General features: G+C 38.2%; 7 protein-coding genes across 12 annotated transcripts; 5 read left to right on the top strand and 2 right to left on the bottom strand.

The window, feature by feature from the left end:
- The first annotated feature begins 7,052 nt into the window (after positions 1-7,052).
- Positions 7,053-7,709, top strand: LOC146001386 (uncharacterized). The gene has a single exon (XM_083138700.1). The coding sequence runs from the start codon at positions 7,053-7,055 to the stop codon at positions 7,707-7,709; it is 657 nt and encodes a 218-aa protein (XP_082994826.1).
- Positions 7,710-28,328: 20,619 nt separating this feature from the next.
- On the top strand, positions 28,329-29,429 carry LOC146001387 (zinc finger MYM-type protein 1-like). The gene has a single exon (XM_083138702.1). It carries the CDS (start codon positions 28,329-28,331, stop codon positions 29,427-29,429), a length of 1,101 nt encoding a protein of 366 aa, XP_082994828.1.
- A 1,952-nt stretch (positions 29,430-31,381) lies between these two features.
- On the top strand, positions 31,382-83,132 carry LOC146001684 (pyruvate dehydrogenase phosphatase regulatory subunit, mitochondrial-like). 4 transcript variants are annotated; one of them, XM_083139329.1, is made up of 17 exons: positions 31,382-31,522; positions 34,318-34,607; positions 35,568-35,695; positions 37,876-37,979; positions 46,483-46,624; positions 52,129-52,250; positions 54,328-54,592; positions 57,223-57,347; positions 57,658-57,854; positions 60,808-60,962; positions 62,374-62,513; positions 68,730-68,878; positions 70,927-71,125; positions 72,152-72,274; positions 73,248-73,394; positions 77,727-77,899; positions 80,199-83,132. In XM_083139329.1, the coding sequence occupies exons 2-17, from the start codon at positions 34,324-34,326 to the stop codon at positions 80,458-80,460; spliced, it is 2,715 nt and encodes a 904-aa protein (XP_082995455.1). In that variant the 5' UTR covers positions 31,382-31,522; positions 34,318-34,323; the 3' UTR covers positions 80,461-83,132. The 4 variants fall into 4 exon arrangements, with proteins under 4 accessions (XP_082995455.1, XP_082995454.1, XP_082995457.1 ...); XM_083139328.1 differs by having other exon boundaries at positions 31,382-31,501; XM_083139330.1 differs by lacking the exon at positions 31,382-31,522 and adding an exon at positions 31,528-31,547.
- A 2,303-nt stretch (positions 83,133-85,435) lies between these two features.
- RpL13 (ribosomal protein L13) lies at positions 85,436-105,660 on the bottom strand. The gene is made up of 5 exons (XM_083138580.1): positions 105,578-105,660; positions 97,835-98,087; positions 90,445-90,621; positions 88,410-88,541; positions 85,436-85,627 (listed from the first exon to the last, which is right to left on the bottom strand). Exons 2-5 carry the CDS (start codon positions 98,078-98,080, stop codon positions 85,514-85,516), a joined length of 669 nt encoding a protein of 222 aa, XP_082994706.1. The 5' UTR covers positions 98,081-98,087; positions 105,578-105,660; the 3' UTR covers positions 85,436-85,513.
- A 439-nt stretch (positions 105,661-106,099) lies between these two features.
- On the top strand, positions 106,100-170,785 carry LeuRS-m (Leucyl-tRNA synthetase, mitochondrial). Its single transcript, XM_083139333.1, has 12 exons — positions 106,100-106,379; positions 111,739-111,948; positions 113,517-113,759; positions 115,114-115,256; positions 118,472-119,254; positions 126,393-126,559; positions 128,625-128,798; positions 130,220-130,402; positions 134,692-134,933; positions 161,529-161,693; positions 168,959-169,027; positions 170,484-170,785. The coding sequence occupies exons 1-12, from the start codon at positions 106,266-106,268 to the stop codon at positions 170,715-170,717; spliced, it is 2,727 nt and encodes a 908-aa protein (XP_082995459.1). The 5' UTR covers positions 106,100-106,265; the 3' UTR covers positions 170,718-170,785.
- Positions 170,786-173,947: 3,162 nt separating this feature from the next.
- On the bottom strand, positions 173,948-201,627 carry LOC146001686 (gamma-glutamylcyclotransferase-like). Of its 3 annotated transcripts, none has more exons than XM_083139334.1 (4): positions 201,548-201,627; positions 189,941-190,154; positions 186,294-186,427; positions 173,948-174,823 (listed from the first exon to the last, which is right to left on the bottom strand). In XM_083139334.1, exons 1-4 carry the CDS (start codon positions 201,574-201,576, stop codon positions 174,538-174,540), a joined length of 663 nt encoding a protein of 220 aa, XP_082995460.1. In that variant the 5' UTR covers positions 201,577-201,627; the 3' UTR covers positions 173,948-174,537. The 3 variants fall into 3 exon arrangements, with proteins under 3 accessions (XP_082995460.1, XP_082995461.1, XP_082995462.1); XM_083139335.1 differs by lacking the exon at positions 201,548-201,627 and adding an exon at positions 190,608-190,835 and having other exon boundaries at positions 189,941-190,098; XM_083139336.1 differs by lacking the exon at positions 201,548-201,627 and adding an exon at positions 190,608-190,835.
- A 1,665-nt stretch (positions 201,628-203,292) lies between these two features.
- On the top strand, positions 203,293-234,064 carry LOC146001388 (gamma-glutamylcyclotransferase-like). Its single transcript, XM_083138703.1, has 5 exons — positions 203,293-203,396; positions 204,445-204,590; positions 229,453-229,590; positions 232,189-232,322; positions 233,616-234,064. Exons 2-5 carry the CDS (start codon positions 204,471-204,473, stop codon positions 233,881-233,883), a joined length of 660 nt encoding a protein of 219 aa, XP_082994829.1. The 5' UTR covers positions 203,293-203,396; positions 204,445-204,470; the 3' UTR covers positions 233,884-234,064.
- The last annotated feature ends 22,664 nt before the right edge of the window (positions 234,065-256,728 follow it).

Here is a 256,728-nt window from a genome sequence, read left to right on the forward strand (position 1 = left end):
TTAGTGAACAGGAAGTGGTGTTTTGATTAAACATCGAAATTTACGCTAAACAAAAAAAAATATGAGCATACATAACGTGCGCTTGAAAAAACTATTTTTTATTGCGAATAACATAAAAGCGAGGTAACAATCGGAGGGAGGGGAAGGGGACGATGATCATAATCATGCTAGTTTACTCATGGTGGATGGTATTGACGCGTGTACTCTGGGTTGGATTTGTTGTTTTAAGTCTACTTTATGCACAGTAATGTTAATCGAAACTGGACCTACAGTAAAATCCGCCGGGTATCGAACTTGGTGTTTTAAATTATACAAGTACACAGGGGGAAACTTTATTTTTTTAATTTGTTGATACTCTGGTTTGGATTTGTTTTTTTTTATGTCTACTTTATGCACAGTAAAACTAATCGAAACTGGACCTACAGTCACCAAAAAAAATCGACAAGGGGGGAGATTTTTCGATAACTCTCTCACTGTTTCCAACGTACTTAGGTTTTTTGATAGACGACAACGACGGAGTCATCAATGAGTAAACATCTGTGAACTCGGTGAACAAGTCAATTTTTTTTTTCAGTACGTCAATATTCTTTTTCTTATTTCTTAGTGAATGGGTTATGGATGACTTGCAACGACGAAGGCCTTCTAGCAACATGTACTTAGCTTATGCCTCTTCCACCGAACATTCAACACAAGAGGGCTGTGTTAAATATACAGAACAGCGATAACAAGTGTTTTTTTGGTGTATATTGGCTGCACTGCATCCTGTTTATTGCAAAAATAATCCACAGTGGGTTGGATATTACAAACAATACGAGTCCGAGTTTTGAAAGTGTAATGTCTGGCATCGAATACCCGGTGACTATTTCTGATACATCAAAATTCGAAACACGAGCACGAGATGCAGAAGGAAAACACTTAATCATCAACGTGTATTCCTATACGTTGGATAAACATGTCGTACATCCCCGTCAGAATAAGCGATGTCGACGATGATGATGCTCGTGTGATTAATCTTCTTCTAATTTCAAACGACAGTGTTCACTATTACTGTCTCAGGAATGTTATGCTCTTCCTTTTTTCTCTATAAAAAAAGAGAGATTTGTGTTGATTGTTTAGTTAAAAAGAATTTCCTAATTATTTGTTTTTTGTTACAAGAATTGTTTGAATTTCAAACATTCCTAAGTGTTTGCTTAAAGATTGATGCATTAACCTGTTAAGAATGTCACATTAATAATACCGACTCGGAAATGTCATGTCCTCTTCCTCTATAGAAGGTCATATAAATGTGCTAATTGGTTGGTTAGGGGGGATTTTTTGATTAGTAAATTGAGGTTATAAATACGTACGTATAAAGGTTTTGCTAATATGGAATGCTAAAGCTTAGTACTTGGCTCTCTCAGAGATTCGAATTCTATTAGGTTAAACAGCATAGAAATTTCACAGCAAGAATTCTCATATTTACTGACGATATTCTTAACAACCTGTGTTTTGATTCCACTACAAAAACTGTATACAAAATATGCAGTCCCTAGAATGAGATGGATGAGACTTATGAACCTCGACCTATACAGTTGTACAATCTGGCAATGAATAGATGTTGTTTTTTTATTAAGCATAGCAGAGTGTTTTCGCTTATTTTAATATCAGGCAACAATGTTAGAAAGTGGCCCCAAGAATAAAATTTAAAATCACTAATGTGATATGAACTTTTTTACTTGTGTGTATTTGAATATGAAAGTGAGGTATTTTGAATAATTGAGGGGGACAATCACAAGTAAGCTTGCAATGGTATTGGGAGGTGTCACGAGTTCAAATTTTAGACGATTTCTGTTAATCTGCTAAGGCGATATCAGTACGAAAAAATTTGTAAAAAAAAAGAGACTAATGGCAACGATGAGGATGAATAATGATAATTATGATGAAATTGATGTGTGGCACTTAGAAAACAAAAACTTCAAAGTGTATTGAACCAACAGCTACAATTGTCCCCCTCCCCCCAAAATACAAGGCAGTTAACAGAGGTGTGTATATTTGTTGGTTTACGAGTCTGAGGGCTTAAGTTAGTATATTCACTATAGCTATACATATTAAAAAATGAAATGACCTGAGCAATAAAATATAACAATACCGATTCTGGCTTTTTTGTCGGATGACGTAGTGGTAACGTTTGTTGCAATCACACCTCTGATGGTGTATAAAACTTAAATGTTTTGCATAACATGAAATATTGTTAATGGGAATGTGTTGTTTCTAATGTTAAATATAGAAAGCAGATAACAAGAAAAAAGAAGAAAAGAAATAATGTTGCAGGTAGATACGGAGCCTCAGCCCAAACACATATATGATCAGACAGGATGTCAACGATGCATTCATAACTAACATGTGATTATTCAAAAATTGAAATAGTACAGTGGGAAACAACTAACTAACTAACTCTCTATGTTTTTTTTTAAACCGGCACGAATGAGAAAGGAATAAAGGAGATTTTTACAGGAATCTTGTTGGGAAACCTGATGGTAAAGGACCAAAACGAACATGGAGATGAATCTAAAAGAAATCTGTAAAGATTGGAATAGAATATATATAAATTTTGCTCAGGATAAGTACAAATTGAACTGTAACTACGAATTTTCAGAATCAAGAGTGCTAGAGAATTAATTAATTAATTAATATTTAATATAATGAAGGTAGTAATATAGTATTCTTATTGAGAAGAGAATTTCTAAAAAACTTATTTTTCCTCGTACGTTTACTAATAGCAGTTACATTTGACATGTTTGACTAATCGCGAATCAACGTACGGAAGCCGTTGGAAGCAGTTTGAAGACTGAAATGGCTATGGAAGGACACTTATTATAATGTTAATATCTTAGTATAATGTTTTGAGAATTGCTTCTCGATAATGTTTGGTATATAATTTAATCTGTTGTTAGATAAAATACATAATTATCAGAATTTAAGGATGGAAAATATGAAGAGCGAATGAATGATACGTTTGACTAATCGTGAAGATAAGTATCACAGTACGTTTTATCGTTTCTTATATAAACGTTGAAACGTTTAAGAACGTATAAGAACGTTTACTGAAACGTTTCAACGACAATGATACTGACATAATTGATGAATGTGTACTGACAAAAAAAAAACAAAAAAAAACATGATGTAGCGCGCTGTGCCCCGATAACATAGTGCTAACAACGTCGCCTTGTAATGAAGGGGCACTGGGATCGATACCCGGTGGAGGGACATAGTGGCTCGAATCCCATTTTAGGTAGGGTTTAAACTGTAGGTTTATTTTCGATAGCGTATTGTTGAGTCTTAAATCCACCAAAAGTCCATAACAAAAGGCATTGTTTCAACGTATGTTGAATGTATAATTGCAATTAATTGTGATAAATTAATCCTTGAGTAAATATAAATTTGTAATTCTGTTTAACAATAAGATACTTCACTTTACTTTACATCTATTCACTAGAGCATAAAAATAAAACTTGAAAATTCATTTCCAAATGACCAATCTCTTATTCATATATTTTAAGTATGTGAGTGTGTGTGTTTTCTGAAATCTGGCAAAGTAGGACTAATACGAGGGTCACTATTTATATCTTGAGCCTAACAAAAGCAGTTTTTCCAATCTTCTTGAGACACCTACATAATATGGTTTTTGAACGCATCAACTACGTCTTCCGCCGACGAAAATCGTTGTCCACCCAATTTATTCTTGACATTCGGGAACAAGAAGAAGTCATTGGGTGCCAAATCAGGACTGTACGGCGGATGACCCATCAATTCGATTTTTTGACTGTTCATAAAGTCGGTTGTTAGACGAGATGTGTGACAGCTGGCATTGTCTTGATGAAGAATGATCCGACGGCGTTTGTTTGTTTTCCGTATTTGACCGAAGACCTCTGGCAAACAAATTGTTGTGTACCATTCAAAGTTGACCGTTCTACGTTCCTCTAAAGGCACAGTTGCCACATGACCAGTTTTCCCAAAAAAACAGGCGACCATTTGTTTCGATGTGCTTCGAGCGCGAACAACTTTTGTTGGATTGGGTTCATCTTGAAACACCCATACAGTCGACTGCTGTTTACGTTCCGGCTCATATGCATATATTCATGATTCGTCACCTGTTACAATCTTATATACGTCTTTTGAAGCACCACGATTGTATTTATTGAGCATATGTTTGCACCAATTGACGCGCGCGTCTTTTTGAGTTTTTGTCAAATTGTGTGGGATCCAACGAGAACATACCTTTCTCACAGCTAAATGATCATGTAATATTTTATATATGCTGGTGGAACTAATGCCTATGGTTGCCTCAATCTCACAGTATGTCACATGACGATCTTGCAGTATTAGGTTTTGCACAGCATCAATGTTTTCTTGGACAACAACTGATTTTGGACGACCTTCGCGAATCTCGTCGGTGAGCGAATGGCGGCCATGATTAAATTCGTTATACCAGCGTTTCACAATGGCAAAGGATGGGGCTTCATCGCCAAATGTGGAAGTAAGTTGATCGATGCACTCTTGTCTTGATAATCCACGTCGAAAATCGTAAAAAATCATCGCAAGAAAATGTTCTCGAGTTAATTCCATTTTATTGTTGTCGCGCAACCTCCAAGGCAACATAAACAACACAAATCAAGCTATTGAAAAAACATTTGAAGTACGTTATGGTCAATAATGCCAGACGATTCCGTGCAAACATCAAATCGGGCCTAACTTCAATCAGTGTTGCCAAGGCTCAAAATATAAATAGTGGCCCTCGTAATGTATTCACTTCATAAGTGTCTATTACATAACAGAAAGCATCATTGGGTATTCAATATCAGACGAATAGCGAATTCCATGGGAATTTTTCTGCGAGTTCGTGGATGTGAGTTCAGCTCTCAACGACAAATGGTTTTGGTTTGACCCGCGTTAATGTCATTGGTGTTTTCTTTGTGTTTGTTTCTATATCACAGTATTTTTTTTCCTATAGTTTCGGTGTCCTATTTTTTTACCAACTTATGTAAGATTTGTTTAAAATTAAGGATCATGATAAATATACGATGAAAGGCAAGGCAAAGTTAATAACCCGGAAAAGACAAATTGAAACTTATACTGTACTTAGTTGAAAGGACAATTGGTCATTCTTTATTACAATTATAGAAATAACTTGATCGAAATACTTGGTTTTCTTTTACATACATTTTTGTAATTCTTTTTGTGCACCTTTCCATTCCTACGTGAACAGGTAGCCTAAAAATAAAAACTCGGCATGATTTCCTTCAATTCATTATTACAGTATAGATCTTCCATGATTCTCGTGGCTTATGATGCATAGAACTAACAATTAAGGATTTTTCTTTGTTGTTCTTGTATATTGATTTAACAAATCTAGTCACCTTATAATTCCATTAACTAAAACTGGTTGGAATGATTTCTCCATTCGCATGGACGTCCGGAAGGGAGGGGCCAAGCGGGACCACGCCACCCGGAAATGAAAGTCAATGAAAAAGTACATATTTCACGCATATAATTTCATTTCAGTCTTAGTAATATATGTTAATTATTGTAAGGGCGTTGCAGGAACATGATAACGTGAAACTGAAGAATTTTTTTAAAGGGAGTAATACTATTTTTTTGGGGTGTTTCTGCCTCATTGTTGTTGTCCCCCCTCGCTTAGAAAAATGCCATGCTTGTCCCTTCCTGGAAAAAATCGTGAAGACGTCCATGTATCAGCGGCGTTAAAAAAAAATCATTAAATGTCCATATATCACCGTTGACCAGTGGCGTACGGTGCTAAATCAGGCAGGGGAACAGGTGACCTGCACTTGCCCATCCTTCCCATACCTGTCGTAATAAAATACAGTAGACCAAGTATAATTCAACCCTTACTAAAATGAACCAAATAAATATACGATACATATGTTACAAATTGTCAGAAGTGACATACATGAAGCACGTTAAAATTATGACAATAACGTTGTTAAAGCAAATATGATATAATGTAAACAAAATTTTAAAACAAAATTCTTGATGCACAACAATGAAAAAATATTGGAAGCAATTTATGAGTGATCAGAGGGAAAGAAATGTTTTGTCGAAACCTGTTTCATCTCTCCATTTGTAGATTAAGTTGACATTTTTTTTTTGTAGAGTTGAGTATTCTTGTAATTCAAACGTCCTCAATGCAATAATAACATTCAGATGGCCGAGTTTTTTCATGCTAGATTTGTAGAAATTGTGATAAAACCCGAACTGTTCCAAACTCCCTTTTCAGGAACAAACAAGGCAACAACAATTTGCCGCTGGAAGAGAATCCAGTTAATCATTTTACAGAGTTCTAGTAAATTGTTTAAAAATGCCTTGTGTATGATTTCGTTTTAGTTTTTAATCCAGTTAGGATAAGTGTTGGTTTGCTGTCTTGTGTCTTTTCTGTAAAGTTCAATGAACTAAAAGCTTTCCTCTTCAGCCGGTCGATCATTCAACTAGAAGAGGTGAGACAAGAAACTCTCTCACCCGTGTGCTGGGTCGGAAACGCCCCATAAAACACGACCTCGCCGAAAAATCAAGAGTGATATAGACGAGTTCGATAAGTGTGTTGTTAGGCGTGTTGTGCACGAATTTCACATTACGGATGGAGAAAGGCCAACGTTAGAAGGTATCCGAAGGGTTTTGAAACAAAGAATAGGGTTCGAAGGCAGTGTCTGGTGTGTGCGCAAGATAATACGTGATCTAGGGTTTAAGTGGAAAAAAGCAGAAAATAATAGACAACTGCTTATAGAAAAGGACGAAATAAGAAGTTTACGTTCATCTTACCTCAAAACCATAAAAATCTTTCGTCGACAAGGGCGACCCATTGTTTACGTTGACGAGACTCATTTTCACAGCTCGACAAGAAAGAAAGAAGCTTGGATGGAACCGCGGCTGGCGTCAAAGCACCGGTGTCTAAAGGGCAACGTGTAATTGTTGTCCATGCTGGCGGCGAAGAGGGTTTTGTTCCAGGTGCACTGTTAACGTTCAAATCTGGAAAGTCTTCTGGCGATTACCACCATGATATGAATGCCCAAAATTTTGAGAAGTGGCTACGAGAGAAGTTGATCCCAAATTTGACACCAAACAGTGTGGTTGTTGTTGACAACGCCTCATACCATAACGTACAAATAAATCCTGCACCTTCTTCCTCCTCCCGAAAAGATACTATGATTCAGTGGCTAGTTCAAAACAACATCCCCTTTGACGCACACATGTTCAAATCAGAATTGTATTCGTTGGTGAAACTTAACAAACCCCGTTTGAAGATGTTCAAAATTGATTCCATCTTAGCAGAATACGGTCATTCTGTTGTACGTTTACCGCCATACCACCCAGATCTTAACCCGATAGAACTGATATGGACAGACATGAAACAATACATTTCGAAAAAGAACGTGAAGTTTACTGTGGAATCAGCTACTAATTTGTGCACAGAATTTGTAGCCTCGTTACCACTTTCAGCGTGGGAAAAATTGTCAAATCACGTTAAAAATATTGAGGATAAATATCTCAAGGCAGAACCGTTAATCGATAGTGCAACGGAGAGACTCATTATCAATATTGCCGACGACAGTGATTCTGACGTTGATAGTCCCTTGGAAGATGATAGCTCCTTGGAAGATCATCCCATCAACGAGGATGACATGAGTGGCATAGAAGACATAACCGATAGCGACTAAACTTTATAGTGCAGGTATGCTCTATCTTAATTCACTATCTTAACATCTCACTTCTTGCGTATTTTTTTTACTGTAAAAACCTATTTTTTTGATGAACTTCAATTTCTTGCTTACTTTTCTTCTCGTTCTGCGTAGACAGTTTGGCCCGTATGCACTGCCAACCCTGCTTCCGTGCATCCCTCCCCTACGTATGGCTTGGGCGTGAGGTCGCGAGGAGTTTCTTGTCTTGCCTATTCTACTTATACAACATTCTCAGCCCTACGCTCTAGGGATGTGCAAGACAGGATTATTTTGGTCGTTTCAACAAACGTTGAAACGTTTCAGTAAACGTTCTTATACGTTCTTAAACGTTTCAACGTTTATATAAGAAACGATAAAACGTACTGTGATACTTATCTTCACGATTAGTCAAACGTATCATTCATTCGCTCTTCATATTTTCCATCCTTAAATTCTGATAATTATGTATTTTATCTAACAACAGATTAAATTATATACCAAACATTATCGAGAAGCAATTCTCAAAACATTATACTAAGATATTAACATTATAATAAGTGTCCTTCCATAGCCATTTCAGTCTTCAAACTGCTTCCAACGGCTTCCGTACGTTGATTCGCGATTAGTCAAACATGTCAAATGTAACTGCTATTAGTAAACGTACGAGGAAAAATAAGTTTTTTAGAAATTCTCTTCTCAATAAGAATACTATATTACTACCTTCATTATATTAAATATTAATTAATTAATTAATTCTCTAGCACTCTTGATTCTGAAAATTCGTAGTTACAGTTCAATTTGTACTTATCCTGAGCAAAATTTATATATATTCTATTCCAATCTTTACAGATTTCTTTTAGATTCATCTCCATGTTCGTTTTGGTCCTTTACCATCAGGTTTCCCAACAAGATTCCTGTAAAAATCTCCTTTATTCCTTTCTCATTCGTGCCGGTTTAAAAAAAAAACATAGAGAGTTAGTTAGTTAGTTGTTTCCCACTGTACTATTTCAATTTTTGAATAATCACATGTTAGTTATGAATGCATCGTTGACATCCTGTCTGATCATATATGTGTTTGGGTTGAGGCTCCGTATCTACCTGCAACATTATTTCTTTTCTTCTTTTTTCTTGTTATCTGCTTTCTATATTTAACATTAGAAACAACACATTCCCATTAACAATATTTCATGTTATGCAAAACATTTAAGTTTTATACACCATCAGAGGTGTGATTGCAACAAACGTTACCACTACGTCATCCGACAAAAAAGCCAGAATCGGTATTGTTATATTTTATTGCTCAGGTCATTTCATTTTTTAATATGTATAGCTATAGTGAATATACTAACTTAAGCCCTCAGACTCGTAAACCAACAAATATACACACCTCTGTTAACTGCCTTGTATTTTGGGGGGAGGGGGACAATTGTAGCTGTTGGTGCAATACACTTTGAAGTTTTTGTTTTCTAAGTGCCACACATCAATTTCATCATAATTATCATTATTCATCCTCATCGTTGCCATTAGTCTCTTTTTTTTTACAAATTTTTTCGTACTGATATCGCCTTAGCAGATTAACAGAAATCGTCTAAAATTTGAACTCGTGACACCTCCCAATACCATTGCAAGCTTACTTGTGATTGTCCCCCTCAATTATTCAAAATACCTCACTTTCATATTCAAATACACACAAGTAAAAAAGTTCATATCACATTAGTGATTTTAAATTTTATTCTTGGGGCCACTTTCTAACATTGTTGCCTGATATTAAAATAAGCGAAAACACTCTGCTATGCTTAATAAAAAAACAACATCTATTCATTGCCAGATTGTACAACTGTATAGGTCGAGGTTCATAAGTCTCATCCATCTCATTCTAGGGACTGCATATTTTGTATACAGTTTTTGTAGTGGAATCAAAACACAGGTTGTTAAGAATATCGTCAGTAAATATGAGAATTCTTGCTGTGAAATTTCTATGCTGTTTAACCTAATAGAATTCGAATCTCTGAGAGAGCCAAGTACTAAGCTTTAGCATTCCATATTAGCAAAACCTTTATACGTACGTATTTATAACCTCAATTTACTAATCAAAAAATCCCCCCTAACCAACCAATTAGCACATTTATATGACCTTCTATAGAGGAAGAGGACATGACATTTCCGAGTCGGTATTATTAATGTGACATTCTTAACAGGTTAATGCATCAATCTTTAAGCAAACACTTAGGAATGTTTGAAATTCAAACAATTCTTGTAACAAAAAACAAATAATTAGGAAATTCTTTTTAACTAAACAATCAACACAAATCTCTCTTTTTTATAGAGAAAAAAGGAAGAGCATAACATTCCTGAGACAGTAATAGTGAACACTGTCGTTTGAAATTAGAAGAAGATTAATCACACGAGCATCATCATCGTCGACATCGCTTATTCTGACGGGGATGTACGACATGTTTATCCAACGTATAGGAATACACGTTGATGATTAAGTGTTTTCCTTCTGCATCTCGTGCTCGTGTTTCGAATTTTGATGTATCAGAAATAGTCACCGGGTATTCGATGCCAGACATTACACTTTCAAAACTCGGACTCGTATTGTTTGTAATATCCAACCCACTGTGGATTATTTTTGCAATAAACAGGATGCAGTGCAGCCAATATACACCAAAAAAACACTTGTTATCGCTGTTCTGTATATTTAACACAGCCCTCTTGTGTTGAATGTTCGGTGGAAGAGGCATAAGCTAAGTACATGTTGCTAGAAGGCCTTCGTCGTTGCAAGTCATCCATAACCCATTCACTAAGAAATAAGAAAAAGAATATTGACGTACTGAAAAAAAAAATTGACTTGTTCACCGAGTTCACAGATGTTTACTCATTGATGACTCCGTCGTTGTCGTCTATCAAAAAACCTAAGTACGTTGGAAACAGTGAGAGAGTTATCGAAAAATCTCCCCCCTTGTCGATTTTTTTTGGTGACTGTAGGTCCAGTTTCGATTAGTTTTACTGTGCATAAAGTAGACATAAAAAAAAACAAATCCAAACCAGAGTATCAACAAATTAAAAAAATAAAGTTTCCCCTGTGTACTTGTATAATTTAAAACACCAAGTTCGATACCCGGCGGATTTTACTGTAGGTCCAGTTTCGATTAACATTACTGTGCATAAAGTAGACTTAAAACAACAAATCCAACCCAGAGTACACGCGTCAATACCATCCACCATGAGTAAACTAGCATGATTATGATCATCGTCCCCTTCCCCTCCCTCCGATTGTTACCTCGCTTTTATGTTATTCGCAATAAAAAATAGTTTTTTCAAGCGCACGTTATGTATGCTCATATTTTTTTTTGTTTAGCGTAAATTTCGATGTTTAATCAAAACACCACTTCCTGTTCACTAACGCAACTCGCAATTATTACACACACATGCAAAAAAAATAACAAAAAAAAACAAAACTTACCTACAAAAAGCTGCTAGCAATTTAACACACACAAAACAGTTGTATAATCGCGTGCAGTTGCAAAAAAAACATTACTCTTCTCTACAGAAGTTTCCACAGAAAACGAAAGTCATCTCCCCCCTCTCTCTTCTCTCCACCCGTCGTCGCATCCGGTTGCGGTGACAATATAAGCAAAAACTAGGTCGTGTCAGTATTGCCAACTCACTAGGCCTCTGAGTTTAGGGCGACCCAAATTGTGCTGCCAGAGCGTGTTGCGAGCGGACCAGGTTCGAGGGCACAAACTCAACTGGCATCTCTCGCATTACTATTTCAGCGAAGCGTTGTAGAACAAGCAATGTTTGTGTTTCCCACGGCAGCATCTCGAGTATCATCACAAGCTGGTCGGGGGTTACGTACACCGTAACCCTCACATGAACGTGGCACTCAAAAACAGAACAGAGAATGAGATTATTTTGACATTGGACTTTACGTCACTCTACCCGAGCATCATGGTCGCAGCCGGCCTCTCCCCTTTCAACGTGAACTTGGGGAGTGGCGCGAATTCCACGCCGGAACGTCCGTTCCGCCCGGCACGGAAGTTAATGTTTATCGCGGCGTCACGAATCCAGCCGGTTGCACGGAAGCTGATCTTCACGTGTATTTCTCACAGGACACGCTAAACGCCACGTGCATACGCAAGATCATGGCCTTGCGTAAAAAAATCAAAAAATTTAAAAACAATAAGACTTTACCGCCGGGCAAACTGCTCGAAATAGATGCCAAACAGAACACGGCTAAATTAATAATAAATAGTATGCACGGGTAAATATACAAATTGAAAAACATCCCCAAAGAGATTCGCCCCCCACGTCAATCAATTTTACGTTCGAAGGCCGTACGGGAAAACCTTTACTTTTTTGGTTGAGCACCACGCACTCCTGGCGGGGTTATGGGGGCCAGGAATCCTAAAAAACAACAATTATTATTTTGTTTGTTTGTTTGCTTGCGTCACAATACATACGCGCGCGCGCGTGTATGTGTGTGTGTGTGTGTGTGTGTGTGTGTGTGTGTGTGTGTGTGTGTGGCACATCGTTCCCCCGAGAGAGAGAGAGGTTTACAAAGGTCACGATATACAAACATTGCCGGAGTTGGAAAATTACGATATGGCGCATTCGCTCATTACTGTTGCCAGCTATAGGTTTTTCTCTCTCTCTAGCCCTTGCCAAGTAAAAAAAAGGTGTAGGTAGGAGTTGGTAACACTGCGAGAAAATGGAGCTCATGTCTTACAAGAGAAAACCATTAAGACGATCTTCACTTTCTGGCGTTGAACCCGTGCAGTGTTGCCATCCATCCATCTCTCTCTCTTTTACGGCAGTGCCGGCTCTCCTTGCCCAGTATATGTAGGTTGGCAAAAATTGCTTTATGCACTGTAAGGCAAGCCTCAAGCAAAGTTGCCAGCTCCTTGCTTTAGGTTAGGTTAGACAAAAAAAAGGCTGTAGGTAGGCTGTCGGTTGTTTAACTCTTCCCTCTCTCTCTCTCCTCTCTCTTTTTTGTAAAAGGCCATGGTAAAAGTACCAGTAGGTTGGCAACCTTGTTTTATGCACTGTAAGGCAAGCCTTAAGCAAGGTTGCCAGCTCCTTGCTTTAGGTTAGGTTAGACAAAAAAAAACCTTGGTGATTTTTTTCGAGTAAAATGTTGGTAATACTGTGTCCGAAAATAGGGGGGGGGTTATGCCTTACAAGAGCAAACCATTAAAGCAAGCCCCACCGAGCTTTACTTTCGGGCGCAGTGTTGGCAATACTGCGAGAAAAAAATTGCCAGCTCCTTGCTTTAGGTTAGGTTACCCCAAAAACCTTGGTGATTTTTTCGATGAAAATTTAGTGAAAAACCCAGTAGGTTAACAACACTGTCAAAAAATCTACGGTAGTGTTGCCAGATGTAAACAGAAAACAATAGACGACCTCATAAAAGGCTACAGTGCCCCCCACAGTGTTGCCAACTCTGCCCTCAAAATATACACCATAAAAGGCTACGACGAGCCTCACATGATGATTCGAGCCTCAATTGAGGGCTTAGAACCCGGCCACCTGTACTACTTGTGACGCAAATATGAACGCGCCAATCAAGGCGTTGTTGAACTAATGTATTCACCTTTCTGTAACTATCAAATGAAGACAGCTCGCTTAAGACAACGAGCATTTATTATGATGTAAATATAGATTTGCCAATCAAAGATTATCAATGTTTGATGAACTAACCTAATTGTAATTAAATAATGGCGGAACATTTAAATTTGTATATTTCCAAAATGTAAGATTTTATCAACGTTAAAGAAATAATTGTTAACTCAAATGAATATGTAAACTTTCTTTGTAAATTATTAATTGCCAAACTATGTATTTTTCAAATATCTTTCTGTTGTAATTTAGAGTATTGTAATAAGAAATTACCTAAAGACAGGTGTTCGAGGCTGGAACTTTGGGTATAAATACGAAGGAATTTGGTCCGTAAGGAGGTCTGTTCTGGTGTCAGTCTAGGTAGAAGTGAATAGGTGCAAGCCGCTCTTCTTTAAAGACCTAGACTGGCCAAATAGGAACGGTCTAATCTAGGAAGAAGTGAATAGGTGTATGCCGCTCTTCTGTAAAACCTAGGTTAGCCGAATGGGATATAAGTTCCAATTTAGGAAGAAGTGAATAGGTGCAAGCCGCTCTTCTGTAAAAACCTAAATTGGCAATCTCGGGTGATAACTCCAAGTCTAGGAAGAAGTGAATAGGTGTATGCCGCTCTTCTGTAAAACCTAGGTTTGGGCCACCCTAGTTTGACCTTTCTAGTAAGTTCGAAATTATCTATTAACAATTGACCTCCAAGTTCCAGTTACGAGTTACCTAACCACTGGCTGTAAATACTCAAGCAGTAAATAAACTTTTCATTAAAACTTCACGACGTTGGTTGGATTTGTTCTGCACCTACCCTGAAGATAGGTTTCAGTGTAGACCCTTAGAGACTCCATGCTCCCGACTATAGGAGTAAAGGGTGAGGAAAGTTGCTAGGAACGTAACAGATCCTTTTTGGCGCCCATCGTGATGGCCACGACAGTTTAGAACTTCAACCACCGACGTTGGATACTGGGTATACAACGTAGAGGCTCGACAATTGAAGAATCCAGCCAGACGACTATTACGGAAGAGGTCCTCGTTAGAAGCGAAGTTGCAGTAGCGCCGTAGAAGCTGAAGAATCCTGACCGCTGCAGTTGAAGAAGATGACCAACGACGAGTAGAAGATCACTATAAGAAGCAATAACTTAAAGACTTCATTAGTTTGGAAAATATTCTTCAAGAAAAAGGACTTACATTTTAAAAGTGTGAAAACTCAAATATTAGTATTTAGTCATGTCTAAAAGGTATTTAAGGGGGAACAAAGAAAATTAAACATGGCGACCTTTAAGTGCTGCACTGATGACTCCAAGTCCGAAGAAGGAACTGTCAAATGTCAAGAATGCGAGTGTTTGTTCCACTTGAGTTGTTTGAATATGGATGCCACGAATGAAGATGTTGATAGAACTAGTTTTAAATGCCAAGGTTGTCAAAACAAATCTGAATCTGCGAACCAAATGATAGATTTATTGAAAACGTGGAGACAAGAAGATGAAGAAAAGAGACAGAAAGAAAGACAAGAAGATGAAGAGAAAACACAGAAAGATGAAGAAAAGAGACAGAAAGAGAGACAAGAAGATGAAGAGAAAAGACAGAAAGATGAAGAGAAGAGACAGAAAGAAAGACAAGAAGATGAAGAGAAGAGACAAAAAGAAAGAGAAGAAGATAGTAAAAAGATGAGAGAATTAATAGAGGAAGTAAGATTAGAGTGTAAGATCAATAAGAATGAGTTACAAGAAACTGTAGAAGAATGCCAAAAGGGAATGAGGGCGGAAATGGAAGAATTTAAACAAGTAATGAGTCAAGAAATGAAAGATCAGATGGAAGCAACCCAGAAAGCCTTATTGGAAGAAATAGATGAAGAAAAAAGTCAGAGGAAAACAAAAGAAACGGAATTAACAAGCTTATTTGAAAGTTTGAGGCTTGAAACTACCAAGAGCTTGATGGAAGAAAAACTGCAAAGAAGAAAGGAAATGGAAGACGAAATAAAGGAAGTACAATGGCAATTTCACAAAACTTCTAGTGAAATATATTCTTTGGCCATGAAATTAGAACGTCTACCTTTGAGTGCTAAATCAGTAGACCAAAGTCAGAGGATTCACTCTGCCAATTTGGCCACTCCTATCGCTAGTGTATCTAAGAGGAGGTATACTGAAAGAAGTAACCTCTCATCCTCGAGTGCTACGTCCGACGAAGGTTCGGAGTTGAATAGAAGCCGACGCTCAAAGAAAGTGAAGAAGTCACAAGAATTCTTCAATCACCTTTCGGAAGAAGAGACTAACAACAGAGTTAGGAAATCCAAGTGTCAGAATTTTAGACTGGCAGATATAAAAGCCTTAGAGAAGTTTTCTGGAGAAATAAATTCAGTCTCGGCCGAACGATACATCGAAAGTTTAAAGACCTATCTAGATATAATGCAAGTTTCAGAATTTTACAGGTTGAAAATTTTACCTTCCTTAATGACAGGAAAGGCCAAATCCTGGTTTATAGCAAATGAAAGGAAGTGGAAGAGTTTTGATCAGTTCTGTTATGCATTTCGAAAGCAGTATGCTTCTTTAGAGGCTAAACAACGAGAAATGCAGCTGTTAAGGAATAAGAAATTTCAGAGGTCCCTTGGATTAACGTTAGAAGAATACTGCTGGGAAGTCTATGGAAACTACTGCAATCTGGTGGAAGTAGTAAATCAGGGTGAAGTATTGCATTTGATAATCAGTCAACTTCCGGTGAAAGTTCGACAACTAGTATTGACTCGAGATCCTAAAACCATGGAACAACTAGCAAATTATCTTAGTCGATATGAAGCTTCCGAACAACTGGAGATAAGTAGGGGAGATAACCCCAAGGTGGAAGACAGAAGGCCGTTTCAACCCAGAGTTAGGCAGACTAATATAGTCTCGTCTAGGTTTAACAACGAAAGTGAAGGAGCGACCAGAACACCTCAGAATCCTAATAGGAACAATAATAGAAACCAGAGGGGTTACCAAGGGCGGAATTTCTATAGCAACGGCAATAGAAGTCAACCTTATAGACGACCATGGAACCAATCCCGTTTCCCCAACAACCACTTCAATAGAAATTCTAATACAAAGGAAATCTCCTGCCAAACTGAAGAAGTCCCGACTGAGTTAAATCCTGTCGCTCCAGCTTGGGAAGGTTCAATGCTCCCAAATCAAAATTTAAACCAACCCTCGTTGTAAATGAAGCTCTCTCATTTACAACGGAAGGGAAAACTGCATCGGAGAAAAATGAGAGTACCGACAATTTCCTCACCGAAGATATTTTAGAAGTATTGCATTTAGAATTAGAAGTCGAAAATGAAGAATGGAAAAAGATAGAAGAACCTGAACATAGGGGAATATTGTCGTCCAAGAAACCAGAAATTTTCGCCCAAATTTTAGGATTAAAAATTAAGTGCACTATAGATACAGGGAGTGAATGCACTATAATGAAATATAAAATTTGGCTTAAGTTACGGGACAGGTTACCCGGACTTAAACTTCAGAAATGTCCCGGAGTGAAACTACGAGATTTTACTGGAAAGGAAAGTTCTAGAATAGTAGGATGTAGAAGAATTCACTTTGAAATTGGGGGATGTGTATTTGAAGATTTGGTCTATGTAAGTCGGAATTTAGATGCTGACTTATTAATGGGCTACCCATTTTTGGAGAAATATCAAGCAAATTTAGATACAAAAAACCAAAGACTGTATTTAATGAAAGAAGGACTGCTGGTGGAAGAAGAATTATTAGGAAGAAATACCTTGACGGGGAAAGATACGTCGGACTTTGAAAACAGTATTAGTCAAGTAATCATTGATGCCTGGATGGCCAATGAAGAAGAAATAAGACAGAAAGCCTATTCTCCTGAGATACTCAGCTTTGAAAGGAGAGAAGAATTGATGCAGTTATTATTGGAATACCAGGAGATTTTTTCCTGCAAACCGGGACTAGCAAAAAATGCTAAATGTACAATACCTCTGACGTCCCAGGAACCAGTATATTCTAGTCCGTATCCCATTCCGATGGCAAAAAGAGAGAAGTTGGAAGAAGAATTGGAACTATGGAAGGAGTGAGGTGTAATTCGGCAATGTCAGTCTCCATATCTAAACCCTCTGCTGGTGGTCAATAAACCTGATGGTTCGGTGAGACCGTGTATTGATTTCCGAAAGTTGAACAAGTTGATAATAACTCCAAGAAACACGGTACCAGTTTTACAGGAAGCCTTACAAAAATTCAGAGGAAAAAAGTATTTTAGTTGCCTAGACTTAGCTTCCGGATATCTTCAAATCCCTATAGACGATAGACATCAAGAATATACAGCCTTCTCATATAAAGTACGTTCCTGGTGTTTTACGAGAATGCCTTTTGGTTTATCGAACGCTGTGGCTGTATTTATGCATGCCATGCAATCTTTGTTTGAACCTCACACTGAAGAGTTCCTAACCATCTACATAGATGACCTGCTGATCTTTGATGACACTCTGGAAAATCATTTCCAGCACATAAAGTGGGTTTTATCCAAGCTAAAGGCCGAAGGATTTACAGTAAAACTGAAAAAATGCCAATGGGTGAAATCAGAGATTAAGTATCTTGGCCATATTATATCTGGAAGTTTGGTTCGAGTCGACCCTAAAAAGGATGAAGCTATCTTAAAATTTCCTAGACCTCGAAGTAAGAAGGATCTCCAACAGTTCTTAGGGTTATTAAACTGGAGAAGAAGGTTCGTAAAGGATCTATCTCGAAAGACAGCAAACTTGGAGAAATTATTAGTAAAAAATGTCAAATGGCAATGGACTAACGAAAATGAAGCTAGTTTCCGAATTCTGAAGAAGGAGTTAGTCCAATTACCTGCCCTGGCGCAGCCTGATTTCACCAAGCCTTTCTGCCTGCTATGTGACGCGTCCTTGACTGGATTAGGAGCGGTGTTGTTCCAAGGGAAAGTAGAACAAACTCCGGACTTAGAAAACATCGCCATTATACAGTATGCAAGTCGAAAACTAAAGGGATATGAACGAAACTATACCGTACAAGAATTCGAATGTTTAGCAGTACTTTTCGGAATAGATCATTTCAAGGTCTACTTGTATGGCACCAAGTTCTACGTTTATACGGACCATAAAAATTTGATATGGCTAGAGAATAGCCGTGACTGGAGTGCTAGATTAACCCGTTGGGCCTTAAAACTTCAACAATTTAACTTCTCCATTTTTCATATTAGTGGAAAGCAAAATGGGATAGCCGACGTCCTAAGTAGATATCCTCAAGCAGAAAATTTCCTGGATAACGATCCTGAAAATGAAGTCACTTACTCAGTGGGATTGACGAGAACACCCAGTTTAGCAGGAGAAGAACTGCAAGAGTGGCGGAACGCCCAACTTCAAGATGAATGGTGCCGTAACATCTCTGGAGACGTTCTATTGCAACCTGATTCCGGTTACCTGCTACATGAAGGCTTGTTGTTTTACAAGGATCAGAAGGGACGAGGAACTTACCGATTACTAGTTCCAGACATTTTAGTTCCTAAGGTAATGGTCGCCGAGCACGACGAAGCGGGACATTTCGGGTTCACCAAAACGTATAAACGACTAAGACTTCATTCCATCTGGCCGAAAATGAAAGAGAAGATTGCGCAATATGTGCGGGAATGTTTGGTATGCTCCCGAAACAAACCGGACAGGAAAGGAATCTGTAGGCAACAATTTAGCATTATGAATAAACTTCCCCATGAAGTATTGTCTATTGACATAGTGGGAAAGCTACCTAGATCCGGGACTTTTAACTTTATCCTCACCATGGTGGATGTAGGCAGTCGATACGCTATAGCTTACCCTTTAAGGACTGCTAAAACTGAAGAAGTAAAAAATAAACTTGAACAAGGATATATGGCTCATTATCCTAAACCCAAATATGTTTTATCAGACAGAGGGACTCAATTTACTTCCCATAAGTGGGCTAATTTCTTAAAGAAACATGGGATAATTCCGTGGTTCACCACTCCCTATCATCCTGCAAGTAATCCCGTAGAAAGGGTAAACCAAGAAATCGTAAGGTTGTTGAGGACTTTCTGCTCAAAACAACATGATTCTTGGCACAAATACGTAAATAAAGTATGCTGGCTGATTAATTATTCGGTATCCGAAGCTACAGGATACGCCCCAGCTGAACTATTTTATAACAAGCCAGTACCTTCTAATTCATTGAAGCATTTAGAATGGCCCGAAGGAGACGAAGGAAAGATCAAATGGGAAACCAAATTGTTCCTGGCCTCATATAAACCAAGAACTCAGAAAAAGAAAGGCGAGCAAAGCGGATATATTTTGAACATCGGAGATTTAGTGTTAAAAAGAAATCGTAAACTGAGTTCGGCACCAAACAAAGAAATCGCCAAATTTTTCGAATATTTCCTAGGTCCCTATGAAATAATAGAAATAGGGAATAATGTGGCTTTGCTAAGGGATCCCTGGACGAAGGAAGTTTTAGGAAAGGAGAATTTCCACAACCTTAAAAAAATTAATTGTTCAGCCGAACGTAGAAAGGAATTGCTGGAGAAGTGGAGCTCGAGCCGAGGAGGACTGGAACCTAGAAAAACAGAAATTTAATAATAGTGCAGAACCTGAATGAAAAGAAAGACCTTATAAACTGATCACAGGGAACCGAGGATGTTTCCATAGGCCGAGTAAGCGTTATTGCTTGGTAAGCCAAGGAAGGGCTACCAGGGGAAAAGGTTGATTCCCTTACTCTTCGAGGATAGAAGAGAAATTGCTGTAACAATTTAAAGGAAGAAATTGTTATTTTAAGAGGCTGAGTCCTCATAGCGTTAGCAAAGATGGCTTGAATTGTAAACGTTTATAAGAGAGGTCAAATAATAAGGAAGAGTGAGAAACTCTTGAATTAAAAAGGTTCTACTGAGAAAAAGAGAGATCAATAATTATTACATAAAGGTCTAGGTCTGGCTCGAAATTCTTTAAAAAGCGAGATTATGATAAACGGTCAAGCATTACGTATTAAGATTGTTAGAGAACTAACATGGCTGAACGACAGAGCTCTGCTATTCAGATACCCAAAGAGTTAAGCTTAGCAGAACTACAAATTGTGGAGGAGTTCGACAAGTCCTACAAACAGTGGTTTCAACAATCCAACGCTTGGACTTCTGACAATGAAAGATTAGAGGGATATTTAGAGGATCTTACCAAAAGTTTTACCTCAATATTGATCCAAACTAGGCGAAAGGAAAACGAACGACTACAGGATACCTTTAGGAAGATCGAAGCTGAGCAGAGGCAGCATAGGGCTGAACTAAGAGACATACTAAACAAATTTTCCTCTAGTATTGAGGCAGTCTGTAAGGAAGTTGGGAACGACAAAAACGTTAACAAACTAACCTGTGATGAGCTAGTGGACGACCTTCCTGTTGAAGCTTTGATAACCCTAGTGCGCAAGGAGTTAGTAAACGTCCCTGAACTAATTAATGACCATTTTTATGACGATCAACCTGCCTCGCTAGTTACTAGTCCCCTGAAGGAAGACAAGGTTCCTAAAAAGGATGTCCCTGATTGGCAAGGATGGTTCCTGGAGCTAAGCCCGGAAGTGAAAATGAACAAGAAGATTTTCCTCCAACTCTTGGCAAAGAAACTAAAGTTAAGTCGGAATGGCGCCAAGCGAGAAATGAAGAAATTGTTTAGTTGGAACGGGATGCGGTTTATTTTAAAGAAAACCTAATTAAAGAAAAAATGGTGATTACTGAAATAGCTTATAACTGAACATCACCTTTACAGGAAATAATTAATCAAGCAACAAATTCTTGTTTAACTAAATGTGTGTAACCTTGATATGTTGTATTTGTTTGTTAATTCTTTAAAAACTGTTGTGTTGAATTGAAAAAAAAATATATATATATATAATAAAAAAGAAAGCCGTTTAAAAAGTTGTGTTCAAATATTATCGTTTGAGAATTGTATGATATGTTGATTTAACAGTTTAAAATTTGAATATAAAATTGTATTTAAGACGTACTTAATTGAAATCTAACCATATAATTTCTAGTGTTGTGTTATAAATGTTGATAAAGCATTAATATTTGGGAAACAATATGATTATTAGTTGTACTGAACTAATCATTTAATTTGAAATAATAAACGCAATTGGTGTATATATAAAAAAATGTATAAGAAAGGCAAAGAGTTTAGAGAAAGAAAAATTTGTTTCACTTTCGTTTCTCAAATTTTCCTTTAAACTACAAAGGGGGGAACCTGTTACGACCTTACTTATTTTGTAACTTTGCAATGCCGTGTTAAAAAGAAAAATGGATATAGTGTTACCTCAAGTCATTGTTAATGTCCGTGATACTACATGTTGTGACGCAAATATGAACGCGCCAATCAAGGCGTTGTTGAACTAATGTATTCACCTTTCTGTAACTATCAAATGAAGACAGCTCGCTTAAGACAACGAGCATTTATTATGATGTAAATATAGATTTGCCAATCAAAGATTATCAATGTTTGATGAACTAACCTAATTGTAATTAAATAATGGCGGAACATTTAAATTTGTATATTTCCAAAATGTAAGATTTTATCAACGTTAAAGAAATAATTGTTAACTCAAATGAATATGTAAACTTTCTTTGTAAATTATTAATTGCCAAACTATGTATTTTTCAAATATCTTTCTGTTGTAATTTAGAGTATTGTAATAAGAAATTACCTAAAGACAGGTGTTCGAGGCTGGAACTTTGGGTATAAATACGAAGGAATTTGGTCCGTAAGGAGGTCTGTTCTGGTGTCAGTCTAGGTAGAAGTGAATAGGTGCAAGCCGCTCTTCTTTAAAGACCTAGACTGGCCAAATAGGAACGGTCTAATCTAGGAAGAAGTGAATAGGTGTATGCCGCTCTTCTGTAAAACCTAGGTTAGCCGAATGGGATATAAGTTCCAATTTAGGAAGAAGTGAATAGGTGCAAGCCGCTCTTCTGTAAAAACCTAAATTGGCAATCTCGGGTGATAACTCCAAGTCTAGGAAGAAGTGAATAGGTGTATGCCGCTCTTCTGTAAAACCTAGGTTTGGGCCACCCTAGTTTGACCTTTCTAGTAAGTTCGAAATTATCTATTAACAATTGACCTCCAAGTTCCAGTTACGAGTTACCTAACCACTGGCTGTAAATACTCAAGCAGTAAATAAACTTTTCATTAAAACTTCACGACGTTGGTTGGATTTGTTCTGCACCTACCCTGAAGATAGGTTTCAGTGTAGACCCTTAGAGACTCCATGCTCCCGACTATAGGAGTAAAGGGTGAGGAAAGTTGCTAGGAACGTAACAATCGTGTTGATAGTCTTGGTAATTTTTACGTCGCTTTGCTGTGTGAAATTGATGAAAAGGACATTCATTTTGAATCCTACACTTGAACCTGAAACTATTCGCAGGGAGTTAGCGTGTTATTGGATTGAAAATGGTCCTTAATTATAAATTTGTTGAACACTCCTGACTGAAATATTATTGAAGTTGCCAATTTATATGAGAAAGTTTGTAATTTAAGCAGCGTTGCCAGGCGCATACGCACAGAATCCACGAAAGCTGCTGTGAAATTACACACACACTGATTTTGAAATTACACCTATATTTCTTACATATGCCGAAAAGGGGGGGGGGGGTTCAAGCGCAAGCACGTAATTTCCAATCTTAAAAAAGAAAAGAAACTAAAGAGGTTAGAAACATTATTTTTGCATTATTTGATTGCTTTTTTAAATTCCTCATAAGTAAGGGTGTCCGGAGGATTGAGCGTGAGGCGTTGTACAGTGGGATCCATGAGTATTACCGTGCAAATTGTCAATGGCTATTTTTATTTATTTTTCTTTTACATCGTATGTGTTTTTAAACGATGGATTTTTATGTATGCTGGTACAGAAGTTGTCAACAGCGTGTTTAGAGTTTTCTTTTAATTCTTGAAGCTCTTATTGGATCAAATAAAGTGCACGAACATGGTGATGGACAATTTACACGGTAATACTCATGGATCTCACTGTACCCTATGGACTGGATCGATTTTTTTCTGGAAGACAGTGATTTGGAGAAAAATGCCTTTCTTCTCCTCTTGAAAAATGCGTCGCTTTGAAAAAATCACGCACATTTTTATAAGCAAAGTTGGTGGGGGGGGAGCAGAACGGGACAAAGTCACCATAGGATCGTTCAGTAAGTCTTCAACAAAAATTTACAAAGCAACCTGTATATGTAGCATACACGACTGGCTAGTGTATCACAATTCATCGGTTTGTGACGTATTGTAATAAATTTATTGAGCTTTGACTAACAAAATATTCTTAAAAAATCCATTATTATAGTGATTATTTGTTTGTCCAAATAATTTCATAAAAGTTAAGATGTTCCTATTTTCTAATGGGCGTGATCATTGTGGCATTTTAATAATTCGAGTGTCGACATCTATGGCAGAGCAATGCTCTACGACACTCGGCGTCTCTCGTTCGAATCCCTGCATGGGCGTGGTTGTTTTTGTCAGTGTCCCTTCATCAATTTCATCACGTACAGCGCGCTACGATGCCGGGTTTGAATCCCGGCCTGGTTACGGACGCTCTCTACTGTGATTGTCCTTTAATCAATTTCATCGTATCAGTCAGTGACGTGCACTGAGGAGTAGCTAGTCTAGCAGAGATAGATCAATCAATCTCACATCTCTAATTATTTTCAAATCACAATATTTATTGTCTTGAAGCCTCAGTTCATATGCAACACTTCTTTACACGCGCTTCTCGTCCCTCGATGTGATCAGCTGGCAAGGCTGGATACCCTAGCTGGCTCTTCTTCCGCCTTACCAGATTCAGATATACACAATCGCCCGAAGCGAAAGGGAAGAGTTCTGCCTGTACTTCCCTTGCCCCCTCGCCCCCCGTTCCCATGGTTGAAAGCCCGTGGTTTCAGGTTCTCCAGTCTATCTCCTATATAACAGATAGGGGATAGGTTTCCCTTCGATTCCTTTGTAAATCCTCTAAAGAACTCAGGGAAAAATTTTCTGCAATACTTACGTTCTCTGTATTTACACAACCTTTTATGTATGTATGATATGGGATGTAGTTTTACTTGTATTATGTGCAGACAAAAATGTTATGGTTTCTTTTCTCTTTTTTTCAAATATGGAATATATAATGATTGAATAACAAATATTTACTCACGCTCTTTCTCGCTCTTGTTGTAGTAGTGTTTTATTTAAATATACTAATAATTTGGTCTCAATAAAAAAAATGGGTAAGCTAAACAGTCATAAATACGGATGTATTAATTTGGGCAAAATAACGCGCGTTCAAATTGTTGTTATTGGTTTGGTTTATTTTACTTCACCTTTCTGCCACATTTGGTTATCGTGAAAATGAAAATGAGGATGATATAATGAAATTGATGAAGGGACCTCACAAAGGACAATTCAGGCCGGGATTCGAACCCGTGGCGAAAGCGCATTCTTGTTCCTATGTGTTGAACTCTGCAGTGAATAATGAAATAATTTGGAATGAAAAATGTATCCCAGAACTCAAGAAGCCAAATGAATATCAGTGAAGAAAGTAGAAAAAAGGTGTGTTTTGTTACCTGTTTATCTCCTCTAATATATTGAATTTTTGCCACCTCCCATCGCTTTTTGTAGCTGTATAGATTTAATCGCGATAAGTAGCTAATGAGCTTATGGAAGTCATGAGGGACAATCATAAACAGAGAGAGAACTCTGTACTCCTGATTTCACACTGCCCTGCAGATGCACTGGGAGGAAATTATTTGTATTTTCCTCTTTTCTTTAGCGTTGCATTTCCATCAATTTACCTAAATTCTGCCATGACGATGAACGTTGAATAAATTAAATGGATGAAGAGTGGTTACAAAGGAACACTCATGAACAGGCCAGGGCTCGATCCTTCAGTAACGAGATCGTGAGATGGAGAAATTAGGGAAATCAAGCAATGCAATTTTTTTTTTGAAAAACGTTAATCATATACAAATATGGTGTTTCAAAAATCCAATTGAAATTTACGCACGACTGAGTAAATACGCAGTTTGCTTTACCGATACCCACGTATTCGAATAGTTAGAGCTTTCCACTCGTCTTTGTTGTCGGCCGACCTCCGTAGAGGAGTGCAAGTGGTCCCGGATCGGTACCTGGTGGAGGCACTTAGTGGTTCGGATCCCACTTTAAACTGTAGGTTCAGTCCCGATTAGTTTTTATGTACATAAAGTGGACTTAAACACCAAATCAACCAAACGCGCGGGAGTGGTTATCACTGCACGCTATGACACCAGGAATTCCGGGTTCGAACCCCGACCTTGGCATGGGTGTTATTTGTGTTTGTCTCTTCATTAATTGTATTGTATCATCTTCGCGATTAACCAAATGTGTCAGCGACGCTAAGTAGCACAAATCATATCAAATCATTGATTGATTGTTTGATTTGGTTTCTTTAACTTCGCTTTTCCTACACTTTTGGATAATCGTGAAGATGATACGATAAAATTGATGAAGGGACAAACACAAATAACAGCCATGCCCAGGTCGGGGTTCGAACCCGGGATCTCTGGCTCAATAGTAAATCAACATGGTTTGGATTTTCGAAAGTGGGTGGGATTAACGTGTGCTTCTTTTCAATAGTCCTTCCTCATTTTGCAATTCTTTCCTTTCTTTGATTTTCTATTTTTAGGAATACTGGGCCCTAAAGGGGGAGGGGGGATTATGGCCCACACCAACCTCCCTTGGGCATGCCACTGATTGCTACCCCAAGTGTCGACTTCACCGCACGTCACTGGTATCAGCACTCACCCTCACCTTCGCGATTAGCCAAAAGTGGCTGAAAACTGAGTATAATAAACCAAATCAATCAATCAATCAACTTCATTAGTATATCGTCGTAAGGGGTTGGATTTATATCAGAGAATATTCAATTATTATTTGTCTGCGTTTATGTTCACTTAATGAGGCCAAAACATGCATTCAAAGTAGCATAATATGCACTATAAATTTTTAAAAATTGTGTTATTATTGTCTACGTATATATTTCTTGACATTTTCCATTAGCTGCTTTGATTTAGTGGCAGTAGAACGAGAGAAATTAAACCCCCTCCGCCCCCAGCTTTCCAACGGTTGTCGTCATCACTGTCCACCACGGCCAGTATCTCCAAGGACCTCCCTTCCTCCAACCCCTGCCCTTCTCAAGTTTCCTGTCCCTTCCGTTCCTTTGTGAATGCAGCAGGGAGAGGTAATATTTTAAACTGTTACAGTGGATCTCTCTAAGGAAGACCGAAGCAGCAAATGAGAATCTATTTCTTTTGTTCATTTCTTGATATAAGAAATACATGATCTGCGAACGACAGAAAAAATAGTGTCAACAAAATTTGAGATATTGGAGCATTTTTATCAGAATACACACACAATCCACACACGTTTCCATTACACACATTGGCAACGCTGATATTTAAGTTAAAGCTATAAAAATCAAAACATTACACAATTCTTTCTAAAGTTAGTAGGCTATTACTCTCTGGCATATTTTCATGGTGTTCTTTCTTTTAAAGCTGTAATTGCGTTTAAGTTGGGTAAATCCCATATGTTTGTTACACAGGTGGAAAAACAGCAGTAAGATACATCAGGGCTAGCTCTTGTGCTTCCAAACCACGAAATTGTATAATTTTATTAATTTGTTTTGTACAAAGTTAGTATTTTGAAGGTTTAAATCAACGAAGAATCACATAAGAATATTTCAACTTTGAAAATTAATACTTTAAAAATTGATTTTAAGGGAATCCTGAGAATACTGACATATACTTATGATATGGCGAATAAGTTCTTATAGTATTTGCATTAACTATACTTAAAGGATTTTTAATTGCACTTATTTAAACACAGGGATAAGTACTTATTATTTCCTGATTTTTCCGTTCCAGATGTGCGTGCTGAAATGAGTGATGTTGTAAGCTCTTTAAAAAAAATCTCTTAAAGGTTCTTCTGAAGAAACATCTTGTTCTGGAAGTGGAAGTTCCAATATGTTTGACAACAGACCATATCACCCCTTCAATATTTCACCACAGATAATTAATGGGCGTAAGTTCTACTTTCAAACGAAGCTCTATCGTGAGTATCCTTGGCTTCATTACAATTCATCCATAGAAGGATTTTCTTGTTATTATTGTTGCAAGGCACTGAAGAAAGGACTCTTTCGACAAAAGTATGATGAAGTAGTGAAAGTGTCCGATCTCGTGAATGGTCGTGGATTCCGTAAATGGAATAAAGCAAATGAGAAACTGACTTCACATGAATGCAGTCCACTTCATAAGGACGCTGTAACGAAACTAGGTGGGCTTGAATCCGTTCCAATTTGCAGTGTGCTTTCTTCTGCAAAGAACGAACAGCAGAAATGTGCAAGAGTGGCTTTGCGTGCAATGATTAATTCTTTGCGTTTCTTGGCTAGGCAGGGAATTCCTTTGCGAGGACATTACAAGGAAAGTGGAAATGTATACCAGCTCAATCAACTGAGAAAAGATGAAACACCACAACTTGAACAGTTTTTGAAAAGAAAAAAGGACTTCAGTTCTGATGTTATTCAAAATGAAATACTACAAATTATGGCACACTGTGTTTTACGAGAAATAATTTCTGAAGTAAGAGAGAACAAGTTATTTAGCCTAATTGTCGATGAGACTTGTGACATTAGCTGTAAAGAGCAAGTTTCAATCAGTGTGCGAACAGTAAATGACTTAGAGGTACGTGAATGTTTTTTGGGTCTATACGAAACATCTAACACAACAGGAAGTGCTCTGCATGACATTATTATCGATGCTTTGCAGCGATTTAACTTACCCTTAGAACATCTTAGAGGACAATGTTATGATGGGGGCGCTAACATGTCTGGTGTAAGAAAAGGAGTTCAAGCATTAATCAAACAGAAACAGCCTTTAGCATTATTTGTACACTGTAATAACCACAATTTAAACTTGGCTCTTCAAGATACCACAAGAACCATCCCCCTTTTGAGAGACACAATGAACTTGATAAATGATATTGGTGTATTTCTAAAGGATTCTCCAAAAAGAATATCACAGTTCAAAGACATCAAAGCTGCTGAAGGAGTGTCGGAGTTTACCTCACCTCGCCCTCTGTGCCCAACAAGATGGTCAGTTCGTACGTCATCTTTACATGCGATAGTTGAAAATTATTCTGCTTTATTAGCGTTCTTCGAGAACATTTCTAGTGCACCTAGTGATTCTTCAAGCAAGGCCCGTGGTCTTCTTGACAACCTAATGAAAGGATCTACAGTCTTTGGAATCTTACTTTGTCAGTTAATTTTTGCGCCTACTGAAAAACTAAATATCTCTCTTCAGAAGTCTTCCGAAACAGTCATCGGTAGCAGAGAAGCTGTTGAAGTAGTATTGAATCATCTGAAAGGAAAGCGAAATGATGAAACATTTCAGAAAATTTGGAATAATGTCCACCAATTAATAGAAGACTATGATTTACTTCCACCGCTGCTACCTAGAGTACGGTGTCCACCCAAACGTTTAGAGCATTCTGAGAAACCAGCTGAGCCTCATAGGTGGTCCTCTGTTGAAGATATGTACGAAACAGTATTTTTTGAAGCACTAGATAATATTTGCGGAGAAATATCGTATAGATTTGATCAGCCTGATTTCAAAACCTACTGCGAACTGGAAAATCTAGTACTTTTGTCACCTGAAAATTGGAAGCAGTCTATGATAACTGAAGCTGAAAATAGGGGAATTCCAGCAACAAAACTCAAATTGGAGATGGAGATGTTTTCAAGACTTTCGGAGATAAGAGGAATCCATCAAGTTGTAGCAAAATTTAGAAGTTTACACAAGGAAACTAGAAACCTTTTTCCCTTGATTGAGGCATTATTGAAGGAACTTCTTGTAATTCCATCAACATCAGCAACTGCTGAGAGAAGCTTCTCCACATTGAAGAGGATCAAGACTTACCTAAGGAGCACAATGTCCCAAGAACGATTGAATCACCTTTGTGTGCTTCATGCTTATCAACACCATTTAGACAACTTGGACCTGGCAGTATTGATGAAGGAATTTGTTAACAATGAGTACAGAAAAAGGGTATTTGGAAAAGTGTAAAGGCAGGGAAATAACACTTTAGTTTTCATGTTGCTTTCTTAAATATTGAAATGAGTTGAAATATTGAAATATGTTAAGTTTCATGAAGTGTAATTACAACATAAAATTTGCATTCCATTTATGTGTATGCAGTGGATGTACAGTATTGCCAGGTTATTTTGAAGTACATTTTCCCATGTTTTATGCAGTAATACTACTGGAAAAGTATAGCTTATTTGAGACTTATAATTGTTGCATTATTTTAACGATTATATCATATTGAAATTCTGTAGCAAATTCAACTTTTAATCAATAATATAGTCATCACAGTACCTAAAGCATGACATTTTACTTTTAAATAGTTGTTTTATTCTCGCTTACATATTCATAAATGTTACTACGTATGCATGAGGTTTGAGAGATTTGCAACATTTAGGTTCATCATTGTCATTTAAACTTTCAATCTGAAAGCAGATAAATAATGCTTCTAAGCTAGTATATGTACACCGCCATATGTGTTAGGTTATATGTACCAGAAATAAATCTGTGGAAATTATATATATATATATATGTGTGTGTGTGTGTGTGTGTGTGTGTGTGTGTGTGTGTGTGTGTGTGTGTGTGTGTGTGTACATATGAAGAACCAGACATACACGGACAGACGAAGAGGTGGACTTTGTACCCCCCCCAAATCAGAAACGTTCCTGCGCCACTGGAAAGCACTACTGCACATTCAAGATGGGAGAGAGGAGATACGGCTAGTGCGGTTGCCAGTTTTATTCTGCTTCTTCTGTAAGATTGGACAAGTGTGGGCGTTGTTCTTTACGGGGGAAAATATAAAGGCAAAAATATTCGCCACACAAAGTAATGTGGTCCGATGTAAGGGTAACAACGGCAGCAGAAAAGTTTTATACTTTGTTTTTTTATACAATTTTGTCCGGAGGGGCGGTAGATTCCCTCCGGGGGTGCTCAGCAGGTGCCTGAAAGAAACACTGCTCACGGCTTCATTCCCCTCGCCCAGAAAACACGTTTGCGCTCTCTCTATTCCCTTCTATACTCTGCCACCCACAGCACAGTATTAGAAATCGCTTCGCGTTAAAAACTTGACTTGGAGGAATGTATTCCAATATGTTGGTATCGGGTTCGGATGGAGGGGGGGGGGGAGGATTCCGTCCCGATCTCGCCTTCCTGACATTATTTCCAGATTTTCCGGATATTTGGGAAATTTAGAATTAAATTTTTCTGAGCTAAAGTTTTGCAGGTAGTTTGCAACAGTAGTTTTCATTTCAGAAATACGATATCGTCCAGCAGTGGCGGCGATTGGGTCTAAAAACTGAGGTCAAGACAGTATACTTCCCTTTGTAGATAAGATTTAGCATAGTGCGGGGGCAAAAGTTGCGAAAATTGGGGGGCAACTGCCCCCTTCGCCTCCCTAATCGCCGTCACTGTCGTCCAGGGAGGGGAAAGTAAGATTTCTTTCTTTTACATGGAGGAAACAAGTCATGTTTCCGCCCAGCGCCCATAATCGTGGTGTTCCTACAAAAATAATAAAGTGACTGAAATTAAATTAGCTATATCATATGGCTATATGTGTGAAATATGTAATTTTATGTTGATATTCGTTTTCCAAATGGCGTGACCCCTTGTTTCTCTTCTTGACGTCGGATTAGATTCTCGTTACGAACGTCGAGATTTTTACTTCCCATTCTGGTACATGTGTAATCGTTTATAAAGCAAAGAAATATTTTAATTGTGTGAAAATAGATTCTTCCATCTTATGGTGATACGAATCGTCCAATTTCGGAAATACGCAAGAACAGAAATTAAGAAATTGATAATATATAAACATGATAGACACTAGGAAATTTCTTTATGTTATATGGAATACAATTTACATTCTTGTAGTCGTTAATTGTTTATTAACGTACATGGACACGAATACTAATATGACAAATTGTCCTAGTTCAATGAACTTAGGAAACAATGGCAAAACGAAAATAGTAAACATACCTATTACCTTCATTCTGGAAGAGACAAATATGATTTTGACAGAACTATTGGCAATTATGGAACAGTGATTCCTGCGGCAGAATGTAAGATGAATTAATCAATTAGTATGTTCGTCCAAGGTTCTGATTGGTATAGTATATTCTTCCTAAGGCGTTGTGAATTCGTCCATTCAGAATGCAAATGATTCATTCATTCATTCATTTTCCGTTCAATAGATTATAATGTACACGATGTTGAACAGGTCAATTAATTTACAATTACATATATAAACACACTATTACGTTTTAACATTTGGAGTAATTACATATGTTAGAATGCATCAAAATTATTTTTCAGTTAGACAATTTGTAAAAAATATGAAAAAATAATATTAAAAAATGGGTAAACATTTACTATCCTTCGGACACCTCTAAGTTTTTCGTTTAGTCAAGTTTTGACATTTGTACTTATGTATCTGCTTCGCGGAACATTCCTTAAGGTGTATCAACGTTGTTTTGATGAAATTAATTGCAATTTTTCACATTACCAGTACGTCTTTCTGGTAGGCCTTTTCGCAATTATTTCCAATTTCTAGATCCTGATACTGATGTTGGCATCGTCTGTTGTACCGTTGCTTTCTTAGTGAGTGAATTTTTGAATGTCTAATTCATCAACTCACTTATGGGTTGATGGATTGGAGGTTCATGGACAGGGCTCGAAAAATACCGGTCGCCAGGTCGCCATGGTGACTAAAAATTTCAGGCTGGCGACTGTGATCTTTTGCTGTAATATGTGCAAAATTTTGATGATTCTAAGTTCAAATTGCAGTGCAGCGTAAGTTAGTAAATGTTTTTTTTATCAACGTTGTGAACATTCCATAGAGTCTGTAACAATTTCTTACCGTTTGTCCCCCAATACCCCATTTCCTGCTTTCTCAAATGATTTAGCGATGTTTTGAATACCATGATGCTCAGCATCTTATATAGAGTGTTTCAAAAATCGCACAACCCAAACTTTGGAAATGTATATCATGAAAACCGTAAGAGATGTTTACATCGGGTTTTCTGCATTATACAGCCTCATCCATTGAGATATTTTTCAATGCTTAAAATTATCAGTTCACTCCATACAGAAAATTATATAAATTAATAACTGGAGGAAAGCAGTATTCAATTTTTTTCAGAAATTAACTTCTGAGTAAGAAAAATATGTAAGAAATTATCAAAGGGTCATAATTAGACATTTGATGACTGATGTCATAACAGTCTGTCATTTGCGACAATTTATCCCATGTTGTTATTGTTTTTATCTTTTGTTATCTTTGTTTCTACTTGATGTTGTTTCAGTGTAAAATGGCCAAATAAGACTGTATCTGGAACTCTGAATGAATAAATAAATAAATAAATATTGGTCATATGCAACATTTGATGAATTTTTGATTGGCGATTTAAGGGTTGAGTGAAAAGTGCCATTTTTGGGACATATCTCCATATATGGCAACATTAGTAGGTCGAAATATTGCCAACAGTCACATGCAAGATGTGTCTAAGTATTGGCTATACATTTACGTTAAAAATCGTAAATCAAGATTTTGTGCTGAAATTGGACTCTTGAGAGAATCCTAGTCTACCCCTGGTTACATTGAATTCTCTTCGCTCACGCTTCGCCACTACAGTGCCTGGTTGATTCAGCATGGCATATTCATTGGAGCAGTGCATGTGCATTGTTGAAGAGTATTTCACTACTCATTGTTACACACATGTGCAAGAGGTTTTTCAATAAAAATGCCCTGCTTCTGCTGTACCTCACAAAGCAACTGTTTTACAACCAGTCACACCAACAAATGATCCCACAAATTGTTTAAGAGTTTGTATTTATTGATGAAAATCAGTTCTCAGATGTTTTCAGCAAATTAACAATGTTTTTTAAAATAATGTAATTGCTTTTATTTAGGTAAATGCTAACATAAATTGATGAACCCAGTGATAGCCTATAGGATTTGTTTAGTGCAGAAAACCCGGTGTAAATATCTCTTACGACTTTCATGATATACATTTTCAAAGTTTGGATTGCGCAACTTTTCAAACATACTGTAGTATGCACAATTGCTAGAAGGTGGTTTCCTGGCGCCTGATTTTCAGAGCTGGCACCTAGCTTTGAAGACAATTTTTCGAGCACTGTTCATGGATTCATCCACAAGAGTGCTGAATCCAATCTCACATTTTGTACCTGTTATATTACATGAGTGCAATTTTAGTATCATTTTATAATGTTATTAGTCTTGCCTTTATATTATCTCTCAATATGTAATGTTTTAATCCATTACAGAATAGTATTTTTATATTGTAACTTTAACATGTCTTACTGGTGTTACTTTTATGTATAGACAGTATAACTAATACGAGTACACACCTCCAAGCATAAAACTGTAATAGGCTAAGGTATCATTTCGTTGTATATTACATTATTATATTTCATTGTATTAGTATATTGTAATGTTTGAGTGACATGTCCAATATCACAGCTTGGAAATACAAATGTGATTCATGGATGAAATAAATCTAAATCTGTTTCTTATGGCGGGAAGCTAGGTTTTATTGAGTGCCCCGGGGTTGGTGTTGAGGTCGGCAAGAGTGGTTAATATTGCATAGGTTTCTTTTGAGAGCCTTTCTAATGTGGATTTAGCTTGCATAACTATTTTGGCACAGTTTATGTTGTGGTTTTTGTCCATGAGCTGGCAGGAAAGGCCTGTTCTTCTTCTTCCGTTATCACTACACCATCAGGGAGACCCCAGCTCATGTTCCTCACAGAGATGAAGTGATATAACTGTAATAATGCATTCCGTATTGCAAGTATTATACATTAGTTGCATATGGTGGTTTCTGTCAGATAGAATACTAATAAGTTTTGTTTGTTTCAGGTTATAATGGATCTGACAAGTAAAATGGCTTTACTGTGCACAAAAGCAGGTCCCTGCTTCAGATTAGGCACCAATTTACCCAGAGGAGCAGCTTTTTCATTTCACAATGCAAGCATTCTAAACAAGAGTATCCCAAGAAGTGCAAATGCCACTGAAGTATTTAGTAACCAGCAAGTATTACCTACACAGGCTCAAGTAGTGATTTGTGGTGCTGGAACAGTGGCAAATTCTGTTGCCTATCATCTAGTGCAGAATGGATGGAATGATGTTCTTGTTTTAGAACAAGCAAAGTAAGTAAACATTTTTTAAAACAGATGTGACAGATTTTAAATAGGGCTTCCACTGTGAATCGATACCGATACTCTCATCAATTCCCACCGGTACTGATACTTGTACAATTCTAGTTTAAATTAACAAAACTAGTTACTGAGTCATACTAGCTCATCACATCACACCCTTTACTGACATTAAATGACTCCCAAATTATTCTCATGTATCATCATAACCTTTAAAATGTCTTGTGACATTTGGTAAATTTATTTATGTGAACTTCTTTCTGGTCTAAACCAAGAGAATGCAAATAAAGAAGTTTTTGAAATGTTGCAAGACTTTTTAAAGTGTTCCGGTACATTAAAAAAAAATCGATGGATTGTGTGTCCTCTTCACTATTTATTTTTGTCATTTGGGTCTACCTGGAGAGAGGGGGAAAGCAAATAATGCTCATCTGGCAGGCTCTGTTTCTGCTATGCTGTCCATCCTTCTCAGTCATTTTAAATAAAAAACAAGTCGCTGCGATAACGGCCGATAGCCCGTTACCAACAGTCACATGAAAGACTTGCATAGAAAGGAAGAGTACAAGAAGAAAATGGTGAATCCACAACCTTCCCTCTCCCCTTGAACGTAGATAAAAACAATGCAATTTCCACAGCGACTTAACCCATCTTCCCTAGAACTCTGCAAACATCTGGCCCAGAAACGGCCCAGCATGATAGTAATGCTGGTTTTAGAAACGTCCAGCACTGTGGGAGCAGGAATTGGAAATGAGAAACTTCCTTCGAGAACTTTGGTCGCAGCTTTCACTTTGCCCATGCCTTTGATCTTGTGAATCATCTGCTTCTCAGGAGGATAGATCGGTATTGGCTCAGTCCTAATTTAAAATTACTTTTCATTTCTTGTCATGTTAGTAAATAGTTTCTCTTGAACGGAAGGTTTAATTTGCTCATAAAATTCTTCTAATTTGTTTCTTTCAGAGTAGGCAGTGGCACTTCCCACTTTGGTTCCGGCACACTAGGTGTGTTTAAGCCGACATCCGATAGGCATTTGATCTCATACAGTATTAAATTATACAGACAACTACAGGAGCAAGGGTATGATATAGGTAATGTAATGGTTTCTAAGTCATTTACATGAGATCTGTACAATGTTAATTCCGAATGCATCATTTTCAACTTTATTTTGTAGTGAAGCAGGGCCTCCCCGATGGCGCAGTCACCTTGTAATCAAGTGGTCCCGGGTTCAATACCCAGTGGAGGCACATAGTGGATCGTATCCCACTTTAGACTGTAGGTCCAGTCCCAATTAGCCTTACTGTGCATAAAGTGGACTTAAAATACAAACTCAAATTTTGTAGTGATGCAGTTCAAAGTGAACCAGCCACACCCATAACAAAAGTTTAAAGCATTCCCAATTAATTTTTTTCATGTGGAAACTCATACATCGTAATTGTAGAGAAAGTAGTTTTCACAAAGGTTTTCTCTTGCACTTAGTTTTCCTTATCTTTGGATATGTAAGCTACAAGGGGTGTAAAGGGTGACCATTTCTTGAGACAACCAAATGTCAACCTCACTTCCACATACTACACCCTAGACTGTATTTTGCAGACTAGTGAGGCTCTGGTGTCTGGACTCTGTTGGGCTTCTGTTCTAGACTGTCCATCTGTTTGTGACTGCCTCTTCATATATTTCATCTCATGAGCCGTGGTAGCTCAGTCATTAGGGTGTTCGACTAGCATGCAAGAGACCTGTGTTTGATCCCCGCCAGGGGAGAACCGGGATTTTTTCCACCTGTTCAAGTCGCTCTGGCACCCACCCGGCATCATATAAAGTGAGTACCTGGAGGAAGTTCTGGTGGGGAGGGAGGGTAGAGGCAGCCAGGGGCATGGTGCTGATCACATCACTCCCACCTTCAGCCGTGATGAAGAAAGTGTAACTCCCCACCCCCTATACACCATAATGGCATGGTGCAATGCACAGGGGAGCACTTTACTTTACACCTCTCATCCTAATCTTGCAATTAACCAAAAAGTGGCAGAGCATGAAGTAAAATGAATAATTTATTCATTCATATATATGTTACAAACATATAAACAACTGAATCACAGTGTCCCACCTGTATTTATGAAAAGGCCCTAGAATATATACACATCTTTTCTATTTTATACAAATTAAATATTAGAATAAAATATTTGCTTTGGGAAGTGGCTATCCAGAGTGCATATAGTTTTTGTAGAGGTATTATGTGCATTTGGCAGTTTCCTTATTTCATTATGTATTGCATTCGCTGGATTCAGATTTAATGAACTTTAGAGGTGCTGCATGAACTTGCATCATATAATACATGCCATCGTATTATTTTGATTTTAACATGGTTTTTCTGCTTCTGAACTTTTTTCAGTTATTTTACATGGCTTTTCTAAAATGACGACAAATAATGATGCAACCACACCTTGCTCAGAGTTCAAACCAGAACTCTGTAGAGTGGTGTTAGGCCAACCGCACACCAGATCCAACGTGATGCGACATGACGGTATGCAACACGAAGACTCAAAAAGCAACACTCTTTGTTAGTTAGCTAAAATGTGATGGCAGATTTAGTTCATGGACGCAATAGGTCTAGATCTGTCTTTTATAACTTGGAAAGCAGGTTAACGATACATAACAGTTTACAGCAGAATCAATGCATCTATGTACATACAAAAGGTATTAACATCTTGCTTTGGCCTTTAATTAAACCTTTATTCACAGTGAAATAACAATACATGAGCTATTTAGCTTAATTTCTAAAGGCAACATTAATCTGGTCAACCAGATTTTCTGTTTCGCTGATCCCTTGTGTCAGAATATAATCACGTTTAATTTGCAATAAAATAAAAATATCGCCGTCATGATACTGTCCCCTAGTGTGGAAATTTTGGCCTGAAGTTTCCGGTCTGTAACTAGATGTCTGTGGCTGAATTGAATTGATTCACGCATGCGCAGATTGTTTTGTCGCTAGCTGCTCCTCGCGATACCAAATTCTCCAGACATTCACAAACTGTCGCAATGTGACTTGAGGCGACTCGAGTCAAATGTTTTGTCCTGTGCACGTCTGCCCATTAGAGCCCCATGTTAAACATTCCCCGAGTCGGTTTGCAACAAAAATGACTCGTCGTGTCGGATCCTGTGCGCGGCTGGCCTTGAGCACAAGGTAGAACTCTCTTCTTTACTCACAGTGCATTGAATGTGTTTATTCTGTGTTCAGAGACATAGAGTTACTTTCATGTATCAATTTTTTTAACAGATTTAAATCAGTGTGGCAGTTTGAACCTTGCCCAGACAAAGGACAGACTAATTGCACTGAAGAGAAGAATGTCTTACAATCTTCCAAGGGGACTTCATTGTGAGGTATTTGTGTGAGTTAGCCAGTGAGTCTTTGAATGCAAGTGTGTGTGTGTGAGGGAGAGAGATAGTGACAATAATGTTATTTAGGATATGAGCTTAATTAAAGGATACATTTTTATTACGACTCCTTTCTGCAGTCATCTTCAGGTTAACTTTTATTTATTCTGTGTATTCTGATAATCCTTGAGAATACCCCCTTCCCCCCAAAAAAATCCCAATTTGGATTTGCTCAATTCTCTTTCAAGTTTTAATTGATCTCTGTTGCAGAATGGTTAGCACAGAGTACTATGGTTCCAGGGGTTCCTGATTAGAATCCCATCCTGGGCATTGCATTGTGAGTGTTCTTTCATTAATTTCATCATATCATCACTCATCCTCATCTTCACAATTACCCAAAAGTATCAGAAGACGAAGTAAAATAAACCAACTCAATCGATCAACCATTTAAATGCGACGAGACAATAATGTAAGTGTTTATTTGGAAATCTGATTTATAATTTTGTAAATTTCTGTGGCCATTGCCATCACCCACCTTAAAACAAATTCCAAGTGGATGATGCCAGGGGATGCAGAATATAACAGGACTGTAAATCAAATTTTGGAATATGTTATGCACATATCAATAATTATTATAAGTATTGCTATTATTTATGTATCACTTTGTTAATCAACATAAATAGTAAAATAATTCTTTAAGCTTTCCTGACAGTGACTGATGAAGAGGTTTTCTCAGGATATCAGCCAGGTGGTTTCCGGACAGATTTCCAAGTTTTTGAGAGCTAATGCCATATTTAGGGATTTTACTGCAGAGATAACATCAGCAGGGACGGCGACAGGGGTGGGCAAGTGCCCACCCAAAAAATCCTGTGCCCACCCGATTGCCCACCCAATCAAATTCACTAAGTACATATACTTAGAGATATGTGAATGTTTCAATAAATAAGTGTATTCTGGTCTTCATTACATGCATATTTTACTAATAATCAATATCATCTATACTAGAAATGTTCACATATCATCATCCCATAAAGAGCTTATTTAAATTTGTCATTAGAAAGCAAGAGGAATTACTAGAGATCTTGCAACAAGAAAACTGTGACCGATTGAATACATCTCTGATTAGAATCAGCTAGTGCTTAGGAGGAGCAAAATTATGCAGGGTATGGTCAAAATGAGATCAGGATATAGGGTGAGCTTGAGGGCTGCAGCTCCAGGCCTTCACTGGGGGAAAAACTGTTTTAAAAGTACCACATAAAGAAAAAATTAGGTACTTTGGATGTGATGAAAAATGTAGATATACGTATAATTAACCACCTCATGTAGCTTGACGAAAAGTTATAACTGAAAGTGTGGAGGGGATTGGGGTCGGGTTTTGTTGTTGTAAGCTCCGGCTCTTCACATGTATAAATCCCGGCCTGCCTATGATTAAAATAATCTCTAAATAAGCAAATAAAAACCTCAGCGTTGCTTCCTCCAGCAACACAATAAATTATTTCTACTTTTTAATTAGGTGTACATGGAATTTCCAGAAGTGTCTCTTTCTTTATTTCATTACAATTTTTATATTTATATTATACATACCTGTCATTTTCAAATATCTACATGGTATACAAAATAACAACTTTGTATTTGTTGTGCAGATACTAATAAATACTAATAAGAAGCAATCAAAATAACCACTACAATACCAAGGTATATTAATTTTGATGTAACAGTTATGTAGGTTTGGAAAAAGCAACAGAATTATTGAATTGATAATGGGTGGCTAATTCCATTTAGAAACCCTGGTTCCACATAAATTTTGCCTATCAGTTACGTAATCATGCGATTTTTCTTGTGATTAACTTAGGAAGAATTAAAAGAAGAAGGGGTTGGAAGGAAAGCTTTGTTTTGAGGGCATCGAGAACTAATCAATCACCATAAGAATGATTTAAACTTTAGAAGCATCAGAGGTTTAGCCGAAAAGGTCAACAGAATCTGTTGATGTAGATGGAGTAAAGAAGAAAAGGTATGTCACGAAGTATCCATAAGAAAATTTTGAATCGGCACTAAACCTACAGTGTGCGTGCATTGTGCTTCCACCAGGGGAGAGGGCAGTAGAAACCGAACCTCTTCATTATAAGGCGACAATGTTATGACATTGGAGGAAAAAATATACAGAAAGAACTCGCGGGGTACGTGTTATATTATCACCATAAAATATGCATTCATTTAAGAGGGTGTATTGCCAGGGACAAATATTTGAGACTCTCGGAAAACAATGTGATTGTTCACGGAGTTAGCTTCCCTGATCCAACAATGAAACACTGGTTCCCAATACGACATTAATTTTAATCCAAATATCCAGTGGCGGTGATTAGGAGGAGCGAGGGGGGAGGTCCCCCCGCCACATTTTGCCACTTGTCGCACCCGCACTATGGCCTCTTAATGCTAAGACTTTTCAACCAAAAAAGAACTGTCCTTGCCCTCAAGTTTTGGCACCCGATAGCCGTTATTGAAAACATGCAGATACATTTGTCAGTTATAATAACCTTGTAAGCCAAGAAAAGTGATCATTAACCCCCCAAGTTTCAGTCAAAAACTCACATGATGAAAATAATATGATCAGGAACATGCACTTAAATTACGAAAAGTAATTTAATCCTTCACCATTGTCTACCATCACAATTTCTATCACTGTCGCCTAATATATAAAGTGGACTAGGTATGTACCTTGTATTTTTGCACTTGAAGGAAAAAATGTGACACGACCAATTCACATTTCTTTCACTACATTGACATGAAGGAAAGAATGAGATTAGAATGTATGGCTGCGCACACACAAACACTTCCTTGAAGTAATTGTGTCCATCAGAGACAAAGAAGTGGAAAAAGATGCGAGAATAGAGAAGGGGATACATATGCATTTATGTCACACTCTATATGTGTCTTACATGTATGTATGTGTATGTATGTATGTATATATGTATACAGGGTGTCTCAAAAGTAATAGCGCAAACTGACACAGGTGAAAGTACACGATTATATAGCAAAAATGTCTCAGTAAACATGGGTCTGCAAACGAGCCGTTTTCGAGATAATCGCGAATGTATGATTATGACTTCATTGGTTGTAAACGTTGTACTAGTTGGTAAACTGCTAACAATGTGTGCGAATATGTGGGTACAAGCCGCCACTGACTTCAGTGTTTGTAAACGTCGTCCTAGTTGGTAAAATACCAATAATACAGTATGAAAAATCAGGAGATCTCATTGCTTTTATTGAACATTCTACTTACTTTAACAATGAATACAGCACTACTTTACAAGTACGTATGTTCTACGTTACAATTATTGTACACTCGTACCTGTTAAAGGAGGTGTTCAAAGTGTCGTCCTTCCATCTGGATGCAATACTGTACGCGATCCCGCATTGAGTTTCGAATTCTTTCGAACACCCCCGGATCATTTCGGAATTGGTCACAAGCATGTACAATTCTATGTTCCAGATCTTCAACCGTGTCAACGGGAGTGTTGTACACTATGCTTTTGAGGTGACCCCAGACACAAAAATACAAGGGATTTAGATCCAGTGACCTTGGAGGCCACGGTACATGTCTGCCTCGACCTATCCATCTTTGATGATATCTGCGTGTTAGGTGTAGTCTCACAGCAGCAACAAAATGTGCCGATGCTCCATAATGCATGTACCACATACTCTGACGTGGATCAAGGGGAACATCCTCAAGCAATTCTGGAAGATCATGCCGCAAAAACCGAAGGTGTCTCAGTCCATTAAGTCTTCTTGGAAGAATGTGTGGTCCCTAACCACACATTCAATTAGAAACGTTGCTGATGTGGTATCTCATGAACACTCCAAACATGAGAATTATGAAAATTAAAAATACCATCATGTGTGAACCCCGCTTTGTCTGTAAATAAAATGTTACATGCAAAACGAGGGTTGAGTACAATCTGTTGTTGCATCCACTGACAAAATGTCACTCTAGGAACACAATCCGTATCACTGAGATACTGAACTCGTTGGAGGTCTTAAGGGTAGAGTGAATTGCGATGTAAAATTCTCCATACACTACTGTGGCTTACTGGCACTTGTGCGGCAATTCTCCTCATCGAGGTTCCTGGAGAGTGTTCAACTGCTTCCAACAGCATGTCCTCAACTTCAGGCGTAATGCGTGCAGGTCTACCTGCTCTCCTACCATGTTCTTTGAGGTGCTGATGTTTCCTAGTAAATGTGCGACTCTCCGGGTGCCTTCGAGCAGGGTATTTTTCTTGGTACAAGCTTGCAGCCTCCTGTGCATTGCCGTTAGCCAAACCATGCAGAAAATGCATAGCCGCATACTCTTCGTTGCTGTAAGGTTCCATTTTCACTACGCAGTCCAGCACAACTGACATGACTCCCACAGTACGATTACACTGTGTACTGATTGTATCCATACAACGTCACCTCTCGGAAATGTTCTGTTTGATTACAACGCCACCTCTCGGAAATGTTCTGTTTTGAACACAAAGAGCAAACCTCGTACCAGGCAAGGAGTAAAGCACTGGGTGTTTACAAAGTGCAATCAGTGATGGCTTGTACCGACACATTCGCACACATTATCTCGAAAACGGCTCGTTTGCAGACCCATGTTTACTGAGACTTTTTTGATTCTATTATAGTGTACTCTTTCACCTGTGTCAGTTTGCACTATTACTTATGAGACACCCTGTATATTTTATATATATACCTTACATTTATACCTGCCCACCCTAATCTATCAATTTACAGCTTCTGCCCACCCGGTAGAAAATTTCTGGCACCGCCCCTGAACGTCAGGGTGAGGTTATACATATTTGGTGTGGGAGGTGTCGGTGTAGGTGGCCAGCCAATCAGGTGCTGTCTCTCTGATGTCCACACTCTCAGTTCATTATCGCTAACCAGGCTGGGTCCAGTTTGAGTCCTGTGTCCCTGTTGAGGTGTTGCTTTTCCCCATTGATGGCTTTTGCTTCTTTGATGATGTCCCAGTAACTCAGACAACCAAGAGACCTCTTCAGTCATCAGCAATGAATGTTGGTAATGAAAATGAGTTATGTGTTTCTTTCCCCATTTCATACCTCTCAGCGATACCGCTCTTCATCTTGAATAGGAAGAACACCACTACCTCGCTTAAAACTGAATATTTACTTACCTGTTTTTTTTTCTTCCCTGGCCTTTCATTTTATTGCATCATGTAACAAACGAGGTTTCTTTTATTTACACTGACCATGATATATGATATGATTTATTTGTATCCAAGGACTACAATTTTGTACAAATAGGTACATCTGTAGTATACGACATGTCAAATAGAAATGCATGGTAATAAAGTTTGGTAATTTTAACATAAGATGCACACATATATGTTGGTGTATTATAACGCTTTCATATAAAGAGATTATACTTGACAATTTCAGTTTCATGTGCAACAGCAAGCTCTGCATACCTTTTAACATTTATTCTGATTACACATACACAAAACCTTGAGTCCTTCACACTCTGTCCAATAGATATGTCTGTATGCATTCAAAAGATGAGTGTTGCCTCTGTATATTCTTGTATTCTGTAAAATGAATGTTTAATTAGCATGGTTTTGATTTTATTTTTAAACTTTTCCACTTTTGGTTCATGTCTTAACTCTCTGGGCAGCTTGTTATACAGGTCAACTGCTGAGTTTTTAGGTCCCTTCTTGTAGAGAGTAAGACGGGCATGTCTTTATTTGAATTTTATCTTTATTTCTCGTGTTCAAGCTATGGATATCTTCATTGGTTTCGAAAGTACTAATATTTTGTTTGATGTATACCACACTTTCATAGATATACAAACAGGGTAATGTCAGCAAGTGGAAGTTACGGAAGAGATTTCTGCACAAATATTTCCCATTGACCCCTGCCACAATTCGAAGTGCTCTTTTTTTGTAATTTAAACAGTATGGAGCTGTGTGCCTTGTTTCCCTAGCTCATGATTCCATACCTTATTACTGATTCAAAGTTTGCTACATAGAGACTTTTGACAGACCAAAAGCTGGTAATGTTTACCATTATACGCAGTGCAAAACAGACTTTACTTAGTTTTTGTTGAAGCATGTCGATGTGGTTTGAGAATTTCCAGTGTTCATCTAAAACAATACCCAAAAATGTAGTTTCTTTTGCGTGCTTACATTATTTTGGTATGGAGGAAGCTTTTCGTCTGAAATCTGAAACACTTCAGATTGTTCATATGAGCAATAAAATTATGATTAAATTTTATTCCTTTATCAGTAGATCTTTCTTTAAATTTCTTTTTGTCTGGATACCAATGGTGAGCATTTTACTCAAATGTTGAGAAAAGAAAACTGTCTACTACAGGTTGGATATAATAATCTTATTGGTCTACTGTGGCAAAGGAGACCATCCTGACAAAGGCCAATGGCGCATCTCCCCCAAAATCATGTCATGCATCCCCCAAATCATATCATCCGCACCCTCAAACCATATCGTAATCCCCACAAAGTATTTCATTACGACACTGTGTCTACTGATAATTTTTTTCTTAGCTTTACTGAACACTATACTTGATCTGCCCCTCCTCCCTAAACAGGGGCCCATTGCTCAAGACCGCCCCTAAAATCGTTCATCATAATCCCCCCCCAAATAGTTTGGATGATTGATTTAGTTTGGGGTTTCAAGTCCATTTTATGCACAGATAGGCTAATCGGGACTGGACCTACAGTTTAAAGTGGGATCCAAACCACTATGTGCCTCCACTGGGTATCGAACCCGGGACCCTTTGATTACAAGGTGATGACGCTACCACAATGTCATCGGGAGGCCTAATAGTTTGGATGAATACATAATAATTGATGTCTACTTGAATGAAATACCATGTTAAACTGTCCATATTTTTTAATTCTTCGATTTCCGAAGAAAGCTTAAAGCTAGCACATTGAATGGTTAAATGTAGTAAATTAAATTATGTAAATATGCATATATGTACTGTTTGTGAGTGGGTTTATAAAACTCACAATTTGAGTATTTTACACAAATTGTTACACAACTTAAGATGAAGATAGAAAATTCAACATTGGCAAACCAAATAACATGCTCCAGCCATATGACCGATTCAATCAATGTTTCACGAGACATTACAGAACCCTAGCTAAAAATTCTTAAGCTCACGGCGATAATATAATATGGTTCCTCTTTCAAAGAACTCAACCTCCCTCCCAGTTTTATTGGGGTAAAGATCATTATTTTAGTAACCCATAACAATAATTATGTGGATTTTATCTCCAGTGCAAATTTAACTTGTTAAAGTAAAATTTTGCGGTGACAAGAAGTTAGAAATGCGGATTCGATATATTTTTGTTCCAAATGATGCACCTGCTTTAAATAAAGCAGTATACCAACACTAAGCATTATATTTTAAGCAGTGATGTTCTTCGAGACTATCGCTTATGTCTTGTAATACAGCTATAGTATAAAACTTCACATTCACATCACAACATTGTGATCAAGAACATTTTTACATCCATTTCTTTGCAGGTAAGAAAAAAGGTAAAGTGTTCCCCTGTGCATAGCACCATGCCATGAAGGCGTATAGGGGGTGTGGGGCGTTCCCACACTTTCTTCATCCGGTCGTGAGTGGGGGTGATGTGATCAGCATCACGCCTCTGACTACCTTTACCCCCCAGGCTTTCCCCCAGGTACCCATGTTATTCGACGCTTTCAAGAATATTAATTTAATGGGGTGTCAATACTTTCTTAGGATCCAGAGATATTTAGTCTTTTCCAGCTTCTCTTTTGACACATTCGGGGTCGAAAACATGTGGAAACCATATTGCTAAATACAGTCTCCAAACTTTAATGTTCATACTCTATTTCCACTTCAGAAATCCCTTGACAATCAAAGATTTAACACTTTATTAAGAGCTTCGTATCTCCCCATTTAAGTTTAATGATCAATCATATCACCAAAATTTCCATGCCAATTTTAGACTTACTGTTGATATTAACGAGTGGATATTGCCTCCTCCAAAAAATTAAATCTCAGTCTCCACACCAGAATTTCCACAACAGTCTAAAACAATAGTAATACACAAGATTTGGATACCCCCTCAATTTAATGCTCAGTCCCCCTATAATTAAATGATACCGCCATAATCTAACACATAGAGATGGATACTGCCCCCCTCCCAACGTTAAATTCACATCCCCTCCGAAATATGTAATAGTTGGATATTTCTCCCCCCGCCCTTCGATAATACCCTCAAACACTTTCTTCATCTAATGGATTATATATGGTGCATTTAAGGTGTAAAATGTTTACATATATTTTGGGAAAATATATAAATGTTGAATTTTATATTATTTGAGGGGAAAAAATCCCTCCCTGTGGTTACCCCTGTACTGTGGTAATGTTGGCAAGTGCAGAAGAATTCGTTGATGAGCAAAAAATCCTAGACTTGTGTTGGATTCTGAATGAAAAGTAATTTTTGTTTGGATTTCAGGTAGTAAGCCCGAGTGAAATGAAAAACATAAATCCCTACCTTCACACTGACGACCTGGAGGGTGCTATTTGGGTACCTGAGGATGCAGTGGCTAAGCCCAGAGCCATTTGTGATGCCTTAGCAAAACTTGCTCGCGAGGGTGGTACGTAGAGACCTATAAGAACAATAATTAAAAGTCACTGTAAATGTACACTACTTGCACATGGTCTTCAGCTTGCAACCTCCCGAATCAACAGTTTTGATAACAAAAAATAATCCATTTCCTCACCCTGTTATATTTACTCCTCTTTTTATCTAAACACTGTTGACTTACTATCTGAGAACACGTGGGTGAATCAAAAAGTAAGTTACACCCCCCTGTAAAAGACAAACAAAACACATTAGAAAGAAAATATTTATTGGACGAAAACGCATGAACATTTAACTTCTTTCAACATAGTCACCAATTCATAATTGGGAAAAGAGAGACGCGGTAGTATATAAATACGGAGAAACTAGTACTCACTTTTATCCGCGAAGCTGTTTTTTTCTTCTTTTTCGATTAATTTCAGTGGCCACTGCCACCATCCTCGTTGGAACTTGCTGCGCTGTTGCTTGGCGTGCGTCTTTTGTTCGTAGTTCTCTGGCTGCCGTTAGGTGCGCTGTGCATCTTGGTGCGTCGTCTACTATTTCCGGGCGATAACTGCTGCAGTAGTGGAATCCAAGTGTGGTGCGCTTGCCCGCTATCGATGTTTAGTTCATGCGGGAAGTGCATTATGGCATGCATTTCCTTGATTTTGGTGCCTATGAGCGTGTGGGCAGTGTGTTTGACTCGAACCTTTTGAATTTTATGGCTATTATATTTGATATGTCTAGCAAGACCAGTAGTGGGTTGGGCTTTTTTCGCATCTGCTAGGTGCTGTTGGATTCTTTCATTGACAGATCTGATGGACCTGCCGATGTAATGAGCCTTGCATTCACACTCTGCATCATATACACCTGGGTTGTCAAGGGGGGAGAGGAAGTACCATTTGTGCTTGTTCAGTTTATCAGTTATTTTGGAGATGGGTTTGTGCGCTACTTTGATGCCAAATGGGAGAAGGGCTTTGGCTATGCGGTTGGAAGTGGTGGGATGATAGGGGAAGGCAAACCATTTATATTGGTCGCTGGGGGTTGGTTGTGGCTGGGCTGCTTGTGAATGGGTTGATTGTGGTAGGTTAGGGTGTCTGACCTGTATTTCCGCCTTACTGCACCAGGTGGAAAGTTGTGATTCAGTGTAGCCATGTTTCAGGGCTATTTCTGTGATGGTAGCTATCTCCTCTCGCAGATCCTCTTCTTTGCCACAGTAGGAGAAGGCTCTTCGATAAAAGTTTAGCCACACATTGGCTTTTTGCTTAGGGGGATGGCTAGAGAGAGCATGTATGTACTGGTTGCCTGCATCCGGTTTTCTGTAGACGGTGGTTGTGAATTTGTTAAGTGCACGGCTGATGGTGATGTCCAGGAAGTTGATTTTACCAAGTTTTTCATGCTCTACGGTGAAGTTGAGCCTGGGGTGGATGCTATTTAGCTTGTTCACTAGGAGGTTGAGTTCTTCTGCCTTTTTGTATACAACTATTGTGTCGTCCGCGTACCTTCCATATCGGATGTATTGTAGTTCTGGAGTGTGGAGTATCTCTTTTTCAGCCAGGTGCATAACGATGTTGGCTCAAGAAGCTGATAGCGGGTTGCCCATCGCAAGGCCCTCGGATTGGTTGTAGAATTTATCTTCAAACTTAAAGTAATTGTGTTTTAGACAAACTTCCAATAGCCTGGTTATCTCTTGTACCTCTAGGGCCGGGATTCTGTTAGTTGTCAGCCATCTTTCAACTGAATGCAGTGCTAGGTCTATGGGGATTGAACTGTACATATCTACTATATCAATGCTGGCTAATTTTGCACTGTCAGCTTGCACTATTGAAACTTTTATCGAAGAGCCTTCTCCTACTGTGGCAAAGAAGAGGATCTGCGAGAGGAGATGGCCACCATCACAGAAATAGCCCTGAAACATGGCTACACTGAATCACAACTTTCCACCTGGTGCAGTAAGGCGGAAATACAGGTCAGACACCCTAACCTACCACAATCAACCCATCCACAAGCAGCCCAGCCACAACCAACCCCCAGCGACAAATATAAATGGTTTGCCTTTCCCTACCATCCCACCACTTCCAACCGCATAGCCAAAGCCCTTCTCCCATTTGGCATCAAAGTAGCGCACAAACCCAACTCCAAAATAACTGATAAACTGAACAAGCACAAATGGTACTTCCTCTCCCCCCTTGACAACCCAGGTGTATATGATGCAGAGTGTGAATGCAAGGCTCATTACATCGGCATGTCCATCAGATCTGTCAATGAAAGAATCCAACAGCACCTAGCAGATGCGAAAAAAGCCCAACCCACTACTGGTCTTGCTAGACATATCAAATACAATAGCCATAAAATTCAAAAGGTTCGAGTCAAACACACTGCCCACACGCTCATAGGCACCAAAATCAAGGAAACGCATGCCATAATGCACTTCCCGCACGAACTAAACATCGATAGCGGGCAAGCACACCACACTTGGATTCCACTACTGCAGCAGTTATCGCCCGGAAATAGCAGACGACGCACCAAGATGTACAGCGCACCTAACGGCAGCCAGAGAACTACGAACAAAAGATGCACGCCAAGCAACAGCGCAGCAAGTTCCAACGAGGATGGTGGTAGTGGCCACTGAAGTTAATCGAAAAAGAAGAAAAAAAACAGCTTCGCGGATAAAAGTGAGTACTAGTTTCTCCGTATTTATAGTCACCAAGATGTTCCAAACACTTTTCGTATCGTGTGACCAGTTTTTCGATTCCTTGTGTGTAAAAATTCCGTCCAATTTCTTTGAACCACTTTGAGACTGTTTCCTGCACTTCCTCATCTGACACGAAACGCTGACCCCCTAGGTCTTGTTTGAGAGGACTGAAAAGGTCACAGCGTGCCAAATCGGGGCTCTAGAGAGGGTGAGACTATACTTCCCATTTGAATTTCTGCAAAAAATCCTGTGTGACACTAGCTGTATGGGGGTAGCGTTGTCATGAAGAACAACAACCCCATCACTCAATCTTCCGGGCCTTCAATCTTTAATGGCTTTCTCAGCTTCTTTAAAGTCTCATAGTATGTTGCGGCATTGATTGTTGTTCCTCGGGGCACAAACTCACTGTAAACAACGCCTTCGGAATCGAAGAAGATCATCAGCATGACCTTTCGAACCGTTGAACAGGTTTTGGCTTTTCTTGGTGGTGGCGAATCCTTGTGTCTCCATTCCACGGATGCCCTCTTTGTCTCGGGAGTGTATTGGTGCACCCAGAACTCATCTCCTGTGATGATTTTGCTCAGAAACTGCGGACCATCCGTGAAATAATGCCGAAGAAATGACAGCGCAGCATCGAAACATTGATTTTTGTGCCCGCGGCACCCAGCGAGAGCCAGTGGCGTAGCGTTATAGTATGCCTGTACGCCCGGCGTTCCCAGATTTAAAATTTCAAAAATGCTAAAATGCTGTGATTATAAAGTAAAACGTGACTAATTTCAAATGTGTTTGACCTTCATGGCATTATAATAGCTATTTTTCGCAATCCGCTTGCAACGCTCCACTCTCAACACTCGTTCTAGCATATCTTTTCAATGCCTTTCCCAGCCGGACGCCGAGCAAGTTCGGCGTACAGGACTCCTATATTCCTTGCTGCCTTTATGGAGGGAAAGCTTCCATTTCTACAGCACGTGTGTAAATGGGCTCTCTTACGCTGGCGTACGAGAGGTCTACCGTGATTGGTTCATGTGACCCTTCCTGCCTTCTGAAGCAGACGACAGCGGTAGCATTCCTACCCGGTTCTTCGTTCTCATGCAACTCGTGCTATGTGATGCTACAATACGCAATATTGACTGACGTAACTTTACCAATCTCAAATATACTGCTTCTTAATGGTCCCTGCATTGTATGATTTATCGCACGAACAGCGATGTGCATTAGAAACTAAAAGATCAACACAGTTTTTGTGAAGTAAGTTGGTGAAGTCCTCGTGGTAGAAATTCAGCATGTTGCTGCTCTACCAATTAACCCGCAAAACTATTAATTTTTTTTATTGTATTTTTTCGTTATTATCTAACTGCTTAATATTGTGTCAATGGAAATGTTTAGCATTCATTTGAAAACTCTTAACAGCGAATGGTCTCTGGACAAAATTATTTTAAAATGTTTATCAGCATTCTCAAGATGTAATAAACAGTGGTCTGAATTACTAATCGGCACTGTTACGTCAGTAGAGTGTACGATATTTGGATCATCCACTCTGCTTTGCACAGTGCGCCAAGACGACAGAGGTCCCTGGTTCAAATCCCAGCGTGAGCACGGGTGTTCTTTGTCAGTGTCCCTTCATCAATATCATCACTCATATTCATATTCGCCATTAACCAAAAGTGGTACAAAAGCGAAGTAAAATAAACCAAATCAATGAGTAGTTGGATCAACCACAACAATGACGTCTGCTGTTGTTCAAAGGCGCTTGTGATTCAGGTAGGTTTTCTAATGACTTGCGTCATGCAGAAAGGTATAAAACACCAGAGTTCAAAACATTTGTGGCATAGTGAGGCATCTAATTGTCTAGCTCAAACATGCATGGATGATGTTTTATTGAAAACCCAGCTGACTTCAGGCAAATAAACAATACCTGTGGCGACTAATACCATAAGTAAGTTATTAAGCAAGAAAGGGCCGACCCTTCCTTCGGACTTGGCGTTCCCACCCGAAATGTCCATGCTACGCCACTGGCGAGAGCACAGTTTACGATAACCCATCTGATCACGAATCAGCATAGACACACTACCATAGGATATGTTCAGTTCACTTGCAATCTCTTTAATTTTCACGCGGCGGTTAGCAACAATGATTGCATTCACACGCTCTGCATTGTCGATAGTGTTCACAGTTGCAGGTTGCCCGACACGTGGTTCGTCGTTCACGTTCGATCTTCCCTCTTCGAACATCTGGCACAATTTTGGGATCATGGGGCATGACATCACATACTCACCATACACCTCGACAATTTGGCGATGGATTTCACTCCGATTATATCTTTGTGCCCACAAAAATTGGACGACGGAATGCACCTCAATGTTGGGTGCCACCTCAATATGACGTGCCATACTCACACTGTGACTACTCGCATACTAAACCAGCTGAAGCACGGCTGCTTCTGGTGTTTGAAGAAAACAGTCCAGACAGTGTTGCCACCAAGCGTGATTATTTTATATCTCTTAGTACAGGAACACGGGTGGGGTGTAACTTACTTTTTGATTCTCCCTTGTATAAATTACCAATGTTTCTACCTGTCTCAAATTTCTAAAAGAAAAAAAAAGATAAATGAAGACTGTGCTATGCTTCAATAATTGTCATTTTGCGTTATTGTTCTAGTGAATATTAGATTACATTTCATGTACATTTTATGTTTCTAAGCATGCAGTTTTATTTCGTTAGATAAAACCTTTCAGTGTCATTTTCACATAATAGATTGGTTTTACATATGGTTGTATTTTTCAGTACAAATGACCTTTTGTTAATAAGTCGAATATTGTTGAAGATTATCCTTTTTTTTTCAGGTGCATATTTTGTGGAAAACTGCAAAGTTTACCAAGTACTAACAGAGAATTGTCATGTGACTGGAGTTGAAACAAGCTTGGGAACAGTGCGATGTGAATATTTTGTAAACTGTGCTGGAATGGTAAATAATATTGCAAATTTAACATTGTCCATAATATCAGACAATCATGTCAAATATAGCAGCATTTGCAAAGTTATTTTTTAAAAGTAAATGAGTGCTTTAAAATTAACCAATTAACTCCTTCCCTGTGAAATTTTCTGACAAAAAGGTTTCCCGTTCTGTGTGGTTTTTTTCTGAGTTTGCGTAGTAATATTTTTAAGTAGCTACTGTTTCAGCACAATTCATCCGAGTAACATGGTTTATATGTCTTTCTCTTCAGAATAGAACAGGCTTTCAAATGGTACCACGCACACGTGTACATCATGTATGAGGAAAGGGAAATTGGAGATAATTTGGGAAATTTTCCTCCGAAAAATCCCTTTTGGTAACTTTGGGGCTATCTGGACCGACCCTGGATATGGGTACCCGATTATAATCTACCTTGAAAAATACCATGGTCTATACGTAATGCGTCCGCCAAGTTTCATTTCAATATCTTCAATAGGTATGAGGGATGAGGGAAAAATATTTTGCAATCCTATTTGTTAATACTATTAGATACTAATCAGGGATAATTTGGGAAATTTCCTTCTGAAAAATCCCTTTCTGGTAAATTTGGGGCCCTCTGGACCGTCCCTGGATATAGGTACCCGATTATAATCTACCTTGAAAAATACTATAGTAATAATAATATAGGCCTATATGTAATGCGTCTGCCAAGTTTCGTTGTAATATCTTCAGTAGGTATGAGGAAATTTTTTTTTTTCGCAATCCTGTTTGACAATACTATTAGAAACTCACAAACTCAAAAACCAAAAATAAATCACCAACAGTTCAAATGATGCAACACCAAAAAAATGTGCATAAAGCAACTGACTAAACGCGGCATACAAATGAACTCATGTTTGCACTTTGTCAGCTTAACACAAACTTAGTTTACTTTCCTCTGAACTTCTTCTTTTTCTTCTTCTTCTTTTTCGGCACTGAAAATCGTGACGAAATAAAGGTTGTTGTTTCTTCAAGAGCAAAACATATGTTTCACCAACAAAAAACGTATTTTTCCGTTCAACACAGGTTACTTCAGTCAAGAGATGTTCGCGGGCATAATATTACGCCCAACACAGAATAAGCTATAATGACCAAGGACATAATATTATGCCGAACACAGGGAAGGGGTTAACACTTACAGTTACTCTTTTTTGAAATGCAACTTGTTTGTAGTTGTATTTACTTTAGAAATTACCTGGAAGTTTTATTACAATTACTTTATTCTAAATAAGGATTTATGTATGGATATCTGCACAAGGGTTATTCTTTTATTACTGATGATCATCTGCAATTTACACTAATTTATATTAAATTATAATTTTATTCATTCATCATTGTCTGCCGTATTAGACAGGTTTTTAACTGAAACCTCTAGGGTTTCCAGCCTTGCACCTGATGCTTCATGTGAGCATATGATCTACTTAATTTAATATTATGTAGGGAAGGGCCGACATGAAATTTGGCCAATACCGATAAAGTACCGATAACGATAACCGATATTCTACCAATCTGATATTAAATTCCAAATGGTCCTTAAAGAACTTTAATAGTTTATTGACCTCCTTAATAAATGTTTGTTTCCAGGGGTCTGCAGTGCCAAAGAAGTTGCATATTTAGACATTTTGCTTTTTTTAAAATGTAGGACATGGAGATTACCCATAAAAATGATAACAAACTGGCAGAATTTTGCACTAAATTATAAGATATTTATAGATATAAGAGATCGGTAAAATAATTGGTAATTTTACCAATACACCAGTATGCCTATATCGCCCAATACTGTTAGCATACCGATTAATCTGTCCCATCCCTAATATTATTTATCATGTAATATCTTATTTCTTTCCAGGATCTTTCTCCTTTTACTTCCAGAGCATATTTTAGCAGGCAGTTCCTTCTTAGACAGTATCCCAACCAATTTCTTGATCACTTCTTGTCTTGTTCTTCTTTCACAGAGAAATTAGTAATATTGATATATTATTTTGTTCTCACCTATTTCATTCCCCAAAGCAAGACATGTCTGATATGTTTTGCATTTTTGCTCTTCCAGTGGGCCCGCGAACTTGGCCAGCAGTGTTCTCCAAAGGTGAGAATTCCAGTGCATCCAGCAGAGCATTTTTACGTCACAACAGAACCCATAGCAGGTCTCGATCTGAATGTTCCTAAAGTTAGAGACTACGATTCCCACACCTACATGCGGGAATGGGATGGTGGCATTATGGTGGGTGGGTTCGAACTCGAAGCGAAACCCGCCTTCCCCAACGGCATCCCAGAAGAATGGTGGAATGAGCTTCCCGAGGATTGGGATCATTTCGGTGAGTGTTAGACCTGTTGGAGCAAGGATATAAAGTAGGGAAAAGAGTAATTAAAGTTTCCGAGTGGTTGGCATAGCATGCCAGGGGTTACAGGTTCGTATCCTGGTTTTGGCATGGGTGTTCTTTGTGAGTGCCACCCCATCAAATCTTCACAGTAATTAAAGTTGCCTGCATGTAGCACAAATTGTACAGATACTTCTTTAATAATAAATCTGCCATTTTTTTTCCTTGTGCACATTAGTAGTTTGATGCAGACTTCAATATAGTGTAAAATATACAGGGTGTTCCTAAAGGTACGTTACAACTTTGATGTCATACAGCACAACTTGTAATTGACATGAAGAAACATACCATGTCCCATTTGATTTACCAATGCATGAAGTTTTATTGTGTATTAGTTTACTTCAACGTGCACAACTCTGGTGGCGTGTACAACATCTAATCGAAATTCCAACTCTGTCCACATGCTCCGTAGCATATCTCTGTCAATTGTGGTAATGCAGCTCTTATTCAAATCAGTCCAGGAGTGTAATGTCAAGGGATCTAGGAGGCCAGGAAATTGGACCATCTCTTCCAATCCAACATGTTGGACATATCTCACGTCTAAGGCCCAGTGTGATGGTGCACAATCTTATTCAATGCCTGAAAGAAAGAAGAAAAAAAGTTGTGCTGTGTGACATCAAAGTTGAAAAGTACCTTTTGGGACACAGTGTATAATTATTAAAAATAAATAATACAAGTGATTAGTTTTCAACTACTTTTAATATTTTAGTCTTTATCAGGGGAGATAACGAGGATAATGAATCTGATGTTAAGATGGTCACAGGTTCATTTTGATTCTTTTTATTTTATTGTTAATCTTTTCTGTTATTTTTCAAACTTTCCCAACACTGATTACTACATATCTAAAGAAAGAATCAGGTAGAAAAACTGGCAAATAATGGATTTGATTCCCATGGTTGGTGATCCTGGAATTTTTTCAACCTTGTCCATGCATAAAGCAGCTCTCAGCTTCGCCCAGCTTAAAATTAATCGGTACGTAGGGGCAAATCTGAGGGGGGGGGTGCTCAGGGGGTCCGGACCCACCCCAAAAGACTTACCAAGTAATAAAATCAAATAATGTAAATGTACTTTTTAGCATTTGTTGTAATCAATAGTTATTTTATGAACTTGGAAGACAAAGATTAATATATTGGGATCATACTGCTTTGATGGACAGTACCAAAGAATATTTGTACACACTGCTACTTATGAAAATATGAATGGAATATTAATCAGGAACATCCTTTTTTTAATATTCAATAAATTTTCAATTCTTCATCTATTTGACATTGCTTTCCTTGTTTTGGTATAAATTTGGCAATCTTAAGTACACACAAACTAGATAATAAATATATGCTGTTATATTAATATTCTTACACCATCTTCTTACATATTCATGTAATAATAAAAATGCAATATTAATAAATTTACATATTTTAATTCATATTTAATTTAATTATTTTAATTTAAACATTATTATTATTTCTGGACTCTTAGTTCGGACCCCCCCTCCCCAAATATATTTCCAGATACATGCTTGCACATCACATCCAAAAATAGACAAGATCAAGAATGTGTGGGTCCTTACCTCCACACATAGTTTTGCTGAATTAGTTTCATTGTTTGTTGTTATCTTGGAACTAATCCAGCAAAGTATGTAATACACCAAAGACGTTTCTTGTAATTCCAGTGCATTTGATGATGCAAACTAGAAGTTTCTGAAGCATTACCAGTTTTAAAATCTGTTTGCTGTTTATACATAAGTAGTGAATAGTAACTAGAGGCACATATTTTTGGTAAATAAAAAAAAAATTCGGTATAAAACAGAGTCAATTTCAGGTTGAAAAGCAGTAAGTAAAATGAAATTTCGCTGTTATAGCAGTGAAAAACAGGTATATAAAATGAAATTTTGGATTTGAAAATGTTAATATAATCCAAAATTTGATTTAAAAACTGCACTATTACACAAAATAAACATATCCCTTCTAATAGCACATTAAATCATTACCAGAATATTAAGTTTATTCCTGTATAAAGGGCTTAAATTTTACTTCTCAAATATTTACAGCAGAATTAATCAATTTTCCATGAATTGCATAACTCGCAGGATACTTCAAACTTGAGAAAGTGTCACGTCGGTATATAAACGGCAAATTTCGTGTTTAAGAGTCTATTTCGCATTTTGGAGTTCATTTCGCATCATTTCGTGACAAAACAGGGTAGAAAATGCACCTCACACCTTTCAGAAACATGAAAAATTAACATTACAATGTGTTATTTCAAATTTCGTGTTTTCATCAAAAACGAAATATGCATGCCTCTAATAATAACTAATCCTTCCTGAACCTAATAACTACATAGGGAGTAATTTTCTGTGGTAATATTTGCTTCAAAAACTTTCAACATCAAGAGAAGTTTATTCCATATTTCTGTATGTGAATCAAGCCACCAGAGCCACCAAAAAGGCCTTCAGTAATGCAGTCTAACCTAACCTAACCTTCAATCAATGTTTTTCCCCTTTTAGTTTGTTTTTTGCTTTTTATTTTAATGTGGATTGTTCAAACATATATGTAAAATGTATTTTTTAGGACCTCTTTGGGAGAAGGCAAAACATCGGTTACCAATTTTGAAGGAAGTTCAAAGTCCCCAACTGACAAATTCACCTGATAATTTTACACCCGATGGGAAGTGGATTCTTGGTGAAACTCCAGAGGCAAGTACAAATATTAGTGTTTCGATTAAGCCCCCTTTTTTTGAATTAAGTTTAGCATACAATGTTGATTGGAAATTATCCGTAGCACCACAATTCAAGAAATCAACTCTTCACTTGCCTTCATGAAAAATTTTTGCTGTCAGCAACTGCAAAAAAGTGGGGGAGTTAAAGATGGTCAGTGTGTGGTGCTGATCACATCAGCTCCAATATGGCCTATAACCCCAATCCCTTCTTGATATGGTGCAATATGGAGCACTTACCTTATAGCTTTGTACCTAATACATATTTATCATCCAAATTGATGTTTCAGGTTGATAACTATTTCGTAGCAGTCGGTATGAATGGAAATTCACTGCAAGGTGCAGGGGGTATTGGGAAAGCCGTAGCTGAGTGGATTATAGAAGGGGAACCAACAACTGAGCTTCTTCCATTTGACGTTCGAAGGTTTCTTGATCTACACAACAACCTACAGTACTTGAGGGAGCGCACTAGGGAAGTTGTAGGAAGGTAAGCTGCCCCTGTTTCTAGATAGTTAGCCTTTCAGCTTTTACCAGTGGCGTAGGCAGAGGAGGGGGAGGGGGGCTTACCCAGCTCAAGCCCCCCCCCACATTTTCAATAAAATTTTCGATTTTAAATTAGAGAGACGATCAAGTACAAGTGCGACACATTATATGCTTTTTCTCTTTATATTCTGTTATTTGTCCAAGGACTAAGTCTCATAGTTAAACTGAAATTTGGGCATCGATACATTGCGAGTTGACACTTGGATGCTTGGTCATAGCATCCCTGTTTGGTGGAGTGGTCGTAGTGCATGGAAGGAAGGTGGGTAGAATGAAGCTGTACTCTTGGAATTTCACGGTCAGCTGGCTTCGGTATTTACTACATCAACAGGAAATCTACTGCCCTAGGTTATTTCTTGGTTTGGAAAGTTCGGGAAACTGGGATTTGAAGACAAGAGAATGCAGTTAGTGTCTGGTTGGTGGAGGTTCTCAACAGATTCACTTTGCAAAGATGGAGACTGGATTTTGTTTTATAACCTTTGGGGAGTCTAAATTCATTTTAAATTTCATTGCATTATGTGTATTGTATTTTAAAATGTGTTTCATATAGGTTTAGAGACAAATTGTTTAATTATGTTCCAAAAATCCCCCCCCCCCCGCCACCTTTCCCCCATTTGAAATTTCTGGCTACGCTACTGGCTTTTACTGTGTGCAAAATATAACTGGAAATGTAAAATGAACAATAAAATGTGAGCTTTTGTTTAAACTATTCTTAATAGTGGGAAATTTGTGTTTACGTTTTCTCCCACAAGCAGGAATTTACAACATTTTGGCTGGAAATGCTGTATTTTTTAAATATTTGAGTTCACTAAAATGTGGTTTGCTTATAACTACAAGTCAAATCAAAGCATTAAATGTCCAACAAAAATTACAGGACAAACCGTAAAACTGCTCAAATGTACATGAGGTATCGACTGTTATTTACTAAACGATCTCAAGGCTGCAACACTGGTCAAGTGAGCTCCACAACACCCTTTTTGTCATTTTAAATATGGCGCCTCCTGTATACACATGCACCAGCGAAGACCAGTGGGCATTGGTTCCTTGCCCTCTGGAAGCCTAAAACGTAGACATGCCTGCATTTTTTGCAAATAGGGGAGGAAGTTTAACATTATCCTCATTCTGCATGCAGATGGGTGGAAAGACCTTCGCGGTGACTGATAAGTGACTGCACATAGGTTCCAAATATTCTTCCTCTTGAGACTTGAAAATATAAGTGGATCAGCAATGGGTGTATGCTAAAATGCAGTAAACTTGTGCAACTTTACATGCAGAAATCTACTAGATAAAAATAAAAGAAGTTTTCACTTGACTGTCCCTCGTATTTATATAAATTGTACTTTTAGTAGTTAAATGTTTATGTTTAACTAGCATTGTATTTGATTGTGTTAATTAATACCTCTTGAAGTGTGTCAAAACATTGAGAAGATTTAATGTTTTATCCACCATATTAACACTAAGTTGTTCTAAAACTGTAGCTACTCACCAACCCTCAAACGCTGGAATTAGATTTTGAATTTGTCTTTCACAAATGATTTTACAGCCAGTCTGCAATTAACAAATTCTGGAATTATGAATTAATTTTTTTGATGTTCCTGTGGTCATTTTCTATTCGGAGTCAACAAAATGTAGTGTATTAGTGTTGTTCTAGTAAATAGACATTTAGCTTACTTTTCACAAGCATACATACAAAAGTGTAGGTGCAACAGTGTGTCTTTAAACTTATTATTATTAAACAGGTAATGTAACTCCATGTTAATTAAGATTTTTTTTCCCATCATTTATAACTTTGAGAAGGGTTGGCATGTTTAAAACAAATGTGTTTAAACAAATGTTTATAATGTTTTTTTAGACCTGTTTAAAATACATTTTGATACTTATATTTGATAGTCTGTGATTACTTGTGTGTTCGATAACTTTGTCTTTTCATTCTATCTGTGTCATTTTATTTACTGTGCACAGAAATCTGTTCAGTGACCATAGTGAGTACCTATGGGCCACGTTTAAACTTTTTTTTTACAAGTGTTTAAAACATGTTTATAATTTAATGGTATATGGATAAACAATTTTGTACCACGCTTAACGTATTGTGGATAATTGTTAATGTCAATGTATTTTGTTGCATTCATGATAAAAATGCAATATTTAGGCCTCCCCGATGGGGCAGCGGTAGCGTCGTCGCCTTATAATCAAGGGTTCCCAGGTTCGATAACCGATGGAGGCACATAGTGGTTTGGATCCTCCTTTAAACTGTAGGTTCAGTCCTGATTAGCCTTACTGTACATAAAGTGGACTTAAAACACCAACTCAATGATCAATCAAAATGCAGTATTTCAGAAAACAGTAGCGACCATGAGCATAGAGTGGACCTGGCAACTGTGGGTTAGTTGAACGTTCTCGAACAGCATACATGTGAGATTCAAGAGTAACATAAATAGATATTTTAAGAAATTAGTCAAGTGTTTATTTTATAACTGGGAACACAGCCCTACCTTGGATGATTAACAGATTTCTTATTAATCATTAATTCTTAGAAAATAAGTCTTCTTAGCATTATGTTTTAAACGTTTTATTTGTTTAAAACATGTTTTTTTTGGTTCTTGATTAAAACACTGTTTAAACATGTTTAAAACAACAAAGAACTGTTTGTTTTGTTCCTTTTAAAATATTCACAAATTTTGCCAACCCTGCCTTTCAGTGTTGTACAAGTAATTCTATCCTGGGTTAAACCTTCTAATTTTTCACACAGGTGATGCACTGCACAGAAATTTCAGCAAAAAATGTAGGCTTGACCAGGACTTGGTAGAACAGTTGGTAAAAGCTTACAATTTTCATTGAAATATCTAAATACACGAAGTTGAAATTTTACAGAATTTTTTTTTTCCTTTCTTTCTTTCCAGACATTACTCTATTTTGTATCCTCTACAATCTGAATACAAATATGCTAGGAAACTTCGCTGCTCACCATTGTATAGTGTTCTGGAAACACAAGGAGCAGTGTTTGGTACAAGGATGGGTTACGAAAGAGCGTTGTACTTTGATTCGAGTTATAATCGTAAGTGTAAAAATTATTATCGAAGAAGCACATTTTCATGTACAATTCTATATGGGCAGTGTTGCATTTTATTACTTTGCCATATCCACAGAATAAGAATAATTGCTGGTGAAAATTATATTTCAAATTATGTTACACTTCTTGTATTGCCTACTCTTCTTGACCTTTTTAAATGTCCTTCGTTTCTCCAATCGAAGAGAAAACCACAGCCATAAATCTAGGGGTGTAGTACACAGTCATAAGGGAAGGCTAGTTCAGAGTTGCCAAGCATCTTGCCACGCCCCCTAAAACAGGACAGGGAGAGGGTGGCACAAGTGGATATACTTGCCTTGCTCCCTTGACTATTTTTTGTGGATCGCGAAAGATTCAGTCCAGTCCATTTCTTTTTTAATGTTTCTGTCTTCATCCCTCCCTCATGCACATGCTGCTGAGTGATGCAGTGACCATCCCCAGATGAGGGCTGGCTGCTGACATGATAAGAGGGAAAAAGATGTGGCAATGCTTTCGACTGTCAACCGTGCATGTGCTGTGGTTTTGACAAGAAGAGGAATGAGTAAGGACTGACTCTACACCATGGTGAAAAGAATATGTCCAGAGTTTTTGTGAAGCCAATTTTCATTGGTGGCACTTGGTCAGTGTGTTGAGTCCTATTACTGCTGTTAGCTTGCGTTCGACACCAGAATCCTCTGCTGTATTGCTTTTAAGTACCTCTCCAATTTTCCTCATAATGCTGGATCAACACTGTAATATTGGAGTCAAACCCAGGACCACTCACACCAAATGTGAGAGTTCTATGTCAAGTACCTGGGAGTTTCCTGTCTGTATACACTTCTTGTCATTGCATCTAATTTTGAAGGCAAGATGTAAATAGAATGCTGTATGTCCACATTTACATTAAAAAACAAGGAAACTTCTTACCCAGTCACCACTAGTGTCAATTCTTCCACTTACACATAACTGACTTTTTGAAAAAAAATATTTATTTATTTATTTGAAGGATGTGATGTGGCCATTTGAAATATTGATATCACGCTCCAGGAAGATGTGTCCAAGATAAGACTTTTCCTTGGATTTGAATATGAAGTTAGTAGGCATGGGACAGATTAATCCATACTCTACCAATATTGGCCAATAAGGGTAGATTGCTGTATTAGTTTATTGGTGAAATTTCCTTTTACTGACCCACTATAAATATCGTAAATTTAGTGCAATATTCTGCCATTTTGTTACAATTTTTATGCAAACATGTAATCTCCATTCTCTATGCTGAATATGTAGTTTCTTTGGCATTTCAATCATCTAACATTTATTAAGGGGATCAGTGAACTTTTAGATTATTGATGGAAATTAGTAACTTTTTGAGAAATATTTCTCTATCCATTGTTTGTACAAATATCTCTTTAATCTTCAGGAGGTGATCCTTTACCTCAGTTACCAAAAGGAACTTTCAGCAAACCAGAATTCTTCGATTTTATGCGAGAGGAGTACCTTGCGTGCCGGGAAGGTGTTGGAATCATTGACATGTCGTCTTTCACAAAATTTGAAATTAAGGTAATAACATGCACAGTTGTAACCAAAGTTTCACATTCATGATATCCAGATGTTGGTTTTAGTGTGTTTTAAATCTCATGTGCAACCTCAGTGGCTGAATGGTTGACTTACAGTCTCACTACCAAAAGTCCAGGTTCACGCTTCGGCCTGGGTATGAGGGTTCGTGAACGTTCCTCCGCCAATTTCATCTAATTGTTATTTGTCCTTATTTGCATGATTACCCAAAAAATGGCAGGAAAGTGATCCAAAATAATATATAAATTAAACTTCTTCCATACAAACATGTGCAATTATGTAAACTCTTTGTATAAATTATTGGTTTTATTAAGTAATGTGAGTTTGTGACAAATTTTGTATTAATACTTTTCTTAGAAACAGCTCTTCCAGACTTATACAACCAAGATGTAACCTATTCTAATTATTGAAACATTAAATTTCTAACCTTATCCATGTGTTCATAACAAGAAGCACTAATTTTCTATTTTAATATAAAAGTAGAGTCGTCATTTTGGTGACCATGCTTTCGGTATTGAAGTTAAATAGAATTTTATCATTCAACCAAAAGACATGCTCAAAAAATAAAAACTAGAACTTTATAATTACAATTACATAATCAAGCATTTCAGTTATGTTTTATTAAGCCAATATTAACCCCTTCCCTGTGTTCGGCGTAATATTACGCCTTTGGTCACTATAGCTTATTCTGTGTTGGATGTAATATTATGCCCACAAACATCTCTGACTGAAGTAACCTGTGTTCAATGGAATAATACGTTTTTTGTTGGTGAAACATGTGTTTTGCTATTGAAGAAACAACGACCTTTTATTTAGTCACGATTTTCAGTGTTTTTGTGTTATGCTGACAAAGTGCAAATGTGTGTTTGTTTGTGTGCCGCGTTTAGTCAGTTGCTTTATGTACATTTTTTTGGTGTTGCGGCCCCAAAGTTACCAAAAAAGATTTTTTGGAGAGAAATTTACCGAATTATCCCCAATTAGTATCTCATAGTACAGTCAAACAGGATTGCAAAATATTTTTTCCCTCATCCCTCATACCTATTGAAGATATTGAAATGAAACTTGGCAGACACATTACGTATAGACCATAGTATTTTTCAAGGTAGATTATAATCAGTTACCTATATCCAGGGCTGATCCAGAGGGCACCAAAGTTACCAAAAGGGATTTTTTGGAGGGAAATTTACCGAATTATCCCCGATTTCCCTTTCCTCATACTTGATGTACACATGTGCGTGGTACCATTTAAAAGCCTGTTATATTCTGAAGAGAAAGACGTATGAACCATGATGTATTCATTGTATGAGATGTTAATAATGAAAACATAACTGAAATGCTTGATTGTGATAAATAATATAAATATATTTGAAAGAAAAGTTGCAACAGTAATGTGGCATAAATCTTAATACTGAACATTGCTAATAACCAATATAATGTAACATTACTAAAATGTCATATTGTTTAATTATAGAAAAAGGAAGTTTTAAGATTATGTTATAATTTAATAATTCAATATAAAGTGTCACCTTTTAAAGCCACACAGAAAGTTTACCTGCTGTTCTTGTTACACTTCCATAGTTGTAACTGGTAGCCAGGGAAGGAAATTTTAGGGGATTTTGTGTACTGGATGACTGTATTGTTGTTGTGGCTGTATGCATATGCAGTATGTTTTTTTGTTTGTGTGTTGTATGTGAACTAACAGTTCCTCTGATGTTTTCAGTCTGGCCGAACGAATGGTTTGGATGATGAGGTAGTGTTTCTTCTTGCTTGCCTCATCTTCAGATATCTTGTTCTTCCCTATTCTATACCATTACATTACGCTTGGCATAAAGTGGAATGTTCAGTTTTTGACTGCATGAATGAGAATGTTCCTTGCATGAAATGTTTAAATGTAAAATGTTTATTGCACATGGTATGCCGTGAAACGTTAAAAACCCTGAAGTCTGGCAGGTTTTTCATTGTGGCTATTTATGTTGTTGCATTGAACTTGACTGCAAAATTCATAATTTTAGAGACTTCCATAGCTGTTTGTGTAAGGTTGAGTTCAGACTGGAACGAGAAGTGACATGTTACACATGTTATTTGGAGACAAGCGAATCAACAGCAATGTTTCTCACCGAAGCATCATGACAGGCTGTGTGTCGCATATTGCTTATTACTTTGGTGTGAAATCTCCCTTAATTTTTCATAACATGTGAAAATACTCTTTCAATAAATTAACCCCTCAGGTCGGGATTTAAAAGTCCCACCTGCTGAGACTCAAACAGTATTTAAGATGCTCAGCTTTAACATTTTATGGTTAAAACAAATTAGTATATTAGGTAATTCCATGCCAAATCAACCAAGAAAACATAAATTTTGGAATTTGATGTCATGGATTTGACTAATTTTTGGTATACACGTTGCTTATCTGAAATATAGAAAATGTTTTATTTTTATTTTTCATATAGCCGGTTTTTGAGTTATTGAATTTTGAAAATTGACAAAATTGCTCAAGAACCGCTCACCGCTGAAACATTAAATACAATTTGCAAGAAACCTGTTTCAACTACAGGGCTGGTCTCATTTTAAAGCTTATGAAGAGGGCTTTTATTTGATATACAACATGCTTGTTTTTTTTTTTTGTTTTTTTTTTGCGAAAACAAATTTTGAAATCTGTTTGAAAATTTTATTTTCACAATTTCCAAAAAAACTACATTTTTAAGAATTTTCAAAAGTTTTACACATCTACTGAAGGTTCAGTCAAAATTTCAAGGTGGTATCTCTTTAGCATCATATGAAAAGTGGATTCCTTTCAAGACCATGCGATGATTTAAGTTACCATATTTTACATACCTAACCATATTATATATACAGAAGCATACATATCAACTTCATCACTCCATCTATCATTAGTTTAACATTTTGATGAGTGTTACAAACACAGTCTGGATACCACTGGCTCCTGCTATTATGCAACTCTTTGGTCTTAATTCTACAAATTTTGAAAACCCAATCGTAAGTAGCAGGTATTTAGATTTAAAAAGTGTGAATATTTCTCTCAAATTTCCCAGGATCAATCTTTTTTTAATGTGGATATGTTTACCATCTGTGCCCCTCACGGAAACATAGTCTTTCTTGCCAGGCATTTGCCTGCTAACTTCATCACTGCAGTAAAAATCTTTAACTTATGAGGCTGTTTCTTCTAGGAAAGGTTTTTCAGATCTGGGGTCAAGTGAGGACAAAATTCCCTTCTCTTCGACGAGTTTTTTTTTTCTTTTTTTCTTTTTTTTTTCTTGCTCTAACACCAAACTCCTTTTCAAATTTTCCACATGACCAACTTTTGGGCAAAATCGACAAAATCATGAACCTTTCACTTTTATTTGCAGTTTTAAATCTCTCTTTAAGTTGCTCAAAGATTTCTGATTCTAAATTGCTACAGTGGCATTCTTCTTCATCTTTGTCACCTTCTGCATTAAAAAGGGATTGGGTTTAAGTATTTCATATTTTCTTTATCTTTTCTCTGCAGTACCTTTTCGAACTCTTCAGTTTCCTCTTACTCACTGGAGACTCACCAAGAGAGATCAAAGAGTCATTCAAGTAGCTGAACCCTGTACCAACATCCATATATTCTTAATCTTGGTTACTGCAACTAGGACCAGCATTATCATCTGGCCCTGAAAGATTTTCTTTTTCTGAAACGATAGCCTGCTTTTCCTTCCCTAACTGCAGTCTACAGGAAGTGCAAATTTTCATGTTTTCTTCAATTCCGTAATTTAAAGAAACCATCCAAGCTGCCACATTCCTCAGATCTTTACTACACCAGTGTCCCTTTTTCTTCAAAGGATTACAACAGTAAACACTTCTTGCCATCCATATCAAGATTTCTTTTAACAAATGAAGACACTAATAAAGCAAGTGTCAAACAATTCACTGCACGTAAGTTAACTGAGATGTACACACTTGGACAGCTACACCACAACTGATCCAGTTGGAGAGCAGGAATAAACAAGTCACTGCAGGAAAGGGATGGACACGTGAGCTTTAACTGTCTCTCACTCATGGTACCAAAGAGATACCACCTTGAAATTTTGACTGAACCTTCAGTAGATGTGTACCAGTATTTGTAATAAAAATTTGAAAATTTTTGAAAATTTAATTTTTTGGAAATTGTAAAATAAAATTTTGGAACAACTTTTAAAATTTGTTTTTAGCAAAAAACCAAGCATGTTGTATATCAAATGAAAGCCCTCTTCATAAGCATTAAAATGAGACCATGTCCAGTCCTCTAGCCGAAACAGGTCTCTTGCAAATTGTATTTAAAGTTTCAGTGGTGAGCAGTTTTTGGGCAATTTTCAAATTTCAATAACTCAAAAACCTGGAACATGAAAAATAAGAAAATAAAAATATTTCCTATATTTCAGATGATAAGAAACATGTATACCAAAATTTAGCCAAATCCAGACATCAAAGGTTTATGCACTGGTTAATTTGACATGGAATTACCCTATTTATAAAACTAGAGAATATTTTAAATCAAATTTTCAGTTACTCCTCCGCAATGGCCTCTACCTTGATTAAGGTAAGGTAAAGTTCCCCGTGCATGTAGCACCATGCCAGGAAGGCACATTTAGGGGATGTGTGAGTGTGAATTTTTGTGATTCATGTATTCTACATACATTTTGTTCATAACTATGATGTTCGAAAGTAACTAACTTCCGACTAATGCCATACAGGATCACTATGACTCACTGTCGCATAAATTTCCTCTTCATATTTTTCACCTTGAACTTCATTATTTGCGAAGAGAGTAAATTCTTGTGCACCCAACATTACTGCCTTCCATGTGTTGCAAAGTGGTTTTCTTACTTCCACGTAGATGACAGTTAAGACTAACACTCTTCTTGTCAACTGGTCAAAACAGTTTATTTCTACTGCTAATAGATGGCATCTGGCAGCAGTTTGAAATCAGCCATGCCTCGAACATATAGGTGTACATCGAACATCTTTTAGTGCAGAATTCTGCAAATGTACATGTTTGGTTTGACTTGATGTTTTAAGTCCAATTTGTGCAGAGTAAGGCTAATCAGGACTGGACCTACAGTTTAAAGTGGAATCCGAACCACTATGTGCCTCCACCGGGTATCGAACCCGGGACCCCTTTGCAAACGTACATGTGTACTTATTCCCGCCTTGAGTAAATGCTCACACATCATTTGATAGCTTGTTTTCTTTTGCTTCAAAAATGTCTATATATTAATTTGGTAAATTGGACTTCATATGCATATGTGTGTGAGAGTTGGTTTGGTGTCATTATCTTAATGGCGATTAATTTATTTTTGCAGATGTGCTGGAGCTTAAACATATCTTGCACAGTGCATAAAATGCATGCATATATCATATTTATTTCTGCCAACAGCTTTTTCTGCATTCGGTAATTGTACTTTTCGAATATAAATGTTGTTTGTTTAATAAATTGCTGTTTTTCAACTGCTTGCTCGCCTGGAAGAATCTGAATTGTAAATTATGTAATATTTAAGTTTCGTAAATGAACTTTGCAATACTTATCAATCTACTATGCAATAGATTACTTTAATAATTCTACTCCCACTTTTAGCTTATGGTATCATAAATATTACATTTTTTCTTTACCTTAGTACAACAAGTTGATGTTTGCAAAATATCGATGAGTTAAGGTAAGATGAGTTATGCTAAGAGTAATGCTCAAAGTAGATGGGGGGGGGCATGGGGATGCTATCTCCCAGGTAAGAAAATTTTCATGAAGCATCCCCCAGCTAGGATAAAATTTGTGGAAATATCCCTCCACATACTGCATTGTTTCCATGTTGATCCTTACAAGCATACCCCGATCTATCCCCTAACTCAACCAAGCATCCTCCATTTAGGAATTTCCACTTCGAGCACTGGCTAAGAGAAACAGAAATGATATTAAAATGGAGTGAAATTTAATAATTTATGTTACAAGCTTTAAAAAATAGTCTTTACCTGTTTTTTGTGTTGTTAAAAGTGCATGTTCAATTTTGCTGAACAGGAAATACAGTGCAGTATGTTTGCGGTATGACTGTTTTGAAGGAAAATGCTGGTAAGTGCTGAAGCTAATTGTAGCTATTTTATTACATGCTTAATTTCAGTTTCCAGCAAAAGTTCAGCTGTGAAAAGTTTTATTTTTTTTTAATTAAAAATTATATTTCATTGTTGCAGTCTGCCAGTACGCAAGTCGTTGATTACCTACAGCAGCTTTGTTCAAATGACGTCAACATACCTGTGGGAGGGATAGCACACACAGGAATGCAGAATGAGCGTGGAGGCTATGAGAATGATTGTATGCTTATTCGGCAGTCAGAAAATTGGTAAGGGTTTATACGGTTTATATTTTTAACCAGGGTAGCCACTCTAGGACCATGATGAAAGCATGTATAATACCCAGTTTTTCAAGGTGAACTTTAGAATAATTCAAGCATACAAGCAAACGTTTCCTCTGCTTCAACCTTATGTATTACCATCTCTCACCACACACACAGATATATTAACAATATAAAGGGTCTGTGTGATTCCAATGTATCCAAAAATTCTAATTCAATTCATTTCAACGGTATCTTGTATATTTAAAATATTTAATTTAAGGTGCAGAGTTTACATATACCATTTCACATACTCAGACTCTAAAACAATGTACAAACACAAGTCACAAATGTTATGGATATACTAATCTACGTCTGTCAGATACATTGTTCTGCAAAGGATACTAAGAAAGTAAACGGATTGAGAGAATTCAGTTTTATTTTCCACGTAACTTTCTTTTCCTTGTTGATAAAAATAAAAGATAAACAAGTTGCCTCAGGGCATTTATAAATATGTTTAAATTCAATGGGATTTGTGATAATAAAAGTTGCAATGTTTCACGTCTATGGAGAAAAAGTCACGCAGCCAATAATTCATGCAGAATTCCTGGAATTCCCGGTGTGTAGCCACCCTTTTAACATTTATTGTGTGAAGGGGGTAGGAGACTTGGAAAACACAGGCTGTCTTTCCTTGTTCTTTCCTTTCGTGAGTTTTGTTTGTAGTAGGGATGGGCTGATTAATTGTTGGATAACCATTAACTTCTGATAATAGTAACTGTTGGAATGGATAGAATTATTAACACTACAGTAATAATTATGCTACTTGGTTGTAGGATTGAGATGATGCTGATATTTGTATTTCAAACATTTGTACAGTGAAGAATAAATTGCCATTGTTATGTTCCTATTGAAAAACACCCTGAAATTCCTACACAACTCACAACGTATCATGAAAAACAACTTGCATCATGTATTGCTTTTTGATTAGGGTTAACCAATACCGATACATCAGTATCAAACAATACTTTTCAGGCTTTTTGGTCTTCTGCAGGGTTCACAAAAATGATACACGACACTTTTGCAGTGTCTAATTATCCTTGAAATTATGCATAATTCAAAGTTTATTTTGCACTAGCATTGTGTGAAAAACTGAAATTTGTAATTACATAACATGTATTTGAATATTCTGACGTAATTCAAGAATATTTTAAAGCAACTCTGGTCAGTTGATTCATATAACTGGAGTGGAATACGTAGATGTTCATATTAATCAATATTTTGAAAACTTTTTAATTAGGGCTGAGCTGTATGCCAATGTATCAATATTGGCTGGAATTTATTTATCGATATTGGCCGATACATTTCTTTCATTTTGGTCTTTTATACAGTCGGCAAAATTGCCACGCAACACTTTCACGGAGTCTGTTATCACCATGTGTGGCCATGGGTGTTATTCGTGTGTGTCCTTCATCAATTTCATCATATCATCACTCATCCTCATCTTTGCAATTGGTCAAAAGTAGCAGAAAAGCTAAGTAAAATAAACCAAATCAATCACTCAGGATTTTTGATTAAAGGTATTTTGTGTGTAAAAAATATTTTTAGTGTTTCTTTTATTTGAAGAATTATGTTAAAACATTATATAATCTGGAAAGTTATTTGAAAATACCTGGAAAACTAGGAATTTGGTCAAGCGAAATGAGCTGGAAACTCTGATACTGAAACTCAATTGGTATCAATAAAAAATGTACACGGTTGGGCATGAAAAACTGGCTCGCCTCATCTTGTCGGACATTCTCAAACTATTATTTCTTCTACATTCACCCATTCCACTACTCTCTCTATCTGATCACGCCACGTTACTCCATCTGTTCTTGTTTTTGAAGCACATTAATTTAGGGGAAAGTTTTGTTTCAGACCAAGTTTTTCGTGTCCAACCCTGTATATTTTTACATCCCTTATTTATATATATGGTGTCCAATGTAAATTTGAATAGTGTATTAGACTTAAACTAAAAAGAAAACTATCAATTGAATTGATCTATTTTACATTTATAGCTACTTTATGGTGTCACCAACAAATCAGCAAACTAGAATTTTTGAATGGATGAGACGACATCAACCTGTTGATAATTCAGTTGGTCTCAGTGACGTCACTTCAATGTATACAGTAATTAATATTGTTGGACCAAAGTCAAGAGAATTGATGTCAGAGTTATCAAATTCCGACATGCATCTCCTCCCCTTTACATACAAGGTTAGTGGCATTTTAAAATAGTTATTTCTTCAGCATTTTGCATCTAGGATTTTCAAGAGGGTATGTTCAGTAACAAGATTTGTTATGCTTCTCAGAGAAGGGTGTATGAAGAATTATGCTCTAGCTAGGGTATGAACGTCTGTGTCAGTATTCACTATAATATTTCGTTGCTGGCATGTCCTGTGTTGTGCCTTTTTCAAGGTTAAAATCAGTGTTTGGAAGTAACTATTTACTTGTGATGCAGTTCCAAGTAAGTTACATTTTTTAGTAATTCTTGTGGTAACTTGCTACTTGCAAGTGGTGGAACTCTAGCAACAGTTATTTTATGACACTTAAATTGTTAACTTAAAAGTTTTTAATGTGGGGGAAGATCAAAATTTGGCAACTGTGTCTTCTCTGGATGCTAAGGTGAAATATTTTTTTTGGGATTACCTGAGGCAAGGAAGCTAGGCTTCTTTTACTGGAATATCATACTGTACCTAATTTTGATCTAAAAGTACCATGTACTATTAAGAAGTATATATAAAAAACTAATTTTTATAGTCCTTGGAAAACAGAGGTTTTGTCATCAAATTAACTGTAGGAAAATCAGAGGTGCAATTTCAAATACTGTATCATCTGCTTCCTGTGAGAAATCTCTCAAGATTTGGCTACTGTAATAATCATCATCATATTTAATATTACATTTTCAAACATTAATTTTTCTTGTGCACATTATCAATAATGTATTAATTTATGATTGTAACTTTAGAAACCTAATACTATTTGAGGTTGATTTCTCTAAAATATTTTCTCTTGATTATTTTGCAACAGGTAATGTCTCACAAACTTCTTGTTTGCATAGTTTTCTGAGTCAGTTGTACCATTCAGCAAAACATGTACTCCCCAGTACCAGTGTTTTTCTTCCTTCCCACTGAATCTGCTGATCCAAGAGAGTCAATGTGCTGTTTATAAATATGTAATTAGTGTATTTTCTGGTACAAGACTTAAGATAGTTTCTTGTGTTATTGTATTTTCTTGTTTCAGAAAGTGAATGTTGGTTACGCTTCAGATGTAATGGTGATGGCTTTCACCAACACAGGCGAACCTGGATATTGTCTATATATACCTTCAGAGTATGCGCTTCATGTCTACGAGAGGTTAATGAAGGTACGTGTTTACTTCATAGCTGATGTAAACTTAACTATGTAGGTTCAAATTAGCCTCTTCTCTCAAAAGAATATATCATAAGATTCAGAGCCATAATTGTTCTACAGTTTGGCCGGAAATAAAGTGTACCAAAAGTTGGCAACACTGTACATTATTGGCATTCTGTGGGTAGGGAAGAAGTGCAACATTAGGTACAGCAGGGTGCATTTTGTTCGAGGAGATTTCTGGAATTCGTGCTTGAAAGTTCAATACACATGCAAATGCTGCCCAATGCCTTAATAAAATTGCGTTAAGTGTTTGCAAACTTGAAGGTTCACTGTAAAAAATGTTTGGTTTTGGATGGATGACCCTTTGAACATGAATGCTGCCTGTTTATGTTCAAATGTTGTGTGTTACTGTATTTCCAGCCATACTGTAAAGAAATGAAATTGGCATAATTTTAAATAATTAATTAGTAAGGATGGTGTCAGTTAAATGAATAATTTTTGATTACCAGTCAATGGTGATATTTATTTTTTTAAATAAAAAAAAACAACCTTCAATAGCATATTGATTAACACTATGTCCTCATATCAAGAGGTTCCACCTTTGATGCTGAGAGCAGATACTTAATAGTTCAGACTGTAATTCTATCCTGATTACCCTATCTGCATGTAAAGGTGATTTAAAATAAGCAAGCAAGAAAAAAACGGTTAAAAATTTAACAATACCTGCAGGAGTCTAATATTTCTATTGTAAACCCTACCGAAATTTACATTTCCCATTTTGCATGTAATACTACAAATAAAATTTGCGTATTAAACTGCAACCGTGCCTTACCCAGGGATCGAACATGGGACCTCTGTCTTCATAGCACATTTGCACCACACTTGTCACGGAGTCTGCTTAAATTTCATATTTGTGTAACCCTAATAAACATAGTGATTTAAGAATGTGTTAATTTTAATATTGTTTGTTATATATTGTATTGTAGGTTGGCAGAGATTACGGTGCAAGAAACGTTGGCTACTTCACTCTTAGATTTTTGCGACTTGAAAAATTCATCCCATTCTGGGCAGAAGAGTTGGATAGTGTAACCACTCCATATGAAGTAGGACGAGGATATAAAGTAAAACTGGATGTAAGCTAGGCTTTCTTACAAAAATTCATTAACCTTGGTGCTCACCTTTCACACAAAGCTGTTTCTTATAATTCTATTAACTTCGCTGTTCACTGCCACCATCTTCATTGGAACTTGCATTGTTGCTTCGCATGCTTGTTTGTAGAACTACGAAAAATAGCTTGGCGGGAAAAGTGAGTACTAAGGTTCTCTGTATTTATTCACTCATTTCCCAAATATTAATTTCCAGTTGTTATTTCTAGGGATGGAAGATATCGGAAATTTGATATCACGATATATCGTCAAGAAAATATCGCCACAGACGATACAATATTTTTTCTGTATCATGATATTGGTGATATATTGTCTCCATGATATATGTCACCAAATATCATAATGATATGTCACCTACACAATATATATTGCCGAAATATGATGATATATCACCAACACTATATATATATATCACCAAAATATCATCATGAAATTTTTTCAATATCGTGATATATCGTCTGGACGATATACAGTATGTAACATTCTTATTCGTACACATGGATTTTCAAAGAAAATGCTTTAATATCTGAAAGAAAATACACTCTTGAAATTGTTTCTTTACAATTCAATAACTAATATCATTAGGAACATAAAATCTTACCCAAATTCTGTATAACCAATGGCAATAATAAATTAAATGAAGCTGAAAGAGAAACATGCCATTTTTTGTACAACTTTTCTATTCGTACACTTAATAATATAAAAGAAAAAAAACATATTCAGAGCAAATTGACTGACAGTTCTAATACTTTGATGCGTATCCTTTGGCTTTAATTACTGATTGACACCTATTCTTCATAGAATTAACCAGTTCCCGACATGTTTCAGAGATTATTTTATTCCACTCGGCTTGCACAACAGTTTTGAACTCTTGTTTGGATTTGACGCCTGCTTTATGGAATCGCCTCTTCAAAATTGCCCATAATTCTCAATGGGATTTAAGTCTGGACTTTGAGCTGGTGTTTGTAGTACTTTGGGCACATTCCATATAAGCCAATTCGTGTTAACTCGCGCCTTATGCTTACTGTCATTGTCTTGTTGGAATATGTAGATAGGCGACGTCCATTTTTTGGGCACATTCCATATAAGCCATTTCATGTTAACTCGCGCCTTATGCTTACTGTCATTGTCTTGTTGGAATCTGTAGATAGGCGACGTCCATTTTTTGGGCACATTCCATATAAGCCATTTCATGTTAACTCGCGCCTTATGCTTATGTCTTGTTGGAATCTGTAGATAGGCGACATGTCCATTTCTTGGGCACTCTGCTTTACATTGTTCTTCATTATGTCCAAATAGACATATGCATCCATGATATCATCAATAAACTGGATGGTACCAACACCTTTGGACGACACAGTCCCAAATCATTAATGACCCACCACCGTGTTTTACTGTTGGAACTGTGTTAATGTGATCATTGCCTTTATTTGATTTTCTCCAGACCCTATTTATCCCATCTGAGCCGTATATATTAATCTTGGACTAGTCTGACCATATGGCACTATCCCAAAATTCCTGGTCCTTGTGGATCTGCTCTTTCGCGAATGAAAGTCTATTCCTGCGATTCACCTTATTTACATACGGCCTCTTTCGTGGTATTCTGCCATGATATCCATGCTTCCATAAGGCACGTCGGACAGTTTGATCGAACATCATCTTGCCAGCAACATTTTCTACTAACGGTCGTAACTGAGGAACACTTAGTCGGGGGTTTTCTCGCACTCTTTTTAAAATAAAGCGTTCATCACGTTTATTCAACCGTGTCTCTTTTGGTTTTCTCGGCACATTCTGTGTTGAACCTTCCTCTCTAAATTTGTTTACTATGTATTGAACTGTGGAGTGTGATTTATTGACTGTTTGTCCAATTTTTCTTAACGAATAACCTCTAAGGGCCAAATTTATAATATCATCCTTCAGATCGGAACTAAGTTCCTTCACCTTGCCCATTTCGAACACGCTGATAGATAGACGATAGGCCTACAACAATACCTACGCCAGCATTCCGCTTCACGGGGAGCGTGCCTGCATGTTCAAACTTGTTACGAAGTTGCAAAGTGCACGAAATCGCCCGAATAGCGGTGGTGCTGTATGCGAGGAAGATTGAAACTCTTGCCTGTACGAATAACAATGTTGCATGAAACAGCGTGTTTTTCTCTTTTCACACAAATTATATGCTCTGTTTATACACTTTGAACATACATTTTTATTGACATTTGTTGGTAAAACCTTCATTAACATTAATTTCCAGGTACATATGAAAATGATTATATTTACTAGTAGATATGACATTTTTTTCTCGGAAATTCTATGTGTACGAATAACAATGTTACATACTGTATCACCCAACACTAGTTATTTCTGCAAAGTACTGGTAATTTTACAGGTGCAGAATTCTACCATTGTGTTATTCTGAAGTGCACACAAATATATTACAATGTATTTATTTTTAAAGTGCAACTAAGGACATACTCTATAAAGTAATACATTAATTAAGAACGTGAATAAACTGTGATTCTTCATGAAATTTTTATAATAATAATAATAAATAAATGTGTACAAGAGGAAGTCCAATGAAAAACTGAATTGCTTTTCCCCTCATAGAGTTTTGTATGCACGAATTTGCAATTTTTGAACATAGACTGTTTGTCGATGTAAATACATATTCATATACCTCTAGAAAAGTAGTGTTTGTAACACACATGCAGACACATGCCATTTCTTGCACTGTGAAAGTTTTCCCAGGTCTGTTTGATGTGTGCCGCTTTGAAAAGTGATGCCATTGTTAAACCAGCTGGAATGGTAGGCACAGAAAGTTGTACTGAATTTTCATTTCTTGAAGAATTTTTCTCATAAATTTGAAATGCGTAGTCTGTTCTGTAATTTTTTTTGTATTTTTTAAAATTTTTTATTGACTCACCGACATATATGTACTCTTATTGTGTATTTATTTACATTTCTGGTATATATAATAAATATGATGACCTAAGACATTAGTTTTGCAATATCTTCAGATGTTTGTCATTTTATATCAGAATTCTTTATGGTATGTTTTACATCGGTACTTCCTTGGCTTATTTCCCCCTAGTAAAAATATCATCGCAAATCAAATGTTGTGTTTTGCTGAATTTTAAGTAAGTATAATCAGCCCAGTCAACAAGGTAATGTTACCACAACGTTGTGGCAACATTAGCCCCTAACATACCTAACGTTGTTGCAATGTTGAATGTATGTTGATACAACGTTGTGTCAACGTTTAAGGGTCATTTTTTTCAACATATACTGAACATTATGTAGCAACGTTAGGTATGTCAGGGGTTAACGTTGCCACAACTTTTTTGCAACATTACCTTGCTGCCTGTGTAATTTATGAATATAACAACAATGCATATTTAAAATATGATTATTTCGCATGGTAAGCTATTATCAATCTTGCCAAGCCATTTTTGTATATAACATATGCGTAACAGGAAAAACTCGTGTTTGTAACGTCACAGTTTCTCTTTATATATTATAAAACCTTTTCCTGCTCCACCAAAATAGGCAATTGTTAGTCTGGAGATTGTGATGAATTGACCAATCTCTAACTACACCTAGTAATCAGTTTCTTTTTGCAGTACTTAGCTCCTGATTATATAGTCTGGAATAAAAATATTTGTCATGGGAGTTTCACTTGTATGTAACACATTTCATTTTCTGATCTTCCTTACAATTTCAATATTCACACATCTTTCGAAGGATAATAAAACACTTTTTTTCACTAATTACAATCGAAAGTATCCTTATTTGTGTTACTAAAAGTTATGTTTGTTTTGCATTTGAGTCGCACTGCCATCTAGTGCACGCTGTAGGAAATATAAGGTTTGGTGGTCAGTGCACACACAAATTCAGATTAAACAAAACACTCTGATCTGACGCTTGTGGCGCTCATGGTGGTGATCATCCAAACTAAAGCGTATTCAGTGGAATGTTTTTTTGCAACGTTATCACAACGTTGTTCCCCTACATACAACATTCATCATAAATACAACATTCATACAACGTTGTGGGAACGTTAGTGTGTTGACTGGGAGTGATCATAAATATTTTGTTTGAACAAAACACACAATGCAAAATATCATTATAAGGGCATTAAAACTGGGTATTGCCAGCATGTGGTGTGAAAGTTGTTGTTGTTTATTTATATATATATATATCATCATCACAATTCATAAATGCATTCTTGTTATAGTGCAAGATTAATATAAATACTCTGTGCCAACCATAGCTTCCACTCTTATTCTCTTTCTTATTTTCCAGAAAGAATACTTTATCGGAAAATTTGCATTACAAAAGCAGAAGCAACAGGGTGTTACAAAAAGACTAGTTCTCTTCCTACTCGAAGACATTGATCCTGATAAGGACATCTGGCCATGGGGTGGAGAACCTCTCTACAGAAACACTGAACATGTTGGGTTCACTACCTCTGCAGGGTAATTAATAATTTGTGTTACAAGTAAACGTGAACTATTTTTTACCTAATGGGGTTGAAAATTTCTTACAAGTTGAAATTCAAGCTTCATATTTGGTCATGACATGAAGTAATACTTCATTGGGTTTAAGAATTTTCAGCTATCACCTTGTAACTGTAGTATCCCAAGTTTCATAAAGTTAGATCTTGTTCAATGAATGCAAAAAAAAAAAAAAAAATCCAGTTCATCTTGCTCATATGCAACAAATTGCCAAAATATATGAACTTATGCCCTGGTAATTTTTAATGCTATGCTCTTTTGTTATTTATTTACTGTATACTTCATCAGAGATATCGTCACCAAATACTTGTTATTCCAGTCTACTAATGGATGTCAGGGAATTACTATAAAGGATATTCATTGTATTAACAATTTTCTCGTATACATAATAGGGCTATTATAATCTGCCCTCAATATATATATTATTTTGTTAAGTTGTACCTAGTTCTTGTCTATTTTTCTACAAATGCCTAGTGTATTTAAGCAGGCATGCTTTAACCTTATCAAAAATGAAAAAAAATATTTCAAGTATGCCTTAAGTACATATTATTGCAGCCATATTAGACTGGAATGATATTGCCTGCTTTACAAACTTCACACAGTTATGATTTTATTATTCCTTGAGATGTTTAATCATATGCTTCAGAAAAAGACACTTAACCATCTGCTCCAAATCAGTACATGTTGGATGAAGTCAGAAGAAAGGCTGTGAAAGTGATTGCTGTTGCTTCGTAACATCCAGGACTATGTACTTAGTAAGATTTCTATTCAAATTCAATTTGTTTAGGCATAATGCACATATGAGGAGCTCTACAATTTTTTTCTTATGTTATATGTGGGCTAGTGTTCCTTCTGTTTGTACAAGGAATGATTTGCGAAGAGATTCTCATTTTGGACAGGTAAACATTACGCTCATCTCTGCAGATTGCGAGCTAATAGCTCAGAATGCTATTCAAAACTAGAGTAGTCAATATCCAGGGAGACTCTCTTCGTCATTAGCCACCACTATTTTAAGTCGTGTTTGTTAGGCTTGTGCACCCACATATTAGACAGGAAATGTTAGGGAGTTTTCTCACCAAAATGACATGCAACATAAGGGGTTTCACATCGGTGACAAGTGACACTTTACCACACACTGGGCACTGCATATTTCACTTGTGATTCTGGTAATGTTTGTTTTAGGTCCACTCAGACTGGTTAAAGTGAATTGATTGGTGGACAAGGACTATATAAATATATAAGGAGTGGTTCTTTAAATATTCAACTAGTTCATTCTAATTATTTTAATGTTTATTTTAAATTTTTCATTTTTGATAGTAATTTTGTTAATAATTTATATAAATATATGTTTACATAGCTTATTTATAAAGCATAGCATTGAAGATTATAGGAAAAGTGGTCAGACTTTATAAACATTTCTTGAATTGTTTTAACTCTTTTTTACCTTGATAAAGCAATGTAATTTTATACTATAAGAAGTATTAATAAGGTATTAATGGACTGGATCTACAATTTAAAGTGGGAACTGAACTACTGTGCAACATAGCTCCACTGGATATTATACCCAGGTCCCTGATTACAACTACGGCTGAACCGATACTGATGTATCAAACAAAACAAGTGGTTTCAGTATTGGTTGGCTTTTGTTCACCACTTTTCCAGTGTCCACAAATGCTGCACAACATTTTCGTGGAGTCTAATTGCCCTCGAAATTCAAAGTTTCCATTTATTTTGCACTAAAATCATGTGGGAAAAACATATTTGATGATTACATAAGAGGTATTTTAATACTCTGTTGTGATTCTTGAATATTTTGAACCATAACTGATAAATTAATGCTTGTAATTGGAATGCAATACATACTAATATTAATCAATATTTTGAACAACTTTTGTTACAATTTTGGAGCATAATAGAGTATCAACTCAGCCATAATAACAATGCTGTATTCTATTAATAAAGAGCCATTATGTAAAACACTGCACGTGCACAACCAACAGAGCAAGGTGACATAATTCACACTAAGTGATACTGAAAAAGCATTGTAACAGGTCATGTCCCTCCAGTGCGAAGGTTTATATTTATAGCACAGTGTCTGTTCTCACCCAGATGTCAGGTGATGCATCATGTGTCACTTCTGTGCAAAATCTCTTGCATTTTCTATAATGCTTCTAGGCATACAGTTTCATTTCACATTCTTTAACAGTGTGATAGGTGAAGCATGTATCTGCTTAAATTCTTTCATTCAATATATTTTTAGGTATGGATTTACACTCAACAAGTTGATTTGCATGGGATTTGTGAGACATCCATCACACAGACAGGAAGGTCCTGCCTGTGAGATAACGACAGACTTCATAATGAATAAAGATGCCCATTACGAAATAGACATTGCTGGTAGGCGAGTAACGGTAAAACCACACATCCATCCCCCTCATATACCTGTCATTACAATGGATGGGATGAGTTTACGATACAAACCAACAGTTCGAGAAGAAGTTGTGAGCGCAAAATCAGTTTAATTTTTACTCAAGTATGTTTAGTAGTTATGCAGCTTGTAGAATTCTGCCACAGCTGCCTAATATTTTTTTTTTCCTTGTGTTGCATGTATTGGTTACATTGTAGTTTACAGTTGTTACAAGCATTTAAACACGTCTTTGATCAAACTAAAAATTAATGTCCAATGAAGAGTGTGTGTATTCCTGAAATGTTACATCAAAAAAACATGTTCAAGTGCTTGTAAAAACTGTAAACACAAGAGGAATAATACAACTAACTTTACGAGTTCATAGGACCATTGGAGATATGAATTTTCGTTACCTTGCCTTTATAGTGGTAACAAAATGAGAAGCATAGCATCAACATATATTGTTTTTTCACAAGTGTTCAACCCTGATATTCGTTTGATCAAGCTCTCTTTACCATTCAAAAATGTTCAAGGTTCATACAACCACCACTTGTAAACATTAAAGAGAAACATAAGTCACTACTTAACGTGGTTTAATGAGTTGTCTTCAGATTTTGATGTTTTGGATCTGCTGGCAGATCCTTCCTCAGGCTTGTCCAAAAAAAAAAGGTCACATTAAAGGATAAAAGCAGAATAAAAAGTGGTTAAAAGGATAAAATATGTGGGGTTATAAACTGCATTGTGGCTACCATCTGTCTTGCGTTAAGTCAGTATCTACCATTGTACAGCACTGGCCCAGTTTGGCTGATGAAAATTCGTTTCTCCCTACTGGTAATTCCCTTCCTTCCCCTCCTTACATCATCAGATAAACAAAACTCACCGTTGTAGTAAAAACTGATGGGGAAAGCTAAAAAGTTTATGGTATTGACGACTTGTTTCTTATCAGATCGATCTACTTCTCTCCAATATCACCTTCATATCTATTCATTCTTTGTGCTCTGGTTCTCACAAATTATTTTTGTTCTGAGCACTTTTCTTTCTATTTCTTTCTCTTGTACAGATAGTATATTATATAGGGCTGAGCCAATACCGATGTATAGGTTGGAATTTATTTATCGATAACAGCCGATACTTTCCGGCATTTTGGTCTTTCACGAGGTCTGCAAAAATGCTGCACGACACTTTCGCAGTCTAATTATCCTGGAAATTATGCAAAATTCGAACTTACTTTTTAGTTTGCACCAAAAAAACTTGATTTTGTTATAGCATAACATGTATTTTAATATTCTGATGTAATTCTTGAATATTTTAAAGCAAAATTCTTGATAAATTGATGCACAATTGGAGTAGAATACTTGCACTCTAATATTGATCAATATTTTGAACAACTTTTAATCATTTTGAATTTCAGGTATCGGTATCGGTGGGAATCGGTAACAGTATCTGCATCAGTTCAAAGTGGTATCGGCTCAGCCCTAATATTATATTCTCCCAACTGAATGATTTGTATGTGTTCACTCAGGCCAGTTCTAAGGTTCCTTTCCTTGTTGTCTTCTTCATGTTCACTAAATCTCACTCCCATGCAACTGTTTCACATGAGTAGTATTTAATTTCGTACACACCTGGGTAAAGATTTAAATTCTTGTTTTCCATGTGTTTATGTTTAAAAAATAAACTTCATAAATTTTACTCCCCACTTGCAGATTATTTCCCTGTTCACTCCCAATTTCCTTCTTTTTTGTTCCCCATTCTTCAATTTTACGAAAGGGGTCCATGGAACTTGTTTATATTATGTTCTTCATACTTTGTTGTAATCTCCAATTGTTCCCTTCTTTGGTCAGTGTCGTAACTAATCTGTAGCTTTCACAATTCACATCTTCAGCAATTTGTTAAGTATTATTAGAAGTAAACAAAATAAGTATTATAAAAATAACAATCCAACACTTCATCATCTTTACTTTTTTTAGGTAATACAGTATTATTAACTGAAGGCTCATTCTTTATTTCGTATGTATGCAGGCAAATATGATTCATTAAATAAACAATATAATAATTTCTATGCAACTTTTTATATGCTTTATTATCCACATAATTTAATAAAGAAAACCCAGTGTGGAGAAGCAAGTATTAAAATCCTCCTATATTGTAAATTTTATTTTTGCATAGTTAATTTGCGAGTTTTTAACATGCCATAAATTATAGTATTAATTGTGGGGAGTCCTCCCCCCCTCCTTTCTAGATATTGTCCATGTACAGGAAGCCGAAGTATTGATACAAAATCTGCTGAGTTTCAAAATCAGATACTTAGGTGTACATGATATGTAGCACCATATCTACTGGTAATATTCTGCAGACTATCAATATTATGCAATAACCCCCCCCCATAACATCACAACATACAATTTGGTCATCTCCACATGTCAGTTCCATTTTTGGGTTTGGGAACATTCTTCACCTCAGTAGAGGTGCTAGGATTGTTTGAAGATTATCCTAAAGTCTAACTTGGTAAATCAAGGCCATTAAGTATCAATTTTCTCCCCAGTTGTTTTTTATTTGAAAGTATTACATTATGATTTATTGGATTGCAGTATGGTGTTTTTTTTATTTCTAATCTAATAAAACTTAAGAACTGTCTTAACTGCAAATCTTGTCTTCCAAGGTAACTTCAAAATATCTAGTCAAAAAAATGAAATTTACATGTTAAAACTATGTAAATAGATTTTATCTTGTATTCACATCAGCCGTCATATTTTGTGTACTTGTTAAACAGTAAAATAAAAATTATTAAAACCAGTTCAAATTGTTTTTTGTTAATACTGTGGAACCTTGACTGTATATTTAAAGGGAACACATTTAAAAATAAATTATTACAATTATACATTATATCTTCAAATGTCCTAAATTACCCGAAGATGCAATATTTTGTCAGCACCTGGTTGAGTGTTTGAAAGATAATGCTGGGATTTTGTACATTGCATCCAATAATTGCCTGAACCAATTACAACTTAAGACTATATCTCATTTTAAATTAGAAGAAAGGCTGGCTATTGAAAAAAAATGATTTCGAGTGTACAATCACAAATGCTCAATATACATATAAAACAAGATGGTGGTGCATTTACTACACACTGTCTCAGTGTGAAGGAAGCGAGCAAAAGGAAATAATGTTTTCTTAGAAATATTTCTCACTTCATAAAGTCTGTAAATTGTAGTTCCCACATGAACTCTAAATGTATTTTCCATGATTTTTATCGAGTACTCAAACAACAGTACATTACTTTTTTAAATGTATTTTACAATGGCCTGCTCCATTTCTTCTCACACGACAAGTAAAGGGTCACTTACGGTGAAACAAGTTGCCTGATAATGCATATATTTTTGGAATGTACTCATCTTAACTAAGGTACAGGTGAAGTATTAGGGGCAGTGGGTTGGAGTTTAAGGAGATAAGGGGTCTCAAAGTTAACATGGGAGTCTATGGGAAGACCCTAAAATCCGTTGCTAACTGATGCTAAAGCACTAGTGTTTAACTCCAAACATAGTGTGATGAGATTTTTAGAGTAAATGAATGTCCAACTACAGAACACAACCCATTCACTTGCCATAGGAACTCTGACTTGTTTATCTAAAAGTTTGGCTTTATGTGGTAGAACAGGTCAGGGAAATAGGGACTTCTGCTTCGACTTGACTGGAACCGACAAGTGGGACTAAATCTCATTTGTAAAGTGTGCTCACTGAAAGATGAGCATTTCTATGAGCCACACACTGGTTGTGTTCAGTAGTTGGACATTCATTTCCTCTAAAAATTTCATCACACTATGTTTGGGGTGAAACACTACTGCTTTAGCATCAGTTGGCGACTGATTTTAGGGTCTTCTTATAGACTCCCATGTTAACTTTCGAGACCCCTTATATCCTTAACCTCAGACCCATTGCCCCTAATACTTCGCCTGTACCTTAGTTGAGTACTTCCCAAAAATATATGCATTACAGGTCAACTTCTGACCCTTTACTTGTCAGTCATCATCATTCTCACCTATATAATTATTTTTAGATATGGGACAGGTTAAGCAGTACTCCCAGATGTTTTGGCTGATATAGGCACATCACTGCATCCGTAATATTACTGATAAGTTTACCAATTAAGTACATTCAGCAGCGAATGTACTTAAGTGCTGCCAGTGAATACATTTATAAATAGCCTGTAATTTCGTGGAATATTCCTCCATTTTACTATTACTTTAGGAATAAAAACAATTCACGTTATGGTTTTGTAAAATAAATGTTTAAATATATAGTTGTTTTTTCAGACAAAACCCATTTCTATCACTTAGTTCCAAGCATTAATTAAGGAGATGAATGAATTATTCATGTTCGTCAAGAAACATTTGCAATTTTGTATGGACTTACCAAAGAGGTATATAACAAGAGGCCTTATTTGTCAAAAAACCCACATATCAAAGCGTATCACGTGCGCAGTCCTGCCACCTTCGGTAAAGTGCCGAACTACTTCCAGTAGTACATGGGAGGCTGATTTTGATTGGCTCTAAACTTTCAAATCTGATTGGCTGATACTTTTTTCTTCAAAATGGCACCTGCTGGACAATCGGGTCACGGGGGAATAGAGAAAATTAGATCAATAGTTAGTTACACATAGTGCTTAATAGAAAATGGTTATAGTGGTTTATTTTGTTAAAACCCCTCTTTTCTAATACATATGTATAACTATTGATTTAATTTTCTCTATTATCCCAATTTATTCCTACTAGCCGTACTTAAAGGTCCGGGATCTAGTGATCATTTGAGAACATACCACAATATTTTGGGTAGTTCTTATGATGAACAATGAGAAACCAATGCAATAATAATAACAAACCAATTTGAAGAGTACCTGAACCTTTGTTCTCAGGAAAAAGGACTGGTTTCTTAATACAGATAACTGATATGGACTGATCAATGTTTTCATTTGCTGATTTATATCCTAAAATTGATTTTATTAGTGTGATTTTGTGAAGTATCAGTATGGAGGAAAAAGTCAGCAGTCTAAATTTAGTTACTCTGTCACTAGTTAAATAAAACATTTATAAAAATTCATTTCCACCCATTTTTATTTTTATACATTGTCATCCTTGCCCAAAATGGGATTCAACAAGAATAATACATGTTTATTACTTCTTCTTCTTGCCTTCCTTTTTACCTGCCTTAACTCTGGTGAGGGGATCTGCTTCACCTTCAGCAGCCTCCTTCAACCTTTTTCCTATTTCTTTCACATCTTTTCTAGCCTGAATGAGAAAACATTTATATATTAGCAGTAATTAAGAGTTATACAAAATGCATTTACATTGATAAGAAGTAAATGAACTAAACAAAAAACACAAATGTTTTCTGTTACACATTCAAATCAACTAACACAATTGGACATAAAGATAGAGGCCCTGTGTCAGCGTTAGACATTGAATGTGTCAGTTAGTCTCCTTCCATCTGCACTACCTTAGCTGTACTTGTCCGTGTATCAAATGGAACTATTCCGCATGAGAACAGACTGCAGCAAGGCTCTGTTTGTGCTGGAAGGAGTTATATGTTAATATATTTTTCAACCTCTTCAGTTTACTAAAATGGTAAGGATAAAATGATAAAAAGATGACAAGATAAACACAATAATACACCAATGCCTTACTCAAGATTCAAACTCTGGTCTATTCCACTAATTACTTGGGCACATGGAGTTTGAGGGATGTGGATCAGCACCACGCTACGGCCACCAGGATCCCCAGGTACCCACTTATTTTGTGGCTGGGTGGACTGCAGAGCCACTTTGTGCTGGGACATCAGAAAACTTCCCCAAAGCTCAAGTCATATCTTGACAGGTATTCAATTACATTTCCATTCATGAAAGAAAGGACTGGAAGAGTATTGGCAAACAGAACCAGTGTCAATTTACAACAGGAGCTAATGTATATAATGTTGTCTCACCATTGTGTTGTTCCCTCTGCTTAAAGTGTCAATATTTTTTTTTTTTAAAAAAAATGATATTTACATGACACAGATTAATACTGTGCAAGAATCAAACATTTATTATCATTTACTGATAAGATATAAATATACATCTACGAGGGACGTTCATTAAAGATTTCCCCTGAACCAGATCCCATGGATGGAAATAAACGAAAATTGGTACAGACATTAGTCCTTCTCTACATAGGAACCACCAATGGCCACACACTTTTCCCATTGCTTTATGTACCCGTGGAGACCTTGTTTGTAGAAGTCTGCAGGTTGCTCCAAAAGCCATGGCTTGACCTCAGAAATGACTTCATGGTTGGGTAGGGTGAAAGTCTGATGGTGCGAGGTCCAGAGAGTATGGGGGATAAGGAAGAATTTCATTTCCACAGGACCGTGCTTCTGTCTGAGCAACATCTGAGTTGTGAACTGGAGCGTTGTCCTGCAGGATGTGGACGCCTTTGGTCAACATGCCACATCTCTTGGTTTTGATGGCCTTCCGCAATTTCTGCAGCAGTGAAGTGTAGTATGTCCTGGTAATTGTGGTACCCATCACCAGGAAATCCATCATAACTACTCCATGCTGGTCCCAAAAAACCATGAGCATCACTTTGCCCGCTGAGGGTTAAACACGGGCCTCCTTTGGTGGTGGTGAGTCAGGATACTTCCATTGCTTTGACTGGGTCTTGGTCTCTGGGTCATAGTGATGGACCCACATTTAACCCTGGGTGATTAGTCTGTCAAAAAATTCCTCCTGGTTTTCCTGACACATGGTCAAATTAGCCTGGGAGCAAGTGACTCGTTCCTGCATTTGGAAAGGTGTGAGTAGCCAAGGCACCCATCGGGCAGACACCTTCCGCATGTGCACATGGTCATATATGAATTTTTCCACAAACCCCACACTGATCTTGACATCTTCAGCTAGTTGGCGAACGGTTATGCGGCGATCCTCCAAAATGGCGGCTTTCACTTGCCCAATGGTATCTTCGTCAATGGCTGACAGGGGTCGCCCGAGGATGGGAACTGTTTCTACTGAAGTCTGACCACACTTGAACTGATGATGCCAGTGCTTCACTACGTCATACGATGGGGCATCCACTCCATAGGTCACTTTCATCTCACCAAAAGTTTCCTTTGGTGTGCAGCCTCTCAAGTAAAGAAACTTGATGACTGCTTGGTATTCCACTGGATCCATCACTACACCTTGTCTCAATGTAGTACTTGTAAGACAAAAACTAAGAGGAGTTCAGAATTGCAAATTACCTCATGACCTATGCACATATGTATCATTACACACATAAAATTTCAGTATTCTACATTAACTAGAACTAGGTCAGGGGAAATCTTTAATGAACGTCCCTCGTATGTTGATATTATCCCGAGAGTTTACAAGGGGGTGTTTTATTCTGGAAAAACAATTTGAACAGCATTCTTTATGTGTTAAAATTTTTTTTTACATCACATTAATTCCTCTTTTGGCTAATCGTGACGATGGGGACCAATAGTAGTACGATGAGATGCGATGAATGGTAAGGTGACCAGACGTACCGTATTCGTTGGGACAATCCCTTCTTTGCGACAATAACTTATGGTCTGTACAATGAGGATATCAAGCAGTACGTAACAACCAGAAATATTGGGGAAAATATAAGATAACACCTAGTGATTGTTGGGTAGAAATTATTTCAATGTCAACAATGTACCATATTCCAATCATCTTAAAATATGAAAGAGTTTCTTTTCTGTTTACCTGGAACTAATGCCCCACGGAAAGTTTTTTTTCCGCACATGATGGTTTGTCGGCAAATAACAAGAATGCTCTTTCAGTACAAACTTTGGAAGCTATGTCGATTAATAAGGTGGACCTTAATCACACATGTGTAGACTTTTACAAAATGTTATTTGAAAAGAAGGATGTACTAAAAATTTGCACTCATTGGCAAACTATCAATGAATGACATCTAATTCTAAAGGACACCAAAAATACACCATGCTGATATGTAGATAGTCACGTGGGTGCGCCCACACAACATACAAACAGGCAAACATATGTATATAACTTACCCGACGCAATGCCTGGTAAGCACAGAATGCCTTCTCATCCTCTGTAATCTTACGAGCCTTGAATTTTTGTACCGGCTGCTTGATTGGCATGACTGGTCCTTTAAGTTGAGTTGCCAACTTAGTTTCTTCCTCCTGCAAACATAAGAGACTTTGTGTGATTAATTGGTTAGTTTTTATTTTCTTTGCTTTCCTGCCACTAAAGGCTAATTGCAAAGACTAGGATCAATGGATAAGATGAAATTGATAAAAAACATTCCTGAACACACATGAACAAGAGAAAACAAAAGCCACACAGAGAATTAACTGGCTGTAGGTCCAGGTGCCAGAGCCTCATTCATCTGCAAAAAAGCAATCCAGGATGTACTATGTGGAAGGGAAGGTCATACTTAAGTGCATTCTGAAGAGTCCCTTCCATCCCAAAAGAGAGGGTGCAAACATTTTTCTAGAAAATTACTTGTTGGCAGAACTGTAGGTTAGGTGTGTTCTCAAAAATGTTCCCAGTGTAGGGACTAAAAAATATGGGCGTAAATAAATGATTATATGACTACTCGTTGTATTTTTGTGAGAGTAACCACTTAGCTGAACGGTTAGTGTTCTTGCAGTGGTTGCAAAAAAAATCCTGGGTTCAATACCTGATGGAAGTTCCAAAACATAAGCGGAAAACAAAGTCCAGTCTCAAAATAGTTGGAAAACAAGAGGCAATAACATTAAACGCGATGAGCATCATCTGCTTGGTAGGCCTTGGCCCTCAAAGCAGTGTTGCACCATAAGTTTACTTTGGTATTTTTGTTATTTAGTGGTTCTTTTAGCATTTGGCTAATCGAGACTGGACTTGCATTTTAAAGTTAGATCCAAACATGTGCATCTACCAGGTATCAAACTTCAGACCCCTCATTTACAAGGCAATGACAATCATCAGGGAGGTGAGATATGATTCAATAATTATTATGTGCTTAGCCAGACAATGAGGCCACTTCAATATCTTTGAATATATATTAGTACACTTGCTAATGGAGAAAATTGAATTAAAAAAGACACATTGGGCCAAAAAAAGAATAATTTAAAAATGAAATTACAGTACGTATGTGTTTTAACTACAAACTGGCCAATAGTATATAAAAAAAAAATGATTCATATACAAGCCTTCAACAGCAGATTGGGAGTTGACTGCTCAACATGCTCAGTCACTGGTGGCTATTGTTGCTTCTAAACCCTAATTTATTTATTCCAGAGGTATTCCATTTACATGAACATTTGTTTTATATATACATTTATCCAGAAGAATTTTTACAAAAAATATTTCATGTATCTCAACCTCTAGGGCATTTTATTACGAGGAATTAAAATTTTGAAATTGTTATAACCAAAAAAAATTGGACAAAACTATGAGGGGAAAATGCTTAATGCAAGGAAATGACATGTTAATATTAAGTTATTAGACGGGGCATAGTGTATAATAATAAATATCATGTGCACTTAATACTTTTTTCTTAATTTGATGAGTTTCTCAGATTCCTAGCCTTGTTGAATTACACATACCAACCAGACAAAAAACAATGCGTTGTGTGGAATCTAAACTTCTGCACTAAAGACTTGTGACAACAAGGGAAGACTCAAATGATGTCAAGTTTTGTGCTCTTTGTACATAAACATATGACATTTAGCCCGTTCGAGCTACCTTGCCGTTGCACATTAATATATGAATTCTTAGGTTCAGAAGTGACATTTTCAGAAACTTATGACTTGCTAAATAATCTTAAAAAGTTTGCTAATACATTTTTATTATAGATTTACACAAGAAATTCATACCTTCGGTGAAAATAAAGTTTGAATAGCCACTCTATAGCGCTCCAATGTAAAGCTTATGGCAATTAAATGATGAACGAAATTCTTTTGGTACACAATGGGGATGGTGCTGCCACCGGAAAAGTTTGTGCATATATAACATTTCCAAACAGCTTGATATTTGTACATAATAGATGATAATTTCACAAATCTGATTGTCAATTTTGAACAAAAAGAACTCTCAACTTACCGTAGCTTCACCCTTCCTCAATTTCTTCTTGGGATTGCGTGGGAACAGGATGAGTTTCGATCGATACTCCTTCAATCTCTGAACATTCTGTTGTAGTGATTCAAGAGATTTGTTATATCTCCGTTTGTCCACTGCAATTCCAATAGTCTGTGCAAATTTAGGATTAAGCCCGGCTTTCTGAAACAATATAACAAGAATGTAAATGAACATGAATGAAACTGGATCCTAAGTCATTATCTTCCCGTGGAGAAGGATTGAGCTGCAGATGTGATTTTTTTTTTCAAATACATGCTTACACTTTCCCAGATTCTGTTGATACACATGGAACACTGTTCAAAACAACGTTACAACAAAAACATAATTGGCACCAACAGAGAGGTGCTTAAAATATTCAAACTTACTTATGAGGTAATCAGAATGGAATACCCATGGATTTGAAACAAAAAATTATATATGTAGGTTAACTTTTGGTTACCCTTCACCATCTGTAGCCCCTCTAGAAAGTAATATTTTGCATTCTTTATGAACATATTGTTTATGAAGATTTTCAATTGCTTTTAGCTCAGGGAAATGTGTTATTGTTAAGTATGTCTGTTATCTTAGTGTGTAGAAGAACAGCCCGAAGGCTTTTCGCAAGCAGTGGTGGCGCTGGAAGGGTAGGCACAAGCATGAGAGTTCATGTTATGGGTGAGACTTTTTTAAAATATAAAAAATATAACCTTTAAAGTTATTTTTGAAAATTTAACAACATATTCTTGCATCTATTAACATACCTGAATAGTAACCAGGATGGCTACAGACAAGCAGAAATGAAATTCCCTGACTTATCCAGGTTTTCCAGGACAAAATTTAGATTTTTCCCTGACAATTATAAATTAAATTCATGTTTTTACAAATAGAAATAAGAATGTCACACAGATCTAGGTATATTAAGTACCTATATTAGCTTCCACGAAATTGACTTCATTTCTATATGATTTGCATTCAAACTGCAAAATAGCGAATTTGGAAAATTTTTACTATTCACAAACTAGAGAGGAATGAGATTCTTTTCATATGCAGCCAGTTTTTCAATAAAATATTTGATAATTTTTAAAGTTATGACTAAATGAGATTAGAGGCAAGTGATTGAGGCAAAAAGGAATTTTGTAATTTTCAATCTCTAGTCTTTCTCGTTATTATATGCTGGTTGATATTTCCACTGAGGTTTGGAACCCTCTTCTTGCAAGAACCATGAGTGCAAAGGAAACTCATTTTTCAATGCACAAACCTACTTCTCTTTTCTATGTAAAGCAAACAACTTAACCCTTGCCCACAAGTGAAACAATTGAATCACACAAAACAGTGTCATATTTCATTAAATTATCAATGGGACTTCTCCTTCAGTACAAACATTCACAGTATATCCAAGTGAAGTACTGTGAAACTGCCAACATGCAGTTACAGCATTATTACTGGCCAAAAGGGTATATACCTAGGTATGTATTAAAAATTAAACACAAGCAATTTATGCATTGTAAAGGTGCCTGATTTTGTTAAACAAATATTAAAACAGGGACCCGAAGTTGATAACAGCTTCCGAAAGTTTATGTATGAGGGGCATCCAGGAAAAAGTTCCAATGGCACCTGTACACAGTGCTAGTGGTCTGAGCGCAACACACATATGCTGGCAGAAAGAAGTGTCATGTGGCTGTAATGTGGTGCAGTAAAACACAGCCATTTTAGGACAGTTCTAGGTTGAAGGTGGCAGCTCTCATACAATCTCCCACTGACTGCGAGGTACGTGTGGTAATCAGATTTTTCCAAAATCAGAATCCGGCACAGAGCCACCAGCAATCATGTGAGGTGTACAGACCAGACATCATGAGCGATAGTATGATCAGACGATGAAGTCCAATCCAATGTGCACGACCCCATACAGCTGAGTACATGCAGGCTCCTTAACATCATTTCAAATGAGAGATCTTGGACCACTCCCTATACAGCCCTGGCCACGCATGTACCCACTTTCATCTCTTTGTTCAGCTGAAGAGATTTCTGGCAGGACAAGATTTTGACAGCTACACTGCAGTACAGATAGTTCCACTCTTTGTTGTCAGACACACATGCCATGGGCACAAACAATTTATTGTCATGCTACGATCAATGCCAGAACAACAGTAGTGATTATGCCGAAAATTAGATTAGGCGTCACTGTAACTAATGCTTTTAATTAGTTCTGATATTCTTGTTTTATTTAAGCCTAATCGGTAGGGACCTTGATCTTTTTCTTCCAAATTGGTGTTATTCTTTTTCTATTTTATTTATTTTTACTATTCAGTGTTATTTTCAACAAAATTCACATTTTCATTTTAGCGCATTTTGTGGAAAACATACTTAAAATTATACCTTCATGTTATTTTTATACAACTGCTTTCAATTGTAGGTCACATGGCCTATGCCTGTTGAGAGAGTTTGATACATTGAAAGTTATTTTCCATACCCCTTTCTTAATTTTAAAGTAATGGTTTTAGATAAGGGAATTTTCCCCATATATACTGAAGGGTGCAAAATGGCCATATGTGGAAACACACCAAAAAGATTTAATCAATCTCATGTGACAGATACCGATATAAATGTTTTTTGGCACCAAAAATTGGCATAATCTTTTTTCGACTTTTTATTTTAGAACATTTTTCTGCAAAATCTACCAAAACGCATACTGTCATTGTGCACATATTTTCATGACAGTTTGATATGTTGGAACAGATTTTTGTGGAAATTATTTTCCATTCTTTTGCTCGACAAATGCCGATCTTACGACTCCCCTGTGGCGGTAGGTGAGCACTCGATCTCCACCAAAATCGCACCACTTAGCTCTGTGATTCAAAACACTTCTCGTGATGCGAATTGTTCTGATAGAAGTTGAGAAAATCCTGGGAAATATTTGGTTGAACATGGCTGTCGGAATTATTCCACGTAAACATGCATTATAGTTTTCTCTTGGATAAAATGTTGGAAAACTTGTGTGTTCTAGATACACAAATATGGCATATTTTGTTTCTTTAAGCCTAACAAAGACAAGACTGTTGAATTTCGAGGTATTTTTCCTTGTTTAAGCACATTTTAAAAATTTGAGAAAGATGTCAACAAATTCACATTTTAGTATGCCAAATTCTCGTTATTTCAAACGGGTGAAAAATGTGTCCACACATCACTGCACATTCATAAACACTACATCACAGCAATTAACATTTTTCACTATTATTGAGTTTGCAAAAAATCAAGGTCCTACTAATTGGAACTTACTTTATGGATGCCCCTCGTATAAATCAGAAGACAAAAAGTGAAAATTTAGCAGATCTGGTTGAGAAAAGTCATTTACTGAAGAAACAGATATGCTTTTAGCATTTAATGATTCGAGTAATTATATTAAAATATTTATGTATTTATTATTATAATTTTATTTCATAACACTGGACATTCCAAGAGTTAAACAGGACCAAAACGAGTGTTGCAGAAAAGTTGAGGTTGGGAGCATCATGCACTGGCAAATTTATATGACGTTTACCAATGCAGATTTCTGTTTTACTATTTCGTGTCATTATTCAACATCCCAATTTGTTGGAATCTTCTTGACATGGAATTGCAGTTCCATGTCATCGTAAACTATGATAACCTGTGCAAAACCAGTATTACCTATGGTATTACACCTGGATGATGAAAGAAAACCTTCGTACGCTTTTCTAAATTGAACAAGATTAAGTGAGCCAGAAGAGTAAAAAAAAATACAGCAGCATATTTGCAGTCGTGCAGCAGACTAAGGCTCCATTTTTGTTTGATATTGCATCAGACAAACGTTGTAAACGTCAAAAAATGTTATACTCATCCAAGAAACATCAGATTCATGAGAGTGCAATATATGTGATTCTTGTCGGATGTTGCAGAATACCAAGTATCGAACTGCTACGTTCGACAAAAATTGCATGCATATAAGGAGCCAAAAAATTTGTTCAATGAAAAGTTGTACCACACGAGGCAAACTTCGTCCAAGGCTCTGTTTATGCATGGAATTTTTGTCAGATGTTGCAGTCCAAAGACTTATAAAAAGAAAAAAATCATAAAAATGCCATGCATGTGATTTTTGTCGCACATTGTAGTGAAAATTTTGTCGAAGTTCAACATTAGTCGGACGGCGATATCCGACAAGAATCGTATGCATCAACGGAGCCTATATGTTCATCCAACAAATGTTGTACCATGACATTCAACAAATTACAGGTTTGCACAGTACCCTTTTTGTTTTAATGTTCCTTCAGAATGTCCAACAAAATGCCATGCTACGATCCACGTGATATTTAGAGGCTTATCAATTTTTTCTTGCCCCTCCGAAATTTATCTCGCCCCCTCCCATCACTGGTTTCTGTTCTGGCACTGTGGTTGTGTTGTGCATAAAAAGGGCGTTCCCATACAGCACTACATAACGACATCTTTCAAAGCAAATGCCTGGCACATTCATTCCATCGCATCAAATAATAAAAAAAAAAGTTCCCCGACTTTTCCTGGTTTTCCAGGTCTGTCGTCACCCTGAGTAACTCTTGATGTGTGCCAACTCGTATTCTTGATTTTATTGTAAATTGATGCTTTAGATGTAATTCGAGTGGCAGTCCTCAATGTTCCGATGCCCCATCTTTCTTCCCATGCCCAGTAATAGGCTTTTATGCTTGTTTATGTAGCATTTCAGATTAATAGAAGTCATTGTTCCCCTTGCTCACTTCACACTCACAACAATGAAAGCCGGCCCACGTGGCAAAGTGGTTAGCACATCTTGCTACGACGCCATCACTCATCCCCATCTTCGCAAATTAGCCAGAAGTAGCACAAAAAGCAAAGTAAAAAAAAAAGATAAAATATAGGGTTTGGCATCACTGCATGAGGCCAGACTCATTGTGTCTATTTCAGGTGAACGTGCCCCTCAAATTATGCTTTCCTGCATGAATCACATAGAATGTTATGGGACCAGCTGAGGCCCTCGGAGAAGTGGCTCGACATGCGACGATAGAGCCTCTGGCAGGGATGGAAATTTGTGGAAAATATCGTAAGGCCCAGAATTTCAGTTTTCTTGTATTAAGGCATTGCTTAATGAAATTAAAAGTAATAAAATAATCCGTAATAGCCAAATATATTAGGGTAGGCCCAGCCTCTTATGAGGCTTTGCCACTGTGTGCAAGTGAATATAGCACTCAACACAACATTCCACAACAGCAGCAGATGGTACATTGTCTGCAATTTCATAAATGTATTATAAAATAATGTAAATCAAACACTAAGAACTGAAAACTAATGAAACCACAATAGAAGTGAAATTATCATCAGGATTGTTAGATTTATTGGTGTTTATAATTAATTTTACGTCATTAGGTTAGGACTGTTGGGTTTGATGCTGATACAGTTTCAATATTTGTTGTTTAATTAGGAGTGCTAAGTTTGCATGTATTCAACGTAATTCTCGAGGGGGTACAGTGGGTCAACGGCCCCCAACTTATGTTGGAAGCATGTATACATTTACTTGTTACTCATAGTCTGTTGACAGACTTACTGCAAAGTTGACAGAGATATTTGTTTATTCAAAAATTTTGCCAGACAAGTCAAGTAGAAAAACAAGGCAGGATAGGCTCTGCCACCTCATGACATTTTCAGCCTGCATGATTGTACAAGTTGCATGCAGCTCCAGCAGAAACTAACAACAAAAGCATTTGCACATAATATCCCTTCGCACTCCCAAGTGAAGTAGATAGCAGGGCAATAAATTTACAATATCGGACCCTTCTGTAATTTCTATCCTACTGCTAATACTCACGAATAATTAGTCGCGATGATTTATCCGAGGTTAACATGTTGGGGTGAGGTGTAGAAATTGTTCATTAACGTGTAGAAGTTGTAAAATAAGCTTTTCTATTCTCGCAATAATTCTCCGCATACAAGTATGGGAACCATATTTCTTGATATGAACAATTGACATTCGCAATTAGTTACGCTGTCTACAGAGTTGCCACACTGTTGATTTCATACTTGGAGAGCATGGATCTTGTAAGAATGGCGGAAGAGAATGTGGACTGATTTGATTACAGGTAATTTTGGCAACAATGCATAGATTGTAAAATTGCAGGATACGAAAATGGCATCTTCGATGAAGAAAGTTTGCCGTTAACGTGCTACGAAAATAAGATTTTTTATCGGTTCGTAATCACAATTAGCACAAAACCATTCACGGATAGCCCCACTGATCATTTTCTGTAAGGTTAGGTTTGTTTAAGCAAAGAGTTAAAATTTGGGGTCGTAAAACCATGCACGGGCAGCTCCACAAACCATTGACGAATAGCCCGACGAACCATTCACGGTAAGGTTTGGTAAGCATAGTTAAAATTTGGGGTCGTAGTAGTGTCAGGAATATATATTTCGTTCCATAAGTATTCGAAATGCAAAATCTTGCGATAAATAATGAGCAATCGTGCATTGTCGGTTGCGATCGGTTTAGAGTTAATTTTCAAATACTTACTTGTCCTATAATATTAGAGAATTGGAAGGATATGTAAAACTAAAAGAAAACAAATTTGGGTTAATTATTGGTTACATCAAGTTTGAAAGGATGCAAGATAGACATTAAATAGTCAATGAGCAATTAGGTTGAAATTGGTTGTAACTTTAAATCATAATAAATGAGTGTTTGTATCAGGACTAATTTTGAACTGAATAATGTATTCAGAATGCAAATTTCTGATATTATAAATATTTTGGCTCAAATTCAGATTTCATTATGGTACACAGCCATTTTTCATATGGTTCGATTTCTATTTATGCCTGTTAACACATACTTTGGAGATTTAGCAATTACTTACTGCATGTTTGATTTAGATGTTTTTTTTCCCCTTCCATATACTTTTCTTGCTACCAGCCACTTGTGTACTGTAGTCTTGGATACAAACTGATGCTGTCATCTATGTCACATGTGTGGGTATGAAGGGGTTTCGTAGCTAGATTAGGCTGGCCAGGTTTTGTGCTCCAAGTGCTACAATAATTTCCCTAAATAATTTCAACATCTGGTCCCAAGCTCAACACCTCTTCAAGCCTCGTGGCAGCAAGTCTGTGGACTGCCTTGACAGTGAGAAGCAACAATGTTTGCGTAAGGTACCTTTTTGCTGATAAATAGGACATTTTAGAACTGCAAACAATGTTAATTACTTTCAGGAAGCTTCAAATTTACTGTAACAATCATTTCTACAATTCTGAGATACCTTTGTCTTTCTCCTATCAAACTTTGGAAAACCCATTAAACATTCAAAACCGTTAAGAATATTTTTCTTGATACAGTGAAACATAAAAAAAAGTTATATTTGCAAACATAACTTACCTTCAGCTCGGCTATAGTGAATCCTCTTCCTGGTCGTACCTTTGTGTGATACCTGACTGTTGGGCATCTAACAATAGGTCGAAGAGAACCTGCAAGTGGACGAGGGGCTACCCTCCTTGCTTTCTTGAGTCTCTTCTGGTGTCGACGGAATTTCCGTGCTGGTTGATTGAACCATGTCTTCACATAACTTTGCCAGTCCTTGTGGAAGTGCGCATTAGGCACCATATTATTCCCTTTTGGCGCCATGGTGACACTAGATAACAGATGAAAGATTAAGTTTTACATGTGTTGTTTAAAATTATTTCAACTAATAAAACCACAATTATTGAACCAATAAGATATTTTGTGCAGCATGATCACAAATTGTGATTTGTTGAAACATCAATGAATTTGAACAGGTTATGGCAAGAAAATCTTGCAGATTGCCTATAGACTGTACATTATAGTTTGTTACACAAATAATTATTTTATGCTAGTTTACAACAAAAGAGCTCCTCCATATAAATATGTCTCAGTTAAGGATTTTGTCGATGTGTTCAGTGTTTTAAAATATGGTATATATTAAGAATACCGGAAGTATCTCAGATTACTTTAAAATTCGGCATACTCACTAATTTTGGTCTCGTAATCACGAATCTGCAGTTAAAAATTGGCGGTCACATCTAGAAATTGCGAAATAAGCTCGTCAATTACAGCTATGCAATAACATGGAAACCATGTTTCCGTTATGAAAACTTCTTCATTTCCGCACAACGGTCTTGCTACCGTAGTCATTAGCCCCATCTAGTTGGCTGCACTCGGTGCAGTGCAGGTGTATCCAGTGTCAAGAGTGGTGCAAGGAAAGTATGTTCAACCAACTAGATGGAAAGCGGTGTTCAAGTTCAGAATATTCAACAAATGCCTGTCTGCTGCATTAAACGGTCATCTGATTAGTAAGTATGCACCACGTGAACATACACCGACCCAAAATGTAGTGCAGACACCAAATACACTACTTGACTAGAAATCAAGGTATGACTTGAGATGACCGGACCCCTCTCAGATTTTCTTCATATTTGACATAGTTACTAATTGTGGCTTTGTAATCACGAATCTGAGGTTAAAATTTGTCGGAAATTCTAGAAACTGCAAAATAAGGGAATCAATTTTCCCGATTTTCATAGTACTGCTCATACTATATATGTTGTCCACATGAAGTACCTCATGTTAATGTGCTCCGGTCACGTATAGATAGTTTTCTGGAAAGTGTAAACTGGTAAAATTTGCTTTTACATTACCACGATAATTCTTCACATAGAAGGTTGGAGGCAATGCTTGATGACATGCACATGTGACGCTCGGAATGAGCTACTCCACAGATTGTACAGCGTTTGCACACTATTGCTTTCTTACTTGGAGAAGAAGGATCGTTTGACAATGGCTGCTGAGAGGAGTGGAAAGTTTGTTAATGTTGTCCAAATGTATAGGTGGAGTGTGGAGGATTAAGGACTGGCATTAATTGAGAAACTTTGTGATTTCAGAGTTTTGCCAAAGGAGGGGATGTATATGTGTGCACGAAGGCATGTCCTAAACTTGGCGAGCTTAAGGAATATCAGGAATATACATATTTGCTTGTGAAACAAAAATTTTTTGCGAAAATTGACAGTTTCCATTCCGAAAACTAACACCTTATTTTAGCTTATTTTGCAATTTCTAGATGTTTCCGACAACTTTTAACTTCAGATTCGTGATTAGGAGGCCTCAATTAGTGAGTATGCCAAATAAGGAGAAAATCGGAGAAGGGGTCCGGTCATCTCAGGTCGTTCCGAAATCAACGAAATAGACTACTCTGTGTTGCACCGTGCAACCAACTAGACAGGGCTATTACACAACGTTACTCAAGTGTTGTGCAATAATTGAGACCCATTGCATGGAGCGTTCATTTGCATGAGAAAATGGAGTCTTGCGTAAAGTTGAAAAATATGGGTACCAGTCTGTTATAGCCAAAACACATTTCACTTGTTTATTTAGTCATTTTTTACATTCGTACTTACTTATTATGCATTGCGAAACATTGTTTAAGTTGGGATTTTGCTTTTTTCAGTGAAATAACTTCATTTTTTTACATTACGAGTATTTATTGTTCGTTGCTTTTTCGCTTTCTTTACACACAATATGGTGGGGAAATCTTGACTAGCGTTGTCTATCATCTGTGGGTATGCAGTGTTTCAACCTTCTTAACCGAAAAATTCCTACTTTCGGGTTACAGATTTTTTTCCCGGGTTCCAAAACCCCACGAACCATGCACGGATAGCTCCACAAACCATTCATGGCAAGGTTAGGCAAACATAGGGTAAAAGTTTCATACAGGGTGGTGCATTTTGTTTTGTTAGACCCACCCCCCCCCCCAATCAATATCTTCTTACCTCTAATTCAGTGTTTCTTTTGCAGAGATGGCTGACACAAGCACCTACAATGTAGAAGAGCACCTTGTTGTCTGTGTTTGGGCCCATGAACGTCCACATACCGGCAAGACCATGGAGGATGTGCGACGAGATTTCACAAGACGATTCCAAAAAAAATGCACCACCAAAAGTGACAATACTGCATTGGGAAAAGAAACTGTTTATGTTGGGATGTATCAAAGACAAACCGAGGCCTGGTGCACCAACCAAAAGACAGAACACATGTGCAGGAGTGGAGGCACCACAGAAGTCACTGCGCAAACCTTCTGCTGAGCTTGGAATCCCGAAAACAACAATGTTACGACACATGAAGAAGGATCTTGGATTGAAATCCTTTAAACCAGCAAGCGTCAACGAGCTCAGTGATGATGACATGCGTAGACGACATGCAGCATGTGGAAGAATGTTGGAGGTATTTCCGACACTCCCGCAGCGGGGTGACCTTTTCTTCTCCGATGAATGCGCAATATATCGAAGTGCACGTGCAAGGAATGTGTATTCAAGGAAAATCCGCATTATTACGAAGAGCTGGAAAACAACCCCCACATGTGATGCTCTGGGTCGCTATTGTCCGCTAAACACTTGATAGGTCCCTATTTCTTCGATGGCGTAGTCAATCAACACTCGTATCTCGCCATGTTACGGGCATTTTTTGTTCCACAGCTCCAAAGAATGAATCTCCTGGGACGATCCTGGTTTCAACAGGATGGAGCAAAGCCCCACTATGCCATCGCTGTCAGGGAATATTTAAGTGAAGTGTTTCCCAATAGGTGGATAGGACGTGCATCGGTACATCATCCGGCACCTCTGGATAAGCCTCCCAGAAGCCCTGATCTCTTGTCTTGTGACAATGCCCTCTGGGGCATTATTAAGGAAAAGGTATCACAACAATGATACCAAACAACAGATCTATTAAAGGACACTATTAGGGCAGCCTTTCAGACAACAATCATGAAAAATTTGCTTCGTAAAATCTCGCACAGGTCATAGCACTTTGTCATTTTGTGCCATGAAAATAATGGTGGTCATACCGACCTTTTGGATGCGTGAACATCATCCTGGTTGACGCTGAATCCATACGTCGGTACTATTATAGTATGGGGGTGACACCTATAAATCATATATTTCGCACTTTTTTAGATTGCTAACGTACTATCTTGGAATGCGGAACATTTCCTAAGGTGAAATAATGCATTTCTAACTAACATTTCCTAAGGTGAAATAATGCATTTCTAACAAACATTTCCTAAGGTGAAATAATGCATTTCTAACTAAGATAATGTCTATTTCTTACATTTACGAGTACTTACTGTTACTTGTTATTTCGATTCTGTAACACATTATGGTGGGCGATAGCATATTGGTTCAGGGCACGTTGTGAGTGTATTTTGTCGATTTATGCAGTGCTGCAACCTCGTTCACCAGAAAATACCTATTTTCGTGCCCGGATTTGAAATTATGTTAATACGTCGCAAACCATTGACGTTAGCCCCAAAAATGGTACTCAACCATTGACGCATAGCCCCACGAACCATTTCCGGTAAGGTTAGGTTGGGTCACAATAGTTAAAAATTGGTTTCGAAAAAATATGCGTAGCCCCACACACCATTCTCGCAGGAAGGAAGTAAGTAATGTCCATTTTTCCGTTTGCTCTGGAAAAAGCAATTTCCTCTCTCATTTTCTAGATATTTGGCATACTTAATAATTGAGGCCTGCTAATAACGAATCTGAAGTTAAAATTTGTCGGAAACGTCTAGAAATTGCAAAATAATTGCAAACAATTGATGCATGGTTAGGTTAGTTTCAGTTAGGTTAGGCAAACATAGTTAAAATTTTGTGTCGTGGTATTATCAGGATTTAGAAATTGCAAAATAATTGCAAACCACTGACGCTAGCCCCGCGAACCATTGGCGCTAGCCCCACCAACCATTGGCACTAGCCACACGAACCATTGGCGTGTGGTTAGGTTAGGTTAGGAAACAGTTAAATTTTAGGGTCGTAGTAATATCAGGAATATATATATTTCGTTCTTTAAGTATTAGAAACGGAAAATCTTGCGATAAATAATGAGCAATTGTGCATTGTCGGTTGCGATGACTGACCCTCTTATTTTGTAAGTTTGACACATGAGCGCCAAATTTTAACTTGAGATTCGTGATTAGGAGCCCTAATTTAGTGAGTATGCTGAATTTCAAACAAAATGGAGAAATTCCCAGTATTGTAAAATCGCTCCAAATCTTGGACTACCGTAGTGGGCATGCAGTATTTCCATTCACGGATAGCACCACGAACCATTTCCGATGTTCGTAGTTTTGCTAACATAGTTTTGAACTCTGTAACACTTTACTATACCGGAGACGGATTTCTTCAAATTTACAGGAGAAAGTACTTACGCAAATCATTTTCTGTAATGTTGTTGATGTTCGGGAATGTAGTTTTGATCCAGTTTAATGCGAATGCATGTGGTTTTCTACAAAAATCTATATCCGATGTGCTATTGCTGCTGCCGCCATTTGCTTTCTGCACGAGAGCACAATACGCTCTCGTACTGTCCGTATAGGGGCTATCCACGAGTAAACAAAAACATATCGAACGGCACAATCGATTGTCGAACTGTAGCACAACAACTTCCGGTTCACGGCGGCCGGGTAATTCAAGCACGTACTTGTGGCATTTCTTCTCGTTTTGTATACCGGATGAAATGGATCATATAAAAGCACTTGACGACGAGGAGAATAAGAGATATCAGGGCAAAGTAGAGGCCTTTGCATATCAATTGGATGAGCAACTAGGAAGTAATACGGCATTATTCCAAGATGAGATCCATTTGCTGATCGTCGTTTCCTTGGCGATATTTGTAGCCTACATATTAAATAGAAAGTAATTTTTCCTACAGAGCGAGAGCGCTTAAATGCATACATTTATGTTTAAGTGAAAAAGTGCGAGATGTACGAACATATAAAAAACGGAAAAAGGAGCTTCTTTTCTTCTTTCTTCAGTCAGGACGAGTCAGATGGATGCGATAATGCACACTTGCTGGTTTCGTTCTCGTTTGAACGCAGAAATACAAAACGCTCATTGTTATTTGAAGTCAATTTTCTGCTATTTGTGTTAAACATGACGATGAAGGTGAATAATAAACTGGAAAAATTACTGATGGGACAAACACAATGACACACCATTGCCTCGCCATGGTGTTCAAACCTAGGACCTCTTTTCTATCAATGTTGATTTGATTGATTTAGTTGGTGTTTTAAGTCCACTTTGTGCACAGTAAGGCTAATCGGGACTGGACCTACAGTTTAAATTGGGATCCGAACCACTATATGCCTCCACCGGGAATCGAACCCGGAACCCCTTGATTACAAGGCGACGAGGCTACCACTGCGCCATTCGGGGAGGCACTCTATCTATCAATGTTGAAAAGATTTCCATTGCAAAAGACGAAAATTTATAATAGTACCCGCACTTAATTTTCTGGCTACACAAAAAAATATTTCCTCTGGTTGCACAAAAATTTATTTCCTCTGGTTACAAACACACAAAAAAAATCTGGTTACACAAAAATTTAATACAGTTCGTGTATACTTCAAGAACGTAACGTGTAACCTAGCTGACTATGACCGAGCATCTTTTGAAAGGAAAAGTAATATTTTTGCTCATATCACTAAAACAGAGAGAAAATCGAGATTTGAATGATTTCTCTTCTACCTTTAACGGAGTGCAAGGGGTGCGGGACGCAAAATTTTTGGTAGGGAAGGAAACAGGACGTTAAAGTCCTGACGTTCAAAATGGGAAAAATAATGTTATTTCCCGACTAAATTGGGAGATTATAGGAGCGGAAAATATTCAACATTACCCGATACTAAAAAAATGTTAATTATACACAAAATTTTACCCTCGGGTGATGATGTATTTTGCATTTCTGGAATAAAAACTGCTAATTTCAATAAATTTCGGACAATTAGTACAAAAATAATGTAGGGAATAAACTACTTTTAAACTATCATTTTTTCCGGTCTGGATCAGAATGGTTTTTTTTTTTAGGTCCCGACTTTTTGGGTTTTTGCACATCCGTTGTCATTACTGCGCAGTCTACTCCTGCTAATGGTCTTCCAATTTTCACGCCTGACAGCTTGAATGCAATAATTTGGCGCCTAGATCTCGAGGAAATGGATGAAGAGAGATCCGTGAAAGATTATTTAGCCGTGATCGTAGTTTACATCCTCCTTGTACACACTCATTCGTTCCTTTCATACATGACACAATCTCAGCTCCCTTTAGCGGCATGTTGTGAGCCTACGAACCGGAAGTTGTTGTGCTACAAGTATGGCGTCCGCGCGAAGGCACTTCCTTCCGGTGGATAGCCCCTATATGCTAAATTGAACGAAAGGAGTGCTAATGGAACCTAACCTAACAGGCCTAACCTAACCTAGTAGGCATACCTCGTCCCCGTGATGGTTCGTGGGGTATCGTGAATTTTTGGGCTAACGTCAATGGTTTTTGGGGGTACCCGTGGATGGTTTGTTGGAAATAAGGATATTTCGTTAGAAATTCATTATTTCATCTAAAGAAATGTTCCGCAATGCAGAATAGACCCAGAATAGTATGTTAGCAATGTAAAAAATTGCGAAATAAACCATTGATAGGTGTTTCCGGTATAGTAAAGTAGTACCTTGAACTCTAAATCATTGGTGTTTACTCCGTTCACGGACCCACTTTTTTGGACTTATTTCGCAACTTCTAGACATGATCGCCAAATTTTAACTGCAGATTCGTGATTACGAGGAGTACGCCGAATTTTAAAGCAATTGAACATACTTCCGGTATTCTGTATTTGCTCCTAAAATATCATAACTTCGTCGATGCAAACCAGCAGTATATGTTACTGAAAACAAGAGCTACGATGATGTCATTCTCTAGGAAACACCAAGAACTGGACCAATTCCCTTGGTTGAAAAGATTGTCGAACACGCAAATTAAAAGATCGCTTAAGATATAAGATTGGGAGAAAACAAACACTGAGACAGGTCATCACGAACGTGTGAATATAAAGTTAAGTACGTATTAAGACTCCCTCTTAAATAACTTTCAATGCACATACAAGAGCACGTACAATCAGGTTTGTAAAGCACGACGAGGAACCATGTCATTATGAATTTTTCACTACCGCACATACAAGAGATATACTAATTAATTAAAATTATATAGCAATTACATTACCTAACTTTATTTTTTCAAACAATCAAAAGCTGATTACGATAATTAAATTCGATACATTTACGTATACTACACGTACCTATTACTAGTTTAACACCACCAACCGGAAAGACTGATCTCATTGACTTCAGGAACGGAATTCAAAGTTGACGACGAACTTGTTGATTATTAAATAATCCTAATTTACAAACGAAAACAATACCAATATAACATTCAATATTTGTTTTATTTTTCAACAATTATTTACAATGTTCTTCTAAAGAACACATGACACATGTTTATTAATATAGCATGTAACTTGGAGAAGAAATGTAGTTGGTAGCAGTGTTGCCATACAAAGGGAAATTTCTCTGGTGCGGGAAATTTGGCCCGAAGTTTAAAATAAGGGAAATCCTAATACTGGGAACTGTGCGGGCGGGACAGGATAAAATCTCGACGTTTGGGACGGGAAAAATTCACCAGTTCGTGAGATATTAAGATGAAAATTGCATAGAAAATGAAATTTTGTACGTGGGAAAGGGAAATTATGGTCTCAGATTGTGGTTAGTGGTGACTGGTGAGGGGCATGAAGAAGAAGAAGATCAGATTGTGGTTACACGGGTTACACTGTGTGCCTGTGTTGTGTTGTTCTTGTTCCACCTTGCAACTCGAAGTAAATTTTACCGGCGTTAAATAAATGAAATAATAAAACCGAAACGTGACTGCATTTGAAACGGCATGTAAATTATAAATAAAATTATAAAATACAGTCTTCATATACAAGTGATATGGCAGGAATATGTTGCTTAAGAGTGTGTGTGAATAGGACTCCTAAATTTCTTGAACGCAGACTTCCTACTATTTGTTCAAAATATCCAATATACAGTGTCAGTGGAATTTGGGTATGTGTCTATATATATGGTAATATTTTTGGCTAGAATTTACAATATAGAGAAAGTCTCCAATTTCGTTAATTTTCGGTATACTAACTAATTTTGACCTCCTAATCACGAATCTGTTGTAAAAAACCGGGGGTCACGTCTGGAAATTGTACAAAAATTGTTCGTTAGCGCCAAAAGCCATCCACGGGTAGCCCCACAAACCATTGACGTTAGCCCCAAAAACCATCCACGGGTAGCCCCACAAACCATTGACGTTAGCCCCAAAAACCATCCACGGGTAGCCCCACGAACCATTCACACGAGGTTAGGTTAGGTTCCATTAGCACTCATTTCACCCCTAAATTCATCGAAAATAATAGGGATCGTACTAGAATTGAACATCATAAATCATTTTCTTGTAAAACAACGGCGTAGTTGGACACAATGACAGGAGATTACATTTTTGTTCGTAAAACTACGCATATACACATATATATATAAAAAAATTCAATCGGCTTTTTTTCAAATTTTCAGACGTGACCCCCGTTTTTTTTTCAACAGATTCGTGATTAGGAGGTCAAAATTAGTTAGTATACCGAAAATTAACAAAATTGGAGACTTTCTCTATATTGTAAATTCGCTCCATTCTGTAATTGTTGACATTCGTACTTACGTATTCTGCATTGCGAAAGATTGTTTAACAAGGGATTTAGCTTTTTTTAACGAAAATAATGGTATGACTGCAGAATATGGGCTGCTTAGGAGGAACGCGGTTTATAATTTTTTGTTAACGTTTTGTAGTTATTAATCGGAAAAAGTAAGTTTTAAGGTGCGGAAAAATTGTTTTCATTAGAAAAAACGAAAAACGTGTCCAGTAGGGCAGTATTGAAATCGTAGCAACGAAGGAAAAGGCATATTCCTGCACAAATCTAGTGAAAGCAAAAAATGCCTATGTTGTTAGGTAGCTAGGTTTAGTTCTCTTAGCCTAAATAATAATTAGTCATTGTATTTATGCTAATGAAACCTAACCTAACAGACCTAACCTAACCCTGTAGCCATTCCTCGAAGAAATAATGAAAGAAACTGTGCGTAAACAATATGGACACGAACAAATGGAGAAATGCATTGCTTTTAGTAGCAGGAAAAACATTTTTCATTGTATTTATGCTATTGGAACCCAACCTAACAAGCCTAACCTAACCTTGTAAGCATTCCTCGTCTGAAATAATGAAAGAAACTGTGCGTCTGTGGGTGGAATCTGGAGCGACAAATCAACTAGAATGCCGCGAAAACGAAGGGTCTCACTTATCGCACAACACTTGAGCGCGTAAACAATATGGATGCGAACAAATGGAGAAATGCATTGCTTTTAGTAGCAGGAAAAACATTTTCTATGCACAATAATATAATAGTAATCGGAAAAGTAACACCGGAATATGGAAGTAGAAGGTACGTACTTTCAGGGGATATAAATTTTGTTTTTCTATATAGAGGAAAAAAGCAGCCCATGTTCTGCAGTGAGACCAAAATGAGTGCTAATGAACCTAACCTAACCTCGTAGGCATACCTCGTTCCCGTGATGGTTCGTGGGGCTAACATCAATGGTTTGTGGGGCTACCCATGGATGGTTGACGTTAGCCCCAAAAACCATCCATGGGTAGCCCCACAAACCATTGACGTTAGGCCCACGAACCATCACGGGGACGAGGTATGCCTACGAGGTTAGGTTAGGTTCCATTAGCACTCTGACGTTAGCCCCAAAAATTCACGATAGTCACACGAACATTCACAGGGATGAGGTATGCCTATGAAGTTAGGTTAGGTTCCATTAGCACTCGCATACAAACATGAATTAACGGTGAAATAACTTTACCGATAAGCAGGGCTCGAAAAATCCAGGTTGCCATGGCGACTAAAATTTTCAGCCTGGCGACTGTGATCTTTTCCTGTATTATGTACGAAATTTTGAAGATTCTTTATTTTATTTTTTTTTAGCCTGAGGCTCTTCTGCCACCTAACCCGTGTCATGGAGTATGGTCAATATTTAAGCACATGTTGCGTGCGTCTGTTGACAAAATTTCGACCTGCTAGTGTTGCCATTTACGGAGGATATGTACCAAAAATGGCACTTTTTCACCAGTCAACCCATAAAATCGCTAGTCAAAAATCTATCAAATGATGCACCACATCAATATTGGTCGCAAATGACAGATTGGCATGACATCTAATTATAACCCTTTGATAATTTCTTACATATTTTTCTCACTCAAAAATGCATTTCTCGAAAAATTTTAACACTGCCTTTCCCCAGTTATTAATTTATCTAATTTTCTGTGTGGTGTAAACTGATAATTTTTTAGCATTGAAAAATATCTCAATGGTTGAGGCTTTATAATGCAGAAAACCCAGTGTAAATATCTCTTACGCTTTTCATGATATACATTTTTAAAGTTTGGGGTGCGCGACTTTTGAAACATTGTAGTATGTACAATTGTATACTGCTTTTCCGGATTCTCTGGAGTAGCGACGCGCAGAGGGGAAAGCTTGTGGGCGGGGCCAGACTAGGTGGGGAAGGGTGCCTGATGAAAGCAACGAAGTGCTGCACGGTGTAACGGCCGTAAAGCAAAATACGTTCTGCTGCCATTTTCTTCTTTTATTCTTATCAATGGCCAGTGTATTGCTTTACACAAATAACAAATAATATTGCACGTTTATTTGTCTTTTGATGCTACGAAGAACAGAAAAAAAATTAAAACAAATTTAAATAAATTTTCAAAAAACATGCAAATAACCACAAACTATGAAACATCATGTATCAAAATGTGTTTTAAACAAGTCTGAAAAACATGTTTAAAACACTTTGTTTTAAACATTTTAAACATTTGTAAAAAAACAAAGCCATGTGTTTTAAACTTTTCAAACAAATTGTTCTCGAACACATTCAACACTATGAGGCACTCTCCTGAATGCAGAGTTCCCCTAAACTTGCGAGCTGACATGTTTACTACAGAACTACTGGAGTGCGAATGAGTAGTTGAGTCGCTCCCTCCCGTGGATGCCCCTCCCCTCCGTGCGTTCATTGGGCGAGGCGCACAGATGGTATTTGCATTCTCTTACTCCAGAGAATCCGGGAAAGGAATATAGTAGGTTTCCTGGCGCCTGATATTCAGAGCTGGTGCCTAGCTCTGAAGAAGATTTTTCGAGCACTGCCAATAAGAGAGAACACTTGTATGACCTATCACAAGTCTACAGAAACTCAATTACGTAAGTACTTTCTCCTGTAAATTTGAAGAAATCCGTTTCCTGGATCTGAAAATTTTACCAAAATTTTAATTGGTAACGTTCCGATTGTTTTATGATTTCTCCTAGCACAAAGACTAATTATCGTAGAATTTTGGAAATCATTGTCACACGAAATTTGAACCTTCCTTAAAGCAATGAGCACTGTTTGGACTAAAAAAAAGTTATTTATGTTGAAAAAAGAAAAACTTGAAAATTATCTTACGCACGCATGCACACTTCTCATGGACACAATATTCTCCGTCGACAAGGGACAGGAAATATTGTAGAAGCGTGGGAATGAATGCAGAAGTAAATCGGAACCTTAGTAGAATGCATTTAGGGACTTTATTTTAATGCTAAGGGAACCAAACCTAACCTAACCACGAAAGCATATATTGAACAAAATCTTAAGTAATCGCAAACTTTGCAGTATGTGTTAACAGACATACATTGAAATCGAACCATTTAAAAATTGCATTCGTAGCATGATGAAATCACAATAAAACTAAAGGAACTTGGGCCTTTTAATTTATCGCTAGGCTATGGTCATTACTCAATCAGTTTTTTTTTCCCTGTATTTTGTTCAGTTTAATCAGTAATTTTGACCTTTGTCTAGTTATCATTACCAGCAAACCACTGCTACAAGAAAAGATCCTTTGCTTAATACCTTTCCAAACAAATTATGGAAAAGAAATTAACATTTGCATGTTGTTGTGGTTCAAATTATTTTTAAATTTTTCCATACGTTGCGGAGAATAAGAATCCGAACTTCTTCTTCAAGATAGAAAGAGAAGAAAGAAGGAGACTGCTTCCTCTTTTCAGGATGTTGAATGCTTTTAAGTTCAGACCCCACACCAGGGGGGCAGGGGGGGGGATGCTACTTTCCGTGGATTCCTCTATAGATCCTCTGCTAATTTGGCAATGCGAGTTGGGATTGTGCCCTCCCTCCCTTCTCATGAAAGACTATAGCAACTGAGAATCAAGCATTATTTATAATTCAACTATCAAAGAATGTGGTAAAATGCAGTGAGGCACTTGTAGTCAAGAATTCTCATTAAATGTTGTCTATCGGCCGAACACCTCTCACACGTTTATTTCGTCACTTTTTACATTCGTACTTACCTTTTGTGCATTGTGAAACATTCTTTAAGGTGAAATATTGCTTTTCTGACGTTTTGTGATGAGAATAATGTCAATAATAGCCCCACGAACCATTCACGATAGCCCCAAAAATCGTTTATAAATAGCCCCACGAACCATACACGGATAGCCCCATGAACCATTCACGGATAGCCCCACAAACCATTCACGGCAAGGTTCAGTTAGGTTAGGCAAACATAGTGGTTGTAGTAATATCGTGAAAAACACATGATTTACCGCTCCAGCAGATTCTACAATGACAGAAAATATCTCCACGAAGTATCCAAATGCTAGAAAAAGTTGTTCCCGTAAGTACTTTCTTGTGTAAAAATGAAGAAATCCGTTCGGCCGATTGGCAACTTTTACCGAATTCTCTTCTTTGAAATATGTAGTAAAGGTATTGTGTAATTTAGTTATTATTTGTTGTTCTCTCAACAACAAAGTTGATTCAAATGCACGGTCTTTCTTCTTCCACCATTTTATGCTATCATTGCATCATCTGCCATCACTTAATAAAATGTAAAATATTTAAATTTCAACATCTGAGAGAGATCCTAATATTTTTGATTCTAAGGATAGGTGAACTCATACAGGGTTTTTTAATATCCTGCATATATCTCTGGGATTCACCCAACGTCTCTAATTGTACATATAAAGTGACTAGAGCATGGTTCTGATCACACCATGTCCACATAATCAAGACAGACTATATATCTGTTTACAATGCAGTGTATAATGCACAGGGGATAGCTCAATGGTCGAACACATTGAATGATCAACCAAACTTCTAGTCTTGGCATAGACGTTCTTTGTGAAAGACTATTCGTTTATCTATCTAATCATCCTCATCATCACAATTAGCCAAAAGTGGCAAGATAGTCATACTAATTAAATAAATAAACTTGAACAATGTAGCACAGAGTACAACTTTAATATTTACATTACTTTCAATTTTCAGGAAGATGATCTAACACAAACCAAGAAACATGAAATTGAGAAGTATTGGCATGATAAAGTGAGTGCTACTCCTCCTCAGGATGACAAGAAACCTAAGTTTTATGTATTGTCTATGTTCCCATACCCCTCAGGACGTCTTCACATGGGGCATGTGAGAGTGTACACCATAAGTGACACCTTAGCAAGATATTATAGAATGCAAGGAAAACAGGTACATTTTGAGTGCTTATTAGGGATTTCTTCTTTTGACTTTGTAGAATTTAATAAATCATCAGTTTTCTAGTTCAATACATTTAGGTGTTTATGTTGTCATTCTTACTTAAGGGCAAAACTGGACAGAACCCATTATTACAGGACCTAATGGGATAATTACCAAGTTTTACTTTCCTTAAACTCTATTTTAATCACAAAACTAAATTGTTTAAAAAAAATAGAATATATATTACATGAAAGTTAAAAAATGGGCACAAAAACTGTCTGCAGCTGATGAGACTAAGAGATTAACTATTTTCACCAGCATTTTTTTATTAGGTACTTGTGGTATTATGTTTGTCAATGTTTTGTTGGTAAAGATCACACACCATAGAACTAAACATGGAAAAACAAGGCAAGGGTAAGTATTTATTTTTGTACCTCACCTACACAGTATGGCAATTTGTAACATTTTTTTAGAAACAAACGGAACCTAATTGCCTAACCTAACAAGTAGCTCAAAAGGAAAGAAATATGTTGCTGGTGCTTCTCATTAAGTATTTCCAATGTGAATGATGCTGTTAGTTACTTTGCATGTAGAGATCAGATCACTGTAAGAAAAGGCACAGTAACACACATACTGGACAAAGGTAAGGAGGTTCAGTAGGGCTAATCTATAAATTGAGATCGAAATATGACGCCAGCAGGGTGACCATTAATTTAAGGGAGATATTCTGTATTGAGTTTATGACATTTAGTTGCGACAAATTTTGCAAATATTTATGGAATTGATAACATTAAATATAAGAATTAATTTACATTTTATATATTGTACAGATCATAATAGAGAATAAAAATTTACATATTTGCATATTTCGTAGTCCTAACCCATATATATTGTTCCACTACTACTGCAGAACTAAACATCAATCAACTACCGCAAGATATAGCATCACTTCCACCTGCCAGTGCGAGATCTTGCAATTGAGTTGAAGTTTTGTGGGGCTCGCCAAACTTGGAATGAGTTGAAATTTCACGATCTTGGTTGTTAATGGAAAATATAGGAGAAATAGAATGTCAATACATGAGCCTGGAGTATTTTTTTTAAAAAAAAACTCTAATACAGGACATACTGGGAAATGTGTGGTTGAGCCTTTGGGTTTAACATGGTGGCAATAAGACAATGGGGGAGGGGTATTTTGCAAATTTTTTTTTTAACTGGGAGGATACCCCCCCCTCCCAGTTAGAAATAAGAGTTAGATCTGCAAGGTTGCCTGTTGGCACAGAAAAACATGATTCTCTTGTCAGGCTTGTTGAAATGAATAAGTGGTAGAGTGTGTGGGTGTGTGCTGATCAAATAATATGAAACAGACGTTTTCAGTTCAAAACTGATGAAAATTAAGTTAGGTATACTAATTGTAATTGAGTAATAAATTTTATCAAGAAACAAATTATTTTTCTGTAATTGTTTTGCTTCTCCAATTCAAAGATATTTTATGCGAGTTGTGTGATGCTCAAAATGTAGGATATGTACAGAAAGAAGAGGGCATCTCCTAATCCAATTTTTGTGTACTTTTATTGATGCAGGTCATTCACCCTATGGGTTGGGATGCATTTGGACTTCCTGCCGAGAATGCGGCTCTTGAGAATGGAGTAGAGCCACATAAGTGGACAGAAGAAAATATAAAACATATGAGAAGTCAAATGCAACGAATGGGATACAGTTTTGACTGGGAGAGAGAGCTATCAACGTGCAACCCTGATTATTACAAATGGACTCAGTTCCTTTTCTTAAAACTTTATGAAGCAGGACTTGTGTATCAAAAAGAGGTAAGGCATAATATTGCTTGTTACTATCATTTTGCAGAAATTGGGAAACTAGGAAATACAAATATTTGTGTGTTGATTGTCACCAGAGGACAATGTACTGTAGAATGAAAATTGTTCGTATACATGGATCAATATATGTGTATTTATCCACTTACTCTTCAAAGTTAAGTCATTCCTACCTTTTTACAGATTTTTACTAGGTGTGATATTTTTGTTCATTTCTACGAGGTATCAGCATAAAATTGAAAATGTTCCATGAACCCGATTGGTTCATTAATCTCCTTAGTTAATGTAACAGAAACCCCTGTAGCTTGTTCAAAGCAACAAATTGCAGTGAAACTTGGTACAGAGGCTATGCAGAAATGAATGTTGATTAAAAAGTTAGTACAAATTTTCCCCACCTGGTGGAAAAGTGGTGCTGAAATGACAATCAGAAGTCAGACATGCAAAACTTTATTTTCAGTTGATGTCGGTTCAGTACAGCATTGTTCAATATGTACATAGTCAGTGTGAATGATCCTTTGGAAGCATAAGAAGCATTTTCTGGGGAATGGTAGCAACATGCCATGTTACGTTGGCCTTCAACTCTGGTAGGAATCTGCACACCAAGAAATCATGTGTGTCTTTTAGAGAACTGGATGGCCAAATATTTGGAAAACCTTGAAAGAATACAATCATTGCCAAAGTTGGCACGAAGCATTGTCATTCACTTGTCAACCCACATGTGGGGATGATCCATCTTGCATGAAGACAGGGATCTCTAAACATATCATTCTTGCAGATAGGTGAGAAGTTGAGCGTAATGGAACGCACAACAAAATCTTGGGGTGTCAGCTCCTCAAAGCGTAATGGGCCCAGAATGAAATCAGTGGTGAGTCCACGGTATACAGTGATGCAATCAGAGTGCAGCTTCTGTTTCAGCACCATATTTCCACCTGGTGGTGAAAATTTGAATTATTTTTATCATTAGCCTTCTCTTCTCCATGGTCATGCATTCCCTGCAATGTGTTGTGTGTGTTACCAAGTTTCACCCCAATCCCTTGGTTCGAAATGGGCTCCAGAGGGCTGTGAGTACATAAGCTTTAATTTTAACTACATGATATGTAGCCAGGTGACTGCAATTATTCTTGCCTTTCAAAAAATAACACTTCATATTTAGACATTTACTTTATAAGACAATAGTGTGTGAATTATGCCATTATTTCAATAAACATAACAACTATAAAAAGGGCAGAATTGTATGCAGAGGTATAAGACCAACATTGGTCTGTTCCACTCTTATATTTACATCAATAATATTTTTCCATCGGAACTTGGCTGTTTGTAGAAACTACATTTTTAATTTTCTTTGAAGGCATTAGTGAATTGGGATCCTGTTGATCAGACTGTGTTGGCAGATGAGCAGGTAGATGAGGATGGCTGCTCATGGAGGTCAGGAGCTAAAGTGGAGAAGAAGCTACTGAAGCAGTGGTTCATTCGTGCAACACGGTTTTCACAGTATGTAACAAACAGGTGTACATCCCTCTGTATGTGACTATTAGGCTTCGGATAGTTATGCACTAAAAAACCTTTAAATATGCTCTTAAAATGCTCGAAATATGCTCTTTCAATGATCAAAATACAGTAGAGCGTCGATTATCCGAAGTAATTGGGGGACATGGCTGTTCGGAAAACTGGTTTGTTCGGATAATCGAACTGTACATGTTTATTTGCCAAAAAGAAGTACTGTACAGTAAATTTATTCATAAAAACAGGCATCTCTTTAAGTATTACAAAGTAACGTACAAAGGCAACTTTAGTAGGAATATATAGTATGTGGTACAGTTTATTAAACAAAAATATGTACATATTACATACGCATTTTGCATGAACAATACATACACCGACAGAAGTGTGCTGATTGTTGAAACACAGCGACTGGCGGCTTGGCCGGTCAGCAGCGCCTTATGAAGGCCCCATTAGAAGCAATGTTCCGCCAGCGGTGGCTCAGTGCGGCGACTACTGTGGGAAACTTGGTTTGGGAGTGAGGGGGATGATGGACGGTAGGGTGGGAGAGTAACAGGTGCGAGCGAGTACACAGTTCGGTTAAGCGGTCGTTCGGTTGACCGACGTTCGGATAATCGACGCTCTACTGTATGTCCAATTATAACACCATTAAGCTTTGTTTCCATGATATGAAAAACTCAATATGCTGACCAAGGCAGACATTTATTTTATTACAAAACAAACTAAACGTAATGTTTCAACCTTCTAGCAAGGTCTTCTTCAGACTCTGCACCAAGTACAAATGTAACAAGGTACAAAACAGGACGATATATATACATAAACATTACTCCCCTCCATACTATTAGAAAGTTGTTCTGAAACATTCTAGTAGGTGGCTTTTGCTTGTCAACTGTACTTTCACCTGAAAGGCTAAACATATTTTCTTCGATGTAGAATGTGGTTTGACTCTTTATCTCACACTCTTTTTCCTTCATTCTTCTTCCTTCTTCTCTCCTCTTTCTAGAGTGGAAATAGAGAAAAAAGGTGAAGAAGACACAATGAACTGGAATGGGGGACTGAAGATAAACAAAGAATGGAAGAAGGTGTTAGAAAGAGTGGAAAGGACAAGTATATATATCGTCCTGTTTTGTACCTTGTTACATTTGTACTTGGTGCAGAGTCTGAAGAAGACCTTGATAGAAGGTTGAAACGTTACATTTAGTTTATGTTTTATAATAAAATAAATTTCTGCCTTGGTCAGCATATTGAGTTTTTCAAGATATGCATTTACAATTTTAATTTATTATTATTTATTATTGCACTTAATAACTACATATTTTTTCAGATGCTTAAAAGTAAATTTATGCCTGTTATCCACGAGAATACTTTTATACTCTGAAAACACTGTCACCACATCACAAGAAACAATACGCGCATGTTGTAATTTCAACAAATCGGAAACGTGCAGTTCACTTGGAATACCGTACACATTTTGTTTCCCTTCATGAATAGAGCAAATGTCCTTTAGGAGCTTGTAGCCAGCGAACACATACCGAATCATATTTCTGAATTGCTCCAAAGCAAAGGAAACTACAAATTTTCAGACAGAAACAGCAGAATATGCATTTGTAAGAAAAAATCGGTAAAATATGCAATATATCCTGAAGACACTGAAAATATGCATTTGCATATGCTATATGCAAAATGCATAACTATCCAAAGCCTAGTGATTATACTATGTAAATAAGTTAGTAAATATTTAAACATGGCTTCTTAATTTCAGTCGCCGGCTATAAAAATGTGACACCTACATCCTGAAATACTGCATTCCCTGCAATCTGTTGTGTGTGTTGCCTAACTCCGACATGATAGCAGAACTTCCTATTGAAAAGTTGCTATTGAGGGAGTTAGGCAACACACAATGCATTGCAGGATCTAGGTGTCCCATTTTTTTGCCAGTGGCTGTACATTGCTTGCTGACTTTGATTTAAAAGTAATGTCCATAAATTGCATTGAAATTTGAAAAATATTTACTGGGGATGAGCCAATACCGATACTGGCTGATACTTTCCAGAATTCCCAAAAATGTTGTGTGATATAAATGTACTGGAAATTATGCAAAATGCATAAATTTCATTATTTTACAACATTTTTTGGTGAGAATTTGGTTTTGTGATTAAATAATTATTTCATGTGAAATTATAAAGGAGGAGATTGATATGGTATAAATCCAATGGAAAACTTTATTAAAATTTACAAGTACTTTGAAATGATTTTATGAAATATAAAAGCTACAGTCAAAAGATAACCATAAAGGCAATTCAACATTGTGGTTTATTGAGAAAATTGAGGAGGTACATCCTTATAATTTAACATAATCCTCCTGCAGATTAATGTACTTGTGCCAGTGGGAAATGAGCTGTTGGATGCCACAAGAAAGAAAATTTTTTGGTTGGCCTCTGAGACACTTACGCACTGCAGATCATCAGAGTCGAATTTGTGGCCCTGCAAGGACACTTTCAGTGGTCCAACAGGATGAAAATCTGATGGTGCCATGTCTGGAGAATAAGGCTGTGGCAGGACCTGTACCTTCATGGTGGCATCTGCTGTGTGAGGCCTGGCATTTTCATGCTGGATACCGACGCTTTGGACAGGCAACCTTGTTGCTTTCTCTTGATAGCTGGTGCTAGATGGTTTTGCAAGTGGTCTCAGTAACTTCTGCTCTCCACAGTAGGCCTCTGAGTAGATAATGTTCAACAATTATCCCCTTTTTGTCCAAAAGATAATCCGAATCCTAATGGTTTTTTAGCCTTTTGCATGCACCAATTGCAGCACGTCATTCAATTCAACTTTGGTGCATCACTCAATTCAAATTGCCATGTTTGACTGTCAACAGCAGATGCCAAACTACCTACCACAATACTCACTAGATGGCAGCATACTGTGCATACTAGTTGTTTTGTAATGAACTTATAACACCTTTGCCATTATTTTGTGACTGCTTTGCATAAATTTTAGTTGTCTGTGGTTTGCAGTTCTTACAAGGATATAAACAAAATATTTGATGCAACGTTTCAGAAGATCACACACTCCCTTCATCAGATGTTTAATCTTAGTTTGATTAATACTACTATATGGCTTATTTCTAAAATTGATTTCAACATCTCCTGCTCGTTTCAAAACGAATATGTTGGTGTTTAATGTAAGCGTTTTTTTTCTATCCGCAGATCTTTGCTTGAGGGATTAAATGATCCTGTACTACAAAATTGGAAAGACATAATCAAATTGCAAAAGCACTGGATAGGAGAATGTGATGGTACAACATTTGATTTTTTGCTTACTTCAGTAGATCCTTCTCATCAGCAGACATTGTCAGTGTGGACGAATCAGCCAGGACATTTATTTGGTGTTCAGTTCATCGCTCTTGCCCCGGGGCATACTTTAGACCAGTTGCAGCTAATTGAGGAAGACATTTGCGTAGGCGTGTCAGATTCAAAAGGAGTGTGTCGGAAACTTAGCATTCAAGCTATACATCCACTTACTGGAAAGTTAGTCCCTATCTTTGTCACAGATCAAATCGAGTACAAAGAGCACACTGATAGCCACTTAGGAATTCCTCACACGTCAGACGCCGATAGAAATTTTGCAGCAAATGTGCGATTACCCCTTGGACCACCAGTGGTTGCAGAAGAGGGGGAAAAGGTCGTGCTTGCTTCAGCTGGTGATTATACTGGTATGGAAGTGGAAAGTGCAGCGAAGGAGATATGTGCTTTAGCCAAAAAGAGAGGCATCGGAGGTTATCCTACAAGTGCAAAGTTACGAGACTGGCTCATTTCAAGACAGCGTTATTGGGGTACTCCTATTCCTATTGTCCATTGCTCAAATTGTGGTGCTGTGCCTGTTCCATTCAGTCAACTTCCTGTTATTTTACCAAAGCTAAAGCAATTGTCAAGGAAAGGGAAAACTCCACTACTCGAGGCTACGGATTGGCTTCATGCTAAATGTCCCAAGTAAGTATTTGATGATTCAATTGTGATAACATTGATGACATAAGGCACATTTCATTTCTCAAATTATATGGGATAGTTCTTAAGATGGATGAGTCATTCCACATCAGTTGGTCTATTTGCTACCACTAACATGTCTCCGATTTTGTTTAAATTTTGCCTGCAGCAGAAGTAAGATGTTGAGGGGTTGGATTTGCATTGCATGGAATAAAATAATAGTCCTGAAGTTAATGTGCTTTTGGAGGTGAAGGGCATGTCAGGCAATATGCAGGCACCATTTTGAACCCTCGTGGGAGCCTGACGAAATTCAACTTTTTGTAAAAATAAGTTTCTGTTTTTTCACTTTCATCTGACTCTTCTATTTGACCCAGGAAAATTGCTTTTTGTCAGCCATAGATTTCTAGCCTAATCTGTACTGAACAAAACGAGGTATAATTTGTAACTAGTATCTGTAGTTTTTGATTGATTGATTGATTAATGAGGTGTTTTTAGTCCACTTTATGCACAGTAAGGCTAATCGGGACGAGTGGCGCAACCACGGGGGGCATTGCCCCCCCTTCAACCTTGGATGAAAATGAGTTCAAGAGGAGCAAACATAGATGGTCAAGTGTACCTGCAAAGGGGGGAGGGGGGGGGCAATAACCGGCCACAACTTCAAATTTTATGCAAATAAAAATACTTTTCGTAAAATTTTCTTGCTTCTTTGGTTACAATGCCTGCTTTTATCAATTTCAGAACTGTAACTAGGGGGCGCTTGGAGTCGGCCCTGGGCACCTAACGATCTAAATGAAAATAAGTTGTAAAATTGATTGATTGATTTGTGGTTTTAAGTCCACTTTACGCACAGAAAGGCTAATCGAGACTGGACCTACAGTTTAAAGTGGGATCCGAACCACTGTACCATGTGCCTCCACCAGGTATCGAACCCAGGACCCCTTGATCACAAGGTGACGATGTTACCATTACACCATTGGTATTCATTGGGGAGGTACAAAAGTTGAAAAGGAGAGAATGCATTGGCGTCCCGTAAAAATTATTAGTGCCCTATTATATCAATATTGACTTCAGCCCGCAAAAAAATTGGATCCAAGAATTTTCTTGTTCGCTTCCCTCGCAATATATCATTGTTCTCTGTAATACATTGTAAATTACCAGACAGAGAAATAAGACTTGTCTGAATTGATTTTGTTTTAGATGCATGAACAATTGTTTTAAGGAGAGGGAGCGTGCACATTTGAGAGACAATTTATATAATTTTTGCTGTTGGTTTATTGTGAGATGGATGAATTGGTTGTGTATAATATGTATTAAATAAACTTTGAATATGTACACAATTTAGTGTCCACATTGCTTCATGTTGCATATATGCGAAACATCGTGCATGAAAGTTATACATGTTAATGTAAAAAAAGAATTATATTTGGAATGCATTTATCAAGCATTTTCTGTCTTTGAAAGATACATAGTTTGTGTGCTTGTTTTCCGTTATTAATGTCAAATTGAATGTGTTGAAAAAATGATTCAAATCTTTTGTTCGAACACAAATACTTTAGCACCAACTTCTACCCCCCTTTTTGCATAATTTACAAGGGTAATAACATCTTTGATACTACCACTACTACTAATAATAATAATGTTGGTCCCAGGTTCGAATCCCAGCTTGGGCATGGATGTTTGTGTGGGTGTCCATTCATCAATTTCACCATATCATCACTCATCCCCATCTTTGCAAATTAGCCAAAAGTGGCACAATAAGTGAAGTAAAATAAAGCAAATCAATGATAATGTTCTAATATTATTAGCATTATTATTATTATTATTATTATTATTATTATTAACATTATCATTATTATTAAAATTATTATTATTATTGGCACGTTTATTCTGGTACTTCCCCCCCCCCCAGACAAGAATTTGTGGTTGTGACCTCTGATTGGGACTGGACCTACAGTGTAAAGTGGGATCCGAACCACTATGTGCATCCACCGGGTATCGAACCTGGGACCCCTCTGTAGTTTTTGAGGTTTTATAGAAAATTTTGTAAGGGTGTAAGGGGTGATCCTTTCTCAAGGCACTTAAATATCAATCTCATTTTGCAGACTAAGGAGGCTTTGGCATCTGGACCCGTGGCCAATATAATCCTCTAGGACTTCTGTTGTGTGCTGTCCATATGTGCATGTGATTGTCCCTACATCTTATCACCCTTCATCCTCATCTTCGCAATTAGCTGAAAGTGGCAGAAACACAAAGTAAAGTAAATAAAATCAATGAATTAAAACCTTCCAGAATTTTAAATTCGCACTCAAAACATGGTCTGCATTTGGTGCAAACACCAGGAAAATCAACCTCGGTGTTTAAGTGTTAATGCTGCGGCAGACAAAATTTCATCAAAATCTGAGACATGTCAGCGGGAACTTTTTCTTTATTTTAGACCATTTGGTACGGAATGGTGCAGGTTTGTACCAGAGAGTTTAATCTGTGGTAACTTAGCTTCCCTATTTGTCCTTAAATTTGTTTTATTCTCTGTATGTAGATAGAAACTCGCTATATCAGGAAATAGTTGAGATCTTAAAATATCATATGTAGCATGTCAGTGGAATATATTAATTTTGCAGTTTCTCTTGAACATTTCCTTTCTTTTCCTATGCTCTGTGTAGAAACAAATTTGAAACTGGCATAGCATTTTAGAATTTAAAATATGCTGCAAATGTGACACTGAGTCATGTAATCCATTATAATTTATGTTTCAGTAAAGTAGTTTTGTGAAATCTGTTATCAATGAGCTGTAGTGTTTCTATTCATTGTATAGTAGAAGAATATAAAGTAAACACTTAGGTAGTGCTCAAAGTGGAGGGGAGACTGGTAATCCCCAGTGGCATAAGGGTCATTCCATGTCAAATCATCCAGAATTTTGTGAAAATGTCACCCATCTCCGATTTTGATGATATTCGGTATACTTATAGAATTTTTCATGCTAATTACAAAAATGACAACTTTTTTGAGTTTGGTCAAAGGGTTCAGAAATTACGAGTTTTTAAAAATCTCCGTGTACGCCACATGCGGCTCCACTTCGAATGACACGCATTAGGTTATAAATTATAGTATCTTCTCTCAGGTTTGCCGTAGAAACTTCAAGTTTCTTTTCTTTTGCTCAGGATAGTGTAAGCTTTCATTTAAATAAGGTTCCAGATCAGTATATCAATAATCATGTATTTTATGTATAGTTTCATGTATTTTTTTAGAAAAATAAATGACTAACTTCAAGAGCGAATTTCGTGCAATGCCCCCCCCCCCCTTCAATTTCCCCCAAATTTTATATACAGGTAGCTCAGAGTGGGTACTAATGTTTGATGGAAAAATTGGGATGGGCGGTTCAGAGACAGGGTGATAAAAAAATCATTTGCATTAAAAGTTAATCTTATTAAAAATGCTTATGTATTTAGCACAAAGTCTGAAGTACAATATGTTTTGAGGTATAATATTCAAAATTTCTGTTCACTATGTGTGAAGGTAAGCATAGGCGTAACCTGGCGGGGGCAAAGGGAAGCATTTCCCCCTCCAAAATTTATAGATTAATTAAAACCTACAAATAATAATTGCAGTGGAACCCAGATTTCAAGTTCCTCGATTTTACATTTTCCTGCATTTTACATTCAATCTTGATGGTCCCAACATAGCAAATTGCTAAGAAATTTTCCTCAGTTTTACATTTTCTCCCATTCAAGATTTTTTCAGCTTGGTCCCCTGAACAACGTAAAATCGAGGTTCCACTGTATCTAAGTTAGTTTCAACTGTCTTCAATTTTTTTAAAAAAAGTATAATCCTCATCATTAGCATTCCCAAGTTTAGCAAATTTTCTTCGAGAATATTCTTCTTTTTGTGCATTTTATCTCAATATGGATTTTTTTTTGCTACTATTCAAGGAGCTACGTAATATGATGTAAGAATTAATAATACACATTTGTGCTGATTGAAGTTTTTCCAAATGGAGCTTTTCTTGCCACATACCACAGAAAATTTCCTTGTGATGGGGTGGCTGGAACACTTAGAAGACTTGTATAGACATCAACAGTATCAAGTAACAAATTCAGCAATGAAGTACCAATTCCATAGAAATAGTATTAGAGGCATAAATTTCTTATTAATCACGTAAGGTGAAATGACAACAACCCGCAGTACAATGTGTCAGCGATTGCAAAGTACTATACAACAGCACCAGGAAGATTAAGTATGCACTGTTTTGAACTTAGGCTACAGGCTATTTAAAGTGTTCGGTAAGTTACTTTTTACAAGTAACCGAGTTTCAGTTACTCATTTAAAAACTAACTCAGTTACAGTTACTGGTACTTTGAAAGTAACTGTGAGTTACTTTACAGTTACTGTGAAAGAAACTTACAGTTAATGATCATTGAATTGTATTAAAATTACAAATTGCGTTTCTAATACATAATATGTCTTCATATACTTACATTACTACTGCAAATAAATGATGAAACACAGTCAACTTTGCTTGAACGATTTTAATTAAGAAATCATTTGTATGCTGACCACGGTATTTTGAATATGGTGTCATTGATTCCACTTCCACCTATTTCTTTCTCCTCCATTCCAAGTTCAACAAGATCCAAAGATAAACTACTTCGACGATGACTTTTTCCTAGCTCGACAGTCCACCTAAAACACTGAAGTTTTCACATACAAGTAGATATGAATTGAAGTAAAGCGTGGATGAAGTTAGCATGCAACTAAGCATAGATTCCAAGAAAATCCTTTTACGTAGCATCCAGAGAAGGTACAGATTTCTTTTTACAGTTGGGAACAGAAAATGTGAACAGCACAATTTATAGTGCATGAAATTTTAGCAATGCATAGAATACATCGAGTAAGTATTTTTCGGTACTATCTTCATGGGCGTAACTTGGGAACTATCTTTGGGTTGAGAGAATCATAAAGTTTTCCGTCCCATTAAAATAGTGTCAAAGATTATTTGCTAAATACATTTTGAAAATCACAATAATTACTCTTTTTTTGTTTGTTCCTCAAGTGCCAGGAGGTTCACAAAATATATTTAACTTGTAGGTTTTAATTAATCTATAAATTTTGGAGGTTGAAATGCTTCCCTTTGCCCCCGCCAGGTTACACCTATGCTTACCTTCACACATAGTGAACAGAAATTTTGAATATTATACCTCAAAACATATTGTACTTCAGACTTTGTGCTAAATACATAAGCATTTTTAATAAGATTAACTTTTAATGCAAATGATTTTTTTATCACCCTGTCTCTGAACCGCCCATCCCAATTTTTCCATCAAACATTAGTACCCACTCTGAGCTACCTGTATATAAAATTTGGGGGAAATTGAAGGGGGGGCATTGCTTGAAATTCGCTCTTGAAGTTAGTCATTTATTTTTCTAAAAAAATACATGAAACTATACATAAAATACATGATTATTGATATACTGATCTGAAACCTTATGTAAATGAAAGCTTACACTATCCTGAGCAAAAGAAAAGAAACTTGAAGTTTCTACGGCAAACCTGAGAGAAGATACTATAATTTATAACCTAATACGTGTCATTCGAAGTGGAGCCGCATGTGGCGTACACGGAGATTTTTAAAAACTCGTAATTTCTGAACCCTTTGACCAAACTCAAAAAAGTTATCATTTTTGTAATTAGCATGAAAAGTTCTATAAGTATACCGAATTTCATCAAAATCGGAGATGGTGGGTGACATGGCCTGGATGATTTGACGTGGAATGACCCATATTGTTCCATGTAGTAAACCAACTTTTTTCATAACCGTAGAAATTGCTGGAAAATTTGAAGTTGGCGGTCTTCTGTTTTTGTTTTACTTGCATGCCCACAGTGGCCTTTTATTTCTATTATATCTAATTAATATACAATAAATAAGAAATGTTGTAAACTTGGTTAAATTTTCAGAACATGCTATTGGTATCCTGAAATTGGAAAAGTTATATAAAGCATTTCCCAAACTGTTCCATGTTCCCATGTAAAAAATAGAGGACCCTCCCAGCTAGCACCAAGACTCAAGCAAACATCCCCCACTAACAATTCCCACTTCAAGCACTGGCCATCTGGTGTTGGTCCTAAAACTTGTGTTTTCAGTCAAGTTTCCCAGCCTTCATAAGAGGTTTATTTCATTATAAAATGCCTTATAATATGGTAATTTACTCTGATAAGTTCACTTTTCATTTTTCTGTGCAAATTTTCTTTGCGACCGATTTTGCTACCAGTCTGGTGGCTTTGTCAGGCATGTACTGCCACCAGACGTGTGGCGAAATCGATCGCGAAGAATATTTGCACAGAAAAATGAAAAGTGAACTTATCCGAGTAAAATACCTATCTAACTGCCAAAGAGATATCTTTAGATACAACTTGAAATGCTGCCAATCCCTATGACACCATTCTTTTCTAACTCTTGCTGAGCTGATACCAGGGGTGATGTATTGGTATCGGTATCAGAAAGGATTGGTTAAATTTTATTTACCGATACTTACCGATGCTATTCCAGGAATTTGGTCTTTCGTAGGGTGTGCAAAAATGCTGCACAACACTTTCGCGGATTCCAAGTATCCTGGAAGTTTACAAAATTTAAAGTTTTGAATTATACTACACCAAAATTGTGTGAAAGAACTGTATTTTGTGATTACATAACAGGTTTTTTGATATTGTGTAATTCTTGAATATTTTCTTGCAAAAATCTTGTATAAATTGATGCATATAATTGGATTGGAATAATTACCCACTAATATTAATTGGTATTTTGAACAACATTTAATTGTTGCAATTTTCAAGTGTCGTTATCAGTAGAAATTTCACAAGAGTATCAGCATTGGTATGGTTTCAGCTGACGTAATTTTAACTTTTTACCTTTTTAACCCATCTTTTAAGGTATTCTTAATGTTGTTACCTCTGGAAGGTTCCAGAAAACGGTTTAGAAACCAGTCATTAAGATCAAAACCTCATGTAAGTATGCTTTGGCTTTATATTTGTCTAGTGGATACATGAAATTGTTATTGTGCAGTAATTATGATTTTAAATCCATTTTATATGCAACAGAGAAGTTTATCAACGTCATTGAACCATTGCTTTTAATTTTTCACCTTATCATAGATGTGAAAATGATGCAACTCGTGAAACTGACACCATGGACACATTTGTTGATTCCTCATGGTATTTCCTGAGATATCTTGATAATAAAAACAACAGGCAACCATTTGATCCTGAGAAGGCTTCAAAGTTTATGCCAGTTGATATATACATTGGAGGAAAAGAGCATGGTGAGTTTGTTAAATTTGCTTTGCTTGCATAAAATAAATTTGATTTATTGTTAAATTTCTTTCATTCAGCATAAGGTAAAAAATAGATAAATGTAGCTACATTTTGTACAAGATGTAGTTCCAGACCTACAGATCCAGATGGTATCTGTTGGCATTCATAGTGCTCCATAACCCTTCTTATAGTGGAAACAAACGAAGAGCTCTCACAGACCTGCGTCTCCTGTGAACTGTACTCCCACGTGGAGAGAAGGAACAGGGTGGGCCTCCGACTTGAATCGATGGAAGGGAAGGGGTGCAGAGGTTTTTGGCTGAATGTTCTTTTCCTTTATTTATTTATTTATTTATTTATTATGTTTATTTCTTCTTTTGGATTGCGAAGTTAAGGCACAAGCCTTTTCTTACACTTAACCATCTCTACTTTACATTTTACAAATTGAGTTGAATATCTAACAATTTGCGAAGTGTAAAACATCAAAATACCAAAGAAAATTTAAAAAAGAAAAAAACACAAAAAATACAAAAGAAAGATGCACTATTTTGTAGTGCTGTAAGAGCGTGCAAGCAACGATGTGTTGAAATGTCGAACCAGCCTAGGTCTTTGAAAGTTGGAGTAAGGTGGTCAAAATATTTGATGTTATAAATAAATGGCACACGTGCATTTTGTATTCGTTGTAGATGTCTTGCTAGTTCACTGTTAAGGTCAACATATGTCAAGTCACAGTAGTCTATTTGCAACAAAACTAGCGATTCCACGAGTGTTTTCTTTATCTCTTGTGGTAAGATGTTTTTTAGGCATTGCAGTGAATGTAATGCTGCATAAGATTTTTTGCATATGGCCTTCACATGGTCACTCCAGATGAGGTTTTCGTCCACAACAATTCCCAGGTCTTTGACCGAAAGTGATAGTAAAATGGGTTTTCCATCTACAAGAATGTCCGGGATGGAGGACTTCTCTGTTGTTGATATGAGCTGCCACGAGCCAATTAAAATACATCTAGTTTTCTCAGCATTTACTCGTAGACCGTTTGCCTGAGACCACTTGCAGTCGTTCATAATATCAGCGTTTAGTGCTTTGACGGCCATATTGATGTTTGTTTTAGGGAACGATAAGTAACATTGGATGTCATCAGCGTACAGATGGTAATTTGTTGATTGAAATTATTCCGATATATCATTTATGTACATGGAGAACAGTAGCGTTCTATACCTTCTATCTGTCATCTGTTTTTGCAAGTGAAACATCCGTATTTTAATTGTTTGTGCATTGTATTTTGTTTCATGGGTAAGAACATACTTGTAAGAACAGGAGTAGAAAAATCTAAACATAATTTAGGAGCTAGCTTTATTATTTGGTTCAAATAAGGGCTAAGAAACCCATGAATCAACTCAGATGTGATCTTAAAACATTTAATTAATTAATTAATACAAAATTGAAGTAAAAGTAATTAATTCTTGCACCAGAGTGGCCATCTGAAAGAAAGCTCTAGTGGCAGCAGCACAAAAAACTATACATAACATTAAAATATTTAGCTGACTCTACCATATTGCTGCAGACTTCAAAATTTGGCTAGCAACAGTGCACACATTTATAATAGCATGTTTATTATTCTGATTTAATAGTACATGTGAGAAGAAAAAACAGTCATTAAAAAACACATACTGTACTTGTTTTTTTGTTTTTTTTTTAAGAAAAGATAATTGGAATTTCCATAAGCAAACTTGAAATACTTTAAGAAGAAAAGAATTAGAACTGAATTTGGAAATTCATTTGCCAGGTGAAAATTTTCAGGCAATCAGGTACCTTGTATTTGTCTATTCCTGGGTAAGAACATATTCTGTTCAGCATCTCATGAGAGAAGTTACTTGTATCAATTCATGTAAGTTGTTTATCTTCATTGATAACAGAGACGTTTGCTCATTTTAATTTCATCGAACAAATAATATTTTTTTAAATGTATTTTCTTCAGCACAATTCATTTTAAATCTCGGATACTAATCTTATGACAAAACTTTGTAGTTTTACATTATATTATTGTAGTATGTATTTCCTTTTTTCCCCTTCCAGCTGTATTGCATTTGTATTATGCAAGGTTCTTCTCCCACTTCCTTCATTGGGCTGGCCTGGTACCCTACAGAGAGCCATTCAAACGGATGTTAGTCCAGGGCTTCGTCAAGGGACAGACTTACCAAGCTAAAGGCACCAGGCAATACCTATCACAGGAGCAGATTGATTTCTCTGGTGGGTAGGATTTATTTTAGAGCTAGACTGATACAAGTATTTCTGCATTTTAGAATTACTCACATTAAAAGTTCTGAGCTGAAACCATGCCATGAGGTATGTCTAAAGGCATTTGTTCATCCGCTCCATTGTCAAAGTCTGTCCGACGTGTTTCCTCATGTAGTACAGACTCTAGCCAACAGATGGCAGGCAGGCCATGTGTTTTGATGTGAACAGATTATCGTGCATTGTATTTGCAGGGTAATGCTAGTAGGAAAATGTCAGAGAGAAGGCGTGCAAGTAAATTATAAACAAAAACACTTTAATTATTTTTTGTGACCCAAAATAGATAATAAAATCATCAGGTGAATCCATACTTATGTTTTTTTCTTTTAAAACTAGGTCAATTACAAGTACTTCACCAACCTCTTTCCTGTCCAAAATAAATGAGAGCTGGGGACTTTGAGGGTGGCACCACAGAAGTCAGCTTTTTGTGGCTGTGGAATTATTCAATGTTCCAGCTTTGTTTATAATATTAATTCATGTCGAGGGGAATAAACAACGTGGTTGACAATGTAAGGCATAAGCAAGTTACTAAAGATATATCCGCGAAACTTACTTGTAAATGTTCTATTAATTCTGGTGGCCTCTGCCACCATCCACTTGGGAACATCGAGAGGCCACCGAAATTAATAGAACATTTACAAGTAAGTTTTGCAGATATATCTTTAGTAACTTGCTTATGCCTTATATAATATTAATGTTGGCCAATAGGAATGTTGTATATATTGTCTTAATCCTGTTTGGAATTCTTGCATTTATAATCTAGAAGAAATATCTTTGATACTGTACAACTACTACTTTTTTCTCTTCTTCAATGTTGTACATTGGTACAGATAAATACATCAAAAAGTAATGATAGTCAATGAATTATGTAAAATGTGATAGATTGAGAGGCAGGTGAAGTTAAGTTGCCAAGTAATTTGTCATTCATCTTCAGGTGGAGGTTTGTGTATTGAGGCATTTGATGGAACATAAAAACATGTTCATGCAAAGGGGTCTGCTTACAAAAAACATGCTGTTTTCCTTTTTGCATGACTGAACATCCTCTACATACATTAATACAGTGGAACCTCGATTTTACATATTTCAGGGAACCAAACTGGAAAAATGTCAAATCAAATAAAATTTTATAACATTTTGCTATGTTGGAACTATGAAGATTATGATGCAGGAAAATGTAAAATCTAAAACGGGGTTCCACTGTATTTTCAACTCATTTCTACAGGGTGTTTAACGTAAAAGGATACCATCAACTAAATAAACCAATTATTAGGCTGAAGAAAATGTTACAATTGGATTAGCATGCCATGTTGTCTTTAGTTTCTGGGAAAATTTCATTTCGATGTGACTCAATAAATTCATTGTTTTGATTCACGTAGGGAAACGTCCAGTGGAGAAAGCTACCGGAAAACCAGTGAATGTAACTTGGGAGAAGATGAGCAAGTCAAAATATAATGGAGTCGATCCTGAAACAGTTGTGAATGAACACGGAACGGATACCACCCGCTTGCTTATTCTAGCGGACGTAGCACCAACTTCAGAAAGGAAGTGGAACACAGATAGTAGGTAACTGTTCTTGTCATAGAAATTTGTGTCAATGAATTAACAATCTTTGCTTGTAATATGTTATTATATTTTCCAACTATATGTGTATTAATACTGCATGTAATGAAAGTTGACACATAACTTTCTCTGTTGTTTATCCATTCTTGCATACATTAACCAGCAACCAGGGCCGGATCTACAAATCTTGCCCCCCTCCCCAAAGGCCCCCTCTACATACCTACCTTTACACAATAAAATAATTCCGGGGTTTTAAACAATCATAGTGCGCAGACGGTATTAGGTAACTCAGGTTAGTTAATTACTTTGAAATCAGTAGCTCATCAAGTTTTATTCACGCCATTTGGAGTTTATTCCAACAAAGATTGGCAATGCTGCCGTGCAGCTTTGACCTTGAAGTGGCTGAGCCGAGCCGAACACAGTCAGTGCTGTTCAGTGCGATGACGATGCCACAACAAAAGGCACAGTGTGTGATATGGCTTGTAGAAACTGGATCTGTTATTACTGTACAGCAGAACTTTCGACGCGAGTATGGTGGTGTTGTGCCTTCGGACAAACATTAGCCAATGGCTTAAGGCGTTTAAAGAAACTGGGAGTGTTCTGAAACAAAAGTCGCCAGGTAGGCCACGTGTTTCTGAAGAGGACGTGGAAAAAATTCGTACTTCATGCGTACAAAGCCCCAAAAAATCTTTGACACGACGTAGTCTTCAGTTGGGGATACCAAGATCGACTGTTCATAAAGTGGTGCACAAGAGGCTTCTTCTAACAGGTTACAAGGTACAACTTTTGCATGAAATTAAACCTACAGACAAGACGTAAGAGATCACAGTTTGCTGTTTCTATGCTGAACAAGGTTGAAGATAACAATGATTTTCTAAACAATGTTATTTTTACCGATGAGGCCACTTTTCATGTCAGTGGTACTGTTAACCGATACAATTCTCGCATTAGGGGCTCAGCTGCCTCATGAGTTCATTGAGTATCAACGTGACTCGCCCAAGTAGAATGTATAGTGCGATCTTATGCATGAGCATGTTATTGGACCCTTCAATTTTGCCGAAACAGCCATCAATGGTGATGTGTACTGTGAAATGCTAGAGCTCTATGTTTTTCCTCAGTTGGGTGATATTGAGGCAGAGAAGGGGCCCTTCTACTATCAACAAGATGGAGCTGCGCCCCACTTCAGCTTGCATGTGCGAGAAGCACTCAACAATCAATTCGACGACAGGTGGATTGGAAGGAAAGGGCCTATTCCATGGCCTCCAAGAAGTCCAGACCTTACTCCCTTAGACTTTTTCCTATGGGGACATGTGAAGAACATGGTTTATGCGGAGAAAATTTAAGATGTCAATCATCTAAGGTGAAGAACTATCTCTTCTGTGGCAACCATCACCCCTGCTGGCCAGGATGTGGCAAGAAGTCAATTATCGTTTGGATGTGTGCCGTGCTACAATCGGGTCACACATTGAAATTTACTAAATTGTAAACAAAACTTGATAACATTACCTTGAAAAACATGTATTTACTTTTTCCTGAGTCTAAGTTTTGAATCAAATATTTAGCTTCAAAACCCCAGAGTTCTTTTATAGACACCCTGTATATAAAATCAAATGATGAAGGAGACAATAAACACCACACGAAAATAAATAGGTTGATAATCACCTTGTAATTAGGGGTCGCGGGTTCGATACCTGGTGGAGTCACATAGTGGTTCGGATCCCACTTTAAACTGTAGGTTCAGTCCCGATTGGCCTTTCTGTGCATAAAGGGGACTTAAAACACCAAATCAATCAATCAAAGAATCCAGAAGAACTGTTGTCTGGTGTTGGTGAATGAATTCAAAGAAAAACTGATACATCAGTAGCAGTGTTGGCTAGAGTTGCAAAGGAGCTTGCTTTTTTAAACAACTGGATTTATTATTGTTATTATTATCATTATAGCCAACTACTTCACATGCAGTTTCAGTTGAGAGTTTAAAGGATCATAATGTTATATTTTGCAACTAGCTAAAACATGCTAGAAAAGTAAAATAAACCAATCATCTCCATTCCCAACCTGATGGCTTTTTTTCTTTTTCTTGGGTATATCTGAAAAATTTTTTTTTTGCAATGTGACAATGATACTTTAGACACATAGAAACATAGGGATGAAATTGATATACAGCATGGAAACCTTGACTGCATCAAGCAAGATGGATAACATTTGACAGGGTTTATTTACATATTTTGCCAGCTTGGTAGCCCAAGCGTATGGTTCAAGTCCTTGTGTGAGCATCGGTGTTTGTTGTGAGTGTCCCTTTATCAGTTTCATTCAGTCATCACTCATCATCATCATTAACCAAAAGTTGCAAAATAATTACACATAATAATGAAAATACAAGGCAGGGTTTATTTTCAAAAGTGGATTGTTTGGGTGAGTTTGTGACAAATGGCAAACATATATGCACTATAGTTTTTCTCTGTTGTGGTTAAAGTTCATTTACTATACTGTAAGGCATGGTGAAGCTTATAAAGTTGTAGATTAACAGTGCACCATCCTGTATTACTTTAAATCAAGTTTCCGATTACTAAAAAATATGAAAACAAATGTATTGTTAAGTGATGGAAATGGATTGAAAATGTGTCTTGACTACAAGTGAATTGTGAGGTGAAGAGAGAACCACATTAATTCTTCAAGTTTACAACAGTTGTAGGTTTGAGTTCAAATCAAGCTACATTTTTCAGTAGTTATATAACATCATTTGTGCAACAAGCTCGGGCTGGTTACTCACATGGAATTCCTTGAATTCTGGGAATTATGCATGATGCGTGAGTTATTGGCTCCGGGAATTATGCATGAATTCTACTTAAATTTTTATCCGTAGACGTGAAAAATTTCAACTTTTATTAATCCAAATCTCATTGAATTTATTACATATTTTTTAATATCCAGAGGTACGTTTCTCACAGTTTAGCTTTTATTTTTATCGAAAGAAAAGAAAAGAAAGCTGCGTGGAAAATAAAACATAATTCTCTCAATCTTTTTGCTTTGTTAGTGTCTTTTGCAGAACAATCTATCTGACATAACGAAAGATTATTGCAAGTTGATTAGGTATATTATCATATAATTAACAATTTTTCGTACATTACTACATTGTAACATTTGTTACTTGTGTTTGTAGATGTATTCTTAGTCTCAGTATGAGAAATGGCAAATATAAACTCTGCACCTTAAATTAAATATATATATATATATATACACAGCGTGTAACAAAAGTCCGGGAACACTTTAAAAAAAATAATGTAGCCAAACGAGTAACATTACAAAGTGACAAAGTACATCATTTCAAAGAGTAAGGTTGTAAGTTTTTTCCTCATTACAGGTGTTACGTGTAGTTCCTTATATCGTCGCTAGGTGGTGTCATAATCAAGATGGCGCTTTCTGGAGCTAAGAAGGCTTTCTGCGTGCTAGAATTTGACAAAACAAACAGTGCAACGTATGTCCAACGAAAATTTAGGATGAAGTACGGGAAAGCAGCACCAACCAGGAAGGCAATCTACAATTGGCATGTAAAGTTTGTTGAAACTGGGTGTTTGTGAGTCAAGAAGAGAAGTGGTCGGCCAGGTGTGAGTGAAAATGACATTGAGCGAGTGAGAGAAGCTTTCACAAGGAGTCCGAGAAAATCTATACGCAGAGCTTCACGTGAGTTGGAAATGTCAACAATGACTGTGTGGTGTGTTTTGTGTAAATAATTAAACATGAAACCGTACAGACTACAGTTAGTGCAAAAGTTATATCCTAAAAAGACAAAGACCAGATCCAGAAAGTGCCATCTTGATTATGACACCACCTAGTGACGATATATGGAACTACACGTAACACCTGTAATGAGAAAAAAACTTACAACCTTACTCTTTGGTATGATGTACTTTGTTACTTTGTAATGCTACTTGTTTGGGTACAATAAATTTTTAAAGTGTTCCCGGACTTCTGTTACATGATGTACTATTCAATTGAATTGAATTAGATTTTTTTGATACATTCGAATCGCACAGACCCTTTATATTGTTAATATATATTTGTGTACATGTAGGGTGGGGAAGAGGCGGTAACACGTAAGGCTGAAATGGAGAAAACATGTGCTTCTACCCTTGAATTTTTGGAAAGTTTGCCTTGAAAACTGGGAATTATACTTGAATTTCATCGTGGCCCTAGAGTAGCCAAACTGAAGCTTCTAATAAAATATATTCATTTAAGTTAATGTAAATATTGCCATACCTTAGTTGTAATATATTTTTTTTGTTTTTAGCTTTTCCAGGTATCTTGAAATGGCAAAGACGACTCTGGTTGACAATGCAGAATTTTCTGAAAGTTCGGTCAGATGTAAAGCAAGGCAATGAAATTCCAAGATCTTCCAACTTTGAAGAGGAGGAAGAAAAAATGTTTGATAATCGAAACTACTATGTGAAAGGAGCAACATTTAACTATGAAGTAACACACCAGTTGAGTGTTGCAATTTCAAAAATGCAAGGCCTTACAAACAGTATTCGTGTAAGTTATTATATTTTGTTTTATAAAATAATAATTTGTGTGCAAAGGACATATATTTATATTTTTAACTTATCTGGACACACATATTACGCAACAAATTAACAAGAAAATAATAAATAACTGACACTTTATTTTATTTTGATGTTCTTAAATACGACATTCATGATTACCTTGTAATCAAGATTTTGGTCCCTGGTGGACTCACGTTGCACAGTGATTCAGATCATTCATTAAACTGTACGTCTAGTCCTAATTTCCCTACCTTAACCTAATTGATTGAAATTTACATTGTGTGTGTGTGTCAGCAGTTAGGCTATTTGCATCCAATGCATTATATGGAACCAAGCTTTACAATTACTAGAGGCATGCATATTTCGTTTTTGACGAAAACATGAAATGTGAAATAACACATTGTAATTAGGGCTGAGCCGATACCACTTTGACCCAATACCGATACTCTTACCGATTCCCACCGATACCGATACTTGAAAAATATAATAATTATAAGTTGTTCTCAATGTTGATAAATATTTTTTCTTGTATGTACGTATTGCTTGCATTCTGGAATTATTTCTCTTGTAGTCTACGGTTATTACAAGCATTAAAACACAGTTTTTCGTTGTGACGTTTCAGGAGAACACATGCTCCCTTCATCAGACATTTATTTTTAGTTCGACTAAAGATAACAATGGTTAAGATTTTTTAAAATAAAAAAGAGAATCCATTATACAATGGATGATGTCAATGTTACATTGTTGTAATATAGCAACATAACTGTGAAAAAAACAAGCAGTCTGTTTAATTTTGATCACATTATTTTTATTAAAAGAATATTATGAATCCCAAATATCATCAGGCAATTCAAAATCATCATTGCTTTCACAGAGTTTCTTGATGTTTTCTGTTACATGAAATTTTAAAGATGGTGGCTTATTCCACTTATGAAGAAGAAAACTTCGTAGTGGGTGTATGTTACCATTTTCATTATTTAGTTTATTCCATATACCCACTATGGAGTTTTCTTTTTCTTTTTCGGCTCAGCCCTAATTGTAATGTTAATTTTTCATGTTTCTGAAAGGTGTGAGGTGCATTTTCCTACTCTGTTTTGTCACGAAATGATGCGAAATGAACTGCAAAAGGCGAAATAGACTCTTAAACATGAAATTTAGAATTTATTTAACGACGCAACACTTTCTGAAGTTCGAATTATCCTGTGAGATCATGGAAAATTGCTTAATTCTGCTGTAAATATTTGAGATGCAAAAATGGGCCCCTTTATACAGGAATAAACTTAATAATCTGGTAACTACATAATGTGCTATTAGAGGAGATATGTTTATTTTGTGTAATAAGTGCAGTTTTTAAATCAAATTTAGGATTATATTTCCCAAGATGACATTTTATATACTGTTTTTGATCCGATTTTTCACCACTATAACAGCAAAATTTTATTTTATTTGCCGCTTTTGAACCCGAAATTTTACTTTCTTTTATTTACCAAATATATGTGCCTCTAAAACAATAACTAAACTTAATACATATGTCAGAGGACTAAAATCTCCTTATCCAGGTTAAAAGCTGAGGCTGTAAATTGGCACCTCCACACACATGTAAGGACAGGACATGTAAAGACACGGAAAAACACATCTGTGTCCAGATGCCAGAGGCTCCTTGGTCTTCACAAAGGCAGTTTACCGAGGTGTACTATGTGACAGAGGTTGGGGTTTGGTTACCTTCGGAGAAGGTCATTCCTTACACCTCCTAGTGGAGTGGACTTACAGCAAATGAACTTTGATACCCTTAAAAATGTTCAGCATTTCTTAAGTGCCATCATTAGGAATTGTCCTTCATGCACAGGTTCTGCCTATTTTTTTCATTGATCCTAGCATAAGATATTAACCTTTAGACACTGGACCCCTCATAATCCTGTATGAGGGTCACTACAAAAGTTTTGAGGCAGGCTTTGTTATGGTTCATTGTTTTGCTTCTAAGAAATATGGTCAGCAGCGACATCTTTGCTGATTTGCCCATGCAAGTTTCAACCTGCTCGGATTATCAGTGTTGCTCTGAGGGAATAGTTTGTTTCTGTCCAAGTCGTCTGCAGTATGGAGCTGGGAAGAGAGCACTTTCGTGCGATGATTTTCTATGATTTTAAAAGTGGGTTAAACGAGTTCCAGAGCATTGAGCGATTGCAATAGGCTTTCGGTCCCCTTGCTCCTTCCCGTGCAACAATTTTTTTTGGTGGTTTTGAGAATTTTAAAGAGGTTGAAGCTCTGAAGACGAGGAGAGGAGTGGCCATCCGGTGACTGCAGTGACTGTGGAAACCATTGCCTCTGTGGATAAAATGGTTCACGAAAGCAATCGAGTGACATTTAAGGACATTAAGGAAGTGGCACTACAGATTGGATCGCCATCAGTGTCCAAGATCCTGCACGATTACTTACGAGTCAGGAAAGTTGCATCCCGATGGGTGCCTCACACTTTGACAGTTGAGCAAAAGCATGTTCATGTGGAATGGTCCAAAGAAATGCTGGCCAGATTCGATGGAGGCATCTCTAGAGGCATTTCTGACATCGTTACTGGTGATGAAACCTGGATTTACCAGTTTGAACCAGAGAATAACTGTCAGTCGACAGTGTGGATTTTTACCGATGACATTCCACCAACAAAAGTGAAGCAGCCACGAAGTTTCATAAAGAAAATGGTGGCAACTTTCTTCTCCAAAAGCGGTCATGTCACATCTGTTCCTTTGGAGGATCGAAAGACTGTTACTTCTCAGTGGTACACAACAGTTTGCCTACCCAAAGTTTTCGAGAAGCTTCAAGAACGGCGACCAAGGACAGAACTGCAAGGGATCCTCTTGCACCATGACAATGTGTCTGTTCACAGAGCCAACACCACCATTCAGTTCCTGGAGTCCACAGAGAAAATCACATGCCTGGAAACAGGAGCTGTTCAGGCCTATGAATGTGAACTTACAGGACTCGATGAAAATGAGTGGAAAAACTGTTTTCAAAAATGATTTACAAGAATGCAAAAGTGCATAGAATGTTGTGGTGAGTACCTTGAGAAAATAGAGTAATGAAAATTATTTTATCTTTCTTAATAATTATGTATCTCAAGACTTTCATAGTGACCCTCATATTCTCATTGATTCCGGTGCCTTTTCAAGCAAACGCTTTTCAAACTTTCTGTAAAGTACAAAAAAAATCTTAACTCGGGAACTAATTGTCGTAGACAGATGAAATTGGTTTTGTTTTCTTTTTTAAAGACAGGGCTTTTAGTGGAGCTAAAATTCGTACATTGTGCCTCCCAATAATTAGTGCTAAAGGAAGAAGAAGAAGAAAGTTGAATTTTTAAAAAAGAATTAACCAAACTGAATGAAAAAATGTAGTATGTAGCGGTGGTACATTCCTACAACCGTGCAAAGTTTCATTGAAATCAGACTAATACTTCTTGAGTAAAAAATAACAACATTATATAAAGTGGCAGTGTTGCCAGCTTTGGTACAATGTCTGGAATTTTGCTTTAAGCATCGACCCTATGGATGCTGGATGGACCAAATTTGGAGGGAAGCACAACAAAAGACCACTGAGGTGGTTGTGTTGCAACTTTGAAAAAAATCCGGAAATTACAGGGTTTGGAAATTTTGTGTAATTACGGAAAATTTCAAACTTTGGGCGTTTGTCCCCACTTCCTTCCTAAACCCTTAATTGTTGGTTGTTACTTAAAATGTTGCTTTTTACTCATTCTTAGTTAGAATTTAAATTGTTCAAAAAGATGCAGTGGTTGAGAAGTTACAGCCTTTTATTTTCAATTTATCCCATAGGAATAAAAAGGAAACAAGGGCTTTTTCAAATGGCGCTTGTTAATAATAGTAATAATGGATGTATTGTTTTGTAATTCGAGTATATAATATCTTTAGATGTAAACTAATGAACAAAAATGATAGAACTGAACTATATATAGTGAATAGTTTTCAAGAAATGGCACGTTAATTGCTTACACGTGGTTGGGGCAAATTTCAACAATGTGCCCTTTGGCCCTGCATATCCCCGGAATCCTCAATTGTTTGCTTAAAATGTTGCTTTTTACTAATTTTTGCTTGTAGAATTTAAATTTTTCAAAAAGATGCAGTATTTAAGAAGCCGTCCCATAATAATATGGTAGTAACAGTGAAAATAAGGAATTTTTTCAAACTTTGCATGTTAATAGTAGTAATAACAGAGATATTGTTTTGTAATTCAAGTATGTCATACCTTCATATGTGTACTAAAGATAAAAAAAAGACAACTGAAATATAATGTGAAGTTTTCAAGAAATAGTGCATTAATTGATGCCGTGCACTGCTGGTCGAAATATCGACCATCCATCCTCAACGGGTATACCTAGTCTTACCATAAATACTGTCCCAAAGTTGTAAGTAAATAGACACAAAATGGTGAGAGATATTTTAATATCCGAATAACATGAGGTGCATGGATGCATTATGAACCAAAATCACAAATAATTATTCGAAATGGCCACCTTTAGCACTGACACACTTCTGAAGTCTTCGTGGCCACTCAGCAATGGAATTACGCAACACAACAAGTGGAAACTCCGCAGCTGCCTTCTGAAGAGACCGCTTTAAACTCAATATTGGGAAATCTCTTCTTGCAAGCCATCTCCTGAAGCTTGGACCATAATTTGTAGTCCAAAGGGTTTAAGTCTGGACTGGCATAGGGCCAATCTGATGTGGAAATGAAGTCAGGAACATTTGCCTCCAACCACTGCTGGGTGGTGCGTGCTTTGTGCTGGTGCTGAGTCCTGCTCAAAGCTCCAGTTCTCTCCATGGAAGATGGTGTCGGTAAGATTCTTGCATAGTTTCTCAAGCACTGTCTGCTGGTACACTTTGGCTGAAGTTTTGACCCACTTTTCACAAAAATGGAGATCCGTTGTGTCCTCGTAGCTCACACCCCACCACACCATGACTGATGCAGGATGGTGACCAGGGAGTCGTAACGTACCCAATTTGCGTTACACGTTACGTTCCATTTTGTAGGAGGAAGAGTATGGTTCAGCTGCTGGTACCCATGTAACGTAACGAAATGCAATATGTTACAGACTGACGTTACAGAGAACGTAACAAAATGTATTATGGTAGATATTAACGTTATAAAGGAACGGAACGAAATGAGCACATTGGAACATAACGTAATATGCAATATGGTATATACTACTGTTACAAGGATACAAGGAACGTAGTAACGAAATGCATTGTGGTATATACTAGCGTTACAAAAAAACGTAACGAAATGCAACATGGTAGTAAATAACGGTACATAGGAACGTAATGAATGCAATCCTCCGTAACGGAATGAAGTGAAAGGCAATATGGTTAATTAACGTTACATAGGAATGTAACAAAATGTAAACCACTGTAGCGGAACGGAACAAAATGCAGTTGGGTACATACCATCTGCATAAGGAACGTAAATAAATTCAGTATGGTAGATGTTAACGTTACAAGGAAAGAACAATTCACAAATGTTTGCTAGTAACGTTATAGGTGCGTGACAAATATAATCTATTAAACATCAAGGAAGAAAAAGGAATAGCCCAAATCTCTTGCCATTCATTGGAACATTGCGAAAAATAACTCAGTATATTGTGTGGGATTAATGTTTCGTTAAAAATATGGTTGTTTGTAAATTAATGAATTTCCACCAGGGTTGTTAAAGGATCAGGAATTTTAAATCAATTCAATTCAGGTTCAGCAGGGAATATTAGCAAGCATAAATGGATCTGGACCGTAAAGAGCCTTTTTATGTTTAAGGTATTTAAATAAGTTCCAGGAACCTTTTTTCTGGATCAATTGAAATACGGCACAGGGTCCTTCGTTCCGGATCAATTTAAAGACAGTCTAAGTTCCATATTTGAAATGAAACAATACGCAACTTGGACCGAATTTACACTGTGATAGAACAGGTTCCGGTATTGTTGCGGAACCCAATAGAACCCATTAGTTGATGGGTTCGTGGACGTTTAAAAACCCTGATTTGAAAATTACACTTTTGGCTCGAAATTGAATAAACCTTCCATGTAGTGTAGAAATGAGTAGCCATAGGCGTGCGCACGAAGTCCAAAGGGGGGGTTAATGCCCCGCCCTAATCATGGACGTCTGCAGATATTTTCGACGGAGGGAGAAGCGAGGTATTTTTCCATGGGGCATATTACCCCGATAATAGTGTTGCCCCCTCAAGAAACACCACTTGAATTCGAAATTATCGCATTCCTGCATACCCATTATAATAATTAATGTAAATTACTATGACTGGAATCAAATTATACGTGTGAAATATATACTTTTAGCTGACATTCGTTTTCTAAAGGAGAGAGGTGGCCATCCGCACCCCCCTTTCAGATTTCCATGCCCCTATATTATTATACTTTAATCCAGAAAGTTAGGGGAGAGGAATTTTATCGCCGGTTATTAAACTATATTATGCTCTTGAAGAAAATGAAGTATTTTTAAGCCAATGAAAGTTCACAAAACAACTACGGCTAAAGAAGGTGCAGTGGCGCAACCACAGGGGGGGGGGGAGATTGGGCCTCAACCTTGGACGGAAATCAATTCTAAGGGGTAAGGTTGCAAACATTGAACTATGGAAAGAAAGGTTGCAGAATCTAAGAGTTGCAGGACAAAACGATACTAAAGACGGATTTAGTTTTCACGTCTTTCGTGCATTATTTCTTCCAGACGGTCAAGAGCATCTGCAAGGAGGCACAGAAGGGCAATTGCCCCCTTTCGATTTATATCTTTATACAAATGTAAATAAAGTTATATAAAATTGTCTAGCTCGTTTCGCTCGCAATATCTGCTTTTCTTACAGTCTTGTCAATTTCAAACCCTTAGCTATAGTGGAACCATGAGCAAAACAACCTGCGCAGACCCACGACTCCTGTACACCATACTCCCGCTTGTAGGGGAGGGGGAGAGTGGACCATGCTTCCTTATGGCCCGAGGTGGAGGGAAGAAGGGAAAGCTGCGCGGGGACTTTTCGTCCCAAGGTTTTTTTCCTTGTGGTCGATGTATAGGGGACGGCGGCAGTCAGCCCTGGACGCCGAACGATGTAAATAGAAAAAAAAATGTAAGAGAATGTCATGGGCCTCCATGATTTTTTTGCGCCATATTAAATCAATATTGTTTTCAGTTTGCAAAAATTTGGATCTAAAAGTTTTCTTGATCGCTTCGCTAGCAATTTATTTTCTGTAATGCATTGTAAATTACCAGAGGGAGAAGTAACAAGAAGTAAGTACGTCAGACTATTACAAACAGTTGAGTCTTAAATGTATGAACAATTGTTTGGGGGAGAAGAAGCGCACACATTTCAGAGGCATATTTTTTGTTGTTTGTTGTGGGGCGAATGAATTCATTATGTAATGTATTAATATAGGCTATATAAATTGTGTACGTATAATAATAGTGCCATTATTACTACTATTATTAATAGTTTATCCAAGTACTCCCCCCGCAGACAAGAATTTGTGGTTACTCCTCTGAGGGGGTGCATCATTTTCTATGTAATTGAAAACTATCGCGCTTCGTTCTCTGGCAAATTTCTTAAAAATAAAAGTAAGGACATTTTGAACAGGACACTTAATAACATAATGGCGATGTCTTCCATTCCTAACTCCCAGGTGTGGGCAGACGTTGTAACATGCACTTTTAGTGACCATTGATTTCTACCATAAATTGCTACTACTAGATAGTGAACATAGAAGTGCATGTTTGGACACACGCCAGAGATTGTGCTTATGGCAATGGTCATCGTTAGTGCTCGAAAGTTGATGTGTGTGTGTGTTCAGTAGACTTTCAGCTATGCAATTGCGGGCGCGCACTTATGTGTGTGTAACAAATTTACTTTGTTTTTATATAGTCTTGTGCAACGTACGCATACTGTACTTTAGCGAGGACAAGAATTTACATGACCCCAACTCAGCCATGCAAAAATTAAACTTTGATAGTTATTGGAGCCCATTTTAATATTACAATTGTGGGTTCAGTATTTTTGAGGTATCGATAAGACATGTGGAACGACTGATTCTAACAAAATGAGTCAAGTTCAAAAGATATGTGGATGCTATTTGTCATCTCCATTTACATTCCATGCTGTTACACGGGATGATTTGGTAGTAGAGTGATTGACTATTCGGTTTCCATTCTTCAAAAACTCATTGTCCAGAACATTAGAAAGTAACATGCTGATTTGGATACACACACAGGCAGACACGTGCGTCCATCAAGGTAATTAATGTACATTAATTTGCATTTGCGTGCGTCTTTTGATAATTTATCAGATGCCATGCAATAATTACTTAGACAAGATAATGACAATGATGTTGCCATTTTTTGATATTTTATTAAGAGAATTTTATAACAAGAGAACTAAACTTAACCTTAGGAAGTAGCGTGTTTGAAAAACAAGAATTGATTTTAGGTTACATATTAGGAGGCTAACAGTAACGTCTGTTATTGAGTGGTGTTCCTGAGTAATGTGCTCTAAATGTTACATTTTGAGGTACATTCTAAAATGGCTGTCAAATTTATCATAAAAAATCTAAAAATTTACACTAATCTCTCACAAAGAAACAGATATCATGGGAATTAATACAATAAAAAAAAATTAGGATTTGTTCACCAACCAAGGAATAACAATATTTGCCATATATTCAACTCCCTACAACATCGAAGCTCAATTTTTTTAAAAAAAATGTAAATATACATATATTTAAAGTATGCATTCGTACTGTATAAGCATAAGAATAGAACGGAGGTTCTGAAAAGTATATATTGAAACAGTTTTTAAAATTTTGTTGAATATCTTTATTATTCTCTTAATCATTCCAAGGTAAATTCTAAAACAAGGAAAAAAAAGACCTTATTACTTAAAAAACTAGAGAAATTTTGTATCTTTCAAAACAAAGCAAATACACTGTCATTTCCTTCAGGTGTCAATTTAAAACTAAACAGAATTCCACAAATTTGACATGAATAAAAATATATTTCATACTCTTGTATAACATCAGTATATCTGTGCAATTTTGTGAACAGGTAAGACAGCTACTCAAAACTAAATTTATTAATTACTAGGAAACATTAAACAAGTACGAGCAAAATTGTTCTTTTAATTAAATTACTTCTTATGGAACCTCTGAAAAGATTTTCTTTGGTTACAGCTACTTATGTATAATGAACTATAAGATCACAAAAAAAATCAAGTAATTATATACATTATTAATCTAGACAGTAATATTCCCCACATTTTCAACATGTTGTACAAGATCTTTCTGTGGTGTATCATTGGATTCCACAAAGTTTGCTACAATGTTTGTAGTCAATTCTGTGCTGCTATTTCTGAGATTGCTTTTTAATGAAGATTTAGTTAGATTTTTTTTCATGAAAATATAATTATTTCTAATAACAAGTATGTCATCAATAATTTCGGTTGCCATATTACACCTGAGTGGGTTTAGTATGAATTTCAGAGATGAAAAGAGTCTCTCGACACTAACTTGTGTTGCAGGAGTAGAGAGAACAATACAAGCCAAAATGTACAATTCGGGACAACTTGATTTTCTAATTTCCCAGAAATTTAGAACATTTTCAGTCCTTTTCAGTCTTCGAGTTGAAACAAAGTAAGTGTCCAATAATGACGCAATATTAAACTTTGGTGCAGATATGGTATTCCGCCGCAATAAATCTTGTTTCTTTAAGTAGTTTGTGACATGGTCACTGTCATCATCTTCAGTGCTGGAATCTTCTTGTTTCTTTACTTCTCCACACACTGATAAGGATTTCATGTGTTCAAGTCTTAACCACAACTTCTGGAGATACACCTTCGCCACATGGATGTTTTCTTCACTTAAAACAGAAAAGTACCTGGGATCCATGTAAATAGAAGCAAGAAATCCTGGATACTCAAATAATGATGGAAGTCTCTCTTCGTTATTGACATATAATGCTTGTTTTTCTCGTTTGTCCATGCCCTCTACTATGTGGCGTGCAAGGTCTGTGTTGATTGTTGATGTTTTAAGGCGACACTCCAGCCATATCCCGTAGAAGTCGCCAAGTAGAATCTGTTCTTCTTGCAGCCTCTTTGTGGCTACTTTGGCTGGTTCCAGTGACGTCAAAATAGCCTCAATGTATATCCAGTCTTCTTGCTTTATTTTAACTTGCTCTTGATAGTAATCCCCTATGAACTTTTTAAGTGTAAAAAGTGACTGGAGCATATCATTTGTGCTGTTCCATCTTGTCGGGACATCAAGGGATGGTACCGGCAGTGATTCTGCATTCAATTGACGCCGTGCTGTAGGCGATCGTAAGACACGGCATGCTGCTTGACATGTCACAATAATATCCTTAACTTCAGGAATGGAATTGAGAGCATCATTTACGACTAAATGAAGAGTATGCGACGTGCAACGAACGGATTGGAGACGATAATCTTTACTCGTCAATTCCATTTCAATATCTTCATCTTCGTAAGTGTCTTGAGAAATATTAGACATCTGTGTTTCTTGATCTTCCCCAATAAGTTTCCCGGCTTTAATCATGTTTGCTCCAGTGTCTGTAGTTAAACTATATATATTCTCCACAGGCACATTATACTTATCCAGAATGTTCAACAATTCGTAACGCAAATTGCTACCTGTTTGAGACACAAATAACTCTTGAACTGACAAAGTACGCAATTGGAGAGCCCCATTTACAACAAACTGAACGTTGACACCAAAGAATGATCGTCCATTTTTCGAAGTAGAATCAACTTTTAGATGTATCAATTTTCCCTCCATTTCGCCGCGTATTGTTTCTCTGATCTGCTGGGCCTGACTGAATAGCATGTTCCGTACACCTTCCTTGTTCACGATAAACCTGCAGAGAATAAAATTTGCTTTCATCCTTAATTGATAAGTTGTTTCTTGATTTTTGAAATTTTCAAGACATTTGTTTCAAACCCAAAATAGAATTAAAATTCTTAAAAATATTTTTCAAATAGTATGAATTAATTATATTATCAAGCTTTCATCAACTAGGCAAATGCTACAAATATGAGAAAGCAGAACACTTTTTTGGTGAAAGTGAAAAAGATTGTTATTTAAAACCATAATAGGTTAACCTCTATCAGTGTGTCTAGAAACTAACGCAGCTTGCATGCAATAAACAGTGTTATTTGATGCAATCAACGCTCTTTAGTAAAGTTTGAACTAATGAGGAAGTTATAACACCACCCTCCCTGGTCACAGCACTGGGCTTTGGCAATAGGTCTTTTTGCTTCATTCAGATATACCTAAGGCTGTGAAAAGGATATATGTGACACCTATATTTTTTTTATTTTCTAAAATATATTAACAATAGTATATAGGGGATATCTAAATAAGTTGTACTGCATGCTCAGTTCCATCCAGCACTGGAAAGCTACAGAATGTTAGCATAACCTGTCTCTAGGCATATGGAGTACAGTGAGTTTGTTTTGTCTCTGCGCAGAGTTAGCACGTGATATGGGACAGATGCCGGCACTTTCGTCCCGTAACGTCTAGCATGCAGACAATTATACAGTATTTATATTACATATTCCGACCTAACCTGTGTTATAAGAGTTTAAAACGAACGCACTGTATATGTAACAACTTTGTAAAATTGAGGAAAATTTGACATAATATTTGAAAACTTTATATTAATTAGTTTTGTTTGAGTGTACAAAAGTGTGTTAAATATCATTTGATGAAAAAATGTGTCTCATACATATCAGTCTTCAGAAAATTACTTTTCCAGACAGTTATACTTAGTTTACTTATTCAAAGAGTAACTGTTGCAGTTGAAATTACTCATGATTATGTCAGTGAGTAACTAGTTTTACAGTTATTTGAAAAACTAACTTAACGTAATTGCATTCCTTCTAAACATTGTAAGGATATACAGAACTCTCTACCTTCATTACATGAGGCTGGATCAATAAAATCAATGTATTTGAAGTAACCTGAAATGAATTTCTAAGGAATTCTAACTAAAGAAGGTAGCTGTAACCGTAGCAGAGTTTCATTTTTGCAATAGATGTAACTTTATGACGTTACTTTTACTATTCTTTAAGACAAATTTTTAACTTTAAAATTTGTAGCGTTGGGGGAAAAAGTTAAATTTCGCAACACTGTTTCAACTATGGGCTCCCGCGTAGCCAAATTATTAGTGATTTAACATTTGGCGCTAGCGGTCCAGGGTTAAATTCCTGGTGGGAGCCCTCCAAAATTTCAGTCCTGCCCAGCTACGCGAGGACAGTAGTTGAGCTAGTTAAGGAGTGGGTTCTGTCTTGAAAGCCAGAAATAGCTGCGATGGACTATGCGCGGACCAAGCGTCATCCTTTGAAAAATCAGCTTAGAGTTGTTGGCATTTGAATAATTAGTCTTGTTTGTATACGTCAAATTGATTTAAGGGCCTTTCTCTTAGAGGGGTAGTTTAGCTTCCAACTATTTCTTTTCTGGACGCTTTTGTTTCCTTTTTTTTTTCGGAATCTCCTACTAAGGCAAGAAAGCTGGGCTTCGTTCCATTTTGAATTTAGGACATCCACGCTTTGTTGCAATTCGTCATTTCTAGTTGCTCATTAAAACTTCAGTGTTTGGTTTAATCTTGATTGTTGTCATAATATTACAATGCGATGACATACCACAGACATAAAATCCAAAATAAAATTTCTTAAATATTTATTTTCTTGTAATTAATGATCATTGGGTGTGTTCAATTTTTCGCAATAAAATATCCAACAGAAAGTAACTGCAAAAGTAAGTTATTCTTAAATTGAGTAGCTGCACCGAACCTACTTTTTGAACCAAGCAACTGACTCTAGTAACTTTCCGAACACTGATTAAGACTGTCCGTTACTAACAATGAAAATAATTTCATTCGTATACAATGTGAACATACTAAGGAATACATGTAAAGGACAATCTGACGACATTGATGAAAATACGCACCTGTCAGAAGCTGGCATCGCTTCCAAAAGAGGATTCACTATATCTTGAAATGCTTGGTCATTCATCAGTGAAAAAGGAAGTCCGTGCTCCGAGATGAGTCGGATGCAAGACTGCCTGAGGATGTCTGCGGTCATCTTTACATTTAGGAGAATATTGGCTTTCGGATTACTAGAGATAGCATTTCTCATTTTCTTCTTCTGCAGAAATGACAGCTTATCTTGATGCCTCCGCTTGATATGTTTCTCTAGGTTACCACTATGATCTCCCTATAAAGAAAATAGTTTTATTCATACTGAAAGAATTAATATCAAAGTAAAATCTATGTGCGAGTTTGTGTATTCGTACAATATACCCATATACGTAAATATATGGAGACCACTAACTGTCATTATATAACAATATGCTTAATGTATGGAGATTAGTCACAAATTGGAATCCCAGCACTTTTTACGCCTGATTAAAATACTATAGAATACCCTACACATAGTGGATGGTAGTGAGCTCGCCCTGTTGAATAGGATGGGATTTCTGAGTGGAATGTTCAATGCAGCATATTGATCAAGATACAACAACTGAATTACGGCGAAGTAGGTTAGAAACCCTGCGTGCTCAAGAGCAGCTTCGATAAGGCACCTGAATTGTCTAGAGCTGAACAAGGAAATGGGCGATCTTTATTTCCCAAGGCCATTCCGCAAAACTAATGCCACAAGAAGTTTCCTGTGTGGATTTGTGAGCATGAAATTGTAGGTTGATGATAGTACTACAAGACGTCAAGTGGATTTTTTCCGTTTCGTTATTTTATATCGCTTTGCTACCTATAGAGTTTGAATAACTAATTAATCATTTGATGAGCAGACAAACACAAAGTAGCCGATCCCGTGGCAAATTAATTAGCGTAATACAATGCGAAGTCTAAAGTCTGATTAGAACCTGGACTAGAAGATATTGTCTTTATACCACTTCCATCATCTATCGCATCCTTTATCATCGCGATTAACAGTGGTAGACGCGAAATAAAAATAGAACCTTTGCAAGGACGTCCGAAAGAGGGGCAAGGGGTGGACGACCCCCCTGGAAAATGAAAGTCAACCAAAAATTATATATATATATATATCACATATAATGTCATTTCAGCTACAATAATATATGTTAATTATTGCATGAACATAACTTCAAATTAAAGTAATGTTTTTTTTTAAAAGACAACACTTATGGTGTAGGACATGCACCTTGTTTCCCCCCCTGGAAAAAACTACCTTGCTTGCCCTTCCCTGAAAAAAAATGCGGGCGTCCATGAACCATTGGTATCTACTTCGGAGTATAAAGCGTTGTTTCTTCAATGTATAGCGCGGAAGTAGACCGCAACAGCCTCTTATTTGACAGGAAATAGCAACACGAGAATAGGGATTCCTCGTATTTTAGATTTTCTCAAACTAATTTCAAGTATGTGGTGGAAATTCCTTCTATATAGTATGCAAATCGAGGTTTGCAGTTTGAATGGGCGTATTCCTTTTCTCGGTTTTTCCTGGAGACGATATTTTCAATTACTTTGAAGCATTTTGTACCATTTTTTATTTTTATAAGCAATTTCATTAATTATACATATGATAGAATGATCTAAACATGAAACTCATTGTCTCTTCCAATGATTAACAGTTTTCCTTGCCTTTCATTACGCTAGGCCTCTCAGTCGCTATCTTTGTTGTGAACCTAGATTAAGTGTGGGGCTTATCCTCTATGCTTTCATCATACAGCATGGCTGTGGGCTACATGCTTGACATCTTAACACAACTCCTTTCAAATATTTCTCGGGAAACGTATTTCACCTATCGTCCTACGGGAATCAGACGAACGTAACTACAAAAATGCGGTTTTCAGTTTTGTTAAAAAAAAAATCCTCTGAAGGGTATTTGAAGTAAATCGACATTTTTCCACTTCTAATTCTTATCTGTAAGACTGAGTCACGTTTAACAGTCAGACTTTATGCACAGTAAGGCTAATCGGAACTGAACCTACAGTTTATAAAATTGGATCCGAACCACTGTGTGCCTCCACCGGGTATCGAACCCGGGACCCCTGGAATACAAGGCGACGACGCTACCACTGCGACATCGGGGAAGCCGACCTTCACTTCAAGTATCGCTATCACTTTTTAGTAGTCAAGGAGTATTGCATTCATTTCAATTTGGAGTAAGAGTTCAGCATTCACGTAAATCAGCAAACTTTGAGTTTTAGATACAATGTTCAATAACAACTTATATCGTCACGGCCAACAAAATAATGGCCATGAAAAAATTAGTATCAAGACACCATACTAAAATTGCTGCTTGAAGAACACCGTAAAGACTAAAGTCGTTGCCTGCTCCGTGACTGATCAGCTAAGCTGCTATTTGAAACCCTGGCTAAGGTATGGACGTACCATTGAGTTTGTCCCAATATCTATTCAACCTCAACATAGTAAATAACTGAAGAGGTAGGAAAGCTACGTAAAATTGCCGAAATAGGAAATAAAATACTCCTCTACCCCCCACACATGCATATGGAGCCGAGTTTTGAAATGCCGAAGCAACTATTGCCCACGGTCAGACTATATCAGTTGCTTTCAAACGTTAACATGATGAAATGAACGTTTCTATATGCACCTCCATGCAAATAATTTCATAGAATCCCAAATAAAGTTAAATTAATTAATGTATTGAAACTAGGCATTTGAATTTTCCCAAGGCAAACCTGCAGACATGAAAAGATCTGCCCATAGTCTTCAAGCACCTTTAAATACGCTGGCTCATAGCAGAATGTGATGTGTGAGCAAGAGTGCACTCGTGCACAATCCTACGTGTAATTTACAAACGTTAATTATTTTCCATTTCCTTTCGCCTGCATCCTAACATTTTTTTAATCCACGACAATCAGAGCAAAAAGTTTAGTTAGTTTTTTATGATAAGATTGAATTCCTGCAGAAATGAACAGAAACTACTGTGGGACCACAAGGATATAAACCTGAGCAGACTCGCGGCTCGCGTGCACCGTACTCTCGCGTGGAGGAGAGGGGCACAGTAAAGCATGCTTTCTTATGGCCAGAGCTGAATGGAAGAAGGAAAATCTGTGCGTACACTTTTCGGCGTTTTTTTTCCCCTTGTGGTCGCTCTATACGACGTATAACCCCATTGCACTCTAAACTAAGGCTCTCCGACATTTAGACGAGCTGTTTTCAGTTTCCTTTTTCGAGACCACGTTCTCTACGTTGACCCTCACTGGCAGAACAATTGAGAGGAAGAATGTAACTTATAAGATAGAAAACACTTATGATGTTTAAATAGTAATAACACGATCAAGGTGGCTTCGGTCTAGGACGGCTATGAGATTCGACAAGTTAAGATAAGTCCCATCCTGAAATCCTAAATAACGGAATTTACGGCGAGAACTGAAACATTTCAACCTGCCCGAAGATTGCACTTACCGCAACTTTCTTTCCGCAGCCCGGAATAAGACAGTGAGATTCTCGTCGTATGTCATCAAAGGAGAAAAACATGCGAACGGGATTTTTTCTCTTTCTTCCCTTGGATAGCGAAGAACCTTCTCCTTCCATTGTAACCAATCGTAAAAGACCGAGATTCCCATTCACGCTAGTTTTAAGGATCCCAATTTCTTCATCTACCTCCGCTGTAAAATGTAGTTCTAACCTCCTACCCCTCCCTTAAATCGAACACTGCGAATCTGATTGGCTCCATGTAGAAGCAGCTTGTGGCGTATTTGTACACTGCTGAAAAATGCAGAAGCAGAAATAGTTATTTCCGTGGGTTAAAGCAAGATATATATATATATATATATATATATATATATATATATATATATATATATATCTTGCTTTAGTATATATATATACTAAAATGACAAAAAGGTAAGTAAAATAACCTAATTCAATTAATCATATACATATACACACCTGAACGATTATCGCCTGCACCATATTACTGAACAAATCCAAAATAAAACTTTATAATCACTCATTCCACTAAATGCCCTTGAGAACTGGAGATAGGTTGTCGTCGTCTTCTTTGTTTGGCACACACCGCCTATTAGCGATTTCTTGCCAGAGGTCCTATTTGGTAGTATTACACTTCTCTTAAGAAAAACACTTGAGGTGTTTTATCAAACTTTCTAGGGTGCACGCAGTGATTCTAATCCATTTCACCAAAAATATACTTTTGTCCCTATGGATTCATGTCTCACCATATGTACGCTTAGATTTATTTATTGATTTATTTATTTCAGATGTTACCCCTAATGAAGTTAAGGAGTTTTCATTTAATGCCCTTGCATTTTCTTTCTTGTGTCCCTCTGCTTTGATACCGAAATGCTCTTTTGTTGTAAAACACACCTACAAATACTTAAAAAAATAATAATTCTAAAACGTATTAGCTAAAAAATACATTTTTCTTGGACTTCTTTATTAGGCACAAATGTGTACACTAAATACATATTCAACAAATACAAAGTGAGATCACTTACCTTTAAGAAGCCGGGTTCGCATCCAGGATAAAACGTTCAATAAATGTTAGTATTAATATCTCCATTTCCTCTCTTCTTTTTCACTTAGAATTCCATCAAATAAACAGGCGTAATTCTGCAATTCCCCATCATTTGACATTTACAATCAGTGAATATGATAACAAAAGTGCTCACATGTCTACAAATGTCTTTATACTTCACTACCTTCGAGACGTTACGTTGTTCACGTCGCAAACAACAGAAAAACGCTTCGCTAAATAGGTAGACTCTCGAATATTTGGCCAGATAAGACGTTTTCATTTTAAGGCATGTCAGACACATTTTAAATGAAGGAACGTTAGAATTTTTTTTAAAAAAATATCTTCGGTATCGTAGATGTGTGATACAAAGTGGAACAATTTTGAAAAAATACAATTTAGTCAGATATTAAATTATGAACGTTGGACTTTACATAGCAGCAACATTAATATTCGGATACACTTAATAAAATAAGGAACAAAGGAAGTAGCTAAAAATGAGTACATAAAAAATATTACGTGGTAGAGTGGCACAGCACGCTACGACGCCAGGGGTTCCGGTTTCGAATCCCGACCTGTGCAGGAGTGTTCTTTGTGATTGTCCCTTCATCAGTTTCACCATTTCGTCGCTCATACTCATCGTTGCTTTCTTAACCGCCAGATTACCATTTCGGATGTACAGACGGGATAAAATGAAATGTACTTCCGTTTTCCTACCAACTCAGAAGCGAGTTGGAAACTCTTCATTGCTCCTGTATAGATAAGAAAGTGGGGGAGGGCAATAGCAGACAAGGCCAGCACGCAAACTTGTTTCCGGCAAAGCGTCTTGTTGGAGTCTTGGCAGTTTGTGGAAGGATTTTGTGTTCCTCCCCCACCCCAACCCCGCCTTTCTCTCTCTCCTTGAGTTTGTGTTTGTGTGTGTGTGTGTGTGTGTGCGCGTGCCGACACCTGTTTCATTTTAAGTTTGACGTATTTTTATTGCATCGACTAATTGCTGTCATGACTGGAAATGAAACAGGTTAGCAATGGAGACATAATGAGGGATCAAAAATACAAAAATTCCGGGCATGAGTACTTAGTAGTAGTAAAGGTAAGGTAAAGTTCGTCGTGCGTATAGAACCGTGCCATGAAGGCACATTTAAGGGTTTGTGGCAGTAGGGTGTCGCATATTCTCGAGTTCGGACATTTTGGAGGTCATATGACCAGCACCACGCTCCAGCCGTCTTTACTCCCCAAGGATGTAGAAGAAACGAGAAAATAAAAATGTTTTACATTCTGCGTATGTGACAAGTAATTTTTTGGATATTGTCTTTGAAGTATCTGTTAACATCCTAACCCGCAATTTTGTTTAAGGATAAAACTGGTTGAAGGCCGCGAGTGTTCCTGAGAAGTAATGAACATATCACAGAACGCGCAATAGTTTAGCTCGCGTTTTTCTGAAAAAAAGAAAGAATGATATACAAATCAATTCTACGAATGCTTACGTCATTGTGACCATGGAGTGCATTTTGCACACTAACGAGGATCTGGCGTCATGACATAAGGTCAGTATAATGGTCTGTGGGGTTTGGACTGTGTCCTATCCATTTACGTTTGTAGTTGTCCTTTCACAAATTTCATCTTAACACACCTTTCATACTTATCTTTGTGATTACCCAAAAGTGGAAGAAAAGCGAAATAAAATAAATAAACACATCGATTATTGTGTCCCTGCGTTTTTCAATCTTTCTTCATGACCGAAAATTTATGTTTCACTGATGTAATGCATCACTTTAATCATGTGAATTATTTTCCGTCATCGTTGTGTGCTTAATCATTCCTTAAAGCATAGACTCTAATGCTGTTGTCCTTAGTGTAATTGATCTTATTGTGTGGAAGTTTTGATGTGGACAAAATAATGGTGAAGAATAAATCTCAATTGATTGTTCGAAATTTAAAATATAATAACTCCGAGGTGACGCATATTAACTGTTCTTAGTTCGATGTCAAAGAACGATTTCTCCTATACATTAAGAAGGATTCCGGCCTCCGTGGTAGAGTGGTTAGCACAGCTTGCTTAAACACCGGCTTTGGCATTGTGTTCATTCGGTGTTCATTGTGAGTGTCCCTTCATTAATTTCATCATTTCATCGACCATCCTCATCGTCGCGTTTAGCCAAAAGTGGCACAAGAAGCGAATTAAAATAAAGCAAATCAATCAATCAATCGATCATAGGGTCTCCGGTTTCATAGAGCAGTATGCAAAGCACTTCGTCATGGATGCCCTCAAAATTCAAATAATAATTTGCAACAGAAAACCTGCTATTAGAGTATTTTAATAGTTTAGGCATATTAACAATTCACGTCAACCAACAATAAACAATTTATTGATTGATTTTCTTTTATTATACTTCGCTTTTTGTGCCACTTTTGGCTAATTTGCAAAGATCAAACATTCATGGCCAGGCCAGGATTCGAACCCGGAACCCCTGGTTCTGAGATTTCGGCCTGTGTATGGGGTTCGTGGCCATCCACCGTCGTGAGGAAATTGAGGAGCTACAAATTAGTAGCGTGACGCGGCCATGGAAACCTGCAAAGACTGAAGACCACAGATTAGCTGAAGACTTGTCTTGTTAACCACGCGTCACCCCATAATTCCAACCTCGGCAGGTGGAAGTGAAGCCGGCAGTCGGTAGGTAGGACGTGGCCCTCACGGACCGTTGCGTCACGGGTTATTATTATTATTATTATTATTATCATCATCTTCAATCAAATAAAGCTTTATCGTTATATATTACCGTATTTCATCGCATAATCGTCGCACCCTGTTTTTCAATCCAAAGAGAGAGAGGAGGGGGGGAAGGCAGAACACAAAATCCTTCCACAAACTGCCAAGACTCCAACATAAAGCTTGCTGGAAACAAGTTTCCGTGGTGGCCTTGTCTGCTACTGCCCTCCCCCACTTTCTTATCTATACAGGAGCAATGAAGAGTTTCCAACTCGCTTCTGAGTTGGTAGGAAAACGGAAGTACATTTCATTTTATCCCGTCTGTAAAGCAGTCCCAATGTCTGCTCCAAGTTGCACAGCTGCTTTCAGAGCCCTTGGTTTGAGAAGGGGGTGGGGGTGAGGAAAGGGTCTTGATTTTTCATACCGAAGCTCCTTCATTTCTTTCTCCCATTTATCTTGGTTGAATTTTCTGAGATACGGAATTTACCTCATTTTGCTTTTCATTACGTTTTATTGCGTTACCCACGGTACGCTTACATGTACTTAACATTTTCAATTTCCTTGCACGTACCGACACCCTTTGGTTAGATACGGCAAATATAAATAGCTGTCGTTCGTCAAATGTTGTTTTTTTGTTTTGTTACCCATTTTTCTCGTACTTCAGTCAGGGATCAATGCAGTTACTCATAACAGATGTAGTCAGGAAGTAGCATGAATTGTTCTTTCCCCGCATTGTAGTTGACCGGTAAAAAACTATGTAACAGTAACAGAAGGCTTTCAAGATTTGTCTGAATATTAAAGTGATCTTTTTTTTCACACCCAAATATAAATAACTAATTTCAGATTTGAAAACGTAACAGGGGTGTAAGGGGTGACCTTCCACGCAGTACATACACCCAATCATCAAAATCAGTTCCACGTAGTACACCCTGGGCTGCCTTTTGCTGACTAACAAGTCTCTGGCGACTGGCCAGTATAATTCTGTATGTTCTCCTGCTTTTTGTCATATGTGCTGAGTGCCCCTTTACAGCCTCAGCTTTTAACCTAAGTCAGAATATTTTCATATTTCAGTTATGCGACCTTACAGTTATGTTATTTGTTGTGGTAAGGGGCTGGACCCAGTATAACGTGGCGGGTGCAAAATAGCCTAAGTGCTGAAACACCCAAAATTAAACAAAAAAAGAAAAACGTAACAGGGAATATAGCTTTAATAAATGCGTATAAATATTTCACAATGGATTATATTTATGTACATGTTGTTAATTGTGAAATATTGTGAAGAAATGAAACAAAATGCTACGTTTCGGTTACTAATGTGAGCCACTGTATATGTAATGTTTTTATTTCATTAACAATGTACAATGGTCAAATACAACTTTGCAGACCTCCGTGGCGGAGCGGTTAGCACATCGCAATACGACGCCACAGGTCCCGAGTTCGTATCCCAGCCTATGCATCATTTTCATTTTTCTTTGTGATGTCCTTTCGTCAATTTTGTAATTTCATCACCCATCCTCGTCTTCGCGATTAGCCAAAAGTGGCAGAAAACCAAAGTTAAATATAACAAATCAAAATCAAACATTACTTGGCATGACAAGAATGGATAGGTTATTTTGAAGCTGCTGTTATTAAAAGCAAATTTTATGTAGCTTTCCTAGACAGAAGTTTCAAACACAGAAACTGATTGATTGGATAACGCCTGTGGATTCCTACTCGAGCAGAAAATGTATATGTTTCCATTTATTACTTACAACAATAGCAGACTGATTTCCCGCTAAATCAAAGAAAACTTGCATTCACAGTTACAAATTGACGTGTTGAATGATTTCTCTCACTCCAATTCTGCTTAATCGAACAGCACACCACAACGTGGGTCATTAAATATTTGCAACTTACTCTCGAGTTCCTCAACTAAAAATAAATTGACTGCGAAACAAGACCTCGTCTGCGATAACTATATACCACGTTATATGAAGAGTATACGCAAGTTGAAATTCCATCATAATAATTTGAATTCTTCTAGTAGCTACAAACATATTTTTTCATACATATTTTCTTAGCAAAATATGAAGTTCCTCACTTCAACAAGGATAACATATACACAGTATTCCACAAGAGTTTTTAGTTCGAGCTAGTCGTAATATGAATATACACGTCACTTCATTACTTAGTTTAAAAAAAGTGCCAGGCAATGTGAATTCGACGGCATGCCTGAAATTATTTGCAGTATCTCATGTATCAAGGGGGCTTTTTAAGTAAAATGAAGGACACATACCACATGCTTGGGTCAATTGAGAGTAGTAGAAACGTAATTATACTGCATGTTGCAACTGAAACAGTATCCTCGAAGCCGAAGTCGTTGAGTGATCCACTCATAAACTCTCTACCAAACATTTCAAGTTCGAGTAGACACCTGGGCATGAGCGTTTTCTTTGGTAACCATCCCTTCATAGATTTAATATGATCATCATTAATGTTCATAGTCGCGATTATCTACAAGTGGCAGAAAAGCGATACAAGAACAATACAAAAGTAGAAGAAACAAAAGAGGATAAAAGGATGAACTTAGTTAATGATAGGAAGTTTTATAAAATTACTGTTTCTTGAAGAATCTTGTCCTTTGTTCCGATTGTATTTCTCAGTCACACGTTGCTCAATGTCCATGTCGACTGTCGTTCTTACATTCTTGAAAATTACTTTAATGTCTGCCTATGCTCTTCTTTCAAACGTGGTAGGCGCTCTGTCTGTTTCTACACCACAAAGTTTAATTCATCTCCTGTCCAAAAAGGCACGAATTACTGAAAGTAATTTTCAAAATTGTAAGCAGATGAGGGCCCTTGTAAAATACGTGTACTGTCCTTTTATTCGCTTAGTTTTGAGAATCACTCTCCATACAATTGTTGCCTACTTCAGAGTCCAAAGGCCCTGTCTAGCTACAGACCAGTTGCGCAAACGCGGTTTCATTTGTTTCGTACACAAATTCCATCCTTTATACGTATTTTCTACTTGCTAAAAGCAGCGGCGGCTCAAGGGGGAGAGCCGCCGTGCCATGGCACTACCCTCAGAAGAAATGCATACCTAGCCCCTAGCCCAAGTATTGTTAAATTAATACATTGATAGTTTACAGACAATGAGATTCGAATCTTTCAATCGGTCAAGCTGACGTGACGACCGCCCCAACCACAGACTAGATATGAACCGCCCCAACCTCCTCACTGCATCGCCAGCTGTTTCGTATCCTCGGCGAGGCAGCGGTCGGCGCCACCCAAGAGCTGGCCTAACCAAGTTGAAACGCGTGCAGAGGGTTGGTGAAGTCTCAGCGAGTAACCTTTGCACCATAAGCCGGGAAGAAGGTGGCAGGGGGTGGTGTTAGCCAATGGGGTTAGCCCATAAGACACCAGCCGTGCCCGTTTAGCACAGCGAGGGAACTTTCTCAGTGTTGACACCGTTGCCATCTTCAGAGATAAGTCGCTAAATACGACGGATTTGTACGACCCGTTGGGGAAGTAATTCGTGAAAAAGGTACTATCTACTTTTCTGCCAACATTTGGAGAAACGAACCTAGTATTTTTCCGAAGTTAAATGAACATTTTGATAATAGATAGATGCGCCTAGAGGGCCATCCAGACTTTTTAAAAATATAAAAGTAAAAATTCCTTTGGCATTTCGACAATTTCTTTTTACATCAAATGTAGAATATTTTCAACGTCCAGTTGGAATACGTGTGCATGGGGGAGGAGAAGGTGAGAAGATTTGCTTTCCCTTCCTCTTGTAATTGTGTTTTTAGTGAAGTGTCCTGTAGTGTTTAAAGATAGGTTAGTGAGTGAAGATGAATCGTATTAGTGTGTTATTACTTAAACACACTGTTTTCCACGTTACCAAACAAGGATATACATCTTGGCCAGTGGGGCAACCTCAAGGAGGGGGGCCAAGGCATTGCGGAGGTTTTTTTTCTTCGATTTCTTGATCACGTTGACAGTACCCGCCGGCCGCCACTGGCTAAAAGTGCCTTTCATATCGCCTCAGGGCGTTGTCTACTCGGATGCTTCGTGATCGAAGGTCACGTGTACAAAGTTTCAGATTTTCCGATTTGCGTGGTGCTGCTGCTATCAGTTCGGTTCGCCTTCTCAAGGTCGCGCAGCAAGCAATTATTTTTCGTCTTCCGATAGGAAAAAGCTTGCCTCTCGCTTATGTGGACGAACGCGTGGCACGGATGACTTTTTGGCTCGACCATGGTTGGTCCTTTATGTTTCGTCCTTCAGCATTTTAATCTAAGAACGAATCATTCTCATCGAAAAACATAATGTATTTTTTTTTAATTGATGTAACACATGTAAACCGAGAGCGAGAGATAGATAGATAGATAGATAGAAACGTTTTCCTTCAACAAACGTTTGTTTTCCTATTGTATAAAGTGAACGCACATGTTAAAATTCATCTTGCATAGATATTCAAATTAGAACAAATTCACGTAAAGTGATTAAGTATGCAGAAAAGAAATATATTTGTGATAAATACATAGTTAGTCAGTAAATTCCGATAACCAGAATTCTGTCACGCCGAATGAAACGTTTTGTTTTACAATTTAATGTTTTCACTGACATCCAAAACGAAAATACGTATTATAACTTAATGACTTTCAAGGTGTCAAAATATTGTAATGTTACTATGCTGCCGATCACAATTATGAGAACGCTACGGGTCCCGGGTCCGAATCCCGGCCTGGGCGTGGATGTTTGTGAGTGTGCATTCATCAATTTCATATTGTTATCACCAATCACCATCTTCGAGAATTAGCCAAAAGTGGCAAAAAAAAAGCGAAGTCAAATACAGCAAATCAAAATCAAACAATTATGAGACTTCTTCGAAAACGCCTTCGATAACGGTATTTGCTATTCGTAACGGATATGTGTATCACTTTTTCGAAACAGACTTTTGTGGAGGAAAAGAACTGTAACGTTACAAAAGTAACGAGCACAATTATACGAGAGACCTATGTTATTCTCTCCGGAACACGGCATCGGACACGGTATTGCACATCGGAACGTCTGTATGATACCAGCTATAAATAACGTTGTTGCTTTGAAAAAAGGAGTGTAACGTTTTTTTCAGTAGTGACCTCAATTAAGTTACTGGTTAATTGTAACGTTACTATCACTTTCCACACACACTAAAGTTACTAGTCAATACGTGACGAACCTCTTTCTTACCCTGTAACGTTACTGGTTGCCGGCAATGGATGTAACGTTAAAGTGTCACGTGAAGACCTACTCCTTTAGAGATCAGTTATGGTTCGGTACCGTTATGCACACCTGTAACGTAATGTTCATATACCTGAGGTAACGTTTCTGTTCACGAAAAAAGTTATTCTGTTTCTGGTTGTAACGTAACGGAAACCGTAATTGAAAATACCGTTCCATTTCGTTACGTTACGACTCCCTGATGGTGACCCCTCTGGATCCTGGGGGTCTTGTCAGCAGCTTCCCGAGAGGATGTGGCATACACCCTGTCATTTGGGGCATTGAATGTCTCCTCAACACTGAACATTTTTTCATCGGTGAAAAGGATTCGACGGTGCCCATTTGCCGCGTAACGCTGAAGTAACCGCTTTGATTTCCGGAGCCTCTGGAGCTTCAGTTCACTTGTCAAGAGATGTCCTTTGTGTCGTTTGTAGGCATGGAATCCCAGGTCACTGCATAACGTACAAGACATCGACATTTTTTAAATCTTTAGCTCACGAGCCATCACTGACTGTTTCCGTACAGGATTTTGTCACACTCGTGCCGCCACTGCTTTCACAAGTTCTGGTGTTCGTACTGTGCGTGGTCTTCCTTGCCGTGGCCGATCTTTAACAGTACCAGTCTCAACAAAGCACTGTATAGTGCGGTACACAAATTTCTTGGGGATTTTCAGCTTCTGGATGGTTTTGAAAATCTCCATTGGTGATTTATCTACCTTGTGCAACACTACCACAGCCACACGATTTTCGTACTCACCCCATTCCATCGTCAACACTTAAAACAGACACCTTTCCACTTGACCAGCTCAACAAGCAATGACTCACGCTTCATGCTACTGCTCTTGCAGTCTCTCGCTTGAACGGGTGGAAGTACAGCCACCCTCAAACGTTGGGACAGTATTTATGGTAAGACTAGGTGCATGTGGTGGTCAAAATTTGGAGCAATTGGTTAAATCTTCAAATGAGGTATGTGTTGGGACTGTTGTGTAGTCGAATGTTATGATTTTTAAAAGTTTCACATCATATTTCTTGCTTCTAAGTTTTCATGAATTTCTTCTCTTCCATTGTAATGATATGTCAATTACTAATATCACTTCCTTTTACTTCAGAGAGCTCCTGCCTGTGTTGTTGGAAAAGGGGCACAGTTCGAAAGGGCATTAGCTGTTCAAATGATTATGTTGGCACCAATGGCACCTCATTTTGCTGAAGAATTGTGGTCTGGGTTTGTGGCAGCACCATGTCGTCTGGATGCCATACCTGGTGAGATTAAATGGGTAAGGGTCATACTGTTTTATCAGCATATTTATGGTAAACAAAAATCCAACTTTTGGTCCAAAAATTGAGTGATTTCGATCTCAAATGTGAAATTTGGTTAGGAAACTTTTCAATTTTACCACAAAATAGAAGAGTATTCATCCTAGTCAGCATATTCATAATCATGTGAAATGCACGCACCTTTGTAAAGTTTATTTTCTTCACTCCATGTTTTGCCACAGAATTGCTGTTGTTCCAAGAAGAAAGACCATGGCTAATTTATGAACTAAAGTGGACAGTCATTTGTTTACTCCTCTCGTAGTTACTGCAGACTAAAAATGTCCCCCTTGACTTGTGATGTGTGCCTCCATGTTGCCATATTTATAACTCCCTCTTGCTTCGTTAACATCAAATATCATGTCCCTGCTTTTGCTGTGTAAGATTTTCTCCATGACGATGCAAAGTGCTGCAAGGAGAGGATTTCCCTCATGTGCCAAATACGAGGAATGTCAGGAAAGTAAAGATACAACGGATATATATCTTGGGGAAAATATGTAAGGCATAAGTTGACACCACTAGTAGTACCTTACTCTTTCCAGTAGTATTCATTTGCAGTGCTGCGCTGTCTTGTGTGAGTCTCATGCTGGAAATTGCTGTGGCGATCAAGAATCCCGCCAAATGCAAAGTGTGGGCTGTGATGCTATTTCCCCAGGCAAAATGTGATTGTCCAGGAGACATTCATCGTCGAATTATGGCAATTTATGTTTATGGGAACATTATGAATCGTCAACATGTGGTGGGGCGGAGCAGGATGCAGTCTGTGATCTATGATAACCTTCTTAAAGGAATTGAATGCTGACACCACCTTGCTACATTTTGACAATTCATAATGTTCCCATAAACATAAACTGCTACAATTTGACGATGAATGTCAGCTTTTGCCTGGTGAATCCGCATCACAGCCCGCACTTCATATTTGGTGGGATTCTTTATCACTGCAGCCATTTCCAGCACGTGTGACTCGCAGAAGACTCGGCGCAGCAATGTGAATGAACACTACTGGAAAGAGTAAGGTACTGCCAATGGTGCCATCTTATACCTTACATATTTTCCCTAAGATATATATATATCCGTTGTTTCTTTACTTTCCTGACACGCCTTGTAGTTCGAACAGATGACTCTAGATAGCGTACGGATTTGAGAGCTACTTCGCTCTAGTGAATAACGCTCGAACAGGCAAAACGAGCAGTATACACGTACACTTGAAGCCCAGTAGTACACGTATAACCATTATTTGTCTGTAGTAGTGATCCCTCAAATATGGATCATGAACTGAAAGACAATGCAATTGAACATGATAAACATCTCCATGCTTAGCAATACAGTTATATGTGAAAATTAAATACACGATTATGGGCTGAAACTATCAGGATGGATATTTTACATATGTGATTATTGTCATTAAAATATTTGATTGTATACACTTGAGCATCACGCGTGAGGGTGGGAGACTGAAACAAGTACTAGCTAGCAAGAGAAAGTAGTGCCAGGCAAGCACTTGACACTGATTAAAGGTGATGACGATGTATTGAAGAATGCAACACATTTTGGCAATGTAGAACAGCATCGCCCACGCTTCCTTTGCATACTTAGGGCTGAAAATTTGATGACAGCACCAGAGCTTTTATCATCTTGGCAGAAGACTTATCAACATTCCAAAAATTTTGCATAACATACAGGAAAATCCAGACTGAAAAAAGTATTTTGTTGGTAAATAAGAAGTTATTGCACATTTTGTGTACAATTTCATGACAAATGTAGTAGACAAATGCATTTCCTCCTTGTGAAATCACCTAAAATTAACATTAGTGTGTAATCTCACGTTTCATGTTTTCGTGAAAAACAACTTTTCTCTACAATGATCTCATGATATTTAAACAAACAGAATTGGAAATATCTATTTCAAATCCGTGTCAGTACTTAACCCTTAGACGCAGAGGCTGATTTCCAGGTATTTGCACTAACACTGAGTGTGTTTGAAGCAGGAAATTTGAAATTCTGCATGCTTCTACATGAAATTTATATTTCCGGGACTTAAGAACGTTAGAGATACAAATGATACCTTGTTTTGTTCAGTATACTTTGGGCTATAATCCTGATGGGGAAAAAAAATCCGTAATCAGTTACAAGAAGAAAGGGAAAGTAACTATTTTGTTACATGAAATTTAAAATTTATCAAACTCCCATGCAGGCTACGCCAGGATGTGATTCTTCAAAAGGTACCCGAATGCCTGGTATGTTTGCCATTGACGCATAGGATTTACTGCAGAAATTCAAGTGGGAAGTGTGGTCTCACCCTCCCTATAGCCCCAATTTGGCACCCTGTGACTGTCACAAGAGCTAGGAGGTCAGCGTTTCGAGTCAGATGAGGAAGTGCAGGAAGCAGTCTGAAAGTGGTTCAAAGAAATGGGATGGAATTTTGGAATTTTTACACACAAAGAATCAAAAAACTGGTCACGTGATACGAAAAGTGCTTGGAACACCTTGGTGACTATGTCGAAAAAAGTATGCGTTTTCGTCCAATAAATTTTTTCTTTCTAATGTGTTTTGTTTGTTTTTACAGAGGGGTATAACTTACTTTTTGATTCACCCACGTTTGGTTTGAGTTGGTGTTTTAAGTCCACTTTATGCACAGTAAGGCTAATCGGGACTGGACCTACAGTTTAAAGTGGGATCCGAACCACTTGTGCCTCCACCGGGTATCGAACCCGGGACCCCTTGATTACAAGGCAATGAAGCTACCACTGCACCATGGGGGAGGCCCTGATTCACCCACGTATTTTATTTAATAACACCAGTCGATAAATCTCTCCCCTTATACTCATCCTTGAACACATAACAGTTTAATGATCACAGTATTTATAAAATTGTTAGAATATTAGCATACCATGCAGTTGTCCAGCTTATGAGACATTGGTTAGACATTCAGTGGTGGCGATGGGGGGGGGGGCAGGTGCCCCCGCACAATGTTAAACCTTATATACAAAGGTAAATATACTGTCTTTGCCCCAGTTTTGCACTTTGCTGCCCTAGTTTTGGAACCCAATCACTGCCAAGAGACATCATTTAAGTATGAAAGCCACAATATTGATGCAAAATTAATGAAAATTGCACATTTCTCTTGATAGCTGCGATACTTGCACTCTAAAAGTGCAAGTTTGCATTTTGCATACCTCACAGGATAACTAGACTTCAAAAGTATTGATGGCTATCAGGATTAAATAAAGTATGAGATCAGCCCTACTTAAAATATAGTTATACAATCAATTGATCAGCTACTAATGATATATTAATAAATTTAGCAGTAAGTTTACTTCCCTAATGGTGCTACTTTATTCTGTAATATTGTCATTTTATAAATACTTTGTGGTTAGCACACTGCGCTACAATGCCAGGGGTCCTGGATTCGAATCCTGGCCTGGGCATTCTTTGTGAGTATCCTTCATCATATCATCACTCATCCTTATATTCATGATTAGCCAAAAGTGGAAGAAAAGCAAACTGAATAATATTCAGTGGAAACTCCAAAATTTCAGTGTTGACCGAGCACCACAAGGGGAACTTTTTGAAAAGAAGCAGTAGTCTCAAAGCCAGATAATAGCAGCATTGGGACTTTATGAACTAACCATGTATCACCTGACAAAGAGCTGCTTAACAGGTGTTTCATGAAGTTGTTGTACTTGAAGGAGTCACATGGCACAGTGGTTCAGATCCCACTTTAAACTAGAGCTCCAATCCCGATTAGCCTTTTTGTGCACAAAGTGGACTTAAAAGAATAATTCAATGGAGTTGTTGTACCACAGTCGCTTAAAAGAACTAACCGATCTCATTTACGTAATGCATGCATAGTATGAGAATCACAGTACTAAAACATATATGTAGCATTCAAAAAAGTAAATTGCAGAGTTGCGTGGAAAACTATGTGGGAGCATCATAATGCTAGCAGACAGGTCGTTAAATGTGGGAACAGACCCCACATTGAGCACTTGTTAGCTTCACAACTTTGCGAGTTATTCTTTTGAATATTGATTTGGTTTATTTTACTTCACTTTTCTGCCACTTTTGGCTAATTGCGAAGATGGTGAGTATTGATATTATGAAAGGACATTCACATGTCCAGGCCAGGATTAGAATGTGAGACCTCTGGCATTGTAGCATGCTGAGCTAACCACTCTGCAACAGAGAGTGGCAGTTACTGTTTTGAATGCTACATGTTTATTACAGTTAGTCTTCTGCTGTGTGTGCAATATGTAAATGAAATCAAGATGTTATTTTGTAGTAACTCTGCATCATCATCCTTCGCCATTTCCTGCCTCTGGCTGGGTCGGCATAGAAGTCAAGCCTCTCCATTTTTACCTGGTCTTCCACCATTCCTCTCTTTCCACGGTGTTCCAATCTTGTCCTCTTCTCCTAACACTCTCCACTATCTGCTCTTTTTACAGACATCTTGGTCTCCCCTTTGGCCTTGCTCCCACTCCTTATGCATTATATACTCTTACTGGCACTCTTTCTGCATCCATCCTCATGTGTCCAAACCACTGTGGATCTCGTCATTCCTTATTCTATCCCTTCTAGTCTTCCCCAATATATTCCTTAAAAATTTCATCTCCACTGCCTGCATCTTTCTTTTGTCTCCCTCTCCCTGTCGTTGTCCAAGTCTCTGCTCCATTATTGGCACTTAGTATGTGTTATGTATTACCTTCTTGCATTTCATAGGCACATCCCTGTTCCATATTAATCTTTGAATGATGCTTTGATATAGTCCACCACCCATTTGTCCTCTTTTTTCTCAATTATGCTTCCTAGATATTTGAAACTCTCCACTACCCTCAACTCTTCCGTGTCCACCTCTTTCTTGGTACATTTCTGGCTCTGTTTCTTGTTGTTATTAGCACCTCACTCTTTTCTGCACTGAATTTCATTCCTGCTCTTCTAATTTCCTCATTCCAACTATCAAGCTCTCTCTGTACTACTACTTCCCTGTTTCCCCATATTACTAAGTCATCAGCGAACAACAGTGTCTTGATCTCTTCCTCTCCTATCTTCTTCCCCTCTTTCACCTCTTCGTTAATTGCATCCATTGTAATCATGAAGAGCAGTGGGGAAAGAGCACTTCCATGTTTTAGTGCATTACTTATACTGAACCACTTCGTTCTTCTCACTGGTGTCTTCACACACCTCTGGTTGGCCTTGTACGTGCTCTGCACTCTACACAATATCTCTTCCTCGAGCCCTTTCTCTCTTAGAGCCTTCCAAATCTTTGTTCTGTCCATGCTATCGTATGCCTTTCCTATATCTAGGAATGCCATAATCAAATCCTTTCCATACTCGTAGTACCTTTCCTGTAATTGCCTTATGGTGAATATCAGATCTACTGTTGATCTGCCTCTTCTAAGTCCTACTGTTCCTCTCTCATGTTCAGTTATGTCACTTCCCTTATTCTTTTCTCTAATATTTTCTCATACACCTTTACTGAGTGGCACATTAGTGTTATTCCTCTATAGTTTTTACATTCCTTTCTGTCTCCCTTCTTGAATATGGGAACTATTAGTCCCTTTGTCCAATCTCTTGGCACTTCTCTCTCTTGCCACACTGTTTTCAACACTCTGTACAGCCACTACACACCAATCACTTTTGCTCCTAGTATCATTTCCACTGACACTTCATCTATTCCAGATGCTCTACCTCTCTTCATTCTCTTCTCTGCACTTTGTATAGGTGTAAATTGTGCTTTTAAAGCGATTCTCAGCAACATACACAACCATACATTTTTGAATTCTTGTCCCTAGGTTCAAAACGTGCAGTATCTGAAGTTATGTGGATATAACTATTGGCAATATGTAGACAGGTATTTCTTCAAATCATAACTTAACACCCAGTTCCCTTTTGAAATATACAGGTTTATTCATATCTTATTTAATAAATTAAGTCTTGGCCTTTATTAACAAAAAATCCAATTTCAGTGTCCCCCCCTTCCCAAAGAGAGTGTGTTGACTCATGTAGCCACTGACTTCACGAGTAAAAAAAAAAATAACCCTTCAGTACCAAAAAAGTTGGCTGAAGGTATATGTACGTGTATACCCGGTTTCCCACATGAAATGTACTATCGAATTAAAGTGCAAAAATCAAGTGTGTGTATTAAAAGAAAGTTAAGAGTTCCCGCCGATTCATAGTATCAAGAAAATTCTCCCTTTCGTCCCATAGAGAAAAGACACCTCTTTACCTCACCGTATTACACCAAACATCTGAGGCCGACTGCTCCCTTCCCTTCCTTTATATAGGCCCCGCTAATCACCTAACCGTTACTGGAAACTTTCCGCTGGCCGGCTATCCAGCGACACACCTAACTACCCCAAATGGCCAAGAAAAATACGTACAGGAATACATAGACATACATAACATTACCAAAATACATGACACTAAAACCTGACCGATCCAATTAAATTAATTAATTAAACATATAAAATAAAAAGGATCAAGTAATGATCGCATCATTACAACTTCCTTACTGTTTTCTTTTTCCTTCACTTGTTCATGTTCATTTCTTTTTTCACATTAAAATGATTTTTCCACATTCTCTTTCTTTCTTCACCATCTTCTACAATGTTTCCCCTTTCATCTCTTAGCTTACAGCTGTCTCCTCTTTCTCTTTTCCTCTCTCACTAATCCATATAATACTTTCTTGTTGCCTCTTTCTTCTTTTCCATGTACTCTTTTCATGAATTTTGTGATTTAATTTTAAACCATTTCCTAAATGGATCATTTTTGTTTTTCACTGCCTCTCTAGTTCTTTCATTCCACCATAGTGTTTCTTTCTTTAATTGCTTGTCCTTCCACATACCTTTTCGGCTGCCTGTACTAATTTTGTTTTAAATCTTATCCATTCTGTTTCTACTCCTTTGGGTTCATCTCTTGGCACTTTAGTATGCAATATTTCTTGATATTTCTCTTTTATTGTCTTAGCCTTCAGTTTCCACATTCTTATCCTTTTCTCTAGTTCCTCCATTCTATCTTTTATTTTCCATCTCCTAGTAGTAGCCTGTTGTTCATTATCTTCTTTATTTCCTTGTTTACTAATATATAATCTATTACAGACTTTTATAACTGCATATGATTTCATAAATAGGGCTATTGCCATAATAAAGCAGATGCACACAGATAAGCTGCTTGTGCATGAAATTATCCATTGTCAATCTAACATGCATTTTCTTTCTATTCTAAATAGGATAAGCCAGTATTAGAGCAGCAATGGCCTTCAGTTGATCTGGACTATAACCTTGAGTTGGTGTGCGAGGTAAGCTAGGAATGTTGTCAGTTACATATAAGTTGAAATCTATTTTACTACATTTACGTTAATAATGAAGAAAGCTGTGTGTGTGTAACACAATTTTACACTTTATCTCATAGTATACATAACCTCTTCAAGCCCAATGATATAAATTGTTACAATGTTTTTCTACATTTACACTTTCTTTTGTACAAAGTACTCACTTCTGTGTTCATGCACTTCTTTATAGGGCCACTTACCATTATGGAATCCAGATTTCTTGCACTATCACCAAACACTTTAATAATAGCACTGATAGTTTGATATGTAGTGTAAATATATTTGTGTTAACCTTTATAATTGCTAGGAATAAAAAGCAGAATACTGAAGTATTTAAGAGTTAAAAACCTTCTATTGATTTAAATTTGAATAATTTTCTGAATGTTCGCAACAATGGTTCTACATTAGCATGCAATGTTAATTGGGCATTATCCATTGTCTAGTGCCCTAACCTTTACTTATTCTAACACTGTTTTAAGAGGGTACCTCTTCTCTTGTCTTTAGGTGAACAAATTTCTCTTCGTGAATTAAGGATTTGTAGAAAATCTTGACATTTTTACTCTGAAAAGAGAACATATAGCAACCCTGTCTCTTCTCTCTTTTCACAATTCTATAATACACTCCTCACAAAAAGTTTGGAATATTATTATATTAGACAATAGGTGATAGACATGGCCTTGGAATGCAACAACACATTTTATCTCTCTGGTGGACGTTCTAGTCTTTTTGCCAACGTGCCTATTGCCCAATATAATAATATTCCAAACTTGTGCCTAATGTAACAATATTCTAAACTTTTTGTGAGGAGTGTATAAGTGATTTTTCTCATGTAGGCTACTTCCTGTGGCGGAGTGGTTAGCACATCGCGCTACGACAGTAGGGGTCCTGGGTTCGAATCCCAGCCTGGGCGTGGATGTTTGTGAGTGTCCATTCATCAATTTCATCATGTCATCACTCTTCTCCATCTTCGCAAATTAGCCAAAAGTGGCACAAAAAGTGAAGTAAAATAAAGCAAATCAAAATCAAAATTCACGTAGGCTATTTGGGTGGATAAAGATTATTTGGCACTGGGCTCCACCCTCGCCCACCAAGTGAGAATGTCCTTGTTCTGTTATATGTTTTGTGAAGAGGCCTAACTGTAAAAGAAACTGGTAAAAAATGAAAAAAATATTTGGTGTCATTGGATTTTTTAATTTCAATGAATTTGTAACAAACTTGCTACAGTTGTATAATTCCTGTGAAACTATTACTGGTATCTGCACAATTGCACACATTAGCTATGGACTAAGTGAAGAGGCAGTATGTAATGCAAAAATTAGAGAGGAAAATTACAATAATAATATAGGTGTTTTGCCAATTGTTATTGGAAGTTCCATCTGCATCTGAATGTTATTGTTTTCTAATAGTGTTTTTTTTTTTTTAGGTGAATGGAATCGAAACCTGCATTGTTCATATTATGCGCAAAAATTTAGACATATTGACACATGACAATGCCTTAGAAATGGCACTTTCACAAGAGCTAATCCATGCTGCAACTGCCAATAAAAAAATTGTCAGAACCACATACAAACATTATCCTAGTTATTCTGCTACAATAAACATAACTACTCAGCAGACTGAAAAAGAAGAAAGGGAAGTGGGTGAAAGAAGAGGCTGATGACTTGTATTGTAAACCTTTATTGTAAATATATAGTTTATTAAACAAAATAATGCACATTTATATAAATAGCTAGTCTGAAAGTTTATTTGTAAGTGCAGCCAGACACTGACCTAAATCGCATACATAAGAAGTCGCCTGATGGATCTTTTATTTAAGTTTATTTGAAGTTTTCATTATATGTTGCCACAGTCCACTAATGTGAGTATTTACCTATAATCGATCTTACAAGCATATATGCAGGAGTCAGAACAACTGTTGATGTAGGTTTGCAAATTCATGCAGTAAAATTCTACGTGGGTTGGAGATTTAATAGAGGCAACTCTGCTGTACATATGGCATAAAACGGAATCTGTGCTTCTCAGTTTTACCACACATTAGTAAATGGACTCTTCCTTCCAACACTAGGTGCATGCACAGTGATGAGAGGAATAGAGTATTGTTGGAGTTTGCAGTGTAAACTTGTGTAGTCAGAACCCCACTAATGTGAAAGTTATGGTGATTCTCGTGTACGACTGTGATTGTGTCATCTTAATGCATATCGTACCTCAAGGACAGACCATCAATACACAGTATTACTGTTTATTTTTTGATCATAATCTGCAACCTGCATTGTGGAAGAGATGACACTTTCTGCTGAATTCTTCCATCATTTAGCAGGACAATGCTCTGGTGCATGTAGCGAAACCTTGGCTGATTTGCTAACTCAATGGGGCTGGCAGGTGCTCTATTATTCCCCCCCCCCCATAGTCCCTGGACTAAAGCCCCCGTGACTTTGATTTGATCCCTAAGATGAAGGAATACGGCATTTGCTTCTGAACTGTTCCAGACATTCTTCAGGCAATAGACTGCTCCATTCAAACCATCAACAGAACAGATGCTGCTACAGAAATACTACAACTTCACATCACTAGCAACAGGTTGTACACAAAATGCTGGTGACTATAGTGAAGGGCTGTAAAAGTTTCACAGAGGTATCTCATTTGTATTATTTGAAAATAAATAGTTGCCACTATTAAATCTACAATCCATTTATTTTCTGTAATTGAGGAGACCAAGGTAACTTCAAATGCAGGAAACTTTTATATCATCTGCTTTATTGAAGCCATGAAGAAGCTACTGTGTAAGCGAAAGGTTAGTGCTCCTGTCTTTGGTGTGAGCAGTTCCAGGTTCAATTCTCAGTGTGAGATCCAGAATTCTGAGAACAATTGGAAAGCTATATTAGGAGATTCCAGTCTTTAAACTAGAAAACAACAGCAATGGGACACTTGGGCAAGTCATCCCCTAATGGCTATTTTTTGGGCCATGAAGATTGAACGTATAATGTGGGAAGAAAATACAAAATGCAGGAATCTCAAGTTGTGCTTCTGTCTTAATGCTGTCAGAATTAGGGCTGGGCCGATACCCACGGATACAGATACTTGAAAATTGAAGGTGGTTGAAAATATTGGCTAAGATTTTGTAAGTATTCCACTCTAAATACAAGATTCGCCCATAAAAAAACAAACTTTTTTTTTTTTTTGGAAAGCAAACAAGTAATAACCTTCAAATGACTTTATCACCTTCAAAATAATCACCAGAGGAGGCAATACACTTTGACCAGCGTTTGTACAGGTTTTGGAAACACTGTTGATAGTCATTGACAGTAAGTGTTCGCAAAATACGTGTAACATTTAATTTAATGTCTGCGACGTCGTCAAATCTTTGCTCTTTCATAGCCACATTAAGCTTGGGAAAAGGAAAAAAATCAGCAGGCGATAAGTCTGGAGAATATGGAAGGTGATTGATCACTGTCACTGAATGCTTAGCAAGGTATTGTTATACAGACAATGCGGTATGAGGCTGAACATTATTGTGTAAGAGAAACCATTGGCCAGAATCACAGAGATTCTTCCTAGCCCACTTCATCCTGTTTGAGTCGACCAAGCACTTCCTTGTAATACCACTGATTGATTGTTTGGTTTTCAGGGACAAATTCATGGTGGATCAGTCCTTGCGAATCAAAAAATGTGATCAGCATCACCTTTGTCTTAGATTTCGACATCGTGCTTTTTTCTTTACGGGCGATAACTGTCCTATCCTGCACTCTGTCTTTTTGTTTCAGGGTCATATCATAAACACCAGGTTTCATCTCACCTTACACTGCCCATATCATCTAACGTTTCGGTAAACGATTTACCCAATTTGAAACAAAACTTTATGCTGTAATGTTGTTCCATCTTGGTGCACGTACTTCGTAGGAGAAGAGAAAGAAAAAGAGAAAGTGCGTACGCCGCCTGCACACGACCTGCATCTGACGCAGGCTTGCCCCGATACCGACTGCCTGTAACAGGTTGAAACATGCACTGACGGGAAGTTTATATATAGCTTTTTGCAGTGTTGCCAGAATACAATACCTTTTTTTTTTGTGACAGTTCGGTTTCTTTATGGGTGGACCTTGTATATGCATCAATTTACCAACACTTTTGCATTAAAATAATCAAGAATTACATCAGGTTATTACAAAATTCAGTTGTTTTTTTTTTCAGGCAAAAATGGTGCATAATAAGAACAAACTTTGAATTTTAATTAGACAGATCCTTGCAGAGTCCGTGACAGACCAACATGCTGGAAAAGTGTAGGTAAATAAAATCAAACCGATACCATTGGTATTGGCCAATACCGATCCATAGGCATCTACATCAGCTCAACCCTAGTCGGAATTTGTATGCGTGATATTTAATCTTTTTCTCCGAATTTGTCTCTCAGATTTGTGGTCCATTTTGCAATTTAATCTTCACAATCTATTTCGAGAAATTTCTTGATTGATTGACTTGGAGTTTTAAGTCCACTTTATGCACAGTTAGGCTAATCGGGGCTGGACTCACAGTTTAAAGTGGGATCCGAACCACTATGTGCCTCCACCGGGTCTAGAAATTTCTTGTGGCCCTTCCCAATGTGCACTAGCTTGCTACTGTTAGGAGTCATGGTGTTAAGTGCCAGTGCCACAAGCAAGTATATAATAAATTGGCAAGATTAAATTACATGTGGAAATGTAAGGGTAGGAGATTTAATTACCTTCCTCCATGTGATACAAAGATTGTTTAGTTTGATGGACATTGGATCATTGTTTGCCACGACCTCCTTGATCCAAATAAAACATAATATATTTACATGTTTTTGCTTGAAATACATAAAACATTTTACAAGGAATTTACAAGCTGATTTGCAATGCATATGAAAAAATAATGAACCAATTAAACTCATTTATTAACTTTAAAAGTTTCAATACAGTGTAATATTGTCTTGTTCTCTAAAAAATTTGGGAACTCGGGAGATTAAGCTCTCACTTACTTACATTATTTCCAAATGTCATACACTTTTTCTTTTTGGCACCATGTTAAATCATAGTCCAGTACAGTTACGGGCACTTCTGGGTTGTAGTGATAGCACTGAAAGTCCATGGAGTTGTTGCAATCCAGACTGTCCATGTCTGTACATTGAATCAGTAAATTATGCACATTCCGTGAAGTGTTACCAACACTATTTGAGCATACAACTTTTATGTACACTCAGGATCAGATAAAGTGAAATGTTCAATATGATTAAATGATGCCACTTTATCTGAACTTAATAACATACATGTTGCTTTAACTCAAGTTTCACATCATGCAATAATACCATAATGAACATGTATGGATATAATAAGACTGCAATTTATGAGTTTATCATTAAAACTATTTTAACAAAATTGAAATGTCTGACACCACTTTATTCAAAATACAAAGCTGGAAAACTAGTTAACAATATACAGATCTTAAGAGACTCACTGCTGCAAGGTTTACTTTACAGCATCAAGGGAACTGTTAATAACTAATTCACTGCAACAGTTGTTATGCGGTATCTTTTCCAACTGAGAAATGTACGTTGAAGGAAGTTCGGCCTCACGAGCACCTGCTATTATCACTGTTAGGTAAGACATTGAGGGCCACCTTTCTTCTGGTAAAACGTCACTAGGTGGCACAGATTGGCTATGGCGATATGTCCTGCATAATATTGTCCTGTTGTCGGATGTGTTCACTGTTACGTTAAGTGGCTTATAAACTCCATGCTGGACACCCTCTTGCCTGTAACGGAAAATACGTGCACAGCTTAAAAGATTCTAAAATACTGGAACATATACGTATATCTTCCCAATTATTCAGTAAAATCTAATGATAACTCTCATTCTTTTTTCCCCAAGAAAAATCAAGTTGCTGCACTAATGGAATTTGTTAAATCACATCATGTATGGTCATCAAGAAAGTTTTCTTTTTAATCTAATCTGAATGTTGTACACATCAAGAGCATTTTAAAGTAAACAATTATTGTTACATACGAGGGTCACTATTTATATTTTGAGCCTAACAATGAAAAAACAGGAATTTGGCATTGAAAACTCCTTTATTGTTTTTCGAAGTATTCTCCTTTATGGTCAATACACTTTTTCATTCGTTCGAACCATTTGTCAAAGCAGTTTTTCCAATCTTCTTGAGACATCTCCATAATATGGTTTTTGAACGCATCAACGGTGTCTTCCGCCGGCGAAAATCGTTGTCCACGCAATTTATTCTTGACATTCGGGAACAAGAAGTAGTCATTGGGTGCCAAATCAAGACTGTACGGCGGATGACCCATCAATTCGATTTTTTGACTGTTCATAAAGTCGGTTGTTAGACGAGATGTGTGACAGCTGGCATTGTCTTGAGGAAGAATGATCCGACGGCGTTTGTTTGTTTTCCGTATTTGACCGAAGACCTCTGGCAAACAAATTGTTGTGTACCATTCAGAGTTGACCGTTCTACGTTCCTCTAAAGGCACAGTTGCCACATGACCAGTTTTCCCGAAAAAATAGGCGACCATTTGTTTCGATGTGCTTCGATCGCGAACAACTTTTGTTGGATTGGGTTCATCTTGAAACACCCATGCAGTTGACTGCTGTTTACGTTCCGGCTCATTTGCATATATCCATGATTCATCACCTGTTACAATCTTACATACGTCTTTTGAAGCACCACGATTGTATTTATTGAGCATTTGTTTACACCAATTGACGCGAGTGTCTTTTTGAGTTTTTGTCAAATTGTGTGGGAACCAACGAGAACATAACTTTCTCACAGTTAAATGATCATGTAATATTTTATATATGCTGGTGGAACTAATGCCTATGGTTGCCTCAATCTCACAGTATGTCACATGACGATCTTGCAGTATTAGGTTTTGCACACCATCAATGTTTTCTTGAAAAACAACTGATTTTGGACGACCTTCCCGAATCTCGTCAGTGAGTGAATGGCGGCCACGATTAAATTCGTTATACCAGCGTTTCACAGTGGCAAAGGATGGGGCTTCATCGCCAAATGTGGAAGTAAGTTGATCGATGCACTCTTGTCTTGATAATCCACGTCGAAAATCGTAAAAAATCATCGCACGAAAATGTTCACGAGTTAATTCCATTTTATTGTTGTCGCACAATCTCCAAGGCAACATAAACAACACAAATGAAGCTATTGACAAAACATTTGAAGTATGTTATGGTCAATAATGCCAGACGATTCCGTGCAAACGTCAAATCGCGCCTAACTTCAATCAGTGTTGCCAAGGCTCAAAATATAAATAGTGACCCTCGTACCATTAAGAATTTTTTAAAAAATATATAGTACAAAGACTTGGTAACCTCAATGATGATATTTCTGCCACTTAATTCATTTTTACATGTGCCTAAAAGACATATGGTTTTCCACATGTCGCTAGGCTAACATTCTTTTTTACAGATTCACTTCCACATAGTACATGGCCATAATTAGGGGGGGAGGGGGGTTAAGGTTTAAATTTCTGGCATGTTGGATTAATGGATTTGTAACTCATTTTCAAAAATGTATTCAAAGCTTCACAAAAATACAACAGGGAGACAATGTTAGGACAATCTAGCTAGAATTTCCCATTTGGAATTCTTGAAAAATGAGCGAAAACCAGTCCATAGGACCCCCACCCCCCTTCCCTGGAACTGGCATTGTTTATTGCAAGTTACAAATAGCATTTGATAACATTTGTTTATTTTTATTGTTAATAACAGAAATGAAGTTCATCTAGTTTGTATTAAGACAGAATAATCAAATAAAAACTGCATCAAGACTGAAAAACTGAGGTTACAGTACAAGCACCAGGTTATGTTTTACCATTTAATCCAAAGAATAACTGGTTCCACAGTTTTCAAAATTCAAAAAAATAAGTTTTATGTGACAAGTCAAACAACATAACCTTTATGACTAAAATTTCCCTCTAACTTTTAACGTTTTTTCTTGAAGGTATCTAAACTTTAATGACAAAATATAATAACTATGCATTTCAGTGCACCTGCATGAAACAAAAGAAAAGAAGAAAAAACAGGGTTGCTTCATATTCACTCATCTGATGGGTCGAGTAGGAAAGTCTCCTCAAGGATATAACAGCAATAATAATAAATTTTGGAATAAATTGTTTTATCATCATGAAATTTTATTATTATTACATAATAGTTATTATTTCTATTATTCAAATTTCTGGTGGTGCTCATGGGAACAATTATGAGTGACCCCCCCTGAAAATTTTTCCTGGCTATGACAATACTCCCCTGTTAACTGCAGTCTTACAGGCCAAGAGTGCACTGGCATCTTGACCCACGACAGTGGCGAAGATATAGTACAAGCAATGCAAGCACTGCTTGCACTATTAAAATAGTATTTAATGTACTTAATGTTGAGTGCCTTATTAAGTTTCTATCGCACTCAATTTTGCAAAATTTTATGGCCGCAAACTCTCTCAGCAGCCCGTTGGTAAGCACCAAACTCTCTGCTTGCAGCTACCACGCAGGAAACTTACGGTCCCCAAACCACTAATAAAAGCTCTGCTTTTCAGAGCTTTTCAGCTTCTCTCAAAAACAGCCGAGCCAAGCAGAAAGCATATAAGTGTTAACACGATCACGAAGATGAATATTTGCTTTATTATAAACACAGAATTATTGAAATAAATCAGTAAAATTGTTCCAAATTCCATGTAAACATACTCTAAGCATTACTTTAAGTTTCACAATTTGTAAAACATGTCAATAATGTTGACATTCAGTTTTTTTTAAAAGACAAACATGTTTTCCTGGCACTGGAGAGCGCTGAGATCTGCAGAACAGCTGGCTGTTGTCCGCCTCAAACCTTTCTCATCTCAAATTGCAATGCCATGCCAGTGTTGACAACTACCAAATAATTTACACAATTTTTATCGTGAGTTTCCATACAAACAAATTCAATAAACTGATGTTTTTTCGATAACACTTATGTCATGAAACCAATGAAACTCTCTTCTGAGACCTGCAAATAGCAAAAACGTTAAGTCCTAAATGCTATCAAACTCAAAATACTATTTTTATTAATATGATACATTGTTAAAAAAAAAAAAAAAAAAAAAAAAAGGAACCTGCGCATTTTGTTCCAGTTCTAATGACCTTATTCCAACGCTTAATGTACAGGGTGGCGACAGACCTGGAAAAGTCAGGGAATTTTGTCTTTACTGACCTTTTTTTCCCCTTTTCATGGAATGAATGTGCCAGTCCTTTGCTTTGAAAGATGATGTTATGTAGCGCTGCATGGGAACAGGAAATCTTGTTGTTGCTAAATCTCAGGGCCCCTTTTATGCACAACAAAATCACAGCGCCAGAAAGAAACCAGTGATGGAGGGGAGGGAGAGAGAGGAATTTCCAGAGGGGCAAAACAATTTCATAAGCCTCTAAATATCATGTGGAAAATGCACTGAATTATAATTTTTCTTGTCTGTATGGAAGTAGTAAGGGGACAGAACAGTCAACAGATGGAGGGTTAGGGGGGAGGGCCATTACCACTGTGGCACTGTCCGATAGTTGTTGGGCGTCGTAGCATGGCATTTTGTTGGACATTCTGAATGAACATGGAAACAAAAAGGGCGCTATGCAACCCTGTAATAATAAATACGTAAATATTTTAATATCATAATTACTCGAATTGACGTTTCTCTGCCAGACCTGATAAATTTTCACTTTTCATCTACAGATTTATATGAGGTGCGTCCATAAATTAAGTTCCAATTAGTAGGAACCTTGATTTCTTGCAAATGCGATAATAGTGAAAAATGTCAAATGCTGCGAAGTAGTGGTTATGAATGTGCAGTGATGTATAGACACATTTTTCACCCATTCAAAATAGCGAAATAACGGGGATTTGGCATTAAATGTGAATCGTTTGTATTTTTTGCTAATTTTAAAAATTGCTTAAAAGATAAAAAATCCAACGAAATCCAACATTCATGTCTTTTTTAGACATAAAAAAACAAAATGTGTCATATTTGTGTATCTAGAACACACAAGCTTTCCAACATTTTATCCAAGAGAAAACTATAGGGGTGTCCAGGATTCCGAAAAGTCTGGACTGGGATCGGGAATAATATTTCCTGTCCCGATTCAGACTTTGGGAAATTACTTCCTGACTTTTCGGAATCCCGAGCAGTCAGGAAATACCAAACGATCATTTTAAAAAGTCATTAATTCTCAACTTTTTCTGCATTGTAAGTGTCTGAAACTTATCGGAAATTGTTAGTTTTTATTCCAGAAATACAAAAGAAATCACTTAAGTTTAAAATGAAGTGTAGAATTCAAGATTTCCAGAGCTTCAGGAAATTTCGAACATTTCCTTTGTCAGGAAATTACAGATTTTTCCCGTCCAGAATGCCGGGATTTAATCAATTTCCTGTCCCGACCAAAAAGATCTGTCCTGCACACCCCTATAAAACTATAATGCATGTTGTACGTGGAATAATTCCGACAGCCACATTCTATCTAATATTTCCCAGGATTTTCTCAACTTCTATCAGAACAATTTGCACCACAGAGAAAAGTAGCAGGGTTCATACAGAAGTCGCATCATCAGTAATTGTCACGCGAGAAGTGTTTTGAATCACCAAGCTAAGTGGTGCGATTTTGGTGGAGAGCGAGTGCTCACCTACCACCACAGAGTCGTAACATCGGCTTTTATTGAGTGAGAAATAATGGAAAATAACTTCCTCAAAAATAGGATTCAACATATCAAACTGTCACGAAAATACGTACACCAAGTGACCTATGATTTGAAACAGTATTTTAAAAGCACCAGGAAGGTATATTTTTATGTATATTTGGCACAAAATGGGGTAAAATGAAAATGTGAATTTTGGGAAAAATAACATTGAATAGTAAAAATAAATTTAAAAAAAGAATAACACCAATTTGGAAGAAAAATAACAAAAGATCAAGTTCGCTGTCAATTAGGCATAAATAAAACAAGAATATCAGTAGTGATTAAAAGCATTAGTTACAGTGACTCCTAATCTAATTTTCGTCATAATCACCACTGTTCTGGCGTTGGTCATAGCACCACTGTTCTGGCGTTGGTCGTAGCATGACACTAAATTTTGTGTGCCCATGGCATGTGTGTCTTGACAGCAAAGACTGGAACTGTCTGTACTGCAGGGTAGCTGTCGAAAACTTGCCCTGCCAGAAATCTCTTCAGCTGAACAAAGAAATGAAAGTGGGTACATGCAAGGCCAGGACTGTGCAGGGAGTGGCCCAAGATCTCTCACTTGAAATTATGTAAAAGAGCCTGCATGTACTCAGCTGTATGGGGTCGTGCACATTGGATTGGCCTTCATTGTCTGATCATACTATTGCTCATCTGGCCTGTACACCTCACACGATTGCTGGTGGCTCTATGCCAGATTCTGAGCGTGCAAAAATTTGATTACCACACGTACCTCGCAGTTGGTGGGAGACTGTATGAGAGCTGCCATCTTTAACCTAGAACTGTCCTAAGATGGCTGCATTTTATTGCACCAGATTACAGCCACATGACAGTTCTTCCTGCCTGCATATGCATGTTGTGCTCCGACCACTAATGCTGCATACAGGTGACATTGGAACTTTTTTCTGGATGCCCCTCGTACATAAACTTTCGGAAGCTGTTATCAACAGCGTGTTCCTCTTTTAATATTTGATTAGCGAAATCAGGCACCTTTACAATGCAGTAGATTCCCTTTCCATAAATTGCTTGCATTTAATTTTTAATATATATATATACCCTTTTCACCACTAATAATGGTGTAACTGCATGTTGGCAGTTTCACAGTACTTTACTTGGATATAGTGTGAATGTTTGTACTGACGGAGAAAACCCATTGATAATGTAAGGAAATATGACACTTTGTTTTGCATGATTCAGTTGTTTCACTTGTGTGCAAGGGTTAAGTTGTTTGCTTTACATAGAAAAGAGAAGTAGGTTTGTGCATTGAAAAATGAGTTTGCACTCATGGTTCTTGCAAACAGAGGGTTCCAAACCTCAGTGGAAAGATCGACATATAATAACGAGAAAGGCTATAGAATGAAAAATTACAAAATTCCTTTTTGCATCAATCACTTCACTCTAATCTCAATTAATCGTAAATTTAAAAATAATCAAATATTTTATTGAAAAACTGGTTGCATATGAAAAAATCTCGTAAGTCCTCCCTAGCTTGTGAATAGTAATAATTTTCCAAATTCACTATTTTGCAATTCGAATGCAAATCCTAGAGAAATGAAGTCAATTTTGTGGAAGCTAATATAGGTACTTAATATACTTGGATCTGTATGACATTCTTATTTCCATTTGCAAAAACCTGAATTTAGTTTATCATTGTCAGGGAAAAATCTATATTTGTCCTGGAAAAGTCAGGGAATTTCATTTCTACTTGTCTGTAGCCACCCTGAATATAATTTTAAGCTTCAAGTCAGTTATTTTACTCTCCCGTGAACAATAATTTTTACAACGAAGTTGGAGCTGTATAGGGAGACTCAGCATGCATACAAACACTAGACAACCCAACCTCACAGTGGATTATACTGGTCGTGGGTCAGTGGTGAAGCATGGTCTTAAGGAGAAGGCAAGGCAAGCTCTCAGTCGATCTGTTTGCAGATATCTGAAGCTCAGTATACTTTACACTGGAAATAAGGCACACTTTTTCAAACAATCAATTCGCAGATACGATTAAGATAATAAATAATCCTACGAAGTACATAACTTTCTTTTGTTAATAACATCGTATTAGAACTGTGTTTTTCTCGTCAGCGGGTGAGAAATGTCCAACTGAATGCTCTTGACTACGAAAATGAACCTCAAATCCACCTCTCGCCTAGTGAACATTTCAGAGTGGAAAGTTTTCTACAAGTGATTGATCAAATCACCTCATCACTCACGGACAGGATTTTTCCCTATGAAACTGTCGCAAATAGGCTCGGTATTTTAAATGAACTTGCAGTGACAACTCCATCACAAATTACATCTGCAGCTCGCGGGCTTGTGAGCATCTACCAGGATGATCTGGAACCCTCGCTAGAGAATGAGCTGATACAGTTTGCACACCTAGTAAGTAGTAGCAATGTCAAACATCAGGAAGACATCCCAATGGAACTGTCTATGTATAATATTGTATGTAAGGACCCGTTCCGCAGTACATTTCCCAATGTCGATATTCTCTTTAGAATGTATTTGGTCTTAATGGTAACAAACTGCAGAGAAGAAAGATCTTTCTCAAAAATGAAATTAGTGAAAAACAGGCTTCGTGCTGCCATGGGACAGGATCGCTTATCAAATCTTTGTTTATTAAGCATTGAACATGAACTTCTTCGTGAATTGGATTTCACTGATATAGTAGATGAATTTTCGGCAAAAAAGGCAAGAAAAGTGTGTCTACTATAAGTGTTTAGCCTTTCAGAATTTTCTTGAAGAAAGTATAGTTACTACAATTTCCACAATGAACCTGTCGGTAATTGTCCAGTAGATAGGCCGTGCACATGTAGTGACATATTTACGCTTAATTGTAAATAATATCATTTATAATAAATTATGCACGTAAGTACAGTCTACTGCTCAGTTCTCTGTTTCCGTTTGAACCCGCTTAGTATTTAATATATATTGTAGTTACGGTGTTCACTGTTCATAATATACTGTAGACATTTAGACGCAGAATTTTACTGCTGCTAATTTTCGTCCTGTAACCTTATTTTACTGCTATATTCTCCCTGCAAACCTATCTATGATATGTTCGATTGTGAATGACTACTGATTCTGAAGTCAGGTCTACCATTTCAACTGCTGAAAATTGATGGTTAGTAAAAAATAATAAAAAAATGGGGGCCCCCACAAAACATTTTTCCCAGAGGCCTCCACAAAGCTTGATACGGGCCTGGCTGTTCATATAGTTGGCATTCAAGTAAACCTGCTCTAACAAAATATACTGCTGAATTTACGTAATATGTGATAGTACTGCTAAAATTCTGGAAGTGTAGAGCATGGTATACATAAAAATTATAAATGAAAGATTTCTTATTGCTCTGCATACAGTATGGTTTCTGCATACTCTGACTACAGTGGAACCTCGATTTTGTATTTTTCATGGGACCAAGCTGGAAAAACTTAAAATCGAGGAAAATTTTATGACATTTTGCTATGTTGGGACCATCAAACTTGAATGTACAAAGCGGGAAAATGTAAAATCGGTAGGGGAGGGGGGAGAGTAATATTTCTCAACAAAAATTCTCCTGAAGTAGGGAATAATTTATACTTACTTGAGTAGAATTACAAGCATGGATTTTATTTTTGTTCTATTCTTAATTTACAATGCTTTTCTGTCTTTTAGGCTAATAAGTAGAACTTGTGATAATATAATTAGGAACTTGAAAAATTTGTGCATGTGAAATACATAAAAAGTTAAAATTATACCTTGTTTTTGTCAGACACTGGGTGCCTGAAATGATCCAATGTTTTTAACAGTAAAATACAATGTTGGAAGATTATGGACAGGCTGCAGAGAAACATGTGTAGTGCATGCCATCATTTCTTGTTCACTTATACATTTCATCTCTGCTAACCCAATGGTAAAAATATGCAGCTTACAAAAATCTAAAAATATACATTACAAGGTAAAAGGTACTGGAAATGAACATGGACTATCTACACTAAAAAAAGGGCATATTTCGCGCTAGATTTTCCCACATTATGGTAACAAGCACCTTGGAATATTTCATGAGCCCAACATTTAGGGCTGAGCCAAGTATCGGTTCAATTTTCTTCGCCAATACCAATGATCTTGAGTGGTTAGAAGAGTGGCCAAGAGATAAAACTCATTTGTCAAGATTTGTCCTTTTCAAAGGTTCGTTCACCCTTCCTTATGACTTGGGGGTCCAACACAGGAAGTACCATGGAGATTTCCGAGAAATGTTATACCCTCCTGGGAAGCATATGACAAGATCAAAGGCAAGACTAAAGAGTGCACCCAAACGTCATACAGCATTTAACTGCCTGGTGGTCAAACGTTACGTTGAAATAAAAATAAACCATTCATTGCCAATTCTCGCACATCGCGCTGCGACGCCAAGGGTCCCGGGTTCGAATCCCGGTCGGGTATGGTTGTTTGTGAATGTCCATTTTCATCCATTTCATCACTCATCCCCATCTTCGCAAATTAGCCAAGAGGCACAAAACGCGAAGTAAAATAAACTAAATCAATCAATCAATTGCCAATTCTCGCTCGTACGAGGGTCACTATTTATATTTTGAGCCTAACAATGAAAAAACAGGAATTTGGCATTGAAAACTGCTTTATTGTTTTTCGAAGTATTCTCCTTTATGGTCAATACACTTTTGTATTCGTTCGAACCATTTGTCAAAGCAGTTTTTCCAATCTTCTGGAGACACCTCCATAATATGGTTTTTGAACGCATCAACGGCATCTTCTGCCAACGAAAATCGTTGTCCACACAATTTATTCTTGACATTCGGGAACAAGAAGTACTCATTGGGTGCCAAATCAGGACTGTATGGCGGATGACCCATCAATTCGATTTTTTGACTGTTCATAAAGTCGGTTGTTAGACGAGATGTGTGACAGCTGGCATTGTCTTGATGAAGAATGATCCGACGGCGTTTGTTTGTTTTCCGTATTTGACCGAAGACCTCTGGCAAACAAACATTCAGAGTTGACCGTTCTACGTTCCTCTAAAGGCACAGTTGCCACATGACCAGTTTTCCCGAAAAAACAGGCGACCATTTGTTTCGATGTGCTTCGAGCGCGAACAACTTTTGTTGGATTGGGTTCATCTTGAAACACCCATACAGTTGACTGCTCTTTACGTTCCAGCTCATATGCATATATCCATGATTCGTCACCTGTTACAATCTTATATACGTCTTTTGAAACACCACGATTGTATTTATTGAGCATTTGTTTGCACCAATTGACGAGAGCGTCTTCTTGAGTTTTTGTCAAATTGTGTGGGATCCAACGAGAACATACCTTTCTCACAGCTAAATGATCATGTAATATTTTATATATGCTGGTGGAACTAATGCCTATGGTTGCCTCAATCTCACAGTATGTCACATGACGATCTTGCAGTATTAGGTTTTGCACAGCATGAATGTTTTCTTGAACAACAACTGATTTTGGACGACCTTCGCGAATCTCGTCGGTGAGTGAATGGCGGCCACGATTAAATTCGTTATACCAGCGTTTCACAGTGGCAAAGGATGGGGCTTCATCGCCAAATGTGGAAGTAAGTTGATCGATGCACTCTTGTCTTGATAATCCACGTCGAAAATTGTAAAAAATCATCGCACGAAAATGTTCACGTGTTAATTCCATTTTATTGTTGTCGCGCAATCTCCAAGGCAACATAAACAACACAAATGAAGCTATTGACACAACATTTGAAGTACGTTATGGTCAATAATGCCAGACGATTCCGTGCAAACGTCAAATCACGCCTAACTTCAATCAGTGTTGCCAAGGCTCAAAATATAAATAGTGACCCTCGTAAACTCATGGGGTAAGAATGTGGAAGTTTTCAAAACCAGCATTATTATCATGCTGGGCTAATTCCAAAGTTCTTGGGAAAGGGATGAATGTCAATGTGGGGAGGGAGGGTTGTGGATTCCTACCCTTCTGTGTAAGTCTTTTGACTGATACTGACTTGCTTTTATTGCTAATGATGGGCATAAACAGAGTTGGTCAAATGAGCATTATTATCTGTATTTGTATAATTTTTACGTCATTTTCCTCCCACTCCAGGTTAACCCACATGACAAAAATGTTGTTTACATCAAATTGAAGCAGGGACACATAATAATTCACCAATTTTTCAGTGTAACTGTAACACTTTAAAAAGGCTTGCAATATTTCAAAACTGTTTTTTTTTTTTTTCATCCTCTGGGTCTAGAAAGAAGTTCACATAAAATGTCATAAGACGTGCTACGTGAGAATAATGTCATTAATAGAATGTGATGTAATGAGTTGTTATGACTAAGTAACTAGCCTTTGTTACTTTAAACTAGAATTATACAAGTATGGGCATCGGTTGGATTCGGTCAGGGTATCGTCTCAGCCTTAGTACAATTTTCCATCTTTTAATGTGAATATTTCAGGTCCCTAAATATAATTTTCACAAGTTGCAATACACTGGGAAAATAAGATACAATAGTTTTTGTTTACCTGTCTAAATGTTCCTGATCTTTTTTATCTATTTCCCAGACAACACCCCACACCTCTTTGCCCTCATCTGGTTCAATTGTAGCAACAGCTCCTCCCCAACCATTGGAATGTCCAGTGAAATCTAGACGGTAATTCTACAAATTAACAAATATAGTTTTAGTAACATTTTTTGTGTAACTTGCATACAAATTAAACTATGCATGAATAAGTATGCACATTTTTTATAAAGAGAAACTAACATTACGTGCTGTTTATGTAATGCTGTCATTATACAGGGTGGTGCACGAACAGTTGACACATTTAATCTTTGAACCTTTATTGTAGAAGGGAAATGAATAACACCTGATACACAGGTAACTTGGTCCTTGCAAAATATAGTGCACTACATCACATGTTCAATGTGTCCTCCATGGTGACGTACAACCTCTTTCAGGCAAGTAGACATGTTCCTGACAACTTCCTGTACAGATCTTTATGAATTTCACCACACAACTGCACAATCCGGGCACGCATGTCCGTAAGAGTTTAAGGCCGTAAAGGGAACAGTCTCTCTTTCAAATAGCCCCACCAAAAAAAATCGCAAAGATTTAAATCTGGGCTTAAAGGTGGCCAGATGAATCCATCATGATGGCACTGTGGGATAAAAGGCTATGTTGGATAATGAATTTGTGCCTCATCATCTTGCCACTAATCTGCCAATGAACACCCAGTGGTTTATGCAAGACGGGGCCACACCTCGTACCGCGAACAATGTACTGGATTTTCTGCGGGGAATGTTCGGTGGTCGCGTATGTCTCACAGGTACCCACAGCGCCATCATGATGGATTCCTTTGGCCACCCTTAAGCCCAGATTTAAATTCTTGCGATTCTTTTCTGTGGGGCTATTTGAAAGAGAGACTGTTCCCTCAAACTCTTAAAGACATGCGTGCCTGGATTCTGCAGTTGTGTGGTGTAATTCATGAAGATCTGTGCAGGAAAGTTGTCAGGAACATATTTACTCGCCGCCATGGAGGACACATTGAACATGTGATGTAGTGCACTATATTTTGCAAGGACCAAGTTACCTGTCTATCAGGTGTTATTCATTTCCCTTCTACAATAAAGGTGCTGTTCAAAGATTAAATGTGTCAACTGTTCATGCACCACCCTGTATGTGTGATGTAGCTGGTGAACCAAAGATAATAGTAGTTCACAGAAAAATATTTACTGAAATCAAGTTAAACAATATTTTAAATAAATATAATGTAAGGCTACACAAGAATGTGCCAGTTTAATTTTGAATAGAAGGAATAACATGAATACACTGTGGTTGTAAGGCATGGCGGCCCCAGTTCCTTTTGTTTTATTGTGATTTCATCATGTTATGAATGCAATTTTAATATGGTTCGATTTCGATTTACTTCTGTTAACACATAGTGCAGAGTTTTAGTGCTTACTTAAGATTTTGTTCAATATATTCTTTTGTAGTCCCTAAATGCATTCTATTAAGGTTCAGATTTACGACTTCATTAATTCCCACTAGCTTACGATACTTACAGTCTCTTGTCAACGAAAAATACATTGTCTAAGGTAATTTTTAAGTTGTTTTTTCAACATAAATAACTTTTTTTGAAACCCAAACAGTGTTCATTATTTTAAGGAAGGTTCGAATTTCGTGAAACAATGATTGCCAAAATTCTACGATAATTAGTCTTCCTGCTAAGAGAATTTGAAAAAAATCATAAAACAATCGGAACCGTTACTGGCATAGCCTTCTGGTAAGGTGCCCAAAAGTCAATCTCACTTCCTCATAGTACATTCTGGTAACTGCTTCTTGCAGGCTAACGAGGCTCTGGTACCTGGATCCACGACCAAGATAATCCTCTGTGGAGTCGTGTTGTCCTTGTGTGTGCTTAGTGTCCCTTTACAGCCTTTTTTTTTTTTTTACTAGATGAGGAGATTTTATCTTTGGGAAAAGCATAGTTTTGGTTCTTAAGTAATGAATTAATTAATATATTAGTTTCCAAAATTGAGCGAGGAAGTTTTTAAACTTTTATGTTCTTGTTAGAGACCTGTCCTCTGTTTTGTTTTAGTTAAGGGGCTTATTCTCGTACATGTGACAGGGAAAATACCCTATGTGCTGATATGCTCATAATATCAAAATCAATCAATCAATGTGTAAGAATCAATCAATTGATGTTTGGGTCATTCAAGTAATTTCAGAGTTTGAGTTTCCCATACATTTTTTTTTTTTTTTGTATTTCCATAAGAAATGTGATCAAAGTAAACACTGTGGTTTAAGGTTTGAAGAGTGGCTCAAGTTGTTTTACATCATTGTAATTTTTTGTTTAGACTGACATTTCATGCAGCTTGGGAAATATGCAACCGGTACTAGTTTACTATCCTTCGGACAGATTTCTTCATTTCTACACAACAAACTACTTACCGTAATAAGTTCCTGTAGGATTGTCTAACATCTGGAAGGTGTTTTGTGTGATGTGGGAATGTTTCATAGTGGAAATTCATGTTGTTCGTTGAAAATTAATTCTCCACGTACCATTGGCACGTGGATAGGTTAGTTCTGTTAGGTTAGGAAACAGTTAAAATTTGGTGTTGTGTTAGTATCAGGATCTAGAAATTGGAAATAATTGCGAACCATTGGCGCTAGCCCCACGAACCATTGGCGTGTGGTTAGGTTAGTTCGTCTCAGGCAAGCGAAAAAGCCTATGAGAAAGACGTACTGGTAATGTGAAAAATTCCAATTAATTTCATCAAAACAACGTTGATAAAACTTCAGGAATGTTCCGCGAAGCAGATAAGTAAGTACGAATGTCAAAAATTGACAAAACGAAAAAATTAGAGTTGTCCGAAGGATAGTAAATTTTTACCTATGCTACCTATGTATTTGCCAGGATGATAAATTTTTGTCAGAGTGTAATGATTTTTACAAACTTTAGAGAAGGATGAGGAATGCATTTAGAACACTGAAAATGGGTGTAGAAATAATTTGGAGAAACTAATTTTCATATTTTAAGGATGCAGAAATTATGTTGTAAAAAGTTGCTTGCGTAAGTGACCAGTGTGGAAATACTATGGCTACGGAACTTAATTTTTTGCAGATTGTCTGTGTTGGGACATTCACAGTCGAATTAATGGAAAATTGCTTTTTTTGTAGTGAAGAAACCCTTTTAATCAGCATTCAAACATACGTTACAAACAAAAGGTTTAGTTATTACAATAAAACGATACATTAATCTTTATTAGTTCTAATGCAATCGAAACGAAAACTCTTAACCTACTCTAAACATAGGTATTCATAACAACAGTTTTAAACATGTAGGAGCTTCATTATAATGCTAAGAGCATAAAACCTGACCCACCTACCCTTATATAGGAGAGAGATGAAAAGATAGCTCTGAATAAAATGTCGGTGTGATTATGTGATAAGTTATCTCTCACATGTGTATTATTTTGCAACCATAACAAAACTGGTATGGGGCTAGTATGTCGAATATACTAAAGACCACATTTGTAAATGTATTTACAAAAATAAACATCATTTTGAGTTCCTGTGGAGTTTTTCAAATTGTACACAATATCTCCAAGCTTTACCTTAGAATTCTCTTGGTGAAATAATATAAAACAGAAGGGGGAAAACACTACTTACTTTCAGCAATGCTATGGCTTTCCTCACAGCTGATGGATTTTGAAGGTGAATTCTCTTTGTCAGCAAGTTACTCCCATATGCAAAGTATAGAAATGTTGACATTGTTCTATCACAGGTTCTATCTTCTTCACCAAGCGACTTGTCTTCAGTTGAAAATACTTCAGGTATGAACGAAGAGAATTGCAAGACCGCAATCAGTAAAAATGCATTAGTCCTAAAAATAGACATCCTAAGTATAACGAATATGTAGCTATACAATAAAAACTGTCGGTTTCTATTGTAAAGAAATTTGGCAATGATAAGAATATCAAACTTATATGGTTGCAGATTATCCTTGTAGTGGCATTTTTTTTTATTTTTTTATCCAACGTTTTGACAATTTCACTTGTGACTTTTTCAGGAGTTGCACTTCATTCGTTATACAACTCTTGAAAAATGCACACGTGACACTGCATCGAAACGTTGTGCAATAAAAAGGTATAGTCACCACAATAAATCAGTAGGTGAAGAATAGATTCAAACACATCGTTTTTTATTTTTATTTACATAAATTCAGATCTTGAAATACTCTTTCTTATGTGTTCCACATACCAAAGATTATTTACATTAGACAATTGCAGCAGATGTATTATTTTTTATTAAGTATTCCTAATCACAATGTACTCGCCTTTTAACATTTGACACTGTTCTTTATCGTGGGTCTTCTTAAATGTGTGAATTTCGTTCAAGGTCTCACTTATCGCAAACTTCTCAAACAACTTTTTGGTCAAACCCTGCCCTTCGTCTTTTCAAGTCAGATAATATGCTTTCGTTATTAGGTTAGGCTTGTTAGCTTTAGATCTCTTAAAATACCTTTTGGTCAAGCCCAGATAAATTGCAGTGTATTTATGCTAAGGGAACTAAACGTAACAAGCCCTAACCTAATAACAAAATTTTATAAATATACGCCAGAAAACGAAGGGCGTGGTTTCACCCCAAAATGTTGTTTGAGAAATGTGCGATTAGTTAACCAGTGTTGTCTGTTGACGTTAACATTGTAAACAAATGACAAGCAAAAATTGACATTGTAAACAAATGACAAGCAAAAATCGCAAACGCTCGGATGAGGTATCCCTTATCGCACAACACTTCTTGTGTTCTGACGTCAGACGAAGAATGCCTACGTTGATATGTTAGGTCTGGTTCTATTAGCATAAATACTCAAATTTATGCTAAGAGAATTAAACCTATAGTTCAAATCACAAACCCTGACACCTTCTGTAAACAAAACCACCTGCATGCAGAAAGCATTGCAAACTCATAGAAGTAAAATAATCCACACGAAAATCCAGCGTTGTTACAGGATTCATTACGTAAGGTAAAACAATGGCAAATTTGTAGTATGGGATACGCTGCCGGAAATGACGTCTCACTTTAAACCCAATGCTCTTTCTTTTTTTACTTATTGCTTCACCTTTATGGTTAACTCTTTGCACCAGTAATCATTTCCCATAAATTTGGCTTCTTTCTTTGAATATATTTTACTTGCATTTTTTAGACAAAATGATATAACATGGTAATGTATATTTCTAAGGTTTGATATAGATAGGAGTGTATTTGAAATTTGTTTGTACATTTTATGTAAATTATATCTTATGTAAATAAAATATATAATGGGCATAAACAGCCATATGCATTGCTGTAAGTCCAATAAATGTATTGATGATGATCAAAACAAGACAAAAAGTTCGTAAATTTATTGCGGTTGGAAACTTTGACAAGCATCCTAATAACGATTTTTGTTCCGCCAAATATAGTGCACTTCGTAAAATAACTTGGTGACATGGCAAGGCAAGATAAGTGTGAACATTTTGTAGTAATATAACTTTCAATGAGCTTAGAGATTTGTGTACATAATGATATTTTATAACATTGGTTATTTTCTAAAAATAATCATGTGAACAGCAAGGAAGTAGTGCAACTTAGTAATATTGCCTGACTTATCCTTAGAAAAATAACATGCCGAGTTCTATGCGTGCGGGAAGGTCTCCGTGTTCTCCGAGCTTGTTTTCAAAACATCAGCAAGGACAGTCTTTGAAAAGGGGTGGGAAACAGATTCTACTCAATATTTATGTAACGTTCTGTCAGTGGTATCCTGAGAAACCAGTAAATGAAGTGGTTAAGTTGGTATCCCAGTGCAGTGGTGTGTCAGTGTCTGCAGTTTTAAGGGTTATGAAAGAGAGAATGACCGGGAGAGTAACAATGTATGCGGCTGCATATTCGTCTGATGTTTTGAGAACGGGTTCTCACATTCAGAGGCTCTTATATAAAATGAATAGGTGCGGCGAACTATGAGTGTAACAGCAGATGATTGCGGTCATGGATCAGCTGACGTGGAGTGATACATCGAATCGGTGAGACCGTTTGTTTACAGAAGGTCTCAGGGATGGTGATTTAGACCTTAGCTAGCCTAACCCAAGAACTTGGGCATGGTTGCGGAAGTGTTGTGCGATAAGGATGACCCGTGTCTAATCGGATGTGAGCGGGCAAGGGAGTCCATTAGTGGTGACGTCACAGCAGACGACGCTCTGGGACTGAGTCTTTGCAACGAGAGAACTTGATATCTTCCTACCAATTTCAATGCTATTTTCCTTCGGAAGGGGTAGCTTTAATTATTGTGACAGCAGTTATGAAACAAAATTGTGATGTGCATCGTACATCAATGTAAAGATGAGATTTCGGAGAATACGTACATACCTTACAGATGAGAATGTAAAGGATAAATGGAGTAGGAAATCGAGTAAAGCGAATGCTCCAAAAGAAATCTCAGCCAATGGGCGTCGTCGGTTCAATCGCCTCAGCCAGCTGGTTTCCCACGGGTTCCCATCATCCATAGCGGCAGCGTGGTGAGCTTCGGCTGGGCTTCGGCTGTGCTCGGAAATGGAATGTTTTGAAAATGCATGATTTTCTTACTCCGGTTATTCTTTACCTTATCCTCTGTAAGATATGTGTGATATATAGTCGTATTCTCCGAAATCTCATTTTTACATTGATGTACGATACGCACCATAATTTTGTTTCATAACTGCTGTCACAATAATTAAAGCTACCCCTTCCGAAGGAAAATAGCATTGGGCGCCTCCAGGATCGCTCAACATGGTAGCAAATGTTGACCTGCTACGTCACACAGTTTTATGGCCTTTCCTGGATGCAAAGTTGAGAAGTAGCGACGTTCCAGCCGAAAACAATTGAAAATCGCATCGCGTTGCATTGTGGCGTCTGCAGCGAAAATGGCAGGGCGTGTTGGGCTGTTGAATACGGTGTCACTATTAATGGATTATGAATCGATGTGATGACATATATATGGATGCTATTTCAAATTAAAGTATGTGGTTAATCTCGAAGTAAAACATGAGTAGATCTAGATCTGTGTCTACTATCTATAGAGATACAATTGGGGGAAATGTTATATTCCTAATTTGAGAGCTTTGGTTACAACAATTCTCTGTGGTTACAATTTTATTTCTCCAAAATAATACGTAATAACCATGGAGGAGTGACATTGAGTGTAGAAAGGTTGTGGCCAGTTTTATTTAAGGATATATGTGTATAAATTAAAGATTATTTTCGTATAGGAATGCAAGTTTGACACAACACTCTACTTCTTGTGTGTTTGTTTGTTTGGTGTTTTAAGTCCATTTTATGCACAATAGGCTAATTTGGACTGGGCCTACAGTTTAAAGTGGAATCCGAACCACCATGTGCCTACACCGGGTATCGAACCCGAAACGCTTTTTGTGTGTGTGTGACCGTATTGGTTGTAAACCTTTGTTAAAACACTTATAACATACGCATACGCTACACTATAAGTGAAAGAAAGATTAGTTTCGAGAATGTGCTTTGAAATGGGATCATTATTTCTCAATAGTTTCATGCCATTGTTAATAGGTCGGCACCCGTGGTGGTGTGGTTCCCGGCCTGGGAATGAATGCTTGTGAGTGTCCTTTCATCAATTTCATCATATCATCATTCATTCCCATTTTCGCAAATTTGTCAAAAGTGGCACGAAAATGAAGTAAAATAAAACAAATCAATAAATGAACTATTGTTAATAGGACAATAATAAATACGATTTAAGAACAATAGTTTCATTTGAATTTTGTTTTTTATCGTCGCTTTTCTGCTACTTTTGGCTAATTGTGAAGATGAGGATGATTGATTATATGATGAAATTGATGAAAGGACACTCACAAAGAACGCCCAGGCTGGGATTTCAAACCCGTGACCCTGACGTTGTAGCCACGGAGGTTGGCTTACGAACAGAAATGTTGAACAGTGAGTATAAATTGCAAAATGTGTGCAAGATTGTATAACGGTGTTCTCACGTTGTTTTCACGCAATAATGTTTGATATAGTTTAAATTATCAATTGCTGATTGTGCTTTTGTAGCTGCAAAAAGAATGTAAATTAAAGCAATATAAATAAACACGTACGAATTGACGTTTATACATGAATATGCCACATTTTTTAGTTGTCTTTATGATTTACTCTGCATGATCATCGTTTAAGTTATTGTAATACCATCCTCCTTCCAATGGATTTTCAAATATCACACGGTGCATTTCTTGATATCACGCTCTCTTGAAAAGTATGTATTTCACCCAGGAAATGGCCTCGATACTTGATGCCAATTTTTCTTGCAAAAAGAAGGGACATGAAGAAGGGACATTCACAAATAATATCCCGGAGTGGTTAAACATCGCGCTACGACGCCGGGTCCCGGGTTCGAATCCCGGCCTGGGCATGCTGTTCCTTGTGACTGTTCCTTCACCATATCATCACTCATCCTCATCTTCGCGATTAGCCAAAAGTGGCAAAAATGCACAGTAAAATAAATCAAATCAATCAAATAACATCCATGCCTATACCGGACCTCGAACCCGAAACTTACGTAGCGAGATAAAAAGTGGTCTCCATCTCAAGCTGAACACATGTTTGCAAGAGCATGCTCATCCGATTTAGCCAAAAAAACAACTTAATGTTGTGAACAGTATTTGGGTTCATTACTTTTTTAACTACGTTATTTTGTTGGTATTTTTAAATATACTTCAGTTGAAGCCAGTGCATAATTATGACAGATCACTCATTCTCCGAGAATATAGTGGCGAAAAAGTTATTACTATTTAAGGCTATTGGATGCGCGACCTAAAGGTGCGCTTGGGCTACATAATCGAACCTGCAAATACATTTTACTCCACGCATCTTTTAGTTCCGCCGCGCCATGTTGCAACTAACAGAAGACAGCAGACTTGCAGACGACAGTTGACCGCAGGTAGCGAGAGAATTTTATGTTGAGCGAAGCCGCGGTCGCTCCTTCTCAACAACCAGGTAGCAAGCGCCTCCAGGGTTCTTGCTACTCAACAATGTTGGGTTGCTGAGTGGTCCTGGAGGCGCCCATTGAAATGGATAGGAAGAAATCAAGTTCTCTCGTTGCAAAGACTCAGTCCCAGAGCGTCGTCTGCTGTGACGTCACCACTAATGGACTCCAGTCCATAGACATGCATGCAACCACAGACTAGTAATGCATGCAATGATGGCGACAGAAAAGAATTGTGGGGGGAGCCAGAGGGCTGGAATATTTTTTTCTGGGAGAAAGAAGTAGTCGGTCATATTTAGTATACAGTATAATATCATTCAAAATGTATATTTGTTTCAAAATAGGCTTTTCTATAGATGTGCGGAACTTTTTTCTTTTCTTTTCTTTTTTTTTTCAAAATACCAGTGTCCCGTCTTTGGGACGAGAGATTCAGTTCGAAAGATTACAAGCTTGCGCGTGTGACGTTTCGCTTCGGTCTGAAATCTCCGTAAAGACAAACCCAGTCCCGTTTGCCTTTTTCGGAAGGAAGTTTTCGGGACGGGCAGCGTTTGAAATTTTCCGACACTTAAAATCTAAAATTATACCCATTTAACCCTGTATTGATTGCTTTTCTTTTGCAATTCTAAATTACCATTTTCAAGAACGTTGAGACACGTATAGTGCAGAACAGGGGTGCCCATCCCCCACGAAGACCTATGACGCATTCCTTTCGTCCCCCCTTATGCCGAATTATTAAGCCAAATTATTTTCGTCAAACCAAATTTGCGGAACATACAGACATATTTAAGCAATATATGTTTACTTTAGGCATTGTTTACAATATAGACTAACATGCATGTTGTATATTACTTTGACATTAATTGCAATAAAATTTTACATAAATGATAATAACTACTGACGTTGCAAAGTCGTTGCAGCAAATTTGTTGATAATTTGCTCAGGCTCACGTCATTGTTAGTGTATTGAACCTCAGTTTGTCTGTTTGACTAACCTTGTCACTTCCCAACCTTCCAAACCGATTCCAAAAGCATAAGAGGTCGTGTTTCATTTCAACCCCATCGCAGCGATCACCCACAGGTAGGTAGAACTCTACATAATAACCATAACTAAAAACCAATAACAAGTCAAACGAAACGACCCCCCACCCCAATTTTTGTGTGAAGATATGTAGAAGTGGTAGGTAAACTATAAAATTTGGTCCCCCAAAAAAATTTCCTGTGGGTACCCCTGGTGCAGAAAACCTTGAGAATTGAGCTCTTTACAGCACAGCCATTTGCATGGAAAATCATTGTCTTCTGCCAGTCGGGATGGAGACGTGACTTTTTTTGTCCAGGTACATTTGGGGAACCCCCACACCTAAGTTTTTCTTTGTTGCAGTTGGATAGATCAACCGAGTGGACATTCACCCCCTCCACCCCCTTGCTCCTTTATGTCGCCATCAGTGGAGACATAAAATTATGAACGCGCTATATTCAAACATTGCGGGGAGTTCCAAAAACTCCCACCAGGTAGCATACGCGTATCAAACAACTGGAATACCAAATCACATAGGCCTAGCGAGAAATTCTAGTGTGTTCCGGAAAAGGTACATCAGCAAGGGCGCCCGTAGAGGGAGGCCAGAGGGGCGCTACCCATGGAAATTATCCCAGACCTAGTGCTTTATGAGAATTCTCTTAACTGGGGGAAAACATCACCCCCACTTCAAGCACTGCGGGCGGTCTTAGGTACATGACTCACAAACTGCAATTTTCTGTTGTTTTCTTTTAAATCTCACTGGATTAATTAAAGAAAATGATCCACCATGTAAGTTATATCATGTCTGTAATGTTTACATTTAAAAGAATAAACATAAAAACTACCTACTGTAAAATTGCAATATAGTGCTTTTTCGCGAACAGCCTAGAAGTCAGGTTTTACCAGAACTCGCACCTAGGTCTGGCATTTCATATTTTTGATCGTTTCAACGACGGAATAGGTTTCAATAGTTTTTGTTTCTTTCTTCATTTGCTGCCATAAATATTTTCAAAGGAAATCATCGAAGACAATGGGATACATCTCATTCTCTTTGGAAATTATTATATATACGTATTATTTGAAATCAAGAGCACAACAAGATGAATTCAAAGATTCCAGTTTTGTTTCAGTATAAAATGTGAATAAAAATATGGTAGGTAATTACCTTGAACCTGAGTTATACGTATGTAAAGGTGAAGAGAAAATAATACGTATAATACTGTAATTGTATCTATTTTGAGGAATAAGATATACGTAATATATAGTTATTTCTGTCATAAAGTGATTAATTAATGTAGCGTACGCTGGATTTCATCAAGGAAAAGGGGGGGGGGTTATTTCTAAAACTTTCTCCAAATTCACATTACCACTTTTTATTATTCTTTAATTAATTATTTTTTAATTACTACTAATAATACTACTATTATTAAGTACAGAGTGATCACAAAGTCCCATTGCCCTCTATCGCGTGTCCACATCGTCATAGATGGTCGCATTGTATTAATGTGAGATCATGGCAGAGGACAACTGGGAGGTAGTGTGACTATTCGTTATGATTTAGTCCAGAGTGTCTGTGTGTACACCATCGTTTTCATAACAGAGTATGATTCTCCGCCATGTACGATGGGAAATTCTCCTCAACATTGCTGGCGTGATGGCAGTAAATGCACGTCGAACAGCATCCTTAAGTTCGTCAACTGTCTCGTAACGTGTGGCAGCAACCTTCTGTTTATTGAACCCCCATAATGCATTGTCGCAATATGATAGATCAGGACTTCGGGGTGGCCACCCCAAAGGCGCAGGCAAATGGACAGAACCACGTCCAATCCATGTATCAGGAAATACCTCATTGAGATATTCCCTCACGGCAATAGCATAATGGGCTGGTGCTCCATCTTGCTGGAACCATACACAACCGAGCAGTCCCTGTTCTTGCAGATGTGGAATAAACCAATCACGTAACATGGTGAGATACGACATTTGATTCACAGCACCGTCAAAGAAATATGGACCCACCAAGTGGGTTGCAGACATTACAGCCCAGATCATGATATGTGGTGGGTTGTGTTCAAGTTCTTCATAAAAATGTGGGTTTTCTTTACTCCAGAAATAAATGTTTCTCGCTTTTGCACTGCGATATATCGCACACTCGTCCGAGAAAAACACTTTACCCCTTGAAGGAAGAGTTGTAAAGACATCGAGCATTCGCCCCAAGCCTGATGACGTTTTTGCATGTCATTATCACTCAATTCGTTTACAAACGAAGGTTTAAATGCCTTTAACTTCAAATCCTTCTTCATATGTTTTTGTAATGTCGAGAATGGAACTCCCAATTCCTGTGACCGCTTACGAATGGACTTTTTTGGCGAACGTTCGACAGACGCTGCAGCCTCCACACATGTTTCCAGTCGTGTTGATGGTCGTCCTGGGCGGGGCTTATCTTTTATGCAACCAGTTGCAAACAGCTTTTTCTCCCACCGTAAAATTGTTGGTTTTGGTGGAGAAGGTTTTCTGAAACCTTACAGTGAAATCAAGCTGAATATCTCTCATTGATTTTCCTGTATGGGGTCGTTAGTGACCCCACGTGCTCATGACGATCCGTTCCTCCATGGTGTAAGTGGACTCATCAGCCATGATTTAGATGTAGATCCTGCAACAATAAGAAACAACAATTCATTAACATCTATGTAATACATAGGGGGTAATGGGACTTTGTGATCACTCTGTAGTAGAGATCTACATAAATATATTTATGAAAGCAATAGAACAAAATTACTTTCTAGTCATTCGATCGTTAACAAATTCTAGGAGCATTTTTTGTTTCTTTGTTACGAAATAATTGTCTAGTCAACGGTCATTTGTAATTGATAGGTGAGACATTTTAAGTGTGAAGAAAATCCATAAAAAAAACAAGCAAATATATTAAATTTATTGAAATAATAAAAATATGAAACTCATCCAAGGAGCCGCTGTGGTCTAGTCTGACAACCTCGCTGGAGATCCGGGTTCGATTCCCGGAATTGGTTGGAATTTATCCAGCCTTGTCCCCGCACCCAGCCTCATATCAATGGGTGGTAAGGTGGTACCTGAGAGCAACCCTGGGGGATAAAGGCTGCCGGAGCATGGTGCTGATCATATATCACCCGCAAAATGACCGAGATCGAGAATGTGTGAGGCCCCACCACACCACTACATGTGCCTTCATGGCACGGTGCTATATGCACGGGGAAATTTACATTGCCTTTACCTATGGAACTCACCCAGGATGATGATGAGGCGCGAGAATGCATGTTGCTAAATTCCACTGAGTCTATGTTTTCGTTCAAAAGTAAGTTTATTATAGACATTCCAACACATTTATCACTTCTGGGTGATTCACAAAGAACTTCTTCAACATTATTTAATGATGTGGATGTACACTCAGCATCACTTGAGAGTTCACAAGGGGATGCGAAATCAGTACCGGGAAGAACGTCCGCAATAACGTCGGTACACTGCGAGGAAGCAAGGAATTTTCACAATTCTCGCGACTTTTCACAAAAAATTGCAAAATTGAACTTTGCGGCCGCTTAGATTGTTTAGACATACCGACGTATCCCAAACTTCACTGTAAAGATTTGAGAAACGCGCCAATACCGCTCTCAAATTCTACTATGCACGGGCACGATAATTCACCCTCTATATTCCTTGATAGTTCAAATCTGGATTGTCTCGCTGTTCTTACCAACAAAACATTTCACAATAGTTAAGCTTATTGTAGTTCGAATTCAGAAATTCAAACGTACCGCTTAAACGATGGGAAGGCGGACTGGTGATTGTGTCTAGTAGGGCTATCATTTGTCTACATTGGCAGCTTACAACGAACCAAGAACTTTACTTAGTTAAAGTTCATTGTTCACAGAAAAAAAAAATACATGTTCATTGAACATCGTTGCAGCTGATGTACAAATCCAATATTTTCTTTTAAATCATAGTTGCCCTCATATTTAATTTTCAAGAATTCGGGCTTGTTTTCAAGGCATTCACTATTAAAGACGCGTGTGTTTGGAATGTTGTGCTTTTCTCCATGCTGCATGGGAATAATAATTCAAATTATTATTATTATTATTATTAGTAGTAGTAGTAGTAGTTGTTGTTGTTGTAGTAGTATTGTTATTATTATTATTATTACTGTCGCAGACCTTTGACTGATATAGCTATTAGCCATTTTTATTTTTTTTCTACAGTTTTTCCATAATATTTGAAAAGCTCAAACCCGGTCCCCCCTTGCGTACGCCACTGAGTTTTATATGGATTAGTGTCCACTTTCCGTATAAATTTTACTTTCTGATCAATTGCTTAACTTTTCATCTTTATGTGCTCCATGACCGACCAGTAGCAATTGAAAACTGTCACTTCTGTGACATTGGTTTGGTTTGGTTTGATTTGATGTTTTAAGTCCACTTTATGCACAGTAAGGCTAATCGGGACTGGACCTACAGTTTAAAGTGGGATCCGAACCACTATGTGCCTCCAACGGGTATCAAACCCGGGACCCCTTGATTACAAGGCAACGACGCTACCACTGCACCATCGGGGAGGCTGAAAGATAAGAAGCTCAACAAATGGTGGAAGTGCATCCAGGACAGGAAAAAATGTAGAGGAATTGTCGAGAAGGCCAAAACTTTCAGTGTATGAAGTGTAGTGCCTTATGAAGAAGAAGTTAATTATATACAGGGTGTACCAAAAGTCCCTCTGTGACATTGTTGTAGCTTGGTTACGTATAAATCAACTGTATTTTATGAAAATTAGTATAACACCTAAATATGTATAAATGCATTACTTATTAGTAAGGTTTAATTAACACGTTTTTAAATTATATTTTTTCCGGGTGCTACAGTAATTTACGTATAAACTCAACTGTATTTGCTTTAACAAATTGAATTATCGCAGCGTTCAAAATTAGTATATCAACACTAAATATGTCAATGGGTGGCAACCGTGTCAGTTTGGCTCTCAGCGATAGCATAGTGGCTATCGCTACCGCCCTGCAGTTAAGGGGATCTCGTGTTCGATTCTCGGTAGAGGCATATCGCACAGTGAATCGTATCCCACTTTACGTATGTGAACATAAAATGGGCTTGGAACCAACAAATAATATCAGTATAGCATTTATGTTTCTCTATAATGTATAACATCTACACTATATTCCCTTATTAAAAGCAACAATTTACTGGTGGTACACCTCCTATCATTACCTGGTCTGTTTCTTAAAGTCTGAATGCATTTTTCTTTATGTAATATCTTCCGATCTGTCTACGTAGCACTTTGATATAAAAGAAAGTAATGCGAAGGTTTAATATTACATTAAATTAAAATAAAATGTTATTTCTTCTTTGTGATTGCCTGTAACGTAGATTTGTTTGCGATATCAGATTATATGAAGCTTTTCCAGATTAATCAGTTGAAGAATATGTACAATAAACGATAAAGCAATGACTTCTGTGGCAGCAAGTGCAAAAGTTCTGTAGTAATGCACTATACAAATGTTTAAAGATAGAAAAATAATTGCTCTCCGGATTAACGATATGAAACGAAATGTCATATTTATTTTATAAGTTTTCTGGTGTTGCCAATAATTTCTCTCATGTTCAGGATTAATGAAGTGGGAGTAGCAGACAATATTCACCAAAACGTCATACAAAAACAGTATTTTTAATCTTCGTTGCTTTCTCGTCTCGATTCGATAACGCCCTAATCGGACTCGCTTCGTTCTGGAAGAGCAAGTATGAGATAATTGTGCAAAAGAGTGCGTTCTCGAAACACATAGTAACATATACAGCGATTAATTAACGCCCAGTTATGATTACTCGAACATTAGAATATTATCCTGAACGTAACCAGCCACGCTGCATGAGTTCACAGCAGTGATGTATCCACACACCTCCAACACACACCCAAATTTCCTCAACAGCCCTTAAAATTTTCACAGAGGGCCAATTTATGGTAATTTTTTCTTAATATTTACCCTTACATTCCCCTTTATTTGTACTTAGAACCCCGCAAATGGAAAATTCTGGACAAACCCTTGATTAGCAGTTGTTAGTAATAAATTAATTTTGGAACACCGATGCACTATCTATAAAAAAGAAGATATTTCTACGATCTTTTTCAACTTTCTTGCTTCGTAAATAGTCGGAAAGATCAAATAAACAGTTTACTTCTCCTGGAGCAAAGGGCTAGAGTTGTTTTAACAGCGCTAACTATGGCGGAGTATTTCCGTGATCGTGAAAACCAAGATGTTCTATTTTTGTAGAAAATATCTTCCGTTTTACTCAAGCTGGCTCTGAAGTTTCCGCTTTGCTTGGGAGAATACCGTCAACTGTTGGTTATCAATGCCAGCTATAGTAGTCAAGAATCGGGCCTCCCCATGGCGCAGTGGTAGCGTCATTGCCTTGTAATCAAGGGGTCCCGGGTTCGATACCCGGTGGAGGCACAAGTGGTTCGGATCCCACTTTAAACTGTAGGTCCAGTCCCGATTAGCCTTACTGTGCATAAAGTGGACTTAAAACATCAAACCAAACCAAGTAGTCAAGAATCACAATCGTCACTTTCAAAAGTTTTTTCAACGTCTAGCTAACAAGGGAAAATGCCCAAAAGTTATAATTTTATCATTAATGAGAAAGTTGATGCACATTTTATTGGTATTCTTAAAAATAATCAATCGTTCAACTGTAATGTAGTAAAATAATTACTTGTTATGCATGAATGAGTTTCGCAGTAAAATAAATTTGATTTTTGTAATATTTTCAAGCATTCCTACATTATACTTTACACCAAAGTTTGGTAGGAGATCTGATCTAAGTCTGTCGTCTCGACAAGATTCTAACCTCGTTCTAATCTTGATTATACAATAATTTTTACTGTTTTTTTATTACGATAATGCACGATAACCTTTGTCGCTGGTTCAAAGTTTACATGTCAGCAGAAAGAAAGAGTCCACGCAAGTATCAGAAGCATACCGGAATCTTTCTATTGATTTGTTGTCTGATATTGCTTCGTTAAGTAATCTAATTATATTACTTCTTTTCTGTTGCGCACCACAAGGTAAGTTTGAAATTGAAGTTGGTGTCAAAATGAGTGACGGAGTAACTCATTTTGACCAGTAAATAATGTGTGGGATATCGAATTCCAATAGCCTTGATGGGATATGTTTTTTTGTGTATGTGTATGGGTGTTTACTGTTTATATCTGAAGAACCTAGAAATCACAGTTAACGTACTATGGCAAAATCCACACAAATATGCGGTAACTGTTTGAATTACTGCAAGGGGGATATCTCACCTGTTTCCTCCAAAGAAATAGGCTAGTTTTGTTACGTTGTGGGTGTTAAAATATCGAAAAGTATTTGTGCATTTAGTCCAACCGACCATCTTGGATATCAGCACGGGTGTCAGTGGTGACATCTCAGAAAACGCCTATGTATGGATATAATATTGGTGATTTTTTTGTATGTCCTAATGGCGGGTCCAGAAGTTACAGTTGGGAGGGGCGAATTTCAGTCTGGTACCTCATCTGACAAAATCAATTCTAACCTACAAAAAATTGGGAGTCAGGTTGAAATGGATGATTATTATTGTATGACATTTTATCATGTTTTCGTCTCATTGTCACAGTAAACTGAACGATCAGATATGAGGGGTAAATTGAGTAAACAAAGAAAACAAAAACCTATTTTCTCAAGGGGTCCCGGAGATTCGATCCTCTTTTGAGGCATATTACACAGCGGTTCGGGTTTAAATTTAAACTGTAGGTCCAATTCCTCTTAGCCTATCATGGGCTTATGTCAAACTTCATTTAAAAAAATGTTCTCGATCCTGTTAAACTTAGTGATAAAAGGCAGAAAGAACGTCCGAGTCTTCACAAACATTAGGCATAATCATATCCAAAAACCTATCGCCCCCCCCCCCCCCATGGATCCGCGCCTGGTATGTTCTCCCTGATATCAAATGTAAGGACACGTGTGTGTGTTGGTGAATCGAATTTGATCCTTTCAATTCCAGAATTTACCACATAAATATATGAATAAATTTGCTGTACTGCTACAATTTAGTGCATTTTAATTGTTATTGCTATTTACCTTCTTGCTTTTTAGTGAAGAGGGAATTCCAAGGATGGACCATGTCGCTTGATGTAAATGAAAACAGTTTCCTGTATTTTGGATTTGCGAGCAATCTACTGGGCAGGCGTTTGTTGACAACATGCCCTGGAGCGAGAAGAAGAGGAATTGGAAAGCTCAAAGTAAGATTTCGAATTAAGCATGTTCTCATTTACTTTAATAAGTAGCGTATTTATCATTTCGAGGAGCCTAAGCATTTTTAATTATTTTTTTCTTTAGTACATTCATAATATATCCTAAGTGTGTGTGTGTATTTATATATTCTATAAATCCATAATAATTCTATTTTGTGAAGGGAGTTCTATTCCAGTAGTTTCCCTTAAGTACGCAATGAATTTAAAACATGAAACTTAATTGACGGAAGTGATATTAATATAATATAATTGATGGCGATCCTGTTCGAAATATGCGTAATTCATTCTCAGTATAGTATGGGGATGGTTCAACTTTTGGTATGATTAACTAACAAACTCCCTAGCCTTCTTAAACCCGAAGGTTCATGGCTACAGCAACACAGGCCTTCCATCTTTCCCTATCTTGAGCAAGTTCTATATACTCTTTTCCATCCCTACCAATTTCCCTTAGGTCCATCTCAACGTTGTCCCTCCATCTTCGTCTTGGCCTTCCTACAGGTCTCTTACCATCAGGTTTCACAACAAGAATCCTGTAAACTCCTCTTTTCTCTCCCATTCGTGCCACATGGCCTGCCCACCTAAGTCTTCTTGATTTAATTATTCTAATAATATCTGGACATGAATACAAATTATGTAGTTCTAAATTATGTAACCTTCTCCACTCACCTGTCTCCTCATCCCTTTTAGGTCCAAAGATTTTCCTAAGGATCTTATTTTCAAATACTCTCAATTTATGTTCCTCTTTCAATGTAAGGGACCAAGTTTCACATCCATATAATACTACAGGCAAAATTACTGTTTTGTATATTTTAACTTTTAGTTTCTTAGATATTAAACGAGAAGACAAAAGTTTATGAAGAGAGAAGTAACATGCATTTCCTGAATTAAGCCTACTTTTTATTTCCTCTTTAATATAATTTTCATTTGTTAATATTACTCCTAAGTATTTGAATTTGGAAACTGGTTCAAACGAGTTGTTATCAATAATTAGATTTTGATTATTACCTAACACTTGGTTTCGGCCTGTAAGCATATATTTAGTTTTCTCTTTGTTCACTTCCAAACCTATCTCTTTAGCAGTTTTGAAAAATATTTTAGCATTATTCTTAATTGTAATCACATCCATGGGCGTCCGGAAGAGGGGGCAAGGGGGGGCCGTGGCCCCCCCCTGGAAAATAAAAGTCAACCAAAAAATATGTATTTCATACATATAATTTCATTTTAGCCACAATAATATGTGTTATTTATTACATGAACACCATAAATTCAAATTTAAGCATTGTTTTTAGGGAACAACACTATTTTTGGGGAAAATTTGCCTTCGTTTGCCCCCCCTGGAAAAAAAATACCTTCCTTGCCCCTCCCTGGAAAAAATCCTGCGGACGTCCATGATCACATCATCCCCAAGTAAGTCTACATCATCTGCATATGCTAACAACTGAGTCACACCATTTAATTTTAGTCCTTCTTTAGTTTCTTTTACCTTCCTTACAGCATATTCTAAGGCAAAATTAAAGAGCAATGGAGATAATGCATCTCCTTGTTTTAACCCATCATGAATTGTAAATTTGTCAGACATATTAATACCCACACGAATTTTACTTTCTGTTTCACTGGTGCATATTTTTATCATACTAACAAGCTTCTTAGGTATTCCAAACTCTACTAATATATTATATAATTTATCTCTTTTGACCGAATCATATGCTTTTTTGAAATCAATGAATAACTGATGGACATTTTGATTATATTCCCACTTTTTTTCAAGTGTCTGTCTGATGTGAAAAATTTGATCTGTAGTTGATCTGTTACGTTTAAATCCACATTAATAATCACCTATAATTTTATTAGCATATGGGGTTAGTCTTGTTAAAAGAATGTTAGATAATATTTTATATGTTGTTGAGAGTAGAGAAATTCCACGGTAATTATTGCAGTTCATTTTATCACCTTTTTTAAACACAGGAACAATTATGTATTCTTTCCACTGTTGAGGCATTTCTTCTTTATTCCATATTAAACAAATTAATTTATGAATTTGACATATTAAGGAATTTCCACCATATTTAATTAACTCAACTGGTATTAAATCATTCCAGGTGCTTTGTTATTCTTTAGCCTTTTAATAGCATCTTTAACTTCAGTCAAGTTAGGTTCTGGCACTAAAGGTTCTGCTGTGTGGACTTCATTTACTTCTGATTTATCTCCTACATGAACATTTAAAAGGTCATTAAAGTAGTTCTTCCATCTATTTAGAATATCGCTTGGGTCAGCTAGAAAATCACCGTCTTTATCTTTTATCAAGTTTACTTTAGGTTGCCACCCCTTTCTAAATTCATTTACACCTTTATATAAATCTCTGATATTTTTATTTTTGCTGTTTGTTTCAATTTCGTTAATTTTGCTTTTCAAGTAATATCTTTTTTAACTTCTAAACGTGAGGTTAACTTCTCGCTTTATTCTATTATAATTGTTTAGATTTGTATCATCAGAGTTATTTAACCACCTAAGTCTAGCCTGATTTCTTATTTCTATTAGATTATGACATTCATTATCAAACCCTGGCTTACTTTTTCTCGGTTTATGGTATCCTATGCTTTCTTTAGCTGCTGATTCTATTGCATTACGTATGTGCTCCCAATTCTTATTTACGTCTGTTTCATTTATATTTTCATCATCATTTAAATCCTGCAAAACATCAAATCTATTTGACAGTTTAATTTGGTAATCTTTCTTAATTCTTTCATCAGTAAACTTTCCTGTATCAAATTTTAGAAGTTTTAGATTTTGTTGCTTATGATTTATCACTGAGAGTCTTTCTCTTAATTTAGCAATTACTAAATAATGGTCACTGGCACAGTCAGCACCTCTATGTGTACGAACGTCAATTATACTAGTATGCCTTCTCTTATCAATGAGAATATGATCTATCTGATTATGAGTTTTACCATCTGGAGAAGACCAGGTATATTTATGGATATATTTATGTTTAAAAGTGGTACTTTTCACAATTAAATTCTTTGAGGTTGCAAAAGTAATCAATCTTATACCATTATCATTACTTAATTCATGAAGACTTTCTTTACCAATCGTGGGTTTAAATGTCTCTTCTTTGCCAATCTGCGCATTACAGTCACCTAACAGAATTTTCATATCATACTGAGAAAATTTATCAAAGACCTGTTCTAACTCTGTATAAAAATCATCTTTAGTATTATCATCTTTATCTTCCGTTGGTGCATGTATGTTTATTAAAATAATTTTATACCACCTACCCTGTAAAACTGCATATGATATCCTATCATTAATAAATTCTACTGTTTTAAGAGCCGATATAATTCTATTATTTATGAAAAAGCCTGTTCCAAACTTATGATTTTCAGTACCACCATAGAAAAAAGTATAATTTTTAGTTTTACAATTCCCTTCTCCTGGCCACCTAACTTCCTGGACAGCTACTACATCTAATTTATACTTAAGTATCTCATTAACTGTACACTGAAATGCCCCAGGCCGGTAAAGGCTCAGAACATTCCAGGTGCCTAATTTAATATCCTTATTCCTAACGTAGATCTTATCCTTAGTCCAGGGACCTCCCAAAGTAGTCCCCACCCGGAGATCCGAACGGGGGACTATTTTACCTCCGGAATATTTTACCTTGGGAACATCCATGGCCTTATATTGCTGTTTTGGTATGATTAGGGTAGCTATATTTAATAAGTGAAAATCCGGGACACTGCTGACCGGAAGCTTTTTGGGGAGCGGGGGGGAAGGGGGTGCTGGGCCCGACAAAGTTGTGTGTATGTACATATCCATTATCATATTCTTTACACTTCTTTTTTTAAAAAAATCAGAAATCCACTTCGAAGTATATAATTAATCTTGCAATTCTTTTCGGTGTCAAATTGAACTAAGCTGCTATCTCACAATGTCGAGACTTTATTTGAGAACTGCGGACTGAACAGTGCGGGCACCCTAGCACTGACTGTTTACAGTAAACAGCTTACTATGCAATGGAAGAGATTTACAACTGAAATTCAGTGCTGCTAGCAGACGTCGGCGCTGTCATGAAGTTTGACTTTGCATCATCTTCTTGTAACTCAATAACTCTTGTATTATCGAGAGGGAGCGGTTCAATGTACAGTTCGATTGTTTAGTAAAATGAGCATTTTAATATTACGCATTTAAATATAAATAAAGGTCAGATAGTATAGTCTTAATCATTTCTTTTTTCCCACCCGATTCCAGGACATTTGTACATCCCGAAGAAACTATTCGGGACATCGGGACAAATTATAACATTCCGGGATTGTCCCGGAAAATCCGGGACGTACAGCAGGTCTAGGTATGATGAGCCTATCAAAATCCAATCTATCAACCAGGCCATCCAACATTTTGACAATGAATAAGGGATAGCCATTTCACATTTTTGGAATAAGTTGCAATTTTGCAATGTGTTGACTGTGTTCAGAGAAACGTGAGTTCAATTCTACTACAAAATGGTTATAACATGGTAATAATAATAATAATGGTTTAGTTTGTAATATTCTTTTGTGCTCTCAACTGGTGCATTATTCCTCCTATTTGACGGCTGAGTGTTCTAGGTCACTTCATTTCTTTATCATAGTTTCTAAGTGGGCCTCCCCGATGGCGCAGTGGTAGTGTCGCCGCCTTGTAATCAAGGGGTCCCGGGTTCGATACCCGGTGGAGGCACAAGTGGTCCGGATCCCACTTTAAACTGTAGACCCAGTCCCGATTAGCCTTACTGTGCATAAAGTGGACTTAAAACACCAACTCGTCAACAACAACATATTCTTTAAGTACTTTCTCTGCTTTGGAATAAATTTAATTGAGTTCTCAGAACTCTTTCTTAGACTTTTTTTTAAAAATATCTTGACAATGTTCACAATATTTAACAGTCCAGCTTTTGAGGTGCCCAAAATAATGTTGCACTGCATAAAACAATTTAGTTAGAACAAGTGGCGATATTTCAAACTGAAGAGTTTGCTGAAATGTTTCTCCTGTACTGATAAATTGTAAAGCCTCTAAAGTTTCTACATTTCCACAAATCACGTTACTTAGTATTGATACTTTTCTGTCCATCTTGTGTGAAAGAACTTGAGAATGTTACGGTTACGGTGTTTCCCTGGTTTTCTTGCATTGCAAAGTAAAAAGTAAAGTAAAGTGTTCCCCTGTGCATAGCACCACGCCATGAAGGCGTATAGGGGGTGTGGGGGTAACGCCCCACACTTTCTTGATCTGGTCGTGAGTGGGGGTGATGTGATCAGCATCACGCCCCCTGACCGCCTTTACCCCCCAGGGTTTCCCCCAGGTACCCATGTTATTCGACGCTGGGTGGGCGCCGGGGCCGCTTTCACCGTTAGAAAAGTTCCCGGATTTGAACCGGCCGGGGATCGAACCCGGGACCTTTAGCATGCATTGCGTTTTTAAAAAACCAAATTAAGAAGACTGAAGGAGAAAAAATATAACTGATTTGACAATCCCAATGCAGTTTCTTACCGCAGAAATTCCAAAACTATCAGAAACAGATATTTGGTTTGCAGCCCCCATCTGGTGTGTGAAATTACGTAATTTCCTTCCCATCCGTATCCCGTCCTATACGTCTCTAATTTAGGAGAATATAATAAGTTCGAATAAATTTTCATGAACAAACGGATAAAACAGGTAATCTGGTAATTTTACTGAACCCTAGGGGGAGTTGGACCCGTTGAACCCCCTTAAATACGCCCATGTTGGTTCCCACTATACCTGCGGAATATAGATGGTCGAACCAATAGAAAACTAAAATTTAAAAAAGCAAACTCCGTTATGTAAACAGCCCGCTGGGAACCAGAGCCTGTCAAGTGCCGACGCGTCGTCCCATCGCCACAATTTTCTGGCTTTCGAGACAGGAGCCTGCTACTTCTTCTTTTCTTTAGTAGCTTCCCGGTTGTCATCATGAAGGTGATCAACGTCGAAACTTTGGGGGTTTCCACCGTGAATCGAACCCGGGACCTCTTGAACCTAAGGCCAGAGCGCTAATCATTAGGCTATATAAAAAATTTAAGGAAATTGTCGAATTTGATTTGAGGAAGAGTACAGTACACAAGTTACAACAGCAACAACAAATATAAGCAAATTTACAATCATTATGAATTTTTACCTTTAGAATTTCACTTTCGTGTTTAATTAATTAACGGTAATTAATAATTTATTTATTGGCAGCTAAACCCTTCAACAGACAGTTTAAATTATATTTCTGGTCTGGAAGATGTAGGAATTTCCAATCTGAATATTGGACTATGGTGGTCAGTGACGGTGCCAGCCTGAAATAAGTGGGGGGCTACAGATTTCGGAGTCAAAATCTTGGGGGGCTAACTTATACCGGCTAAAAGGAATTTATTTAACACTTTACTACAGTATAATTTCACCAGTGACATATTTTAGTCATATCCAAAGATAAATGACTGCATTTTGTTCCAGGCACGAATCTTTTGTGTCAAATACAATGCAATAATTATATAATTTTTTATTTTCCTAAGCCATCATTGAGTGGAAAAATATCACAGACTTACTAATCATATGAACAATACAAAATACGCCGTACAAACTACAATTATTAACTCGCTGGATATACGTATATATACTACACTATTTCTACGTAAAGAGTTTGAGTACTCTTTTGCTAAAATGAGAAAATTAACCACAGCAAGAAATTACGATACTGTACCTCTGTTTTTATGAACAGCTACAACTTTGTTCAAATCCAAAGATTTTGGAAGCTCTTTCTCAAAGGACAGAATAGATAGAGCATTCAACCCCTCGTTACTAAGTCGATTAGGAAAGTAAAACTTGATTTGCAGCAAACAGCCCTTAATGGGGGTATGCACATCAATAACACAAAGCTTGAAAAGTTCGTAAAAGGCAATTTACTCTAAACTGTTCAAATCACAACAGTAGGGAGCGGCGATAATAACGAATATAGTTGCAACTCTAGTAGAGGAAGTGCCCGGGTTCACCAACATCAAGTGAGGAGCTGAAGTGAGGAGCTCGCCTTAATGGATTTCTCCCGTAAGGCATGAGCTCTATTTGATGGCGCAGTGTTGCCAGCTCCTTACTCGAAAAAATTACCAAGGTTTTTGGTCTAGCCTAACCTAAAGCAAGGAGCTGGCAACCTTTTTCTCGCGGTGTTGCCAGCTCCTCACTCGAAAAAATCACCAAGGTTTTTGGGGTAACCTAACCTAAAGCAAGGGGCTGGCAATTTTTTCGAGTAAGATGTTGGCAACACTACACCCGAAAATAAAGCTCGGTGGGGCTTGCTTTAATGGTTTGCTCTTGTAAGGCAAGGGGCTAGAGAGAGAGAAAAAAACTTATAGCTGGGAACAGTAATGAGCGAATGCGCCATATCGTAATTTTCCAACTCCCGGGGGCCAATGTTTGTATATCGCGATTTTTGTAAACCTATCTCTCTCTCGGGGGAACGACGTGCCGCGCACACGCACACGAACACGCACACGCACACACACACGCACACGCGCGCGCGCGATTTTCTCGGCTCCTAATTGAGCTAGGATGATGATTTTAGGTTTGTTGGATAGGATTCGACGAGAACTATTCGACTAGCAAATAAAATCGATTCTACCCCCTCAAGTTTCGGAAATACAGACAATTTTTTATTTTTTTGAGAAACTTGATTTGCCGGCTTAGTTTTTGCCCTAATTCGAAAATTTTAATAGCATTCGATACAAAATTAGAAGTACTCTACAACTTATTGGAGGGGTGATGACTACTGCCTGCTGTTTTCGAGTTATTTTGGATTAAAATTTCAAGATGTAATTTCTAAGATGTTTTGTAATTCATCAACTATGGGTTGTAGGAAAACAATTCTTGCTCTATCTGCTATCGCTCGACGAATACTATAAACATAAATAATGCTTATGGTTTGATTTTTAAAATAGCGAGCGGAAAATAACCATGTTTTCTGAAATTATGATTTATACTTCATATGCCGAGAGGGCTGATGGTTAGAAAAAAAAGATTGTTTGGTAGAATTATGCACACATAATATTTTTGTGTTTTCTATACACAAGCTTAATTATTTTTTTTCAATTATTTACAGGATTTATTAAGAAGCAAGAAGTAACATATACATAAATAACACACTCCCACCAAAGCCAACACCATTGTGAATTATTGCACAGTATTTATTTTGTGGCACTCCACTATATATATATAATAACATACCCCACAAATATTTTCAACAAGATGCAATCTGAGAAAAGTTGCCCTGTGTGTAAGATAACCATACCAAGCCAAAATTTTGCAAGACATTGTCGTACCTGCACACCTGGTAAGCGTGTAACCGCTAAAAAATCATGTCCCAGGTGCGGTATACCTATTACTATTAATAATTTGAAGAGGCATATAACATCATGCAAAGTTGTCGTCGGACCACCTGTTCCCCAACCGTCGACCAGCTCGACCAAGAGGAAAGCGGAAGCCGACTCGCCACCATCCGCCAAACGCGTCAAGTCTGTGGCGAAAGCGAACCAGTCTGCTTTCCAGCGGTTGTTAGAAGATTTTGTCATCACTTCGGAGGGCTCATGCGACGTGCGTAGCTTTTTGGAGGAGAAGCGAGCAGAGATTATTTCCATCCTCGGTGATACGCTTGCAACGCACTCCACTAAATTCTACGCATCGCTACGTTGCCAGTACAAGAAGCCGTCTGACGAAATTTACAGCTTCTGCCACAACACCAAGGCGAAGACGCTGCATCTGGCGGATGTCGACAACCTCGAGGTTATCTACAACCAGTTTACCGATGAGCTGGTGGCAAAACAAGAAGAACATCAAGCTAAAGGCTCGGGGGGTTCGCTGTGTGGCGAGCCTCACGAACTGTGCGTCAAACTTTGTAAGTTCATACCTCTCTCCGCCTCCAGCTACGTCCCCTTACCACCTTCCATCGCGGCAAAGAAGGCCGTCCTGAACATTCAGAACAGTGACGCCAAGTGCTTTCTCTGGTCGGTGCTTGCAGCATTACACCCTGTCCACTGGAAAAACCAACCACACCGAGTTAACCACTACCTACCCTATGAGGCAGAGCTGGAAGTTGCGATGGCTGGGATCGACTACCCGGTAGAGGTCACGGACATTCGAAAGTTTGAGGCTCGTGCGCGGCTGGCCATCAACGTTTACGGTCTCACTGACGAAAATGAGGTGTACCCCATCCGGGTGAGCGACGTAAACGTTGATGGTGCGCAGGAAATTCATCTTCTGCTCATCAAGGACGAGACCCATCACCACTACACTCTTATCCGTTCCCTCTCCCGGTTGGTGTCGAGCCAACAGAGCAAAGACAAAACCCACGTCGAGGTGTGTCGCAGGTGCTTGTCAATATTTCATAATCGAGAACAGCAGGATTATCAGCGCATCAGAGGCCCCAACATCGCTGCAGAGAAGCTTGCCAGCCACAAGATCTACTGCAATGCCAACGAGCCGGGTGTGGCAGTCTTGCCCAAACCTGGCACTGTGGAGCGTTTCCACATGCACGGTGCCATGGTAGAGCATCCCGCTATCATCATCGCGGATTTCGAAGCCTTCCTCAAACCCCTGTCCACTTGCGATCCTGACCCCGAAGTTTCTTCCACCACCCCTTACCAACTCCACGAGGCTTCGAGTTATGCCTACGTTGTGGTGCGACGAGACCAGCACATTGCCCCCGAGCCCTACGTGTACCGTGGTCCCGACGCAGCCAAACACTTCCTCGAGAGGATGGTTGTCGAGGCCAACGAGATAGGGAAGGTACTGTTGGCCCCCAAGTCTATGCTCCCACTGTCTCCCGACGATCAACGTAGACACGACGAGGCCATCGCTTGCCCTGTCTGCGTCAAGGAGTACACCACCAACAACCGTAAAGTCCAACACCACGATCACTTTACCGGTAGATATGTTGGTCCATGGTGCAACGGATGCAACCTCATGGCCCGGGACCCTCGATTTATCCCGATCTTCTTCCACAATGGCTCGGGGTACGACTTCCACCACCTGATCAGGCATCTTGGATACGACAACAAGGGAATCAACGTTCTTGCCCAGAACGAGGAGCGTTACATCAGTGTGAGCAAACGAGTGTCGATCCCAGGATCACACTCTACCGTCGAACTTCGTTTCCTCGACTCCCTGAGGTTCCTCCCGGCCAGCCTCGATGCTCTCGCAGGGAAGCTTAGCGACGAGCAAATGTTTATTACCTCCGGAAACTTTCCGAACTTGAACGCCGGCCTCTTCAAGCGTAAGGGAGTCTATCCCTACGAATACATCACAGACCCTTCCAAGTTCGCAGAGACGTCGCTACCTCCCCAGGCAAACTTCTACAGTCAGCTGCGAGGCTCGAACATCACCGACGAGGAATATCACCACGCCCAGTCCATGTGGCGCGAGCTGAGCTGTCGAACTCTCGGGGACTACCACGACGCCTACCTCAGACTTGATGTGACGCTCCTCGCCGACGTGTTCCAGACGTTCCGTGCGACCGCCATGAAGATCTACCAGCTGGACCCTGCCTACTTCTATAGTCTCCCCGGACTGGCGTGGTCAGCCATGTTTCTGGTGACGAAGATCGAGCTGGAGCTTCTTTCGGACGTGGACATGATGCTGTTTGTGGAACGTGCCGTGCGGGGTGGAATGGTCCAGGTGTCGCAGCGACACTCGCGCGCCAACAATCACCACATGGCCACCGGTTACGAGCCCTCACAGCCGTCCAGCTATATTATGTACACGGACGTCAATAACCTCTACGGGCACTCCATGATGCAGTCACTCCCCTTTAGAGGCTTCGAGTGGGCTGACCCTTCCAACTTCGACGTCGAAAGCTTCGACGATTCGGAACATGGGTTCTTCGCCGAGGTGGACCTTGAGTTCTCCGAGAAGCTGCAGGATTTGTTCAGCGATCTCCCCCCTGCACCCGAGTTCAAGTGTCCACCCGATTCCAACCAGAAGAAGCTCGTCATGGATTTCGAGCCCAAGAAGAATTACGTCCTACACTACCAGAATCTCCGGTGGCTGATGAAGCAAGGGGTCGCGGTCCACGCAGTTCACCGCATCCTCAAGTTCGAGCATTCTCCGTGGTTGCGTCCATATATTGAAGTCAACACCAAACACCGCACCGCAGCCACGTCCGAGCTCGATAAGGATTTCTTCAAGTTAATGAATAATGCGGTGTTCGGGAAAACTATGGAGAATGTACGGAATCGCATGGACATAAAATTGGTAACGAGGAAAGCACAATGTCGCAGGCTCGTAGCAAACCCGTTATTCAAATCGAGGACCATTTATAACGAACAGCTTGCTCTGGTGCATATGAGGAAGAGCGAGGTGAAGCTCAACAAGCCAATTTATGTTGGCGCCTCAGTATTAGACCTGAGCAAGCTGCACATGTTCGAAACGTACTACGACATATTACGTCCACATTATAGCCACAACATCTCGCTTCTCTACACGGACACGGACAGCTTGGTGTACCACGTCCACTCAGCCGATGCATACAGGGATATAGTCACGGTACCAGCTTTGGTTAACCTCTTCGACACCTCGGGCTATCCCCAGCCGAACCAGTACGGCATCCTGCCCCGAAACAAAAAAGTGCCTGGCAAACTCAAAGACGAGAAGGACGGTGATGTAATTCTCGAGTTTACGGGTCTTCGCGCCAAGGCCTATGCCATCAAAGCCGAGGGCAGCGTTACCAAGAAGGCCAAGGGTGTCGGCAGACAGGTGGTTCGGGAGCATCTCGCATTCGAGGACTTTGTTGATTGCCTCAAGACCAGGTCGTCGGTTCTAAGAGAAGAACAGCGCATCCAGAGCGTCGACCATGTGTTGACCACAAACAAAGTTAGAAAAATTGCGCTGGATCCCAACGACGACAAGAGGTGCGTCCTCGAGTGTGGTATTCACACATTGCCGTGGGGGCACTATCGCTTAGCAGAAAGCAAAACCTGCAACATATGTCCATCTTCAACAGAAGATTCATAAAAACAAAACAAAACAAAAAAAATACTTTGACTGTCATTACAAAAAACTTTGACTGTATTCTTAAATAACCAGCATGCCTATGAATTTGTTCGGTTTCAAAAAACAGATCATTATGGAAACCATACCAGATCATGAAGTCTTACCTTCCGTGTTACCTAAACTCAACGGTCTGTTGATCATTCACCTCAACAGCATTTGGACGAAACTGAATGACGATGTGGGCAAGATGTTTTATGTTTTTAATAACAATTTACATTTCTACGAAATTCCGATCGACGGGAAACTTCAAATCACCGTGAATCCGGAAAACGCAGGCGAAATCAAAATTTCTACCGGCAAGAATATTTTTCGAATTAAGCACGACAAGATGCTTTCTAACATTACGTACGATGTTTCCGCAGGAGATTATCTTTACATGGAACTCCTCGGAGATTACGACAAACTTATTCCTCTCTTCGTAGAATTACGAATCGTCTATCCTATTATAAATAACCGTTAACCAAAAATGCCTAACGACATTTTCGGCAACACCAAGCGTGTAGACCATGCAGAAGAGATTCTCATGTTGGACATTCGAGTTAAGAAGTTGAGGACCGATTTGATCGCTTTGCAGGAAACCTTAAACAAAAGTTTAGAGTCGGAAATCGCTACGCTCCAAACGCAATGTCTCGACCCCATTCTGAAAATCGATTCCGAACTGAAAACGCTGATAAAAAATTATGTCGACGTACCTTCTTACGACAACGTTCAAAATATACAGTTGAGCGTGGATTCGCTTCAAAATGATTTGGCCAAATTACAGCAATTTCAATCGAAAAATGAAGATTTGGAAAAATTGAAACTCGAAATCGAAGAACGAACTTCCGCAATAGAAAAGAATTTCTCTGAACTTCAAACCGTGGTGAGCGATATAGACGCAGAACGCTTGCATGTCGTCGTTTCCAAATTACAAGAAGAATTCACCAGCACGTTGGAAGAAATTAAATCCAAGTTGCAGACTTTGGAAGATACAATGACGAACCTACCATCGTCGGACGAACTGCAGGTCATCGGTAAAAGCGTCGCGAACATAAAAATTCAATTGGAGGCCTATCAAGATTTCGAACACATTCAAACCACCATCGCTACGCTTCAGGCGTCTCTGGAATTGATCAACGAAGAAATTAAAAATATTCACGCCGAAGCGAGAGCGTTGACGAGCATTCAAGACACGTTGAGCACGGTTCAGCAGAAGATCGAATATTTAGAAAATTTGAACGTCGAAACGAATCTCGCTCATTTTCATCACGTACTGGACAACATACAGGGTGACTTGGAATCGTTACGGACGAGCGTGCCTTCGAGCGAAGATTTGGAAAAATTGAAAACGGCGGTGACGGCACTATCCGATTCGAGCGACATCAAAAGTTCGTTGAGCGATCTCGAGAGTAAAGTGGCCAATCTCCCCACCTCCAAAGAATTGCACGCTTTGAAAAGAAACATATCTCGAATGCTGAAACGACTGGAAACGGAAACGGCGAACGTGGAACAGATTCGAGACGAAATTAGTTCGCTGGTGTCGACGCTGCCCACTTCGCAGAGCGTCGCCGACCTTCACACGCAGTTTACAGAGATGCGAAGCATCGTGAACGATCTTACCGAGAAGAGCTCGAAATTGAATCAAGTCGAGAACCTTCAGAACATCGTCGTCAACATCAGAGATCAAGTCGGAGTGCTGGAATCCACGCAGGAATCGACGCTAACCTCTTTCGGTGCCAAGTTGCAAGAACTCAACGAAAACTACAAGCAGTTGAACGTGGAAGTGAAAATCAAACCGTCGTTTTCTGCCGTAACGGATACCATAGTCGAGCATTTGCTGCCCATCGAAAATAAACTCGGACAAGTTCACAGTAATCTGCTCGGCGTCGACACTAAATTCGCTAAACTGCATTCTCTGCAAGCCATCGAAATCAACAGCGTACCCAATCAACAGAGAATCTCCACGTTCGTCGAAGGTAACAAACTGTACATGTTGCATCCTTATCATCCGTACTACAAGTTTCTCCTCGATGGCACGATTCAGATAAACGAATTTTCGTACTGGTCTCACGGTAGAAAAGCTAGCGTTCCCACCATGACTTTGATATCGAATCGTGGTGTCCAGAAAGCAGGAAACATTCCTCTGGCACGTTGGAACGAAACGCGCAACATATATGAAATACACGAAGACGAAGATCTCACCGTTTTCGACGTGAGTGCCGGCGATAAGCTGATCATTCAAAACACGAGCGAAGTGCCACCCTCTTTGAATCCCATCACGCTTGTGCTTCTCTTGAAACGTAATCTCTAAAAAATGTCTAGGCAAGCCATCGTCGAAGAATTGCATAAACCTGCACGCCGTAACTACGAACGTTTGGCTGTGGTAACCAAGGGCATCGACGACCTCTGGCAAAGTGACCTCGTGGAGATGAGTAGCGGCAATTTGAAAAACGTGCATAAATTGAACAAGGGCAACAAGTACCTTCTCACCGTCATAGACACGTTTTCGAAATTCGCATGGGCTCTACCTTTGAAGGCGAAAACGGGAACGTGCGTCACGGAAGCATTCAAGACAATTTTTCGCGAAAGCGGCGGCAGACGACCACGGTTTCTGCAAACGGACAACGGTAAAGAATTTTACAACGCCGTATTCCAAAAGTTTATTCAAAAACACAAGATTCGACATTATTCGACCTTCAGTCACATCAAAGCCAGCATCGTGGAAAGATTCAATCGAACCTTGAAAACACACATGTGGAAACGATTCACGCTTCGGGGAAATTACAAATGGGTCGACATCCTGCCGGAACTCGTCGACACCTATAATGATACGGTACACAGAACGATAGGCATGAAGCCAGTTGACGTTACCAAGTCTGACGAGCAGCGTTTAATTTCTACAGTTTACTGTCCAAAGTACACACCCACGACAAAAAAGCTAAATACAAAATTGGAGACCAGGTGAGGATCAGCAAATTCAAACGCACCTTCGAGAAGGGATTCACAAAAAATTGGAGCACGGAACTTTTTACGGTGGTTCGAGTTCTACCCGGAAACCGACACACGTATATAATAAAAGATAGTAGCGGCGAGATTTTGAAAGGAAGATTTTACGAAGAGGAACTCTCTAAAACAAAACACCCCAACACGTACCTCATCGAGAAAGTATTGCGTAGGAAAGGTGACAAACTGTTTGTCAAATGGCTGGGACTTCCGGAAAAGAGTTGGATCGACGCGGACGAAGTGATCTTGTGAGTACGTGGAACGTGGTGAAGCGTCTACCGGATCCGGAAAGTCAAACGAAGAAAAAGAACGGCGAGTTGCTTCCCGACAGCATCCGCTGTCTGATCGTAGGTCCTTCGGGGTGTGGGAAAACGACACTGCTCGTGGACAATTTTCTCCTCGCACCGAATTGGTTAGATTGGAAGAACAGGCACCTGTACGTGTTCTCGAAAAGTTTGGAGCAATCCAAATACCAGCAACTGATGAAACTGTACGATGGTCTGGACATTGCAACGTTTGCCTCGGAAATAAAACCACTCGACGATTGTCGTGAAAATTCAGTTGTTGTGTTCGACGACGCCATCCTGGAAAATCAAAATGAAATTCGCAACTTTTTCACGCAAGGTCGTCACAAAGGAATGGATTGCTTCTACCTAGCTCAAACGTTTTCCAAAATTCCAAAACAGTTAGTGCGCGACAACGCTAATTTCATATGTTTGTTTCGTCAAGATCACACCAACCTCAAGCATGCGTACGATGACTACGTAGGCGGAGACATGAACTACAATCAATTTTCGGAAGGCTGCTGCTCTACTTGCTGGAACGGTGACGATTTCGGATTCGCGACGATCGACATGACGAGGAAACCCAACGACGGAAAATACAGAAACAAAATCAACGATTTTCTAAACGTTGCAACGTTGTGAGAAACAACGTATATAAATAACGTCATGACGAAACGAAAAATCGAGGACGAAAATCTCAAGTTGCGAAAATACCTCGCGAAACGCTTCAAAGGTTGGAAATCCGAGAATCGCGGATTCTACGAAGAGAAGAAACGTCAGGATCAACCTGTGATCGATGCCATCAGCGGTCTAGGTAAAGAAATTAAAAGTGTCACGGAACAAAATAAAAATTTGATCAACGAACTCGTGCCGCTCGCAGCTAAAAGTTACGCCGTACCCACGCCTATTTCGAGCATTCCTTCGACACCGTTCGAACTGAAGGATGCACCGGCACGACGTCGAGCCATAGGCAGCACGTCGTCGTCTTCGGATAAAATCGAGTTGGGACCTTTGGCACGAGACTACCTGAGCACGGGGAAATTCGACAAGGATGAAGTGTTCGGATTGTATCCCAGCATGGAAACCAGCGAAGGCGGCGGTGTGGTGTGGAAGATTGGGAAATCGAAGGTGACCTTCGAAGGCAACGACATTAAAGTCAATTTAGGCGACAAGGATAGTTGGACCAGGTATCCGGGTACGGTGGGACTGTGGGAACTCGTCGCCAAAAAGCAGCCGAAAGATTACACCGACGAAGATTACCAGAGTTACAAGGAAATTCTGATCATGACGGATGCCTTGTACCAGAACAACGACGCCTCGCAGAATAGGGTGAAATCGAGCAGCGGCGAGAAGTACAGGAATCTCATCAAACCGATTTGGAACCAGGTCAAAACGGGCAGCGGCGTCAAACGCTACAACACGTTACCCAAAGAATTCGTTTGGGTGGACGACGTTAGGAAACTCGTGGACCGATTGTTGGTGATAGCCGGCGAAGAGAATGCAGGCAATCGTAATTTCTACAACGAGAAGGTTGGCATCGTGAACGATGACAAGGGCATAGGTTACCTGATCAAAATCATCAACACGCTGCCTCCGAAATTTTGGAACGTGGCCGAAGGAAAGGGACTCGTGAACGACATCATCAACAAGTTACCTTTCGAGATGCATCTACCGGGCTACCAGTACTGCGGACCGGGTACCAAACTCGAGAAAAGATTGGAGAGAGGAGACAAGGGTGTGAATCCGTTGGACGCGGCATGCAAAGATCACGACATCGCCTACAACACCACGCAGACGGATCTGGACGCACGTCACGAAGCAGACAGAAAGTTAGAGCACGCAGCTTTCGAAAGGTTCGTGAGCAGAGACGCATCGCTGGGTGAACGGGTCGCCGCACTAGGCACCACCATCGCCATGAACACGAAACAAAAATTGGGGTGGGGTATATAAATAACATACAGTAAAAAAAAACAACATGGCTTGCATAACTGATTTGCCACCCGAGCTACTATCTAAAATATTCAAAAAGGTAGTTAACGGAGATGTTAATAAACTTGTAATCATAGCAAGAACGACGCCGGAATTTCGCATCCCTTGTGAAATGGTTCTCAAGGACCATCTTCGGGGGATCAGCGGCCTGAGGTGCAGTGATCTCAACATTCTGCTTTCGGCTGCAGGGGAAAAATTGAACGAGAGGTCGGAGGAACTGCACGAGGCGATGCAGGGAAGAAGACGGTATACTGATGATTGGTACAAGTCTATGCAGGAGAAGGAAGATATCATTACGCACATCATCGCGTTTTCCGAAGCACGGACTTTCTTCCTCTGTTAAAAAAATAATAATATATATACGTGCCAAAAAAAACTTGATATATAAATAACACACATCGTGAAAAAAAAATAATCTTCGGTATATATAAATAACACACATCGTGAAAAACAATTAAATTTCTCTCTAACACTCTGAAATTTTTTTTGATATGACGACCGAAAAAATAAGTGATCTCCAAGCATTAAAACAAATGCTAAATTTGTCAGTTGAGTATGTAAAAATTCAGGAATTGGAAGTCGACAAACCTTACACGATAACTTCCGGTTCAATCGTTTCTACCCAGTATGGTCCCAAGGTACGCCTGTTGCTCAACGCACAATACAGTCTATTTTTACCAGATCGATACGCTAACATGTTATGCGACGAGAAGCTATCTATTTTAATCGAGAACAAAACTCGAATCGTGTACAAGGGGACAAAGGAACTTCTTGGCAAGAAAACGAAGCACGTTATAGAATTTGTGTAACGACTGCGAGGCCTTGAAAATATATAAATAACATACCGTAAAAAAACTACACAAGAAAAAATCTCAGAATATATATATAAATAACATACCGTGAAAATAACACATAGAGCATCAACATGAAGCCCAAGGGTGTCGTGTACCAGATACCATACTCCAATCTTAAAAATCTAGGTGCCCTCGATGGGTTACTCACCAAGAAACAACGCGAGAAGAAACGTTCTTGCTTGTCGAAAGGACATGGAATGAAATTGCTGCTCAGCACACCTCAATTGAAAAGATTGCAGCGTTCGCGGAAACAGCAAAAAGTCGGAGGTTTCATATTCAGCATCCCGGCCATCCTGGCAGCATTGGGGGCCGTTGGAAGTTTGGCCGGCGGAAGTGCCGCCATCGCGAAAACCGTCATCGACTCGAAGAAGAACAAGGCGGAATTGGAAGAACAGAAACGTCACAACCTGGCCATGGAGAAGAAAGGAGGAAAAGGCGTGATGAAAAAGTTTAAAAAAAAGAAACAGAAGCACTCACCAACCGAGACATTGAATCTCTGATCGGACCGTTACGAATCAAACACTTCAGAGGAGTTTTCATGTCCGACTCGTTACCTTCAAGCGTTAAAAGAAGAGAATGCGGAGTAGTCAACTTGGACGGTCAAGAAAATCCAGGCACGCATTGGATATGTTACCACAAAAACGACAATGATAAAGCATTCGTTTTCGATTCTTTCGGAGGTGTTCCACCTACAAATTTAGTCTATTATCTGAAAACAAACAAAACCTCTATATACTACAACGACGAACGCATTCAAAATTTCGGAGACGTGAACTGCGGTCATCTCTGCCTCTCCGTGCTCGCGTTTCTCTCTAAAATAAATAACCCTACGATCGAGGATTTCCAGAAAGCACTGTGGAACCTCAAACAGCATCACTAAGATGGGCGTGTTCCATCTCACGAGCGAATCTTCAATCTTGAAACTCACGCTGCACGACGACATCGTCTATCCTAAATCCGTGGCTCTGCGTGCATTCTACAGCATGTACCTCATACCCAATGTTACGCAGCACAACAACAAAATTAGCGTCGGAAGCGAACACATCGTCGTCACGCCAGGCCAATACAATCTTTCCACTTTGCAAGCTCAATTACCCAAAGGCACATACCTTTCTCAAAATTCGGTCACGCACAGAGTGGAAATCCTGTCCGCGACGGAGACCGTGGACCTGGGCACCATGGGAGAACTTTTAGGTTTCGAGAACGACACCAAACTCGAAGCTGGCATCAAGCACACAGCAACCAACATTCCTAAATTCTTGGCCATAGAGACTCTGAACGTACACTGTAACGTGGCGGAAGGCATGATCACGAAATCTTCGGACGGATTGTTAGGAAGTCACAAGCAGACGGGAATCATAGCCACTTTCAAACCAAGTTCCAAGTTCATGGAACCGATCATCTACACGCCCTCTTCGCCGATCTATTTTCCAGTATGTCACAACCGCATAGACGACATAGAGTTGGTGGTGACGAACGAGAAAGGAGACGTGGTGGATTTCGCAGGTGCCACTACGACGGCCATCGTAGAGATCAACGTATAATAAATAACCATACATAGTGAGAATGGAGCAAATCGAAAGTTACGAATTGCAATCTTTCCCTCCCAACCGTCGCACGTTCGCCAATCTGAACGAGGCGAACAGGGAGATCGAATACGACGTGGACGTAGGCGACGGGTTCGTTCATCCTCACAGAGCGGACCTCTACCTTCAATTCGACGTGGTGAAGAAGGAAAGCGGAGACGCGTTTCCCGCAGCAGCAAACTTGATACTCGTGGACAACTTCGTGCCTCACCTGTTCTCGCAGGTGGAGGTGAGGAAACACAACACCATCATCGACAGAATAGATTATCCAGGCATCACGTCGACGGCAGTAGGAACGTTGAAATTATCCAAAACGGACGCAGCGTACTACCAGGCCGGGGGATTCGAAGCAGGGACCAAAATATCGACGAGAAGTCACACGGTGCTCTTTCCCATGCGTCTGCTGCCTGGTTTCTTCTCGGACTACAAGGAGATCATGTGGAAGGGGGACTGACGGTCACGTTTCGAAGAGCGGCCAACGACAACGACGCACTGATGCGATACGCTACTTTGGGTCCGGACGGCACCACGCCGATAGCCAACACTCTACCCGAAGCAGCCAAGTGCGTCATCCAAAGCATGGAATTGAGAATGCCGGTGGTGGAATACGAAACAAACTATGCCCTCAAGTACAAAGCGGAGATCTTGAAAAGTCCGCAGGTGCTGATTCATTTTCACGGTTACCAGTGCGTGCAGAAGATGGCGTCGGGAAGTCACATGGAATTCGACGTGACGACGCAGTTCAACAACATACAGTTCGACATGCCAGATTTCGTCGTAGTGCTTTTTCAGACCGGGAGGGACAAGAATCAGGAAAAAGATTCCAGCAAGTTCGACGACTGCAAGATCAAGAACGTTTATCTGAAGAACGGACGCAACGAAGTGTTCCCGCGCGAGAATTACAACCTCGACGTGACCAAAAACGATTACCTCAAACTTTACGAAGCGTTCTCGGCTTACAAACGCGTGACCGAGGGAAGCGTGGACATGTACTACACGCCCAGCGAGTTCAAAGCACGGAGACCCATGACCGTCATCAACACATCTAAGAGAAAGAAGGTTGTGGTCAACGATCGAACCAACATCAAGGTCGTCTGCGAGTTCCACGATGCCTTGCCCGAGGATACCCTATGCAGTGTCATCCTGATTGCAGAGAAGTCCTTCGCCTACGACGTGAAGAACGAGAGGGTCACAGAGCAGTTTTAACAAGTTTTTAACATCTATTTTCTTGCACAAATAAGAAATTTTCTGCACTAGCACAATCAGTTACAATAGCACAATACAAATTTCACTAGTTCAGATCAGTTACAAATATCAATTTCGTTAGTTATCAGTTACAATATCTTTTTGCACTATAGCACGAGAGACAATCAGAAAATTTGCACAAAAAAATTTGTTGTTGTTTTTACACGTGAAAATTAACAATAAAATTTCTTTTTATCGTTTCAGATGCTGTCGAAACATCAAAAACACATACACACACACTAAAAAAATAAGCATGCAACTTTATTTGTAACACACACATATATTCTCCATCTTCATCAAGAAAATATTATAATAAACATAATTATTTTTATCTATATCTCACAATAAAACTCTATATCCAAAAATATCACAACATCAAATAACACTAGAGTCGTTAGTACACGCTGCATGCATTACGGAGGTCCTCTGTAGAGTTTCATGGAAGTTTGGGGGAAAAAAAAAACACGTGAAACTCTACAGAGGTGCGGTAATCTATAACCGCAGCCGTTAGAACCTTTTTGGGTTGGGCACCACGCACCCTGGCGGGGTTAGGGGCCAGGCATCCTAAAAAAACAACAATTATTATTTTGTTTGTTTGTTTGTGTTACAATACATAAGCGCGCGCGCGCGTGCGTGTGTGCGTGTGTGTGCGTGTGTGTGCGCGCGGCACATCGTTCCCCCGAGAGAGAGAGAGAGGTTTACAAAGATCGCGATATACAAACATTGGCCCCCGGGAGTTGGAAAATTACGATATGGCGCATTCGCTCATTACTGCTCCCAGCTATAAGTTTTTCTCTCTCTCTAGCCCCTTGCCAACTAAAAAAAAAGTGTAGGTAGGAGTTGGTAGCACTGCGAGAAAATAGAGATCATGCCTTACAAGAAAAAACCATTAAGGCGATTTTTATTTGATGACGTTGAACCCGTGCAGTGTTCCCATCCATCCATCTCTCTCTTTTACGGCAGTGCCGACTCTCCTTGCCCTGTATATGTAGGTTGGCAAAAATTGCTTTATGCACTGTAACTCAAACCTCAAGCAAAATTGCCAGCCCCTTGCTTGAGGTTAGGTTAGACAAGAAAAGCTGTAGGTAAACTGTCGGCCGTTTAACTCTTCCCTCTCTCTCTTCTCTCTCTTTTTTGTAAAAGGCTATGGCAAAAATACCAGCAGGTTGGCAACCTTGCTTTATGCACTGTAAAACAAGCCTCAAGCAAGGTTGCCAGCTTCTTGCTTTAGGTTACGTTAGACCAAAAACCTTGGTGATTTTTTTTCGAGTAAGATGTTGCTAATACTGTGTCCGAAAATAGGGGGGGGGTTTATGCCTTACAAGAGCAAACCATCAAGACGAGCCCCACCGAGCTTTACTTTCGGGTGTAGTGTTGCCAACACTGCGAGAAAAAGGTTGCCAACTCCTTGCTTTAGGTTAGGTTACCCCAAAAACCTTGGTGATTTTTTCGAGTAAGATGTTGGCAACACTGCGAGAAAAAAGTTGCCAGCTCCTTGTTTTAGGTTAGGTTAAACCAAAAACCTTGGTGATTTTTTCGAGTAAGAAGCTGGCAACACTGCGCCATCAAATAGAGCTCATGCCTTACGAGAGAAATCCATTAAGGCGAGCTCCTCACTTCAGCTCCTCACAAGAGGTTGGTCAACCCGGGCACTTCCTCTACTAACATTTGCACATGAATTTTGATTAGTGAAATTAACTGCTGAAGATTATAATTTTATTTCAGAATGTATTATGCATAAATACTGATGATAATTGGATCAATAGTTGTAGATGTGCTTCAAAGATTGATTCTCCTTCACGGAATCAAATTTGACCACTATATCGTAGTTAATGTAGAAATTTTATTTTATAAGCTCACAAATCATAATTCATTAACATGTAAGACTAGAACTGCGAGCAATAAAATTGTCCAAGCGTGCTGGTTCTCGCACCGTATTGCAATGATTAGTTGATTAGAATTTGTGTTCGAGTCCACTGTCTGCACAGAGACTAATCGGGACGAGATCTACAGATTCTAGTGGAATCCGAATCATTTAACCCAATTCGTGGGTCGCGCGAGAAGAGTTACGGCGATCGATGGTTGCGCATGGTCTCAGAGACAGCCGGGTTTCTAAAATATGCCAAATTAATTGTCGAAAACGCTAAATTCTCAATTATTACGATTAGATCTTTTCTTTCAACAATTGAGATTCTATAAAACTATAAACATTGAAATTCTATAAAATTATAAAAAGTTACTCTTCGTTAATCTGGAATGGAATTGCACATCGGATTTTCAGTAAAAACTAGATACGCCTATAGCCTCGCATGGACTCAGACAGCAAGGGGCTTCAACGACCCCTCCCTAACGACTCCAAGATCTTACAACCACTGAAAACAAAATCGTGGTGGAAAAGAGGAAGGTTAGAAACTCAGCTAGACAGAGGGAGGGTGTTGACAAGACAACACCGAGAGACCGTGCGCGACCAATGCAGGGTTAATGAAATATTACCTCCACCGGGAATCGAACCCGACACACCTTGATATCAGGACAGCAGTTTTATTGGGGCTGCGAGCCCAATTTTAATATTTCCACTTCTTAGCAATTAAGAATTAGGAGGTTTGTGTACGCTTTAATTCTTTAACATCGTATTTCTCCCTCTCGAATATTTGCAGTGATAAGAATTGTCCCAATGGATTTTATAATGGATAATATCAACTTCTACTTTTTAAGTTTTCAGTTGAAATGCATATACCGTACATACTACAAAAATCTAGGGGGCTACGGGGGGGCTTCAGCCCCGCCCCCCTAGCCCCCATGTAGCGCCGTCCCTGATGGTGGTGATGACTAAAAGACATGCACTGGGAACACTGTGAAAATTAAACTTGTTGCTTTGGGGGGGATGCCCATTCCAAGACCGCCCGCAGAATTTTTGCTCAGGGGCATAGTAAGATTTCATATCTTGCCCTTCAGTCATATAAACTTGTATTGTTGTTGTTTATATTGTTGTTGTTGTTATTATTATTATTATTATTATTATTATTATTATTATTATTATTATTACTTTACAAATCATAAAACTGCAATTGAATTTAAAATACTTTGGGGCTGTATGCAAGTTCAGTCTCCAGTCTTCGATCTAGATAGAAACTGGAAATTGGTATATATATGTTACCAGTCAGTAAACTAAACAATTTCCTTGCGGTTCGAAGTACCTAAGAACATTGGTTATAACGTAAGTCATTAAATCTTACTTAATACATTTAGACGAAGTAATTTAGAAACAGTGTATTTACATTCCTAGAAAACCCAGACTCCTACACAAAAAGCGCTATCGAACTAGTAATACAGAACACTTATCCAAAATTCCATTGCCAAGTTCAAACTTAATGTCAAGTTTCTTGTGAATACATAGTCGGTGATGTTGGTCAGTTGCAGAATAGTCCTCCTTTAATCCACAAGGCTGCATACTTTTCGACAGGGAAATCTTTGATGACTAGATTCATGGACACGAGTGATTGTTCAGTTGTATTTATTACAATTAAGAAATGGTGTACTTTATGCTTTCAATCCATTTTCTTTGATGGGGATAAAAGCATCCCTGGCAGGGATAAAAATAATTTTCTTATGCCGGGAATAAAATGTTTTGTAGGGAAAATCCAGGCACCCCCCCCCCCCCCCCACGTTAATTCGCACACACGGACATACCAACGATCAATTCTATTCTGATGACTTCATCACATCAATTCATGATGAAAACAACAACAACGCTCTCCTCTACGCGAAACGCTTGCCAATGAGGATCGACCAATTGAGGACGCTTTGGTTCTCCCATTTACCCACTTCACTGTTGCTTTCCTTGCAGGGCTATCGCCTGGATTTCAACTATCGCAGCGAGAGATGGAAGGGTTCCATGGCAACCTTAGTAAAGGACGACGAAGGGTGCGTCTGGGGCGCCATTTGGGAGATACCCTTATGTCTGCAAGATGTTTTGGATAGGTACGTTTGAGATGTAAAATTTGTAGAATCAGGGGTGCACTTTTATTCAAATCTTATCCAGTGTTTCTAGCAATTAACTTGCCCTTAACTCCAGGGTGCGCTTACAATTGTTTTTAATATATTTTTATAGAAAATATTGCTTGTAATATACATAGCTAAAATGTAATACGAGATAGGCAATGTAAACGCAAAACTTTAGATTTGCGTTTAAGTTATGATGCGCTTCAAGATTTCAACACGCTTGTCTCCGTGCAAGAGAGCTACAAATTTATATATCGCAGGTTCGAACCTTGACTAAGAATGTTGTTAGTCCCATCATCCATTTCATCAGTTCATTATTCATCCTCATCGTCACTATTATCCCAAGAGATAGAAAATCTACATAAATAGCCGAAATGAAAAGAAAAGAAACACAATACTGACAGAGGTGCTAAAAAGTTGGATAAAAATGGGAGGCTTAACTTTGATTTCATTATATCCACAATATGGCAAGGAGTTAAAATGTGGGATAGGATATTTCGGGGAGAAAGGGGGATTGAACCCACAACCCCTGGTATTTTCCTCTTTCTGAGACGAACTCTCGTCTCAGAAACTTTCTCTGCGTCTTTTTGTCAACTCCTTTCTTATTAGAAATTCTTGAAGGATCATGGAAGAAACACATTTATAAGCACCAAACGTAGGGAAATTTAGCAGGCATGTATCTAGAAATACATTTGGGGGGTCCGAACTAAATGTCTAATAATAATAATAATAATAATAATAATAATAATGTTTAAATTAAAATAATTATAATTATATTTAATGAATTAAAATAGCATTAATTAAAATATTCAAATTAATTAATATTATATTTTTATTACATGAATAGGTAAAAAGACGGTATAAGGATAGTGATATAACAGCACGTATTCACATCTAGCTTACGTATAGTTTAGGTCGGCAAAATTTTTAAAAAAATCAACTGCCGTGGAAAGGAAATTAATGTCAAATAGATAAAAAATGAATATGTATTAAATATCAAAAAGGATGTTAAATCCCGTTAACGAAAAGTAAAGTTCCTTGTAATATTTTATGCTTGATAGAACGACGACCCCTCCCTAACGACTCCAAGATCTTACAACCACTGAAAACAAAATCGTGGTGGAAAAGAGGAAGGTTAGAAACTCAGCTAGACAGAGGGAGGGTGTTGACAAGACAACACCGAGAGACCGTGCGCGACCAATGCAGGGTTAATGAAATATTACCTCCACCGGGAATCGAACCCGACACACCTTGATATCAGGACAGCAGTTTTATTGGGGCTGCGAGCCCAATTTTAATATTTCCACTTCTTAGCAATTAAGAATTAGGAGGTTTGTGTACGCTTTAATTCTTTAACATCGTATTTCTCCCTCTCGAATATTTGCAGTGATAAGAATTGTCCCAATGGATTTTATAATGGATAATATCAACTTCTACTTTTTAAGTTTTCAGTTGAAATGCATATACCGTACATACTACAAAAATCTAGGGGGCTACGGGGGGGCTTCAGCCCCGCCCCCCTAGCCCCCATGTAGCGCCGTCCCTGATGGTGGTGATGACTAAAAGACATGCACTGGGAACACTGTGAAAATTAAACTTGTTGCTTTGGGGGGGATGCCCATTCCAAGACCGCCCGCAGAATTTTTGCTCAGGGGCATAGTAAGATTTCATATCTTGCCCTTCAGTCATATAAACTTGTATTGTTGTTGTTTATATTGTTGTTGTTGTTATTATTATTATTATTATTATTATTATTATTATTATTATTATTATTATTATTATTACTTTACAAATCATAAAACTGCAATTGAATTTAAAATACTTTGGGGCTGTATGCAAGTTCAGTCTCCAGTCTTCGATCTAGATAGAAACTGGAAATTGGTATATATATGTTACCAGTCAGTAAACTAAACAATTTCCTTGCGGTTCGAAGTACCTAAGAACATTGGTTATAACGTAAGTCATTAAATCTTACTTAATACATTTAGACGAAGTAATTTAGAAACAGTGTATTTACATTCCTAGAAAACCCAGACTCCTACACAAAAAGCGCTATCGAACTAGTAATACAGAACACTTATCCAAAATTCCATTGCCAAGTTCAAACTTAATGTCAAGTTTCTTGTGAATACATAATCGGTGATGTTGGTCAGTTGCAGAATAGTCCTCCTTTAATCCACAAGGCTGCATACTTTTCGACAGGGAAATCTTTGATGACTAGATTCATGGACACGAGTGATTGTTCAGTTGTATTTATTACAATTAAGAAATGGTGTACTTTATGCTTTCAATCCATTTTCTTTGATGGGGATAAAAGCATCCCTGGCAGGGATAAAAATAATTTTCTTATGCCGGGAATAAAATGTTTTGTAGGGAAAATCCAGGCACCCCCCCCCCCACGTTAATTCGCACACACGGACATACCAACGATCAATTCTATTCTGATGACTTCATCACATCAATTCATGATGAAAACAACAACAACGCTCTCCTCTACGCGAAACGCTTGCCAATGAGGATCGACCAATTGAGGACGCTTTGGTTCTCCCATTTACCCACTTCACTGTTGCTTTCCTTGCAGGGCTATCGCCTGGATTTCAACTATCGCAGCGAGAGATGGAAGGGTTCCATGGCAACCTTAGTAAAGGACGACGAAGGGTGCGTCTGGGGCGCCATTTGGGAGATACCCTTATGTCTGCAAGATGTTTTGGATAGGTACGTTTGAGATGTAAAATTTGTAGAATCAGGGGTGCACTTTTATTCAAATCTTATCCAGTGTTTCTAGCAATTAACTTGCCCTTAACTCCAGGGTGCGCTTACAATTGTTTTTAATATATTTTTATAGAAAATATTGCTTGTAATATACATAGCTAAAATGTAATACGAGATAGGCAATGTAAACGCAAAACTTTAGATTTGCGTTTAAGTTATGATGCGCTTCAAGATTTCAACACGCTTGTCTCCGTGCAAGAGAGCTACAAATTTATATATCGCAGGTTCGAACCTTGACTAAGAATGTTGTTAGTCCCATCATCCATTTCATCAGTTCATTATTCATCCTCATCGTCACTATTATCCCAAGAGATAGAAAATCTACATAAATAGCCGAAATGAAAAGAAAAGAAACACAATACTGACAGAGGTGCTAAAAAGTTGGATAAAAATGGGAGGCTTAACTTTGATTTCATTATATCCACAATATGGCAAGGAGTTAAAATGTGGGATAGGATATTTCGGGGAGAAAGGGGGATTGAACCCACAACCCCTGGTATTTTCCTCTTTCTGAGACGAACTCTCGTCTCAGAAACTTTCTCTGCGTCTTTTTGTCAACTCCTTTCTTATTAGAAATTCTTGAAGGATCATGGAAGAAACACATTTATAAGCACCAAACGTAGGGAAATTTAGCAGGCATGTATCTAGAAATACATTTGGGGGGTCCGAACTAAATGTCTAATAATAATAATAATAATAATATTAATAATAATAATAATGTTTAAATTAAAATAATTATAATTATATTTAATGAATTAAAATAGCATTAATTAAAATATTCAAATTAATTAATATTATATTTTTATTACATGAATAGGTAAAAAGACGGTATAAGGATAGTGATATAACAGCACGTATTCACATCTAGCTTACGTATAGTTTAGGTCGGCAAAATTTTTAAAAAAATCAACTGCCGTGGAAAGGAAATTAATGTCAAATAGATAAAAAATGAATATGTATTAAATATCAAAAAGGATGTTAAATCCCGTTAACGAAAAGTAAAGTTCCTTGTAATATTTTATGCTTGATAGAATATTATTAGTAGTAATAAATCTTTATTTAATTATTTTCTTTATGTAATTTTTGTTCTTTGTAAGTCTTTCGGGAAGGGGTGGTTTGGACTCCCTGGATCCCTCAAATACATCCTTGAAATTTAGATAATTTGGTTTGTGTTGGGACGTGCCACAATTTCAGTGCGAGTTGCTCAATTATGAAGTACACTTCTCTTCATCACAGGAAGGAAGGAACAGGTAGCGGCGTGTACAGAGCCCTAGAAGTTGAAGTGGAAACAGGTTCTGGACTAGTGGCACGCTGCAGAGCCTACCAGAACACTCAGCCGCTGGAAGAAGACAGACGACCCTCAAGAGTCTACAAGAATGTGATCTTGGATGGCGCTCGAGAAAGTGGCCTTCCTGAGAGTTACATCGAAAAGCTCTCGTCAATTGAAGACAACGGCTACGACGGCCATATTGATTGGGATTTGGATCTTCAGCATAGACAATAGTCTAGCAGAACATACAAGTTTCTGTATAGAGTAATTCTGAACGTAGTAATCCTTTCTGCAATATTATAGTTAAAGAGAATTCATCCATTCTGGTGCGATATCTTGTTTATTTATTTATTTGAAATTTTCAGTACAGCATAAGCCATTTTAAACCAGAAAACAAAACAAAACCGTATCAAGATAAAAGAGCTCAGTTTCACAATAGCATTACGTATGTACGTGCAACTTTTGTAGGTTGGTCTGAAAATATATACTTGGTTTGAGATGTTGTTAAACTGATTAGGTAGCCTATGGAATAATGAACGTTGTTTGAGTGATTTTATGTCCAGGCACTCGGCGGAAGAGTTCATGAAGTGGGCTGCTACATTTCAAGTGTCCATTTATGATTTTACATAGATATTTCATATCTGCAATACATCCACAAGCTTCTGTCGTATTTATATGTAAATTTTCAAGCAGATCTCTCTTGGATAGGTCTCTCTTAAGTCTGTGCTTCCCAGCAACAACATTTCCCCCAAAATGAAATAACGCTTCTGAAATTTTGAATTGTGAACAACCACATCTGTTAAGAATTTTTACTATCTCCTTAAGGAAAACAAATCATGTGCATTTCAGTTGCTGTTTCAGTTCATGTAATAGGAAGGAGGCTTAAGACCGCGCAAAACTATGAAATTCTACACAGGCTTCTTTTCTCGCACTTTTAAATGTAAACGTAGTTCTTATTCAATTAAAAAGAAATAACAAAATGGTGCCAAAAGTCCAGACTTGTAAGTTTACACTGCGCTCAAGTGGGGGATGTGTACCACACAGTCTTGCCTATCGAATCTTTCCTTGCACATGTCCTTGACTTTTAAAGATACATGGATATGAATTTGCAGATGCCATCAACAGAGTTCCCAATTGGAGACATGATAATCAAAACACTGTCCATATTTGGGCAGCTGTTTACATGAATTTCAAGAACTGCATAAACATATATCCATGTTTGTACATGATGTGAGAGCGTAGCAGAACCATTGCGCCAGAACTTTACAAAGAAACAAATAAGAAACGTATGGTTGGGTACTTCCTCGTGTTTTCTTGAAACTTCAAGTGGCAAATGTTAATGGTGACAAGAAACTGCATTACTTTTTGACCAGGCAAGCCAAGCATGCAGAAAAACAACGTTAAAAAAGTAGAACATTTACAAGTTCTGTTTTCAAAGCATTTTAATGGCATTTGTTTGCATACATTCTGTCGTGTCTCCAAACACACACATAGCTATTTATAAGGTAGAGCATTTTTTATTTATTTGTTTATTCAACCATGCAGGAGCAGCGATTGGGTGCCAAAACTGGAAAGCGGAGGTGCAAGGACAGTTTACTTTCTCTTAGTGCGGGGCAAAAAGTGGACAACTGCCCTCCCTAATCGCCGCCACTGCAACCATGTGCAAAAACATCACAAATCATCTTAATATAAATCAGCCCTTGTAAGAAACTGCAGTACTGACAAATGTTTTTACATAAAAGACGAATGAATAAAACAAATTCGATTCCACTTATTAATTTTATGCTATTGCTTATTGAAGTATGGAATCAGTCATTACTAATTGGGAAGCAGAACATTTGGAATGGAATTCACTTGAAATATTTATTAAATGAGAGGTCAGGTAATTAAATCAGTGCCGTAGTCAGAATTCTAAGATGTGGGTGGGCGACTATGTTTTTCAGTGGGCAAACTGCTCACTCAGGATAGATGACCACCTCTAGCTACGGCCCTGAATTGAATGCTTCCCTTCGAACATTCCTTATTTGAATTATTTTTATAGTTATATAGAAGAGTTTTATGTGTGTCCAGCATTTAAAAATTTCACCACTGAGTGCAATTATAATAACTGTTTTCGAATTATAGGGATGTTATTTCTATATCACTCACCTAATGGACTAAAATTTGCAACTAGAGGGGTAACTTCCTCTCATCTCCCTACAAACAGCATCTGGTAAGTGATTGATCCACACATCGATAACACAAAGGCCCAATTTATAATCGCCCCCTTTCCGGATCGAAAATTCTGAATAAACTCCTCCCCCTGGTTATACTAGAAGTACACTTATATATTTATCTGCCTTGCGGTTTACCATACTAGCTCCAACAAACATTGTACAGCAGTGGTCTTCAACCCATGGCCCACGGGCCGAATTAAGTGAATGATAGATGGCAGCATCTTACAGTTAATATTTAATGTGGCCCGCACTGTCTGACAAGTTGAAGACTCCTGCCACAGACAAGTGCCCCTGCTGTACAGGCTATTGAGGTTCTGGCAACTTAAGTTACAATTAGCTACAGTTGTCTTAATATTTTTTCTTCTCGCCAAAAGTTAGTTCCCTTCGAGCTTTGGAAATTCATTTTTTAAAGGTTTGAATTGCGAAAACCATGTTCCAACTGGTTAAATCGGTTTCGTGACTAGAGGTGCTTGAGTAACATGCAAGACTTTCTCTTTTTGTTGCTATGAATTGGGGAAATTTTCGTCGATCTAAATATAGGTTGGATCAATACCTGGCAACTGTCCTACATTTGTTCCTTGAAGAACGCCATCTGAGCGGATCTGGTAACACTGGCCTGTTGTCTCCCAATCTCATGAACTACAATGCACTGAAACAAGTAGTGAACTTCATGTACAGCATGTAATTGAAATATTGTGTATGTGTATTATCAAAGTTCTCTTCTTCTGCTCAGATTGAAATTAAGACAGGGACATACTTCATCACATCACTTCTCAACTGAAGTCAGAGACGGACTGATAGAGGTAATTTACCTCTACTTCTAATGACCTAGTAATTTACATTGTATTGACTATATGGTACGTATCCCAGCACTTGAAATTAGATACAGAAAATATCCAGATTGAAGAGATTGCCATCCTGTTATTTCCTGTCCTTCAAAACCGTTGTATAGGCGCTAACATGGAAAAAAAATAACACCATAAATCTGAATAACGCTGTTATGTTCCCTCCTTTCGAAACTTTTGGACACGGAACTTGGTAATATTACCAATGTGAATTAAAGTTTCATTATCATGTAATCATATAATTGCATTTACGAATTAGGTTCGTTACCTGCTGTTTATAGCATTTTCATTATCTAACGTACGTTGTAATGTACGTACCACATAATACAAATCTTTTTTTAAAATTTCATATTCCAGTTCTTTGACTTTTTTAAACAGGCGAACTCCAAGTGTCAGACTAACATCACAGTAAATTCGCCCGACACACAATTTCTGTCATAACTTTTAAGTAAATGCAAGATACCCATTTTTAAAAAAAATATTTTTACATTGCAAATATGTAGTTTTTCCATTTTGTGGCCCTTTTCAAAGCGATGTTTTTCTTTAATAGAGACCCGGGGCTGTATCCTTCATCTAAACGCTCCTTCCCCCTTTAATCTGGGCCTGATTATGTCTACAATGCTGTTGTCTTATTGTTTGCATAAATTAAGTTTGTCTAGATTATATGGATACGTAGTCTGCACGTAGATGCATAGATGTTTCTACCTGTATGTACCTAGTACATTACTGCCTAGCGCTCCGTAAATAGAATTAATGTCCTTGAAGGACGAAAACAAGAGAAGCACACCTAGTTTCGTAATCGTTGTCTCAACTTTTAAATACCTGTTTATGCATGCCCTGTGAGAAGCCGAGTCTCTTGATTATATCTGTCTGACCGTATAGATGAGAAGCAACTTGCCAACGACAGAATTACAAGTTTAAAAACGTCTTGTGTTCTCACATTGTTTCACGAGCTCGAATTAGCAGTGACATTATCTGCCTACCTGGCGCCCAGTTAGCAATTCAGCAAGTCATCTCTTTTCCGTGGTGCAATTTCAGCGATCTGAAGCGTGGGTGCTAAATGCCTCGATTTTGAAGAAGTGTTGCTAATTTTCTTTCTATTAACTGTAGAACATTGAGGAACTTGGATGAAGGTTGTCAGCAGTCGAACAACGGAAAAATACTGGGACAAAACTTCGGTAGGACTTGGTTGATAGTAATGACACGGGAGCGTGAATCACTTACATTAATTATGCAATGTTTGCTTTTATGACAAGTTGCAGGAAGTGTACGCATTGCTGGAATTTATGGTTTGACTCAGAGTTTCCTCATCCCTTTCATTTACAAGGACTTAACTCAATATTAACATACATAATACCCCGTGGCGCAACAGCCTGTGAGGGCCAGGGCTTACCTATCGACTGCCGGCCTCACTCCCACCTGCCAAAGTTGTAGATCATCCAATTAGTTACGGGGTGACATGTGGTCAGCACGACGAATCCCCAGTCGTTGTATGTTTCCGTGACAGGGCTACGCTACTCATTCGTAGATCTCCAATTTTATCACAATGGTGGGTGGCCACCGGTCCCATACACAGGGTGAAATCTCAGGAAACAAGTTGTTAAACCCCCTTCCCCTCTGGAGACTCGAACCTGCGCATCCCGTAGAGGTCACGATGCGGGACCTTAACTTAATATTTGAAGTCATAAAGTCAGTGGCGGCGATTGGGTGCCAAAACTGGGAGTGAAGGGCATTTACTTTCTCCTGGTGGACAAGGCTTAGCATTAAGAGATCATAGTGCGGGGGCAAAACGTGTGGGGGTAGGGAGGGGGCAACGATAACAAATATTGTCACATTTTAGTCCAAAAAGCAGGGGAACAAATTTTTAATCCTGCTTATATTGATAGTCTGTTTTCCTCGAAACTTTGTGACAAATGTCACTGACATGTCTTCAAGTTCTCGCGCCACATGCTGCTGCTCTAGTGTTTTCAAAGTTAACCACCACTTAGATCCCGGCTAGGATAATTTGCATAAGCAGTGCCGCCACCTACTACATTGTCTCTATGCTGGATACAAGCAACCCCTCCCCATCTATCCCCAGGCTACCAAATACCCCACCACCACCACATAGGAATGCATACTTCGAGCACGTTCATTATCCTATAACACAATAATATGAAAAGCAAATACAACATCAATTTGCCACAATAATTACGATAAGAGTAGAGGTACTGGACCGGTTGACGGACCTCTATTGAGGCTCAGTGAGGCTTGCCTTAATGGATTTGTATCGTAAGGCATGAGCCTCATTTGATGGCAGTGTTGCCAGCTGCTTACTCGAAAAAATCACCAAGGTTTTTTGGGTCTAACGTAGCCTCAAGCAAGGAGCTGGCAATCTTGCTTGAGGCTTGCCTTAATGGATTTTTCTTGTAAGGCATAAGCTTTATTTTCTCGCAGTGTTGCTAATATTTTACTCGAAAAAAATCACCAAGGTTTTTTTGGGTCTAACCTAGCCTAAAACAAGGAGCTGGCAATTTTGCTTGAGGCTCGGCTTACAGTGCATAAAGCAAGGAGCTGGCAACCTTGCTTGAGGCTTGTCTTACAGTGCATAAAGCAAGGTTGCCAACCTACTGGTATTTTTGCCATAATTTTTTACAAAAAAAAAAGAGAGGAGAGAGAGAGGGAAGAGTTAAACAACCGACAAGTACCAACACCCATCTACAGCTTTTTTTTGTCTAACCTAACCTAAAGCAAGGAGCTGGCAATTTTACTTAAGACTTGGTTTACAGTGCATAAAGCACTGGTATTTTTGCCATGGCTTTTTACAAAAAAAAAGAGAGGAGAGAAAGAGAGAGAAGAGTTAAACAACCAACAGCTGCCAACACCCACCCTAACCTACTCTAACCTAACCTAACCTAACCTAACCTAACCTAACCTACTCTAACCTAACCTAACCTAACCTACTCTAACCTACTCTAACCTAACCTACTCTAACCTAACCTACTCTAACCTAACCTACTCTAACCTAACCTAACCTAACCTAACCTAACCTAACCTAAAGCAAGGAGCTGGCAACCTTGCTTGAGGCTTGCCTTACAGTGCATAAAGCAAGGTTGCCAACCTACTGGTATTTTTGCCATGGCTTTTTACAAAAAAAAAGAGAGGAGAGAGAGAGGGGAGAGTTAAACAACCGACAGCCCACCTACAGTTTTTTTGTCTAACCTAACCTAAAGCAAGAAGCTGGCAACTTTGCTTGAGGCTTGCGTTACAGTGCATAAAGCAATTTTTGCCAACCTACATATACTAAACAAGAAGATAGGTTAGGTTAGGTTAGGTTAGGTTAGGTTAGGTTAGGCAACAAACATATATACTGTCGTAAAAGAGAGAGAGATGGGTGGGTGGTAATATAGTATGTGTGTACGTGTGTGCGTATAATATGTAGCATTATTAACTAGAGTGTGTTGACAATTTACTTACAACTAAAAAAAAAATAGAGATGCCAACTTTGCTGTAAGATGAAGAGAGAGAGAGAGATTTATGGCTGGCAACAGTGGTGGGCGATGTCCTCTTATTGTAAATTTTTTCCAAGCCCCCCCCCCCAAAAAAAAAAAGAGAGAGGCCAATGTTTATATATTGTGATTTTTGTAAACTTCTCTCGGGGAAACGATGTGCCACACACGCGTGCGCGCTTATGTATTGTGACGCAAACAAACAAACAAAATAATAATTGTTGTTTTTAGGATTCCTGGCCCCTAACCCCGCCAGGGTGCGTGGTGCCCAACCCAAAAAGGTTCTAACGGCTACGGCTCTAGATAACCTCACCTCTGTAGGGTTTCACGTGTTTTTTTTTTCCCCCCAAACTTCCATGAAACCCTACAGAGGACCTCCGTAATGCATGCAACGTGTACTAACGACTCTAGTGTTATTTGATGTTGTGATATTTTTGGATATAGAGTTTTATTGTGAGATATAGATAAAAATAATTATGTTTATTATAATATTTTCCTGATGAAGATGGAGAATATGTGTGTGTTACAAATAAAATTGCATGTTTTTTTTTTTTCTAGTGTGTGTGTATGTGTTTTTGATGTTTCGACAGCATCTGAAACGATAAAAAAAGAAATTTTATTGTTAATTTTCACGTGTAAAAAACAACAACAAATTTTTTTGTGCAAGTTTTCTGATTGTCTCTCGTGCTATAGTGCAAAAAAGATATTGTAACTGATAACTAATGAAATTGACATTTGTAACTGATCTGAACTAGTGAAATTCGTATTGTGCTATTGTAACTGATTGTGCTAGTACAAAAAATTTCTTATTTGTGCAAGAAAAGATGTTAAAAAAAACTTGTTAAAACTGCTCTGTGACCCTCTCGTTCTTCACGTCGTAGGCGAAGGACTTCTCTGCAATCAGGATGACACTGCATAGGGTATCCTCGGGCAAGGCATCGTGGAACTCGCAGACGACCTTGATGTTGGTTCGATCGTTGACCACAACCTTCTTTCTCTTAGATGTGTTGATGACGGTCATGGGTCTCCGTGCTTTGAACTCGCTGGGCGTGTAGTACATGTCCACGCTTCCCTCGGTCACGCGTTTGTAAGCCGAGAACGCTTCGTAAAGTTTGAGGTAATCGTTTTTGGTCACGTCGAGGTTGTAATTCTCGCGCGGGAACACTTCGTTCCTACCGTTCTTCAGATAAACGTTCTTGATTTTGCAGTCGTCGAACTTGCTGGAATCTTTTTCCTGATTCTTGTCCCTCCCGGTCTGAAAGAGCACTACGACAAAATCTGGCATGTCGAACTGTATGTTGTTGAACTGCGTCGTCACGTCGAATTCCATGTGACTTCCGATGCCATCTTCTGCACGCACTGGTAACCGTGAAAGTGAATCGGCACCTGCGGACTTTTCAAGATCTCCGCTTTGTACTTGAGGGCGTAATTCGTTTCGTATTCCACCACCGGCATTCTCAATTCCATGCTCCGGATGACGCACTTGGCCGCTTCGGGTAAAGTGTTGGCTATCGGCGTGGTGCCGTCCGGACCCAAAGTAGCGTATCGCATGAGTGCGTCGTTGTCGTTGGCCGCTCTTCGAAACGTGACTCTCAGTCCTCCCTTCCACATGATCTCCTTGTAGTCCGAGAAGAAACCAGGCAGCAGACGCATGGGAAAAAGCACCGTGTGACTTCTCGTCGATATTTTGGTCCCGGCTTCGAATCCCCCGGCCTGGTAGTACGCTGCGTCCGTTTTGGATAATTTCAACGTTCCCACCGCCGTCGACGTGATGCCTGGATAATCTATTCTGTCGATGACGGTGTTGTGTTTCCTCACCTCCACCTGCGAGAACAGGTGAGGCACGAAGTTGTCCACGAGTATCAAGTTTGCTGCTGCAGGAAACGCGTCTCCGCTTTCTTTCTTCACCACGTCGAATTGAAGGTAGAGGTCCGCTCTGTGAGGATGAACGAACCCGTCGCCTACGTCCACGTCGTATTCGATCTCCCTGTTCGCTTCGTTCAGATTGGCGAACGTGCGACGGTTGGGAGGGAAAGATTGCAATTCGTAACTTTCGATTTGCTCCATTTTACATGTATGGTTATTTATTATACGTTGATCTCCACGATGGCCGTCGTAGTGGCACCTGCGAAATCCACCACGTCTCCTTTCTCGTTCGTCACCACCAACTCTATGTCGTCTATGCGGTTGCGACATACTGGAAAATAGATCGGCGAAGAGGGCGTGTAGATGATCGGTTCCATGAACTCGGAACTTGGTTTGAAAGTGGCTATGATTCCCGTCTGCTTGTGACTTCCTAATAATCCGTCCGAAGATTTCGTGATCATGCCTTCCGCCACGTTCCAGTGTACGTTCAGAGTCTCTATGGCCAAGAATTTAGGAATGTTGGTTGCTGTGTGCTTGATGCCAGCTTCGAGTTTTGTGTTGTTCTCGAAACCTAAAAGTTCTCCCATGGTGCCCAGGTCCACGGCCTCCGTCGCGGATAGGATTTCCACTCTGTGCGTGACCGAATTTTGAGAAAGGTACGTGCCTTTGGGTAATTGAGCTTGCAAAGTGGAAAGATTGTATTGGCCTAGCGTGACGACGATGTGTTCGCTTCCGACGCTAATTTTGTTGTTGTGCTGCGTGACGTTAGGTATGAGGTACATGCTGTAGAATGCACGCAGAGCCACGGATTTAGGATAGACGATGTCGTCGTGCAGCGTGAGTTTCAAGATTGAAGATTCGCTCGTGAGATGGAACACGCCCATCCTAGTGATGCTGTTTGAGGTCCCACAATGCTTTCTGGAAATCCTCGATCGTAGGGTTATTTATTTTAGAGAGAAACGCGAGCACGGAGAGGCAGAGATGGCCGCAGTTCACGTCTCCGAAATTTTGAATGCGTTCGTCGTTGTAGTATATAGAGGTTTTGTTCGTTTTCAGATAATGAATTAAATTTGTAGGTGGAACACCTCCGAAAGAATCGAAAACGAATGCTTTGTTATTGTCGTTTTTGTGGTAACATATCCAATGCGTGCCTGGATATTCTTGACCGTCCAAGTTGACTACTCCGCATTCTCTTCTTTTAACGCTTGAAGGTAGCGAGTCGGACATGAAAACTCCTCTGAAGTTTTTGATTCGTAACGGTTCGATCAGAGATTCAATGTCTCGGTTGGTGAGTGCCTCTGTTTCTTTTTTTTATACTTTCTCATCACGCCCTTGCCTCCTTTCTTCTCCATGGCCAGGTTGTGACGTTTCTGTTCTTCCAACTCGGCCTTGTTCTTCTTCGAGTCGATGACGGTTTTCGCGATGGCGGCACTTCCGCCGGCCAAACTTCCAACGGCCCCCAATGCTGCTAGGATGGCCGGGATGCTAAATATGAAACCTCCGACCTTTTGCTGTTTCCGCGAACGCTGCAATCTTTTCAATTGAGGTGTGCTGAGCAGCAATTTCATTCCGTGTCCTTTGCTCAAGCAAGAACGTTTCTTCTCGCGTTGTTTCTTGGTGAGTAACCCATCGAGGGCACCTAGATTTTTAAGATTGGAGTATGGTATCTGGTACACGACACCCTTGGGCTTCATGTTGATGCTCTATGTGTTATTTTCACGGTATGTTATTTATATATATATTCTGAGATTTTTTCTTGTGTAGTTTTTTTTTTTACGGTATGTTATTTATATACCCCACCCCAATTTTTGTTTCGTGTTCATGGCGATGGTGGTACCCAGTGCGGCGACCCGTTCACCCAGCGATGCGTCTCTGCTCACGAACCTTTCGAAAGCTGCGTGCTCTAATTTTCTGTCTGCTTTGTGACGTGCGTCCAGATCCGTCTGCGTGGTGTTGTAGGCGATGTCGTGATCTTTGCATGCGGCATCCAACGGATTCACACCCTTGTCTCCTCTCTCCAATCTTTTCTCGAGTTTGGTACCCGGTCCGCAGTACTGGTAGCCAGGTAGATGCATCTCGAAAGGTAACTTGTTGATGATGTCGTTCACGAGCCCCTTTCCTTCGGCCACGTTCCAAAATTTCGGAGGCAGCGTGTTGATGATTTTGATCAGGTAACCTATGCCCTTGTTGTCGTTCACGATGAAGTTGGAAAGTTTCGTGCTGATCATGTCCACGATGCCAACCTTCTCGTTGTAGAAATTACGGTTGCCTGCATTCTCTTCGCCGGCTATCACCAACAATCGGTCCACGAGTTTCCTAACGTCGTCCACCCAAACGAATTCTTTGGGTAGCGTGTTGTAGCGTTTGACGCCGCTGCCTGTTTTGACCTGGTTCCAAATCGGTTTGATGAGATTCCTGTACTTCTCGCCGCTGCTCGATTTCACCCTATTCTGCGAGGCGTCGTTGTTCTGGTACAAGGCATCCGTCATGATCAGAATTTCCTTGTAACTTTGGTAATCTTCGTCGGTGTAATCTTTCGGCTGCTTTTTGGCGACGAGTTCCCACAGTCCCACCGTACCCGGATACCTGTTCCAACTATCCTTGTCGCCTAAATTAATTTTAATGTCGTTGCCTTCGAAGGTCACCTTCGATTTCCCAATCTTCCACACCACACCACCGCCTTCGTTGGTTTCCATGCTGGGATACAATCCGAACACTTCATCCTTGTCGAACTTCCCCGTGCTCAGGTAGTCTCGTGCCAAAGGTCCCAACTCGATTTTATCCGAAGACGTGCTGCCTATGGCTCGACGTCGTGCCGGTGCATCCTTCAGTTCGAACGGTGTCGAAGGAATGCTCGAAATAGGTGTGGGTACGGCATAACTTTTAGCTGCGAGCGGTACGAGTTCGTTGATCAAATTTTTATTTTGTTCCGTGACACTTTTAATTTCTTTACCTACACTGCTGATGGCATCGATCACGGGTTGATCCTGACGTTTCTTCTCTTCGTAGAATCCGCGATTCTCGGATTTCCAACCTTTGAAGCGTTTCGCGAGGTATTTTCGCAACTTGAGATTTTCGTCTTCGATTTTTCGTTTCGTCATGACGTTATTTATATACGTCGTTTCTCACAACGTTGCAACGTTTAGAAAGTCGTTGATTTTGTTTCTGTATTTTCCGTCGTTGGGTTTCCTCGTCATGTCGATCGTCGCGAATCCGAAATCGTCACCGTTCCAGCAAGTAGAGCAGCAGCGTTCCGAAAATTGATTGTAGTTCATGTCTCCGCCTACGTAGTCATCGTACGCGTGCTTGAGGTTGGTGTGATCTTGACGAAACAAACATATGAAATTAGCGTTGTCGCGTACTAACTGTTTTGGAATTTTGGAAAACGTTTGAGCTAGGTAGAAACAATCCATTCCTTTGTGACGACCTTGCGTGAAAAAGTTGCGAATTTCATTTTGATTTTCCAGGATGGCGTCGTCGAACACAACAACTGAATTTTCACGACAATCGTCGAGTGGTTTTATTTCCGAAGCGAACGTTGCAATGTCCAGACCATCGTACACTTTCATCAGTTGCTGGTATTTGGATTGCTCCAAACTTTTCGAGAACACGTACAGGTGCCTGTTCTTCCAATCTAGCCAATTCGGTGCGAGGAGAAAATTGTCCACGAGCAGTGTCGTTTTCCCACACCCCGAAGGACCTACGATCAGACAGCGGATGCTGTCGGGAAGCAACTCGCCGTTCTTTTTTTTTCTCGTTTGACTTTCCGGATCCGGTAGACGCTTCACCACGTTCCACGTACTTACAAGATCACTTCGTCCGCGTCGATCCAACTCTTTTCCGGAAGTCCCAGCCATTTGACAAACAGTTTGTCACCTTTCCTACGCAATACTTTCTCGATGAGGTACGTGTCGGGGTGTTTCGTTTTAGAGAGTTCCTCTTCGTAAAATCTTCCTTTCAAAATCTCGCCGCTACTATCTTTTATTATATACGTGTGTCAGTTTCCAGGTAAAACTCGAACCACCGTAAAGAGTTCCGTGCTCCAATTTTTTGTGAATCCCTTCTCGAAGGTGCGTTTGAATTTGCTGATCCTCACCCGGTCTCCAATTTTGTATTTAGCTTTTTTTGTCGTGGGTGTGTACTTTGGACAGTAAACTGTAGAAATTAAACGCTGCTCGTCGGACTTGGTAACGTCAACTGGCTTCATGCCTATCGTTCTGTGTACCGTATCATTATAGGTGTCGACGAGTTCCGGCAGGATGTCGACCCATTTGTAATTTCCCCGAAGCGTGAATCGTTTCCACATGTGTGTTTTCAAGGTTCGATTGAATCTTTCCACGATGCTGGCTTTGATGTGACTGAAGGTCGAATAATGTCGAATCTTGTGTTTTTGAATAAACTTTTGGAATACGGCGTTGTAAAATTCCTTCCCCTTGTCTGTTTGCAGAAACCGTGGTCGTCTGCCACCGCTTTCGCGAAAAATTGTCTTGAATGCTTCCGTGACGCATGTTCCCGTTTTCGCCTTCAAAGGTAGAGCCCATGCGAATTTCGAAAACGTGTCTATAACGGTGAGAAGGTACTTGTTGCCCTTGTTCAATTTATGTACGTTTTTCAAATTGCCGCTACTCATCTCCACGAGGTCGCTTTGCCAGAGGTCGTCGATGCCCTTGGTTACCACGGCCAAACGTTCGTAGTTACGGCGTGCAGGTTTATGCAATTCTTCGACGATGGCTTGCCTTGACATTCTTTTTAGAGATTACGTTTCAAGAGAAGCACAAGCGTGATGGGATTCAAAGAGGGTGGCACTTCGCTCGTGTTTTGAATGATCAGCTTATCGCCGGCACTCACGTCGAAAACGGTGAGATCTTCGTCTTCGTGTATTTCATATATGTTGCGCGTTTCGTTCCAACGTGCCAGAGGAATGTTTCCTGCTTTCTGGACACCACGATTCGATATCAAAGTCATGGTGGGAACGCTAGCTTTTCTACCGTGAGACCAGTACGAAAATTCGTTTATCTGAATCGTGCCATCGAGGAGAAACTTGTAGTACGGATGATAAGGATGCAACATGTACAGTTTGTTACCTTCGACGAACGTGGAGATTCTCTGTTGATTGGGTATGCTGTTGATTTCGATGGCTTGCAGAGAATGCAGTTTAGCGAATTTAGTGTCGACGCCGAGCAGATTACTGTGAACTTGTCCGAGTTTATTTTCGATGGGCAGCAAATGCTCGACTATGGTATCCGTTACGGCAGAAAACGACGGTTTGATTTTCACTTCCACGTTCAACTGCTTGTAGTTTTCGTTCAGTTCTTGCAACTTGGCACCGAAAGAGGTCAGCGTCGATTCCTGCGTGGATTCCAGCACTCCAACTTGATCTCTGATGTTGACGACGATGTTCTGAAGGTTCTCGACTTGATTCAATTTCGAACTTTTCTCGGTAAGATCGTTCACGATGCTTCGCATCTCTGTAAACTGCGCGTGAAGATCCGCGACGCTCTGCGAAGTGGGCAGCGTCGACACCAGCGAACTGATTTCGTCTCGAATCTGTTCCACGTTCGCCGTTTCCGTTTCCAGTCGTTTCAGCATACGTGATATGTTTCTTTTCAAAGTGTGCAATTCTTTGGAGGTGGGGAGATTGGCCACCCTACTCTCGAGATCGCTCAACGAACTTTTGACGTCGCTCGAATCGGATAGTGCCGTCACCGCCGTTTTCAATTTTTCCAAATCTTTGCTCGAAGGCACGCTCGTCCGTAACGATTCCAAGTCACCCTGTATGTTGTCCAGTACGTGATGAAAATGAGCGAGATTCGTTTCGACGTTCAAATTTTCTAAATATTCGATCTTCTGCTGAACCGTGCTCAGCGTGTCTTGAATGCTCGTCAACGCTCTTGCTTCAGCGTGAATATTTTTAATTTCTTCGTTGATCAATTCCAAGGACGCCTGAAGCGTAGCGATGGTGGTTTGAATGTGTTCGAAATCTCGATACGCCTCCAATTGAATTTTTATGTTCGCGACGCTTTTACCGATGACCTGCAGTTCGTCCGACGATGGTAGGTTCGTTATGGTATCTTCCAAAGTCTGTAACTTGGATTTAATTTCTTCCAACGTGCCGGTGAATTCTTCTTGTAATTTGGAAACGACGACGTGCAAGCGTTCTACATCAATATCGTTCACCACGGTTTGAAGTTCGGAGAAATTTTTTTCGATTGCGGAAGTTCGTTCTTCGATTTCGAGTTTCAATTTTTCCAAATCTTCATTTTTCGATTGAAATTGCTGTAATTTGGCCAAATCATTTTGAAGCGAATCCACGCTCAACTGTATATTTTGAACGCTGTCGTAAGAAGGTACGTCGACATAATTTTTTATCAGCGTCTTCAGTTCGGAATCGATTTTCAGAATGGGGTCGAGACATTGCGTTTGGAGCGTGGCGATTTCCGACTCTAAACTTTTGTTTAAGGTTTCCTGCAAAGCGATCAAATCGGTCCTTAACTTTTTAACTCGAATGTCCAACATGAGAATCTCTTCTGCATGGTCTACACGCTTGGTGTTGCCGAAAATGTCGTTAGGCATTTTTGGTTAACGGTTATTTATAATAGGATAGACGATTCGTAATTCTACAAAAAGAGGAATGAGTTTGTCGTAATCTCCGAGAAGTTCCATGTAAAGATAATCTCCTGCAGACACATCGTACGTAATGTTAGAAAGCATCTTGTCGTGCTTGATTCGAAAAATGTTCTTGCCAGTAGAAATTTTGATTTCGCCTGCGTTTTCCGGATTCACGGTGATTTGAAGTTTCCCGTCGATCGGAATTTCGTAGAAATGTAAATTGTTATTAAAAACATAAAACATCTTGCCCACATCGTCATTCAGTTTCGTCCAAATGCTGTTGAGGTGAATGATCAACAGACCGTTGAGTTTAGGTAACACGGAAGGTAAGACTTCATGATCTGGTATGGTTTCCATAATGATCTGTTTTTTGAAACCGAACAAATTCATAGGCATGCTGGTTATTTAAGAATACGGTCAAAGTTTTTTGTAATAACAGTCAAAATGTTTTTTTTTTTTGTTTTGTTTTGTTTTTATGAATCTTTTGTTGAAGATGGACATATGTTGCAGGTTTTGCTTTCTGCTAAGCGATAGTGCCACCACGACAATACGTGAATACCACACTCGAGGATGCACTTCTTATTGTCATCAGGATCCAGCGCAATTTTTCTAACTTTGTTTGTGGTCAACACATGGTCGACGCTCTGGATGCGCTGTTCTGCTCTTAGAACCGGCGACCTGGTCTTGAGGCAATCGAAGAAGTCCTTGAATATGAGATTCTCCTGAACCACCTGTCTGCCGACACCCTTGGCCTTCTTGGTAACGCTGCCCTCGGCTTTGATGGCATAGGTTTTGGAGCAAAGACCGGCATTCTCGAGAGCCACATCACCTTTCTTCTCGTCTTTGAGTTTGCCGACCACCATCTTGTTGCGAGCCAGGATGCCGTATCGGTTCGGCTGGGGATAGTTTGAGGTGTCGAAGAGGTCAACCAAAGATGGAACCGTGGCCATATCCTTGTACGCGTCGGCTGTGCGAACGTGGTACACCAAGCTGTCCGTGTCCGTGTAGAGTAGGCTAATATTGTCCTTATAGTGCTGGCGTAGTATCCCATAATATATTTGAAACATGTGCAGCTTGCTCAGGTCTAATACTGAGGCGCCAACATAAATTGGCTTGTTGAGCTTCACCTCGCTCTTCCTCATATGCACCAGAGCAAGCTGTTCGTTATAAATGGTCCTCGATTTGAATAACGGGTTTGCTACGAGCCTGCGACATTGTGCTTTGTTTGATATTAGCCTCACATCTACACGATTCCGTACATTCTCCATGGTTTTCCCGAACACCGCATTGTTCATAAGCTTGAAGAAATCCTTATCAAGCTCGGACGTGGCTGCGGTGCGGTGTTTGGTGTTGACTTCAATATATGGACGCAACCACGGAGAATGCTCGAACTTGAGGATGCGGTGAACTGCGTGGACCGCGACCCCTTGCTGCATCAACCACCGGAGATTCTGGTAGTGTAGGACGTAATTCTTCTTGGGCTCGAAATCCATGATGAGCTTCTTCTGGTTGGAATTGGGTGGACACTTGAACTCGGGTGCAGGGGAGAGATCGTTGAACAAATCCTGCAGCTTCTCGGAGAATTGCAGATCAACCTCGGCGAAGAACCCATGTTTTGAATCGTCGAAGCTTTCGATGTTGAAGTTGGAGGGGTCGGCCCACTCGAACCCTCTAAAGGGGAGTGGCTGCATCATGGAGTGCCCGTACAAGTTATTCACGTCCGTGTGCATGATGTAGCTGGACGGTTGTGAGGGGTCGTAGCCAGTAGCCATGTGATGGTTGTTGGCGCGCGCGTACCGTTGCGACACCTGGACCATGCCACCCCGGATGCTGCGTTCCACAAACAGCACCATGTCATAATCGGAAAGAAGCTCCAGCTCGATCTTCGTCACCAGAAACATGGCTGACCACGCCAGTCCGGGGAGACTATAGAAGTAGGCGGGGTCCAGCTGGTAGATCTTCATTGCGGTCGCACGGAACGTCTGGAACACGTCGGCGAGGAGCGTCACATCAAGTCTGAGGTAGGCGTCGTGGTAGTCCCCGAGAGTTCGACAGCCCAGCTCGCGCCACATGGACTGGGCATGGCGATATTCTTCGTCGGTGATGTTCGAGCTTCGCAGCTGACTGTAGAACTTCGCCTGGGGAGGTAGCGACGTCTCCGCGAACTTGGAAGGGTCTGTGATGTATTCGTAGGGATAGACCCCCTTACGCTTGAAGAGGCCGGCGTCCAAGTTCGGAAAGTTTGCTGAAGTGATGAGCATTTGCTCGTCGCTAAGCTTCCCCACGAGAGCATCGAGGCTTGCCGGGAGGAACCTCAGGGAGTCGAGGAAGCGAAGCTCGACGGTAGAGCGTGATCCCGGGATCGACACTTGTTTGCTCACACTGATGTAACGCTCCTCGTTCTGGGCGAGAACGTTGATTCTCTTGTTGTCGTATCCAAGATGCTTGACGAGGTGGTGGAAGTCGTATCCCGAGCCATTGTGGAAGAAGATCGGAATAAATCGAGGGTCCCGGGCCATGAGGTTGCAATCGTTGCACCAAGGACCAACGTACCTACCTTTAAAGTGATCGTGGTGTTGGACTTTACGGTTGTTGGCGGTGTACTTCTTGACGCAGACAGGGCAAGCGATGGCCTCGTCGTGTCTACGTTGATCGTCGGGGGACAGTGGGAGCATAGACTTAGGGAAGATACTGTTGGCCCCCATCTCGTTGGCCTCGACAACCATCCTCTCGAGGAAGTGTTTGGCTGCGTCGGGGCCACGGTACACGTAGGGCTCGGGGGCGATGTGCTGGTCACGTCGCACCACAACGTATGCGAAACTGGATGCCTCGTGGAGTTGGTAAGGGGTGGTGGAGGAAACTTCGGGATCTGGATCGCAAGTGGACAGGGGTTTGAGGAAGGCCTCGAAATCCGCGATGATGATAGCGGGATGCTCCACCATGGCACCGTGCATGCGGAAACGCTCCACGGTGCCAGGTTTGGGCAAGACTGCCACCCCAGGCTCGTTGTTACTACAGTAGAACTTGTGGCGAGCGAGCTTCTCTGCAGCGATGTTGGGACCTCTGATGCGCTGGTAATCTTGCTGTTCTCGATTATCAAAAGTTGACATGCACCTGCGACACACCTCGACGTGGTGACTCTCACTGCTCCGTTGACTCGAAACAAGCCGAGAGAGGGAGCGAATAAGGGTGTAGTGGTGATGAGTTTCGTCCTTGATGAGCAGAAGGTGAATTTCTCGAGCACCATCGTCGTCTACGTCGCTCACCCGGATAGGGTACACCACATTTTTGTCAGTGAGGCCGTAAACGTTGATGGCCAACCGCATACGAGCCTCGAACTTTTGAATGTCCGGGACCTCTACGGGATAGTCGTTCCCAGCCATAGCAACTTCCAGCTCTGACTCGTAGGGTAGGTAGTGGTTAACGCGTTTTGGTTGGTTTTTCCAGTGGACAGGGTGCAGCGCTGCCAGAACACACCATACGAAGCACTTGGCGTCACCGTTCTGAATGTTCAGGACGGCCTTCTTTGCCGCGATGGAAGGTGGTAAGGGGACGTAGCTGGAGGCGGAGAGAGGCGTAAACTTGCAAAGTTTGACGCACAGTTCGTGAGGCCCGCCACACAGCGAACCCCCCGAGCCCTCAGCTTCATGTTCTTCTTGTTTTGCTACCAGCTCCTCGGCAAACTGGTTGTAGATGACCTCGAGGTTGTCGACATCCGCCAGATGCAGCGTCTTCGCCTTGGTGTTGTGGCAGAAGCTGTAAATTTCATCAGACGGCTTCTTGTACTGGCAACGTAGCGATGCGTAGAATTTGGTGGAGTGCGTTGCAAGCGCATCACCGAGGATGGAAATTATCTCTGCTCGCTTCTCCTCTAAAAAGCTACGCACGTCGCATAAGCCCTCCGAAGTGAGGACAAAGTCCTCTAACAACCGCTCGAAAGCAGTCCGGTTCGCTTTCGCCACAGGCTTGACACGTTTCGTGGGTGGTGCATTGATGGAGGCTGCTTCTGCCTGCCTCTTGGTGGAGCTGGTCGACGGTTGTGGAACAGGTGTTCCGACGACAATTTTGCATAATGTTATATGCCTTTTTAAATTATTAATGGTAATATGTATACCGCACCTGGGACATGATTTTTTAGCAGCCAAATGCTTGCCTGGCACGCATGTACGACAATGTCTTGCAAAATTTCTGCTTGATATGCTTATTTTGCACACAGGGCAACTTTTCATGGAGCGCATTTTTTTGGGGGGTATGTTTATTTATATGTGATCTGTTGGTGGTAGAGTATTTACAAAAAATGCCTTACGAGAAAAATTTTGTTTTCCTCAAATGTGTGCTTTAATAAACCCTGTAAAAAAATTTAAAAAATATATATAAGAAAAATATGATTGTAGATAGAAAAAAAAGCACAATAAATATTGTATGCATGTGTAATTCTATTTAGTTTATTTTTTGCTAGACACGAATCTTCTTCAGATTTTATTGCCCATTAGTATATTTTTCCACCAATCTAGTAGAGGTATGACACTATGAAAATATACTTGTTTATATATATTCTATTGTTTCGGCTGATATAATCGTATTTTTTTTCCATACACATTTTTTATTTTCAGAAAACAAAGTTATTTTCGATTTTTTTTAAATCAAACAATAAACATTATTTGTGTTTATAGTATTTGTCGGGCAATAGCAGATAAAACAAGAATGCGTTTTCTACGACCCATAGTTTACGAGTTACAAAACAACTTAGAAATTACATCTTGAAATTTAAATTTAAAATAACTCGAAAACAGTAAGCACTAATCATTATGTTTCCAATAGGTTGTAGAGTACATTCAATTTTTTATCAAATGTCATTAAAATTTTCGAAATAGGGTAAAAACTAAGCCAGCAAATCAAGTTTCTCAAAAAATAAAAAAATTGTCTATATTTTCGAAACTTGAGGGGGTGGAATCGATTTTATTTGCTAGTCGTATAGTTTTCGTCAAATCCTATCCAACAAACCTAAAATCATCATCCTAGCTCAATTAGGAGCCGAGAAAATCAATATCTTGGAAAAACATCTTAAGATTTTTGTCTTAAGAAAATTTTCTTGACAGACCGGAAGTAACATCTTGACAGACCGGAAGTCGACTTTCTTAAAGATTAAGACAAATATCTTAAGATGTTTTTCCAAGACATTGATTTTCTTGGTTCCTATGGGGCCTAGAACCACGCAACTTTGGATTATGTATATACTATTGTTTTTTCCTACATATTCACTAGGGCTCGAAAGTGCGGTGGTTGTGTTGTTGCCTTGTAATCAAGAGGTCCTAGGTTCGAACCTGATAAAAGTACATAGTGGTTCGGATCCTATTTTAAAAAACTAAAAGCTTAGTCCCGATTAGTTTTACTGTACATATGTGAATATAGGAAAATACAATGCAAAGTCAGTAATGTGTGATGTGGTCAGCACCAAATATTTTAATTTTATATGTATATTTAAGTTTCATGCATAAACATGGCAGTCTTCCTATATGTTTTTATGGTATGGTGCTATGCACAGAAGAGCACTTTATTTAAGCATATTTAACTTCTCTTTCCATCTCTCAATCTATTCATATTTGACACGGTCATTGCAAGTCGGCCATTTTGTTTACGTAGCAATTAGGCTTAAAAAAACTTTGACACACTCATTGCAAGTCGGCCATTTTGTTTACGTAGCAATTACGTTAAAAAACTTTAAACCACATTATTGTTATTTTTTTGTGAATGCTTGTTGTGATAAAAAAAAACATAATTAGATATATTTTATTTAATTTTATGTTTAATATCTTTTCTGTGTATAAAACTAAATAATAATAAAATTCGAAACACTATGTACCTCCACTAAATATCAAACGCACAAAAAAAAAAAACAGGCTAACACACGCAAAATTATACTGGTCTGCCAGACGCCAGAGCCTCGTTACTCTACAGTCCAGGGTGTACTACGTGGAAGTGAGGTTAACTGTTGGGCGTCTTACCAGAAAATCGTCCTCTTACACCCCTGCATATTGCTATTTTGCATATGCTTGGTGTATATAGTAATATGTAATAAATATATATATAAAAAAAGCAAGAAAAAAAAAAGAGATACATGCAACACACTTAAAACTTGTATACTTTCTCTCTCTTCTTTTTGCGTGCTTTGCGAGTATATATTCCTTCCACAATATGCTTAAGAATTGTTTGGTTTTTGTAGAGAGTTTTACCTTTTATCTACAATTCCTTTACATTTGTTTGGTTATTACAGAATCAAATCACAGAAGCAACACTACCTATTTATATAACACAAAGCCAACTCATGCAAGCTAACAAACAAATTTACTCACGTTAGTTAACTTCAATCACAATCACAATGTTCTTCTTGCAGCTCACAATAAAAAATAAGACCTGATGCCCCTCGAGCTTCTAGTTTATTAGTCGAGGAGTAATATGTAGGTTAACAACGTGGACTAGTAGAAATCCAGTCTAGAACATTCTTCCCCCTACATTTCAGCCACATCATTTTACGAGTTCGAAAATTCACAAGTTAATGCATCGCATCGCATCACTGCTACCAATGCTGTTAACTGACGTCACTATTTCTCAACAGTTGCCAGACCTGATGTTAACAGCTGTTGTAACCTAAGCATCATGTGTATGCTCTAGAAAATAGTTCTATACTTCAATTTTTAGCACTGTCATTTTCCTATTTTTGTAAATTCATCACGTCACCCCCACCAATGCTGTTACCTGACGTCATTATTTCTCAACAGTTGGCTAAGCTGATGTGAAAATTACATAGCATTATCTGTGCTGAACACGAATTTTTGAACGAAATAAATGCGTCAGCATGAAATTCCATCATTATTGTTAGCTTTTGAAAAAACAGGAAGTACATCCGCCACTGTGAATAGCCATTCTCCCCCCTATATTTCAGCCACATCATTTTACGAGTTCGAAAATTCACAAGTTAATGCATCGCATCGCATCACTGCTACCAATGCTGTTAACTGACGTCACTATTTCTCAACAGTTGCCAGACCTGCTGAAATGCCAGAAATGCTGCCACCCATCTCTCTCTTACAACAGCGTGTGTGTGCTGGCAACTCTCTCTAGTTGCAGGTTTTTTTAGTTAACTCGTAATCCTCGTCAAAAACTACAGTAACATCATAATGTCATATTGCACAGAAGAGGGAGGACATCGCCCACCACTGTTGCCAGCCATAAATCTCTCTCTCTCTCTTCATCTTACAGCAAAGTTGGCATCTCTATTTTTTTTAGTTGTAAGTAAATTGTCAACACACTCTAGTTAATAATGCTACATATTATACGCACACACGTACACACATACTATATTACCACCCACCCATCTCTCTCTCTTTTACGACAGTATATATGTTTGTTGCCTAACCTAACCTAACCTATCTTCTTGTTTAGTATATGTAGGTTGGCAAAAATTGCTTTATGCACTGTAACGCAAGCCTCAAGCAAAGTTGCCAGCTTCTTGCTTTAGGTTAGGTTAGACAAAAAAACTGTAGGTGGGCTGTCGGTTGTTTAACTCTCCCCTCTCTCTCTCCTCTCTTTTTTTTTGTAAAAAGCCATGGCAAAAATACCAGTAGGTTGGCAACCTTGCTTTATGCACTGTAAGGCAAGCCTCAAGCAAGGTTGCCAGCTCCTTGCTTTAGGTTAGGTTAGGTTAGGTTAGGTTAGGTTAGGTTAGAGTAGGTTAGGTTAGAGTAGGTTAGGTTAGGTTAGAGTAGGTTAGGTTAGGTTAGGTTAGGTTAGGTTAGGTTAGAGTAGGTTAGGGTGGGTGTTGGCAGCTGTTGGTTGTTTAACTCTTCTCTCTCTTTCTCTCCTCTCTTTTTTTTGTAAAAAGCCATGGCAAAAATGCCAGTGCTTTATGCACTGTAAACCAAGTCTTAAGTAAAATTGCCAGCTCCTTGCTTTAGGTTAGGTTAGACAAAAAAAAGCTGTAGATGGGTGTTGGTACTTGTCGGTTGTTTAACTCTTCCCTCTCTCTCTCCTCTCTTTTTTTTTGTAAAAAATTAT

Source organism: Lepisma saccharinum, chromosome 17 (assembly GCF_977018435.1).
Source record: "Lepisma saccharinum chromosome 17, izLepSacc3.1, whole genome shotgun sequence".
In the NCBI taxonomy this organism is placed as follows: domain Eukaryota; kingdom Metazoa; phylum Arthropoda; class Insecta; order Zygentoma; family Lepismatidae; genus Lepisma; species Lepisma saccharinum.

What these genes read in the sequence shown, in the direction of transcription:
- LOC146001386 (XM_083138700.1), top strand. Translation starts at nt 7,053, where the DNA reads ATGAATGCCCAAAATTTTGAGAAGTGGCTACGAGAGAAGTTGATCCCA.
- LOC146001387 (XM_083138702.1), top strand. Translation starts at nt 28,329, where the DNA reads ATGAACTTGATAAATGATATTGGTGTATTTCTAAAGGATTCTCCAAAA.
- LOC146001684 (XM_083139329.1), top strand. Translation starts at nt 34,324, where the DNA reads ATGGATCTGACAAGTAAAATGGCTTTACTGTGCACAAAAGCAGGTCCC. An exon ending in CTTTGATTCGAGTTATAATC is followed by an intron (nt 60,963 to 62,373) that starts GTAAGTGTAAAA and finishes TTTAATCTTCAG; the next exon opens with GAGGTGATCCTTTACCTCAG. An exon ending in ATTCGGCAGTCAGAAAATTG is followed by an intron (nt 68,879 to 70,926) that starts GTAAGGGTTTAT and finishes TTACATTTATAG; the next exon opens with CTACTTTATGGTGTCACCAA.
- RpL13 (XM_083138580.1), bottom strand. Translation starts at nt 98,080, where the DNA reads ATGGCGCCAAAAGGGAATAATATGGTGCCTAATGCGCACTTCCACAAG. An exon ending in TCACTATAGCCGAGCTGAAG is followed by an intron (nt 90,622 to 97,834) that starts GTAAGTTATGTT and finishes ATATTGTTTCAG; the next exon opens with AAAGCCGGGCTTAATCCTAA. An exon ending in CTTACCAGGCATTGCGTCGG is followed by an intron (nt 85,628 to 88,409) that starts GTAAGTTATATA and finishes TTTCTCATTCAG; the next exon opens with GCTAGAAAAGATGTGAAAGA.
- LeuRS-m (XM_083139333.1), top strand. Translation starts at nt 106,266, where the DNA reads ATGGCAGGAATATGTTGCTTAAGAGTGTGTGTGAATAGGACTCCTAAA. An exon ending in CATTGGAGGAAAAGAGCATG is followed by an intron (nt 126,560 to 128,624) that starts GTGAGTTTGTTA and finishes TTCCCCTTCCAG; the next exon opens with CTGTATTGCATTTGTATTAT. An exon ending in GCCTTACAAACAGTATTCGT is followed by an intron (nt 134,934 to 161,528) that starts GTAAGTTATTAT and finishes CTTTTACTTCAG; the next exon opens with AGAGCTCCTGCCTGTGTTGT.
- LOC146001686 (XM_083139334.1), bottom strand. Translation starts at nt 201,576, where the DNA reads ATGCATTCAGACTTTAAGAAACAGACCAG. An exon ending in GACTTTAAGAAACAGACCAG is followed by an intron (nt 190,155 to 201,547) that starts GTAATGATAGGA and finishes GTCTATTTTTAG; the next exon opens with GACTAATGCATTTTTACTGA. An exon ending in GATCAGGAACATTTAGACAG is followed by an intron (nt 174,824 to 186,293) that starts GTAAACAAAAAC and finishes TTTCCGTTACAG; the next exon opens with GCAAGAGGGTGTCCAGCATG.
- LOC146001388 (XM_083138703.1), top strand. Translation starts at nt 204,471, where the DNA reads ATGTCGCTTGATGTAAATGAAAACAGTTTCCTGTATTTTGGATTTGCG. An exon ending in AAGATGTTTTGGATAGGTAC is followed by an intron (nt 229,591 to 232,188) that starts GTTTGAGATGTA and finishes CTTTCCTTGCAG; the next exon opens with GGCTATCGCCTGGATTTCAA. An exon ending in CTGCAAGATGTTTTGGATAG is followed by an intron (nt 232,323 to 233,615) that starts GTACGTTTGAGA and finishes TCTTCATCACAG; the next exon opens with GAAGGAAGGAACAGGTAGCG.